Genomic DNA, 288358 nt, shown 5'->3' with positions numbered 1-288358 from the left:
GGCTCCGCACATCTCAGCTTTCACAGGATCGCCTCTGTGGTCGAGAGGGGTCAGCTTGGCTTTGGATTCGACCAGTCTCACAACAACACCATGGCTGCATGATGGCACTGGGCTTTGCGCAGAGATCAGGCGGAGTCAGGGATCTGGCGAAACGAAGTTGGCTCAGGTCAGCATATTCTTCTAATAGCTTTATGGCGTCTTCTCTGAGACCTTCAGACAAGGCAGCGTCCCACGTGTCTTCTAAGCAGTACCTTACTTTGGCTTCTTGGAAAGCTCTCCTAACCAGAATGGCAGGACAGGAGTCACAAGGCCGAGTGGGTCGTAAAGGCCAGAAACTTGGCTCAGAAGCTCTCTTCTAGTGAGTGGATCAGGAGTTTGATTTCTAACTTCTTCCCTCAGCAGGTTTTGACCAAGGCGCATCTTCCTCTTTTTCTTTGAAAAGTTCACTGCAACCATGACATGAAGCTTGTCATCACCGATGGTGTAACCAAGGCCAAGGGCTTTGTTGTCATCTTCCATCAGCTGGTTTGGCAGGATCATAGTCTTTTGCTCTATTCTGGGCATTTCACTCTTGGGATCTTTCCTCCCACTTTGAAAAGAGTAGACCCAGGGCTTCATATAGAATCCTCCAGCTCTCAGGATGTGCTCGATGTTGGCTGTGAGGCATTTCAGATGGTCAAGGTCGTTGTGTGAAGTCAGAATGTCGTCGACGTAGGCATCTTCCAGCACGCATCTTTCTTCTTTGAAGTGACTGAATGAAGGCAAGTTTGCAGTCTCTCGCATGGCGACTTGGGCTATGCAACCGGCAGGTTTGTCTCCGATGTTGACTCTTGTGATGGCATAATCCTCTATTTCAGTGTCTTCACTGTTACGCCACAGGAATCTGTGCAGGTGGACCTCTTGATCTTCCAGCCAGACGGAGTTATACATTTTGCGGATGTCACCATGGGCAGCATAGACACCAGTTCGGAACCTCAGCAGGACAGCTCTGATCGGGTTCAGGACGTCAGGACCTTTGATGAGGATGTCGTTCAGACTGAGACCTTTGTACTTTTGGCTGCTGTTCCACACTAATCTGACTGGGGTGGAGACTGAGTGTGGATTTGGCGCGATGAGATGGCTTATGTACCACACTGGCCCGGTCCAACTCTGCAGGACGTCTTTGGACAGCTTTATTGCAGCTCTGATGTTCACCATCTCATGGATTTGCGCAGTATAGGCCATCTTCCACTCAGGTTCTTTAGACAGCTGCTTTCTTGTTGTTTGGTAGAGTTACTGGATCTACTGCCCACGGATACTTAGCGTGCCAGTGTGGTTCACTGCTGTGATCATCTCCAGTTATGTATGTCAAGCCATTTCTCACAAGCTCCATCTCCCTTTCTTCTGCAAGCGTCATTTCTTTACCCCCTGGCTGGCAGTTCCCGCAGCGACACCCTCCACATCTTGGCTGGCAGGTGGCTCCAATACTTTCCCACCTCCACCACTTCAGAAAGTCTCTGCTGCTGGTGGCTGTGCTAGACTGAGCTTCGGAGTGATCTGGATAATGGCAGGGAGCTGGGTCTGTTGCAAACTCTTGGTACTTGACTGATGCAGTTCTCATAGATCTCGCGAAATGAGTCTTAGATGTGTGGGCCATCAGGATGACTTCCTCGAAGAGATCTGGATGCGTGCCCCCGACTGTCTTCCCGAGTGGACCATCCCAGAGCACCAGGTCGCCAATAGAGCGGACTTTTTGGGGCACCAGCTGGCCTTCTTTGTGGCTGATCAGAAGCTGGATCTCTCTAGGTCTAATGAGGTCTTTGAGGGGAACATCAGGGAAGATCTCCTGCAACTTATTAGGTGGAACATGTCTGTACACTTCTGCAATTCTGTCAAGTCCGTAACATATCAGTTTGTGAGACTTGAGGGTCCCTCTTAAAGTGCTGATACGGATCTTGAGGAGGTAGCGCTTGGTTGCAACAGACACCTTCATCCCTCCGACGCCATGGACGACCAGTGTGACATCTTCACTGCGGAGGTTCAGTTTGCTTGCAGCTTTATGAGTTATGTAATTCGTGTCAGATGCCAGGTCAATAAGTGTCCCGATTCTTTGCCCGTCGTTGGCGGTGACGTCAAGGAGCATCAGGATCACGGGGTACTCGTGCAGACCAATCTCCTCCAGAAGGCCTCTCTTTGCTGCAGTGGAGTTGTATGCTCGGGATGCAATGTTGCAGAAGACATAACGACCCTGCTGCGCGAGCTCAGGTGGAAGTTTAGAGAGGAACTCTTCCTGGGCCTCGGTGCATCTTCTCCCCTCAGCTCCCACTGGACCAAGCTTGGGTCTTTGGGACAGATGTCTGGGCAAGGGACAGAGAAGGTAGTGGTGTTGGTCTCTGCACTCTGCATTCCCGCACAGGTAAGTAGTTTTTCTGCAGGGTTCGTCGTGGACTTCAAGGCATCTCTTGCAAGCTCCGAGCTGTCGCACTGCGTCCTTCTTCTCCTGAAGCTTTGTGGTAGTTCTAAACCTTCTGCAGAAGTAGAGTTTTCTCTTGTGCTTTGGGTCTCCACAGATAATGCAGCCTGCTGATCCACTGCTGGAGTTGGTTGTCTTCGTTCGGGCATACTTTGTTTGAAACCTGGTCTTCTCCTTGGCAGGGTCGATGTCTCGCAACTGCTCTAACTGCTCATAGATGGACTCTTGGGATTGGAGATATGCAAGTAACTTGTCAAAGCGGTTCTGGTGGTTTACAGCGTTGTTCAGGTCAGCAGCGTGGGTAAGCCAGTCTTTCTTCAGGGACTCTGGCAATTTGCTCTCGATAGATTTTATTACTAGTGGGTTTTTTATGGCATCTGCATTGTTCAATTCATTTAAATCATAGAGGGCTTTTCCAACAGCTTGGATGAGCTCCACGATTCTTCTCGGCTGGTTACCACGGACAGGTGGGATAGCATGTAGCTCTTCGACAACCTCGATGGCGATAGTGGCTTGGTTCCCATAGCGGTTCTCCAGGATTCTGAAGATCTCGTCTGCTGAGGTGTAAGTAGACAGGCGTGGATCTTTGGCCACTCTTCCATCGAGGCTATCAAGCAGTTGGAATTTCTTCACCTCCATGGACCCAGTTGGTTCACCTTGCTTCTGCAGAGCCTCCCATTCTTTCCTCCATCTATAATACTCACGCTGACTGCCGATAAACTTTGGTAAAGCTGTGGCTTTGAGCTTTATGGCAGCGACAGGGGCTGCGCTGTGGGCTGTGACAGGTACTCTGTTGGTGTCCTCTTTAATTCTTGCTGCTTTAATCAGGGTGGCCTTTCCTGACACCATCTTGGGAAGGAGGGTTTCTAGCTTCGTTAGGCGACGATTTAAGTCTTGCTTCTCGGCTAGTGGAGCCCAACGGTTCCAGGTCTGGTGCGCTTCTTTGGCTTTATGCACCAGCCTCTCTAAATGATGGAGCATAAAATCATATGCCTCCAGGGGTGTGTCAGGCTGAACGGAAGAGACATTCTCGCACTCTGCCTCTGCAGTTTCTAGAGCGAGAGTCAGTTCCCTCTCACCAAATGAGGCCCATAGTGTCTCTTGGATTAGGTGCTTTACCTCTTTTAACTTCTGCTCACACTCTTTCTCCGTCTTCTCGAGGTCGGCTCTCTGCTGGTCGCTTAACTCAGGTGCGCCCTCTGGATCAGTCTCCTCGCACTGTGCAATGTATGCAGCCTCAATCTCCTCATTTACATCCATCACTTTGGAGCCCTCTGTTGTGAGTCTTTTGAAATTACCTTGTAGCTCCTCCACAGACATCTCCATGTGGGTCCTCATTATATGGTTGGTAAGTCGAGAAAACAATCTCTTCACTGTTGTTCGCTCCATTTTCAGCTCTTTGAGTGACTTGGACTCAGTCATGTTGCTTTTCTGGATGTTGGACGAACAGGTAGATGGACGAGTGGACGGCAGATAGTTCCTTTCCTCCAGGCCCCCAGGTGGAATCTTCCCCTCTTGTGGCAGGCTTTTTGTGGAGTCTTCACTGGTCAAGGCGGTTTTTCACTGTCAAGTGTATTTTACTGTGAGGTGCCCACACTTGAAAAGGACCAGACTTGGGATTTCACTCAGAATAATATTTATTTTGATCAGTTGATGGTAGCAATGCAGTAGGATCAGTAACAGGTGAAAAACCTTTAAATAAATAAAAGAAAAAGAAAAAACAAACATTTTAAGTAATCGGGTATTTTCCCAATACAGGAAAGGACAAATGCATTTTTACAGGCAACACAGCTTGGTACTTTTACTCTGCATTTTACAAGCAACACTATACCAATTAAAGCATTTGGTTTATCAGTTGTCAGTTTCTCTTTTTTAAACCATGCAGTATTAATTTCTTTCAAACTACACCTGTAACATTAACACATTTAACACATTAAATACCAAACAGACAAAACAGACAAAACAAACAAAGGATCCAAACGAGAGTCTGTGAAACAAGAGTCCATGTGAGCTTACCGATAGCCCGTCATAATCAAAAAGTCCCAGTTCCTCACAGTGAATGAATTTGTGCCTCTGCTGACCTCTTTGTCCTCCGTCGTACCCCAGTCAAATGACTAATGCGCATATTTGAAACACTGAACTAGGCGCGAGCTTCTAATTTCCCCAATTAAGTTCACCTGGTTGAGCCTGCAGCAGATCGCGCACAGTCACGTGAGCGCCGGCATGCAGAGCGCGCGCAGGGGAGGCGGCATGCGGGAGAAAGAAATGACAGGTACACGGAAGACAGCCACACCTCCACCGGGTCAGCGCGACAGTCACTCACCCCCAAGAGGTGCTACATCTGAATGCAAATTTCTTTTGTTAGCACATGTTTCCATGTGAAAGAGGTCTGACTATTTAATGAAATGCAGCAGGGAGATCGAGGCCCTTTCTGTACTCTTAGCCTCACGTATTTCTTAAAGTTGGGTTTGCATCTTCTCTCTATTCCAGAGCATTTGATGTTTTGTATCGATTATATTTGAACTGATTATGAAATTGGCATGATACAATGCCCTGAAGGAGCCTGAGAAGTTTTGAAACAGCGCCACCAAGTGGTGATTTTTTTTTCAAATGCTTATAACTTTGGGTGTGGTCGACTAATATTCACGAGATCTCATTAGACTCCTGAATCTTTGCCGAGTCCAATGACACCAAACATGCTAGGTTTCGCCTTTGTAGCGTTGTGATTTATCGCCTAAAAACATTTGCCGATATCTTCGAAACCGCTAGTCCGATTGAGACGAAACCACCGTCAGAAGTTTGGAAACACAGGTCGATAGCTATACATCAATGCCCAAATGCTTAAATAATGATAGTAAGGGGTAGTAAAGTCCAATCAAAGTCATGTGTCAGTCATTTTTTATGTGTTTTTTCATTTAAGTGTCTATAACTCCGAAGAGAATTGAGATATTTTCACCAAAATTGACACACATATGTATGGGCTCACTCTGAGGAGACATACAAAAAATGGTGGGACTGAGCCTCTTGGTGGCGCTATAATAGAACAAAACATGAAATTCCCATTGACTTCAATACAGTTTTGTGAAATAAATTGCTGTAATATTATGAAACTCAGAATGTGCCATCAGCACCATCCCCTGAAGGTACTCAAAATATTTCGAGACAGCGCCACCTAGTGGTCAAGTTATAACAAAATTTCCAAAAAGACTAATAACTTTTGAATAAATCTGGCTATTGAAATGCCACTGGTCTTAATAGATTCCTTGGGTGAAGCCGAGAACATGGATACTAGGGCTGGGTAAAAAATATCGATTTCTCGATTTTAATCGATTCTCATTTTTACCAAACGATATCGATGCTTAAATCCCAAGAATCGATTAGTCATCCTGTTTCAGTTGATGAATGAATGGAACATTGTTGCGCGTATCCCATCCAATAAATCGCAATAATCTTTGTGCTTTGTTATTATTGATATGAAACAAAGTCTAAGATTTCAAATTACGTCCATTTTCTTACGAAATTCAAAAACATAATTACCGTTTTGGCGCTGTGGCGTGAGATCGCTCTGGCGCAGATCAAGAGAAGCAGCAGCACGGAGCGCACATAACCTTCTCTTCCGCGTTAATAATAGCAGTTACTTACAGCGCGAAATGAACATGAATGAGCGTCTGAAAGTGTGTTAAAAGATAGAGTACAACTTATCGCAGTCCGTATCATGTCACATGGAACCGCTCAATCAGTGTTTTAACCGTGGAAAGACGTTAGTAAACAATGTCATGTAACGTCACATTTACCTCAGAAAAACCATATCCAGTGACCATAAACTCGTTAGTCAGCTAGAAAAATGAACTCTTGAGAGGAATATATGGAATATTTATATAGGATATAGGAATATATGAATATTTTGTTAAATATATGCACCATATTACATATTAAATGTTCTTCAATATTTAATGCATGTTTGAATAAATCTGGAAAGTTTATGACAGCCACCATTTACATTTTTATATAATTTCATATAACTTTATTATTATAAAAATAAATACAAGTGTATTTTAAGTGTTTGTATACAAATCAGTTAATTTTTACCTTCAATATTATAGTAGGCTAATGAAGCCTAGGCTACAACTGACTCCCATAGTTTACAATAATAGTTAAGAGATTTGTTTTCCTTAAGACAATTTTCAATGTATTGTACCTGATATCCAAAATAATCGATATTGAATCGAATCGAATCGTAATCGAAATCGAATCGAATTGCAAGCTTGTGAATCGAAATCGAATCGAATTGTGAAATTTGTGTCAATACCCAGCCCTAATAGATACCAAGTTTTCCTTATTTGGCCGAACTTCCTGTCCGCTTGATTTTCATTCTAAACCTACTTTTTTGAACTCCTCCTAGTCCGTTTGTCCGATTTTTAACAAAATCGAATCGGATCATCTCCAGACTATGCCGACTAAAGATTATGGATTTCGTGTCGATAGACGGAACCGTTTTCATATAGCGTAGCAGCAAATTTGAGGCATGATGCCAAAATGACTATTCAGGCTTTATCTCTGCAATGCCTTGACATATTGACACCAAACTTTGCATGCCATTGTCACTTCACTCTGACCACATCACGTCAGTTTTGTAACTGCGCCACCTATTGGTTGAAAGTGATAATCCATTAAATCATATTTTTTATTACATATTTTATTACCGTTTATATGATTTAAATGTCTCTTTAAATGTCTTTAACATTTGTCTTTCTCATTGTTGCAGTTTGTCTGACACTTTCAGCCATGTCTTGTCGTCTTATTCTGCTTGGCCCCAATAATAGTTGCTTGCAGCTATATTTGGACATGTTTTTATCATGTTTTGACCCTTAATAACTTATTAATATTAAAGTCATTGGAAGAAATCCTGGGAAGTGATGATTTTGTTATTTTAAACAGAACGAGAAGAGATGGAAACGATATATATATATATATATATATCATAAATTGAATTCACCAGGCTGGGTTTCCATCCAAAATGTTTTGCATTTTGTATGCTCTTTTATATATATATATATACACACACACATATAGCCCGCGCACAAATGACTATGGCTAGAGTTTAAACTTTCACATTCCCTATAAATGTCAAGGCCAAAGTTAGTCTAGTTGTATTTCCTAATAAAAAGTTATTTATCTTGTAACTTTGGTAACAGGGTTTATGAATGTAGTCAACACTACAAATGATTGAGATTATTTTCCCATCATACTCGAGAAAGAGTTCAAATGATGTCACTTCCTGGTTGTCGCCATTTGTTTGGCAAAAATGTACAATGGCTAATTACTTGTTCATAACATTTTTATTAAAATAAATGTAATATTTATCTGAGAGACTGTCAGAACTGTATTACTGTTGTATAGTTTTAAAATGTTAATATTATGTTAGATAATTGTGCAGTTGGTCTAATATATGTAATAGTCCTTGCTACAGAAACATGATGCTTTTAACTATCATTTCAGACGTGATGCTGGAGAATGAGGAGAGTGAAGAGGAGGAGAAACATCATCATGTCAAAACTGGAGCTAAAACTCACTCACAGACTGAAAGTATTTCTTTACTGAAAAGAAGAAACAAGAAATGTTTCACTTGCCGTCAGTGCAGAAAGAGTTTCACACACACACAGAGTCTCAAGGTTCACATGAGGATCCACACTGGAGAGAAACCGTTCACATGTGATCAGTGTGGGAAGAGTTTTAGACAACAAGGAAGCCTTAAGTCTCACATGAGGATCCACACTGGAGAGAAACCGTTCACATGTGATCAATGTGGGAAGAGTTTTACACAACAAGGAAGCCTTAAGTCTCACATGAACATCCACACTGGAGAGAAACTGCACGAATGTGATCAATGTGGTAAAACATTTTTGAGGGCTTCAGCCCTGAAGAACCACATGACAGTTCATTCACAGGAGAAACCACATTCATGTTCTTTGTGTGGAAAGAGTTTTTCACGTCTGCAGGATTTAAAAGAACATCAGAAAATACACACTGGTGTAAGAAATCATATGTGCTTTGAGTGTGTGAAGACTTTTATTAGAGCTGAACATTTGAAAAAGCACCAGAGGATCCACACTGGAGAGAAACCTTACAAGTGTTCACACTGCGACAAGAGATTCAGTGACTCAGGAACCCTGAAAAAACACGAGAGGATCCACACTGGAGAGAAACCTTACAAGTGTTCACACTGCGACAAGAGATTCAGTCGGTCAGGAACCCTGAAATCACACGAGATGATCCACACTGGAGAGAAACCGTACAAGTGTTCACACTGCGACAAGAGATTCAGTGAGTCAGGATCCCTGAAATCACACGAGAGGATCCACACTGGAGAGAAACCGTATCACTGCACTGCATGTGGGAAGAGCTTCACTCATTCATCTGCTCTACACAGTCATACAAAAACTCACATTAAGTAGCTTATCTTCAGTTCCAGCACTTTCAAGTGCGATGCCACCTCTCTTTCCTATTAGTTTGTCTAAACGAGCCACAACAACGGCTGTAGCCAGTAATGAAGTCACCGAGGTCCAGACTTAAAGGGGGGGGTACAATGGTGTTTCATGTATTCAGAGTTGTTTATAGTGTTAAAGAGATGGATTATCATGCTAAACATGGCCAAAGTTTAAAAAAAATATTTTGGACGAATAACGGAGCATTTTTGTGCCAAAAATCTTACTTCCGGGTTAGTACAAGTTTCGGGCTGTTTTTTTTCTATCGTGGATCTAATGACGTAGATGAGAGTGGAACTCCTTATATGAGCATTTCTCTCAGAAAAGCGCGCCCGCGCACACGTCAACCAGAGGAGAGCGAGACCGCGCACATCAACGCGCTTCAACAGGAAATCATCGGCAGCGCTGCATAGGATTTGTTCGAGAATGTCTCCAAAAGTCGGCACCGATAGCCTCATGGGCAGCGTGCTGACATATGGCGCCGTTGTGCTTCAGGTGACCCGAGTTCGAATCCCGGCTCGTGGACCTTTCCCGATCCCGTCCCCCGTCTCTCTCCCACCTCGCTTCCTGTCCACTCTATACTATCGTATCACAATAAATGCAAATAAAAGAATGTCTCCAAAAAGTGTGTTTTTGGATGTGAGGGAAAGCTTACCGTGTTCAGCTTCCCAAAGAACCCAGCGTTACAGGAACAGTGGATGCAGTTTGTTTTTCTGGGGCAGCAAGTGCGGTTGTGTGTTCTGGTCATTTCAGTGACGAACGTTTTATTAACAAGGCCCAGGTCGATGCTGGATTTGCAAATCGTTTGCTATTAAAACGTGGAGTGGTCCCAGTGATAAAAGACCTCATTCATTAAGTACAACTGGATCAGATTTCTATCTTTTGCTGGAAAAAGACATGCTCTATAGCTCCGCCTACGGCACGCCTCCAGGAGCTCGGCTTTTTTCGGGGAGAATCGGAAAGCTGTGTTTTTCTTTCATAAATATGATAAAACTAAAGACTTTTTGGAGATATGAAGGATGCACTACTACTCTATAGGTACTCAAGATTAACATGAGATTAGGTGAAACTGTGTATGTTATGTACCCTTTAAGTAGATTTCTGAGGTGTATATAACAAAGGTTGTGAAATAATTGCCTAATATAGTATTAACTCTACTTTAGTGCTTCAAGGATATTGCACAGCTCCAAGATCTTCTCGTCTGAGCTCTGCGGTCTGTCACCGCTCATCAACATCAGAATATTGAGATGACCAATCAAATTAAAGTAGACAGGCTTTATGTTAACAGAAGCTGCTGAGCGCATGATCTAGCCTTCAGTTAACGGTCATGAAGTGTGAGATCAAATATAGTTTAACTAAACATTTCATATTTGACAGCTGTTTTAGGATAGAAATGTTAAAGGTTGTATCAGAGATCCTCTAATCTTTCCTAACGATCCGCTAGCTGCTCGCCCCATAAGCATGCCGTCAAAGAAACGCGTCTCTGTAGGGAGCCTAGGCTCTGAGATCTGCACACAAAAACAATGGGTTTCACCAACCACTCAAAACCAAAATAAATAGTGTTCCAACCAATCACAGACAGGGGTGGGTGTTGTGAGGTTTTGCGCTCGTGCACGGCTGCCTATAGAGACGCGTTTTTTGACGGCATGCTTATGGGGCGGGCAGCTAGCGGATCGTTAGGAAAGATTAGAGATGTGTGATCATTTATGTGAAAATCAAAGAATCTGAAATCGCTGATAAAACCTTTAAACAACAGACAAAAATAATCAAGAAAACTTATATAAATATCAGTTGAGCCTATGTTTACTTTCTTCACTGACAAAAGAATATCAGAGAAAGCTCAGCTTTAGGAGGGGAAGAGACAGACTGATGGAAAGAGTGATGGAGATTTTAGTCTTCATATGTCTTGAAATGCACATATGTAAATCAGAGAAATCAAAATTTTCTCGGGGGAGCGATTCTAAATCTCCGTCTTCAGCTCTGGCCACAACGATCGACAGTATAAAATAAACATTGTCAAAATTTGTCATATTAAATAGTTTTTCTTTAAGAACAGCAGTTTTAACTGTGAGATTCATATCAACTCAAAGATGAAGTTCCTTCCCAAAGAGCAATATCGCATATATAATTTTGCTTAATATAATCTATACGTTTAAAAGTACAAGTGTTTTTTTTACTAACTGTTCTTGCTCAGGAAGCTGAAGAAGAGGCTGATTGAGATGCTTTGCTATCTTGTTAGTCAATAAAGAGAGAAATCTGTCTTATTTGTTTCCAGTTTTACTTTCTTTTTGTATTCTCTGCACCAAGTATTAAACTTTTATTGTCCATTTTTATTGTCTGCTGCTTCTTCTTGCATCAAGAATAAATAATTTGATAATTTTACTTTAGTTACATCTAAAAATCACGCTGAGCAGAAATACGCAATCATGTTTCTCTTGGTCCCTTCAACAACATTATGAAGCTGCAGACTCGGAGCCTGTATCTACAGTCCCGCCCTCAGCGTAAAGATTAAGGGGTTTCTCTGGTGCGAAAGCCTCTAATGTCACACCTAAAGTATGATGTGGGAAGCTGTAATCTGCTGATTGGTCAGTTTAAATGTCTCGCATTTGGTTTCAGTCACATGGTCAAGGAAGGGATGAAATAAGATTGTAAAGCTTTAAGCTGGTGTTAAGATGCATTTTGGTCAATTGGATCACAAGTATACCAAGGGCCCATTCACGTTTACTCCTGGTGTGTTAATCGGTCACCCACTTCAACCACTTCTGTCCAGATTTGTTCGAGGGGAGAAAATGAATTATTTTATGCAGCCATTGGTCGATAAATGCATTCAGCTAGAGCAGGAATGTCTAACAGTAATACACAAAGCTTGAATGTTCGTGTGTTTAATCTTGTCTGTGTGTTGCTCACTGCACTGTCCAAAATATAAAACAATTTAATGGGGAACATGGATGTAACTGGTGTTATAAGAAGGGAGAAGTTGTTGCCAAGGGGAATGGTTCCACTAAGTGACTTAATTTTAACTGTTTATTGAACTGTTGTATGAAATCAATGTCACATTTTCAATCGTGATGGTGTTCGGGAAACAGCACTCGGCGTGTGAGGTTGCTTATCTGTATCATATGTTAAAAATATAAAAACTCCACATTTTGAATTTTTATAGGCAGTGTGTTGTTCACTGAGTTTCTTTGTGTGAGCTGCGCTCATTTGTTCAGATTTCTCCTCGAGAGGCTGCGAACCTCAACAGCACAACATTGTTACCGTCATTAATATATTTATTATCCGATCACTATCGATCACAACTTACAATAAATGTAATAAAATAAGAATTCTCTCGTTTTGTGATTCCTTAGTTAGTTAGTTTTGTTGTTGTTGTTGTTATTGACGTTTTAATCGGTCTACTTGTCAGGTCGGGAAAGTAAAATTCTCTTTTACTTGTCCCTTCAAAAGATCCACTTGTCCCGGACAAGCGTTAATGTCGAGCCCTGGGTAAAGGTAGAAGTGCTGATAGTGATAAAGGTCTGGGCCCGTATTTATCAAGCCTCTGAGAATTACTCACAAGAACACTGCTAAGAATTTAAGGTGAACTAAGTATCTTTTTTACCTTAACTGAACAGCTTCGGAGTCATTGGAATGGTTATATTACTTATTTCGGGTTGAATGGTGGTCGTTTCGCACCCCCCTGGTGCCCGTGAGCGGAAAATACGCACTTGCAACTTTGAGCCGCCACGTCAGGAAGTCTTGCGTGATATCAGGTCTCGCGATGTAAACAATTGCTTTACGGCCAAAACAAATCTGCTAAAATGCTGTCATTATTGCGCTCCCTCACGCTGTTCGAACCCGAATGAAGAAGACGTTTTAAAGAATGTCCCATCTGCTTTGATGTCGTTGATCTACTAGCCTCTGATGTCCGAGAATCGCCTACGAGTTTTTACAACAATGTTGTCAAATATCTATTCCGAAGCTGTGGGGGGAGCTCTAGAGAAAAACCTGCGAGCAAAAAGCGAGAATACAGCGAAGAAATCCCAAAGTTACTGAGCCCTGCTTTAACTGAAGAGTAAAACATTGCGCGATTCGTGTGTCTGCTAACTAAAATACAATCTTCATGATTTGGTTTCTCTTCACATACAAAATGGTAAGGTCTGAGGTCAATGATGGACTTTGTGGTCGTTTCATCTGCGTCCGGCCATATGTCTTGGTAACAACCAACGTCGCGTCTGCGATGCTTCATGACATCACGATAAAAAGACTTGCATGTTTAATTTTTGTTCGGTCCTCCACGACGACGGTTGGAGTGTGTGTGTGAGTGAGCAAGAGTGAGTGAGAGTGTGAGTGAGTGTGTGTGACTGTGTGTGCGCGAGCGAGAGTGAGTGCATGAGTATGTGTGTGAGTGCGTGTATATATGTGCGAGTGAATGTGTGTGTGTGAGACGGCTCGCGATGACTGGTCGGAAAGCAACGTTTAGTCTGACATGTTTCTTGTCCACGAGTCATGACAATATTTTTATGAGTCAAAATCGTGATCGTGGTCAAAATCATCTGACACAGTCAGCCAGTGTGTATTTGTGCGAGTGAATGTGTGTGTGAGACAGCTCGCGATGACTGGTCGGAAAGCAACGTGTAGTCTGTCCAAGACATGACAAGATTTTTAGCAGTCAAAATCATGTAATCTGACACAGTGACTATCGTAACAGACAAAAAATCTTGTAATCTGAACCAGGCATAACTCTCCTGACTGCTTTGTCGGACAAGAATGGCGAGTCGGCTAATGGCGGATTATGATTGGTCAGATCGCCTGTCAATCAAACTCCCTGCGAAGGGTCAATTGTAACGGCTGCCTGATTTGTTATATACCTTTAAAGGAACACACCGACTTTTTGGGACTTTAGCTTATTCACCGTATCCCCCAGAGTTAGATAAGTCCATACATACCCTTTTCATGTCAGTGCATGCTGTAACTCTGCCTGACGCACACACCGCTAGCCTAGCTTAGCACAAAGACTGGAGGTAAACGGCTCCAGCTAGCATACTGCCTAGAACCCTGCACGGGGCAAAAAATCCAGCCCTAACCGAGACCTGGCCCGTGGTGTTCAAGCCCTAATCCGGCCCCAGCCCGAACCCGACCCAAGACCAACATCAGTATCCTTTGAGCTCTCTCTGACGCGCGCTTTCTGATGCGCGCTGTCTCTGCTAGACGCACACACATGCTACTAGGTAAAATTTCATTATAGGCCTCAAACATAACTACCACCACCGACAATCATGCCCACAAATATTAATACAGACTGTCCATTATAGAGAAGCATAAGCATGCAGTAGAGAATATTATATAGCCAAATGTGATCCAGCAGTAAATAAAGATTTACGGCCTACCTTTTTGTGATGTCAAGTAACTTTACTGAAGAACAACATTTCAAAGAACTCTTCGCCAACTGGCTAACGTTAAATAATAATAAAAATACAATAAATAAATAAAAATCCGTTGAACTGAGTAGGCTCATTCACTGGCCCTGTCCAAATAAAACCCTAAGCCCTCGCGGTCTTCCTCTGAGTCCGCACTTTCGTGACGTAATCAAGTCAAGTCAAGTCAACTTTATTTATATAGCGCTTTTCACAATACAGATTGTATCAAAGCAGCTTCACAGTATTAAAGGAGTCATGACCTGCAATTTTCACTTTTCCACGAGAATCAATGTATGTTATGATTGCCTAACGATTATACACTGGCCGGGAAGCCGATATTTAAAAGTGAAGCGTTCGTTTACCCCAGGGTTCATAAACCAGCGCGCGTGCACGCGCACTCAAATACGAGATTTTGATTTTAGCTCCAACTTGACGTCATGACGGGGCAGGATATACCATATATGGACACCGCAGACCTGCCGCAGGAAGTGCGCCCTGGCGCCCCTCCTCCCCTCATATTCAGTCGTGAAAGAAGCAAAAACGTAGGGCACACTGAGTTGCTCTGTTGTTGACTGCCAGAATCAACATGTAAATGTGTTTTCTCTCCCAAGAACGGACCAAGCTGTCAGAGACCAGTGGATTAAATTCATTTTTAATGACGCGGTTTCTACAACCCTTCCCACTGGCTTAACGTTATGTGTCTGTGCTAACTAACGTTAAACATTTTACGCCGGAATCCTTCACAAATTTGAGGCAATATCAGGCGAAGTTGGCATCGAAGCTCGGGAAAAAGGGGCCATTTTCAACAATCAGACACTTGCCTGCAATTGAAACAGTAAGAATGTGTTTTTATTGCTCTACTCTGTGTAACTCACATCAGCCAACTGCTAATGCGGCTATTGTATGCTAGCGGGAGTATTAGCTTCGAGGTAAACATGGGGAATGGCTGCTAACGTTACTTTGCAAACAACAAATGACTGAGATCATCATGAATTCGGCTATTGTATATTGATTGCCTAACGCTTATATATGAGGCGCCGTCTAGTTTGTGTGTGTGTGTGTGTGTGTGTGTGCGTGTGTGCTCACGTCTCATATGAGTAACTATGTGTATGAGTATGTGCGTGGAGAGTTCATATACATGTATGTGTGACTACTTAGTATGTATGCAAGCGTGTTTCATATATGTGTGCGTGAATGAAGTTTGATTTAAGCCCTTATACACTGGCCGGGAAGCCGGTCGCGGCCAGGTCGGGTTCATTCATAATTTGCGCCATGATGTCATTTTGGAATGATATGCTAAAGCGAACCCCCCTCCTTCCTGCCACCAATCAATGCGCCCCTCATTTGCATTATTAAAATGACTGTCCACGACAGCCAAAATATCGCATCAGATCTCGCGAGACAATAATGCCTTCAGAAATAAGGGTCTAAGGAGCTCTGTGTTTATTTTTTTTCCACTTTTCTTTTTTAGAAGGGCCTGAAAGACTATAATACAGCAGTAGGTATCCAAGGTAATACTAGGTCATGACTCCTTTAAATAAAATAGTACATCAGTGTTTGTTTCTAGTGTAAAACGTCCACGTTTGGTAATGCTGATCATTAGTATTGTTGATTGATTAATTAAATGAAGTATCCCCAACTGAGCAAGCCAAAGGCAACAGTGGCAAGGAACCGAAAAACTCCATCAGGTGACCTAAATGGAGAAAAAAAAACCTTGGGAGAACCCAGGCTCAGTCGGAGGCCAGTTCTCCTCTGGCGTTTATGAACTAGAGACCGGATTTAACTGTAAGATTAAAAGTATTATATGAATGCCTGTCTGAAGAGATGCGTCTTTAATCTAGTTTTAAACTGGGAGAGCGAGTCTGAGCAACGAACAGTATCAGGAAGACTATTCCAGAGTTTTGGAGCTAAATGTGAAAATGCTCTCCCTCCTTTGGTGGATCTGGATATCCTAGGTATGACCAAAAGCCTCGAATTTAGTGATCTTAAAGAGCGCGATGGATTATAGGGCGATAGAAGATCGGTTAAATAGACTGGAGCTAAGCCGTTTAGGGCTTTATAAGTCAGTAGCAATACCTTGTAATTAATACGGAACTTTATAGGTAACCAATGCAGTGATGATAAAATTGGTGTTATATGGTCAAATTTTCTTGATCTAGTAAGAACTCTAGCGGCGGCATTTTGGACTAACTGTAGCTTGTTTATTGAGGATGCAGGACAACCAGCTAATAAAGCATTACAGTAATCTAGTCTCGAGGTCATGAACGCATGAACTAACTTTTCTGCATCAGAAACTGATAGCATGTTACGTAGCTTAGCAATGTTTCTGAGGTGGAAAAAGGCTGTTCTTATAACATATGAAATATAATTTTCAAAAGACAGGTTGCAATCAAGTATAACACCCAGGTCTTTTACTGTAGATGATAAAGTAACAGGACATCCTACTATGTTAAAGTTGTATTGTGAGAGGTTGTATTGTGAGACGTAATGCCACTTTGACTGTCAGGGAGAAGTCTGCTGCGGAGCCGCATCAGCACGGACTCGGCAAAAGTGTGCATCAAGGGCGCAAATCGACCACATGGGGGCGCTCGCGAGCACCCTTCTGAGATCTAAAAATGGGACACACTGCGGTCTCACGGACTTAACGGACATGCGCACGCGGCAGCCATTGTAAGTCCACAAGACCGAAATTGCACATGAAGTGTGCCATTTAGGACAGGGCCACTGTTTAGGCACTTGTTGAGGTAATCAAATCAAAACTCTTTCAAAATGCAGCTTTTCCTTAAGTATTGGGAACTTTTAGTAACTCCCCACGCTCCAACTTCTCCCTGATGCTCTGCATGGTCAACTGTCATCTAATGCATTGCGTTACTCGCTTGATCGCATATTGCGTTGCATATTTATAATATTATCAATATAACAGTATTTCATATAGTATTTAAGCGAATATCGTTTATATCTTTATGAGCGCTGTCTCTGTGCTGTGGTGCGGTCGGAAACCAGATTGAAAATTGTCAAAGGATCCATTCAAGCTTAAGAATTTGTTCAGCTGATTGAAGACAACTTTTTCAATGATCTTGCCTATGAAAGGAAGATTTGAGATCGGTCTGTAGTTGCTTAATTTGGTCTTATCCAGATTGCTCTTTTTCAGGAGGGGCTTGACATCTGCAGTTTTCAGGGAATTTGGAAAACTCCCAGAGAGAAGTGAAGCATTTACCACTTCTAGGAGATCTGCTTCTAAACTGTTTAACACACTTTTGAAAAAAGATGTGGGAAGTGTGTCAAGAGCGCAGGTTGATGTTTTAAGGTGCTGTACGGTTTCTTCCAAAATTTTGCCATCAATTTCTTTGAAATCAGACATAGTAACTACTTTCTCAGGTGGTCTGATCTGTCTGACCTCAGTGCAACTCAAGGATGTGCTGATCACCTTTCTGATATTATTGATTTTCTCAGAGAAGACAGAAGCAAACTCACTGCACTTGTTGTCTGAGAGCATTTCACTGGGAATCTGACTTGGGGGGTTTGTCAGTCTCTCTACAGTAGCAAAAAGAGTGCGTGTGTTGTTTAAATTACTGTTTATAATATTTGAGAAGAAAGTCTGTCTAGCTTTGCCTAGTTCCATACTGAAAGCATGAAGGCTGTCTTTGTAGATGTTATAATGGACTACAAGTTTTGTCTTCCGCCACATGCGCTCTGCTTTTCTGCATTGTCTTTTCATATTTTGCACTGCTGTTGAGTTTCTCCAAGGTGCTTTTTGTCTGCCACTCTTCTTCCTGACTTTAACAGGAGCAATATCATCAATTAGGCCTACACCTTTAACTTTTTAGTTAAAAGAATCAAGGAGAAAATCAACAGAGTCTGCAGATATGCTTGGTGTTAAGGATATAGCCTTCATAAATAGGACACTAGTGTTCTCATTTAAGCAACTCTTCTTGACAGACACAGATCTAGCTTCAGTGGCAGGAGAGATCAATATATCAAAGAAAATACAGAAATGATCAGACAGAAAATATTACTTTATTTTAAATGCACATGTGTGATTTGCGGTCTACAAGTAATTTTAACTTGACTTTCTCTCATCATGGAATGTGAGAGAGTTTTGGAAAACCATGGAATTGCTGTGCAGCAACTTCATGGCCGCCTTGTTTACAATCGGATACAGCTGATCGCGCTGAAGTCAACCGCGGCGCCTATGCCTACAGATATCCCCAGAGAGATCTGGAAGAAGACACACAGAGGTTGCAGAGGAGGAATGAAATTGCGAGGGAAGAGAGAGGGATTCAGACAACAGAGACTGAGGAGAATGAGATTTAAACCGTGTCTCCCCTCTCTCATCATGGGCAATGTGAGATCACTGGCGAATAAGATGAATGAGCTAACAGCGTTAGCCCGGAGTCAGAGGGAGTTTCGGGAGTGTAGTTTAATGTGCTTCACAGAGACTTGGCTGCACTCGGATATTCCTGATCACAACGTCTCCATCGACGGTTTTCAGATTGTTCGAGCGGACAGGGACCGCATCGTGAGCGGTAAGTGCAAGGGTGGGGGTCTGGCTGTTCTTGTTAACAACAGATGGTGTAACCCCGGTCACATTACGGTAAAACAACGTATATGTAGCCCGGACACTGAACTACTTTCTGTGGGACTTCGGCCATACTATTTGCCACGAGAAATTTCACATGCTATCGCCGTTGTTGTTTACATTCCGCCATCTGCAAACCCGACATCGGCGTGTAACGTTATCTACTCCGCCATAGCTGAACTACAGACTCAACACCCGAGTGCCCTTATAGTGATCTCGGGTGATTTCAATCATGTCAATATGAACACCACACTAACAAATTTTACCCAGTATGTAAGATGCCATACTAGAGAGGAGAGAACTTTGGACTTGCTGTATGCTAATGTTAAGGAGGCTTACTGCTCTTCCCCCCTCCCCCCTCTGGGTAGGTCTGACCACAACCTGGTTTATATTAATCCTTGTTATGTGCCTCTGGTGAAAAGGCAGCCGGTGACCACAAGGATGGTGAGTAGATGGTCAGAGGAGGATTATGAGACACTTCGGGGATGTTTTGAGGTGACAGACTGGAGTGCACTCTGTGAGCCTCATGGAGAGGATATAGATGGGCTTACTGAGTGTATCACGGGCTACATAAATTTTTGCGTAGACTGTGTTGTGCCAGCGAAAACTGTACATTGTTACCCAAACAACAAACCATGGGTAACAAGGGACATCAAGGAAATCCTGAATGCCAAGAGGAGGGCGTTTAGAGATGGGAAAAAGGAGGAGATGAAGGTCATTCAGGGGGATCTGAGGGTGAAGATCAGGGAGGCTAAGGAGAAGTATAGGAGGAAGCTGGAGTATAAACTCCAGCAGAACAACATGAAGGAGGTCTGGAACGGCATGAGGAACATCACTGGCTTCAGACCGACTAGCAGCAGAGGTGTTGAGGGCAGTGTGGACAGGGCCAACGAATTTAATCTGTTTTTCAACAGATTTGATAATGTGTCTCCACTCCATCCACCTATTAACTCAGCAGCAGGCTCACCTTCAATCCAACTACTCTCCCATCCTCCTCCCCTACCTCAGTGTCCTCCTCTTTTCCCCGGGGAGATTCTTACTCCCCCATCCTCCGGCCCTCAGATAAATAGCCCTCTTCAACATAACGACTCTAGTTCTCCCTCTTCTCCACCTTTGACTTCTGGGGGTCTAACATTGGACCAGGTGAGAAGACAACTGAGGAGATTACACTCTAATAAGGCTGCTGGCCCTGATGGTGTGCGTCCTGGAGTGCTCAAAGCCTGTGCCTCCCAATTATGTGGAGTGCTTTGTCGTGTCTTCAACCTGAGCCTGAGTCTCCAAAGGGTCCCTGTGCTATGGAAAACATCTTGCCTTATTCCTGTGCCAAAGACGCCTCGTCCAAGTAACTCCAAGGACTACAGACCCGTGGCACTGACTTCCCACATGATGAAGACCCTGGAGAGACTGGTCATGGACCAGCTGCGGCCCATAGTTAAATCTGTACTGGACCCACTCCAGTTTGCCTACCAGCCTCGACTGGGAGTAGAGGATGCCATCATCTTCATGCTCAATCGCATCTACGCCCACCTGGACAAGCCGGATAGCACTGTGAGGGTCATGTTTTTTGACTTCTCCAGTGCTTTCAACACCATTCGGCCGGCCTTGTTGGGTGAGAAGCTGACAGCAATGCAGGTGGATGCCCCCCTCGTGTCCTGGATTGTCAACTACCTGACTGGTAGACCACAGTATGTACGCCTTCGACACTGTGTATCAGACATCATGATCAGCAATACCGGGGCCCCGCAAGGGACGGTACTCTCTCCCTTCCTCTTCACAATTTACACTACCGACTTTAACTATCGCACAGAATCTTGCCATCTTCAGAAGTTTTCTGATGATTCTGTGGTGGTTGGCTGTATCAGTAAGGGTGATGAGACTGAGTATAGAGCTATGGTGAGGGACTTTGTTACATGGTGTGATCAGAACCACCTGCAGCTCAACGTGACAAAGACCAAAGAACTTGTTGTGGATCTAAGGAGAACAAATATACCAGTGACCCCTGTATCAATCCGGGGGGTCCCTGTCGACATTGTGGAGGATTATAAATACCTGGGAGTGCACATAGACAATAAACTGAACTGGGCCAAGAACACTCAAGCACTTTACAAGAAGGGCCAAAGCCGTCTCTATTTTTTGAGGAGGCTAAGGTCCTTTAACATCGACAGGACGATGCTGCGGATGTTTTACGAATCGGTGGTAGCTAGTGCTATCCTATATGCGGTCGCATGCTGGGGTAGCAGACTGAGGGTGGCAGATGCAAATAAACTGAATAAATTGATCCGTAAAGCTGGTAATGTGGTGGGGGTTGAGCTTGACTCCTTAACAGTGGTGTCAGAGAGGAGGATGCTGTCCAAACTGAATGTCATCTTGGATAATGTCTCCCATCCACTCTATGATCTGCTACTTAAACACAGGAGCACTTTTAGTGCAAGACTTATTCTTCCAAAATGTACCACTGAGCGCCACAGGAAGTCATTTCTGCCAGTGGCCATTAGGCTTTATAATTCTTCCCTCTGAGTGTCTGGCACAGGAACCATTAGTTAGTTTTAAATTTTAAATATTTTGGTTGCTGTGCAACATTATTTGTTTAATCTGACCGGTTTTAAAATTAAGGTGTAATACTTTCGTTGTTATGTGTTCCCTTGTTCATTGGAACATTAGATTGAATGAATATGTTCATTATTACATATCCAAATAATGTAAATGCTTTTACAATATTTATTGTTGTTTATGATACATGTGGGCAACTGTGCAACTGTGCAATTGTGACAAAGAATTTCCCCTTGGGGATTAATAAAGTATTACTGAACTGAACTGAACTGAACTGAACAGCGCTACATCCTTAATAACAATCGATGAAATGTTTAGACCCTTACTGATAAGTAAATCTAGAGTGTGTCCACGACTGTGTGTGGATCCATGTACATGCTGAGTCAGATCAAAAGTTTTAAAAACAGTTTTGATTTCTGTAGCCATATTGTTTTCTGCATTATCTATGTGAATGTTAAAATCTCCAGCAATGGCAAAACAGTCAAACTCTGAGGTAATTGTTGATAACAGTTCTGTAAAGTCCTCAGCAAAGGCTGTAGAGTATTTTGGAGGCCTGTAAATAATGAAAAGTAAAATGTGTGGAGCACCTTTCAACACAATACCCAGATATTCGAAAGAAGGGTAATTCCCAAATGATATTTGCTTACATTGATAGATATCTTTAAAAAGAGCATCTAGACCCCCACCTCTCTTAGCAGCTCTGCAGACACTCATAAAAGTAAAGTTAGGAGGGGCTGCTTCATTGAGGACTGTTGCACTGCAGCTGTCTTCTAGCCAGGTTTCATTTAGAAGCATAAAATCCAGGTTGTTTGTGGTTATTAAGTCGTTGACTAGAAGTGATTTATTTTTAAGTCAACGAATGTTTAAGAGTGCTAACTTAACAGTCTTACTTTTTGTCCCCACATCAATCTTACTTTGACGTGTAATAGGCACCAGATTAGTTGGGTTTGCTGTACGGCTATTGAAGGCCTTAGACTTTCTATCTTGTAATAGAACAGCAATAGAGAAAGATACAGACACACTGGGTTCCCGCTTGTTCTGTAAACATTTGAGAAAGTTACTGTTATCAGAGCGGGGACCCAAAACAAATCACTGAGAGCTGGTATCAGTTGTTTTTGGTTCACCTCGAGCAGATGGAGGAGGGTGTGGGCCCTGGTGTTGTGGCAGAGGCCGAAGAGCTCTCACAGGAGGGGGAGGGCGAGCTGGGCCCGCAGGCTTTGGTGGCAGCGGTGCCTGTCGTTTTTTGGTTGGTATCTGGGGGCTTGCAGCAATAGAGTAGGATAGTTTGGTTCCAGCATACACCAGTTCTTCCATTTTCTGTGAGAAGCACAGTAGTGACGATGCTGGAGAGAGGGGAAAAGTGTCTGGTGAAAGGGGCTGTTGCTCTGGTGTTATAGGAGGCTGTGATATGCTGTCCTGGCTTCCCTGGCTGTTTTCCAGGAAGTCGTCCTTGGGTGGTGAATCTTCAAGCAGTTCTGATATGTCTGTCTGTGGTGAGCTCTGTGGGCAGGGCTCAGCTGAGATTGTGTCCGTGAGCAGAGGTTGTTGTGGCGGAGTGGTGTTATCATTGTCCTTGTGTGATATGTCAACCGCATGTCCATTTTGCTGCTGAAGTGAAGTCCTGTGATCATTCATACTGTGTCCAGGTGTGTGTGTGCCATTCAGATTGAGTGGATTGGCACACACTGCAGAAGGATGATTGAGGGAGAAGTAGAAATTGTTCTTTAACACTCTTGAACCAAGTTTGTTTGGGTGATGGCCATCCCGATGAAAAAGTTGTCTCTGACTCCAGAAAAGATTGAAATTGTCAATGAAGTTTACTCCTTTTATATTGCAGGTTTTTTGCAGCCATGTATTTAGCCCAAGTAACCGTGAAAACCTGTTTGTTCCTCTTGCTGGGAGAGGTCCACTGATGAATGTTTGAACTTTCAGTCTTTTAAGTGTTTCAAAAAGTTCATTGAAATCCTTCTTAAGGAGTTCTGACTGCTCTTTATGAATATAATTTTTCCCCACATGAATAATGAGTCGATTTGCAGTCTTATGTTTCATCAGAATGTTCTGAAGTTCCCTGTTTATATCAGAAGTTGTTGCTTGTGGAAGGCAGCATGTAGTTGTATCCCTGCCGCTAATGTTTCTGATTATGGAGTCCCCCACTATCAGAGTCCTGGGCTCGGCTGTGCTCTGAGCTGAGTGCCGCTGTCTGCTCGACCTTGAGCGCCAGTTAGCATCAGTGTTAGCTACTGGCCCATTCAGTCTGTGTTCGATCACATTCATCACGTTTGGGGATTCCTCATTTACATTCATTAGTACTTCAAATCTGTTCTCAAGATGTATAGGCGGTGGTAGAAGACCATTGTTTGCAATCCTTGTCAGAGCTGTATCTGGGGTAGAGGATGCTACTGCGGCAATATGTGATGCTCGTGACAATCTGATGTCTCGAGTGCCTTTGGGTCTAGCTCCCTGTTTGTGCCATCGATTAGTAAGTCGATCGGCTTGTTTCTCTACCTGTCGAGGAGCACTAGTTTCATGGGACTCACCGGTATGCTGAGGGTGTCCATGACGAAGCTCTGTTGTGTGCTTCGTCTGGTTTGGTGGTCCCGTAAGTAACTTTGTTTCGAGAACTGCAATCCTTTGTAAAAGTCTGTGGCAGTTAGTGCAGCAAGTAGATTCCTGAAGAGGCATTTTCTCTCTTATCCGTATGAATGTAGGCAGTTGTGTTTTCCTTTCCCGGAATGTAAGCTGGTCGGGTAAAAGAATTCTGCGTTTTTGTAGTAATCCAAACTTTGTTGTCTGAGCACTGTGCTGTTTGCTGAAGTTAAAATTAGGTGATAAAAGGAAATAAAATATAAAAATATAGGAGATAAAATGTAAAAGCGATAGAGCAAAGCGCGGAGCAGTAAGCAAGAGCGTCCGAACAGTAGCTGAGCAGGAAGTGTAAGGGGGGGGATTTCTGTTGAGACTACAGACATTCGTTCCTCATCTTTCCCAGGGGGCGGGACCCGCTCACGCTACAGACCTATTACAGATCAGTGGGTGGGACTTTATTCTCTGAAACTGAAAGCAATATCCTCCATCTTGTTTGAAGCTAAGCTAACAGGCGCTGTGGAGACAGATGTACAGTTATGACAATAGCGGAGGAGAGTGCTCAATATGATATAGACGAAGAGGATTTCGGAAGTCTGATGCTTGAATCAGGTGTTTGTGGCTACCTTTACAAGGCGCATTATAGCGAAGAGCAGCCGAGGCAGAAGACCTGCCTGCCGCGGACGAGGAGCCCGGACTGGCTCGAGTTAGGGCGGACTGGTGGCGCTGGTTTCTCCTGGACGAAATCTCTGAATCAGACGAGGACACGGACGTTTGTGTTGAGAACTAACCTAGTTTCGCACCGCATATGTTCTGACTGAACATCCAGGTACCATGCAATAATTCACCTTTTCGAAAGAAATGCAAACGAGGAGTAATGCACTAATGAGTTCACCAACTAACTAGACATTTTGTGTGAAATGAATTTCAAGCTCTGGTGGTAGCTAGCCTTGTAGACGGAAGAGAGATTTCTCTTATAGGCAGATATGCGCTTTCTGGATTAGTGGGAGTGGCTTGCGGAGCTGTGCAATGTGGTGCATTGTGGGAGTTGTTGTCTTTCATACAAATGCGTCCTGAAGTTATTTTTTGTCTTTCCTCAGTCACGAAGGCACCAAATTCAAAATTTATTTTACATTTCGACTACATATATGACCCACTTTAAATAAAAAAACAATGTTCAAATGGGTGGAATGCCCCTTTAACGTTTAGTACATCTATTTACTCATATTTCCTTGTTTATTTTCCCATCCCAATTTAAAGCTGCAGTCTGTAGTTTTTCCTCTTTGTTGCCATCTCTGTTCAAAATCTGCAATTGCAGTTATTTGTGGATTATCAACTTTACGTGGGTTGTACGTCGGGTCGGCACAGTGCGGATGAATCCGGTGTTTTGAGGAGAGTGTGTGGCTGTCAGTCGCCGCCGGTGTGGAAACTGGCATTCGCAATCACAGATTCTCATATCACGTCAAACCGTGCAAATTATACTTTGTTCTCAAATTATTTGAGAACACACCGGAGAGCGGCCGCACGCGTGCCCGGAGTGCGGGAAGAGCTTCATACGGAACGAGCTCAGGAGTCACATGACCATCCACACCGGAGAGCGGCCGTACGCGTGCGACCAGTGCGGGAAGAGCTTCCGACACATCAACGGCCTCAAAGATCACCTGCTCTCGCACGCCGACGTGAAGCCGTGAAGTCGTTCAACTGCGAGCAGTGCGGGAAAGAGTTCATCACCGCGTCCGCGTTCAAGAGACACGCCAAAGTGCACTCGGGCGAGAAGCCGTACCTGTGCGCGCTGTGCGGGAAGAGCTTCGCGCGGGTGGATTGCTTTAAAAGGCATCTGGAAGTGCACAGCGGCGTGAAGGATCACGTGTGCTTCGAGTGCGGGAAGGCCTTCGTGACGGCCGACCAGCTCAAGCAACACGAAAGGACTCACGCCGAGGAGAAGCCGCACAAGTGCGCGCTCTGCGGGAAGGGTTTCGCGCGCGTGCCGCAGCTGATCGCGCACGAGCACACACACCGGGAGAAGCCGCACCACTGCGCGCTGTGCGGGAAGAGCTTCAAGCAGGCGCGGCGTCTACTCGCTCACGTGAAGAAGCACCATCCCATCGAAACGCTGATCGTGGAGTGAGACTTTTCCATGTCGTTTCGTGCCTATGAAATCAGGTCACTTTTGTCACACTAGTGTAATCATGTTTGCAAATAATGTGTGTGGGTGTGTATATTGTAAGGAAGCTTGTTTTCGCCACGGGATCAAACGATTTAAAAGATAATTGCGAGTTTTTAATCTCACAATTCAGTTTTTTGCGAAAAATAAACTTGCATTGCAAAAATCGTAATTTTTCTCAAGTTCATATCTCGCAATATATGACGTAATATTGTTTATTATAGTTACTATATATAGTATATATCTCACAACTCTGGACTTTTCTCAGAATTGCTAGATGTTAAAGGGTCAGTTCACCCAAAAATGAAAACTGTCAGTGATTACTCTCGCTCATGTTGTTTCAACCCCGTAAGACTTTCGTTCGTCTTCGAAACACAAATGAAGATATTTTTGATGAAATCTGAGAGCTGTCTCACTGCTCCATAGGCTTCTAGGTAATTGAAACTTGCCGGCCCAGAAAAGTGAGTAAAGAGATCATTAAAATAGTCAAAGTGACTACAGTGGCTCAACCTTAAGTTTATCAAGCGACGAGAATACTTTTTGTGCGCTAAAAACTGTGTTGTACATCTCAGAACGGAGGCTCACTATTGGCCAACATTACGCACATGACCAGCGTCGGCTGACGTACAACCCAGAAGCGCTGCGCTGTTACACTAAGTGAACTCACTCAGAAACACACAGAAGAACATGAAGAGTTGAATAAAGTCATTATTTTAGTTTTTTCTGCGCACAAAAAGTATTCTTGTTGCTTGATAAACTTAAGGTTGAGCCACTGTAGTCACTTGGACTATATTAACAATGTCTTTACTGACTTTCTGGGCCGGTGTGGTGAACAAATGAGTCCGAGCTTAGGACCCAAGCAATCCGATTGGTTCAAAGCACGTTTTATGGGTAATCGCTTTAGTGGCTGGTTACAAATCATACAAAATTACTTTATTATAGAAGACGTTTGTACTACGTTATAACGAGTCATTAATGTATTTTAACTTATACATTTCATATACTAGTATTTAACCGAAGCTATAGATTGTGAAATGAAACATTTCTCATTGTTAGTGTGTTTTTTAGTTAGCTAAGATAGTAGCATAGCATACAGCTAACGTTATCTGATGATCGTGCTAGCTGAGCTTATACTGCCTTACCGTATTCACAGCAGTTCTTAATACAATTATAATTATGTCATTATTTTTTATCGTAATAATCAGCGCAATATGTTACAAGTACACTTTTTTTTTTTTTTTTTTTTTTATTAAAAGAAACATAAAATAATGTTTATTTGTGTATATTATTATTTTTCTTATTAACAGTTTAGACAGCTCACGTTAGCTACAAGTTATCGCAAGAGATCAGGCATACTACTGGCATACTAATGGGGTCCTGAGCACGGACTCATCTCTTCAATAGGACTCATTTGTTCACCAAATCACAGAGAAGCCTATGGAGGAGTGATCCAGCTCTCAGATTTAATCAGAAATATCTTAATTTGTGTTCTGAAGATGAACAACAGTCTTACGGGGTTGAACAACATGAGGGAGAGTCATGAGAGTTTTCATTTTTGGGTGAACGAACCCTTTAACTCGCAATTGCAAGAAAAAAAAAGCCAGAATTGTGAGATAAAAAGTCGCAGCTACCTTTTCTATTGTTTATGGAGTGGCCGAAAGAAGCTTCCGTAATATTGTGCTGCTGATTATGAATGAAAATGTATTTTTATTTAAATTAAATCGAACGGTTTCAACATTGCATCTCAGTCCTGTAGTGAATAAACTATTCTACCACCAGATTGTGCTCGTCTTCATTCAGATATCTCACAGGAATGTTAATCAGATTTTGAATTACAAAAACAAAACAAATGCAGATATTTTTGCTCTTTATAAGTGCTCTTGTTTTGTTTATGTCCTGACACCTAGTGGCGAATTATCAATTCGTTTCATTCCGCAAGCAAACAAATATATGAGGTGTTTTTTTTTAAAGGGGTCATATAATGGTACATGCACTTTTACAAGTTGATTGTACTGAAATGTGTGTTGGCAGTGCCTGTACGCAACCATCATAAAATGATAAAAATCCATCCAGTGTTTTTTTTTTTTTAATCTTCTTATATGTTTCCCCTCGTCTCAAATCAAGCCGTTGTGTTCAAATCAAGTTTTGTGACGTCACAAAATCGACGCCCCTCCCACAATTGTTGATTGACAGCAGCGTTTCAACACAGACCCGCCCCCGCTCGTGAGCGAGCTGTCAATCATAGTCCGCGCGTCATTGTTGTTACACTGGAGCGCTGTCTATGAGCAGAATGGCGTCTAAGCGAGTGTGGTGTTCTGTTAATAAGGAACACAGCAGTCATGTTGATGTTCCTAAATCCGTACAGCTGAAGACGCAGTGGCTGAGTTTGTTTTTGAAGGGAATATTCCCCACGATCAACGTCAACGCTTTCATGTTTGCGCGAATCATTTCACCAGACTGCTTTACAAACGAGGGTCAGTATAAAGCTGGTTTTGCTAAGAAGCTGGTCCAGAAAAAAAGGATCGGTACCAACTATTCGTGTTCCTGCTGCACCTCCAGAAGAACTGAGTGTAACATTTTATTAATCTTTATATTAATCTTTGCAAATCGCTTGCTGCACTCTTCACGATGAATGCGGCTGTTTACACTCAGGTACATTACGACATGTTTTCTATGTACGACGTTCTCAATATAACTCATAATCCCACGTTTATAATGAACAACGCGTTATGGTTATTGTGTTATTATTTCAAACGGTGTCCGCACAGAACAGAGGGGCGGGGAGAGCAAAGCTCATTATCATTTAAAGACACATGCACTCAAACGGCATGCTGAAAACAGAGCTGTTTTTGACCAGGTAAAATTAGTGTTTTCTTACAATACTAATGAGAATTTTGAATTAAAGTATATTACAAACTTTTAATTTAGACCACAAAGAATCATATTAGCTTGTACAAAAATGGCATTATATGACCCCTTTAAGATTCCTGTATCAAGTTTTGGGCACTTTTGCTGATTTGTTTGTTCATTGTAGTCCTGATGGAAGCGAAAGAAGATGATGAAGTTGAGATGATGAGACCGCACACTTGCACCGAGTGTGAGAGAGTTTCACACACGTCATCAGTCTGATGAGCATCTTCACACACTCTGTAGAGCTGCGAACACTGTGAGGAAGCGTTTCTGTCGTCGCCGATGCTGAAGAGACACCGGCAGCCGAAGCCGTTCTTCTGTTCTCTGTGCGGGAAGAGTTTTGTGAGACTGGATGGTTTTAAAGAGCATCAAATAATAAACTCATGTGTGCTTTGAGTGCGGAAACGGCTTTATATCGACCTCACATTTGAACACACACGAGAGGATCCACACTGGAGAGAAACCGTATCACTGCACTGCATGTGGGAGGAGCTTCAGCCAATCAGAGCAGCCGCTGAGTCACAGGATGAAGCGTCACCCGGTGTTGTGGCAGTGATGATGAGTCACAGAGTTCGTTCAGTGAAACTTGAGGTTTTGGAAGCTTCTACAGTGTGTATGAAAACAGGTCTATGAAAGTCAGGTGTGTGTGTGTGTGTGTTCATGTTTTCTATCCCGGTGGGGACTTAAACCTGAATGCACACACACTCATGGGGACTCGTGTCACTGTGACCTAAACTGAGGAAACAAGCTTATAAATCATACAGAATTGGTTTTTTTTTTTTTTTTTATACAGAAAGTTTTGTGTGATGGGAAGGTTTAGGGGTCGGTTGTGTGTGTGTGTGTGTGTGTGTGTGTGTGAGGGACCAAGAAGTCAGGAACAAGGAACACAAGTTTTTTACGGAAAATGGGTCTTTATTTTTGAACCCAAGAAAAAAATAATCAGCTTTATAAACTCATACATTTCTTACAAACAAAAAAAAAAAAAAAAAAAAAAACAGTTAGCCAAAAACCAAATATACTAAAACTGACCTCCTCAAATGAACAAAGCAACAGCTTATAAAGAATGCACCCATTACAAATTAAGAGGGAAAACAATTCAGCCTTACATTCAGCATATAATAATAATAGTTTATTTTTTACTTTCAAGAACCCAAGGTCGCTTCACAAAATAATACAAACAGTTGACAGACAAAGAGACAAGCAATCTGATTTTATTATAACAATCAAACAAGCAGAAAAAAATCAATATAACCTTAATTGAATCAAAATCGAATCAACCCCATATATATATATATATATATATATATATATATATATATATATATATATATATATATATATATAATAAAGATAAGGGAAATCAAAATGTGATTAAAAATACCATAAATGTACAACTAAAGGAATCATTTAATAAAGACATCAACTTTTCTTCTTCCCCCGGGCCACTCGCAGCGAATGGCGTGTCCGGGCGGAACCAATAAGGCTTAAGTGTTCCTGCCCGGACTCTAATCCTCGTCACGCCAGGATGCGGCTGCAGCGGACAATCACCGGTAAACTTAAACTTAAAATAGAAACAAATATAAGTAACTAACAGATACAAACTAACAAATTTTTCAGTAACAATGTATATAAAATGTGTTGTAAATGTAAACATATGCAAATCTAACAATAAAGAATTAATGAATATGGTTTGTTTCGTGTGGTTATGATCACTACTGAAACAAATGAATGTGAATGACAAAAAAGAAAAGCTTAAATAAGGATTATTCTTAAATGAATGCATGTCCTTCGTATATGTGTGCGTGTGTGGAAGCATGTGAGATGATGCATAGCCTACACATTTCCACTCGGGCCGTGTGTGTGTGTGCGCGCGCGCGCGCGTGCGTGTGTGGGTCTGTAAGTGTGTATGAAATTGTTCAAAAGTTTAAAGTCAGTATTTTTTCTTGAAGGGAAGTGATATTAAAATGGTTTCTTAATGATTTCTGAAGGATCATGAAGACTGGAGTAATGATGCTGAATTCAACTTTGATCACAGGAACAAATTACACTTTGCAATGTCAAACAGAAAACTGTAGTAACTTTTTTCAGTATTATTATTTTTGATTGAATCATTGAACAAAATAATATTCTTTCACTACAATAACAACTCTTACTGATCCCAATAGTGCTGATTCATTTTTTTTATAACCATTTATCTAGAATCATGCAGCTCTAATATACACACAACAGTAATGCTTGAATTAGTAGTGAAATATATAAATTCATTAACTAATCTTTTAAATGTGTTTTTATCAGATCTGCTGCTCCTCCTCCTTCAGTGAAGCTCCTCCTCCTGCAGTGAAGCTCCTCCTCCTTCAGTGAAGCTCCTCCTCCTTCAGTGAAGCTCCTCCTCCTTCAGTGAAGCCCCTCCCACTGCGATTCCCCAATAAATGCTGGAATATTCCCATCAGCTACAAGTGAAGACGAGCATCAAACCATCAGGAAGAGCTGAAATCTGCAAAGACAGAGTTTATTGAAGGACAGTGAGAACATGAGAGATCCAGAACACTGCAGAATGAAACACACTGAAGAACAAAGAGGTTGGTGTTTATTCCTGATTCTTCATTAGTGAGGCTGAAGAACATTAAGGTTATAAAGCAGTTCATCAGATTTAGTGTTTGTAGTAGAAAAAAAGTAATTAGTATTAATTAGTAATAAATATTAAACATACCAAAATCACACAATTTTCATAATGGTGTAAATTAAACAAAACCTGTTTAATAATTTCTGATAAAGTTGTATGTAGGCATGTGACGGTACAAAATTTTCATGTTGCGACAATTGCTGAAACTTTTATCACGATATACAGCAATCTCTCGATACTGAAATGTTAAAATCTTTTACAACAGGTTTAATAACTTTTTTTCTTATTGCAAAAAGAACTCTGCACATATAAATATAATAAAGCAGTACACAAAAAATATAAAGTAAACAAATGTTTCAAACGAACATTAAAATTAGAAAGAACAATAGGTATCACTTTACAATAAGATCTTATTAATGTTAGTGCCTTAACATGAACAATGATCAATAGCTACATTTGTTACAGAAGTTATTATTCTTTATTAATGTTAGTTATAAAAATACAACTGATCATAGTTAAATAGTAAGTTCATGTTAGTATTAATAAATGTTGACATTAACATTAACTAAGGTTATTAAATGCAGCGGCGGTTCTACATTGAATTACACCCTGGGCGAGACCCCCTTCGAGCGCCCCCCCTCCCCCTCTCCCCCCCCCCCCCCCCCCCCTTTGGACATAATTTTTCTTACCCCATTGACGGATCATGTTTTGCTTGTTTTAAGCAAAAACTCAATTTTAAGTCTTTCACTCAATTTTAAGATATTAAGTCTTGTTTTCTGGGGAGATAAAAAAAAAAATCCCCTGAAAACAAGACTTAATAGCTTATGTCATTTCTAAATTGGGCACCTGATGGCTGTCGACCTTTCTTGTCCATCTCTTATTTGGCGCTTGACATCGACAATCAACAGATTTCCCCTGATCCCCCTCATACCAACTGACACTCACGAGTCACGACCAGAAGTCAAGACTAAACCAATTCACCTTGGTGGTGGTGACCAAGCAATCGTTTTGTATGACCTATTTTTATCAGCCATTCAGACCATTCAGAAAAACAAAAATGTGCAGGAAATATAGAGGCCTGTATTTATAATATTATGAATGAAATGTGCGTTATTTGGAAGAAAGTCGAGGTGTGACTGACTTAGATAACTATATGGATCCCCCTCCTTGTCCGTTCCATTTGGGAGAGACCCAGAGGTGAACTGTCATCCGCGCCCGCGCCTCCGCCGCGCCCCCTCCCTTTTCCCCTTCTCAAACAAACAGCTTCTGTGCACGGCATCTTCTTAGTAAGCAAAGGGCGCCTACAGCTTCAGGGGGCGCAAATTTGCTAATTCCCCACACAGTGAAATGATAGATAATAGAAAACTGTTTCGCGGCGCAGATTTTTATTTTATTTTTTTGCTCGTGCGCCGCCCCCCCAAAAATGCCGCCCTGGGCGATTGCCCGGTTCGCCCGTGCCTAAAACCACTACTGATTAAATGCTTTAGAAGTATTTAATTGTCAGTTATGTTAACTAATGAATTATTGTAAAGTGTTACTGAACAATAATAAAAAATCATAACATTTTCAATCAATATTTATGACATGTTGTAGTCCAGATTAAAATATAAAAATATTTCAGTTTGATTAAGTCTTTAAGTATTAAAAGGGTTAGTTCACCCAAAAATTGTAATCCTATAACACGAGAATGAACCTCATTGGTTCTTGCTGAAGCTCAAACTCAAACCCGATCCGGCACCTCATTTGGGGGATCCACCGGTCACCTGGGCGGAAGAAATAGTGAAGCGAGGATTCAAGTGCAGGAATGGAGGGTCTTTAATAATAAAAATGAACTAAGATAGAAAATAAAAATAAAAACTAAAATAAACTAGATAGAAGTGACAGAACCCTGACACCACCGTCTCAAACACTGAAAGATGTTTTTGTTATGACCTATGTTCAGGACAATTAAGTATAATGATAATTATAATGTTATCAATAACTTACTATATTCATATTAAATGTGTTAAAAAAGTATTAAGAAGTGAAAGAAATGTCTCTTCAAAGTGCATTACATGTGATGTTTTGGAGATGATCTATTGGATTAGACTGCTATTCGTGTTTCCAACACAACAATATAATAGGCTATATAAACTTAGATGCACTTCTGTTATTTGTGAAGCGGTTTTCTGAATCTTATCCGTGGCATAATTGGTTTATTTTGACTGTTGGGGTTATGTAAGTTGCAAGATAATGAGGTCGCATAATACACATCTTTAATAGTTCTCTGAAAAACCTAAATGAAACTTGTACACCCGCTTGAGATTTGATCATTTAGCCTATTATACAACATAAATTCTAATGTCAACTTATTTACAGAAGAAAATCCTAGTGATTTTTTAGGAGTGTAAGATGTGCATTTAGTAAGTGTGACTGAATAATTAATTCATAATTGGAATAATCGGACAAAGCAACACATCTGAAACGTTGAAAAAATCATAAAATGTAAAATCATTCTGAAATTTGGTGTTCTAAAATTCTAAAGCCAGATTGTAGAGTCGAATACAAACTTAAACTGTTGAAGAGTAATCTTTTTGACACTTTATAAATCTTAGATTTGCCCTGCAAATTCATAATGATGGATGAACGCATATAGTGCTCCAGGTGACACGGCGCTGTGCTGTCATTCCCAGAAATTGTAGAAATTGTATTGTTAGCAAATTTGGAGTCTCCAAACCAATTCCTCTAGCGCCACCAACTGTCCAAAGATGCACACGTTTATGCTAATAACTTTTGAAGCGTAAGGCTTATCAACAAATTAATTTTTTTCCTCTGATTCCTGAGCTCATGATGATTCGATTGGATTCAATCTTCCGTTATGTAAATTTGTCCGGCATTTTGAATTATCTGAAAAAACTACTTTTTCTAACTCCTCCTAGGCCGATGCTCCGATTTTCACCAAAATTGAACCAGATCATCTTCAGATCATCTTTTGGCTGTCAGCCAAACTTTTGTACTTTTGAATTTTGTACCAAAATGCTGTATTTTAAGAACACATGAACGAATTGTTACGAAACTTGGTATGGGTCATCAGCACGATGCCCTGAAGGAGCCTGAGAAGTTTCAAATCCAATCAAAGTCATGTGTTATTCATTTTTTATGTTTTTTTTTTTCATATAAATGACTATAACTCTGAAGGGAATTGAGATATTTTCACCAAAATTGACACATATGTATGAGCTCACTCTGAGGACACATAAAATAGTGGGACTGAGCCTCTTGGTGGCGCTATAATAGAACAAAACATGAAATTCCCATTGACTTCAATACAGTTTTGTAAAATAAAATGCTATACTAAACAAATGCAATGGTGTAATATTATGAAACTCAGAATGTGCCATCAGCACCATCCCCTGAAGGTACTCAAAATATTTTGAGACAGCGCCATCTAGTGGTCAAAAGTTATAACAAAATTTACATAAAGGCTAATAACTTTTGAATAAATCTGGCTATTGAAATGCCACTGGTCTTAATAGATTCCTTGGGTCAAGCCGAGAACACAGATACCAAGTTTTCCTTACTTGGCCGAACTTCCTGTCCGCCATCTTGATTTTCATTCAAAACCTACTTTTTCGAACTCCTCCTAGACCGTTTGTCCGATTTTCACCAAAATCGAATCGTATCATCTCCAGACTGTGCCGACTAAAGATTATGGATTTCGTGTCGATAGACGAAACCGTTTTCGTATAGCGTAGCAGCAAATTTGACATATTAACACCAAACTTTGTATGTGTCATTGTCACTTCACTCTGACCACATCACATCAGTTTTGTAACTGCGCCACCTATTGGTCGAAAGTGATAATCAATTAAATAATTTATCATAAAACATCATTCATTAATCATTAAACAGTAATCATACTGTTTCTATGATTTTTCATCAATTTCGCCTAAAAATCCTTTAATTGCTCATTGTTGCAGTTGGTCTGAAACTTTCAGCCATGTCTTGTCATATGATTCTGCTTGGCCCCGGTAATTGCTGCTTGCAGCTATATTTGGACTATATTATTATGTTTTTAGCATGTTTTGACTGTTAAAGGTGCTATACGCGATCTCACCCGTTTTTTAGGCCAAAACATTTTTTTCACATACCGCAAACATCTCCTCACTATCCACTGAACACACTGTAAAAAAACACAGTCTCTGCAGACAGCCCAGGCTCCACAAACTGCAGCAACAAACAGAGCGACCCACAGCACGAAACACAACAAACTGTTCCAGCCAATAACCGACAAGAATGATGTGGGGGTGGGGTTCAGGGGGTTAGTGCGCGGATGAGGAGGAGGGAGGGTCTAGCTAGCCTCGGTTTTGTTTGATAATAATTCAAACGTCAACAAGCGGTTACGCCAACCGAGATCACTTATAGCACCTTTAATATCTTATTAATATTAAAGTCATTGATAGAAATCCCGGGAAGTGATGATTTTGTTATTTTAAACAGAACGAGAAGAGATGGAAACGATATATATATCGTATATATAAATACATATAGCCCGCGCACAAATGGCTGGGTTTCCATCCAAAATGTTTTGCATTTTGTATACTCTTTTATATATATATACACACACACATATAGCCCACACACAAATGACTATGGCTAGAGTTTAAACTTTCACATTCCCTATGAATGTCAAGGCCAAAGTTAGTCTAGTTGTATTTCATAATAAAAAGTTATTTATCTTGTAACTTTGGTAACAGGGTTGATGAATGAAGTCAACACTTCAAATGATTGAGATTATTTTCCCATCATACTCTAGAAAGAGTTCAAATGATGTCACTTCCTGTTTGTCTGCATTTGTTTGGCAAAAATGTACAATGGCTAATTACTTGTTCATAACATTTTTATTAAAATAAATGTAATATTTCTCTGAGAGACTGTCAGAACTGTATTACTGTTGTATAGTTTTAAAATGTTAATATTATGTTAGATAATTGTGCAGTTGATCTAATATATGTAATAGTCCTTGCTACAGAAACATGATGCTTTTAACTATCATTTCAGACGTGATGCTGGAGAATGAGGAGAGTGAAGAGGAGGAGAAACATCATCATGTCAAAACTGGAGCTAAAACTCGCTCACAGACTGAAAGTATTTCTTTACTGAAAAGAAGAGACAAGAAATGTTTCACTTGCCGTCAGTGTGGAAAGAGTTTCACACACAAACAGAATCTCAAGGTTCACATGAGGATCCACACTGGAGAGAAACCATTCACATGTGATCAGTGTGGGAAGAGTTTTACACAACAAGGACACCTTAAGTCTCACATGAAGATCCACACTGGAGAGAAACTTCATGAATGTGATCAATGTGGTAAAACATTTTCGAGGGCTTCAGCCCTGAGGAGACACATGACAGTTCATTCACAGGAGAAACCACATTCATGTTCTTTGTGTGGAAAGAGTTTTTCACATCTGCGGAGTTTAAAAGAACATCAGAAAATACACACTGGTGTAAGAAATCATATGTGCTTTGAGTGTGTGAAGACTTTTATTAGAGCTGAGGATTTGAAAAAGCACCAGAGAATTCACACCGGAGAGAAACCTTACAAGTGTTCACACTGCGACAAGAGATTCAATCGGTCAGGACATCTGAAAAGACACGAGAGGATCCACACTGGAGAGAAACCGTATCACTGCACTGCATGTGGGAAGAGCTTCACTCATTCCTCTGCTCTACACAGTCACACAAAAACTCACATTAAGTAGCTTATCTTCAGTTCCAGCACTTTCAAGTGCGATGCCACCTCTCTTTCCTATTAGTTTGTCTAACCAGCCACACCCACGGCTGTAGCCAGTTATGAAGTCACCGAGGTCCAGACTTAAAGGGGGGGTACAATGGTGTTTCATGCAGAGTCCTGCACGGGTCTGATTTTGTAAATCCACACCCGCCCGTACCCGCAGTGTTTCAAACCGCATCCGACCCGTTATCCGTGAACAGCACTAATTAAAATCTGCACCCGATCCGACCCGCTTAAAATAGAAACCGACATCCGACCCGAACCCGAAATAAAATCAGTTTAGCCAATCAGATTATAGACACAATTACCAAAATGTTTATTGCCAGGTCATACAGAAGTTATAACGACAAGAATTAACACAAGGACAACTTCAGCCGAAGCTGTCAAAAGGCCGGTAACTTACATGAAGAAAACTGAGTAAGTTAGCCTATAACAGACGCGGCTACAACACTATAGCTATCTGGCACGCAATATCGTCTAGCCTACATCTGACAATTTTGCGTTCAAACACGCCCTGCACACCACACATACTGAACAGTGTTAAACATGAAAAATACTGTTCGATAGAACTGCTTGCTTTGTTACCACAGTTATCTGCGTGCTTCCTCGGCGATTAAGTTCCACGGCTATCCAACACGAAACTGCATGCAGCAAAGCCTTTCACAATATTTTTTTTTTCAGATAACTCCAAATTTCTCCCACACACTGGACTTGACTTTTGATGACGTATTGTCGACAACAGTACAATCTCCACTAGCTATTATTTTCTTCAACTCCTCAGCATCCATCTCGACGACTGCAAGCAGATCGCGCGTGCGCGGGTTATGAGGAATTTTTAAAACTGAAAGTAGGCTATAGGTAACGTTATCCTGGGCAGGCGTGGGCACAAATAAACTGATGTGTATTTCAAATTATTTTATCAACTTGAAATACAGGAATATTTTTGTAGATGTGTTCCTAAAAATATGCATATATTTTTACGTTTGCATGTGAGTGTTTTAAACCCGTGTTTAGACCCGTGTTTCCCCCGTCTCCGACCCGACCCGCACCCGTATCCGACACAGTTGGATATTTTTCACCCGTTTGAGCAAAAGTTCGGGTACCCGAACCCGTGCAGGACTCTAGTTTCATGTATTCATGCTAAACATGGCCAATTTCATTTCAGTGACAAATGTTTTATTAACAAGGCCCAGGTCGACGCTGGATTTGCAAATCGTTTGCTATTAAAACGTGGAGTGGTCCCAGTGATAAAAGACCTCATTCATTAAGTACAACTGGATCAGATTTCTATCTTTTGCTGGAAAAAGACATGCTCTATAGCTCCGCCTACGGCACGCCTCCAGGAGCTCGGCTTTTTTCGGAGAGAATCGGAAAGCTGTGTTTTTCTTTCATAAATATGATAAAACTAAGACTTTTTGGAGATATGATGCATGCACTACTACTCTATATAGGTACTCAAGATTAACATGAGATTAGGTGAAACTGTGTATGTTATGTACCCTTTAAGTATATTTCTGAGGTGTATATAACAAAGGTTGTGAAATAATTGCCTAATATAGTATTAACTCTACTTTAGTGCTGCAAGGATATTGCACAGCTCCAAGATCTTCTCGTCTGAGCTCTGCGGTCTGTCGCCGCTCATCAACATCAGAATATTGAGATGACCAATCAAATTAAAGTAGACAGGCTTTATGTTAACAGAAGCTGCTGAGCGCATATTCTAGCGCTTCAGTTAACGGTCATGAAGTGTGAGATCAAATATAGCTAAACTAAACATTTCAAATTTGACAGCTGTTTTAGGATAGAAATGTTAAAGGTTGTATCAGAGATCCTCTAATCTTTCCTAACGATCCGCTAGCTGCTCACCCCATAAGCATGCCGTCAAAAAAACACGTCTCTGTAGGGAGCCTAGGCTCTGAGATCTGCACACAAAAACAATGGGTTTCACCAACCACTCAAACCCAAAATAAATAGTGTTCCGACCAATCACCGACAGGGGTGGGTGTTGTGAGGTTTTGCGCTCGTGCACGGCTGCCTATGATGGCTGCACGTGAAAACCTCACAACAGAGATGCTTTTTTTGACGACATGCTTATGGGGCGGGCAGCTAGCGGATCGCTAGGAAAGATTAGATGAATGTGATCATTTATGTTTGGGCCTGAAATCACTGATACAACCTTTAAACAACAGACAAAAATAATCAGGAAAACTGATGTATATAAATATCAGTTGAGCCTATGTTTACTTTCTTCACTGACACAGACAAAAATCTAAAGAATATCAGAGAAAGCTCAGCTTTAGGAGGGGAAGAGACAGACCATAGTAGAGAGACTGAGAGAAAAAGAAAGAGTGATGGAGATTTTAGCCTTCATATGTCTTGAAATGCACATATGTAAATCAGAGAAATCAAAATTTTCTCGGGGGAGCGATTCAGCCCTGGCCACAACGATCGACAGTATAAAATAAACATTGTCAAAATTTGTCACATTAAATAGTTTATCTTTAAGAACAGCAGTTTCTACTGTGAGATTCAAAGATGTGAGAACTCAAAGATGAAGTTCCTTCCCAAAGAGCAATATCGCATATTAATGTTGCTTAATATAATCTATATGTTTAAAAGTACAAGTGGTTTTTTTTTTAATTTTTACTTTTTTCTTGCTCAGGAAGCTGAAGAAGAGGCTGATTGATAGTCAATAAAGAGAGAAATCTGTCCAGTTTTACTTTCTTTTTGTATTCTCTGCACCAAGTATTAAACTTTTATTGTCCATTTTTATTGTCTGCTTCTTCTTCTTGCATCAAGAATAAATAATTTTATAATTTTACTTTAGTTACATCTAAAAGTCATGCTGAGTAGAAATACATACAGTAATTATGTTTCTCTTGGTCCCTTCAAAGTTGCATTGGGTTTTCTCCTCAGCGTAAAGATTAAGGGGTTCCTCTGGTGCGAAATAATGTCACACCTAAAGTATGATGTGGGAAGCTGTAATCTGCTGATTGGACAGTTTAAATGTCTCACATTTGGCTTCAGTCACATGGCCAAGGAAGGGATGAAATAAGATTGTAAAGCTTTGTTAAGCTGGTGTTAAGATGCATTTTGGTCAATTGGATCACAAGTATACCAAGGGCCCATTCACGTTTACTCCTGGTGTTTTAATCGGTCACCCACTTCACACCCACCCAATTCAACCACTTCTGTCCAGATTTGTTTGAGGGGAGAAAATGAATTATTTTATGCAGCCATTTGTCGATAAATGCATTCAGCTAGAGCAGGAATGTCTAACAGTAATACACAAAGCTTGAATGTTCGTGTGTTTAATCTTGTCTGTGTGTTGCTCACTGCACTGTCCAAAATATAAAACAATTTAATGGGGAGCATGGATGTCACTGGTGTTATAAGAAGGGAGAAGTTGTTGCCAAGGGGAATGGTTCCAATAAGTGACTAAATTTTAACTGTTTATTGAACTGTTGTATGAAATCAATGTCACATTTTCAGTCGTGATGGTATTCGGGAAACAGCACTCGGCGTGTGAGGATGCTTAACAGGATCATATGTTAAAAATATAAAAGATTTTTTAGGCAGTGTGTTGTTCACTGAGTTTCTTTGTGCGAGCTGCGCTCGTTTGTTCAGATTTCTCCTCGAGAGGCGAACCTCAACAGCACAACATTGTTACCGTCAGTAATACATTTATTATCCGACCACTATCGATCACAACTTAAATATAATAAAATCAGAATTCTCTCGTTTAGTGATTCCCTAGTTATTTTTATTTTTTGTCATTGACGTTTTAATCAGGCTACTTGTCAGGTCGAGCAAGTAAAATTCTCTTTTACTTTTACTAGTCCCTTCAAAAGGCCCGTATTTATCAAGCCTCTGAGAATTACTCACAAGAACACTGCTTAGAATTAACTGAAGAGTAAAACATTTATTAGCTCAAAGCTGCGCTTAAAAGTTAGTAATCAAACATCCATCCATCTTCTTCCACTTATCCGGGTCGTGGGGGCAGCAGTCTAAGCAGAGATGCCCAGACTTCCCTCTCCCTAGACACTTCCTCTAGCTCTTCCGGGGGGACACCGAGTCCCTCCAGCGTGTCCTAGGTCTTCCTTGGAGTCTCCTCCCAGTGGGACGCGCCTGGAACACCTTCCCGGGAAGGCTTCTTGGAGGCATCCGGAAAAGATCCCCGAGCCACCTCAGCTGACCCCTCTCAATGTGGAGGAGCAGCGGCTCTACTCTGACCTCCTCCCGAGTGACCGAGCTTCTCACCCTATCTCTAAGGGATCGCCCGGCCATCCTGCAGAGAAAGCTTATTTTGGCCGCCTGTATCCGGGATCTTGTCCTTTCAGTCATGACCTAAAGCTCATGACCATAGGTGAGAGTAGGAACGTAGATTGACCGGTAAATCTTCACCACGACAAACCGGTACATCGATCGCATTACTGCAGAAGCTGCACCGATCCGTCTGTCAATCTCACTCGTGAACAAAACCCCAAGATACTTAAACTCCTCCACTTGAGGCAGGAACTCTCCACCAACCTGAAGTGGGCAAGCCACCCTTTTCCGACTGAGGACCATGGCCTTGAATTTGGAGGTGCTGATTCTCATCCCAGCCACTTCACACTCGGCTGCAAACCGTCCCAGTGCATGCTGAAGGTCCTGTCTGATGGGGCCAACACGGGGCAGCAGTGGCTCAGTGGTTCATGTAGGTTGTCTACAAATGTCTACAACCGAAAGGTTGGTAGTTGAATCCCCGGTTCCACCTGACCAAGTGTCGAGGTGTCCATGAGCAAGACACCTAACCCCAGCTGCTCCCGACGAGCTGGATGGTGCCTTGCATGGCTGATACTGCCGTCGGTGTGTGAATGAGTGAATGGGTGAATGTGAGGCTATGTAAAGCGCTTTGGTGGCCATAGGTCTGTGAAAGCGCTATATAAATGCAGTCCATTTACCAACACGACAACATCATCCACAAAGAGCAGAGACGAAATCGTGTTGTCCCCAAACCTGACCCCCTCCGGCCCCTCGCTGCGCCTAGAAATGCTCCGGTCATACAGGGACCGGATAGCCCTTAGCAAAGGACCCCGGACCCCATACTCCCGGAGCACCCTCCACAGGCCGCCACGAGGGACACAGTCGAATGCCTTCTCCAAATCCACAAAGCACATGTGGATTGGTTGGGCAAACTCCCATGAACCCTCCAGCACCCTGTAGAGGGTATAGAGCTGGTCCAGTGTTCCATAGCCTGGACGAAAACCACACTGTTCCTCCTGAATCCGAGGTTCTACTATCGGCCGAATTCTCCTCTCCAGTACCCTGGTATAGACTTTCCCAGGGAGGCTGAGAAGTGTGATCCCCCTGTAGTTGGAACACACCCTCCGGTCCCCCTTCTTAAAAAGAGGGACCACCACCCCGGTCTGCCAGTCCAAAGGCACTGTCCCCGACTGCCACGCGCTGCTGCAGAGGCGTGTCTGCCCACAACAGACTTGAGGTACTCGGGGCGGATCTCATCCACCCCCGGTGCCCTGCCACCGGTGCCCTGCCTCTGCTTTCTCAATGTAAGACGTGACGGCGGGATTGAGGAGATCCTCGAAGTATTCCTTCCACCGTCCAACGACATCCCCAGTTGAGGTCAACAGCTGACCACCTCCACTGAAAACAGCATTGGTAAGGCACTGCTTCCCTCTCCTGAGGCACCAGACGGTTTGCCAGAATCTCTTCGAGGCCAGCCGATAGTTCTTCTCCATGGCCTCACTGAACTCCTCCCAGGCCCGAGTTTTTGCCTCCACAACCACCCAGGCTGCAGTCCGCTTGGCCTGTCAGTACCCGTCAGCTGCCTCAGGAGTCCCACAAGCCAGCCAGGCCCAATAGGACTCCTTCTTCAGCTTGACGGCATCCTTTACTTCCGGTGTCCACCACCAGGTTCAGGGATTGCCGCCTCGACAGGCACCGGAGACCTTACGGCCACAGCTCCGAGTGGTCGCGTCGACAATGGAGGTGGAGAACATGGTCCACTTGGACTCAATATCTCCAGCCTCCCTCGGGATCCGGTCGAAGCTCCGCCGGAGGTGGGAGTTGAAGATCTCTCTGACAGGAGACTCGGCCAAACGTTCCCAGCAGACCCTTACAGTACACTTGGGTCTGCCGAGTCTGTCCAGCTTCCTCCCCCGCCATCGGATCCAACTCACCACCAGGCGGTGATCAGTTGACAGCTCCGCCCCTCTCTTCACCCAAGTGTCCAAGACATACGGCCGCAGGTCAGATGAAATGACCACAAAGTCGATCATCGACCTACGGCCTAGGGTGTCCTGGTGCCACGTGCACTGATGGACACCCTTATGCTTGAACATGGTGTTCGTTATGGACAAACTGTAACTAGCACAGAAGTCCAATAACTGAACACCGCTCGGGTTCAGATCAGGGGGGCCGTTCCTCCCAATCACGCCCCTCCTGGTGTCACTGTCGTTCCCCACGTGGGCATTGAAGTACCCCAGTAGAACGACAGAGTCCCCAGTCGGGGCACTTTCCAGCACCCCTCCCAGAGTCCCCATGAAGGCCGGGTACTCTGCACTGCCGTATGGCCTGTAGGCGCACACGACAGTGAAAGACTTATCCCCGACCCGTAGGCGCAGGGAATTGACCCTCTCGTTCACCGGGGTAAACTCCAACACATGGTGGCTGAGCTGGGGGGCTATAAGCAAACCCACACCAGCCCGCCGCCTCTCACCATGGGCAACTCCAGAGTGGTTGAGTCCATCCTCTCTCAAGGAGTGTGGTTCCAGAGCCCAAGCCGTGTGTGGAGGTGATCCTGGCTATCTCTAGTCGGTACCTCTCAACCTCACGCACAATCTCAGGCTCCTTCCCCGCCAGCGAGGTGACGTTCCACGTCCCTAGAGCTAGTTTCCTTGTCCAGGGATCGGGTTGTCGAGGCCCCCATCTTCGACTGCCGCCCGGTCCTCTCAGCACCGGCCCCTTATGGTCACTCCTGTAGGTGGTGAGCCCACGGGAAGGCGGCCTCATGTAGCTCCTTCGGGCTGAGCCTGGCCGGACCCCATGGGGGGAGGCCCGGCCACCAGGCACTCGCATACGAGCCCCAACCCCGGGCCTGGCTCCTGGGTGGGGCCTCAGCTGCGCCATGCTGGGCGACGTCACGGTCCTCGATTTAATGTTACTCATAAAGGTTTTTTTTTAACCACTCTTAGTCTGACCTGTCTGACCCATCGCCTAGGACCTGTTTGCCTTGGGAGACCCTACCAGGGGCATATAGCCCCGGACAACACAGCTCCTAGGGTCATTCGGGTACTCAAACCCCTCCACCACGTTAAGGTGGCAGTTCAAGGAGGAGTAATCAAACATCTCACTCGTTATTTGAGTAAAGTGTAGGACTAAATCTTCAGTGTCAGTCTTAGAGATGATTCACGACACTTTGCTGTGCCACAAACGGGATTTTGGATGACGACATTAGCATGGACCAATCACTGAATAGATTTCCTTATTTAAGAATATTCTCAGATAAATTCACATTGAATGGTGAAATTCCTAAGAGGAGTTTACACACATTTGACAATAGATAATTTTCAAGAGAATACATTATGATATAGCAACCCAATCTCATGAAATGCTTCTCTATAGCACGCATTGTTTATCATGCAATTTATACGCATTATATTCATATGATACGTACTGTAAACCCCTTGGGTAGGATTAGTGGTGTGGGGTATGTGCGTATTACACGCCATAAAGTACGTATCACATTTTTGCGTATAAATTGCATGATATTTAAACGATGCCGTTTGATTAACTGCTCGTCGTCAAACATTTAAAACATTCTTCCTCGCCTGAAAGATTGGCGCACGTCTCTGTCTCTGTCACATCACAAGGCCGACTGGCAACTCTTAACCACTTGAGAGACTTCTCAAACTGTCTTAACTGGGAGAGTAAGAGTTATTCTTAGCTTTAAGAAATTTGATAACTTCCTTTTATACTTAAATTTGAAAGTAGGAGTAAATTTCATGAATTCTCAGCACTTAAGACTAAAATGTCACTTTGAGAAGCTTGATAAATACGGGCCCTGTTGGCCAAGATGTGTGTGTGTACATCTGAGGTTTGCTAAATGTCACACCTTTAGTATGATTCGGGAAGCTGTAATCTGCTGATTGGTCAGTTTAAATGTCTCACATTTGGATTCAGTCACATGGTCGAGGAAGGGATTAAAGAAGATTGTAAGGCTCTGTTTACACCTGGTATTAAGGTGTGTTCTGGTCGATTGGATATACAAGTATACAAGGTTCCCATTCCCGTTTACACTTGGTGTTTAAATCCATCTCTTTTGTCCACTTTCAACGACTTTTGTTCTGATTTTTTTAAAGGGATGGTCTATGGGCAGGTAAATATACGGGCTTTCAAACTAATGGACAAAATAAGCTCATGCAATTTGCATGTGAACATGACCAGAAAAATATACGGAGAGCAGCAGCTTTCCTTTCTGCTCTGATAGCTGCAAGTTTACGTCAAACACAGTTTATTCATCTTCAAACCAAACTTGGGACCATCTTTCATATGAAACGAAGGTCCCCACATTTGTAGGACCCATTTGGAAATGACGCTACCGACTATACCGTCCACTTTAACAAAGTCTCGGGTCCTGTCCCAAATGGCTTCTGGGGTGAACAGGTCACGAAATTTCATTTGTTTAAGCAACATTTTTAGTTTCTGAATAGTTTCCATCATGTTTGGCGCGATTCATGTGTCTGCAAACTAAAATACAGTCTTCATGATTTGGTTTCTCTTCACCATACAAAACGGTAAGATGTTAGTGAACTACTATGTTGTTATTAGGAAATCAATCTATATTTAGATTCATATAGACAAATTACAATGGTTGATATAGATGGGTGTCATAGTGTCTGTCTTTATATCATTACTGTTTTCTGTGTCATTTGAGAAATAATAGTAATTTTAAAGCATTTTAATAGTCTTTCAACAGATATTCTGACTCAAACAATCTGTTTCAATACTTCTAATAAAGTGAGATGATCTGCTGATCCTGAATGGCTTGTTGAATGATTATTGATAGTCTATGGCTCATCACTATTATCAGAGCAGCTGAAAAGCCTCTTTATTTCATGTCAATAGATCCTGTTTTCTCCTCATTCATTATGCTGATGTCTTCAGATCTGTAAATTGACACATTAAGCTCATTTTATTGTCAACAGATTTGAGCAAACGACACGATCAGCTATTGTGACATCTGCAAGATATAGGTAAGTTTCATAATGGCTTTAATTTCAATAATCTGGATTTAAACACGTTTCATATAAAATATGATAAACAAAAAATCAACAAAAAAACTCACTTGGTGCTTTATTTGTTTCTTGCAAATCTGTAAATGTATTTTTCTAAGTTTGATTCTTTCAACTTTATTCTTACATATATTTGGTGTCTGTTGTACTTCTTTTTTTAATTTTTTATAAAATTCTTTGCCAATATGTTAATGAGAGGTAAGATAAATGTAGGAATAAAGTATGTGGTTGACACTTTTCCATTAATTTACTTAAAAGTTACTTCTCTAGATAGATAGATATCGTCCTCCCTGCCAATCCGTCTCTACAGCACGACTTCACCATCCAGCTAGATTCAGCATCAATCACCCCATCAAGGTCGGTCAGAAATCTTTGAGTAACATTTGATGACCAGCTGACCTTCACAGACCACATTACAAAGACAGCTCGATCATGCAGGTTTGCACTGCACAACATCAGGAAGATCAGGCCTTTCCTAACTGAGCATGCAACACAACTTCTCGTCCAGGCCCTGGTCATCTCTAGGCTTGATTACTGCAATGCTCTTCCGGCTGGACTTCCATCATGTGCAACTAAACCTCTACAGATGATCCAGAACGCTGCAGCTCGTCTTGTCTTCAACGAGCCCAAGAGGGCCCACGTCACTCCTCTGTTCAAGGGTTAGTTCACCTAAAAATGAAAATTATGTCATTAATGACTCACCCTCATGTCGTTCCAAGCCCGTAAGACCTCCGTTCATCTTCGGAACACAGTTTAAGATTTTAGATTTAGTCCGAGAGCTTTCTGTTCCTCCATTGAAAGTCAATGGACAGCATACTGTCCATGTCCAGAAAGGCAATACAGACATCATCAAAGTAGTCCATGTGACATCAGTGGCTCAATCTTAAAGGGTTACTTCAGGATTTAGCATTAAGCTTTGTATTAGTAGAAAACCTGTAGTATTTTCGAATTACCATGCTTTCCCCCCTCATATCCCCCTGAGAGGAGAGATTTATGTATTTTTTGTCTGGAAAAAATCCTCCGATGACGCAAAAATCGTCATTTTGCGTCATCGGAGGATTTTCTGTCCAGAGGCTAAAGACTACAGCCAGTAGATGGCGTTGTTCCGCATGTTTTCATACCGCCCATACAGGGTGGGATCTCACTCACAGAATGTACACAGTATCAGCCGTCTTTCTTTGGAAGCTAAGCTAGCAGGCTCTTGTTCTGTGGAGAAAGCTGAATAATAGGAGAAAGCTGAGTAAGTAGGGGTTACCATCTTCCTTTTCCCGGACTTGTCCGGCGGGCGAGACTGTTAAAAATGTCCGGGATTCAGCTTTTGCTTTCTGCGGTCGCTATTCCTTGTTTACATGCACACCTCTCGTTTCAATCTAACTGAATTAATTCCGATCGGTGAATCTGACTGTAGTGTTTACATGAACGCTAAACAAGTGATCGGTTGATGTGCGTTTTACCCTTGCTAAGAAAATTCCCGCTCCTCCGTGAGAGATGCGAGACCCGGCGCGTCTGAGTAATGACGCCACCGGCCTCGCGCCGTTCTCCCGCGGCCGTCAGCCTCGTCCTGCTCGCCACAGTAAACATGATGAATGAATGGCGACTGTAGAACGCAAAAGCCGAATCCCGGACATTTTGGGTCTCTAAATCCCTGGCAAACTCATCACTTACTTAGGCCCCGTTTACACGTACATGGTTATTTTGAAAAACTGAGACATTTCCCTTCGTTTGCGCCCTTCGTTTACACGCAAACGGAGGATTCGCCAATGAAACCGATTCTTTCTAAAAACTCCGGCCAGAGTGGAGATTTTGAAAATCTTCGTTTGCACGTTTGCATGTAAACAGAGAAAACCGGAGTTTTAGGTAGCGACGTCACAGAATGTGACTATTTTCGGGATTCTGATTGGCTAAGGTGGGCTTGAGCTTCTCGTTACACTGCCACCTACAGGTTTGGCATGCTCTTGACAGCATATACACAGGTTCGTGTGCACGATGTTATTTTTGAAAACGAAGAGGGGTGAAATGTCCGTTTATGAAAATAGCCACCTACGTGTAAACGTAGCCTTAGGCTAGCCTTGTTGTTTTCAACTGCGCTCTCTAACCGGTAGGCGTGGCCTCCTAAGGCAGCGAAGCAAGTGCATTCTGGGAGTTGTTGTCTTTCATCCACATAAGCCAAAAATACATTTTCTGGCTTTTCTCAGTCTAGAAAGCTCCAAATTCAAAAATTTCTCCACATTTCTTCTACTTAAATGACCTATTTTAAATACACATTCATCTTCCCAGAGGTGAAGTATCCCTTTAAGTTTATCAAGCGACGGGAATACTTTGTGTGCGCAAAAAGTAAACAAAAATAACGACTTTATTCCACTATTCATTTCCTTCTCTCTGGGCCTCGAGTGAGTTCACGTAGTGTAATAGCGCAGCGCGTCTGTGTTGCACGTCACCACGTAGGCTCACTATTGGCCGACGCTGGTCATGTGTGATGCGTGACGTACAACACAGACGCGCTACGCAAAAACACTACTATCCTTACAATTACAATAGGGTTTCAGCATTTCATGCTTGAACCCCTAAAAAACAGCTTTACAAACTCATACATTTCTTACAAACAAACAAAAAATGAGATCAAAAAACAGTTAGCCAAAAACCAAACAAACTAAAACTGACCTCCTCAAATGAGCAAAGCAACAGCTTATAAAGGAAAGGATGGACCCATTACAAATTAAGAGGGAAAACAATTCAGCCTTCTTCTTCTTTTCGTTTTATGGCAGATTGCAACCATGACTATAAAGGTGCATACCGCCACCTACTGTATAGGAGTATGTAACATGAGAAAATATTATCATGACTATATCATCAAATTAAAAAAAATAAAAAATAAATAAAAAAAGAATTATATACTACCTAAATCCTATTATATATTCCTATATTTTTCAAATATTGTACAACTGCTTTCTGTGCATCCTTTACCACATCTCCTGTTGTGCCTAACAAACCTTCAATATTCCACTTTCTTCCTACCTGACTTATCTTTTGATTTAGTCTCATCCTCTCATCCCTATATTTCTTACAATGCAATAATACGTGTTCAACATCTTCCTTGGACCTACATTCTATACATTCATCAGATTGACTTTTGCCCATTAAAAACAATGTTTTATTTAATCCTGTGTGATCAAACCTTAGCCTGGTTTAAACACTCTCCTCTCTTCTGTTACTTCTATTCACCCCCTGTGCATTAATAGATTTTTGCAATCTGTAATATTTCCTTCCACTTTTATCCACATCCCACCTGTCCTGCCATTTTTTCATCATTTCTTTTTTGATTATTGCCTTAGCCTCTCCTTTTCCAAGGGGTATATTTATTGTATCATTTGACAATTCAGCCTTACATTCAAAATCGTATCAACCTGATATATATATTAAATAAAGATAAGAGAAATCAAAATGTAATTAAATACCATAAATGCACAACTAAAGGAATCAATTAATAAAGACATCAACTTTTTTTCCTCCCCCGGGCAACTCGCAGCGAACGGTATGCATACTGTCTATGATGGTCCAGCCAGGCGGAACCAATAATGCTTCAGTTCTCTGTTTCTGCCCGGACGCTAATCCTCGTCACGCCAGGTTGCGGCTGCAGCGGACCATCACCGAACATCACCGGTAAACTTTAAACTCAAAATAGAAACAACTATAAGTAACAGATACAAACTAACTAATTTGTGTGCACTTCAAATCAGTAAAAATGTATATAAAAATGCGTTGTAAATGTAAACATATGCAAATCTAACAATAAAGAATTAATGAATATTGTTTGTTTCGTGTGGCTATTATGATCTATCATTATACTGAAACAAATGAATGTGAATGACAAAAGAGAAAAGTTTAAATAAAGATTATTCTTAAATGAATGCATGTCATTCGTATATTTGTATAGTGTGCGTGTGGAAGCATGTGTGAGATGATGCATACACATTACCACTCGGGCCACTGTGTGTGTGCGTGTGTGTGCGTGCGTGCGTGCGTGCGTGTGTGTGTGTGTGTGTGTGTGTGCGTGTGTGCGTGTCTGTAAGTGTGTATGAATTGTTCAAAAGTTTGCGGTCAGTATTTTTTCTTGAAGGGAAGTGATATTAAAATGGTTTCTTAATGATTTCTGAAGGATCATGTGACACTGAAGACTGGAGTAATGATGCTGAAAATTCAGCTTTGATCACAGGAAGAAATTACACTTTGCAATGTAAAACAGAAGACTGTAATCACTTTTTTCAGTATTACTGTTTTTGATTGAATCCTTGAACAAAATAATATTCTTTCACTACAATAAAAACTCTTACTGATCCCAATAGTGCAGATTCATTTTTTTTATAACCATTTATCTAGAATCATGCAGCTCTAATATACACACAACAGTAATGCTTGAATTAGTATTGAAATATATAAATTCATTAACTAATCTTTTACATTTGTTTTTTGTCAGATCTGCTCCTCCTCCTTCAGTGAAGCTCCTCCTCCTCAAGTGAAGCTCCTCCTCCTTCAGTGAAGCTCCTCCTCCATCAGTGAAGCTCCTCCCACTGCGATTCCCCAATAAATGCTGGAATATTCCCATCAGCTACAAGTGAAGACGAGCATCAAACCATCAGGAAGAGCTGAAATCTGCAAAGACAGAGTTTATTGAAGGACAGTGAGAACATGAGAGATCCAGAACACTGCAGAATGAAACACACTGAAGAACAAAGAGGTTGGTGTTTATTCCTGATTCTTCATTAGTGAGGCTGAAGAACATTAAGGTTATAAAGCAGTTCATCAGATTTAGTGTTTGTAGTAGAGAAAAAGTAATTAGGATTAATTAGTAATAAATATTAAACATACCAAAATCAAACAATTTTCATAATGGTGTAAATGAAACAAAACCTGTTTATAATTTCTGATAAAGTTGTATGTAGGCATGTGACGGTATAACATTTTCATGTTGCGACAATTGCTGAAACTTTTATCACGATATACAGTATTCTCTCATTACTGAAATAAGTAAAAATATATAATATTTTCTGTTATTTGTGAAGCGGTTTTCTGAATCTTATCCATGGCATAATTGGCTTATTTTGACTGTTGGGGTAATGTAAGTTGCAAGATAATGAGGTCGCATGATACTCATCTTTAATGGTTGTAAGAATTGATAAATTAGTGACCAGACCCTGAGAGGACAAAAGGACCTCTCTGGAGATTACCATTTGAACTGGCCCTCGTGCACCATCGAGACGAAAGTCTCACCTCCGAATCAACTTCATCTACATCTCTTTCCCTCTCCCCTCACCCCCTCTCTCTCATGCTCAGATGATCACCTGAAGATCACCCAAGAAAATGTATAGTTTAATGTGAATGATTATCACAGAGTATTTTCATGTTTGGTATCGTTTAAAATGTCACAGTGCGACTGGAACAAATGTCTCATTTCAGAATAAGTAAAACAAAAGGTAATAAGGGTTTAAGAGTTTATGGATAACTGACTTACAAAGGAAGGTGGTCTCTCAAGACAAATGGTCACTCACCCCCAAGAGGTGTTACCTCTGAATGCAAATTTCTTTTGTTAGCACATGTTTCCATGTGAAAGAGGTCTGGCTATTTAATGAAATGCAGCAGGACGATCGAGGCCCTTTCTGTACTTCACATTGTCCCGTGAGGCTGAGAGAGATCTCTCCCATTGACTATTTTTTGCTAATAACTTCTGAACAGTTTGTCCAGAAATCATAAAATTGGTCTCGTTAGATTCAGGGCAACATGCCGAGTCGACATATCCAATTTTACCATATCGGCCATTTTGGCTGTCGGCCATTTTGAATTTTGTGCTAAAATGCTGTATTTTAAGAATGCATGAACGGATTGTTACGAAACTTGGCATGGGTCATCAGCACGATGCCCTGAAGGAGCCTGAGAAGTTTTGAAACAGCGCCACCAAGTGGAGATTTTTTTTCCCCCAAATGCTTATAACTTTGTGTGTGGGTGACTTATTTTCACAAGACTCATCTCTTTAGACTCCTGAATCCTTGCCGAGTCCAACGACACCAAACATGCTAAGTTTCGCCTTACGGTTTGTGTAGCGTTGTGATTTAGCGCTTAAAAAACATTTGCCGATATCTTCGAAACCGCTAGTACGATCGAGACGAAACCACCGTCAGAAGTTTGGAAACATAGGTCGCTAGCTATATGCCAATGCCCAAATGCTTAAATATTGATAGTAAGGGGTAGTAAAATCCAATCAAAGTCATGTGTCAGTCATTTTTTATGTGTTTTTTTTCATATAAGTGTCTATAACTCTGAAGCGAATTGAGATATTTTCACCAAAATTGACACACATATGTACGGGCTCACTCTGAGGACACATAAAAAAAATGGTGGGACTGAGTCTCTTGGTGGCGCTATAATAGAACAAAACATGAAATTCCCATTGACTTCAATGCAGTTTTGTGAAATAAAATGCTAAACTAAACAAATGCATTGGTGTAATATTACGAAACTCAGAATGTGCCATCAGCACCATCCCCTGAAGGTGCCCTAAATATTTCGAGATAGCGCCACCTAGTGGTCAAAAGTTATAACCAAATTTCCAAAAAGGCTAATAACTTTTGAATAAATCTTGCTATTGAAATGCCACTGGTCTTAATAGATTCATTGGCTCACGCCGAGAACATAGATACCAAGTTTTCTTTATTTGGCTGAACTTCCTGTCCGCCATCTTGATTTTCAGTCAAAACAGTCAAAATCAATTATAAATTGAATTCGCCAGGCTGGGTTTCCATCCAAAATGTTTTGCATTTTGTATAATCTTTTCTGAATATTTGACAAAAAAGTCTGCTGTGAGCATTGAGGGAACCTTGATGACGAATAAGAATTGAACTTGGTTTAAACATCTGCTATGGCCATTCTCCAGCTCGGCAACCTCCATACACACACACACATATATATATATATATATATATATATACAGTGCTATGCATAAGTTTAGACACCCATACTAAAGTTGACTAAAAAGAGGAATAAAAAATCATCTTTTGGAAATTGAACTTAATGCCTTAATTTAAACAATTAGGAAAAATCCAACCTTTAAGGACACCAATTTTCTTTGTGAATGAATAATGTATCGTAAATAAATAAATGTTCATCCTTAAAATACAGGGTGCATACGTTTGGACACCCCTATGTTAAAATCCCATAGAGGCTGGCAGATTTTTATTTGTAAGTATTTTTTTTTTTTTTTTTTTAGGATACTATGCATCCTGATAAAGTTCCCTTGGCCTCTGGAATTAAAATAGCCCCACATCATCACATAGCCTTCACCATACCTAGAGATTGGCATGGTTTTATTTCAGTTAGCCTAATAGCTAGTTTGATTTGCATTGAGAGATGATCTTATGGAAAGTACTCCATGCCAATCTCTAGGTATGGTGAAGGCTATGTGATGATGTGGGGCTATTTTAATTCCAAAGGCCAAGGGAACTTTATCAGGATGCATAGTATCCTAAAAAGTTTTTTTTTTTTTTAAATAATTAAAAATAAAAATCTGCCTGCCTCTATGGGAATTTAACATAGGGGTGTCCAAACGTATGCACCCTGTATTTTAAGGAAGAACATTTATTTATTTACGATACATTATTCATTCACAAAGAAAATTGGTGTCCTTAAAGGTTGGATTTTTCCTAATTTTTTTAAATTAAGGCATTAAGTTCAGTTTCCAAAAGATGATTTTTTATTCCTCTTTTTAGTCAACTTTAGCATGGGTGTCTAAACTTATGCATAGCACTGTATATATATATATATATATATATATATTAGAGGTGGGCATAGATTCATTTTTTTAATCTAGATTAATCTAGAATCAGAATATGTGTGCTACCCAAATAATGACTATAAAAGTAAGTCTTTGAGAACGGGTTTCTCAAGCCAGGTGGCGCATTAGACCAGGGGCTCATCTCCTGTTTCCAAAATGCATCACAAACTGCTTGAGAAAGCTGTTCTACTCATAGACTGTAAAGGTTACTACTGTACTGTTACCGTCCGTAGGCAACAACATTAGGTAGGCCTATGTTATTATCAACTACTATAGGCTATCAATTAGGGATGGGCGATATGGCCTAAAATCTATATTGTGATATACATTGCAGCCTCTTGCGATAACGATTATAATAAAACCATTTCAGAACAGGTTACACAGACCCTGTTAAACAACTGCTAAATGTATTTTTATTTTTTTTAAAGGGTGTATGTAGTTTTGAGGTTGAGAACATATATTGTGCAAAACTGTAAGTATACAACATAATTTTGCAGATAAATAAAATGTAAGCCTACACTAGCTGCAGAGACTTAAGTAGGTCTAATGTTTATTATGGCTTGGAGCTTATGAAACCCCAAATTTAAAATTAGAATATTGTCTAACTGATGTATTTTCAGTTAAAAAGAAACACAACAACGATTCTTAAAATCGGGCGCAGACAGGGATTATGTGCTACACCACTACATTCAGTGATATGTTTCGTTTTGAATTTGAGTTGGTAGAACGGATTAGTCACGTTTTAACTTACCGAACTGTTACCTCACACACTCTGTCTATATAGTTTGCTGCTGCTCGTTGCACCGATCTTTTTCACCAGCTTTCACTTTCAGCCGTGTTTACTTAAGATGACGACGAATATGCGTTGCAGCCGGGTGTTCCTCGCGGCCGCGGGTAGATTGCGTCATCATAGCTTGTGTAGTAGCCAGCTCCCAACCCAACTTGGAGAATAGATTAACGGCGATATTTTTTTTATCGCGCGATAAGAGTCTCACTGCGTTAACGCCGATAACGGCCCACCACTAATATATATATATATATATATATATATATATATATTGATATTGTTTTATGGTGTGTACTTTACTGGTGTGCACACACATAATCGCACTTTTCTGCTCCTCTTAACATGAGTTGGCACAGTCACATATACATGCATAACCAATTACTGTACATCTATGTCAAAACAATATAAGCCATCTTTTACAACCAAAATAAATAACAACATTGAATGCAATGCATTATTCAATACATTGGCTAAACACGTGTATCAAAAAGGAATCTACAATAAACAAGGAGGCAGGTAATTGCATTTTCTTGATATTATACAACTATATATATATATATATATATATATGCATGCATATAGCCCGCGCACAAATGACTATGGCTAGAGTTTAAACTTTCAAATTCCCTATGAATGTCAAGGCCAAAGTTAGTCTAGTTGTATTTCATAATAAAAAGTTATTTATCTTGTAACTTTGGTAACAGGGTTGATGAATGTAGTCAACACTACAAATGATTGAGATTATTTTCCCATCATACTCGAGAAAGAGTTCAAATGATGTCACTTCCTGGTTGTCGCCATTTGTTTGCCAAAAATGTACAATGGCTAATTACTTATTAGTTCATAACATTTTAATTAAAATAAATGTAATATTTCTCTGAGAGACTGTCAGAACTGTATTACTGTTGTATAGTTTTAAAATGTTAATATTATGTTAGATAATTGTGCAGTTGATCTAATATATGTAATAGTCCTTGCTACAGAAACATGATACTTTTAACTATCATTTCAGACGTGATGCTGGAGAATGAGGAGAGTGAAGAGGAGGAGAAACATCATCATGTCAAAACTGGAGCTAAAACTCGCTCACAGACTGAAAGTATTTCTTTACTGAAAAGAAGAGACAAGAAATGTTTCACTTGCCGTCAGTGTGGAAAGAGTTTCACACGTAAAGGACACCTTAAGTCTCACATGAACATCCACACTGGAGAGAAACCGTTCTCATGTGATCAGTGTGGGAAAGATTTTAACCAAAATGGTCACCTTAAGAAACACATGAGGATCCACACTGGAGAGAAACCGTTCACATGTGATCAGTGCGAGAAGAGTTTTAGACGTCAAGGAACCCTTGAGACTCACATGAGAATCCACACTGGAGAGAAACCGTTCACATGTGATCAGTGTGGAAAGAGTTTTAGACAACATGGAAACCTTCAGGAACACATGAAGATCCACACTGGAGAGAAACCGTTCACATGTGATCAGTGTGGGAACAGTTTTAGACAACATGGAAACCTTCAGAAACACATGAAGATCCACACTGGAGAGAAACCGTTCACATGTGATCAGTGTGAGAAGAGTTTTGCACGACAAGGAACCCTTAAGTCTCACATGATCATCCACACTGGAGAGAAACTGCATGAATGTGATCAATGTGGTAAAACATTTTTGAGGGCTTCAGCCCTGAAGATCCACATGACAGTTCATTCACAGGAGAAACCACATTCATGTTCTTTGTGTGGAAAGAGATTTTCACATATGCAGAGTTTAAAATTTCATGAGAAAATACACACTGGTGTAAGAAATTATATGTGCTTTAAATGTGAGAAGACTTTTATCACAGCTGAAGAGTTGAAAAAGCACCAGAGAATTCACACTGGAGAGAAACCTTACAAGTGTTCACACTGCGACAAGAGATTCAGTCGATCTGGATCCCTGAAATCACACGAGAGGATCCACACTGGAGAGAAACCTTACAAGTGTTTACACTGTGACAAGAGATTCAGTCAGTCAGGACATCTGAAAAAACACGAGAGGATCCACACTGGAGAGAAACCGTATCACTGCACTGCATGTGGGAAGAGCTTCACTCGTTCATCTGCTCTACACAGTCACACAAAAACTCACATTAAGTAGCTTATCTTCAGCTCCAGCACTTTCAAGTGCGATGCCACCTCTCTTTCCTATTAGTTTGTCTAAACCAGTCTAAACCAGCCTCAACCACGGCTGTAGCCAGTTATGAAGTCACTGAGGTCCAGACTTAAAGGGGGGGTACAATGGTGTTTCATGTATTCAGAGTTGTTTATAGTGTTAAAGAGATGGATTATCATGCTAAACATGGCCAAAGTTTAAAAAAAATATTTTGGACGAATAACGGAGTATTTCTGTGCAGAAAATCTTACATAAAACTGATGTATATAAATATCAGTTGAGCCTATGTTTACTTTCTTCACTGACACAGACAAAAATCAAAATAATATCAGAGAAAGCTCAGCTTTAGGAGGGGAAGAGACAGACCATAGTAGAGAGAATGAGAGAAAAAGAAAGAGTGGTGGAGATTTTAGCCTTCATATGTCTTGAAATGCACATATGTAAATCAGAGAAATCAATTTTCTCGGGAAAGCGATTCTAGAACTCTACAGCTCTGGCCACAACGATCGAAAGTATAAAATAAACATTGTCAAAATTTGTCACATTAAATAGTTTATCTTTAAGAACAGCAGTTTCTACTGTTAGATTCACATCAACTCAAAGATAAAGTTCCTTCCCAAAGAGCAATATTGCATATTAATGTTGCTTAATATAATCTATATGTTTAAAAGTACAAGTGTTTTTTTTTTTACATTTTTTACTAGCTGTTCTTGCTCAGGAAGCTGAAGAAGAGGCTGATTGATATTAAAAAAAAGAGAGATCTGTCTTATTTGTTTACAGTTTTACTTTCTTTTTGTATTCTCTGCACCAAGTATTAAACTTTTATTGTCCATTTTTATTGTCTGCTTCTTCTTGCATCAAGAATATAAAATTTGATCATTTTACTTTAGTTACATCTAAAAGTCATGCTGAGTAGAAATACATACTCATGTTTCTCTTGGTCCCTTCAAAGTTGCGTTGGATTTTCTCCCTTGAATTCTCTTCTTTTAAATTAAGTAATTTTTATAAAAAAACAAATATTCTCCGTTTATGTAATCTGTATGAAAAGAGAGAGATGTCAGTCGTTCTCATCTCAGCTCATTATTTTTAATGTGACCCCGCCCACGGAGAGCGCGCACTATTCAAACGCAAATGACTGAGGCAATCCATGCAGACTGTGAACGCCCCCATATCAGCTCGAGAAAACACATCAAGTTTATTCAGATCATTGTACTTGTTTACACCGTCTCACAGCGCTGTGAGGAATAATACTATCGTAATAATAATAATGGGAAATGTACCTCAGAACTGCTGGTATTTCGAGAAGCAACGGATGGAATACTGTAGTACGTTTTTTTCATTCTCAAGTGAATCGTTTCTGTGTGTGAATAAATGAACGCCAGAGATGCGCTGTTTACCACAGCCCGCAAAAAGACAGTTTAAATTCGAATCGCGTTTCTGTGCGTGAATGAATGATCTGCTTTTAGCAAACTGTATTGCTATACTGAGATGAGTAAAAATCAACTGAAATATGTCGAAATAAAATGTATTTGTATAAGCAACGTATTAAACTGCAAATTAACATTTATATTCCTTATAATAAAAATGAAAGCCCTATGTTACAGACATATGAAAGACAACATTTTGTTGACTAGTTTTGGATAGATTATACATTTTTACTGTAAAATATCTGCCACCTCAAATAAGCTTTTGTTTGCCAATTTTTGCTCATATGTTAAATATAGTATGTTTTATCAAAAATAAAGTATAAAGATATTGAGTCCGAATGGACCATGTTCTCCACCTCCATTGTCGTACACCTCCATTGTCGTACATCACTATTATCAGAGCAGCTGAAAAGCCTCTTTATTTCATGTCAATAGATCCTGTTCCCTTTCAGTCGCTCACGTTCGACGTAACGTCGACGTGACGACGTATTTGGGATCACTTCAGGGAGCCCTATCAACTTCGAGTGTCTACAGAACAAGCCAATGAACGTTGGCGTGCGTGAATCGCGTCACGCGCCCCCGCCCCGCAGCGCGGGTATAAACAGGAAGCGGGCGCACGCACACATTGTCTTTCACTTCGGAGCCGAGCTTCTATGAGACTTTTTGTCTATCAGAATCAGCTGTTTGAAGACTTCAAAAGAGGATCATCTCTCTGTTGCTGTGTTGGTGTGACGGCACGATCAGTGGTGGCTGCGAGCATTGCAGCTCTCAACTGCTGTTTTCACAGCACTGTGTTTGTGTCTGTGTGTGTGTGTGTGTCGGTTCGGTGGGCGTTTCCCCTGTGTGTGCATTCACACTGCGGCTACCCCTGGGTGCCTCAACACAAAGAGAGTTTTTCAAATCCTTTTTTATTTTCAACTAAAAGAGCAACACAAGCGTGACCCTGCGTTTTTTTCAAGATGTCATTCCGCTTGTGCGTTTCTGGGTGTGGTCGTTCCCTGGCGCCAGCAGATGGCCACAAGAGTTGCCTCTCGTGTTTGGGCATTCAGCACGCTGAGGCAGCTTTTGTGGATAGTTCATGTTCCCATTGCGGGAATATGACTATCACAGCGTTAAGATCGAGACTCGCTTACCTCAAGGGAGGTGCAGTCCCCTCGCCTATGCCCCGATCTAGAGTCTATTCTGCCCCGCAGAATAGACCTACTTTGGCGCATGACCAGGGTGATCTGAGGATTACCGTGAGGGCTTCCCCGTCGAGTCATTCTCCGCGGGCCCCTCATGCCTCACATACGCTGCTGCCATTGGAGCCCCTTAGTGAACGTCTTGGTCCTTCCCCGGAACGACCAACCGTTTCCTTTGGGGCCCCAGCTGACGATCAGATGTCGATCGCAGCATCGGAGGGGGAGCTGTCCTCTGGAAATGACGACTCGGCTGCGTTGCCCCCCTCGGGGTGTGTAGCGTTGTCCGAGCCAGATCCAGAATGGACTGCTATGCTTTCCCGGGCCGCCGAGAAGGTCGGGCTTGCGTGGAATCCTCCACCACGTCCCGAACCTTCTCGGTTGGACGATTGGTTTCTCGGGGCGGGCCGTGCTGGTTCTCAGTGCGCCGCCCCGGTACCTTTCTTTCCGGAAGTGCATGAGGAGCTTTCTAGGACGTGGAAGGCACCGTATAGTGCCCGAAGCCGTTCTAGTGGCTCCTCACCCCTCGCCACCCTCGACGGCGGGGCAGATAAGGGGTATGTGGATATCCCCCCAGTGGAGCGGGCCGTCGCGATGCAACTGTGTCCGGCGTCCGCTTCCTCTTGGCGGGGTAATCCACGCCTCCCGTCCAAGGCCTGTAAGTTTTCGTCCGGTCTAACGGCGAAGGCTTACAAGGCCTGTGGACAGGCTGCTTCCGCCCTCCATGCCATGGCGCTCTTGCAGGTCCACCAGGCCCAGGCGCTCATGGACATGAACGAGGGTGGTTCTGACCCAGAGCTCCTCCGGGAGCTCCGTGTGGCAACCGACCTTGCCCTCCGGGCGACGAAGGAAACCGCACGTTCAGTCGGTCAGGCGATGTCCACCTTGGTGGTCCAGGAGCACCACCTCTGGCTCAACCTGGCGGATATGAGGGACACCGATAAATATCGGTTCCTGGATGCCCCTCTTTCCCAGGTTGGGTTGTTCGGCGACGCGGTCGAGAGCTTTGCCCAACAGTTCTCGGCCGCACAGAAGCAGACGGAGGCCATCCGACACATCCTGCCCCGGCGGACCGCTGCCGCTCCCACCCATCCGCCGGCCGCAGACCCTCCGTCTACTCGTCGCCGAGGTCGGCCTTCTGCGGCGTCCTCCGCTCCCGCCAAGCCCCAGCAGCAGCAGCCATCATCCAGGCCTCAGCGCGGAGCAAGCCGCAGGAAGTCGACCCCGCCCGTCCAGGCCGCTGCCAAACCAGGAGGCAAGCGACGGTGCAAACGACCCTGAGACGGGCGGCCCAGAGGTGGATCAAGTTGCTCTTCAGGAGATGGCGAAGGCGCCACTCCTTCCCCCGGTGGAGGGCCGGGCGGAGAATCTTTTGTTTCCTTTTCTTTTTGTTCCGCCACTGACCCACGGGTCAGTGGTACCCACATTTTCAAAAAAAGAGCAATTTCTGAAACCTCTGGGCCCCAAGAGGGCGTGCTTGGCAGTCGACGACGCCGCCATGCCTTGTCACTCCCGAGCCCCTCTTTCATCGCCAGTGAGCAGCAGTGGCTGTGTTCCGGACGTGCTGTCGCCTCCACACACTCACTCTGCCCTTCGACGGAAGCAGGTATGTGCTGCACCACACACTCAGACCCCACTTCGGGCCGCTATGCCGTCCGAGTCGGGTCCCTGCATTCCGCCGCGCTGCCCCACCCCGGGTACGTCTGTGGTGCCGTTAGTCCCGCTTGCTCGGTCTCTGGGAGCCTGGTTAACGCTTCCCAGCCCGTCTCGCTGGCTCATCCGTACCATCAGACTCGGCTATGCGATTCAGTTCGCCCGGCGTCCCCCTGCTTTCAAGGGCATTTTGTTCACCCGTGTTCTGGCGGACAGTGCCCCTGTGCTCAGGGCCGAGATCGCAGTCCTACTGGCGAAGGACGCGATCGAGCCGGTCCCTCCAGCCGATATGAAGACCGGCTTCTACAGCCCGTACTTCATTGTACCCAAGAAAGGTGGTGGGTTACGACCAATCTTGGACCTGCGCGTCCTGAACCGGTCCCTTCACAGGCTACCGTTCAAGATGCTTACGCAGAAACGCATTTTCAAATGCATCCGTCCCCAAGATTGGTTCGCAGCGATCGACCTGAAGGACGCGTACTTTCATGTCTCGATTCTCCCTCGACACAGACCGTTTCTCCGCTTTGCATTCGAGGGACGGGCATATCAGTACAAGGTCTTACCCTTTGGGCTGGCCCTGTCGCCCCGCGTCTTCACGAAAGTCGCGGAGGCGGCCATTGCTCCCATGTGCGAGCGTGGTGTTCGCATTCTCAACTACCTCGACGATTGGCTTATTCTGGCCCAGTCGAGAGAGCAGTTGTGCGAACACAGGGACATGGTGCTCAGTCACCTCAGCCACCTAGGGCTTCGGGTCAACTGGGAAAAGAGCAAACTCACCCCCGGGCAGAGGATCTCTTTTCTCGGTATGGAGTTGGACTCGGTATGGAGTTTAGAATTCGGCCCGGATAACTCTCACGTCATCCTGAGACCCCGGCCCGGATACGTGCCCAAGGTTCCTACCACTCCCTTCCGGGACCAGGTAGTGAACCTGCAAGCGCTGCCTTCGGAGGAGGCAGACCCAGCCCTGGCTTTTCTCTGTCCCGTTCGCGCTCTGCGTCTGTACGTGGACAGAACGCAAAGCCTCAGGACCTCAGATCAGCTCTTCGTCTGTTACGGAGGCCAGCAGAAAGGGAAGGCTGTCTCCAAGCAGAGGATGGCCCACTGGATAGTGGATGCCATCGCCTTGGCTTACGAAGCCCAAGGCGTGCCCTGCCCGCCTGGGTTGAAAGCCCACTTCACTAGGAGTGTCGCTTCTTCCTGGGCGCTGGCTCACGGTGCCTCGCTGACAGACATCTGTAGAGCTGCGGGCTGGGCGACACCTAACACGTTCGCTAGGTTTTATAGCTTACGTGTTGAGCCGGTTTCTTCCTGTGTGCTCGCTTCTACTAGCCGGTAACATCGAAGTTGCCGCTCTAGTGTCGGCTTGCTGCGCCACTCCCTTCCTAGGAACGGATACGTGCGCTTTTTACTCCAGTCGAGTTCCCCATTGGCGAACCCTGTGAGTTCCTGCGCACCCCTTCGGCAGTTGGACGTTGCGGAGCGTCCGACGCCAGGCCTAGTGCTCGTATGCTTGTGTAACTTGTGCTAGGCTGGGTTCCATATGTGGTGATCCCTGCGGCGATCCCATATGTGTATTCTTCCACGACCAGCTCCCTGCGGTGAGCCCGTGTCTTCCCTTGGCAGAGTCTGCTCTGCCGTCACTGTCCGGTGTGTCTCCCCCTTCGGGTGGAGCCACCCCAGTGACATTCCATATGTCGCACTGCCCCTTCGGCCAGTCCATATGTGTATTCTCCACATGTTACCTCCCTTCGGGCAGGATGTGGCTCCGCAGCGTTCTTTCCCCTGGAGAGGTACGCTTTCCCAGTGTTATCCAAGAGTTCCGCTGTGTGGGGTATAATGGAACAGCAGTTGAACTCCCTCTACGCAGGTCTTCCGCCCCAGCAGTAGGGGGTCTGAGAGTCTTGCGTAGGGCGCTGGATGTGGCAGCAACCGTGGCGTTTTCCATGGGATCCCAATTACGTCGTCACGTCGACGTTACGTCGAACGTGAGCGACTGAAAGGGAACGTCTCGGTTACTGTTGTAACCCTCGTTCCCTGAAGGAGGGAACGGGAGACGTAACGTAACGTCGCCACCGTTGCTGACCATCGCTGCATGGCCATCACAAATCTCGGCTCCTCAGCGAAAAACAATGTGTGCGTGCGCCCGCTTCCTGTTTATACCCGCGCTGCGGGGCGGGGGCGCGTGACGCGATTCACGCACGCAAACGTTCATTGGCTCGTTCTGTAGACACTCGAAGTTGATAGGGCTCCCTGAAGTGATCCCAATTACGTTGTCACGTCGACGTTACGTCTCCCGTTCCCTCCTTCAGGGAACGAGGGTTACAACAGTAACCGAGACGTTTTCTCCTCATTCATTATGCTGATGTCTTCAGATCTGTAAATTGACACATTAAGCTCATTTTATTGTCAACAGATTTGAGCAAACGACACAATCAGCTATTGTGACATCTGCAAGATATAGGCAAGTTTCATAACACTGTTTATTTCAATAATCTAGATTTAAACACGTTTCATATAAAATATGATAAACAATAAATCAAGAAAAAACTCACTAGATAGATATCGTCCTGCCTGCCAATCCGACTTCCCTCTCCCTAGACACTTCCTCTAGCTCTTCTGGGGGGACACCGAGTCCCTCCAGCGTGTCCCAGGTCTTCCTTGGGGTCTCCTCCCAGAGGGACGCGCCTGAAACACCTTCCTAAATGCTAAATGTCACACCTTTAGTATGATTCGGGAAGCTGTAATCTGCTGATTGGTCAGTTTAAATGTCTCACATTTGGATTCAGTCACATGGTCAAGGAAGGGATTAAAGAAGATTGTAAGGCTCTGTTTACACCTGGTATTAAGGTGTGTTCTGGTCGATTGGATATACAAGTATACAAGGTACCCATTCCTGTTTACACCTGGTGTTTAAATCCATCTCTTTTGTCCACTTTCAACGACTTTTGTTCTGATTTTTTTAAAGGGATGGTCTATGGGCAGGTAAATATACGGGCTTTCAAACTAATTAACAAAATAAGCTCATGCAATTTGCATGTGAACATGACCAGAAAAATATACGGAGAGCAGCAGCTTTCCTTTCTGCTCTGATAGCTGCAAGTTTACATCAAACACAGTTTATTCATCTTCAAACCAAACTTGGGACCATCTTTCATATGAAACGAAGGTCCCCACATTTGTAGGACCCATTTGGAAGTGACGCTACCGACTATGCCGTCCACTTTAACAAAGTCTCGGGCCCTGTCCCAAATGGCTTCTGGGGTGAACAAGTCACGATATTTCATTTGTTTAAGCAACATTTTTAGTTTCTGAATAGTTTCCATCATGTTTGGCGCGATTCATGTGTCTGCAAACTAAAATACAGTCTTCATGATTTGGTTTCTCTTCACATACAAAACGATAAGATGTTAGCGAACTACTTTGTTGTTATTATGAAATCAAACTATATTTAGATTCATATAGACAAATTACAATGGTGGATAAAGATGGGTGTCATAGTGTCTGTCTTTATATCATTACTGTTTTCTGTGTCATTTGAGAAATAATAGTCATTTTAAAGCATTTTAATAGTCTTTCAACAGATATTCTGACTCAAACAATCCGTTTCTAGCAGCAAATACTTATAATAAAGTGAGATGATCTGCTGATCCTGAATGGCTTGTTGAATGAGTATTGATAGTCTATGACTCACTATTATCAGAGCAGCTGAAAAGCCTCTTTATTTCATGTCAATAGATCCTGTTTTCTCCTCATTCATTATGCTGATGTCTTCAGATCTGTAAATTGACACATTAAGCTCATTTTATTGTCAACAGATTTGAGCAAACGACACGATCAGCTATTGTGACATCTGCAGGATATAGGTAAGTTTCATAACAGCTTTTATTTCAATAATCTAGATTTAAACACGTTTCATATAAAATATGATAAACAAAAAATCAACAAAAAACTCACTTGGTGCTTTATTTGTTTCTTGCAAATCTGTAAATGTATTTTTCTAAGTTTGATTCTTTCATCTTTATTCTTACAGGTATTTGACCTGCGTGAAGTTGGCCCCCCACCCAACGCAAAACGTCGTCAAACTATGCTCAATCGTTTGTGCTCCGTTTGTGCTGGTTTGTGCTGTAAAAATTTTCGTTTGTGCTGTTTCGGTTTTTTAGATATTAAAATAATATTTTTAGGTCATTCTGAGGTCACTTAGCCCCCCCACATGTTCCAAATTCACCCAAAATAGTCTCGTTCGTTTGTGCTTCGTTTGTGCTCGTTTGTGCCGGTAAAATTTTCGTTTGTGCTGCTTCGGGTTTTAAAATATCAGAAATTGAATTATAGACGATGACGTCACCAGCCCCCCCACATGCTCCAAATTCACCCAAAATAGACGCAATCGTTTGTGCTCCGTTTGTGCTGGTTTGTGCTGTAAAAAGTTTCGTTTGTGCTGCTTCGGTTTTTTAGATATTAAAATAATATTAGGTGGTCATTCTGAGGTCACTTAGCCCCCCAAATGCTCCAAATTCACCCAAAATAGTCTCGTTCGTTTGTGCTTCGTTTGTGCTGGTTTGTGCCGGTAAAATTTTCGTTTGTGCAGCATCGGCCTTTAAAATATTATACATTCAATTATTTTTGATGACGTCACCAGCCCCCCCACATGCTTCAAATTCACCCAAAATAGTCTCGTTTGTTTGTGCTTCGTTTGTGCTGGTTTGTGCTGTAAAAAGTTTCGTTTGTGCTGCTTCGGTTTTTTAGATATTAAAATGATATTTTTAGGTCGTTCTGAAGTCACTCAGCCCCCCATATGTTCCAAATTCACCCAAAATAGTCTCATTCGTTTGTGCTTCGTTTGTGCTGGTTTGTGCCGGTAAAATTTTCGTTTGTGCTGCGTTGGGTTTTAAAATATCAGAAATTGAATTATAGACGATGACGTCACCAGCCCCCCCACATGCTCCAAATTCACCCAAAATAGTCTCGTTCGTTTGTGCTTCGTTTGTGCTGGTTTGTGCCGGTACAATTTTCGTTTGTGCTGCATCGGCCTTTAAAAATATATATATAATATAATATAATATACATATACATATATATTTTTTTACAGTAGCTAGTTGAAGTAACAAGGTAAGACCGAAACGGATTAAATTAATCAAAAGGGGAAAAAATATCAAAAATTAAATTTTCCACAAAAAATATTAAACATAAAAAACAAAAACAAAAACAAAAAAACATACGCAATATGTAAAAAATATAATACAAAATACAATACAAAATAAGAGCCTTTCTTAAATGAGCAGTGAGCACCAATAATAATTGAGCACAACATCAACATCTTATGATTTCTAAAGAATAATGTGACGTTGAAAACTGGAGTAATGATACAGAAAATTCAGCTTTGACATTACAGGAATAAATTACATTTGAATTATATTAACATTAAAATATTAATTATATGAAAATATATAATCTATTTATAGGCTAATCATTTTTCACAATATCAGCAGCACTTCCAAACTGTAATACATTATAGATTACTTTGTTACTTTTATTTAAAGGAAATTATTTAGAGTACCTTACAATAAAGGCCGTCTCAGAATTGTAGTTACTTTCACCAAAATAACTACAGAAGTAGAACTTAACATTTCTAAAACAAACGACTAGGGCTGTGTAACAATATGCAATATGAAACCAAAATCCCGACGCTCCATCCACGGACCTGTGTTGCGGTGTGAGAAGGCAGAATCGCGACACACCCCTTCCAACTCCTGAGTCCAGATCCAATGCTACCACATCTTCATATAACTATTATTTGAAGTTAACATTATAAAATACATAGACTTACACCACAAAAATAGTTGAGGATAAATTCTTTAAAATTGGTCAATTCCAGCGTTATGGACGTGACATTTGCAAGTCAAAACTTGAAGTATAAATTATCAGAAAATGCACTTAATACTAGGGATGCACCGAATCCAGATTTTTTGTGTTCGGCCGAATACCGAATCCACTGTTTAAGATTCGGCCGAAACCGAATACCGAATCCTCGCATCCTTATTCCATTAACACAGTAAAACACATTAATGAAGTAAACAACGTCCACAGCAGTGTATTTTTATTTCATTTTATTTTATTTATTTTATTAACTGTAAAAAAAAAAAAAAGAATAAAAAAAGAAGCAGCAGCAACATTATGCCAGGAGTAATATAACCTGTGTCTGTTGTACTTCTTTTTTTAATTCTTTATAAAATTCTTTGCCAATATGTTAATGAGAGGTGAGATAAATGTAGGAATAAAGTATGTGGTTGACACTTTTCCATTAATTTACTTAAAAGTTACTTCTCTAGATAGATAGATATCGTCCTCCCTGCCAATCCGTCTCTAAAGCACGACTTCACCATCCAGCTAGATTCATCAATCACCCCATCAAGTTCGGTCAGAAATCTTGGAGTAAAATTTGATGACCAGCTGACCTTCACAGACCACATTACAAAGACAGCTCGATCATGCCGTTTGCACTGCACAACATCAGGAAGATCAGGCCTTTCCTTACTGAGCATGCAACACAACTTCTCGTCCAGGCCCTGGTCATCTCTAGGCTTGATTACTGCAATGCTCTTCCGGCTGGACTTCCATCATGTGCAACTAAACCTCTACAGATGATCCAGAACGCTGCAGCTCGTCTTGTCTTCAACGAGCCCAAGAGGGCCCACGTCACTCCTCTGTTCAAGGGTTAGTTCACCTAAAAATGAAAATTATGTCATTAATGACTCACCCTCATGTCGTTCCAAGCCCGTAACCTCCGTTCATCTTCGGAACACAGTTTAAGATTTTAGATTTAGTCCGAGAGCTTTCTGTTCCTCCATTGAAAGTCAATGGACGGCATACTGTCCATGTCCAGAAAGGCAATACAGACATCATCAAAGTAGTCCATGTGACATCAGTGGCTCAATCTTAAAGGGTTACTTCAGGATTTAGCATTAAGCTTTGTATTAGTAGAAAACCTGTAGTATTTTCGAATTACCATGCTTTCCCCCCTCATATCCCCCTGAGAGGAGAGATTTATGTATTTTTTGTCTGGAAAAAATCCTCCGATGACGCAAAAATCGTCATTTTGCGTCATCGGAGGATTTTCTGTCCAGAGGCTAAAGACTACAGCCAGTAGATGGCGTTGTTCCGCATGTTTTCATACCGCCCATACAGGGTGGGATCTCACTCACAGAATGTACACAGTATCAGCCGTCTTTCTTTGGAAGCTAAGCTAGCAGGCTCTTGTTCTGTGGAGAAAGCTGAATAATAGGAGAAAGCTGAGTAAGTAGGGGTTACCATCTTCCTTTTCCCGGACTTGTCCGGCGGGCGAGACTGTTAAAAATGTCCGGGATTCAGCTTTTGCTTTCTGCGGTCGCTATTCCTTGTTTACATGCACACCTCTCGTTTCAATCTAACTGAATTAATTCCGATCGGTGAATCTGACTGTAGTGTTTACATGAACGCTAAACAAGTGATCGGTTGATGTGCGTTTTACCCTTGCTAAGAAAATTCCCGCTCCTCCGTGAGAGATGCGAGACCCGGCGCGTCTGAGTAATGACGCCACCGGCCTCGCGCCGTTCTCCCGCGGCCGTCAGCCTCGTCCTGCTCGCCACAGTAAACATGATGAATGAATGGCGACTGTAGAACGCAAAAGCCGAATCCCGGACATTTTGGGTCTCTAAATCCCTGGCAAACTCATCACTTACTTAGGCCCCGTTTACACGTACATGGTTATTTTGAAAAACTGAGACATTTCCCTTCGTTTGCGCCCTTCGTTTACACGCAAACGGAGGATTCGCCAATGAAACCGATTCTTTCTAAAAACTCCGGCCAGAGTGGAGATTTTGAAAATCTTCGTTTGCACGTTTGCATGTAAACAGAGAAAACCGGAGTTTTAGGTAGCGACGTCACAGAATGTGACTATTTTCGGGATTCTGATTGGCTAAGGTGGGCTTGAGCTTCTCGTTACACTGCCACCTACAGGTTTGGCATGCTCTTGACAGCATATACACAGGTTCGTGTGCACGATGTTATTTTTGAAAACGAAGAGGGGTGAAATGTCCGTTTATGAAAATAGCCACCTACGTGTAAACGTAGCCTTAGGCTAGCCTTGTTGTTTTCAACTGCGCTCTCTAACCGGTAGGCGTGGCCTCCTAAGGCAGCGAAGCAAGTGCATTCTGGGAGTTGTTGTCTTTCATCCACATAAGCCAAAAATACATTTTCTGGCTTTTCTCAGTCTAGAAAGCTCCAAATTCAAAAATTTCTCCACATTTCTTCTACTTAAATGACCTATTTTAAATACACATTCATCTTCCCAGAGGTGAAGTATCCCTTTAAGTTTATCAAGCGACGGGAATACTTTGTGTGCGCAAAAAGTAAACAAAAATAACGACTTTATTCCACTATTCATTTCCTTCTCTCTGGGCCTCGAGTGAGTTCACGTAGTGTAATAGCGTAGCGCGTCTGTGTTGCACGTCACCACGTAGGCTCACTATTGGCCGACGCTGGTCATGTGTGATGCGTGACGTACAACACATACGCGCTACGCAAAAACACTACTATCCTTACAATTACAATAGGGTTTCAGCATTTCATGCTTGAACCCCTAAAAAACAGCTTTACAAACTCATACATTTCTTACAAACAAACAAAAAATGAGATCAAAAAACAGTTAGCCAAAAACCAAACAAACTAAAACTGACCTCCTCAAATGAGCAAAGCAACAGCTTATAAAGGAAAGGATGGACCCATTACAAATTAAGAGGGAAAACAATTCAGCCTCCTTCTTCTTTTCGTTTTATGGCAGATTGCAACCATGACTATAAAGGTGCATACCGCCACCTACTGTATAGGAGTATGTAACATGAGAAAATATTATCATGACTATATCATCAAATTAAAAAAAATAAAAAATAAATAAAAAAAGAATTATATACTACCTAAATCCTATTATATATTCCTATATTTTTCAAATATTGTACAACTGCTTTCTGTGCATCCTTTACCACATCTCCTGTTGTGCCTAACAAACCTTCAATATTCCACTTTCTTCCTACCTGACTTATCTTTTGATTTAGTCTCATCCTCTCATCCCTATATTTCTTACAATGCAATAATACGTGTTCAACATCTTCCTTGGACCTACATTCTATACATTCATCAGATTGACTTTTGCCCATTAAAAACAATGTTTTATTTAATCCTGTGTGATCAAACCTTAGCCTGGTTTAAACACTCTCCTCTCTTCTGTTACTTCTATTCACCCCCTGTGCATTAATAGATTTTTGCAATCTGTAATATTTCCTTCCACTTTTATCCACATCCCACCTGTCCTGCCATTTTTTCATCATTTCTTTTTTGATTATTGCCTTAGCCTCTCCTTTTCCAAGGGGTATATTTATTGTATCATTTGACAATTCAGCCTTACATTCAAAATCGTATCAACCCGATATATATATTAAATAAAGATAAGAGAAATCAAAATGTAATTAAATACCATAAATGCACAACTAAAGGAATCAATTAATAAAGACATCAACTTTTTTTCCTCCCCCGGGCAACTCGCAGCGAACGGTATGCATACTGTCTATGATGGTCCAGCCAGGCGGAACCAATAATGCTTCAGTTCTCTGTTTCTGCCCGGACGCTAATCCTCGTCACGCCAGGTTGCGGCTGCAGCGGACCATCACCGAACATCACCGGTAAACTTTAAACTCAAAATAGAAACAACTATAAGTAACAGATACAAACTAACTAATTTGTGTGCACTTCAAATCAGTAAAAATGTATATAAAAATGCGTTGTAAATGTAAACATATGCAAATCTAACAATAAAGAATTAATGAATATTGTTTGTTTCGTGTGGCTATTATGATCTATCATTATACTGAAACAAATGAATGTGAATGACAAAAGAGAAAAGTTTAAATAAAGATTATTCTTAAATGAATGCATGTCATTCGTATATTTGTATAGTGTGCGTGTGGAAGCATGTGTGAGATGATGCATACACACTCGGGCCACTGTGTGTGTGCGTGCGTGCGTGCGTGCGTGCGTGTGTGTGCGTGCGTGCGTGCGTGCGTGCGTGTGTGTGTGTGTGTGTGTGTGTGTGTGCGTGTGTGCGTGTCTGTAAGTGTGTATGAATTGTTCAAAAGTTTGCGGTCAGTATTTTTTCTTGAAGGGAAGTGATATTAAAATGGTTTCTTAATGATTTCTGAAGGATCATGTGACACTGAAGACTGGAGTAATGATGCTGAAAATTCAGCTTTGATCACAGGAAGAAATTACACTTTGCAATGTAAAACAGAAGACTGTAATCACTTTTTTCAGTATTACTGTTTTTGATTGAATCCTTGAACAAAATAATATTCTTTCACTACAATAAAAACTCTTACTGATCCCAATAGTGCAGATTCATTTTTTTATAACCATTTATCTAGAATCATGCAGCTCTAATATACACACAACAGTAATGCTTGAATTAGTATTGAAATATATAAATTCATTAACTAATCTTTTGAATTTGTTTTTTGTCAGATCTGCTCCTCCTCCTTCAGTGAAGCTCCTCCTCCTTCAGTGAAGCTCCTCCTCCTTCAGTGAAGCTCCTCCTCCTTCAGTGAAGCTGCTCCCACTGCAATTCTCCAATAAATGCTGGAATATTCCCATCAGCTACAAGTGAAGACGAGCATCAAACCATCAGGAAGAGCTGAAATCTGCAAAGACAGAGTTTATTGAAGGACAGTGAGAACATGAGAGATCCAGAACACTGCAGAATGAAACACACTGAAGAACAAAGAGGTTGGTGTTTATTCCTGATTCTTCATTAGTGAGGCTGAAGAACATTAAGTTTATAAAGCAGTTCATCAGATTTAGTGTTTGTAGTAGAGAAAAAGTAATTAGTATTAATTATTAGTAATAAATATTAAACATACAAAAATCAAACAATTTTCATAATGGTGTAAATTAAACAAAACCTGTTTTATAATTTCTGATAAAGTTGTATGTAGGCATGTGACGGTATAACATTTTCATGTTGCGACAATTGCTGAAACTTTTATCACGATATACAGTATTTTCTCGATACTGAAATAAGTAAAAATATATAATATTTTCTGTTATTTGTGAAGCGGTTTTCTGAATCTTATCCATGGCATAATTGGCTTATTTTGACTGTTGGGGTAATGTAAGTTGCAAGATAATGAGGTCGCATGATACTCATCTTTAATGGTTGTAAGAATTGATAAATTAGTGACCAGACCCTGAGAGGACAAAAGGACCTCTCTGGAGATTACCATTTGAACTGGCTCTCGTGCACCATCGAGACGAAAGTCTCACCTCCGAATCAACTTCATCTACATCTCCTTCCCTCTCCCCTCACCCCCTCTCTCTCATGCTCAGATGATCACCTGAAGATCACCCAAGAAAATGTATAGTTTAATGTGAATGATTATCACAGAGTATTTTCATGTTTGGTATCGTTTAAAATGTCACAGTGCGACTGGAACAAATGTCTCATTTCAGAATAAGTAAAACACAAGGTAATAAGGGTTTAAGACTTTATGGATAACTGACTTACAAAGGAAGGTGGTCTCTCAAGACAAATGGTCACTCACCCCCAAGGGGTGCTACCTCTGAATGCAAATTTCTTTTGTTAGCACATGTTTCCATGTGAAAGAGGTCTGGCTATTTAATGAAATGCAGCAGGGAGATCGAGGCCCCATTCTGTACTTCACATTGTCCCGTGAGGCTGAGAGAGATCTCTCCCATTGACTATTTTTGCTAATAACTTCTGAACAGTTTGTCCAAAAATCATAAAATTGGCCTCGTTAGATTCAGGGCAACATGCCGAGTCGACTGATATCCAATTTTACCATATCAGCCATTTTGGCTGTCGGCCATTTTGAATTTTGTGCTAAAATGCTGTATTTTAAGAATGCATGAACGGATTGTTACGAAACTTGGCATGGGTCATCAGCACAATGCCCTGAAGGAGCCTGAGAAGTTTTGAAACAGCGCCTCCAAGTGGAGATTTTTTTTTCCCAAATGCTTATAACTTTGTGTGTGGGTGACTTATTTTCACAAGACTCATCTCTTTAGACTCCTGAATCCTTGCCGAGTCCTACGATACCAAACATGCTAAGTTTCGCCTTACGGTTTGTGTAGCGTTGTGATTTAGCGCTTAAAAAACATTTGCCGATATCTTCGAAACCGCTAGTACAATCGAGACGAAACCACCGTCAGAAGTTTGGAAACATAGGTCGCTAGCTATATGCCAATGCCCAAATGCGAAAATATTGATAGTAAAGGGTAGTAAAATCCAATCAAAGTCATGTGTCAGTCATTTTTTATGTGTTTTTTTTCATATAAGTGTCTATAACTCCGAAGCGAATTGAGATATTTTCACCAAAATTGACACACATATGTATGGGCTCACTCTGAGGACACATAAAAAAAATGGTGGGACTGAGTCTCTTGGTGGCGCTATAATAGAACAAAACATGAAATTCCCATTGACTTCAATGCAGTTTTGTGAAATAAAATGCTATACTAAACAAATGCATTGGTGTAATATTACGAAACTCAGAATGTGCCATCAGCACCATCCCCTGAAGGTGCCCTAAATATTTCGAGATAGCGCCACCTAGTGGTCAAAAGTTATAACCAAATTTCCAAAAAGGCTAATAACTTTTGAATAAATCTTGCTATTGAAATGCCACTGGTCTTAATAGATTCATTGGCTCACGCCGAGAACATGGATACCAAGTTTTCTTTATTTGGCTGAACTTCCTGTCCGCCATCTTGATTTTCAGTCAAAACAGTCAAAATCAATTATAAATTGAATTCGCCAGGCTGGGTTTCCATCCAAAATGTTTTGCATTTTGTATACTCTTTTCTGAATATTTGACAAAAAAAGGTCTGCTGTGAGCATTGAGGGAACCTTGATGACGAAGAAGAATTGAACTTGGTTTAAACATCTGCTATGGCCATTCTCTAGCTCGGCAACCTCCATACATACATATACATATATATATATATATCAGTGATGCGCAGGTTGATCCGAAATGAGCGGGTGCCTGCGGTCACCCGCGGTTACCCGCGGTTATGAGTCATCCAAAAATATTTTTAATGATATTCGGGTCGCGGTCGGTCGGGTCGTTTGAAATAAAGATGCCAATTAAACCTTTGTAATTTATATAGTACAAGAGAGCATATGAGCGGAGTGGAGCGGTGAGAATCTCCGCTCATCATCGCTCACGGAAATGTTCGCTCCCCCGCTCAAAGCTACATCAGGCCGCTCCGCTCATCATCGCTCAGCGCTCAACGCAGTTTGCTCCGCGCTCCACTCAAATCGCCCCCCGCTCGCTCCAAAAAAGGTAAAAAGAAAAATCTACATGTATATCACTTTTAGCTTAGACCACAGCCTTACCTCCTAAAGAACTGATGAGCAACAACATTTTTCAAATAGAAATGTTTTATTTCAAATTACAAATTAGGCCTATGTAAGAAGGAATATAGCCTACGTACAAAGTCCTGTAAAATTAAACGAATAAATGGGCCTAATAATATAAATAACAATTATATAAACAAAAATATAGCCTAGCCTACATAAAAATTTTAAAAGTAAATTTACTATTAGGCCAGAATTTTGATAGCCTAAGTGAACTTTTGCGCAACGCGCACGATTAAAATTTAAATGGGCGTATATCCATTGTACACAAACTGCTGTAAAATAAAACGAATAAATGGGCCTAATAATATAAATAAAATTTATATAAACAAAAATATAAAAAAATATTCATAAACGTTTTAAAAGTAGGCCAAATTAGCCTAACTATTAGGCCAACATTCTTATAACTGAACTTTTGCGCAGCGCGCAGGATTAAAATTTAAATGGGCTTGTATCAATTGTTTGAATATTATGCTATATTTAATTTACACTTGGTTACAGGTTACCGTATTCAATTTGCTAACCTTTTGCTTTCTTCCCAGCGTGTTCACATCACACTGCATGTTTACGAGAATGTGTCTTTTTAGATTCCAAAATGAATCTTTACTGACTGGAACGATGTCTCCACATTCGTTTTCTTCTACCACATTATAGTTAGTTTTATATTATAGTAGCCTACACCTGTAGCCTATGACTTCTTATTTTCCTTTTTGAAGTAGCCTACTTTTTGAACTCCATTGTTGAGCCGAGTTTTGACTGAAAATAGAATCCATCTTGCAGTCATCAACAGTAGACTAAGTCAGGCTTGACTGAGCATGCTTCAGAATTGTGGTGTGCGCGGAGCGAAATTGGAGCGGGAAATAGGGCGACGCTCCGTCCTTTTAAAAATGCCGCTCTGCGCTCTGTCCAAAAATGCGGGTCAGGAAGCGGGTCGGGTACAATATTTTCTACTTTTTTTTTTTGCGGTCCGAGTTGCGGGCGGGTTAGTTGAAAACGTCGGTCGGGTGCGGGTTGTTTATACATTGACCCGCGCATCACTGATATTTATATATATATATACAGTGCTATGCATAAGTTTAGACACCCATACTAAAGTTGACTAAAAAGAGGAATAAAAAATCATCTTTTTGAAACTGAACTTAATGCCTTAATTTAAACAATTAGGAAAAATCCAACCTTTAAGGACACCAATTTTCTTTGTGAATGAATAATGTATCGTAAATAAATAAATGTTCATCCTTAAAATACAGGGTGCATAAGTTTGGACACCCCTATGTTAAAATCCCATAGAGGCAGGCAGATTTTTATTTTTAAGTATTTAAAAAAAAAAAAAAAATTTTAGGATACTATGCATCCTGCCCCACATCATCACATAGCCTTCACCATACCTAGAGATTGGCATGGTTTTATTTCAGTTAGCCTAATAGCTCAGAAATTTTGAATTTAATTTGAATAATTTTGAAATTAATCTAGATTAATCTAGATTAAAATGGCTCATTCAGAATATGTGTGCTACCCAAATAATGACTATAAAAGTAAGTCTTTGAGAACGGGTTTCTCAAGCCAGGTGGCGCATTAGACCAGGGGCTCATCTCCTGTTTCCAAAATGCATCACAAACTGCTTGAGAAAGCTGTTCCACTCATAGCCTTTAAAAGGTTACTACTGTACTGTTACCGTCCGTAGGCAACATTAGGTAGGCCTATGTTATTATCAACTACTATAGGCTATCAATTAGGGATGGGCGATATGGCCTAAAATCTATATTGTGATATACATTGCAGCCTCTTGCGATAACGATTATAATAAAACCATTTCAGAACAGGTTACACAGACCCTGTTAAACAACTGCTAAATGTATTTTTATTTTTTTTAAAGGGTGTATGTAGTTTTGAGATTGAGAACATATATTGTGCAAAACTGTAAGTATACAACATAATTTTGCAGATAAATAAAATTTAAGTACACTAGCTGCAGAGACTTAAGTAGGTCTAATGTTTATTATGGCTTGGAGCTTATGAAACCCCAAATTTAAAATTAGAATATTGTCTAACTGATGTATTTTCAGTTAAAAAGAAACACAACAACGATTCTTAAAATCGGGCGCAGACAGGGATTATGTGCTACACCACTACATTCAGTGATATGTTTCGTTTTGAATTTGAGGTGGTAGAACGGATTAGTCACGTTTTAACTTACCGAACTGTTACCTCACACACTCTGTCTATATAGTTTGCTGCTGCTCGTTGCACCGATCTTTTTCACCAGCTTTCACTTTCAGCCGTGTTTACTTAAGATGACGACGAATATGCGTTGCAGCCGGGTGTTCCTCGCGGCCGCGGGTAGATTGCGTCATCATAGCTTGTGTAGTAGCCAGCTCCCAACCCAACTTGGAGAATAGATTAACGGCGATATTTTTTTTATCGCGCGATAAGAGTCTCACTGCGTTAACGCCGATAACGGCCCACCACTAATATATATATATATATATATATATATATATATTGATATTGTTTTATGGTGTGTACTTTACTGGTGTGCACACACATAATCGCACTTTTCTGCTCCTCTTAACATGAGTTGGCACAGTCACATATACATGCATAACCAATTACTGTACATCTATGTCAAAACAATATAAGCCATCTTTTACAACCAAAATAAATAACAACATTGAATGCAATGCATTATTCAATACATTGGCTAAACACGTGTATCAAAAAGGAATCTACAATAAACAAGGAGGCAGGTAATTGCATTTTCTTGATATTATACAACTATATATATATATATATATATATATGCATGCATATAGCCCGCGCACAAATGACTATGGCTAGAGTTTAAACTTTCAAATTCCCTATGAATGTCAAGGCCAAAGTTAGTCTAGTTGTATTTCATAATAAAAAGTTATTTATCTTGTAACTTTGGTAACAGGGTTGATGAATGTAGTCAACACTACAAATGATTGAGATTATTTTCCCATCATACTCGAGAAAGAGTTCAAATGATGTCATTTCCTGGTTGTCGCCATTTGTTTGCCAAAAATGTACAATGGCTAATTACTTATTAGTTCATAACATTTTAATTAAAATAAATGTAATATTTCTCTGAGAGACTGTCAGAACTGTATTACTGTTGTATAGTTTTAAAATGTTAATATTATGTTAGATAATTGTGCAGTTGATCTAATATATGTAATAGTCCTTGCTACAGAAACATGATACTTTTAACTATCATTTCAGACGTGATGCTGGAGAATGAGGAGAGTGAAGAGGAGGAGAAACATCATCATGTCAAAACTGGAGCTAAAACTCGCTCACAGACTGAAAGTATTTCTTTACTGAAAAGAAGAGACAAGAAATGTTTCACTTGCCGTCAGTGTGGAAAGAGTTTCACACGTAAAGGACACCTTAAGTCTCACATGAACATCCACACTGGAGAGAAACCGTTCTCATGTGATCAGTGTGGGAAAGATTTTAACCAAAATGGTCACCTTAAGAAACACATGAGGATCCACACTGGAGAGAAACCGTTCACATGTGATCAGTGCGAGAAGAGTTTTAGACGTCAAGGAACCCTTGAGACTCACATGAGAATCCACACTGGAGAGAAACCGTTCACATGTGATCAGTGTGGAAAGAGTTTTAGACAACATGGAAACCTTCAGGAACACATGAGGATCCACACTGGAGAGAAACCGTTCACATGTGATCAGTGTGGGAACAGTTTTAGACAACATGGAAACCTTCAGAAACACATGAAGATCCACACTGGAGAGAAACCGTTCACATGTGATCAGTGTGAGAAGAGTTTTGCACGACAAGGAACCCTTAAGTCTCACATGATCATCCACACTGGAGAGAAACTGCATGAATGTGATCAATGTGGTAAAACATTTTTGAGGGCTTCAGCCCTGAAGATCCACATGACAGTTCATTCACAGGAGAAACCACATTCATGTTCTGTGTGTGGAAAGAGATTTTCACATATGCAGAGTTTAAAATTTCATGAGAAAATACACACTGGTGTAAGAAATTATATGTGCTTTAAATGTGAGAAGACTTTTATCACAGCTGAAGAGTTGAAAAAGCACCAGAGAATTCACACTGGAGAGAAACCTTACAAGTGTTTACACTGTGACAAGAGATTCAGTCAGTCAGGACATCTGAAAAAACACGAGAGGATCCACACTGGAGAGAAACCGTATCACTGCACTGCATGTGGGAAGAGCTTCACTCGTTCATCTGCTCTACACAGTCACACAAAAACTCACATTAAGTAGCTTATCTTCAGCTCCAGCACTTTCAAGTGCGATGCCACCTCTCTTTCCTATTAGTTTGTCTAAACCAGTCTAAATCAGCCTCAACCACGGCTGTAGCCAGTTATGAAGTCACTGAGGTCCAGACTTAAAGGGGGGGTACAATGGTGTTTCATGTATTCAGAGTTGTTTATAGTGTTAAAGAGATGGATTATCATGCTAAACATGGCCAAAGTTTAAAAAAAATATTTTGGACGAATAACGGAGTATTTCTGTGCAGAAAATCTTACATAAAACTGATGTATATAAATATCAGTTGAGCCTATGTTTACTTTCTTCACTGACACAGACAAAAATCAAAATAATATCAGAGAAAGCTCAGCTTTAGGAGGGGAAGAGACAGACCATAGTAGAGAGAATGAGAGAAAAAGAAAGAGTGGTGGAGATTTTAGCCTTCATATGTCTTGAAATGCACATATGTAAATCAGAGAAATCAATTTTCTCGGGAAAGCGATTCTAGAACTCTACAGCTCTGGCCACAACGATCGAAAGTATAAAATAAACATTGTCAAAATTTGTCACATTAAATAGTTTATCTTTAAGAACAGCAGTTTCTACTGTTAGATTCACATCAACTCAAAGATAAAGTTCCTTCCCAAAGAGCAATATTGCATATTAATGTTGCTTAATATAATCTATATGTTTAAAAGTACAAGTGTTTTTTTTTTTACATTTTTTACTAGCTGTTCTTGCTCAGGAAGCTGAAGAAGAGGCTGATTGATATTAAAAAAAAGAGAGATCTGTCTTATTTGTTTACAGTTTTACTTTCTTTTTGTATTCTCTGCACCAAGTATTAAACTTTTATTGTCCATTTTTATTGTCTGCTTCTTCTTGCATCAAGAATATAAAATTTGATCATTTTACTTTAGTTACATCTAAAAGTCATGCTGAGTAGAAATACATACTCATGTTTCTCTTGGTCCCTTCAAAGTTGCGTTGGATTTTCTCCCTTGAATTCTCTTCTTTTAAATTAAGTAATTTTTATAAAAAAACTAATATTCTCCGTTTATGTAATCTGTATGAAAAGAGAGAGATGTCAGTCGTTCTCATCTCAGCTCATTATTTTTAATGTGACCCCGCCCACGGAGAGCGCGCACTATTCAAACGCAAATGACTGAGGCAATCCATGCAGACTGTGAACGCCCCCATATCAGCTCGAGAAAACACATCAAGTTTATTCAGATCATTGTACTTGTTTACACCGTCTCACAGCGCTGTGAGGAATAATACTATCGTAATAATAATAATGGGAAATGTACCTCAGAACTGCTGGTATTTCGAGAAGCAACGGATGGAATACTGTAGTACGTTTTTTTCATTCTCAAGTGAATCGTTTCTGTGTGTGAATAAATGAACGCCAGAGATGCGCTGTTTACCACAGCCCGCAAAAAGACAGTTTAAATTCGAATCGCGTTTCTGTGCGTGAATGAATGATCTGCTTTTAGCAAACTGTATTGCTATACTGAGATGAGTAAAAATCAACTGAAATATGTCGAAATAAAATGTATTTGTATAAGCAACGTATTAAACTGCAAATTAACATTTATATTCCTTATAATAAAAATGAAAGCCCTATGTTACAGACATATGAAAGACAACCTTTTGTTGACTAGTTTTGGATAGATTATACATTTTTACTGTAAAATATCTGCCACCTCAAATAAGCTTTTGTTTGCCAATTTTTGCTCATATGTTAAATATAGTATGTTTTATCAAAAATAAAGTATAAAGATATTGAGTCCGAATGGACCATGTTCTCCACCTCCATTGTCGTACACCTCCATTGTCGTACATCACTATTATCAGAGCAGCTGAAAAGCCTCTTTATTTCATGTCAATAGATCCTGTTCCCTTTCAGTCGCTCACGTTCGACGTAACGTCGACGTGACGACGTATTTGGGATCACTTCAGGGAGCCCTATCAACTTCGAGTGTCTACAGAACAAGCCAATGAACGTTGGCGTGCGTGAATCGCGTCACGCGTCACGCGCCCCCGCCCCGCAGCGCGGGTATAAACAGGAAGCGGGCGCACGCACACATTGTCTTTCACTTCGGAGCCGAGCTTCTATGAGACTTTTTGTCTATCAGAATCAGCTGTTTGAAGACTTCAAAAGAGGATCATCTCTCTGTTGCTGTGTTGGTGTGACGGCACGATCAGTGGTGGCTGCGAGCATTGCAGCTCTCAACTGCTGTTTTCACAGCACTGTGTTTGTGTCTGTGTGTGTGTGTGTGTCGGTTCGGTGGGCGTTTCCCCTGTGTGTGCATTCACACTGCGGCTACCCCTGGGTGCCTCAACACAAAGAGAGTTTTTCAAATCCTTTTTTATTTTCAACTAAAAGAGCAACACAAGCGTGACCCTGCGTTTTTTTCAAGATGTCATTCCGCTTGTGCGTTTCTGGGTGTGGTCGTTCCCTGGCGCCAGCAGATGGCCACAAGAGTTGCCTCTCGTGTTTGGGCATTCAGCACGCTGAGGCAGCTTTTGTGGATAGTTCATGTTCCCATTGCGGGAATATGACTATCACAGCGTTAAGATCGAGACTCGCTTACCTCAAGGGAGGTGCAGTCCCCTCGCCTATGCCCCGATCTAGAGTCTATTCTGCCCCGCAGAATAGACCTACTTTGGCGCATGACCAGGGTGATCTGAGGATTACCGTGAGGGCTTCCCCGTCGAGTCATTCTCCGCGGGCCCCTCATGCCTCACATACGCTGCTGCCATTGGAGCCCCTTAGTGAACGTCTTGGTCCTTCCCCGGAACGACCAACCGTTTCCTTTGGGGCCCCAGCTGACGATCAGATGTCGATCGCAGCATCGGAGGGGGAGCTGTCCTCTGGAAATGACGACTCGGCTGCGTTGCCCCCCTCGGGGTGTGTAGCGTTGTCCGAGCCAGATCCAGAATGGACTGCTATGCTTTCCCGGGCCGCCGAGAAGGTCGGGCTTGCGTGGAATCCTCCACCACGTCCCGAACCTTCTCGGTTGGACGATTGGTTTCTCGGGGCGGGCCGTGCTGGTTCTCAGTGCGCCGCCCCGGTACCTTTCTTTCCGGAAGTGCATGAGGAGCTTTCTAGGACGTGGAAGGCACCGTATAGTGCCCGAAGCCGTTCTAGTGGCTCCTCACCCCTCGCCACCCTCGACGGCGGGGCAGATAAGGGGTATGTGGATATCCCCCCAGTGGAGCGGGCCGTCGCGATGCAACTGTGTCCGGCGTCCGCTTCCTCTTGGCGGGGTAATCCACGCCTCCCGTCCAAGGCCTGTAAGTTTTCGTCCGGTCTAACGGCGAAGGCTTACAAGGCCTGTGGACAGGCTGCTTCCGCCCTCCATGCCATGGCGCTCTTGCAGGTCCACCAGGCCCAGGCGCTCATGGACATGAACGAGGGTGGTTCTGACCCAGAGCTCCTCCGGGAGCTCCGTGTGGCAACCGACCTTGCCCTCCGGGCGACGAAGGAAACCGCACGTTCAGTCGGTCAGGCGATGTCCACCTTGGTGGTCCAGGAGCACCACCTCTGGCTCAACCTGGCGGATATGAGGGACACCGATAAATATCGGTTCCTGGATGCCCCTCTTTCCCAGGTTGGGTTGTTCGGCGACGCGGTCGAGAGCTTTGCCCAACAGTTCTCGGCCGCACAGAAGCAGACGGAGGCCATCCGACACATCCTGCCCCGGCGGACCGCTGCCGCTCCCACCCATCCGCCAGCCGCAGACCCTCCGTCTACTCGTCGCCGAGGTCGGCCTTCTGCGGCGTCCTCCGCTCCCGCCAGGCCCCAGCAGCAGCAGCCATCATCCAGGCCTCAGCGCGGAGCAAGCCGCAGGAAGTCGACCCCGCCCGTCCAGGCCGCTGCCAAACCAGGAGGCAAGCGACGGTGCAAACGACCCTGAGACGGGCGGCCCAGAGGTGGATCAAGTTGCTCTTCAGGAGATGGCGAAGGCGCCACTCCTTCCCCCGGTGGAGGGCCGGGCGGAGAATCTTTTGTTTCCTTTTCTTTTTGTTCCGCCACTGACCCACGGGTCAGTGGTACCCACATTTTCAAAAAAAGAGCAATTTCTGAAACCTCTGGGCCCCAAGAGGGCGTGCTTGGCAGTCGACGACGCCGCCATGCCTTGTCACTCCCGAGCCCCTCTTTCATTGCCAGTGAGCAGCAGTGGCTGTGTTCCGGACGTGCTGTCGCCTCCACACACTCACTCTGCCCTTCGACGGAAGCAGGTATGTGCTGCACCACACACTCAGACCCCACTTCGGGCCGCTATGCCGTCCGAGTCGGGTCCCTGCATTCCGCCGCGCTGCCCCACCCCGGGTACGTCTGTGGTGCCGTTAGTCCCACTTGCTCGGTCTCTGGGAGCCTGGTTAACGCTTCCCAGCCCGTCTCGCTGGCTCATCCGTACCATCAGACTCGGCTATGCGATTCAGTTCGCCCGGCGTCCCCCTGCTTTCAAGGGCATTTTGTTCACCCGTGTTCTGGCGGACAGTGCCCCTGTGCTCAGGGCCGAGATCGCAGTCCTACTGGCGAAGGACGCGATCGAGCCGGTCCCTCCAGCCGATATGAAGACCGGCTTCTACAGCCCGTACTTCATTGTACCCAAGAAAGGTGGTGGGTTACGACCAATCTTGGACCTGCGCGTCCTGAACCGGTCCCTTCACAGGCTACCGTTCAAGATGCTTACGCAGAAACGCATTTTCAAATGCATCCGTCCCCAAGATTGGTTCGCAGCGATCGACCTGAAGGACGCGTACTTTCATGTCTCGATTCTCCCTCGACACAGACCGTTTCTCCGCTTTGCATTCGAGGGACGGGCATATCAGTACAAGGTCTTACCCTTTGGGCTGGCCCTGTCGCCCCGCGTCTTCACGAAAGTCGCGGAGGCGGCCATTGCTCCCATGTGCGAGCGTGGTGTTCGCATTCTCAACTACCTCGACGATTGGCTTATTCTGGCCCAGTCGAGAGAGCAGTTGTGCGAACACAGGGACATGGTGCTCAGTCACCTCAGCCACCTAGGGCTTCGGGTCAACTGGGAAAAGAGCAAACTCACCCCCGGGCAGAGGATCTCTTTTCTCGGTATGGAGTTGGACTCGGTATGGAGTTTAGAATTCGGCCCGGATAACTCTCACGTCATCCTGAGACCCCGGCCCGGATACGTGCCCAAGGTTCCTACCACTCCCTTCCGGGACCAGGTAGTGAACCTGCAAGCGCTGCCTTCGGAGGAGGCAGACCCAGCCCTGGCTTTTCTCTGTCCCGTTCGCGCTCTGCGTCTGTACGTGGACAGAACGCAAAGCCTCAGGACCTCAGATCAGCTCTTCGTCTGTTACGGAGGCCAGCAGAAAGGGAAGGCTGTCTCCAAGCAGAGGATGGCCCACTGGATAGTGGATGCCATCGCCTTGGCTTACGAAGCCCAAGGCGTGCCCTGCCCGCCTGGGTTGAAAGCCCACTCCACTAGGAGTGTCGCTTCTTCCTGGGCGCTGGCTCACGGTGCCTCGCTGACAGACATCTGTAGAGCTGCGGGCTGGGCGACACCTAACACGTTCGCTAGGTTTTATAGCTTACGTGTTGAGCCGGTTTCTTCCTGTGTGCTCGCTTCTACTAGCCGGTAACATCGAAGTTGCCGCTCTAGTGTCGGCTTGCTGCGCCACTCCCTTCCTAGGAACGGATACGTGCGCTTTTTACTCCAGTCGAGTTCCCCATTGGCGAACCCTGTGAGTTCCTGCGCACCCCTTCGGCAGTTGGACGTTGCGGAGCGTCCGACGCCAGGCCTAGTGCTCGTATGCTTGTGTAACTTGTGCTAGGCTGGGTTCCATATGTGGTGATCCCTGCGGCGATCCCATATGTGTATTCTTCCACGACCAGCTCCCTGCGGTGAGCCCGTGTCTTCCCTTGGCAGAGTCTGCTCTGCCGTCACTGTCCGGTGTGTCTCCCCCTTCGGGTGGAGCCACCCCAGTGACATTCCATATGTCGCACTGCCCCTTCGGCCAGTCCATATGTGTATTCTCCACATGTTACCTCCCTTCGGGCAGGATGTGGCTCCGCAGCGTTCTTTCCCCTGGAGAGGTACGCTTTCCCAGTGTTATCCAAGAGTTCCGCTGTGTGGGGTATAATGGAACAGCAGTTGAACTCCCTCTACGCAGGTCTTCCGCCCCAGCAGTTGGGGGTCTGAGAGTCTTGCGTAGGGCGCTGGATGTGGCAGCAACCGTGGCGTTTTCCATGGGATCCCAATTACGTCGTCACGTCGACGTTACGTCGAACGTGAGCGACTGAAAGGGAACGTCTCGGTTACTGTTGTAACCCTCGTTCCCTGAAGGAGGGAACGGGAGACGTAACGTAACGTCGCCACCGTTGCTGACCATCGCTGCATGGCCGTCACAAATCTCGGCTCCTCAGCGAAAAACAATGTGTGCGTGCGCCCGCTTCCTGTTTATACCCGCGCTGCGGGGCGGGGGCGCGTGACGCGATTCACGCACGCCAACGTTCATTGGCTCGTTCTGTAGACACTCGAAGTTGATAGGGCTCCCTGAAGTGATCCCAATTACGTCGTCACGTCGACGTTACGTCTCCCGTTCCCTCCTTCAGGGAACGAGGGTTACAACAGTAACCGAGACGTTTTCTCCTCATTCATTATGCTGATGTCTTCAGATCTGTAAATTGACACATTAAGCTCATTTTATTGTCAACAGATTTGAGCAAACGACACAATCAGCTATTGTGACATCTGCAAGATATAGGCAAGTTTCATAACACTGTTTATTTCAATAATCTAGATTTAAACACGTTTCATATAAAATATGATAAACAATAAATCAAGAAAAAACTCACTAGATAGATATCGTCCTGCCTGCCAATCCGACTTCCCTCTCCCTAGACACTTCCTCTAGCTCTTCTGGGGGGACACCGAGTCCCTCCAGCGTGTCCCAGGTCTTCCTTGGGGTCTCCTCCCAGAGGGACGCGCCTGAAACACCTTCCTAAATGCTAAATGTCACACCTTTAGTATGATTCGGGAAGCTGTAATCTGCTGATTGGTCAGTTTAAATGTCTCACATTTGGATTCAGTCACATGGTCAAGGAAGGGATTAAAGAAGATTGTAAGGCTCTGTTTACACCTGGTATTAAGGTGTGTTCTGGTCGATTGGATATACAAGTATACAAGGTACCCATTCCTGTTTACACCTGGTGTTTAAATCCATCTCTTTTGTCCACTTTCAACGACTTTTGTTCTGATTTTTTTAAAGGGATGGTCTATGGGCAGGTAAATATACGGGCTTTCAAACTAATTAACAAAATAAGCTCATGCAATTTGCATGTGAACATGACCAGAAAAATATACGGAGAGCAGCAGCTTTCCTTTCTGCTCTGATAGCTGCAAGTTTACATCAAACACAGTTTATTCATCTTCAAACCAAACTTGGGACCATCTTTCATATGAAACGAAGGTCCCCACATTTGTAGGACCCATTTGGAAGTGACGCTACCGACTATGCCGTCCACTTTAACAAAGTCTCGGGCCCTGTCCCAAATGGCTTCTGGGGTGAACAAGTCACGATATTTCATTTGTTTAAGCAACATTTTTAGTTTCTGAATAGTTTCCATCATGTTTGGCGCGATTCATGTGTCTGCAAACTAAAATACAGTCTTCATGATTTGGTTTCTCTTCACATACAAAACGATAAGATGTTAGCGAACTACTGTGTTGTTATTAGGAAATCAAACTATATTTAGATTCATATAGACAAATTACAATGGTTGATATAGATGGGTGTCATAGTGTCTGTCTTTATATCATTACTGTTTTCTGTGTCATTTGAGAAATAATAGTCATTTTAAAGCATTTTAATAGTCTTTCAACAGATATTCTGACTCAAACAATCCGTTTCTAGCAGCAAATACTTCTAATAAAGTGAGATGATCTGCTGATCCTGCATGGCTTGTTGAATGAGTATTGATAGTCTATGGCTCATCACTATTATCAGAGCAGCTGAAAAGCCTCTTTATTTCATGTCAATAGATCCTGTTTTCTCCTCATTCATTATGCTGATGTCTTCAGATCTGTAAATTGACACATTAAGCTCATTTTATTGTCAACAGATTTGAGCAAACGACACGATCAGCTATTGTGACATCTGCAGGATATAGGTAAGTTTCATAACAGCTTTTATTTCAATAATCTAGATTTAAACACGTTTCATATAAAATATGATAAACAAAAAATCAACAAAAAACTCACTTGGTGCTTTATTTGTTTCTTGCAAATCTGTAAATGTATTTTTCTAAGTTTGATTCTTTCATCTTTATTCTTAATTCTTTATAAAATTCTTTGCCAATATGTTAATGAGAGGTGAGATAAATGTAGGAATAAAGTATGTGGTTGACACTTTTCCATTAATTTACTTAAAAGTTACTTCTCTAGATAGATAGATATCGTCCTCCCTGCCAATCCGTCTCTAAAGCACGACTTCACCATCCAGCTAGATTCATCAATCACCCCATCAAGTTCGGTCAGAAATCTTGGAGTAACATTTGATGACCAGCTGACCTTCACAGACCACATTACAAAGACAGCTCGATCATGCCGTTTGCACTGCACAACATCAGGAAGATCAGGCCTTTCCTTACTGAGCATGCAACACAACTTCTCGTCCAGGCCCTGGTCATCTCTAGGCTTGATTACTGCAATGCTCTTCCGGCTGGACTTCCATCATGTGCAACTAAACCTCTACAGATGATCCAGAACGCTGCAGCTCGTCTTGTCTTCAACGAGCCCAAGAGGGCCCACGTCACTCCTCTGTTCAAGGGTTAGTTCACCTAAAAATGAAAATTATGTCATTAATGACTCACCCTCATGTCGTTCCAAGCCCGTAACCTCCGTTCATCTTCGGAACACAGTTTAAGATTTTAGATTTAGTCCGAGAGCTTTCTGTTCCTCCATTGAAAGTCAATGGACGGCATACTGTCCATGTCCAGAAAGGCAATACAGACATCATCAAAGTAGTCCATGTGACATCAGTGGCTCAATCTTAAGTTTATCAAGCGACGAGAATACTTTGTGTGCGCAAAAAGTAAACAAAAATAACGACTTTATTCCACTATTCATTTACTTCTCTCTGGGCCTCGAGTGAGTTCACGTAGTGTTTCAGCGTAGCGTGTCTGTGTTGCACGTCACCACGTAGGCTCACTATTGGCCGACGCTGGTCATGTGTGATGCGTGACGTACAACACAGACGCGCTACGCAAAAACACTACTATCCTTACAATTACAATCAGCATTTCATGCTTGAACCCCTAAAAAACAGCTTTACAAACTCATACATTTCTTACAAACAAACAAAAAATTAGATAAAAAAACAGTTAGTCAAAAACCAAACAAACTAAAACTGACCTCCTCAAATGAACAAAGCAACAGCTTATAAAGGAAAGGATGGACCCATTACAAATTAAGAGGGAAAACAATTCAGCCTTACATTCAAAAATCGAATCAACCCGATATATATATTAAATAAAGATAAGGGAAATCAAAATGTAATTAAATACCATAAATATACAACTTAAGGAATCAATTAATAAAGACATCAACTTTTTTTCCTCCCCCGGGCAACTCGCAGCGAACGGTATGATACTGTCTATGATGGTATGTCCAGCCAGGCGGAACCAATAATGCTTCAGTTCTCTGTTTCTGCCCGGACGCTAATCCTCGTCACGCCAGGATGCGGCTGCAGCGGACCATCACCGAACGTCACCGGTAAACTTTAAACTCAAAATAGAAACAACTATAAATAGAAACAACTATAAGTAACAGATACAAACTAACTAATTTTTGTGCACTTCAAATCAGTAAAAATGTATATAAAAATGCGTTGTAAATGTAAACATATGCAAATCTAACAATAAAGAATTAATGAATATTGTTTGTTTCGTGTGGCTATTATGATTTCTCATTAGGCTATACTGAAACAAATGAATGTGAATGACAAAAGAGAAAAGTTTAAATAAAGATTATTCTTAAATTGATGCATGTCCTTCGTATATTTGTATAGTGTGCGTGTGGAAGCATGTGTGAGATGATGCATACACACTCGGGCCACTGCGTCTGTAAGTGTGTGTGAATTGTTCAAAAGTTTGCGGTCAGTATTTTCTCTTGAAGGGAAGTGAATAGTGATATTAAAATGGTTTCTTAATGATTTCTGAAGGATCATGTGACACTGAAGACTGGAGTAATGATGCTGAAAATTCAGCTTTGATCACAGGAAGAAATTACATTTTGCAAATCCTCATCCTTCAGTGAAGCCCCTCCTCCTCCTCCAGTGAAGCTCCTCCTCCTTCAGTGAAGCTCCTCCTCCTCCAGTGAAGCTCCTCCTCCTTCAGTGAAGCCCCTCCTCCTTCAGTGAAGCTCCTCCCACTGCAATTCTCCAATAAATGCTGGAATATTCCCATCAGCTACAAGTGAAGACGAGCATCAAACCATCAGCAAGAGCTGAAATCTGCAAAGACAGAGTTTATTGAAGGACAGTGAGAACATGAGAGATCCAGAACACTGCAGAATGAAACACACTGAAGAACAAAGAGGTTGGTGTTTATTCCTGATTCTTCATTAGTGAGGCTGAAGAACATTAAGTTTATAAAGCAGTTCATCAGATTTAGTGTTTGTAGTAGAGAAAAAGTAATTAGTATTAATTAGTAATAAATATTAAACATACAAAAATCAAACAATTTTCATAATGGTGTAAATTAAACAAAACCTGTTTTATAATTTCTGATAAAGTTGTATGTAGGCATGTGACGGTATAACATTTTCATGTTGCGACAATTGCTGAAACTTTTATCACGATATACAGTATTTTCTCGATACTGAAATAAGTAAAAATATATAATATTTTCTGTTATTTGTGAAGCGGTTTTCTGAATCTTATCCATGGCATAATTGGCTTATTTTGACTGTTGGGGTAATGTAAGTTGCAAGATAATGAGGTCGCATGATACTCATCTTTAATGGTTGTAAGAATTGATCAATTAGTGACCAGACCCTGAGAGGACAAAAGGACCTCTCTGGAGATTACTATTTGAACTGGCTCTCGTGCACCATCGAGACGAAAGTCTCACCTCCGAATCAACTTCATCTACATCTCCTTCCCTCTCCCCTCACCCCCTCTCTCTCATGCTCAGGTGATCACCTGAAGATCACCCAAGAAAATGTATAGTTTAATGTGAATGATTATCACAGAGTATTTTCATGTTTGGTATCGTTTAAAATGTCACAGTGCGACTGGAACAAATGTCTCATTTCAGAATAAGTAAAACACAAGGTAATAAGGGTTTAAGACTTTATGGATAACTGACTTACAAAGGAAGGTGGTCTCTCAAGACAAATGGTCACTCACCCCCAAGGGGTGCTACCTCTGAATGCAAATTTCTTTTGTTAGCACATGTTTCCATGTGAAAGAGGTCTGGCTATTTAATGAAATGCAGCAGGGAGATCGAGGCCCCATTCTGTACTTCACATTGTCCCGTGAGGCTGAGAGAGATCTCTCCCATTGACTATTTTTGCTAATAACTTCTGAACAGTTTGTCCAAAAATCATAAAATTGGTCTCGTTAGATTCAGGGCAACATGCTGAGTCGACTGATATCCAATTTTACCATATCGGCCATTTTGGCTGTCGGCCATTTTGAATTTTGTGCTAAAATGCTGTATTTTAAGAATGCATGAACGGATTGTTACGGAACTTGGTATGGGTCATCAGCACGATGTCCTGAAGGAGCGTGAGAAGTTTAGAAACAGCGCCACCAAGTGGTGATTTTTTTTTCCCCAAATGCTTATAACTTTGTGTGTGGTCGACTTATATTCACGAGAGTCATCTCATTGGACTCCTGAATCCTTGCCGAATCCAACGACACCAAACATGCTAAGTTTCGCCTTACGGTTTGTGTAGCGTTGTGATTTAGCGCTTAAAAAACATTTGCCGATATCTTCGAAACCGCTAGTACAATCGAGACGAAACCACCGTCAGAAGTTTGGAAACATAGGTCGCTAGCTATATGCCAATGCCCAAATGCGAAAATATTGATAGTAAGGGGTAGTAAAATCCAATCAAAGTAATGTATCAGTCATTTTTTACGTGTTTTTTCATATAAATGTCTATAACGAATTGAGATATTTTCACCAAAATTGACACACATCTGTATGGGCTCACTCTGAGGGCACATAAAAAAAATGGTGGGACTGAGTCTCTTGGTGGCGCTATAATAGAACAAAACATGAAATTCCCATTGACTTCAATGCAGTTTTGTGAAATAAAATGCTATACTAAACAAATGCATTGGTGTAATATTACGAAACTCAGAATGTGCCATCAGCACCATCCCCTGAAGGTGCCCTAAATATTTCGAGATAGCGCCACCTAGTGGTCAAAAGTTATAACCAAATTTCCAAAAAGGCTAATAACTTTTGAATAAATCTTGCTATTGAAATGTCACTGGTCTTAATAGATTCATTGGCTCACGCCGAGAACATGGATACCAAGTTTTCCTTATTTGGCCGAACTTCCTGTCCGCCATCTTGATTTTCAGTCAAAACAGTCAAAATCAATTATAAATTGAATTCGCCAGGCTGGGTTTCCATCCAAAATGTTTTGCATTTTGTATACTCTTTTCTGAATATTTGACAAAAAAAGGTCTGCTGTGAGCATTGAGGGATGACGAAGAAGAATTGAACTTTGCTTAAACATCTGCTATGGCCATTTTCCAGCTCGGCAACCTCCATATATATATATATATATATATATATATATATATATATATATATACAGTGCTATGCATAAGTTTAGACACCCATACTAAAGTTGACTAAAAAGAGGAATAAAAAATCATCTTTTGGAAACTGAACGTAATGCCTTAATTTAAACAATTAGGAAAAATCCAACCTTTAAGGACACCAATTTTCTTTGTGAATGAATAATGTATCGTAAATAAATGTTCATCCTTAAAATACAGGGTGCATACGTTTGGACACCCCTATGTTAAAATCCCATAGAGGCAGGCAGATTTTTATTTTTAAGTATTTAAAAAAAAAAAAAAATTTTAGGATACTATGCATCCTGCCCCACATCATCACATAGCCTTCACCATACCTAGAGATTGGCATGATTTTATTTCAGTTAGCCTAATAGCTCAGAAATTTTGAATTTAATTTGAATAATTTTGAAATTAATCTAGATTAATCTAGATTAAAATGGCTCATTCAGAATATGTGTGCTACCCAAATAATGACTATAAAAGTAAGTCTTTGAGAACGGGTTTCTCAAGCCAGGTGGCGCATTAGACCAGGGGCTCATCTCCTGTTTCCAAAATGCATCACAAACTGCTTGAGAAAGCTGTTCTACTCATAGACTGTAAAAGGTTACTACTGTACTGTTACCGTCCGTAGGCAACATTAGGTAGGCCTATGTTATTATCAACTACTATAGGCTATCAATTAGGGATGGGCGATATGGCCTAAAATCTATATTGTGATATACATTGCAGCCTCTTGCGATAACGATTATAATAAAACCATTTCAGAACAGGTTACACAGACCCTGTTAAACAACTGCTAAATGTATTTTTATTTTTTTTAAAGGGTGTATGTAGTTTTGAGATTGAGAACATATATTGTGCAAAACTGTAAGTATACAACATAATTTTGCAGATAAATAAAATTTAAGTACACTAGCTGCAGAGACTTAAGTAGGTCTAATGTTTATTATGGCTTGGAGCTTATGAAACCCCAAATTTAAAATTAGAATATTGTCTAACTGATGTATTTTCAGTTAAAAAGAAACACAACAACGATTCTTAAAATCGGGCGCAGACAGAGATTATGTGCTACACCACTACATTCAGTGATATGTTTCGTTTTGAATTTGAGGTGGTAGAATGGATTAGTCACGTTTTAACTTACCGAACTGTTACCTCACACACTCTGTCTATATAGTTTGCTGCTGCTCGTTGCACCGATCTTTTTCACCAGCTTTCACTTTCAGCCGTGTTTACTTAAGATGACGACGAATATGCACGAATTGTTTTATGGTGTGTACTTTACTCTTAACACCTTTTACCTATCTATTTATTTATTTATTTATTATTCTCAGGTAAGGTAAAGAAAGTCAAATCTGACCTAAACCATAAGCATTCAAAAGGTACTTACAATTTGGTCAGAAGACTCCCTTGTGGTATGTTCTCATAAGTATTCCAGCATCATGAATCTAAGTCTCAGTAGGCAGATTTTGTAATCTTGTAAATTTCTTTTAATTGGTTACTTTTCTTTTTATAATAAACAAAAATATAAAGGCAAATACAACATCATCGTTTAAGTATACAATACAATAATCACGTTTTGAATCAAAGGTGTAGTAAGCTCTGGGCTTCTTATCTTCTGCTTGGGGTTTCTTGTCCTCAGCTCTGGGCTTCTAGGCGTCGGGGGCGCTGGCGTATCAGTATCCCAAGAGGCAGTCAGTTCTTCAGTCTTTTATACTCCTGGTTAGGTTAGGTCCAGGCGTTAGGTTGATACTCCTCCAAAGTTTCCCAAATCCTTCTCCAGGCAGATGCAAGCGGTCCACCTCTTCATGTCCTTGAACTACAGTAAACTCAACTAAGATGGCTGAGTTCATTTAAAGTTCTAGGAGTCCTCTAGCGCACACACATAATCACACTTTTCTGCTCCTCTCAACATGAGTTGGCACAGTCACATATACATGCATAACCAATTACTGTACATCTATGTCAAAACAATATAAGCCATCTTTTACAACCAAAATAAATAACAACATTGAATGCAATGCATTATATCCAATACATTGGCTAAACACGTGTATCAAAAAGGAATCTACAATAAACAAGGAGGCAGGTAATTGCATTTTCTTGATATTATACAACTATATATATATATATATATATATATATATATATATATATATATATATATATGCATTCATATAGCCCGCGCACAAATGACTATGGCTAGAGTTTAAACTTTCAAATTCCATATGAATGTCAAGGCCAAAGTTAGTCTAGTTGTATTTCATAATAAAAAGTTATTTATCTTGTAACTTTGGTAACAGGGTTGATGAATGTAGTCAACACTACAAATGATTGAGATTATTTTCCCATCATACTCGAGAAAGAGTTCAAATGATGTCACTTCCTGGTTGTCGCCATTTGTTTGCCAAAAATGTACAATGGCTAATTACTTGTTCATAACATTTTTATTAAAATAAATGTAATATTTCTCTGAGAGACTGTAAGAAGTGTATTACTGTTGTATAGTTTTAAAATGTTAATATTATGTTAGATAATTGTGCAGTTGGTCTAATATATGTAATAGTCCTTGCTACAGAAACATGATACTTTTAACTATCATTTCAGACGTGATGCTGGAGAATGAGGAGAGTGAAGAGGAGGAGGAACATCATCATGTCAAAACTGGAGCTAAAACTCACTCACAGACTGAAAGTATTTCTTTACTGAAAAGAAGAGACAAGAAATGTTTCACTTGCCGTCAGTGTGGAAAGAGTTTCACACACAAACAGAGTCTCGAGATTCACATGAGGATCCACACTGGAGAGAAACCGTTCACATGTGATCAGTGTGGGAAGAGTTTTACACAACATGGAACCCTTCAGGAACACATGAGGATCCACAATGGAGAGAAACCGTTCACATGTGAGCAGTGTGGAAAAGATTTTAACCAAAATGGTCACCTTAAGATTCACATGAGGATCCACACTGGAGAGAAACCGTTCTCATGTGATCAGTGTGGGAAGAGTTTTAGACGTCAAGGAACCCTTGAGACTCACATGAGAATCCACACTGGAGAGAAACCGTTCACATGTGACCAGTGTGGGAAGAGTTTTACACAACAAGGAACCCTTAAGTCTCACATGATCATCCACACTGGAGAGAAACTGCATGAATGTGATCAATGTGGTAAAACATTCTTGAGGGCTTCAAACCTGAAGAAACACCTGACAGTTCATTCACAGGAGAAACCACATTCATGTTCTTTGTGTGGAAAGAGATTTTCACTTCTGCAGAGTTTAAAATTTCATGAGAAAATACACACTGGTGTAAGAAATTATATGTGCTTTGAATGTGAGAAGACTTTTATCACAGCTGCAGAGTTGAAAAAGCACCAGAGAATTCACACTGGAGAGAAACCTTACAAGTGTTCACACTGCGACAAGAGATTCAGTCATTCAGGATCCCTGAAAACACACGAGAGGATCCACACTGGAGAGAAACCTTACAAGTGTTCACACTGTGACAAGAGATTCAGTCGGTCAGGATCCCTGAAAACACACGAGAGGATCCACACTGGAGAGAAACCGTATCACTGCACTGCATGTGGGAAGAGCTTCACTGATTCATCTACTCTACACAGTCATACAAAATCTCACATTAAGTAGCTTATCTTCGGTTCCAGCACTTTCAAGTGCGATGCCACCTCTCTTTCCTATTAGTTTGTCTAAACCAGTCTAAACCAGCCTCAACCACGGCTGTAGCCAGTTATGAAGTCACTGAGGTCCAGACTTAAAGGGGGGGTACAATGGTGTTTCATGTATTCAGAGTTGTTTATAGTGTTAAAGGAATACTCCACCGTCTTTTCATATTAAACTATGTTATTCCCTTAACTAAGACGAGTTGATACATACCTCTCTCGTCTCAGTGCGTGCACTCAATCGCTCTGGCGCGCGGCGAAACTTTGTTCACTCAGTTCATTCAATATGGGCCAAGCAGAGAAGCTACCAAACACCTCCACGTTTTCCCTATTTAAATACAGTTACTCGCGTAGTGTAACTCGACCTAGGACGGTGACACAAAACAAAACGTTGCGCTTTTCTAAGCGTGTAAAATGGATAACTATATTGTATGGCGGAATACCATAGCAAGTGCTTGTAAGCACTTCGTCTTGGCGGAGTAATATCTTCACTAGAGGGAGCGGGGGCCGGTGAGAGGATTTTTCACGAGTGAAGATATTACTCCGCCAAGACGAAGTGCTTACAAGCACTTGCTATGGTATTCCGCCATACAATATAGTTATCCATTTTACACGCTTAGAAAAGCGCAACGTTTTGTTTTGTGTCACCGTCCTAGGTCGAGTTACACTACGCGAGTAACTGTATTTAAATAGGGAAAACGTGGAGGTGTTTGGTAGCTTCTCTGCTTGGCCCATATTGAATGAACTGAGTGAACAAAGTTTCGCCGCGCGCCAGAGCGATTGAGTGCACGCACTGAGACGAGAGAGGTATGTATCAACTCGTCTTAGTTAAGGGAATAACATAGTTTAATATGAAAAGACGGTGGAGTATTCCTTTAAAGAGATGGATTATCATGCTAAACATGGCCAAAGTTTAAAAAAAATATTTTGGACGAATAACGGAGCATTTCTGTGCAGAAAATCTTACATAAAACTGATGTATATAAATATCAGTTGAGCCTATGTTTACTTTCTTCACTGACACAGACAAAAATCAAAAGAATATCAGAGAAAGCTCAGCTTCAGGAGGGGAAGAGACAGACCATAGTAGAGAGACTGAGAGAAAAAGAAAGAGTGATGGAGATTTTAGCCTTCAAATGTCTTGAAATGCACATATGTAAATCAGAGAAATCTAAATTTTCTTGGGAAAGCGATTCTAGAACTCTACAGCCCTGGCCACAACGATCGAAAGTATAAAATAAACATTGTCAAAATTTGTCACATTAAATAGTTTATCTTTAAGAACAGCAGTTTCTACTGTTAGATTCACATCAACTCAAAGATAAAGTTCCTTCCCAAAGAGCAATATTGCATATTAATGTTGCTTAATATAATCTATATGTTTAAAAGTACAAGTGTTTTTTTTTTACATTTTTTACTAACTGTTCTTGCTCAGGAAGCTGAAGAAGAGGCTGATTGATATTCAAAAAAAGAGAGATCTGTCTTATTTGTTTACAGTTTTACTTTCTTTTTGTATTCTCTGCACCAAGTATTAAACTTTTATTGTCCATTTTTATTGTCTGCTTCTTCTTGCATCAAGAATATAAAATTTGATAATTTTACTTTAGTTACATCTAAAAGTCATGCTGAGTAGAAATACATACTCATGTTTCTCTTGGTCCCTTCAAAGTTGCGTTGGATTTTCTCCCTTGAATTCTCTTCTTTTAAATTAAGTAATTTTTTATAAAAAACAAATATTCTCCGTTTATGTAATCTGTATGAAAAGAGAGAGATGTCAGTCGTTCTCATCTCAGCTCATTATTTTTAATGTGACCCCGCCCACGGAGAGCGCGCACTATTCAAACGCAAATGACTGTGGCAATCCATGCAAACTGTGAACGCCCCCATATCAGCTCGAGAAAACACATCAAGTTTATTCAGATCATTGTACTTGTTTACACCGTCTCACAGCGCTGTGAGGAATAATACTATCGTAATAATAATAATGGGAAATGTACCTCAGAACTGCTGGTATTTCGAGAAGCAACGGATGGAATACTGTAGTACGTTTTTTTCATTCTCAAGTGAATCGTTTCTGTGTGTGAATGAATGAACGGCAGAGATGCGCTGTTTACCACAGCTCGCAAAAAGACGGTTTAAATTCGAATCGCGTTTCTGTGCGTGAATGAATGATCTGCTTTTAGCAAACTGTATTGCTGTACTGAGATGAGTAAAAATCAACTGAAATATGTCGAAATAAAATGTATTTGTATAAGCAACGTATTAAACTGCAAATTAACATTTATATTCCTTATAATAAAAACGAAAGACCTATGTTACAGACATATGAAAGACAACATTTCGATGACTAGTTTTGGATCGATTATACATTTTTACTGTAAAATATCTGCCATCTCAAATAAGCTTTTGTTTGCCAATTTTTGCTCATATGTTAAATATAGTATGTTTTATCAAAAATAAAGTATAAAGATATTGAGTCCGAATGGACCATGTTCTCCACCTCCATTGTCGTACACCTCCATTGTCGTACATCACTATTATCAGAGCAGCTGAAAAGCCTCTTATTTCATGTCAATAGATCCTGTTTTCTCCTCATTCATTATGCTGATGTCTTCAGATCTGTAAATTGACACATTAAGCTCATTTTATTGTCAACAGATTTGAGCAAACGACACAATCAAAACAAACAAATAGGCAAGTTTCATAACATTGTTTATTTCAATAATCTAGATTTAAACACGTTTCATATAAAATATGATAAACAAAAAATCAAGAAAAAACTCACTTGTTGCTTTTTCTTGCAAATCTGTAAATGTATTTTTCTAAGTTTTTGATTCTTTCATCTTTATTCTTACATATATTTGGTGTCTGTTAATTGTTGTACTTCTTTTTTAAAAAAATTCTATACAATTCTTTGCCAATATGTTAATGAGATGTGAGATAAATGTAGGAATAAAGTATGTGGTTGACACTTTTCCATTTTTTTACTTAAGTTAATTAGATAGATAGATATCGTCCTGCCTGCCAATCCGTCTCTACAGCACGACTTCACTATCCAGCTAGATTCAACATCAATCACCCCATCAAGGGCGGTCAGAAATCTTGGAGGTAGGGATGGGACGGTGTGAAAATTTAAAGGAGCTGTATGTAAGAAATCTATTTCAATTAATCATAAAATGGCCCTGATGTGTCATTAGACATTAAGAAATCATGTTCATTTCAAATACTTATATCACAATTGTACATCTCAGAACGGAGGCTCACTATTGGCCAGCATCACACGCATCATCACACACATGACCAGCGTCAGCCAATAGTGAGCCTCCGTTCTGACGTACGACCCAGAAGCGCTGCGCTGTTCCTCTACAAGAACTCACTCAGAAACACACAGAAGAACATAAAGAGTTGAATAAAGTTGTTATTTTTGTTTTTTTCTGCGCACAAAAAGTATTCTCGTCGCTTCATAAACTTAAAGGAGAAGTTCACTTTTAAAATGAAAATTCTGTCATCATATAATCACCCTCATGTTGTTTCAAACCTGTAGGCCTATGGATTTCTTTCTTCTGCTGAACAAAAAGGAAGATATTTAGAAGATTATCAGTAACCAGACAGTTTCTGGGTTCCAATGACTTCCATAGTATTTTTTTTCCTACTATGGAAGTCATTGGGACCCAAAAACTGTCTGGTTACTGATAATCTTCTAAATATCTTCCTTTGTGTTCAGCAGAAGAAAGAAATTCATACAGGTTTGAAACAACATGAGGGTGAGTATATGATGACAGAATTTTCATTTTAAAAGTGAACTTCTCCTTTAAGGTTGAGCCACTGTAGACACTTGGACTATTTTAACGATGTCTTTACTGACTTTCTGGGCCGGTGTGGTGAACAAATGAGTCCCACTGAAGAGATGAGTCCGAGCTTAGGACCCAAGCAATCCGATTGGTTCAAAGCACGTTTTATGGGTAATCGCTTTAGTGCCTGGTTACAAATCATACAAAATCACTTTATTATAGAAGACGTTTGTACTACGTTATAACGAGTCATTAATGTATTTTAACTTACACGTTTCATAAACTAGTATTTAACCAAAGCTATAGATTGTGACATTAAACATTTCTCGTTGTTAGTGTGTTTTTTAGTTAGCTAAGATAGTAGCATAGCATACAGCTAACGTTATCTGATGATCGTGCTAGCTGAGCTTATACTGCCTTACCGTATTCACAGCAATTCGTAATGCAATTATAATTATGCCATGTGAGTGATTCCTTCAGAGTTAACACGGGTGAATCTGACTGCAGTAGATGTGAAAGATATGAATAAAAATTATGTTTATTCAGCCAGCGCTCATACCTGTATTTACATCCTGTTTTCGGTTGAAGTCCATAGTAATCAGGCGGGAAGGAAGTCGACCGGAAGTTGAAGCCGACCGCGTGCCACCATCTTGTAGCAGAACTTCACCTGCAGTTAGCATCCCATTGACTCTCATTCATTTTGGCGTCACTTTGACAGCGAATAACTTTACATCTGAGGCGTTTGAAGACTCCATTTGTCCATTATTTATTTCTAAAGAAACACGACAATGTATAAAATGCTCCATTACCTTGTAGCTTATGTTATGGCCCCGTAGAAGCAGTTTTTGTAAAAATAGGCTAACGATTGCATCATAACCACGCGACTCTCTGTCGCACAGTAGAGAGATTACCGTATGGACGGGAGGAGAAGCTCGCGCGCAATCGAGGGGACGTGGAGGCAAAATGACAATATAATTAATCAGAATACCTAGCAAAAGTTGCTCCTGCTCCAAGCTCATGGACAGCTCCTACTCACACTCTCCGTCTCTGCAAGATTCGGAAGGGAATGATTCAGATTTCTCTTGGCACAGCTACTAGAAGACAGACGGGTTGCTCACGTGGTCAGTGTAATGCTTTGCTCGGTTTGAGTCTGCGCGTCAGGAAAGGAAGTGCTAAGAAATCGCTAAAAATGGGCTTCACTTGTCTCAATTGAGTTCCAATGGGGTCGCTGTGTCCATTTCTTTTACTGTCTATGATAGTAATCGAGTTCATGCGCATGATCAAAGGTAACTAAACCTATGCGCGTGAACTCAACAATCGACTACTGTGGACTTCGACCGAAAACAGGAAGTAAATACAGGTATGAGCGCTGGCTGAAATAACATCATTTTTATTCATATCTTTCACATCTACTGCAGTCAGATTCACTCGTGTTCACTCTGAAGGAATCACTCACATTGGCTGTGCACTTGTAATGACACATCAAGGATGTTAAGAGGCTAAAAGCAGCTTTAAAACTTGCCCCATTGAAGTCAACGGTGTAAATTTGAAAAAGAGGATAACACGGTGTATGCAACATAGAGCTTAGATTCTCTGCCCGAGCCCGAGCCCGGACTCGACCCGACCCGCGGGCCGGGCCGGGCCGATATTTCCCGCCACTGTCCTCGGGCCGGGTCGGGTCGGGTCGGGCCCTTGATAAAGCACGTCACGTGTCATGCGCAGCGTCTCGTCCACTCGCACTCGCAGTCTTGCATGCGTGACGCATCACACCTGCTGTGCGTGCTGTAGCCTACTATTCTGTAGCTTAAAGGTCCCGTTATATGCCCCTTTTCACAAGATGTAAAATAAGTCTCTGATGTCCCCAGAGTGTGTATGTGAAGTTTGAGCTCAAAATACCCAACAGATCATTTTTTACAGCATGTTTAAATTGACATTTTTTGGTGCTCAGAAAAACGAGCTGTTTCAGTGTGTGCCCTTTAAATGCAAATGAGCTGCTGCTGGACGACCCAGGGGGCGGAGCTTCATGAGTTCGCGCTCAGTCTGTCAGGAAAAATTCATCTCACGGAATGATGATAATATCAGAAACTCTCAGTAACGGTGTTCATTTCGAGTCGGACAATAATGTCTACAGAGTCAGAGTGCTGTATAGAGATGAAACAGGTATGGTTTAGTAGTTTAATTACGGTTATTATAACGTATTTGTCATCTGCTTGTAGGCTATGTATCCATTATTTATTAATAGCCTACAAGTCTGCTGTCTGAATGATGATCAAACATGTAATGTTACTGATGAGTTTAATAAAGTTTATTGTACATCACACAAAAGATGAAGCGTCAGTTTTACTTCAGAAAATCACCGTAAGAGCTGAGTAAACACAGTAAGTTATAAGAAGTGCGCAAGTAGCCAGTAGAGTTGAGGGAGCATTCCTGTGGGCGGAGCTTAGTCAAGAAACGGTTCTAGTGACATCACTAAAGCAGGATGTAGAGGGATGTAGTCCAATCGAGCCGTTTTTTTGTAGCGAACTTCTGTTAAATAAAATATCTCGCTTGGCATTGAACTTTGAGCTTGATAATTTCACAGATATTATTTATGCTCTAACAGCAACATTACACACTAACTAAAGTTTGAAACATGGAATCGCATGCAACGGGACCTTTAAGTGCTTGAAGAAGCAAAGAAAAAAAATTAAAACAGGAGAATTAACTTTGAGCAAGTTTGGAGGAAAATCGGAGGTATGGAAACATTTTAAACTAGTCGTGAGGAGTGACAACATATGTGTTGGCTTTGTCTCGTGCATTAAATGCGGCACGCTGCTCGCCCATGACAGAAAAAAAAAAAAAAAACGGGGACTTCGACGATGAACAGACACATGAAGTGTGTCTTGCCTTGACAGAAATGATGATAGTCAGCCTCAGCCCTCGATGTCCTCTTTTGTTACTTTTCCGATCCATTCAATTATTTCTGAATAAACAAACAACGCAATTTACATGCTTCTTCCTTGTCGCATTATTCATTAAGATAATAATTAATAAATGCACGCACAGTTATGAATGTGATAAATGTTACAGATATGTTTTACTATGCACAAACAAATGCCTTTCAATATGTGCAAAATTCAGAATTAAAGGGTACATAACATGCACAGTTTCACCTAATCTCATGTTAATCTTGAGTACCTATAGAGTAGTAGTGCATCCTTATATTAATATCTCCAAAAAGTGTTTAGTTTTATTATATTTATAATAGAAAAATACAGCTTTCCGATTTTCTCCGGAAAAAGCCGAGCTCCTGGAGGCGGAGCTATAGAGTCAAGCGGTAGTGCTTGATTACCAGCAAAAGACAGAAATCTGATCCAGTTGTACTTGCATGAATGGGGTCTTTTATCACTGGGACCGCTCCACGTTTTAATAGCAAACGATTTGCAAATCCAGCGTCGACCTGGGCCTTGTTAATAAAACATTCGTCACTGAAATGACCAGAACACAACCGCACTTGCTACACTCCGTTGCTGCCCCGGAAAAACAATCTGCATCCACTGTTCCTGTAACACTGGGTTCTTTGGAAAACTGAACACGGTAAGCTTTCCCTCACATCCAAAAACACACTTTTTTGGAGACATTCTTGAACAAATCCTATGCAGTGCTGCCGATGATTTCCTGTTGAAGCGCGTTGATGTGCGCGGTCTCGCTCTCCTCTGGTCGACGTGTGCGCGGGCGAGCTTTTCCGAGAGAAATGCTCATATAAGGAGTTCCACTCTCGTCTCCGTCATTAGATCCACGATCAAAAAAAAAACAGCCGAAACTTGTACCAACCCGGAAGTAAGATTTTCGGCACAGAAATTCTCCGTTATTCGTCCAAAATATATATTTTTAACTTTGCCCATGTTTAGCATGAGAATCCATCTCTTTAACAGTGTAAAGAACTCTGAATACATGAAACACCATTGTACCCCCCCTTTAAATTAATGTGCTGCAATTTGTTCAAAAAGAGAGTCTGTAGTAGCCTACGTGTTTTAGCCATTGAATAAGCACATTTAGTTTTAAGTTTAAGTTTTGTTTTGAGGAAAGCTAATATATATATATATATATATATATATATATATATATATATATATATATATATATATATATATATATATATATATATATATATATATATATATGGGCCATTCTACAGAATTGGTGCAAACTGCTGTCCCTCATCCAAAAAACACATTTGAAAAGCATTTAATTATTAAAATCTTAGATGTTTACTAAGATCCTTCAATTATCTATTGAAACCCACAATAATATTTAAGATATCAGTAAGCTTTATATATATAAAATCATAATTTATGGGCTACTTTCAATTAGGAGGTGGCTGTCCCAAACCCTAACCCCTAAATTTCAACTTGTGAAAATGATATTGAATAATTTTTTGCAAATTTTTCCATTCTTGTTTAAAAAAAAATATTTTTGTTTTTTTAAAAAAAATGAAGTTAAAAAAAAATATTTATTTTATATTTTATTTTTAAATCATGAAACTTTATCTAAAAAAACATGTCCCGCATTTTCATGTCACTACCAAAACAGTGAATGTTGTAGTCCATTGGCTGAGACTGATTTTAACCACACTCCTACATTTTTGATCAGGAAATATTCCTGTGTCCCTCTCTCTCATGTGCTATATGGTGAGTAGATTGATCCCATCATTTTGAGGTAAATGTGTTCTAAAGTCTAAAAATCTGTGTGTAACTTTAAGGAATGTCACTACCAAACTCATTTTTTCTGCTATTGAGTATTTTTTTTGGGATGTTATTCCATAAAATTTAGTTGTTATATGTGTTCAACTGTTCTGACCAGTGATGGCTAACCATGTGCTGATTAGCATCTTCGAGCTAGGCTCAAAAGTTATCTAAAATTGTCACTACCAAAACAGTCACAACCGAAACATTTTCTTGAAGTTTCGGTTGTGACATTGTTTTGGTAGTGACAAAAGGGAACACATAATCCTTTATTTGGAGGAATAAACTACATTTTAGTACAGTTATGCAAATAATTACTACTGTAGTATGTTTTAGTAGTGTTTTAGTATGCAATATTCTGTTAAAATTCTGTAATGTGATGAGGTTACAATTACTTAAGGTTGCAGTCCATGATACTAGCTTAGGTGTAAGGTTGTTGTCAGTAATGTTAATTTCTATGATTAACTTGGCAAGGAGAATGACATAAAACACCAACATGCCTAAAAAATATAGAAAAACTACAACAGAGAGACAGAGAGAATACAAACAAAGGTTGAGGGAAGACCCAGTGAAGTACGAGGAATACTTAAGGAAAGAAAATGAAAGAAATAAGAAACGAAGGGAAGAAGGAAAGTTGAAGAGTATCAGTGAATTATCTGACAGGGAGCAAAGACATGTCAGAAAAGCATGGAGGAAAAGACAGAAAAGACACAGGATGATGGTGAAAAGACAAAAAGAGATGGAGACATTTTGCAGGGCTTCCACACCACCTAGCACTTCCAGTGAGGGTGATCAGACACCAGTACACACACACACACACACACACACACACACACACACACACACAGTTCAGTGGTTCTGGAGATTTATCTGAATGAGGAAAATTATTCTGAAATTAATGTATTATGTAAACACACACACACACACACACACACACACACACACACAGAGTTCAGTGGTTCTGGAGATTTATCTGAATGACTCATAAACAAAATGTTGAAAATGTGAAAATAAAACAAAGTGGTTCTGAGTCTACATTGTAAGTTGTTGTTTTTTTAGGAAGAAAAATCTATGAGCATACCTCTTCTCACTTGCACCTCAAGACCAAAGTATAGAATAGCTCGAGGTGTTCTTATAAGATATTTACTGTCAGATGTGTGTCTGCTATATGTACTGACTGCATATGTGCATCATAGTTATTTATTTATATTAACATAAAATGTGGACAGTCTGATTCAGCCATGGCAAACTAATTATTGTGGTCACTACCAAAACATTACTGTCACTACCAAAAATGTGCAGTCACTACCGTAACATGGGATGTTTTGTCAAAAATAAAGTATATTGAATTATCAACTAAGATGTTATGATAGTGTTTGGTTCAATGCATATTAATACTAATGAATCCTTAACTTTGAAATCAGTACGATAAACTTTATGCCTTCTACAAAGAAAGATTGGGTTCAAAATACAACAAATCTCATAAATCACACTTAAAATATTATTAAAATTATAATCTTTATTGATTTAACCAGTAAAAATATTTTTTAAAAATAGAAAAAATATATATTTATAAGGTAGATGTAAACAAAATCTTAATAGGTCATTATAAGCCTTCTTAATAAATTATTTAATATTGTGTTTCGGTAGTGACAAATTTGGGGAGAAGGAAAATATTCCAGCATTTTCTGAAAATACAATATGAGAATTAACTGCACAATTACTAGAAAAGCATACCTTGGATATTATACAATTTGCATACATGCAAAATTTGTGGGAAAAAACAAAAAAATTTCAAGATGTTTCCAACTCTGACTTTGCACCAATTCTGTAGAATGGCCCATATATATTAAATAAAGATAAGGGAAATCAAAATGTAATTAAAAACCATAAATGTACAACTAAAGGAATCAATTAATAAAGACATAAACTTTTCTTCCTCCCCCGGGCAACTCCCAGCGAATGGTATGTCCGGGCGGAACCAATAATGCTTCAGTTCTCTGTTCCTGCCCGGACTCTAATCCTCGTCACGCCAGGATGCGGCTGCAGCGGACCATCGCCGAAAATCACCGGTAAACTTTTTAAACTCAAAATAGAAACAAATATAAGTAACAGATACAAACTAACTAATTTGTGTGCACTTCAAATCAGTAAAGATGTATATAAAAATATGTTGTAAATGTAAACATATGCGAATGTAACAATAATGATTTAATGAATATTGTTTCGTGTGGCTATTATGATCTATCATTATACTGAAACAAATGAATGTGAATGACAAAAGAGAAAAGTTGAAATAAACGTTATTCTTAAATGAATGCATGTCCTTCGTATAAATGTATAGTGTTCGTGTGGAAGCATGTGTGAGATGATGCATACACATTACCACTCGGGCCACTGTGTGTGTGTGTGTGTGTGTGTGTGTGTGTAAGTGTGTGTGCATTGTTCAAAAGTTTGAGGTCAGTATTTTTTTCTTGAAGGGAAGTGATATTAAAATGGTTTCTTAATGATTTCTGAAGGATCATGTGACACTGAAGACTGGAGTAATGATGCTGAAAATTCAGCTTTGATCACAGGAATAAATTACACTTTACAATGTAAAACAGAAGACTGTAATCACTTTTTTCAGTATTACTGTTTTTGATTGAATCCTTGAACTAAAGTAAAGTCACTACAATAAAAACTCTTACTCCTCCCAATAGTGCAGATTCATTTACATGTTTTTTTTTTAAAATAACCATTTATCTAGAATCATGCAGCTCTAATATACACACAACAGTAATGCTTGAATTAGTATTGAAATAAAGTCATTAACTAATCTTTTAAATGTATTTTTGTCAGATCTGTTCCTCCTCCTTCAATGAAGCTCCTCCTCCTTCAGTAAAGCCCCTCCTCCTTCAGTGAAGCTCCTCCCACTGCAATTCACCACTAAATGCTGGAATATTCCCATCAGCTACAAGTGAAGACGAGCATCAAACCATCAAACCATCAGGAAGAGCTGAAATCTGCAAAGACAGAGTTTATTGAAGGACAGTGAGAACATGAGAGATCCAGAACACTGCAGAATGAAACACACTGAAGAACAAAGAGGTTGGTGTTTATTCCTGATTCTTCATTAGTGAGGCTGAAGAACATTAAGGTTATAAAGCAGTTCATCAGATTTAGTGTTTGTAGTAGAGAAAAAGAATTAGTATTAATTAGTAATAAATATTAAACATACAAAAATCAAACAATTTTCATAATGGTGTAAATTAAACAAAACCTGTTTATAATTTCTGATAAAGTTGTATGTAGGCATGTGACGGTATAAAATTTTCATGTTGCGACAATTGCTGAAACTTTTATCACGGTATACAGTATTTTCTCGATACTGAAATGTTACAATTTTTTTTATACTATAACAGGTTTAATAACTTTTTTTCTTATAACAAAAAGAACCCTGAACATATAAATATAATAAAGCAGTACACCAAAAATATAAAGTAAACAAATGTTTCAAACAGATTAAAGTGCAAAAGAATTAGAAAGAACAATAGGTATTCACTTTACAATAAGATCTTATTAGTTAATGTTAGTTAGTGCCTTAACATGAACAATGATCAATAGCTACATTTGTTACAGAAGTTATTATTCTTTATTAATGTTAGTTATAAAAATACAACTGATCGTAGTTAAATAGTAAGTTCATGTTAGTATTATTAAATGTTGAAATTAACATTAACTAAGGTTATTAAATGCTTTAGAAGTATTTAATTGCCAGTTTGTTAACTAATGAATTATTGTAAAGTGTTACTGAACAATAATAAAAAAATCATTTTTTTTCACAACATTTTCAATCAATATCTAGGACATGTTGTAGTCCAGATTAAAATATAAAAATATTTAAGTTTGATTAAGTCTTTAAGTATTAAAAGGGTTAGTTCACCCAAAAATTGTAATCCTGTAACGCGAGAATGAACCTCATTGGTTCTTACAGAAGCTCAAATGTGCTGCGTAACACAAGAATGAACCTCATTGGTTCTTGCAGAAGCTCAAATGTGCTGCGTAACACGAGAATGAACCTCAATGGTTCTTGCAGAAGCTCAAACGTGCTGCGTAACACGAGAATGAATCTCATTGGTTCTTGCTGAAGCTCAAACGTGCTGCATAACACGAGAATGAACCTCATTGGTTCTTGCAGAAGCTCAAACGTGCTGCGTAACACGAGAATGAACCTCAATGGTTCTTGCAGAAGCTCAAACGTGCTGCGTAACACGAGAATGAATCTCATTGGTTCTTGCTGAAGCTCAAACGTGCTGCATAACACGAGAATGAACCTCAATGGTTCTTGCAGAAGCTCAAACGTGCTGCGTAACACGAGAATGAACCTCAATGGTTCTTGCAGAAGCTCAAACGTGCTGCGTAACACGAGAATGAATCTCATTGGTTCTTGCTGAAGCTCAAACGTGCTGCGTAACACGAGAATGAATCTCATTGGTTCTTGCTGAAGCTCAAACGTGCTGCATAACACGAGAATGAACCTCAATGGTTCTTGCAGAAGCTCAAACGTGCTGCGTAACACGAGAATGAATCTCATTGGTTCTTGCTGAAGCTCAAACGTGCTGCATAACACGAGAATGAACCTCAATGGTTCTTGCAGAAGCTCAAACGTGCTGCGTAACACGAGAATGAATCTCATTGGTTCTTGCTGAAGCTCAAACGTGCTGCGTAACACGAGAATGAACCTCATTGGTTCTTGCAGAAGCTCAAATGTGCTGCGTAACACGAGAATGAACCTCATTGGTTCTTGCTGAAGCTCAAATGTGCTGCGTAACACGAGAATGAACCTCATTGGTTCTTACAGAAGCTCAAACGTGCTGCGTAACACGAGAATAAACCTCATTGGTTCTTGCTGAAGCTCAAACGTGCTGCGTAACACGAGAATGAACCTCATTGGTTCTTGCTGAAGCTCAAACGTGCTGCGTAACACGAGAATTAACCTCATTGGTTCTTGCAGAAGGTCAAACGTGCTGCGTAACACGAGAATGAACCTCATTGGTTCTTGCTGAAGCTCAAACGTGCTGCGTAACACGAGAATGAATCTCATTGGTTCTTGCTGAAGCTCAAACGTGCTGCGTAACACGAGAATTAACCTCATTGGTTCTTGCAGAAGCTCAAATGTGCTGCGTAACACGAGAATGAACCTCATTGGTTCTTGCTGAAGCTCAAATGTGCTGCGTAACACGAGAATGAACCTCATTGGTTCTTACAGAAGCTCAAACGTGCTGCGTAACACGAGAATAAACCTCATTGGTTCTTGCTGAAGCTCAAACGTGCTGCGTAACACGAGAATGAACCTCATTGGTTCTTGCTGAAGCTCAAACGTGCTGCGTAACACGAGAATTAACCTCATTGGTTCTTGCAGAAGGTCAAACGTGCTGCGTAACACGAGAATGAACCTCATTGGTTCTTGCTGAAGCTCAAACGTGCTGCGTAACACGAGAATGAACCTCATTGGTTCTTGCTGAAGCTCAAACGTGCTGCGTAACATGAGAATGAACCTCATTGGTTCTTGCAGAAGCTCAAATGTGCTGCGTAACACGAGAATGAATCTCATTGGTTCTTGCAGAAGCTCAAACGTGCTGCGTAACACGAGAATGAATCTCATTGGTTCTTGCTGAAGCTCAAACGTGCTGCGTAACACGAGAATGAATCTCATTGGTTCTTGCTGAAGCTCAAACGTGCTGCGTAACACGAGAATTAACCTCATTGGTTCTTGCTGAAGCTCAAACGTGCTGCGTAACACGAGAATGAACCTCATTGGTTCTTGCTGAAGCTCAAACGTGCTGCGTAACACGAGAATGAACCTCATTGGTTCTTGCTGAAGCTCAAACGTGCTGCGTAACATGAGAATGAACCTCATTGGTTCTTGCTGAAGCTCAAACGTGCTGCGTAACACGAGAATGAACCTCATTGGTTCTTGCTGAAGCTCAAACGTGCTGCGTAACACGAGAATGAACCTCATTGGTTCTTGCTGAAGCTCAAACGTGCTGCGTAACATGAGAATGAACCTCATTGGTTCTTGCAGAAGCTCAAATGTGCTGCGTAACATGAGAATGAACCTCATTGGTTCTTGCAGAAGCTCAAATGTGCTGCGTAACATGAGAATGAACCTCATTGGTTCTTGCAGAAGCTCAAACGTGCTGCGTAACACGAGAATGAATCTCATTGGTTCTTGCTGAAGCTCAAACGTGCTGCGTAACACGAGAATGAATCTCATTGGTTCTTGCTGAAGCTCAAACGTGCTGCGTAACACGAGAATTAACCTCATTGGTTCTTGCTGAAGCTCAAACGTGCTGCGTAACACGAGAATGAACCTCATTGGTTCTTGCTGAAGCTCAAACGTGCTGCGTAACACGAGAATGAACCTCATTGGTTCTTGCTGAAGCTCAAACGTGCTGCGTAACACGAGAATGAACCTCATTGGTTCTTGCTGAAGCTCAAACGTGCTGCGTAACATGAGAATGAACCTCATTGGTTCTTGCTGAAGCTCAAACGTGCTGCGTAACACGAGAATGAACCTCATTGGTTCTTGCTGAAGCTCAAACGTGCTGCGTAACACGAGAATGAACCTCATTGGTTCTTGCTGAAGCTCAAACGTGCTGCGTAACACGAGAATGAACCTCATTGGTTCTTGCAGAAGCTCAAACGTGCTGCGTAACACGAGAATGAACCTCATTGGTTCTTGCTGAAGCTCAAACGTGCTGCGTAACACGAGAATGAACCTCATTGGTTCTTGCTGAAGCTCAAACGTGCTGCGTAACACGAGAATGAACCTCATTGGTTCTTGCTGAAGCTCAAACGTGCTGCGTAACACGAGAATGAACCTCATTGGTTCTTGCTGAAGCTCAAACGTGCTGCGTAACACGAGAATGAACCTCATTGGTTCTTGCTGAAGCTCAAACGTGCTGCGTAACACGAGAATGAACCTCATTGGTTCTTGCTGAAGCTCAAACGTGCTGCGTAACACGAGAATGAACCTCATTGGTTCTTGCTGAAGCTCAAACGTGCTGCGTAACACGAGAATGAACCTCATTGGTTCTTGCTGAAGCTCAAACGTGCTGCGTAACACGAGAATGAACCTCATTGGTTCTTGCAGAAGCTCAAACGTGCTGCGTAACACGAGAATGAACCTCATTGGTTCTTGCAGCTGCGTAACACGAGAATGAACCTCATTGGTTCTTGCAGAAGCTCAAACGTGCTGCGTAACACGAGAATGAACCTCATTGGTTCTTGCAAGAGCTCAAACGTGCTGCGTAACACGAGAATGAACCTCATTGGTTCTTGCTGAAGCTCAAACGTGCTGCGTAACACGAGAATGAACCTCATTGGTTCTTGCAGAAGCTCAAACGTGCTGCGTAACACGAGAATGAACCTCATTGGTTCTTGCTGAAGCTCAAACGTGCTGCGTAACACGAGAATGAACCTCATTGGTTCTTGCTGAAGCTCAAACGTGCTGCGTAACATGAGAATGAACCTCATTGGTTCTTGCAGAAGCTCAAATGTGCTGCGTAACACGAGAATGAATCTCATTGGTTCTTGCAGAAGCTCAAACGTGCTGCGTAACACGAGAATGAATCTCATTGGTTCTTGCTGAAGCTCATTGGTTCTTGCTGAAGCTCAAACGTGCTGCGTAACACGAGAATGAATCTCATTGGTTCTTGCTGAAGCTCAAACGTGCTGCGTAACACGAGAATTAACCTCATTGGTTCTTGCTGAAGCTCAAACGTGCTGCGTAACACGAGAATGAACCTCATTGGTTCTTGCTGAAGCTCAAACGTGCTGCGTAACACGAGAATGAACCTCATTGGTTCTTGCTGAAGCTCAAACGTGCTGCGTAACACGAGAATGAACCTCATTGGTTCTTGCTGAAGCTCAAACGTGCTGCGTAACACGAGAATGAACCTCATTGGTTCTTGCTGAAGCTCAAACGTGCTGCGTAACACGAGAATGAACCTCATTGGTTCTTGCTGAAGCTCAAACGTGCTGCGTAACACGAGAATGAACCTCATTGGTTCTTGCTGAAGCTCAAACGTGCTGCATAACACGAGAATGAACCTCATTGGTTCTTGCTGAAGCTCAAACGTGCTGCGTAACACGAGAATGAACCTCATTGGTTCTTGCTGAAGCTCAAACGTGCTGCGTAACACGAGAATGAACCTCATTGGTTCTTGCAGCTGCGTAACACGAGAATGAACCTCATTGGTTCTTGCAGAAGCTCAAACGTGCTGCGTAACACGAGAATGAACCTCATTGGTTCTTGCAAGAGCTCAAACGTGCTGCGTAACACGAGAATGAACCTCATTGGTTCTTGCTGAAGCTCAAACGTGCTGCGTAACACGAGAATGAACCTCATTGGTTCTTGCAGAAGCTCAAACGTGCTGCGTAACACGAGAATGAACCTCATTGGTTCTTGCTGAAGCTCAAACGTGCTGCGTAACACGAGAATGAACCTCATTGGTTCTTGCTGAAGCTCAAACGTGCTGCGTAACATGAGAATGAACCTCATTGGTTCTTGCAGAAGCTCAAATGTGCTGCGTAACACGAGAATGAATCTCATTGGTTCTTGCAGAAGCTCAAACGTGCTGCGTAACACGAGAATGAATCTCATTGGTTCTTGCTGAAGCTCAAACGTGCTGCGTAACACGAGAATTAACCTCATTGGTTCTTGCTGAAGCTCAAACGTGCTGCGTAACACGAGAATGAACCTCATTGGTTCTTGCTGAAGCTCAAACGTGCTGCGTAACACGAGAATGAACCTCATTGGTTCTTGCTGAAGCTCAAACGTGCTGCGTAACACGAGAATGAACCTCATTGGTTCTTGCTGAAGCTCAAACGTGCTGCGTAACACGAGAATGAACCTCATTGGTTCTTGCTGAAGCTCAAACGTGCTGCGTAACACGAGAATGAACCTCATTGGTTCTTGCTGAAGCTCAAACGTGCTGCGTAACACGAGAATGAACCTCATTGGTTCTTGCTGAAGCTCAAACGTGCTGCGTAACACGAGAATGAACCTCATTGGTTCTTGCTGAAGCTCAAACGTGCTGCGTAACACGAGAATGAACCTCATTGGTTCTTGCTGAAGCTCAAACGTGCTGCGTAACACGAGAATGAACCTCATTGGTTCTTGCTGAAGCTCAAACGTGCTGCGTAACACGAGAATGAACCTCATTGGTTCTTGCAGAAGCTCAAACGTGCTGCGTAACACGAGAATGAACCTCATTGGTTCTTGCTGAAGCTCAAACGTGCTGCGTAACACGAGAATGAACCTCATTGGTTCTTGCTGAAGCTCAAACGTGCTGCGTAACACGAGAATGAACCTCATTGGTTATTGCTGAAGCTCAAACGTGCTGCGTAACACGAGAATGAACCTCATTGGTTCTTGCTGAAGCTCAAACGTGCTGCGTAACACGAGAATGAACCTCATTGGTTCTTGCTGAAGCTCAAACGTGCTGCGTAACACGAGAATGAACCTCATTGGTTCTTGCTGAAGCTCAAACGTGCTGCGTAACACGAGAATGAACCTCATTGGTTCTTGCTGAAGCTCAAACGTGCTGCGTAACACGAGAATGAACCTCATTGGTTCTTGCTGAAGCTCAAACGTGCTGCGTAACACGAGAATGAACCTCATTGGTTCTTGCTGAAGCTCAAACGTGCTGCGTAACACGAGAATGAACCTCATTGGTTCTTGCTGAAGCTCAAACGTGCTGCGTAACACGAGAATGAACCTCATTGGTTCTTGCTGAAGCTCAAACGTGCTGCGTAACACGAGAATGAACCTCATTGGTTCTTGCTGAAGCTCAAACGTGCTGCGTAACACGAGAATGAACCTCATTGGTTCTTGCTGAAGCTCAAACGTGCTGCGTAACACGAGAATGAACCTCATTGGTTCTTGCAGCTGCGTAACACGAGAATGAACCTCATTGGTTCTTGCAGAAGCTCAAACGTGCTGCGTAACACAAGAATGAACCTCATTGGTTCTTGCAGAAGCTCAAACGTGCTGCGTAACACGAGAATGAACCTCATTGGTTCTTGCTGAAGCTCAAACGTGCTGCGTAACACGAGAATGAACCTCATTGGTTCTTGCAGAAGCTCAAACGTGCTGCGTAACACGAGAATGAACCTCATTGGTTCTTGCAGCTGCGTAACACGAGAATGAACCTCATTGGTTCTTGCAGAAGCTCAAATGTGCTGCGTAACACGAGAATGAACCTCATTGGTTCTTGCTGAAGCTCAAATGTGCTGCGTAACACGAGAATGAACCTCAATGGTTCTTGCAGAAGCTCAAACGTGCTGCGTAACACGAGAATGAACCTCATTGGTTCTTGCAGAAGCTCAAACGTGATGCATAACACGAGAATGAACCTCATTGGTTCTTGCAGAAGCTCAAACGTGATGCGTAACACGAGAATGAACCTCATTGGTTCTTGCTGAAGCTCAAACGTGCTGCGTAACACGAGAATGAACCTCATTGGTTCTTGCTGAAGCTCAAACGTGCTGCGTAACACGAGAATGAACCTCATTGGTTCTTGCTGAAGCTCAAACGTGCTGCGTAACACAAGAATGAACCTCATTGGTTCTTGCTGAAGCTCAAATGTGCTGCGTAACACGAGAATGAACCTCATTGGTTCTTGCAGAAGCTCAAACGTGCTGCGTAACACGAGAATGAACCTCATTGGTTCTTGCAGCTGCGTAACACGAGAATGAACCTCATTGGTTCTTGCAGAAGCTCAAACGTGCTGCATAACACGAGAATGAACCTCATTGGTTCTTGCAGAAGCTCAAACGTGCTGCGTAACACGAGAATGAACCTCAATGGTTCTTGCTGAAGCTCAAATGTGCTGCGTAACACGAGAATGAACCTCATTGGTTCTTGCTGAAGCTCAAACGTGCTGCGTAACACGAGAATGAACCTCATTGGTTCTTGCAGAAGCTCAAACGTGATGCATAACACGAGAATGAACCTCATTGGTTCTTGCAGAAGCTCAAACGTGATGCGTAACACGAGAATGAACCTCATTGGTTCTTGCTGAAGCTCAAATGTGCTGCGTAACACGAGAATGAACCTCATTGGTTCTTGCAGAAGCACAAACGTGATGCATAACACGAGAATGAACCTCATTGGTTCTTGCAGAAGCTCAAACGTGATGCGTAACACGAGAATGAACCTCATTGGTTCTTGCTGAAGCTCAAACGTGCTGCGTAACACGAGAATGAACCTCATTGGTTCTTGCTGAAGCTCAAACGTGATGCATAACACGAGAATGAACCTCATTGGTTCTTGCTGAAGCTCAAATGTGCTGCGTAACACGAGAATGAACCTCATTGGTTCTTGCTGAAGCTCAAACGTGATGCATAACACGAGAATGAACCTCATTGGTTCTTGCTGAAGCTCAAACGTGCTGCGTAACACGAGAATGAACCTCATTGGTTCTTGCTGAAGCTCAAATGTGCTGCGTAACACGAGAATGAACCTCATTGGTTCTTGCAGAAGCACAAACGTGATGCATAACACGAGAATGAACCTCATTGGTTCTTGCAGAAGCTCAAACGTGATGCGTAACACGAGAATGAACCTCATTGGTTCTTGCTGAAGCTCAAACGTGCAGCGTAACACGAGAATGAACCTCATTGGTTCTTGCTGAAGCTCAAATGTGCTGCGTAACACGAGAATGAACCTCATTGGTTCTTGCAGAAGCTCAAACGTGATGCATAACACGAGAATGAACCTCATTGGTTCTTGCAGAAGCTCAAACGTGATGCGTAACACGAGAATGAACCTCATTGGTTCTTGCAGAAGCTCAAACGTGATGCGTAACACGAGAATGCACCTCATTGGTTCTTGCTGAAGCTCAAACGTGCTGCGTAACACGAGAATGCACCTCATTGGTTCTTGCTGAAGCTCAAATGTGCTGCGTAACACGAGAATGAACCTCATTGGTTCTTGCTGAAGCTCAAACGTGATGCATAACACGAGAATGAACCTCATTGGTTCTTGCTGAAGCTCAAACGTGCTGCGTAACACGAGAATGAACCGCATTGGTTCTTGCAGAAGCTCAAACGTGCTGCGTAACACGAGAATGAACCTCATTGGTTCTTGCTGAAGCTCAAATGTGCTGCGTAACACGAGAATGCACCTCATTGGTTCTTGCTGAAGCTCAAATGTGCTGCGTAACACGAGAATGAACCTCATTGGTTCTTGCTGAAGCTCAAACGTGATGCATAACACGAGAATGAACCTCATTGGTTCTTGCTGAAGCTCAAACGTGCTGCGTAACACGAGAATGAACCTCATTGGTTCTTGCTGAAGCTCAAATGTGCTGCGTAACACGAGAATGAACCGCATTGGTTCTTGCTGAAGCTCAAATGTGCTGCGTAACACGAGAATGAACCGCATTGGTTCTTGCTGAAGCTCAAACGTGCTGCGTAACACGAGAATGAACCTCATTGGTTCTTGCTGAAGCTCAAATGTGCTGCGTAACACGAGAATGAACCGCATTGGTTCTTGCTGAAGCTCAAACGTGCTGCGTAACACGAGAATGAACCTCATTGGTTCTTGCAGAAGCTGAAACTCAAATCCGATCCGGCACCTCATTTGGGGGATCCACCTGTCACCTGGGTGGAAGTAATAGTGAAGCGAGGATTTAAGTGCAGGAATGGAGGGTCTTTAATAATAAAAATGAAACAAAAACTCCTCGTTGGGGAAAACAGGACAGGCATCAAGATACAACCGAACTATGTCAGGAAACAGGAACACAAGGATACATAGATGACGAACCAGCACAGGACTGCAAACAGGGAGAATAAATAGGGAAGCAAATAAAAGAGGGCAACGAGGGAAGGCAGGTGGGGTAAATTAATCAGTAATCAGTAACAAGATGGGAGGGGCTAGACAATCGACAGGAGAGCACATGGCACAAAGAAACACATGACAAGCCATGTGCTCACAACATACAGGACTATACCACAAGCACATGACAAACCGGAGGGTTGTTCCATAAAACAAGATTAGAATACAAGCCAGGCTTATTTTGGTTATTCAGACTTATTGTCGGTGGATTCTGTTTCATAAAGAAAACTTAAAATAGTTCAAACTCAGTTACCCTGGCAACTTATGCTGGGAAACTAGCCTGGTCCGGGGCAGGCTAACTGTCAGGCTAAGCCTCAGCTGTTACACAGATCCTCTAACACGGACCAATAGGAACACGATGACTGACACTCTCTCATACCATTATTGGACTTTATTAACCACTATTAGTAGGGGTGCAACGGATCAAAAAACTCACGGTTCGGATCGTTTCTCGGATCAGAGTCACGGATCGGATCATTTTTCGGATCAGCAAAAAAAAAAATTTTTTTTTTATTAACACTTTTAAATTATTAAATTAAAATATATAAAATCAACTTAAAGTGCACAAGGCATAATATCTTATTTTTAACATAAATAATGAAAAACAGCTTAAAGTGCAACATAAAAAGGCATATGGACTTCCTTCAAACATGGACCAATGCTTGATGTGTTTCCACTGTCATATAGGGCTGTCAAAATTGCTCAAAAATGACGTTCGAATATTCCCTCTAAAAAAACACACATATTCGAACATCTGGTTGCGCATTTTGTCAATGACGCGCATTACGTCAATAACAGGACAAATTAATACAAAGAGACATAACTACTTGTATAGATAGTTTATTTAAGTTTAAACATATTTGACAACGTATTACCTACACAAAAACAAGTAAATCAACTAATGGCCAAAAAAGACAGCAGACCTCACTCTCGCTCGCTCACTCACTCACTCACTCGCACTCGTAGGCACTCTTTCTCTCTCTCGCCCTCGTTCACACCAAACGCGAATAGAGCTTATGGCGCGAGTGATTTCAATGTTAAGTCAATGTAAAGATGCGTTTACGTGCGTCTGGAGATCTTGAGGCGCGAATAAGGCGTCACGCTCTCTGCGGTTCATAACGGTTTAAATGAACAACAAATATAAGCAAATGGAGTGCTTTTTTTTCCATAAATCAATCCACGGATCACGTGTGTGCCGAACCGAAGATATTGATCCGAACGGATCACAGATCAATGATGATCCGTTGCACCACTAACTATTAGTCCAAAAATAAATACACAGTATACAGAAAATCAACTTAAACAAGGCTACAATGAGATTAGACAGACAGACAGACAGACTACAGGTTTTCTTTTTTTACTGGCTGAATGTTTTGTGCCCGAGATTGAATTAGATTGTTTTAAAGATTTATGAATACATTTCTCTCTGGTTTTGTTTGGCAGCTGTAGTACATGTTTATGATTATTAGAAGAACATTAGAACACATCTAAAAAAAAGCTTTTTAAAGCAGAAGTTAAAATCACAAAATTAAAAATAAATGATTACAAAAGCACAGAGATGAATCTGAGCTTAGTAATTGGCAGTATATTAGCCTACATTTGATTTACCCCATTACAATAGTCCCTTTACAGTTATTGCTATCATAAAAATACACTTGTAGGTTTAAAATTCTAAATAAGGCACATCTAATGTCCAAATAACAAATATTTTAGCATATATATATATATATATATATATATATATATATATATATATATATATATATTTATAGTACTTTATTAAGTCTTTCAATTCAAACACATTTAACACAATTATACAAATGGACAGTTCCTTTAAAGACATCATATTTTCCCCCAATAAATATTCCTTATTTTTCCTTCTACTTTTTTTCTTTTGTGATAATACCCACCAACACATAGCCTAAAAAACACATAATTAGAACAATAACCAAAAAGTACATAGTTAGACACTTTTACTTATGATTTAAGGGGAAAAAGACAAAAAACAATAAATAAATATTAATAAAAATGTAACATTCACACATTTATATCAAACTCTTATAATGACACATAATTCCTAATAGTTATTCAAGTAATATTATTTAAATATTCAATATTAAATAAGTAAATAAATAAAATAAATAACTATAAATAAAAGGGAGGGTTATATAAAAATGTAGTTAATGTAGGCTAATATAGATTTATTTATTTTATGGAATATTCTTTGATTTTAGAGTTGCACATATCTTTTCAAAATGTATACATTTGCTCTTAATTTCATGTTATCCTCCCCATAGTGTACTTTAGAAACTAAATCTACTCATTTAAAACTGGGGATTCTTGCTTTCTCCAAAAAAGTATTGCATTAAAAGCTGTAATTCTCAGCATTCTAAATAAGTATACGTCATCTTTATTAAGTAGCATAGGTCCTATACCCAAAACTATATTTTGTATCTTTATATATTTAATTTCTTTAAAAAAAATCTTCCCTGAATTAGGCTACTTCTGTTCAATTTTTTTGATTAGAAGTATAAAATATATGAGTGTAATGAGCTAGAAGTTCACTGAAACTTATCCAACATCCTAAAGATAAATTATTATAATTAGAAGATATTTCTGGTGTTATAAAATATCGCATATAAATTTTCCAAGCAAAATGTATATTTTAGTCAGAATTATTGCGCTCCTATTTGGCGCGCATGCGTGCAGCAGCGCTTGTTCAATATGAAGATTAGCAGCAAAATGGATATATTTGCATGACTTTCTAACATTTACAGATGGAGAATATAACTGTAAAATGTAAGTTTTGCACTGAGGGGGAAAAAAAACACATCACAAATGCATAAAACAGCACAAAATATACGCTGTTTGATGGTGGATCGATTTGATCCATGATCGACCTCTAGGGCTGCTTTAGAAACGCGTGCACACGCAATTATCTAGACTTGATAAACCTGGATCAAATTAGTGAGATTGCGTGAACTTCAATTACCTTTCATGGAACCACTTTAGCCCCAACTCATTTGTTAGGCTCATTCAAGTCCGGTTTTGGAGTTTAATTCCCGCTTTTCTAAGCGTCTTTTATGGAACCTCGGGAGTGTCAGAGCTCTGTCACCAAACCAAGATATAAACTAGATAGAAGTGACAGAACCCTGACACCACCATCTCAAACACCACTGAAAGATGTTTTTGTTATGACTTATGTTCAGGAAAATTAAGTATAATGATAATTATATAAATAACTTGCTATTTTCATGTTAAATGTATAAAAAAAATCTATTAAGTGGAAGAAATGTCTCTACAAAGTGCACTACATGTCATGTTTTGGAGTTCATCCATTGGATTAGACTGCTATTCGTGTTTCGTGTTTTTTATATAATAGGCTATATAAACTTAGATGCACTTCTGTTATTTGTGAAGCGGTTTTCTGCACCTTATCCGTGGCATAATTGGCTTATTTTGACTGTTGGGGTAATGTAAGTTGCAAGATAATGAGGTCGCATAATACGCATCTTTAATGGTTCTCTGAAAAACTTTACGATATGTTTTGGTTATTGCCAGAAGACGTGAACAAAATCATTTGATCATTTAGCCTATTATACAACATAAACTGTGATGTAAACATATTTACAGAAGAAACTCCTAGTGATATTTTTAGGAATGTAAGATGTGCATTTAGAAAGTGTGTCTGAATAATTAATTCATAATTGGAATAATCGGACAAATTCTGAAACATTGATAAAATCATAAAATGTAAAATCATTCTGAAATTTGGTGTTCTAAAATTCCAAAGCCAGATAGTTGAGTCGAATCTGTCGAATACAAACTTAAACTGTTGAAGAGTAATCTTTTTGACACTTTATAAATCTTAGATTTGCCCTGCAAATTCATAATGATGGATGAACGCATATAGTGCTCCAGGTGACATGCTGTGCTGTCATTCCCAGAAATTAGGGGTCAAGCACCGAATGTGCGTAGGCACCTATTGTATCTGTTGGCGTACCAAAAACAATTCTTCTTTTTCTTCTGACTGGGCTTCTATGGCAGCCCACAGAACCGCTTGCGGGAAAGTTGTGCAATTTGGCACAGTGATAGAGGACAGTCTGAACAGTCACCATAGCAAATTTGGAGTCTCCAAACCAATTCCTCTAGTGCCACCAACTGTCCAAAGTTGCACACGTTTATGCTAATAACTTTTGGACCATAACTTTTGTCATATTGTCATAAAGTTGGTCTTGTTAGATTCAGGGTAACATGCCGAGTCGACTGATATCCAAAAATCCAGCCATTTTGGCTGTTGGCCATTTTGAATTTTGTGCTAAAATGCTGTATTTTAAGAACGCATGAATGGATTGTTACAAAACTTGGTATGGGTCATCAGCACGATGTCCTGAAGGAGCCTGAGAAGTTTCGAAACAGCGCCACCTAGTGGTGATTTTTCCCCCCTAATGCTTATAACTTTGGGTGTGGTCGACTTGTATTCACGAGAGTCATCTCATTAGACTCCTAAATCCTTGCCGAGTCCAACGATACCAAACATGCTAGGTTTCGTCTTACGATTTATGTAGCATTGTGATTTATCGCTTAAAAAACATTTGCCGATATCTTCGAAACCGCTAGTCCGATTGAGACGAATCCACCGTCAGAAGTTTGGAAACATAGGTCGATAGTTAAATGCCAATGCCCAAATGCTTAAAGCTACACTGTGTAGGATTTACTCCCATCTAGCGGTGAAATTGTATATGACTACCAACTAAATATGTGGTCTCAAACTCAATTCCTGGAGGGCCACAGCTCTGCACAGTTTAGCTCCAACCAGCTCCAACTCACACCTTCAAGGAAGTTTCTAGTAATCCTGAAGACCTTGATTAGCTGGATCAGGTGTGTTTGATTAGGGTTGGAGCAAAACTGTGCAGAGCTGTGGCCCTCCAGGAATTTAGTTTGAGATCACTAGCCCCTCCCAGTCCGAAGGTGTCATGTGTCAGTCATTTTTTACATGTTTTTTCATATAAATGTCTATAACTCCGAAGCGAATTGAGATATTTTCACCAAAATTGACACACATATGAATGAGCTCACGCTGAGGACACATAAAAAAAATGGTGGGACTGAGCCTCTTAGTGGCGCTATAATAGAACAAAACATGAAATTCCCATTGACTTCAATACAGTTTTGTGAAATAAAATGCTATACTAAACAAATGCATTGGTGTAATATTACAAAACTCAGAATGTGCCATCAACACCATCCCCTGAAGGTACTCAAAATATTAGAGACAGCACCACCTAGTGGTCAAAAGTTATAACAAAATTTCCAAAAGGGCTAATAACTTTTGAATAAATCTGGCTATTGTCTACTTTATTTGGCCGATATTCCTGTCCGCCATCTTGATTTTCCTTCAAAACCTACTTTTTCTAACTCCTCCTAGACCGTTTGTCCGATTTTCTCGATCGAATCGTATCATCTACAGACTATGCCGACTAAAAGTTATGGATTTCGTGTCGATAAACTAAACCGTTTTCGTATAGCGCAGCAGCAAAGTTGAGGCATGATGCCGAAAGGACTATTCAGGCTTTATCCCAAACTTTGTATGTGTCATTTTCACTTCACTCTGACCACATCACATCAGTTTTGTAACTGTGCCACCTTTTGGTCGAAAGTGATAATCAATTAAATCATATTTTTAATTACTGTTTATATGATTTTTCAGCCATTTCGCCTCAAATCCTCTATAAATGTCTTTAATTGCTCATTGTTGTTGGTCTGAAACTTTCAGCCATGTCTTGTCATATTATTCTGCTTGGCCCTGATAATTGCTGCTTGCAACTATATTTGGACATGTTTTTATCATGTTTTGACTGTTAATATCTTATTAATATTAAAGTCATTGGTAGAAATCCCGGGAAATGATGATTTTGTTATTTTACATAGAACGAGAAGAGATGGAAATTATATATATATCGTATATATAAATACGATATAAACGATATATATATCGTATATATAAATACATATAGCCCGCGCACAAATGACTATGGCTAGAGTTTAAACTTTCAAATTCCCTATGAATGTCAAGGCCAAAGTTAGTCTAGTTGTATTTCATAATAAAAAGTTATTTATCTTGTAACTTTGGTAACAGGGTTGATGAATGTAGTCAACACTACAAATGATTGAGATTATTTTCCCATCATACTCTAGAAAGAGTTCAAATGATGTCACTTCCTGTTTGTCACCATTTGTTCGCCAAAAATGTACAATGGCTAATTACTTGTTCATATTACAACGTTTTTATTAACGTTGTAATATGAACAAGTAATTAGCCATTGTACATTTTTAATTAGCATTTTAATTTTTAATTAGTAATTAGCCATTGTACAAAATAAATGTAATATTTCTCTGAGAGACTGTCAGAACTGTATTACTGTTGTATAGTTTTAAAATGTTAATATTATGTTAGATAATTGTGCAGTTGATCTAATATATGTAATAGTCCTTGCTACAGAAACATGATACTTTTAACTATTATTTCAGACGTGATGCTGGAGAATGAGGAGAGTGAAGAGGAGGAGAAACATCATCATGTCAAAACTGGAGCTAAAACTCGCTCACAGACTGAAAGTATTTCTTTACTGAAAAGAAGAGACAAGAAATGTTTCACTTGCCGTCAGTGCGGAAAGAGTTTCACAAACAAACAGAATCTAAAGGTTCACATGAGGATCCACACTGGAGAGAAACCGTTCACATGTGATCAGTGTGGGAAGAGTTTTGCACAACAAGGAAACCTTCAGGAACACATGAACATCCACACTAGAGAGAAACTGCATGAATGTGATCAATGTGGCAAAACATTTTTGTGGGCTTCAAACCTGAAGATCCACATGACAGTTCATTCACAGGAGAAACCACATTCATGTTCTTTGTGTGGAAAGAGTTTTTCACGTCTGCAGAATTTAAAAGTTCATCAGAAAATACACACTGGTGTAAGAAATCACATGTGCTTTGAGTGTGAGAAGACTTTTATCACAGCTGAACATTTAAAACAGCACCAGAGAATTCACACTGGAGAGAAACCTTACAAATGTTCACACTGCGACAAGACATTCATTGCGTCAGGATCCCTGAAAAAACACGAGAGGATCCACACTGGAGAGAAACCTTACAAGTGTTCACACTGCGACAAGAGATTCAGTCGGTCAGGAAACCTGAAATCACACGAGACGATCCACACTGGAGAGAAACCGTTCACATGTGATCAGTGTGGGAAGAGTTTTACACGACATGGAAACCTTCAGGAACACATGAAGATCCACACTGGAGAGAAACCATTCACATGTGATCAGTGCGGGAAGAGTTTTAAACAACAAGGAACCCTTAAGTCTCACATGATCATCCACACTGGAGAGAAACTGCATGAATGTGATCAATGTGGCCAAACGTTTTTGTGGGCTTCAGACCTGAAGAGACACATGACAGTTCATTCACAGGAGAAACCACATTCATGTTCTTTGTGTGGAAAGAGTTTTTCACGTCTGCAGAATTTACAAGTTCATCAGAAAATACACACTGGTGTAAGAAATCATATGTGCTTTGAGTGTGAGAAGACTTTTAGTAGAGCTGAACATTTAAAACGGCACCAGAGGATCCACACTGGAGAGAAACCTTACAAGTGTTCACACTGCGACAAGAGATTCAGTAACTCAGGATCCCGGAAAAAGCACCAGAGGATCCACACTGGAGAGAAACCTTACAAGTGTTCACACTGCGACAAGGGATTCAGTGAGTCAGGATCCCTGAAGACACACGAGAGGATCCACACTGGAGAGAAACCGTATCACTGCACTGCATGTGGGAAGAGCTTCACTCATTCATCTGCTCTACACAGACATACAAAAACTCACATTAAGTAGCTTATCTTCAGTTCCAGCACTTTCAAGTGCGATGCCACCTCTCTTTCCTATTAGTTTGTCTGAAAGAGCATCATGCAGGTTAGAAGACCCAACAAGTCAATGTATAGAAAAATAATGTAGGAACTAGATTTTCTTTAAAAAAAACTTACAAGTGCGCTACAGTGGCTTCTGGAGTCGTTTTTGTGAGAAAATTTTACTTCCGCATCTGAAAATGGGCGTGACGTAGCACGAGGGAGAGCGGTCGATTTAAACAACAGGGAAAAATGGATCGCAATGACATTTCGGACGCTGAGGAAATTGTTGACGGACCACAGCCATACAATTATGAGCCTGCTAGGCTGCCAAGAGAGCAGGGACAGGCCAGGATCAATGTTAGACCGAACATATTGGAACTTACAATAACTGAAACTAAGCTTTGATCAGGCGTTTGTCATGCTCATTAATATCCGCCCAGACTAACGTTACGTGATATAACTTGGTGGTTTCTCATCGAGAGACAGAGATATTTATTCATGATACATGTTTTGTTCCATAGGTGCTTGTGTGGGAAATGCGAGGCAATGTTTACAGCTGAGGAAAGTCAGTGTTGCAGGGAGGTGGATGCATACTGGGCCTTAGTGGAAAATGCCAAACTTCCATGGTTGCAGTTAGTGTTACTACAGTAAAGCCATGGTGAATGTTGCTGATCTGTGGACACTGGATAGTTCGTTCATTCATTGCACAATGTTTATTCCAGGTTTCCACGTCAGCGCTGTTTGATCCGTTAATAACGGAGAAATGTGGATATTTCTCACTAGATCTCGCAGCGATGTTATTACTTTAGTGGCGAATTCAAATGCTTTATTTACTGGATCTCGCAGTTACAGTGTTGCTTGATCAGGCTCGTGCTGCACTGGTCCAAACTGATAAACGGTCCACACAAACACAATAACGAGTAGCTCAGTTTCGTTCCGCTTACATTGCGTTTGCCAGTTGATGTTGGTGCACGAAAGATAGCACCGGCCTTTTTCTTGTTAGGAAACCGGTGGACTCGATGTCCTGACAGGCTGGAGTTTTTGCAAGCTCCACAAACACAAAAATGTACCATGACGATGATAAATTGAAATACAAAAACTACTGAAAACACACTGACTCACGACCGCTCTTACTGAATACCAGCCTACTCTGCACTGAGCTGGGCAGAGCACAGCATATCTACCTCGTGTGACGTAAAATGACGCGATGTTGAAAAAAAGCGGTTTGTACGAGCAGTCAAAGAAACACTCACTTTATCTACTAAATTGGTGTCATTATGTCATTTTAAAACATTTTAAATCCTGCATTATCTTTTCATATGGTATTTTCATACACGGTTATATATTCATTCAGATTTTTTTTTTACCTGCAAGATGCTCTTTAACCAGCCACAACCACGGCTGTATCCAGTTATGAATTCACCGAGGTCCAGACTTCAGTATATTTCTGAGGTGTATATAATAAAGGTTGTGAAATAATTCTGTAATATAGTATTAACTCTACTTTAGTGCTGCAAGGATATTGCATATTCATATCAACTCGAAGATGCAGTTCCTTCCCAAAGAGCAATATCGCATATATCAGTTTGCTTAATATAATCTATATGTTTAAAGTGTTTTTTCTTTATATTTTTTACTAACTGTTCTTGCTCAGGAAGCTGAAGAAGAGGCTGATTGAGATGCTTTATTATCTAGATTAAGAGGTTCCTCTGGTGCGAAAGCCTCTAATGTCACACCTAAAGTATGATGTGGGAAGCTGTAATCTGCTGATTGGTCAGTTTAAATGTCTCGCATTTGGTTTCAATCACATGTTCAAAAGGATTAAAGAAGATTGTGAGGCTTTGTCTACAGCTGGTGTTAAGATGCGTTTTGGTCAATTGGATCACAAGTATACAAGGGCCCATTCCTGTTTACTCCTGGTTTTTCTCTTTTGTCCACTTTCAACCACTTCTGTCCAGATTTGTTTGAGGGGAGAAAATGAATTATTTTATGCAGCCATTTGTCGATAAATGCATTCAGCTGGAGCAGGAATGTCTAACAGTAATGCACAAAGCTTGAATGTTCGTGTGTTTAATCTTGTCTGTGTGTTGCTCACTGCAGTGTCCAAAATATAAAACAATTTAATGGGGAACCTGGATGTCACTGGTGTTATAAGAAGGGAGAACTTGTTGCCAAGGGGAATGGTTCCTCTAAGTGACTTAATTTTAGCTGTTTATTGAACTGTTGTATGAAATCAATGTCACATTTTCAATCTTGATGGTATTCGGTAAACAGCACTCGGCGTGTGAGGTTGCTTAACTGTATCATATGTTAAATATATAAAAACTCCACATTTTGAATTTTTATAGGCAGTGTGTTGTTCACTGAGTTTCTTTGTGCGAGCTGCGCTCATTTGTTCAGATTTCTCCTCGAGAGGCTGTGAACCTCAACAGCACAACATTGTTACCGTCAGTAATACATTTATTATCCGACCACTATCGATCACAACTTACAATAAATGTAACAAAATCAGAACTCTCTCATTTAGTGATTCCTTAGTTAGTTAGTTTTGTTGTTGTCATTGACGTTTTAATCAGGCTACTTGTCAGGTCGGGCAAGTAAAATTCTCTTTTACTTGTTCCTTCAAAAGATCCACTTGTCCCAGACAAGCGTTAATGTCGAGCCCTGGGTAAAGGTATAAGTGCTGATAGTGATAAAGGTCTGGGCCCATATTTATCAAGCCTCTGAGAATTACTCACAAGAACACTGCTAAGAATTAACTGAAGAGTAAAACATTGTGCAATTCGTGTGTCTGCTAACTAAAATACAGTCTTCATGAATTGGTTTCTCTTCACATACAAAACGGTAAGATGTTAGCGAACTACTTTGTTGTTATTAGGAAATCAAACTATATTTAGATTCATATAGACAAAATACCCCTCCTTGAACTGCTACCTTACCGTGGTGGAGGGGTTTAAGGACCCTAGGAGCTATGTTGTCTGGGGGTATATGGGTCATGTCATTTGCTCAAATCTCCCAAGGCAAACAGGTCCTAGGTGACGGTTCAGAAACCCCTTATGAAGAAGTTAGATCAAAGGACCGTGACGTCGCCCGGCATGGCACAGCCTGGAGCCAGGCCCGGGGTTGGGGCTTGTATGCGAACACCTGGTTGCCGGGCCTCCCCCACGGGGTCCGGCCGGGCTCAGCCCGAAAGAGCGACGTGGGGCCGCCCTTCCGCAGGCTCACCACCTACAGGAGGGACCGTAAGGGGTCGGTGCGTAGTGGATCGGGCGGTGGTCGAAGGCAGGGGCCTCGACAACCTGATCCCTGGACGCGGAATCTAGATCTAGGGACGTGGAACGTTACCTCTCTGGCAGGGAAGGAGCCTGAGATTGTGTGGGAGGATGAGAGGTACCGACTAGAGATAGTCGGGATCACCTCCACACACGGCTTGGGCTCTGAAACTACACTCCTCGAAAGAGGATGGACTCTTCACCACTCTGGAGTTGCCCATGGTGAGAGGCAGCGGGCTGGTGTGGGTTTGCTTATAGCCCCCAGCTCAGCCGCCATGTGTTGGAGTTCACCCCGGTAAACGAGAGAGTCGTTTCCCTGCGTCTTTGGGTCGGGGATAGGTCTCTCACTGTCGTGTGTGCCTATGGGCCAAACAGCAGTGTAGAGTACCCGGCCTTCTTGGGGTCTCTGGGAGGGGTGCTGGAAAGTGCTCCGACTGGGGACTCCGTCGTTATACTGGGGGACTTCAACGCCCACATGGGCAGCGACAGTGACACCTGGAGGGGCGTGATTGGGAGGAACGGCCTCCCTGATCTGAACCCGAGTGGTGTTCTGTTTAGGGCTGTGTTGAAAAAATCGATTCACCGATTCTGAATCGATTTTCATATTAATTTCTAAAGATCGATCCGTAACTCAGAGGATCGATTTTCCCCGTGAACTTTAACTTTCCACGTCATTGAATTCAAGCATTCGCGCGAGGTGGAAGGACATTAAAACAACGTCAGTAACGTTAAGCAAGCGGTTGCTTTGAAAACTCCAGAAACGCTCAAAGCTGCGATCTGGCACGATTTCGGGTTCAGAAGCAATGCAGAGAACGAGCTAAAGGTTTTGTAAGTTCAAATTTTATTTACATTCTGATAGAGATGCGCGGTTGGCGGTTACAGCCGCGGACTCCGCGGATAAACCGTGGATCGGGCGGATGACGTGACGAAAAATTATATTTTCGGATGGGTGGCGGGCGGTTAACCAATCAAATAAAAAATATATGCATACATTAAGCGGATGGCGGGCGGGTGCTGTTTTGAAAATTGGTCAAAAACGTTGGTGCGGACTGATGAGTTTTGTGATGCGGTTGAAATAATAGCCCATCCGCGCATCTCGTTGTCTGTTTACTGTGAAGCCAGTAACCAACAATCTGTTTACATTTGCACTGGCTTAGAACAAATATGTGTTCTAAATGTTGATCATTAAAATAAAAAATAAAGGTGCATTTGCATCTGAACTGTAGCAGCTTTTTGGAAAATTCTTAATGTCATTTTTAATAATAGGCCTACATCAGGTTCGCGTCTAAATAATCGGTCTACTGCTGCTGATATACCTCTGCGTCCTCTGTCGTCTACACCAGTGCAAGTTTGTGAAAGCAGTTGTATCAACACTCTGGAAGGGGGATTGTTCTTTACAACCACCAATACTCCATTAATTTGCAGTTGAATGTCTATAATAATAGTATCAATATGTTGCATAACTACAGTCCTGTAATTCAGGTAACAGCTGGAAAAAAATGCTTTTTTCAAAAACCATTATCTAAATCTCGAAGATCTGGGGTGCGTTTCCCGAAAGCATCGTTAGCCAACTATGGTCGCAAGTTCATCGCAATGTCCATTGAACTCTATTGGTAACGACGGAACTTGCGACCATAGTTGGCCAACGATGCTTTCGGGAAACGCACCCCAGATCGGATCGGATCGAATCGAATCGAATAATGATAATCGATTCAAGATCTTGAGAATCGGAATCGAATCGATTCTTGAAATTTGAATCGAAACCCAGCCCCAGTTCTGTTATTGGACTTCTGTGCTAGTTACAGCTTGTCCATAACGAACACCATGTTCAGGCATAAGGGTGTCTATCAGTGCACGAGGCACCAGGACACCCTAGGCCGTAGGTCGATGATCAACTTTGTGGTCGTTTCATCTGACCTCCGGCCGTATGTCTTGGACACTCGGGTGAAGACAGGGGCGGAGCTGATCACCACCTGGTGGTGAGTTGGATTCGATGGCGGGGGATGAAGCTGGACAGACTCGGCAGACCCATACGTACTGTGAGGGTCTGTTGGGAACGTTTGGCCGAGTCTCCTGTCAGAGAGATCTTTAACTACCTCCGGCAGAGCTTCGACCGGATCCCGAGGGAGACTGGAGATATGGAGTCTGAGTGGACCATGTTCTCCACCTCCATTGTCGAAGCGGCCGCTCGGAGCTGTGGCCGTAAGGTCTCCGTTGCCTGTCGAGGCGGCAATCCCCTAACCCGGTGGTGGACACCGGAAGTAAGGGATGCCGTAAAGCTAAAGGAGGAGTCCTATCGGGCCTGGCCGGCTTGTGGGACTCCTGAGGCAGCTGACAGGTACCGACAGGCCAAGCGGACTGCAGCCTGGGTGGTTGTGGAGGCAAAAAATCGGGCCTGGGAGGAGTTCGGTGAGGCCATGGAGAAGGACTACTGGTCGGCCTTGAAGAGATTCTGGCAAACCGTCCGGCGCCTCAGGAGGGGGAAGCAGTGCCCTACCAATGCTGTTTACAGTGGAGGTGGGCAGCTGTTGACCTCGACTAGGGATGTCGTTGGACAGTGGAAGGAATACTTCGAGGATCTCCTCAATCCCGCCGTCACGTCTTCCATTGAGGAAGCAGAGTCCGAGGGCTCAGAGGTGGACTCGTCCATCACCCAAGCTGAAGTCACAGAGGTAGTCAAGAAACTCCTCTGTGGCAAGGCACCGGGGGTGGATGAGATCCGCCCTGAGTACCTCAAGTCTCTGGATGTTGTGGGGTTGTCCTGACCAGAGTATGTGAGCGGAGCTGAGCGGGAAGAATTTGTGCTCCACGCTCAAAGCATTTCATAATTACTCTGCTCAAGCTCCGCTCTGGGTGTACAATTTTCCCGCTCCTCGCTCCCTCCCCCACTCCGCCCTTATACGTCTCGCTCCGTTTCCGCTCCACGGTAATTTTTTTTTTCTTTTTTATAACACCAATCTCTGATCAGAAGATGCATGTAGTGTAAATCGAATACGCAGTACTAAGAGAAGAACATCCATACTTTATTGGAATTTTGAACACTGAACAGCCCCAAACCAATAGCTCACTTTTAAACAAAGCAAAATAAAAAAAAAACTGTTGAATGAGGCTAAATTAAATAAATTATCAATTGAAAAACATTATATTAAATTATCAAACGAAAAACATTTAAATAAAATAAATAAATCACGAACAAGAATATGAAGTTAAACAAATTGCCAAACGAAAAAATATAGATCTCTTTTAGCCAACTTTTAGCCTATATTAATATTGAGAAATAGGCCTACTATGAACAGAAAAAATGCTGGCTGGTTAAACATAGGCTATTTTTTAAAATAAATTATCAAATGAAAAACATTATATTAAATTATCAAACGAAAAACATTACATTAAATAAAATAAATAAATCACAAACTAAAATATGAAGTTAAACAAATTGCCAAACAAAAAAAGTAAAGATCTCTTTTAGACAACTTTTAGCCTATATTAATATTGAGAAATAGGCCTACTATGAACAGAAAAAAATGCTGGCGCGAAGCTATATCTCCAGTGCTGCGTTAACTTTTAGGAAAACAAGCTTTTGCAGAGTGGCAGGTGCCAAGCACATGCGACTATTTCTGGACATCAGACCAGCAATAGAAAACACCCTTTCCACGCTGGCCAAGCTGCTGGGAATGCTAAATATGCGTCTTGCAATTTGTGAAAGTTGTGGCAGTACATTAGAATTTTCTTTCCAGAAGCGAAGGACGTCGTCAACTTCGGTGTTCAATCTTGGCATTCCAAGGTATTGCTCGACTTCTCCTTTTACGTCTAGTGTTGTAGAAGACGAACAGGTCACAGTTGCGTATGACTGGAACATTGACTTGACTTTTTTTGCGCTCGATGGCTCAGGGACAGGGTCAGGGACAGTCACAGGGTCAGCGACAAGGGAAAGGGATGTTACTTTTTTATTTACACTGCAGAGAAGTTCTGTTTGATGAACTAACAACTCCCGGATCTCAATCTGTTTGCCTTGAACCTACAAGAACAATACAATTAGCTATGATAATTTAGAATAATAATAATGAGTTTTCATACATGTAGGCCTACTGTATTATTTTTAGCATTATTGTTAGTTAGCATACATTTTATTTTATTTTTTATTTTATTTTAATAAACCATGGTTAATTTCTGAATGCCATGCCTTTGTGTAATTAATTACTTGCCTTTTCATCTCTTGCAATCCACTCGTTCTTGAAGCGTGGATCTAATAATGCAGCCAGAATAACGTGAGTGTCGTCATAAAATCTTTGATAACGAGTCTCAAAGTTCTCAGCTAGAGTTTCTGCGAATGCGGCTATTTCCAGTGGAGTGTCACTGGAAACATCAGACATCATTCTGTGTATTTCTGCAACTGCCGGTAGGATCATCCCCAGGTTTCCCAGCTCCTTTTGTGAACTGTCTGTCAGTTCAGCAAATGGTGTGAGTACTCTCACTAAGCCTTTAAGAAGGAGGACATCATTGCATGTGATTTTCCCATCATCTGTGATCGACGTCAGCCTGTTTTGCCACAGCGTGTCCTTCTCAAACATTTTCAGCACCGACTCGATCATCCGCAACTGACTGTTCCATCTGGTTGTGCATGCAGTTGTGGGACAAACATTGCTCAGAGTAGAGCCGCTGCTCCTCCACATTGAGAGGGGCCAGCTGAGGTGGCTCGGGCATCTTTTCTGGATGCCTCTTGGTCGCCTTCCCGGGAAGGTGTTCCGGGCATGTCCCACCGGGAGGAGGCCCCGGGGAAGACCTAGGACACGCTGGAGGAACTATGTATCCCGGCTGGCCTGGAAATGCCTCTGTGTCCCCCCGGAAGAGCTGGAGGAAGTGTCCAGGGAGATGGTCTGGGCATCCCTGCTTAGACGGCTGCCCCCGCGACCCGGCCCCGGATAAGCAGAAGAAGATGGATGGATGGATGGATGGATGGATGGACAAATTACAATGGTTGATAAAGATGGGTGTCATAGTGTCTGTCTTTATATTATTACTATTTTTTCTGTCATTTCTGACTCAAACAATCCGTTTTTATTCACTTATAATAAAGTGAGTTAAACTGCTGATCCTGAATGTCTTGTTGAATGAGTATTGATAGTCTATGGCTCATCACTATTATCAGAGCAGCTGAAAAGCCTCTTTATTTCATGTCAATAGATCCTGTTTTCTCCTCATTCATTATGCTGATGTCTTCAGATCTGTAAATTGACACATTAAGCTCATTTTATTGCCAACAGATTTGAGCAAACGACACGATCAGCTATTGTGACATCTGCAGGATATAGGCAAGTTTCAGAACATTGTTTATTTCAATAATCTAGATTTAAACACGTTTCATTTAAAATGTAAACAAAAAATCAAGAAAAAACTCACTTGTTGCTTTGTTTCTTGCAAATCTGTAAATGTATTTTTCTAAGTTTGATTCTTTCATCTTTATTCTTACATTTATTTGGTGTCTGTTAATTGTTGTACTTCTTTATTATTTTTTTATTAAATTCTTTGCCAATATGTTAATGAGAGGTAAGATAAATGTAGGAATAAAGTATGTGGTTGGCACTTTTCCATTAATTTACTTAAAAGTTACTTCTCTAGATAGATAGATATCGTCCTCCCTGCCACTCCGTCTCTACAGCACGACTTCACTATCCAGCTAGATTCAACATCAGTCACCCCATCAAGGTCGGTCAGAAATCTTTGAGTAACATTTGATGACCAGCTGACCTTCACAGACCACATTACAAAGACAGCTCGATCATGCCGTTTACACTGCACAACATCAGGAAGATCAGGCCTTTCTTAAAAGTAGCTCTATTTTGATGTACACATTTTGCAATAACATTTTGTAAATAAATAAGCTTTTATTCACTTAATTACACTACATGCTTTCTAATTTATAAATACGTATTTGTCCTATTTAAAATACCTAAAAATATATTTTTTTACATTCATAAAGACCTAAGTTTATTTACCTCTCTTACGGAACTCAGCACTATTTGATTTTAAAACTCCAGTATTGAACTACAATTTTCTCCACACTCCAGTCCAGTCGGGGGCGAAAATACACCGCGAGTTGATTTGTCACGCACCACAAAAGTAAAAGGAGGCTATGAACGCAAACTTGTGTCTGGGCTGTGATCGACTGAATTGGTGAGTAAAAATCATTATTTCCCGACACGATCTTCATCTGAACGATCTCGATCCCTAAATCGCAAGATCTATCAATGTTTATCCGTGAATAGGACTTAACTGATCATTATTTGTGGAGTAATGCACAGATAAACCGATGCATTATTTTGCATTAAATGTTTGCATGTAGCCTACGTTAGTTTTGTGTTATTGTAATAATTTTAATATTTGTCGTTTTCGCGCTCTTTAATTCTGTGTTACGAAATAAACATTAAGCAACATCCACGGTTTGAATGATTATATTGCCACAACTAGTCAGAAGAAACAACTATATAATTAGAAACCAAGTTTTATAACATGGGTTAGTGAAGAACTGTTTATTCATGATTTTTCATTAATGAGGCTGAAGAAAATTAATAAAGCTTCGTTCATGTAGGCTAGCTGTTTTAGTTAGAAAATAACTAAATAATGACACTTTCTATGAACTGTACACACACAGCAACTGAGAAACCAATTTATCTGCCACTTTCTGGAAGCTTATGATTTTATAGAAATATTTACAATTATTCAGTTACAATTTGTGAATTATTTGAGCTTGTTTAAATCGTGCTTTAAAACGCTAGTTTTATATTCCATATGGCAGTTAGTTTTCATGGTGACAGGGTTAAAACTGGCATTTACACAACAAGGGTGAAGTTTTGTTTTGCGATAAAATTGCGTTAACGCTAGGGGTGTAACAATATATCGTGTCACAATATATCGCAACAATATCGTGAATAGTTGACCCAAAATAAAAATTTCTATGTGAGAAAAAATTAAAGTTTTCGGAGTTTTAGTGTCAGTACTACATTAAAATATTATATATAATGTTGAATGTATAATAATGCAATAGGGGAATATCTGTGTAAAAAAGTGGCCTACATTATTTTAAATATATCTAGTCAGTGACAGAGAAATATATTAATCTAAAATAACTGTATTTTCAGCTTCAGAATCATGAATATTGTTATTCTGGTGTCTCTATTGTCCTGTGCTTTGGGTTTCCAGCACCAAGTCCAAGAATATTCATACACACAATGTAATATCAAATTTATTAGTTTAATAAACAGTAAATTTTTTGCTAACCTTTTATCATATGTCTTGGAGTATCGCAATAATATCGTATCGTGAGTTCAGTATTGTGATATGTGTCGAATCGTGACATGAGGGTATCGTTACACCCCTAGTTAACGCAAATTGTGCTGATTAGTTCATCGAGTCTTTCGGGTCTTTTGTCACGTGACCACTGATATCTCGCTACAAATATAACATTAGATTTGTATTATTTACTGTATTTTTATATATATATATATATATGGGTCATTCTATGAAAATGTCCATTTTTCTGCCCCTAGCCTTTACAGAAATATTACACTTAAAAAACACTTTAGGGTTACAATTTCTTTACATTTTAAAATAAAACAATATGTTATTTGAACAATTACATCATTCATTGTCATGTCGTGGACAAGAAACATGTCAGACTACACGTTATTTTCCGACCAGTCATCGCGAGCCGTCTCACACACTCACTCACGCTCACTCACATAGCCTACACACACACACTCACTCACTCACTCACGCTCACTCACTCGCACATACTCACTCACATACACGTACGTACGCACGCTCTCTCTCTCTCTCTCTCTCTCACACACACTCACTCACTCACTCACTCTCACGCGCACATACACACACACACTCTCACTCACTCGCGAACACACACTCTCAGTCTCACTCACTCTCGCGCCGTCGGTCGTCGTGGAGTACCGTTAAAAAAACATGCTAGTCTTTTTGTCGTGAAGCATCGAGGGCTGCGCCGCAGGGAGCGTGCTACCGAAACCCTGAAGGAAGATTTGGCGAATGCAAAATGTATGTATTGTACGCTATACTGAAGAGGGGGAGAAAAAAAATTATAAAAAATTGATTTTTTGAAAATATGAATCGATTTGACCTACCAACACCACACCAACCCATCATTTCACCAACAGATGGAAGTTTTATCAGAAAACTAATCAGAAAGAAATCACTGGAAACAGCATGATCGCAAAACTAACATGATAAAAGCGACAGTTTGCTGGCATATATTTGAATGTTTAAAACCCAAGAATCGATGTTTTACCACATATTTACAATAAAAAGTGATAGCCTGTTGACCATAACTATTAATTTGTGTCAATTGCACATTAGTCACAGAAATAAAGTGGTTTACCATTAGGTCTATTTCACAAAAGAAAGAGGACACACTTACTTATTCAGTCGTGTCTGTTTCTGTTTATTTGGAAGTTACAGGACATATTTACATGACATTTAGAAAGAATGATAATTTCTACAAATATGCCTCCAAAAACACGACCTGAGAAGCTTTAGCACTCTCTCCCAGTACAGTTATATTTTCATTCAGAGAAACAGAGGAAGCTCCCGCAAAACCAGAGTTGTTTTATTTTATGACAGTCCTAGAATGAACATCTTGCAGGTGAAAGCCAGATTTATGCCTTAGTTCAATTAGGACATTTAAGTAGCTTTTATAAACATGCCATAGAAAAGAAACATTAGCAATGACACTGACTTATTTTAATATATGCTTTCAGTTAAAACAGCTCAAACATGCATTTTAGTCTAAGACTAGCTTAAGCCTTGTTATGAAACCGCGTGCGTGTGTGTGTAAGCCCAAAACAAATGTAACATTTATTTTTTCCTCAGTTTTTGCTGTTGCACTGTATGTAGGGACCAAAAAAACTATCACTATAAATTTCCATCAGTCGGTATTGATAAGGATCACGATAAATGTCAAATCTTTCGTTTAAAGGCAGATTTTGTGAGGAAATTGTGGTTTTAAACTTCTCTTTATTGTCAGAACATGAGAAACACTTTCCAGCTGAACATTTTACAAATTTGAGGTACAACATTTAAACCATTTTTGAATTCTTTACACTTTTCTGGTTATTTTTTCTTAACAAAATAAATTTAATTTCTTAGTTTCTGCATGTGCTAACAGGTGATATTGTTTCAGGTCAGGACACAGGTTTGTGTCGCCTGACTTTGACGAGTATCTTACTCGCACTGCAGGCTGCAATATTAAAGGAGACATATCATGCTTTTAAATCGTTCCTTTTTTCATATAAATCATACATTTGTAGTCTATATAAAGTGGAACTGCAATGCTTGGGTCTGAATTCCTCATTATTATAGCTCCACAGGCCCCTTTTCTACCCCTTTTCTGACGTGCGTCTGAGAGCAACTCGTTTTGGATACAATCGTCTCTTTAAATACAAATGAGACACTTCATATCCCGCCCCCTCTCCAGGATGCAGAGGTTCAACTCCACCCCGTTCGGCCATTTTTGTAGTTTGATAGCAGAGATACGATTATCTAGCGGCACAGAAACTTTTTATTCACACGTTATTAACAAAATGTCAACAACGGAAGACTTGTCCAGCCAGCCTTACATGTTCGAGCCAGAGTCGGAGCCGGAGCGAGATGAAAATGAAGACGACGAACCTGCAGAACAACGTCTTCATATGGATGTATCGCAATGGTGTGTTACTGTATTTACACATGAAACTTTGGTCTTCCGACCTTTTACCACCGTGTCGATTTATTTTGATTAATATGTGCGAGGGAGAGAGAGCAAGACAGCGTCTAGTTTGGAGATGGTGTCTTGTTTACACTTTCGCCTGGCTCCGAAGAGAGAGAGAGTGTGCGCGCGACCGGGTCTCTCTCTCTCTGCTCGTTCTTTCAGTTAAACATGCGCCCTGTCACAAGCGCAGCAGTTCATCTACATTAGACGGTGTAATGAAGCGTGTGGGTTACTACATCCAACAACCGAACATTTTAACTTACCCTCTCGTAACTTCTGCATCCTTTAGCTTGGACTACAAAATTGCAGCGAGAAATAAAAATGGCGGATTGCTGGAAGTGTTGGGCTGGAAGTCGATGTCCTTATTTGGCAGTTCCGCTGCAAATACTGTGACGTAATAGTTCACAAAACGTCATAGATAACAGAAAAATCTGAACAGGTTGACAAATAAGGCCAAAACAGAATATAAAGATATCAACGAAGCACCTGAAGAGAATAATTTCAACTTTTCTGTACTTCTAAACACTCCAAATATTCAACAAAATGCATTTAAGGGCTAAAAAGGTGGATTTAGCATGATATGTCCCCTTTAATGATATTACTACATGTTTTGTCTCTTAGAAATGCATATTTGACAGTAGCTTGAGTTGACAAAAGCAGTAGCTTGATTTGGGATGAAGATGTAAATTCATGTTCATTAACAAAAAACGGTAACATCTGTAAAAATAAATTTTTATATGGTAAAATGTAAATATTCTGACTGTTTGAGTCTATTAAAATTAACCATTGGTCATCCAGATCCCGATAACCACAGTTAAAACACGTGTATAGCACCTCAATACCATGGTAAAATGTAACTATATGGTTCCTATGGTATTAGTATGAAAAACAGTAGCCTAAATACAATTAGTATAAATGCACAAATGCTATAATCACAAAAAATATTGTAATTATATTCCATTACTCTTTTAATAAATGTATTACGTGTCTACGTTAATATATAATAAAATTCGATATGAATATCGCACATTTCCATTCACAATACCATGGTGTGGTTAGTGTTACTACAGTAAATATAATGCATTAAAATCATCATGATCTTGTATAGCAGGTGAACACATCTCTGGAACCGTTTTTATGATTTACTGAGAGCTTTTGTGCTGCTTTAATTTCAGACCTGATGGACGAGAACCACGAGAATGATCAACTGAAGAACCATCATCATGTCAAACCTGGAGAAAGAGCAGTTTTCAAGAAATCTTTCAGCTGCACTCAGTGTGGAAAGAGTTTAACCACCAAATATATCCTGGAGGTTCACATGAGGATCCACACTGGAGAGAAGCCGTTCTCATGCAGTCAGTGTGGAAAAAGATTCACATTCAAGCAAAATCTTCGAGTTCACATGAGAGTTCATACCGGGGAGAAGCTCTTCACATGCGATTACTGTGGAAAGACTTTCAAATATGAGGGAAATCTTAAGGACCACACGAGGATCCACACCGGAGAGAGACCTTATGCATGCGTTCACTGCGGAAAGAGTTTCGCTGATAGGAAAACCTTTAAGATCCACATGAGGATCCACACCGGAGAGCGGCCTTTCGCATGCAGTCAGTGTGAAAAGAGTTTCACGCAGGCGAAATATCTCAAATCACATCTGCGTTCTCACTCTGGAGAGAGACTGTTCAGCTGCGATCAGTGCGGCAAGTCTTTCTTTACATCGTTATCCCTGAAGAAACACCTGAAGGTGCATTTACAGGAAAAGCCACACTTGTGTTCTTTGTGTGGAAAGAGTTTCACAGAGCTCGGTTCTTTAATGGTACACCAGAAAAGACACGGCGGCGTGAAGAATCACATATGCAGCGAGTGCGGCAAGTCCTTTATCACAAATAGTGAACTAAAAGTGCACCAGAATATCCACACTGGAGAGAAACCGTTCAAGTGTTCACACTGCGACAAGAGATTCAACCAATCAGGAAACCTGAAAACCCACGAGAGGATCCACACTGGAGAGAAACCGTTCACATGTGATCAGTGTGGGAAGAGTTTCAGTCAGTTCGCTTCTCTGCTCAGGCATGGAAACACTATTATCTGTAATAAGTTGTAGGGTAGAACAGGGCTAAAAGGCTTTTTTTTAAAAGTCTGCAGCACTTTCATTAACATCCGCTTTTCAAGATGCACGTGGAAATTTGTCTGATCCTTGACGCGATCGCCGACAGCAGCACAAAGTTGATTCTGTGCTTATTTGATCTAATATTTGATGCTTTTTAAAATGTTGTAGATTTATGTAGCAACTGAAAATCAGGTAGTTAAAGCAAAGTTTTTTCAATAATGGAAGAACATAAAGCATAGCGTCAGTTCTGGCAGGTCACGTTAGTCAAGCTCGCATCAGAGACTCTCATCTTACCCTCCTCCATCCCCAGCTCCACCTCTCGTCAGTCAGGATTTGGTATTCTGATTCCACTTAAATCAGAAAAAAATCTCAAATTATATTGTACTTTAAAATCTTGAATTAATGATATCTGCAATACATTCATGTTGGTTCTGTTCGGTTAATCCTAAGCGGGGTTATTGCTGCTCTTATCCATGCTAGACTGCCCAGAACAGAACCATACCGCCAATCCAAACTGTATGCTAATTGCCAATCGTATTTGACGATAGTGGTCCTGACAGAAATGTAAAAGTATGGTATTTGGGGTAAAAGACGCCGCTGCTGTTGGGGCGAAAGACAATTAATATGATAATAAACAGCTGGTAGACTTTTCCATCCGTTGACATGACATTGTTAGATTCAGATGGTAAATATCATAAGTTGGGTGCCCACCTTAGAGATAATAACCATATTTATAATGAAACTATGATATTTATTGTTACTACTGTAAATATACATTAAATTATTTTGGGACGCACACGCACATTTTGGGATCTGCTTTCAGTATCTTTACTTTTATCTTTACTTTTTACAATAATTTTGTTTGCATATTTATATGAATATATATTCTATATTAACATTTTAATGACTGTATATTGAACAAAAATTATTTTATCAAAATAATCCAAAAATAGTACAAACTTTGCAAAAGTGATTGTTTTGAAATTATTAAAAAATAAACCATTATTATCAATACTGTGTCTTTTACCCTTTGCTGGTTTTGCTGAGTGTCTGTGGAGTAAAATGTCAAACTTGCCACCTCATAGTTTTATACATTTATAAGATTTTTATACAAAATAAACCACTTTTATGCTTAATTTTCACACAAAATCTGTTTCTCTATATCTAAATTGTTTTGCACTCATACATGGGAGTAGTGAAGATGAGAAAGATCCCATTTTTCTTAAGGTGTGCCTTTAGTCCTGTTGTACCGAAAGTATAGTTCATCTTGAATTGCAGAGGTTAATAACTTCTCACTGCAGTTGTGAGATTCAGATAAAATGAAATGTGGATTTTTCCAACAGAGCAAATTTTTTATTAATTTTAATTTGTCATGTTGAGAAAATATGCGTTGCTGTGGCTTTGACAAAACCTTGATGATCCTATTTTTATGAATGCTGTGTTCCTGGAAGCTGTTTGTGTGAATATTTTCTGTCAGTGATTAAAGTGACATGAAGTAAAAACGGACTGAATTTGAGTTGCATATTAAGGCTTCTATTGTGAACACTTCATCCATACATGTTTTTATAACAATCTCTAATCAAATCCTGTGAGGAAAAGCTGTTGTTTTTTGTTGGTATGATTTCCAGTGATGCTATTATATGCTTGTTTCTCTTATTTTTATTATAATAGTTCTGATAACAACTATTTTCCACGTTTGATTGTGTGTAAAAGTACTATTGAACTGAAATTTGGCTTATTAAAAAAAAAAAAAAGTACTCTCGAGGACTAACCTGCAGTATTTTCATGCTCCAGTCCAGCAAGTGGCGACAGTGCACCATGAGTTGCCACAAAGGTAAAAATGGTAAGTGAAATTTTGATTGTCAACACCAGGTGGGTAATCGAGCTCTTGAATAGCGTACCACCCCCCGGGGGCCTCCATTGGCTAACAAGCCTTCACCTGCTGTTAGCAATCCAATGACTCCCATTCATTTTGGCGTCACATTAACAGCTAATAACTTTACATCTGAGGCGTTTAAAGACTCCATTTGTCCAAACACGAAAATGTATAAAAGGCTCCGTTACCTTGTATCTTACGTTATGGCCCCATAAAAGCAGTTTTTGTAAAAATAGGCTAACGATTGCGAATTACCACGCGACTCTCTATCGCACAGTAGAGAGGTTACCGTATAGACAGGAGGAGAAGCTCGAGGGCAATCGGGGGGACGTGGAGGCAAAATGACAAAATAATTTATCAGAATCATGGGCGTCGGAACCATTGTATATGGGTGGGACAGGACCCACCCACTTTTTAAGATCAATTATTATACCCACTCACTTTTACCGTCTCTAATTCAGCGCATTTGTCTGTCTGCTTTCAGAGCGCCGTCAGTTAAATCCATTCCACTTGAGGAGTTAAAATAAATATTTTTTTAAATTAAAATTAATAAATTAAACTCCATTTCCGCTGAATCGCTACATTATATTTCTCAACGAGCCGCAACTGATGAAAGTAACCGCCCATTGTACCTTTCCAGTCAAATATTGCGTTGCAAACATCAATAACAGCTTTAAGTTGTCATTGCTGGCAAATTACCGTATTAGGGGGATAATCCACGGATCGCTGTGCATTTAATGCACGACGTGGAGGCAAAGAACCGCCCGACGTTAAGTGGAGTTTAGTTTACTTGTTTAATTAAAAGGCACCAGAATGAAATGGTATTTACTCTAGTAACATTTTTCTGGGGGAGGACCCACCCACTTTTTTTTTCTTCCGACGCCAATGATCAGAATACTTAGCAAAAGTGTCTCCTGCTCCAGCTCACGGACAGCTCCTACTCACACTCTCCGTCTCTGCAAGTTTCGGAAGGGAATGATTCAGATTTCTCTCGGCACAGCTACTAGAAGACAGACGGGTTGCTCACGTCACATCTACGTCGTCAAGCTCAGTTTGAGTCTGCGCAGTCGCTCAGCCATCAGGAAGTGAGTGCTTCTAATTGACTTCACTTTTCTCCGTTGAATCCAATGGGGTCGCTGTGTCCATTTATTTTACTGTCTATGAGTACAAGCCGTTTATGTTTTTACAATTTCTTCAATTCCATTATAATATAGTAAAATGTTATTTTTCTACTACTTTTAAATAATGTTCAATTTCTTATTTGTGCTTTATGTTAAAAAGAGTGTTATGTGCATTTATTAAATTAATTATTTTCGCTTGGTATACCAGCGTGATGACGTCATCGCACACTTCAGTGTTTGGCGCGCGCCCGTGATGCGCTTCATTCTGAGTAAATACACCATCAAAGAAGTCATCTCTGCAGCGCTCTCTTTTACTTCATTTTACTTTAATTCTCATACTCCTTTTCAGGTAACTAAAACACTTTGGTTTTGAGAATAAAATTGTTAATGCAATACTGATGAGTTGTGTGCGTTTAAAATAGTTGTTTTTACTATATTAATAGTGTGTCATGAGTTTAGCCTGAGCACATGGTTAGCATGAGTGTTTCGCGATTAGCGCGATAGCTCGCTATTCATAATAATGTCATCCAATCATTCACACAAATTGTCGCCCTACTGTGAATTTGCGTGATCATTTAACGTTACAATAGAGATTGATCACCAGCTGCTAGAAACATATATGTTGTATTCACCAAAGTTAACTCTGACTGCATAGTTTTAGCTAATTATCGTTAAATGCTTGTATTGGTTTGGCGAACATGAACGTCAATTTAGAAAGAAAAATGGATTTACTCACCTGTTCTGCAAAAACAGAGGAACTGAATGTCGGATTGGAAGCCCTTCTGCCGGCGGTGTTCTCCCACCTTTCGCAGGTTTTTCCGATGTAAATTCGGTTCTTCGCGCGTTCCTTATCCTCGTCCCTCTTCTTTGCAATTTGTTCATCGGAACTTCGTCTCTTTGGCCGTGTGTCGGCCATAATTCAAACTTCCCTCTTCATGCTTCTCTCTCCTCCACACCCCCTTCATGTGTACGCGCACTAACCTAAAAAAATGCGTGACATCGCTTATAGCGGTAGATCCTTTTCTTATTTAGCACCAAAACTCTGGAACAGTCTTCCTAACATTGTCCGGGAAGCAGACACACTCTGTCAGTTCAAAGCCAGATTAAAGACACATCTCTTTGGCCTAGCATACACATAATACATTATAGACTTCTATAATTCAATGTTAGGCTGCATAGATTAGGTCAGCCGGAACCGGGAACACATCCCATAAATCCTGATGTACTCGTTACATCATTAGAAGAATGGCATCTATGCTAATTTTAGTGTCTTTGTTTATCCCGAGGTTTTCCTGCAGCCTGCCGGATCCAGGCCGTATCCAGATCTGACGAAGGACCTTCGCCTGGACCGATGACAACGCAGTGCTGAAGTGCAAACTAGTCTCTCCCTATGGAGGATCCCTTTCCCACTCTACAGATAAAGCGTTGTCGGGAAACTCAATTCACGACCTACCCCGAAGTGACAAAATAAAATAAAATTCTGAATCAAAATTTATAAGGAAAGACCAGTACTTTGTTTAGGCTTGGTTTGTAGGAAATTGCAAACCTGCGCACATATATTCAAACGCACATAACTATAGAACCAGTTCTTAATGCGCATGTGAACGCCATCAGCGTTTCTCACAGGTTCGCGTTTAAAGTCTGTGTAGAGGGAATGGTGTCGTCTTAGCGGCAATCTCTGTTACCTTAAATTATACGCTTATCTACATTGTTAAAAGCGCCATATAAATGAAGGTGACTTGACTTGAAATCAAACTATATTTAGATTCATATAGACAAATTACAATGGTTGATAAAGATGGGTGTATAGTGTCTGTCTTTATATTATTACAATGTTTTCTGTGTCATTTGAGAAATAATAGTAATTTTAAAGCATTTTAATAGTCTTTCAGCAGATATTCTGACTCAAACAATCTGTTTCTAGCAGCAAATACTTATAATAAAGTGAGATGATCTGCTGATCCTGAATGGCTTGTTGAATGAGTAGTTGATAGTCTATGGCTCATCACTATTATCAGAGCAGCTGAAAAGCCTCTTTATTTCATGTCAATAGATCCTGTTTTCTCCTCATTCATTATGCTGATGTCTTCAGATCTGTAAATTGACACATTAAGCTAATTTTATTGTCAACAGATTTGAGCAAACGACACGATCAGCTATTGTGACATCTGCAAGATATAGGTAAGTTTCATAACACTGTTTATTTCAATAATCTGGATTTAAACACGTTTCATATAAAATATGATAAACAAAAACAAAATAAGTGAAACACAATTGATGCTTTATTTGTTTCTTGCAAATCTGTAAATATATTTTCTAAGTTTGATTCTTTCATCTTTATTCTTACATATATTTGGTGTCTGTTAATTGTTGTACTCCTTAATTTTTGTATATATTTTTTGCCAATATGTTAATGAGAGGTAAGATAAATGTAGGAATAAAGTATGAGGTTGACACTTTTCCATTAATTTACTTAAAAGTTACTTCTCTAGATAGATAGATATGTGACCATAAATAATTAAAATGTGTGAATTATAATAAAAACAAACTCAGTAAGTGATTTCTTCTTGATTTTGTCAGATCTGCTCCTCCTCCTTCAGTGAAGCTCCTCCTCCTTCAGTGAAGCCCCTCCTCCTTCAGGTAAGCCCCTCCTCCTTCAGTGAAGCTCCTCCTCCTCCAGTGAAGCCCCTCCTCCTTCATGTAAGCTCCTCCTCCTTCAGGTAAGCTCCTCCCACTGCAATTCACTAATAAATGCTGGGATATTCCCATCAGCTACAAGTGAAGACGAGCATCAAACCATCAGGAAGAGCTGAAATCTGCAAAGACAGAGTTTATTGAAGGACAGTGAGAACATGAGAGATCCAGAACACTGCAGAATGAAACACACTGAAGAACAAAGAGGTTGGTGTTTATTCCTGATTCTTCATTAGTGAGGCTGAAGAACATTAAGGTTATAAAGCAGTTCATCAGATTTAGCTCTGTTATAGTAGGACAGATCTAGTTGTGAATTAGAATTAAAGCAGCAAATAATATGAACCGGGTACAAACATTTTTTTAACAAGGATGTTTGTTATCTATAAGTCAATATTAGTATAATCTGAGTATTTTTTTCTTTTTATTTTACATCTGGTTCACAATTACTGCAACCATGTCACCAAAATTATGGATATGTTTAAATACAGTTTTTGCGCATTCCATTATTATCTTGCTAAAACACCAACATTTAAAAACAATGATCAAATAAATAGACTTTGCTACATGTGGTTTAGTTTGTGTAAAAACAGGGAGTGTTAAAATTATAGCATTATTGCGTATTTTTAAAAAAATCTTAATATTTTAGGTAGTTGCATAGTTTATCAAATATTTAATAGTTCTCACTACAAAAATATGATTTACTCAGAGCCCCTAAAGGGACATGGTGATGGAAAAACTATATTTCATTGTTTTTGCGTTCTTTAGGGTTGCAAATGAACAAAGACGTTTGCTTTCCTGCTCCAACCCCCTCTTTCTTACCACAAGGGCCATTAGTGACCCGTAAAGAAGTGCTGATAGTGATAAAGGTCTGTCGGCCAAGATGTGTGTGTACATCTGAGGTTTGCTAAATGTCACACCTTCAGTACGATGTGGGAAAGCTGTAATCTGCTGATTGGTCAGTTTAAATGTCTCACATTTGGTTTCAATCACATGTTCAAAAGGATTAAAGAAGATTGTGAGGCTTTGTCTACAGCTGGTGTTAAGATGCGTTTTGGTCAGTTGGATCACAAGTATACAAGGACCCAATCCCGTTTACACCTGGTGCTTCAAATCCATCTCTTTTATCCACTTTTGTTCTGTTTCTTTGAGGGGACGGTCTATGGGCAGGTAAATGTACGAGCTTTCAATATAATGGGTGAAATAAGCTCATGCAATTTGCATGTGAGCATGACCAGAGACGGACAGAAAAATAGACGAAGAGTTTTGTTTCTGCTCTTAAAGCTGCAAGTCCACGTCAAACACAGAGTTTTCCTTCTTCAAACCAAACTTGGGTCTTCAGCCAACAAAGTTTAAATGCCGTCTGGCTACAGCGCTTCCCATAATGTTTACGCATTTGTGTGTGTTTGAACACACTCGACCACATGAGCGTCTACACTACCAAAGCAATCCGGATGAATGTGTTTTCGACTACCTCTGGAAGTGGTCAAAAGTGGACAAGCTCAAATTGTTTTAGACCCTGTTTACACCAGTGTTTAGCACGTCCACTTGTGATCTAGTTTTTTTTCACTACATAATTTATCTTTTATTGATTTACTGAGCACTTATTTAACTTTAATTTCAGGCCTGATGGATGAGAATGAAGAAGTGAATGAAGAGGAGAAACATCAAAGAAGATCTCAGAAATCTATCACTTGCACTCAGTGTGGAAAGAGTTTCACATGCAAACAGAAGCTCAATGTTCACATGAGGATCCACACTGGAGAGAAACCGTTCACATGTGATCAGTGTGGGAAGAGTTTTGCACGACAAGGACACCTTCAGGAACACATGAACATCCACACTAGAGAGAAACTGCATGAATGTGATCAATGTGGCAAAACATTTTTGAGGGCTTCACACCTGAAGAGACACATGACAGTTCATTCACAGGAGAAACCACATTCATGCTCTGTGTGTGGAAAGAGTTTTTCACATCTGCAGAGTTTAAAAGTTCATCAGAAAATACACACTGGTGTAAGAAATCACATGTGCTTTGAGTGTGAGAAGACTTTTATCACGGTTTCAGATTTAAAAAAGCACCAGAGGATCCACACTGGAGAGAAACCTTACAAGTGTTCACACTGCGACAAGAGATTCAGTGAGTCAGGATCCCTGAAAACACACGAGAGGATCCACACTGGAGAGAAACCGTATCACTGCACTGCATGTGGGAAGAGCTTCACTCATTCATCTTCTCTACACAGTCACACAAAAACTCACATTAAGTAGCTTATCTTCAGTTCCAGCACTTTCAAGTGCGATGCCACCTCTCTTTCCTATTAGTTTGTCTAAACCAGCCACAACCACGGCTGTAGCCAGTTATGAAGTCACCGAGGTCCAGACTTCAGTATATTTCTGAGGTGTATATAACAAAGGTTGTGAAATAATTGCCTAATATAGTATTAACTCTACTTTAGTGCTGCAAGTATATTGCACAGCTCCAAGATCTTCTCGTCTGAGCTCTGCGGTCTGTCGCCGCTCATCAACATCAGAATATTGAGATGACCAATCAAATTAAAGTAGACAGGCTTTATGTTCACAGAAGCTGCTGAGCGCATGTTCTAGCCTTCAGTTAACGGTCATGAAGTGTGAGATGAAATAAAGCTCAACTAAACATTTCATATTTTACAGCTATTTTAGGATAGAAATGTTAAACAGCCGACAAAAATAATCAGGAAAACTGATGTATATAAATATCAGTTGAGCCTATGTTTACTTTCTTTATTGACAGACAAAAATCAAAAGAATATCAGAGAAAGCTCAGCTTTAGGAGAATTTGTTTATGACCCCGAACCCCCTGAACTGCCTCATATCTGGGACACCGGCGATTCTAGAACTCTACAGCCCTGGCCACAATCATCGACAGTATAAAAGAAACATTGTCATCATTTGTCACATTAAATAGTTTATATTTAACTGTGAGATTCACATCAACTCAAAGATAAAGTTCCTTCTCAAAGAGCAATATCGCATACATCATTTTGCTTAATATAATCTATGTTTAAAAGTGCAAGTGTTTTTTTAAAACATTTTTTACTAACTGTTCTTGCTCAGGAAGCTGAAGAAGAGGCTGATTGAGATGCTTTATTATCTTGTTAGTCAATAAAGAGAGAAATCTGTCTTATTTGCTTCCAATTTTACTTTCTTTTTGTATATTGTGCACCAAGTATTAAACTTTTATTGTCCATTTTTATTGTCTGCTCCTCCTTGCATCAAGAATAAATAATTTGATAATTTTACTTTATTACATCTAAAAGTCAAGCTGAGTAGAAATACATAATTATGTTTCTCTTGGTCCCTTCAAAATTGCATTGGATTTTCTCCTCAGCGTAAAGATTAAGAGACCCATCAATCACTGTTTTCCATGTTTGAGGAGTTAGTTTCTAGAGTAAATAAATAGGCTTTAATCTGTGTGTTTACACAGCCATTTTTTTTTTTTTTATGTTTCGTGTGTGTTCGGCCAATCAGCCGAAATTAAAGGGACAATATGTATCTTTTTAGGTATTTTATTATCTAAAATCAGTATTTTTATTCATAAATATGTCCTCAATGGTGTACAAATACCTTGGCCAATTATCTGACTTATCCTTATAAATGAAGAATTTATTATCTTTATATACATGGGACGGGTAGGTCCACGGAGGCTTCCATGTAGTTCCGCCATCTTGCAAAACTATAATAGCAGAGAGGGACAAAAAGTACTAGGCCAACACGTTTCCACAACGCGTTTACGTTCAGAGCCAGCCAGTCACATGACGTGACTGAAACCAGCAGAAATGCAGGTGCAGAGCAGTGAGAGGCACTTGAAACTGCACCGGCAAGTTTAAAAGTCTGGATTGCATTGTTATTATGGATACATATGCGGCGCCACAGGAGAAGAAAACATCGGCGCCAAAAAAGTCAAAAATAGAACGTAAAAGGAAACATGACCGTAGATTACAGAAAACAAGAGTTTTCAAAAGAGACGCTGAAGTGGCCTGAAGTCAGTGTTACAATCTTAATTACAATCTTTTTTCTTTGCTTGGTTGTTATTATATAGATAGACGAACATTTATAGTTAAAAGTTAAACAGGCTATTTGATGAATAACAGCTATTGAGTAAAGTAGCGAAGGTGGATTGGATCACAAGTATGCCAAGGGCCCATTCACGTTTCCTCCTGGTGTTTTAATCTGTCTCTTTTGTCTACTTTCAACCACATATGTCCAGATTTCTGCCAGTTAATATATGGGATTTCTCAATTCTTTTATCTATTGGATGAAATAAGCTCACACAATTTGTATGTGAACGCAACTGGAGAAAAACATACAGATCTGCTCTTAAATCTGCAAGTCCATGTCAAACACAGAGTTCCCTTTCGTTCAGTCACAGCGAGTTACGTCAGTGAATGACATGATGGGGGTTTCACTTAGAAGCCTATCACCTTCGAGTTCTAGAAAACCGAGGGAACTGGCAAGGGAAATGCCATGGGTCTGCGAAATTTGCGTAGCGCAACTCTGCCACTAGGAAACAGTCGGCTCTCAAGTGTGTTGGTGCAACGACGCGTTCCAGCGAGATCACATTGCCTGCTGCTGATCTGTGCATTGATCTGCCAACAGTGTGTGTTCTTCTCCTTGGGCGCTTCAGCACTCAGCACTTTTTAAAGATGTCTCGCCCATGCACTTCTGGGTGTGGTCGGTTCGTTTTGCCATCTGATGGGCACAATCGCTGCCTAGCGTGGCAAATTCATTTTGCGTACCTACCCCGAAGTGACAAAATAAAATAAAATTCTGTATCAAAATTTATAAGGAAACACCAGTACTTTGATTAGGCTTGGTTTGTAGGGAATTACAAACCTGCGCACATATATTCAAACGCACATAACTATTGAACCCGTTCTTAATGCGCATGTGAACGCCATCAGCGTTTCTCACAGGTTCGCGTTTAAAGTCTGTGTAGAGGGAATGGTGTCGTCTTGGCGGCCCCTAATTTAATAACAAATGATCGTTGCGACGGAAGCGAATCAATTAAAACTAACTTTAGCTGGAAAATAACTTTATTAAAGAACGGCTATAAAGCCAAAACAATCTCTATTACCTTAAATTATACGCTTATCTCTGTAAAGCTGCTTTGAAACAATCTACATTGTTAAAAGCGCTATATAAATGAAAATGACTTGACTTGACTTGACTTATTAGGAAATCAAACTATATTTAGATTCATATAGACAAATTACAATGGTTGATAAAGATGGGTGTCATAATTGTGGGGAAATCTAGAATATACACTGATAGAATAGTATAATTGTTATAAGATAATTGTGAGTTAAAAGCTAGACCCCCCCCCCCCCCCCCCCATGTAATAGTTTTTGTCATTTCAGTTATTTTATTAATAATGGTTATTTAATTATTCAGTACATGCATGTCAATTTGTAGTATACAGCTATATGATGGGTGTCCAGTTGGTGGCAGTAAGCCAGAGGAAAACCCCCGGAAAAAACCTAGAAGAGAAAAGAAAAGTTAGTTCACGCGAGGTTTAACGAGACGATGAGTATTGAGTTATGTTGTACTGTGTGGTACGGAGCTGTTGCGAATGACGCTGGCTGAATAAAAGAACCCAACCAAATCACAGGCTTGTTCATTCCTTCAAGTGTGTTACATAATGTCTGTCTTTATATTATTACAATGTTTTCTGTGTCATTTGAGAAATAATAGTAATTTTAAAGCATTTTAATAGTCTTTCAGCAGATATTCTGACTCAAACAATCTGTTTCTAGCAGCAAATACTTATAATAAAGTGAGATGATCTGCTGATCCTGAATGGCTTGTTGAATGAGTATTGATAGTTTATGGCTCATCACTATTATCAGAGCAGCTGAAAAGCCTCTTTATTTCATGTCAATAGATCCTGTTTTCTCCTCATTCATTATGCTGATGTCTTCAGATCTGTAAATTGACACATTAAGCTCATTTTATTGTCAACAGATTTGAGCAAACGACACGATCAGCTATTGTGACATCTACAAGATATAGGTAAGTTTCATTACACTGTTTATTTCAATAATCGGGATTTAAACACGTTTCATATAAAATATGATAAACAAAAACAAAATAAGTGAAACACAATTGATGCTTTATTTGTTTCTTGCAAATCTGTAAATGTATTTTCTAAGTTTGATTCTTTCATCTTTATTCTTTCATATATTTGGTGTCTGTTAATTGTTGTACTCCTTAATTTTTTATATATATTTTTTGCCAATATGTTAATGAGAGGTAAGATAAATGTAGGAATAAAGTATGAGGTTGACACTTTTCCATTAATTTACTTAAAAGTTACTTCTCTAGATAGATAGATATGTGACCATAAATAATTTAAATGTGTGAATTAGAATAAAAACATAAACTCAGTAAGTGATTTCTTCTTGATTTTGTCAGATCTGCTCCTCCTCCTTCAGTGAAGCCCCTCCTCCTTCAGTGAAACTCCTCCTCCTTCAGGTAAGCTCCTCCTCCTACAGTGAAGCTCCTCCCACTGCAATTCACCAATAAATGCTGGAATATTCCCATCAGCTACAAGTGAAACGAGCATCAAACCATCAGGAAGAGCTGAAATCTGCAAAGACAGAGTTTATTGAAGGACAGTGAGAACATGAGAGATCCAGAACACTGCAGAATGAAACACACTGAAGAACAAAGAGGTTGGTGTTTATTCCTGATTCTTCATTAGTGAGGCTGAAGAACATTAAGGTTATAAAGCAGTTCATCAGATTTAGCTCTGTTATAGTAGGACAAATCTAGTTGCGAATTAGAATTAAAGCAGCAAATAATAAGAACCAGGTGCAATTTTATTTTTTAACAAGGATGTTTGTTATCTGTAAGTCAATATTAGTATTATCTGAGCTTTTTTTTCTGTTTATTTTACATCTGGTTCATAACCATGTTACCAAAATTATGGATATGTTTAAATACAGTTTTTGCACATTCTAAAATATTGTTATTATCTTGCTAAAACACCAACATTTAAAAACAATGATCAAATAAATAGACTTTGCTACACGTGGTTTAGTTTGTGTAAAAACAGGGAGTGTTAAAATTATAGCATTATTGCGTATTTTTAAAATGTTAATATTTTAAGTAGTTGCATAGTTTATCAAATATTTAATAGTTCTCACTACAAAAATGTGATTTACTCAGAGCCCCTAAAGGGACATGGTGATGGAAAAACTATATTTCATTGTTTTTGCGTTATTTAGGGTTGCAAATGAACAAAGACGTTTGCTTTCCTGCTCCAACCCCCTCTTTCTTACCACAAGGGCCATTAGTGATCCGTAAAGAAGTGCTGATAGTGATAAAGGTCTGTCGGCCAAGATGTGTGTGTACATCTGAGGTTTGCTAAATGTCACACCTTCAGTACGATGTGGGAAAGCTGTAATCTGCTGATTGGTCAGTTTAAATGTCTCACATTTGGTTTCAATCACATGTTCAAAAGGATTAAAGAAGATTGTGAGGCTTTGTCTACAGCTGGTGTTAAGATGCGTTTTGGTCAGTTGGATCACAAGTATACAAGGGCCCATTCCTGTTTACACCTGGTGTTTCAAATCCATCTCTTTTATCCACTTTTGTTCTGTTTCTTTGAGGGGACGGTCTATGGGCTGGTAAATGTACGAGCTTTCAATATAATGGGTGAAATAAGCTCATGCAATTTGCATGTGAGCATGACCAGAGACGAACAGAAAAATAGACAAAGAGTTTTGTTTCTGCTCTTAAAGCTGCAAGTCCACGTCAAACACAGAGTTTTCCTTCTTCAAACCAAACTTGGGTCTTCAGCCAACAAAGTTTAAATGCCGTCTGGCTACAGCGCTTCCCATAATGTTTACGCATTTGTGTCTGTTTGAACACACTCGACCACATGAGCGTCTACACTACCAAGGTTGAATGTGTTTTCGACTACCTCTGGAAGTGGTCAAAAGTGGACACGCTCAAATTGTTTTAGACCCTGTTTACACCAGTGTTAAAGGGATACTTCAGCATTTAGCATTAAGCTTTGTATCAGTAGGAAACCTGTTGTATTTTCGAATTACCGTGCTTTCCACCCTCATATCCCCCTGAGAGGAGAGATTTATGTATTTTTTGTCTGGAAAAAATCCTCTGATGATGCAAAAATCGGCGTTCTCGAAATCCCGGGCAGACTCGTCACGGAGATTTACGATAAAACAGCGTCTTTTCAGTTTCGAGTCAACTAGTAGCTGAGCTGTCCTCTGTAACCGGTGGGCGTGGCTTGGGAGTGGCCTCGTAGGGCAGCGAAGTAAGTGCATTCTGGGAGTTGTTGTCTTTCATCCAAATGAGCCAAAACATTTTTTCTGGCTTTTCTCAGTCTAGAAAGCTCCAAATTCAAAAATAATTTCACATTTCTACTACATAAATGACCCAATTTAAATGCACATTCATCTTTCCAGAGGTGAAGCACGTCCACTTGTGATCGGATTGTCGAAAACACTTCTTAATACCAGGTGTAGACAGGGTCTAACTGTTGCTCTGGCTCTTCTTTTTCTGCTCTCTGTTCTTCTTAAAGCCCTTTGGCCAGACTCAAGTGATCAATGGCATCTCTCTTTCTCTCGATTCCTTTATAAACTTACACTATCTCTCAGGTTACATTTTACATACAGTATGTGTTAGGTAAAATTAACTGTAAATGTTTTATCTTTAACATGTAAATTTTACCCATGTCAAGTGTAACTATAGCTAAATTAGACTCATTCATACTCATTTGGTACAGCAGGGGGAATAAAACTAAACTTACTTTTTTTTTTAATTAAACTGTAAAAATGTTTGTATGTGTTTAAATAAATTCTATTATAATAAAAAAAAAATTCGAAAGGATAAAAAATCTATCCCAACTAATGCTGTAAACTATATGGGGAGCCCTTAATTACACATTGCTGTATTATTAAATATTACAATAACAACAGAGCTCAAACCATGTGCTATTTATTTTTAGATATAATAATCAACACTCAAATAAAAAAAATTATTATAAATTGCACATGTGGCAGGTTTTGATTGCTAAATCTAATTATAAAGTACATTTTCTAGTCAAGTCATTTTTTAAATGGAATCATTTACTCAGTGGCTGTTTTTTTCATGACACATTTATTTAAACATACAATAAATAATCAAAACATTATTAACAGGTTAAGTAAATATAATGAATAGACTAATATAGTGCATATATGAAATGCCTCTCTAAATGCAACACTAAAAGCTGGAGGTAAATGTGAGATATTATTCTCAAGCTGTTTTATTGATATCTTTCCGCAGTTGAAACACTGGTTGAGAGATGTAAACATTTAGATCAATCGTTTCTTCTTCTGCACTTTTTACTGTTAGCAAACAGCATTACAGCATGCCTAGTGTCATGCCTAGGCTTGGGTATCGAGTATCGAGTATCGATTGGAACCGGGACTAGTTTTGCGATTTTCCCGGAATCGTTCAAAAGTTTAAATTTCGATTCCTAGTTTCGATTCACAGTCCGCCGACCGGAAGAAGAAACCGCTGTCTAAGTTACTAATTTGATCATTTCTAGCCCTATTCTGAACTGAAGTAACAACCTAATCGATTTCAAACTGCCAAATGTTAACTCGCTGAACACTGACAGCTGTAGCCTACTTCCCCACATTAGTTAAACATTTGTAAACTGTAACGTAAACACGGCATGGTAAATGCGTGTATTACTAGCACAGGTGTAAGCGTATATGGATTGTTATGCTAAACTGCGAACTGATACATTTTATGAGACGCTGTGTGAGTTCCCTTATTAACTCACAGCGTCTCATAAAATGTATTCAGAGCAAACAACCCTGACGTTAAACCTTAAAAACGTACTTATATGATGTTTTCTTATTCTTCGGTATCTTGCAAGTTACAACCATATTCTCTCGTCCTCTGCTCGTCCGTTTGAAAACTGCGCGCGATGCCGGCGAACGTAAAAAAAAAAAAAAATCATGAAAACACATTTACACATGAGTGTAAACAACCTTATTCAGCCTATTTTACCTGATAGCCCATTTTAGCTGTGAAAATAAAAATTGATGGAGAAGGTCAGACTATTTCCTTCAGAAAGACCGTTGGTTAGCTAGCTCATTTAAAATATCATAAAAAAAAAGTTTAAAATATATTTGATATTTATATTGTAGTTGAAAACAGCCCTGTGAGAAATTCATAGTAAAGTTCATAAAAAGTAAAAAGTTCATAGAATTAAAATTTATCTAAACTTTTTTGACCCTGCCTCTTAAAAGAATCGGAATCGAGAATCGGTAGGAACCGGAATCGAAACAAGGAATTGGAATCGGAATCGTTCAGATTCAAACGATACCCAACCCTAGTCATGCCCCCTTCTGGATTTGAGCCTGGATCGCCTGTGACTTAATGTATTCGTCGTGTGACTGCATGCGCCGAACCATACGTTTCGGGTGAAATACATGTACCGTTGCACCCCTAAAACTTCCAATGCGCTCCCACATATTTTTTACTATACTAACTGTCCGTGCTTGGTAGCGATGGGTGGTAATGGATAAGAAATATACAGTTTTACACCAGCATGCTGATAATGTTTCTTTATTCGACAAAACCACTAAAGCCTGAACCACTGCCTGAGGACGCCCTTACATCTCCCTCGCAAAAGCGTTTGCCTTCCCATGAGAAATTTAGCTTTTGCTCACAAATATCTCTGAGGTTTTGCGAGTATCAAAAAGTGTCTTGCGGGAACACAAAAGCATTGAAATTTATTTTTCCCTCCCATCATAATATCCCATTATTATGGGCTCTATAGATTTGTGACTCTAATGAATAAATAAAAAATAATGTCTAGTACATTAATGTACCCCTTTCATGGAAAATTCCAGGGACATAATGGATCAAAATCAACAAAACCTGTATAACAATTGTTTGAACAAAACTCATACTTTTTGCTATAACATCTGGGTTTTATATATATATTTTTCACTACATCATTTTTCTTTTATTGATTTACTGAGCATTTTTTAAACTTTAATTTCAGGCTCGATGGATGAGAATGAAGAAGTGAATGAAGTGGAGAAACATCAAAGGAGATCTCAGAAATCTTTCACTTGCACTCAGTGTGGAAAGAGTTTCGCACACAAAAAGAGTCTCAAGGTTCACATGAGGATCCACACTGGAGAGAAACCGTTCACATGTGATCAGTGTGGGAAGAGTTTTACACAACAAGGACACCTTAATAAACACATGCTCATCCACACTGGAGAGAGACTGCATGAATGTGATCAATGTGGCAGAATATTTTTGAGGGCTTCACACCTGAAGAGCCACATGGCAGTTCATTCACAGGAGAAACCACATTCATGTTCTTTGTGTGGAAAGAGTTTTTCACGTCTGCAGGATTTAAAAGAACATCAGAAAATACACACTGGTGTAAGAAATCATATGTGCTTTGAGTGTGAGAAGACTTTTATTACAGCTGGAGATTTGAAACGGCACCAGAGAATTCACACTGGAGAGAAACCTTACATGTGTTCACACTGTGACAAGAGATTCAGTGTGTCAGGATCCCTGAAAACACACGAGAGGATCCACACTGGAGAGAAACCTTACAAGTGTTCACACTGCGACAAGAGATTCAGTGTGTCAGGATCCCTGAAAACACACGAGAGGATCCACACTGGAGAGAAACCTTACAAGTGTTCACACTGCGACAAGAGATTCAGTGTGTCAGGATCCCTAAAAGCACACGAGAGGATCCACACTGGAGAGAAACCGTATCACTGCACTGCATGTGGGAAGAGCTTCACTCATTTATCTACTCTACACAGTCACACAAAAACTCACATTAAGTAGCTTATCTTCAGTTCCAGCACTTTCAAGTGCGATGCCACCTCTCTTTCCTATTAGTTTGTCTTAACCAGCCTCAACCACGGCTGTAGCCAGTTATGAAGTCACCGAGGTCCAGACTTCAGTATATTTCCGAGGTGTGTATAATAAAGGTTGTGAAATAATTACCTAATATAGTATTAACTTTAGTGCTGTAAGGATATTGCACAGCTCCAAGATCTTCTCGTCTGAGCTCTGCGGTCTGTCGCCGCTCATCAACATCAGAATATTGAGATGACTAATCAAATTAAAGTAGACAGGCTTTATGTTCACAGAAGCTGCTGAGCGCATGTTCTAGCGCTTCAGTTAACCGTCATGAAGTGTGAGATCAAATATAGCTAAACTAAACATTTCATATTTTACAGCTATTTTAGGATAGAAATGCTAAACAACCAACAAAAATAATCTGGAAAACTGATGTATATAAATATCAGTTGAGCCTATGTTTACTTTCTTCACTGACACAGGAAAAAATCAAAAGAATATCAGAGAAAGCTCAGCTTTAGGAGGGGAAGAGACAGACCATAGTAGAGAGACTGAGAGAAAAAGAAAGAGTGATGGAGATTTTAGCCTTCATATGTCTTGAAATGCACAAATGCACATACAGCCCTGGCCACAACCATCGAGAGTATAAAAGAAACATTGTCACATTAAATACTAAAAGATAAAGTTCCTCCCCAAAGCAATATCGCATGTATAATTTTCCTTAATATAATCTATGTATATGTTTAAAAGTACAATTGTTTTTTAAATTTTTTTTACTAACTGTTCTTGCTCAGGAAGCTGAAGAAGAGGCTGATTGAGATGCTTTATTAGTCAATAAAGAGAGAGATATCTGTCTTATTTGCGCTCCAATTTTACTTTCTTTTTGTATTTTGTGCACCAAGTATTAAACTTTTATTGTCTGCTCCTCCTTGCATCAAGAATAAATAATTTGATAATTTTACTTTATTACATCTAAAAGTCATGCTGAGTAGAAATACATAATTATGTTTCTCTTGGTCCCTTCAAAGTTGCATTGGATTTTCTCCTCAGCGTAAAGGTTAAGAGGCCCATCTATCACTGTTTTACATGTTTGTAGAGTTAGTTTCTAGAGTAAATATATAGGCTTTAATCTGTATGTTTACACAGCCATTTTTTTTTAAATTAAGGTTTTTTTGGTGTTCGGCCAATCAGCCGAAATTAAGTAAAAAAGTAAATTAGTTCCTCCAAAAGAAGTTCCTAGAACGAAAATCATTCCTAGTTTCCATGTGCGAACACGCCAAAATCGGGGTACTTCCACCAATAGTTCTATGAACTATAAAAAGTTTCCTTCGGTGCGAAAGCCTCTAATGTCACACCTAAAGTATGATGTGGGAAGCTGTAATCTGCTGATTGGTCAGTTTAAATGTTTGGTTTCAGTCACATGGTCAAGGAAGGGATGAAATAAGATTGTAAAGCTTTGTTTAGAGCTGGTATTAAGAAGCATTTTGGTCAATTGGATCACAAGTATACCAAGGGCCCATTCACGTTTACCGTATTTTCCGTACTATAAGGCGCACCGGATTATAAGGCGCACCTTCAATGAATGGCCTATTTTAGAACTATTTTCATATATAGGGCGCACCGGATTATAAGGCGCATAGAATAGAAGATACTGCAGTCAAACATTTGACTGGGTTTGCGTTATGCAGTGGTCACCAACCTTTTCAAGCCTAAGATAACATCCAAAGTCCAAATGTAAACCAAGATCTACCACTTGCAAAAAAATATGAAAAAACAAGTGGCTGAGCTGTATAACCTTATTTATACTTGACGCGTCCGCATGAGCGCGAAGGTAATAAAAAAACTAATATCCGTCTGCTCGGGCAGATTCGGCTCAAAGTCATGCATCTTCGGATACGGAGGCGTGCGCTCGGCAAAAATGACGTCATTGTAACAGCGCGCGCGCCTCCGCATCCGAAGATGGCAAGATGCATGACTTTGAGCCGAATCTGCCACACCGGCACCCAGTTTGCGCGTCTAAATCAGTGGTATGGTCTGGTGTTCAGTCTAAAACAAAACAGTTGCGTCAAGTATAAATGCCTCGTCTGTATGGGGAGTTGCGCGCGCAGTCAGCGGAGGCTCGCGCTCCGGTGCCAGGCGAAAGTATAAACAAGGTTTAAGTCAGCGGTTGTTTTACAGACATTAACATAAGGCGCCAGATCCATATATAAGGCGCTCCGGATTATAAGGCGCTTTATATTATAATTTTTTCGTTTTTTGAAAAAATTAAAGGCTTTTAACTCTTCCGAGTCGCCCATCACGCCGGCGTGATCAAATCACATGACCAGTTTAAGACGTCGAAGCATAAAAACAAAGTCACGTTGAGCGCTGCTGTCCACTTCTGTCGAAAGTGCTGGCTTGAAACTCTATTTTACTTTTTGTTTTGTGTTGATAGACCAAGTAAAAACGGAGATATGATAATTTAAACTTTATATAAAAAAAATATTGAAAATATTGACGCGTTCATAAAGGAACGCAAGATGGGATGCGACAGGCGTTGCATTTATTCTCATAACTTCGTCGGTTTTTGTCATAAAACAAAACGGAGAAAAATGTGTGAATCTGCTGACTCTGCTCTTCAGGCTGCACATTTTAGGGAGTGGAGGAGGAGCCAACTGAGCAAAGAAGTGAAATTGAAAGGCGCCCGCGGAAGTCGGGAGATTGACGGAGTAGACAGAGAGACATATATATAGAAAGAGAGAGAGAGAGAGATTATTGCTAGTTTTTGGAAAAGTTTGAATAGATTTTGAGAGTAGTTTAGGAGTAGTGTAGATAGTTTAGGTAGTTTAGGTAGTTTTTTGTGGACGGAAAATGAAGCGAATGTCTTTAGTCTCATTGTTGACAGAAACTGTTTTGAGGAGTGGCACAGATAAAAAAAAAAAAAACTCACCTGATATTCGTTGTAAATAGTTGTATATATAGTTTGATTTTGTGTTCATTTTACCTTTTGTATAGTATATTTGCACTTTTTAGGAACCCCTCTTACTCAAGGAAGGAAAGCCCTGTAATGTAGCTGTCTGTGTAATTGTATATGAAGTGTTTTGTAGAGTTTCTAAGCAAAAAAGAAAAGAAAAAAACGCCTATTGCCACACCTGCTTTTTGCTGTATATAGTTAGATTTTATCTCAATTTTACCTTTTTTATGTTGTATTTGCACTAAATGGGAACCCTCATACTCTGGGAATGCAAGGCCTTAAATATAGCTCTCTGTATAATTGTGTGCATAAACTTTTAAAAAGTGGCAAAGCTAAAAAGAGGAAAAAAAGCCTATGGCTACACTCGCTTTTTTTTTTGTAAATCATATTTTTTTTGTATATAGCTTGATTATATCTGAATTTTACCTGTATATGTTGACATTTACAACTTGTGTTTACATTTTAAACCTTTTAAAATGCTTCATTGAGCATGTTTGTGTTTTTTGTAGTAAAAAAAATATAATTTTTCTATTCGGATTTTGTGTTTTTTGTGTGATTTTGGGTCCAGTATGTTGATACAGTACATAAAAGTGAAAAAATAATTGTCTGTTCATATAGGTGATGTTGTGCTGAAAAAAACAATACCAAACATTGGTATGGTAAACATTTGTTTATGTCGCAAAATAAAAAAAATAAAAAGTACTCAAAAACGGCCAAAATAGCCCAAGACTCCGAAGAGTTAAGTGCGCCTTATAGTGCGGAAAATACGGTACTCTTTTGTCTACTTTCAACCACTTCTGTCCAGATGCAATGTGAGTGAATGACGTGATGGGGGTATCGCTTAGAAGCCTATCACCTTCGAGTTCTAGAAAAACGAGCAACTGGCAAGGGAAATGCCATGGGTCTGCGAAATTTGCATAGCGCAACTCTGCCACTATGAGACAGTCGGCTCTCCAGTGTGTTGATGCAACAACACATTCCAGTAAGATCACATTGCCTGCTGCTGATCTGTGCAGTGATCTGCCAACAGTGTGTGTGCTTCTCCTTGGGCGCTTCAGTACTCAGCACTTTTTAAAGATGTCACTCTGCTGAGCTTTATCCTCTCACTCACAAAAGATCTTGCGCGTGGCACGTCTTTTTAAAGATGTCTCTCCCATGCACTTCTGGGTGCGGTCGGTTCGTTTTGGCATCTGATGGCCACAATCGCTGCCTAGCGTGTTTGGGTTTAGATACGCTCAGGCAGCGTTTGTGGACGAGTCATGTTCTCATTGTGTGAACATGACCATCGCGGTGCTGCGGTCAAGACTCAATGACCTCCATAGAGGTAGAGTCCCCTCTACCAAACCCCAACCTATCGCCTCTGTGAGAGGTGATACTTTGTCTGGTGGCCAGGGTAACCTGAAGGTGACGGTGTGGAATAAAGCCCCGACGATTCTTCCTCGGGCCACACCCCCTTCTTGTGCACCGCAACCCGCGAGTGTTTAAGCCGAGATCACGGGACAATCTTCTGACACTCCCTGTGTCTCGTTTGGCACTGCAGATGATGAGATGATTTCCATCGCCACATCAAAAGGTGGTCCTGGACGGGACGCATTAATTCCGCTAGGGCCCTGTCCACGAGACACAACTATGACTGCATGTCTACGTTGACTGCGTAAACTGCGTTGAAGTGGAACCTCTTCGTCTCCTGGTGTTCTTCTCGCAGTGAAGACCCCAGAAAATGCACGGCCGGGTCCATGCTCTCCTTCCTCCAAGAAGGGTTGGAACGAAGGCTGTCTCCTTCCACCCTGAAGGTTTACGTGGCTGCAATCTCTGTGCACCACGACCTTGTGGAGTTGAAAATGGTGGGACAGCATGACCCAGTCATCAGGTTCCTGAGGGGGGCAAGAAGACTAAATCCTCCTTACTCTCTTCTTATATCCTCCTGGGACCTCGCAGTGGTCTTATCAGCCCTGCAGAGAGCTCCCTTTGAGCCATCGTGATCAGTGGAGCTTAAAGGGACACTCCACCCATTTGCATTAAGCTTTGCATTGTTAGAAACCCAGTCATACTATTGAATGGTCGTGCAACACTCTCTCATTTTCCGTTATTTACCTTTTACACTTCCTCCTACAATGACGCAAAAATCGTCATTTTGCGTCATTGTAGGAGGAAGTGTAAGAGGGGGGGATTTCTGTTGAGACTACAAGCACTAGTTCCTCATCTTTCCCAGGGGGCGGGACCCGCTCACGCTACAGACCTATTACAGATCAGTGGGTGGGACTTTACTCTCTGAAACTGAAAGCAATATCCTCCATCTTGTTTGAAGCTAAGCTAACAGGCGCTGTGGAGACAGATGTAAAGTAATGACAAAAGCGGAGGAGAGTGCTCAATTTGATATAGAAGAAGAGGATTTCGGAAGTCTGATGCTTGAATCAGGTGTTTGTGGCTACCTTTACAAGCCGCATTATAGCGAAGAGCAGCCGAGGCAGAAGACCTGCCTGCCGCGGACGAGGAGCCCGGACTGGCTCGAGTTAGGGCGGACTGGTGGCGCCGGTGATCTCACTATGCAACTCATAGACTGTAAGATGCAACTACGAACACAGAGATGGAGTCCGTCTGCGGCAAAGAATTTCAACGATGACAATTTCTCCTGGACGAAATCTCTGAATCAGACGAGGACACGGACGTTTGTGTTGAGAACTATCCTAGTTTCGCACCGCATATGTTCTGACTGAACATCCAGGTACCATGCAATAATTCACCTTTTCGAAAGAAATACAAACGAGGAGTAATGCACTAATGAGTTCGCCAACTAACTAGACATTTTGTGTGAATGTGAAATGAATTTCAAGCTCTGGTGGTAGCTAGCCTTGTAGACGGAAGAGTGATTTCTCTTATAGGCAGATATGCGCTGTTCTGGATTAGTGGGAGTGGCTTGCGGAGCTGTGCAATGTGGTGCATTGTGGGAGTTGTTGTCTTTCATACAAATGCGTCCTGAAGTTATTTTTTGTCTTTCCTCGGTCACGAAGGCACCAAATTCTAAATTTATTTTACATTTCGACTACATATATGACCCACTTTAAATAAAAAACAATGACTACGTTTACATGCAGCCAATAACCGGGTTATGGTCACTATTCGAGTTTCTGAAACATTCGGAATAACCCGTTTACATGCGTGAGCAGAGAGAGTTACTCCTGTATACATGGAATTTGTAATCAATTGGTAATATCCCGATGTAAACGGCGACGCACGGTTAGCGTCTGGACGTACGGACAACCTTAAGACGCAATATGCGTCATTTCCGATTCTTCTTCATGTATCCAAAGACAACAACAACAGCTGCAGCACGCGGATAATGAATAGTTCGGGGCAGATAGCGATCGCCTTTGTTTGCGCTTTCCTCCTCGCTCCAAAAGTGTGTTGCTGTGCTGCGTCTCGCCATGTTTACCTCTACTTCTTGTTTACTTCCGGTATACTGCACGCGGGTTTTTGTATGCGCCGTCTCTACTCAAAATACCAAGATTCCTTGCGAATAGAACATGCGCAGAACACAAATCAATGTTCCTTTTGATGGGGATATGCCGATACGCGTTTACATGACCAAATATTCGGGTTAGAAAAGGGGTACCCCAGGTATAATATCCGGGTTTTTAAAAAACGGGATATGAGCATATCCGGGTTTTTGCCGGTGTTTACATGGCCGTGCGCGACCGGGTTATTGCTAATATCCCGGTTTTGAACGGGTTATTGGCTGCATGTAAACGTAGTCACTGTTCAAATGGGTGGAATGCCCCTTTAAGTTCCTGTCTATGAAGACAGCGCTCCTGGTCGCTTTGGCCTCCATAAAGAGGGCAGGGGACCTGCAGGCATTTTCAGTTGACAAAGCGTGCCTAGAATTCAGGCCCAAGGTTCCTACCACTCCTTTCAGGGATCAGGTTGTGAACCTGCAAGTGCTGCCCTCGGAGGAGGCAGACCCAGCCTTGGCACTGCTCTGTCCAGTACGTGCTTCGTGTTAACGTACACAGAACGCAGTGTTTCAGGACCTCAGTCCAGCAATTTGTCTGTTATGGGGGGAAGCTGAAGGGAAAGGCTCTCTCCAAGCAAAGGTTGTCTCACTGGATAGTGGACGCCATTTTATTGGCTTACCAGATGCAGGATCGTCCATGCCCCCTAGGAGTAAAGGCACACTCCACTCCACCAGGAGTGTGGCTTCCTTCTGGGCTCTAGTGCATGGCTAACAGACATCTGCAGAGCTGCAGGCTGGGCGAAACCCAACACTTTCGCGAGATTCTATAATCTCCGGGTAGAGCCAGTGTCCTCTCATGTACTCGCCAGTAAGTAGGGCCTGCTCGGTGTCATCACTTGCTGCGCCATTCCACTCCACAGACTGGATGTGTGCGCCATTTCACTCAGATGAGTTCTTCTTAGACCATGAGTTCTTCTTAGACCCTGAGTTCCTCCTGCACTGGGGGGGTCAGATTTCATCTTCATATCCAAATTTGAATCCTTATCCAACCATGGTTTACATTAGCATTGAGGGGACAGTATTTCCCCATTGTTGTTTTGACACTTTGTTGCTGTCCATTCAGTCCACACTAGTAGCAGCTGCAGCTTTCACACTTGCAGTATATTCTCAAAAACATGAGGAGAAACGTGCCGCTTGAATGGTCTTTTTTTTAATGAGGAATTATTCAAAGAAAAACAAGACATTTGTCACGCTGTAGGTGGTCGTTGAAGGTTGAAGTGAAGTGTTTATTTAAACTTACTCAGGCAGGACAGACACAACCACGTTCAACACAAACGAGAACCGACAAAGGACTGAACAGAACAGGGAGTATAAACACACAGGAGGAAACTAACTAGACAGGTGTAGAAGGTAAACTAATCAGGGACTAACGCGCACAGGTGCCGACAATACATAACATCATGGTGATATAACGCCCCCCTCGGATAGGCGCGTCCTCCTGCTGTAATGACGACAAAAGAAAAAAAAATATAGAAAAAAGGGTGAAGGCTTTGGTGGAGGGCGTGGAGCTGGTGACGGATGGTGATGAGGAGTCGTCGTAGACCATGGTGGAGCTGACGGCGGGAGGAACCAGGGAGTAGTCTTGACAGAGGGGGCGGATGGAACCCTGGGACCGATCGGCTGAGGTGGAACCATGGTGAGTGGCAGAGGAACTGGAGGAATAGAGAGGCTGATGGACCAGGGCGACATCGCAGGCTTGGAAGGCTGGCGATGAGCCGCTGACTCATGGGACTGAGGCGATGACAAAGACTTGGATGACCGGGGAGACGATGTGGTGAGAGAGGATGACAGGGAGGTCAGAGGAAGGGAGGAGTCCGGTGAAGCTGAAGGGGTGCAGGCTGTAGGCGTAGCCGGATTCCTGGAAGTCCGATGCGGAAGCTGGGCGTCGACCTCCGGAGGCTGACCTGGAGAGACGAGGGAGCCCAGTAGAGCTTCCGGGCAGACTAGCCGCGGAGGCGATGAGGGAACGGTGAGCAGAGGCAATGGTGTCGTGGCTGACAGGCCGAGGTAGAGATATGGACCCGGAGGCCCGAGGTGCAGCCGGGGGCTCGGCCTCACGCCAAGCTGGTGGAGGGGAAGGCCAGGGCGCAGAGGATGAGCTGCACTCCACTCCTGGCTCTGAGGTGGACTGACCTGCCTGCGTCGACTCCGGGGCCTTGATGTTCTTCGGTTCTGGTTCCTCTATGATCTCCGTGGGCGCCTCGGGCTCGCTGGCTGTGAAGGGTGATGCTTCCGTTCCAGAGCTCCCAGGCCAGGTACCCCAGCCACTTACGGTTTTCACAGAGGAGAAGGAGTCGCAGTGCTGGTGAGTCCATTTTCTTTTTCTCGTTTTTTCAGAGGTCGGTTCTTCTGTCACACTGTAGGTGGTCGTTGAAGGCACAAGACGACGATGAGGGTAACAACAGTGTTTATTTAAATTAACACGGGCAGGACAGACACAACCACGTTCAACACAAACAAGAACCGACAAAGGACTGAACAGAACCGAGAATATAAATACACAGGAGGAAACTAACTAGACACAGGTGTAGAAGATAAACTAATCAGGGACTAACACAGGTGCCGACAATACATGACATCATGGCGACAACAGTAGTCCTTAGGGTGCAAATGTTTTTCAATTTTAATAATTTTCCATTTCAAATTCCATTTCAGAACATACTAAAAAGGAATACTGGAATCCTGGAAAAATATACCAGGCAGTGGTTCAATAAGTGTAGATTTTCTATTTGAAAGCCGGCGGGCAAAGTTTGCACAGAAATGTAAGATTTTTCCCATCCTCACCGGCCTCGTCATAAAACTGGTTTAAATGATCATACGACGCCTCCTTGCTGCTTTGCCGCGATGTTGCGTACATGCTGCTTTTTGTTTTGATTACGCATGCGGTGGTGCGACACTGGTGGCTGGTGTTGCCAGATTGGGTGTTTTTTCCGCTACATATTAAGGCCTGTTTATGGTGTGTTTTAGCCAGGTTTGCGCCTGGAAGACTCTATAGAAATCTGGCATCCTATTGAACGAAGTCAAACTGAGAGATCGTGGCGTTCACAGACACCAGAGTGAACGAGTTCACAGTAACCTTCATCAGGCAGTAATACAGTACGTTCAGTTCATGTTCACCCAAAATATGAAAGAGTTCATGAACTATCGTTCAATGAACGCGTTCAGGCACAACAGTGGGGTGAGTTGCACTATACAAATTCCGCAGACCCATGGCATTTCCCTGGCCATTGGCTCGTTTTGTAGAACTCAAAGGTGATAGGCTTCTAAGCGAAACCTCCATTTCTTCATTCACTGATGTAATGTTGCCATTTCCCTCCTCAAGGAACGAGGGTTACATACGTATCAGGGACGTTTTTTGTCTTCAAATCAAACTTGGGTCTTCAGAAATGTTGTAGAGAGAGAATTAAGCTGATCAAGGATGATGTAATATGCAAATAAGGCAAATGAGTACGAAATATAATTCCTAATCTACAGAAATCATAAAAAATTACATTTGTTTCCAATTTTACCTTTTGTATTTGCTGCACCAAGTATTAACCCAGCTAACAAAAAAAGGTCCCCAGAACGTCCCCTAAATGGCCTCTGCGAACATCCCCCGAATGTCCATGTTTAGCTTCCTAGCGTGAAGATGTTCACAGGACGTTCAGCGGCCATTCGGGACTTTTAGGGGACTTAATGTACACTTTTTATTTTACTTCTAGGCTAACCAAGAAATCAGACACGTTTGTATGATTGTAAGATTAAAATATATGTGTTTACAAAATCATATTATTTTATTTTCCACAATTCTTGTAGATGAATTCTGCAGCAGGTGGTGATGCACAAGATTGCAGTGGAGAGAAGATCTACCCCAGTGCTAAGATTAGACATGAAAAATCCCTATTATCAATTTTATGTTATGGTCTTAGGCACACCACAACAACAAAATCTGCCATTCGTGTTTTATTAGACCTAATTAATCTACATTGTCCAGAAGGATCCAATGAAGTACCCAGTAGTCAAGTCAATTTTTTTTTAATATAGAGTTTTTTTTATAATACAGATTGTATCAAAGCAGCTTCACAGTTTTAACATGAAAATAATACAACAAAGATTGTTTCTAGAAGAAAAAATACGCCATCGTCCACCGTAAGTAAGGCAGATCAATAATATTGTTGAATATAAGCAAGCCAAAAGCCAACCATTACGAAAAAGAAGTATACTTAAAGTTCATTTTATGAAGTATATGTAAGTAATGTTCAAGTATATTTTTAAGTATACATTATGTAGTAAGTATATTAAAGGGGGGGTGAAATGCTATTTCATGCATACTGAGTTTTTTACACTGTTAAAGAGTTGGATTCCCATGCTAAACATGGACAAAGTTTCAAAAATTAAATTGTACGTTTGAAGGAGTATTTCTGTGCCAAAAATTGTCCTTCCGGTTTGTCACAAGTTTCGGAAAGTTTTTTTCGAGTATGGGCATGTGTGACGTCAGATGTAACGGAATTTCCTTATACGGGTCCTAAGGGCACTTCTCCGGTAAGATCGCGGGCGCGCGCGCACTCGTACACCAGAGCAAGAGAGCGAAAGCAGTACCTCATCTAAGCGCTCTGCTCGGCTTTAGGGAAGTCAGTGTCACCAAAGAAGTGGGTTTTTGGTTGCCAGGGCAAGACAAACCTGCACAGATTCCCAAAGAACCCAGCGTTAAGGGAATAGTGGATGCAGTTTGTTTTTCCGGGGCAAAAACGAGTTGAGCAAGACTGTTTCCCTGCATTTCGACGATGATTGTTTTATAAACAAAGCCCAGATCACGGATTTGCAGATCGTCTAATGCTTAAGGATCGAGCAGTCACAATGATAAAGGTCCGCAGTCGTGCGTTGGAACCGCAGGCGGTGAGTAAAACTGTTGAACAAATGTCTCTGTGTGTTGTTAACGTTACTAGCTCGGCGCGTTAGCACAGCTTTAGCACATCGCCCACACGGCCCGCCCCCAGCCGCTCGGTTTTTTCCGGAAACACTCGGTACAGTCTATCTTTCACTTATAAATATAATAAAACTAAAGACTTTTTGGAGATATGAACGATGCAATACTACTCTATAGGTACTCAAGATTAACAGGAGATTGAGTGAAAATGAGCATTTCACCCCCCCTTTAATGTCAACATGTACTAGTAGTAAACTTGTAAGTGTACTGTTTTAATACCGCTTGGGACTAAATTGGCCCACTTTTAGTATATAAATGTATATGTTTAAGTGTACTATAAGTGTAACAGTAGTAAACTTTAAGTGCACAACTAGTTCATGTTTACATAAAACAATGTAAAAACAAATATTGCATCACAATAAGTGTAATTGTGATTGTCAAAACATTTGGTAACTAAATAGAATTTTATGAAGTTTAGTGACAACATGTTACAATGTTTACATTGTACAATGACTGGTAGGATACAGTTTTTATTATTGCTTGATAAAAATTTCAAGATTTCAATTCCATTCTTGTGATTTGATTCCGATTTTGATTCAATATTGACTAATTTGGATACATGTTTATTTTCAATTTTATTTAAAAAAATAATCTCACCTAATGCTGTAAACATAACAAATTAAATTAAATATAATGCAGTTTTTGTTATAATAACAATTATTTAATGACATAAGTAAAAATATAATAAATATGTAATATAGTGCTCAGCAAAATCTCCTCTCTAGCTATTTTTTCTATTCAATTAACATGCTATGGTCATTAAATGTCTTTCCTGAGCTAAATGTAACGTTATGTGTTCTCCTGCTGTCAGGGCCGGAGTGGGGCCACTTTTCAGCCCGGGAGTTTCAGGCCCAAGACCGGCCCACTTTTTCCATGGTGGAATTCCAAATTAGCACTTTTTCTAAATTGGATAAATGAAGCAACAGTTCAGCTCGTACTATTGTGTAGTTTGTATTAATACCATGGGTTAACAAATAATGTAAAGGTTAAATAATAATTCACTTAGACTTTATAAGAAGCAATTGCGACTTTATTTCACACAATTCTGACTTTATATTTCGCAATTCTGACTTTATAACGCGACTTTATATCACAATTCTGACTCTATATCTTGCAGTACTGACTTTATAAGCAACTGCAACTTTATTTCACGCAGTTCTGACTTTATATCTTGCAATTCTGACTTTATAAGAAGCAATTGCGACTTTATTTCACACAATTCTGACTTTATATCTTGCAATTCTGACTTTATAACACACAATTGCGACTTTATATCACACAATTCTGACTATATATCTTGCAGTTCTGATTTTATAAGCAATTGCTACTTTATTTCACGCAGTTCTGACTTTATAAGAAGCAATTGCGACTTTATTTCATACAATTCTGAATTTATATCTCGCAATTCTGACTTTATAACACGCAATTGCAACTTTATTTCACGCAATTTTGACTTTATATATCGCAATTCTGAGAAATAAAGTCAGAATTGCGAGATGTAAACTCGCAATTGTGAGATAAAAAGTCGCAATTATCTTTTAAAATGTTTTATTCTGTGGCGGAAACAAAGCTTCCATACCTCCTGGCCTCTTCCTCCCATCCATCCTCCCTGACGTGTACCGTTACGGTAGGGCCGGCCCAGCTTTCGGTAGGCGCCGGTGGTGCCGCGGTAGCCTACCTGAGAAAACGTTTTGGAAAAGACGGACTAACCCAACCAACTCTATCGGAGGGGAGGGGAGAACTCCCTCACATGGTACAACCCATGCAGAGGCTGCGCGCTGCGGTGTCAGAATGCGAAACGTGTGTAGCCCATGTAACTAACGTGACATTGAAATGTGACAAAAAAAAACAAACAAAAAAAATTCCTCGACCGGCCCAAAAGTGAAGCGGCCCACCGGGAATTCGCCCGATTCTCCCGATTACCCACTCCGGGCCTGCCTGCTGTTACATTGACCTCTTTCCGTGGTTGAAAAACACTAATTGGTCGATATTATGGATACTTTCGGTAAGTTGTACGGCATCTTTCAATAAAAACAGATGATCGGTTCACGTGCACTTGAACTGAGGCGCTCAGCGATCTGTCACGTCACATTTACAAGCGCCAAACGTATTTTTGTCTGAATTTCATAATAAAATTGATGGAATCTAAGAGCTGAGAATTAGTTTAATATTAAAAGTACCTCTTTGCTCCGCAATTTTTCTGTGCGTGAGAAAATGGATGTGTGGCGTGAGAGCGTGTGAAAAGTGTCAATTGCGTGAGTCTCACGCTCAATGCGTGAGAGTTGGCAGCCCTGCTATACTACTATGTTCAAATGTTATTTTTTATACTTGAAAAATACCTTTAACTGCACTTTAATTTTAAAAACATTTTATTAGCTTCATGCATCCTTTTTTATCAACACTTGAATGTTGTTAAGTTTCATAAATAAAGGCAACATTTTAAACAAAAAAGATGAGAAAATCTCATTTTTGTCAAAGACTATGCTTTGATCAGATTCAGAAATGTTATCAAACACAGATGGAGTAGATCGAATCAAACACCCCCGACGCTTCACAGTCGTTTTCTCTTCATGTGTTACACTTCATTTCATTTGAGAACATTAAGCAGTTTTGATTTACAAGCTATTTAATGATCACATTATTTTACATTAGAGTGGGCAATCTTCTATCACCTGTTTCAGTTTCTTCTCCTGTGTTTTGAGCCGGAGATTCTGTACTAGAAGATGTGTCATAGCGCCCCCTACCGTATAACAGAGAAAACATGGATAGCTGGAAAATTCAGTCAATGGAGTGAAGAGTAAAGTAGTATTAAAGTAAATTCCTATGTGCACTACTAGTGGACTAGCCTACCCAAAAATTCAGATACGCAGAGTTAGAAACATATCTGTTTTATATCAATATTTTAATAAAAAAAAGTATTTAAAAAAAAGTATATTTTATATAGACTACTTGAATAAAAAAAGTATCTGGCTACTCGATCAAAAGAGTTAACACAACTACAAGCCAAGTATACTTTGAATAATTAAACTTTTAAAGAGCATCTTGCAGGTAAAAAAAAAATCTAAATGAATATATAACCGTGTATGAAAATACCATATGAAAAGATAATGCAGGATTTAAAATGTTTTAAAACGACATAAGGACACCAATTTAGTAGATAAAGTGAGCGTTTCTTTGACTGCTCGTACAAACCGCTTTTTTTTCAACATCGCGTCATTTTACGTCACATGAGAGGTAGATGTGCTGTGCTCTGCCCAGCTCAGTGCAGAGTAGGTTGGTATTCAGTAAGAGCGGTCGTGAGTCAGTGTGTTTTCAGTAGTTTTTGTATTTCAATTTATCATCGTCATGGTAAATGTATGTGTTTGTGGAGCTTGCAAAAACTCCAGCCATCAGGACATCGAGTCCACCGGTTTCCTAACTGAAAAAGGACGGTGCTATCTTTCGTGCCTGGGTGCGAGTTGTGCAGGTGAAGAGACGGGATTTCTCTTCCGCGTCGGCTTCGGAAAACGCGGTCGTGTGTAGCGTTCACTTCAGATCGGAGGATTATCGTCCCGGCGATATGATGGAGTTCAACATGGGATACCAAAGTAAGAACCGGGTGAGACTCAGAGCTGGTGCGGTTCCTTCAGTGCACGCATCTTCGGGTTCTCCCGCCGGATGTAGGCGCGAGCACAACATCAACTGGCAAACGCAATGTAAGCGGAACGAAACTGAGCTACTCGTTATTGTGTTTGTGTGGACCGTTTATCAGTTTGGACCAGTGCAGCACGAGCCTGATCAAGCAACACTGTAACTGCGAGATCCAGTAAAGAAAGCATTTGAATTCGCCACTGAAGTAATAACATCGCTGCGAGATCTAGTGAGAAATATCCACATTTCTCCGTTATTAACGGATCGAACAGCGCTGACGTGGAAACCTGGAATAAACATTGTGCAATGAATGAACGAACTATCCAGTGTCCACAGATCAGCAACATTCACCATGGCTTTACTGTAGTAACACTAACTGCAACCATGGAAGTTTGGCATTTTCCACTAAGGCCCAGTATGCATCCACCTCCCTGCAACACTGACTTTCCTCAGCTGTAAACATTGCCTCGCATTTCCCACACAAGCACCTATGGAACAAAAAATGTATCAGGAATAAATATCTCTGTCTCTCGATGAGAAACCGCTAAGTTATATCACGTAACGTTAGTCAGGGCGGATATTAATGAGCATGACAAACGCCTGATCAAAACTTAGTTTCTGTTATTGTAAGTTCCAATTTGTTCTGTGTAACATTAATCCTGGCCTGTCCCTGCTCTCTTGGCAGCCTAGCAGGCTCATAATTGTATGGCTGTGGTCTGTCAACAATTTCCTCAGCGTCCGAAATGTCATTGCGATCCATTTTTTCCCTGTTGTTTGAATCGACCGCTCTCCCTCGTGCTACGTCATGCCCGTCACGCCCATTTTCAGATGCGGAAGTAAAATTTTCTCACAAAAATGACTCCAGAAGCCACTGTAGTGTATTTATACGTTTTTTTAAAAGAAAATCTAGTTCCTACATTATTTTTCTATACATTGACTTGTTGGGTCTTCTAACCTGCAAGATGCTCTTTAAGTATATCTCGATCAAAAGATTGAGTACAAGTACAGGCCAAATATACTTGGACTTTTTTCTCAGTATAAGTCAAGTACACTTAACACTAGAACTGCCATGGCGGTCATTTTGACCGTTTTGAATTTTATATCTGCAATAACTTTGTTGAAAAAATAAATAAAATCCTGCTGGTACCTGACTTTTCCTAAAAGTGTCTGTATTTTCATTTGAAATGTTTTTCATATAAATTACACATAAGGCAAAAAAAAACAAAACAAATTAACATATTTACCTATTTCGGCCATAGACGGTCAGATTGACCGCACTGAATTTCGCGGTATTATTATACATATACCAATATACACAACAATAAAATGTGGTAAAAAAAATACAAAACATATTCCACAACAAATCATTTAAATGTAATGATATTCAGAACAGAACAAGAATGAAAAAATAACTATAAACTAGCCAAAATGAAATAGGCTACTTTCAAGCGAAAGTGAAAGTAAGCGGCGTTGGGCTCACGTAACTCTCTAATTAGAATCAGAATGTTTCAACATTTGCGATGTATTTGGATGGTAAACTATTCTTTATTATAGGCTTTGTACTTCACTCACGTTCCAATATCGACGGAAAAAATAATCCTCTTCACATGCGCAAAATGGCACGAATTGTAGGCTATACTGACTATAACAGAGCAGTGGAATTTTTATATGTTAGGTTGACTATTTTATTGTTATATTTTATTATGGCTATAATGAACAGGCTGTGATGTCAAGATTGCAATGCTGGAATATGGTGTGTGTGTGTGTAAGGCGCGGGCGCGATCGAACAGTGGAAACATGAAAACATATCAAGGCTACTCCGTCATTTTGTTCAGGACATCTACGGATATTATTATTTATAAATGTATAATTAAACTTGTTTAAATGTACAGTTTGGTGTTGTTTTGTTTTTAAAAGATATCCTAATACAATAAATGCATTAATCTCTCAATTGGGGATTTATCATTAAAGATATAGAGTTTGGAATCTAGCGGTCAAAATGACCGCTTGCGGCAGTTCTAGTAGTTATGGAATTCTGGCACTTCTAGTGTTAAGTGTAATTAAGTATATTTCTGAGAAGTACATAAAGTATATTTTTGAGAAGTATATAAAATGTAGACTGAAAGTATGCTTTCTTCTTTTTAGCTGAAAAGAAGTATAGTAATAGAACACTTGAATATTTTTCGTAAGGGAATTATTATCGCTGTGTACAAGATCAGGTTCAGTTCCATGCTTATTTTATTTACTCTACAAACTATTCCACCCGAAAGCTCGTTGCTATATAGATTTGAACTAGGGCTGCACGATATTAGGAAAAAATGACATTGCGATATTTTATTTTTCTACGATATATATTGCGATATGAAATTAAATCTAATCTATTTTTTTCTTACAAACAAATATGGGGTAAACACACTTACATTCTCATTTTAAATGATTTAAAAAGAGTATTATTTAAATTAAATGATTTGTTTGTAACTTTAGGATATGGTTTGAATTGTTAACATTAGTTAATGTAGGCTATCTAATAACTAACATGAACTTACCATGAGCAATACTTTTGTTACTGTATTTATTCATCTTTGTTTATCTTAGTTTATAAAAATACAGCTGTTATTGTTTGGTAATTTTACTTCACAGTGCATTACTGTTAACACATACTGTACAACTTTTGATTTCAATAAGGCTATATAGCCTAAATGTTGAAATTTACAATGTTGTAGAAGTGCAGTTTACTAATAGTAAATGTTAACTAAAGTAGTTAAATAGTTTAATAAATAGAACATTATTGTAAGGTGCTACCGATTCTTTTTTTTTTTTATACACCAATTTAGACGTCTCGTGAGTTCAGTGTTGGACAGGTCAGTTGTTTAAAAACCATTCATTAAATTGAATCGGTTTGGGTTCAAAGGAATCATTAGTTCGCGAATCTGACATGTAGGCGAGTCTACGGCACGCGTTGTGTAATTACCTCGGCAGTTTAGGATATCGCACAATATTTGTCAACACAGAAAACATTTCATCACTGGATAGTTTTTTTGTTCGACTCCATCGTGTCAATTGATTTTGATTAATATGCGCGACTCGCGAGGGAGAGAGAGAGAGAGCAAGACAGCGCTCGTGTTGTTTGAAGACGGTGAAGGTGAGCGCGCACGCGGCCGGGGCTCTCTCGCTCTGCTCGTTCTTAAATGCGCCCTGTTAAACTAACAGGACTTAAAAACACATGCAAATGTTAAACTTTCACTCTATGATGGTTAAGATGTGCAATTAATCCGCGAATCATATGTGTTAAAAAGGCCGGGGAGCAGCTGGCCCGTAAGGTTAATGAATCACGGATTAACTACGACAGCCTACATCGCACATCCTGCGATGTGACTATCGTGGATTCGCACATCGCGATATCGATGTTTAAACGACACATCGTGCAGCCCTAATTTGAACATGTTAGTTTATAAGACAGTGAGTAATATTATGTTTTTTTTTTAAAAAGTATTTAATAAGCTACTCAATCAAAATAGTAAACACAAGTACAAGCCAAGAATACTTAGAATACTTAATTATACTTTTAAGTAAATCTCGATCAACAAGTACAGGCCACATATACTTACACTTTTCTGTCAGTATAAGTCAAGTATACTTAAGTGGAATTTGAAGTATATTTCTGAGAAGTACATAAAAAGTAGACTAAAAGTATACTTTCTTATTTTTAGTTTAAAAGAAGTAAACTAATAGCACTCTTGAATAAAATTATTTTTGTAAGGGAAGGCAGTAGCCTATGTACGTTTCTTCAAATCTGATTGCAACTCTTTTGAGATTATGTAAATCTGCCCTGAATGTCATCATTACTTCAGAAATGAAATCCCGGCTGTGTCTCATGTGGGTCTGAACCCGGGGATATGAACTCACTTGTTAAATCAGGTGACATTTTTATGAAAGTATCAATTAGAAAACAATTGGAAGAAAAGATGTTAGATTCAGCATTTAGATCAGCGTTGGATTACAAATGGACCAGGGCCAAAAGCTGTTCAAGATATATTTGATGGTGCCTTGTATAAAGCTGTAGATCCCCTAAATGATCCAGACCAGTTGAACCTTTCACTTACTTGGAATGTTGTTGGTATCCCCATTTTTAAAGCGTCTCCCTTCCACATTTGGCCAATCCAAATGTGGAACGTTTTAATCAGGCTACTTGTCAGGTCGGGCAAGTAAAATTCTCTTTTACTTGTCCCTTCAAAAGATCCACTTGTCCCGGACACGCGTTAATGTCGAGCCCTGGGTAAAGGTAGAAGTGCTGATAGTGATAAAGGTCTGGGCCGTTATTTATCAAGCCTCTGAGAATTACTCACAAGAACACTGCTGAGAATTAACTGAAGAGTAAAACATTGTGCGATTCGTGTGTCTGCTAACTAAAATACAGTCTTCATGATTTGGTTTCTCTTCACCATACAAAACGGTAAGATGTTAGCAAACTACTTTGTTGTTATTAGGAAATATTTACTATATTTAGATTCATATAGACAAATTACAATGATTGATAAAGATGGGTGTCATTGTGTCTGTCTTTATATTATTACTATGTTTTCTGTGTCATTTGAGAAATAATAGTCATTTTAAAGCATTTTAATAGTCTTTCAGCAGATATTCTGACTCAAACAATCTGTTTCTAGCAGCAAATACTTATAATAAAGTGAGATGATCTGCTGATCCTGAATGGCTTGTTGAATGAGTATTGATAGTCTATGGCTCATCACTATTATCAGAGCAGCTGAAAAGCCTCTTTATTTCATGTCAGTAGATCCTGTTTTCTCCTCATTCATTATGCTGATGTCTTCAGATCTGTAAATTGACACATTAAGCTCATTTTATTGTCAACAGATTTGAGCAAACGACACGATCAGCTATTGTGACATCTGCAAGATATAGGTAAGTTTCATTACACTGTTTATTTCAATAATCTGGATTTAAACACGTTTCATATAAAATATGATAAACAAAAACAAAATAAGTGAAACTCAATTGTTGCTTTATTTGTTTCTTGCAAATCTGTAAATGTATTTTTCTAAGCTTTATTCTTTCATCTTTATTCTTTCATATATTTGTCTGTTAATTGTTGTACTCCTTAATATTTTATACAATTCTTTGCCAATATGTTAATGAGAGGTGAGATAAATGAATAAAGTATGTGGTTGACACTTTTCCATTAATTTACTTAAAAGTTACTTCTCTTCTAGATAGACAGATAGATATGTGACCATACAAATTAAAATGTGTAAATTAGAATAAAAACAAACTCAGTAAGTGATTTCTTCTTGATTTTGCCAGATCTGCTCCTCCTCCTTCAGTGAAGCTCCTCCTCCTTCAGTGAAGCTCCTCCCTCTGCAATTCACCAATAAATGCTGGAATATTCCCATCAGCTACAAGTGAAGACGAGCATCAAACCATCAGGAAGAGCTGAAATCTGCAAAGACAGTTTATTGAAGGACAGTGAGAACATGAGAGATCCAGAACACTGCAGAATGAAACACACTGAAGAACAAAGAGGTTGGTGTTTATTCCTGATTCTTCATTAGTGAGGCTGAAGAACATTAAAGTTATTAAGCAGTTCATCAGATTTAGCTCTGTTATAGTAGGACAAATCTAGTTGTGAATTAGAATTAAAGCAGCAAATAATATGAACCGGGTGCAAACATTTTTTTTTTAACAAGGATGTTTGTTATCTGTAAGTCAATATAAGTAGTATTTTGAGTATTTTTTTCTGTTTATTTTACATCTGGTTCACAATTACTGCAACCATGTTACCAAAATTATGGATATGTCTTAATACAGTTTTTGCGCATTCCGAAATATTGTTATTATCTTGCTAAAACACCAACATTTAAAAACAATGATCAAATAAATAGACTTTGCTACACGTGGTTTAGTTTGTGTAAAAACAGGGAGTGTTAAAGTTATAGCATTATTGCGTATTTTTAAAATGTTAATATTTTAGGTAGTTGCATAGTTTATCAAATATTTAATAGTTCTCACTACAAAAATGTGATTTATTCAGAGCCCCTAAAGGGACATGGTGATGGAAAAACTATATTTCATTGTTTTTGCGTTCTTTAGGGTTGCAAATGAACAAAGACGTTTGCTTTCCTGCTCCAACCCCCTCTTTCTTACCACAAGGGCCATTAGTGATCCGTAAAGAAGTGCTGATAGTGATAAAGGTCTGTCGGCCAAGATGTGTGTGTACATCTGAGGTTTGCTAAATGTCACACCTTCAGTACGATGTGGGAAAGCTGTAATCTGCTGATTGGTCAGTTTAAATGTCTCACATTTGGTTTCAATCACTTGTTCAAAAGGATTAGAGAAGATTGTGAGGCTTTGTCTACAGCTGGTGTTAAGATGCGTTTTGGTCAGTTGATCACAAGTATACAAGGGCCCATTCCCGTTTACACCTGGTGTTTCAAATCCATCTATACTATCCACTTTCGACCACTTTTGTTCTGTTTCTTTGTGGGGACGGTCTATGGGCAGGTTAATGTACGGGCTTTCAATATAATGGGTGAAATAAGCTCATGCAATTTGCATGTGAGCATGACCAGAGACGGACAGAAGAATAGACGAAGAGTTTTGTTTCTGCTCTTAAAGCTGCAAGTCCACGTCAAACACGAGGCTGCGTTCGAAACCGCATACTCAATGAGTAGGTACTTAATTTCAATAAGTACTTACTTAATGAGCGCTAAAAGAGTAGGTACTTTATAGCCAAATCTCGTTGAGTATGAATGCGAAGCGGACATCTGCCATGTTGACGTTATCATGTGACCTACAACACGTTATCACACGCGAAACAACTTAAAAGATTTGAACGACACGTTTAATTCATCTGTCTGTAAATATCTTGATATTGATTAAACTTGCTCATTTTGTGGTCTTGTTGAAGAAACTGCTGCTCATTTATTTTGTGAACATTTAGGGTTGATTTAAGTTCTTATATTTAACCCTACTAATGTGACCCACCGTTTTATCCTTAACGGTATTTATTTTTATTACGAAATCCCAAAATTGTCATCTCTTGAATATATTGTTAATTTCTTTATTTTATATGCAAACATTTTCATCCACAAGCAAAAGTGGCTTACTGCTTTGTTTTCCCTTTTCTTTTCTTTTCTTTTCTTTTCTTTTCTTTTCTTTTCTTTTCTTTTCTTTTCTTTTTAACTCTCGTTTCATCCCTCAGGCCTATAAATAACAAAAATGCTTTTTTAAAATGTATTATAATGAATTATTTAAGAAAATATATATTAAGATATTCATCAATAATATTCTCATATTATGTATGCAAACCCATTATTTATATTTATATATATGTATATTATTTATATACATCATAACATCAGTAACTCGACAGCCCTACCTAGAATAGTTTTCCTCAGCGTTTGTAATGTCTGCATAAAGGGCAGCTGTGCGAAGATTTACCTTTGGAGAAAACTGATGATTTCGTACTCGAAAACCTGTTAACTGTCACGGGCCTATCGGTGGGCTCAAAGCCATTACATATTTAAAACAGTAATATCCTATACTAAACCTAAACTAATTTTGACAAACTATATCATTTGAAAGCTTACAATCTCTAGTTTTCATATTTGGTGACTGATTTTCAAAATAAATTACAGAGGAGCCGTAATTTATCAATTTGCAACAAGAACATTTTCATATTCCTAAGGCGTGTTCACACTTTTATTTTGAAATAGCAATGAACATTTTTGTTTCTTAGAGGTTGAATTCATATCAAAATCTGCCAAACTTCCCATATTACTTCTGAATAGAATGTCTACTTCATAAACTGTATGAAAATTGTGGTTCAGATCACTCAAACCACATATGGAAATGGAGGCGCCCTTATATGGGCAGTAATCGAGTCTGGTTGTCTCCTAGTGAAAATGTTTGGTACTGCGCCCAAACAAAATCTTACTGAAAGCTCAATTTTCGAGTTATCAACCTAAATTTTGAAACACAACTTGTTCAGATTGCCCAGATGCCCAGGTTTTAAAAATATATATTTTATATAAAATATGAATAATTATTTTTTTTACATTGTACATTTCCATAAACTCAAACTTCTATAACTTTTTTTATGTTTCACTTTCTTAATTTATTTCACATCTACAAAAATCTGCCAAATGTCTTCTTTAAAACAAGACCAATTGTACATCTATACCCCAAAGCATTCTTTAAAGGTGCCTTATGCAACTTGGAGCCACCTATAGGCAATTAGTTGAATTACACTGGTAACGGTTACTAACCGAGTTTGATTGACAGCTTTGCTTCCCAGTAGGCGGAGACACTTTTTGCTTGCAGGCTGCAGTCAGACGGACCATCTGAGAGAGTGTGTGTGATAATTTGTGGATACATGTCAGCGCGGCATCGCTCGTCAAGTTCGTAGCTTATTCAGTCCATTTTAAATTCTGATTTTGGCCGCCTCTCAAATGGGTTAAACCATAGATATATTGCCTATGAAGTTCAAGTAAATGCGCTAGAAAATCCGCGCTCATTCAAGGATGTGCATTTATAGCATGGACGGAGAAAGCGCCGACGCCTGCAGCATTTCATTTGACGGTATAAACATATTATAATCGATCTGTTCCGTGTGAGAGCAGAACGAACGAGCCTTTATTGACGTTTTTAAATCTGAAAACTCCAAAAAGCAACGAAATTGTCTCTTTTGCAGAGATCACAATGAATGTTTGTGAACTAACTAACGTTAGCTAACCTGATCTAGCTACCTTGCATCGCTCTTCAATCCAAATGCAAACCTCATCTGCCGCCATCTGACAAACGCCAAACCCAGATTTACTCTGGTTTTACTCCGGGCTTTATCCGATGCTCTCTTTGCATTGCTATATTTTCTTTTCTTATTTTTTTGGCAAGCTCCGTCGCTAGTAGGGCTTGCGTCCGCCATTACTTTAACAAAATATTGGGCGTGTTTGTAACTCTTTGTACCTGCCCTCAAAGCCTGTCATTGACTATCACCTCACACACCATTACAAATGTACACGCCCCAAAACGTCCCGACTCCAATATATGCTGGCTACCAAGGCAGTGGAGGGAATGTCAGTTCTGACACTCTGCCAGATACTATGTTTTAACGTTAGCTGATGACATATAAGGGTTATTATTGGATATTTTATTATGGAACAAGTTGCATAAGGCACCTTTAATTACAACCATTTATGTTCGAAATGTGGATTTTCATGTCTACTCAAAAAAAAAGGGGGGTGACAGTTAACAGGTTAAATAGTTGTTGCTATTCATTTCTGTAGTATATTCACTCAAAGCCTTTGATGGCAGCATTCAGCTTCATGAGCCTCTCCACTGGATAAACACAGCAGACCAGATTCACGTTACCTCTGTGATTTATGAGCTCAACACTACATTTACATGCTGAGGTTGTTTTAACTTTTTATCCAAAATAAATGTTCCTCAATTTATCAACAGTAATGGACAAATAAAATAGATAACTTATGTTTAGTTACTTTATAGATTTGTTCTACATAATAGCACACATTCATCACTCAGATGTCTATTTCATGTTGTGATATTTCAAGATTTTCCTGTCTGATGTAAATAGACATTTAAAATAAGCGTCTTTAAGATGTATATGGTTTATGTAAATCCACTTAGAGACCTAACTAATGTGTCCTTACTGGAGCTCCCCTGTTAGCTAACGTTATACATAATAAAACGTGTTTTTACAGCAAAATCACAACTATACTACACTGTGTAACGTCTTTACACCTCCAACAATTCAACAGTTTACTCTACAGTAGTTCAACACATGCGATTTTAACACAAGGAACCGTGTTTACTCACATTTGAAAGCACCCGTGTCGCTGATCTCTACGATGTTTGATAATGACGTATCCTCTCGCGTGGCCTCCTGGGATAGAAGAGTATCCATCGGTTGAGCACTCCGTAAGCCATCCGGGAACTTCTCGCCTACTCTTTTACGAATACTGATGTTTCGAACATACTTTTTCTTTCACGTACTGTTTTCGCCTACTATTACGGTAGTAGGAAAGTAGGCATATTCGAACGCACTTAAGTCCGAATCTCGCGATAATTAGTACGTCACCCAGGGAATTCTCGCCTACTCTTTTGGATTCGTACATACTTTTTCGCTCGCCTACTCTTTTTCCCATACTAAATAGTAGGGAAGTATGCGGTTTCAAACGCAGCCAGAGTTTTCCTTCTTCAAATCAAACTTGGGTCTACAGCCAACAAAGTTTAAATGCCGTCTGGCTACAGCGCTTCCCATAATGTTTACGCATTTGTGTCTGTTTGAACACACTCGACCACATGAGCGTCTACACTACCAAAGCAATCCGGTTGAATGTGTTTTCACTACCTCTGGAAGTGGTCACAGGGATTAAAGTTCTCCGTCGCTACGACGGATTTCCGTTAATTGCAGCAAGTCTATGACGGATTTCCATCAATTGCAGGGTTCCAGTCTGTCCTTAATGTCTTAAATTCACTTTTCATAATTTTAAGGCCGTAAATAGGCTTTCATTTCTCAAATAGTGTAATAAATGTCTTAATTTTAGTTTGAATAGGTCTTAAATTAAGGAAAGACGAAGTGTATTCACCCTGCTGAGGGGGATGTGATCAAAGCCTGGAGTGGAGCAAAAGCACGTTCCTCTCTCCACTCTAAGCACTCTGTAATCACTCCGCTTATGGTCCACTCCGGGTTTTCAATTACAGCTCACGGAAAGTGCATGTCAGGCTACAGCTGAGCGCTGAGGTAGATATTTCAGTTACCATGGACACACTTATAATGCAGGTAGGGCGATATATCGATATATTTTTGAAATGCGATATGGAATTAGACCATATCATCATCATTCTTCATCATTGAAGCTGCTTCTTCTTCAAGCTTATGTGGCGCCTCTCATTATGCAGGGCAGCTGCGGCGTTTCAGTGCTGTGTGTTTGTTTGTATGTTTTGCTGTTGTTCGCTGTTGTTTTTCTAAATATGCGGTTTAGCTACAATCGTGACATGCTTATGAACATCAGGGGAACAAAGTCTGCCAGCTTGATCCCCGAATTCCTGACTTTTGAGGAGGATATCATTAAGTCAGCGACAAGAATCAAGCGACGCAGCCGAGCGAGAGGGAGGAGAGCGGGGGCTCTCCACAGGTGGAGGAAGCGGGGACACCGAGTTTCTCTCCCTGCTGTCTGCCTGTCTAACGTGCGCTCCCTCAGTAACAAAATTGACGAGCTTAATCTACTGCTACGGACCAGCCGAGATTTCCGTATGAATTCGGCTTTTGTCTTCACCGAAACCTGGCTGAATGTGGACATTCCGGATTCAGCGGTGGAATTACCTGGATTTAACTTAATCAGAGCCGATCGCGACAAAAGACGAAGTGGGAAGTCATCAGGCGGAGGTCTGTGTTGTTATATTAATTTAAATTGGTGCACTGACGTTTTAGTATTACACAAACATTGTTGCCCCTTGTTGGAGTTCATGGCCATAGACTGCAGGCCCTTTTATGCCCCTAGAGAGTTTGCCTCTGTTATACTTGCATGCGTGTATATTCCGCCTGAAGTTAACACACGGGAAGCACAGTACGCTCTAATGGAGCTGATCATAAACATTGAGAATAAGCATCCTGACTCTGTACTTCTTGTTATGGGCGACTTCAATGCCTGTCATTTGAAACATGATCTGCCCAAATACAAACAATTAGTTAGTTGTCCGACTCGGGGAGTAAATATACTGGATCATTTTTATTCTGTTCACAAAGCAGCATATCGTTCACTTCCCCGTGCCCCTCTTGGGAACTCTGATCACGGTTTAATTCAGATGGTTCCCATCTACAAACAAAAACTAAAACTAGCAAGAGCAGTTCAGTATACATCTAAAAGATGGACGACAGAGGCAATTGGGATGTTACAAGACTGTTTAGACACCACTGACTGGGAATCCATGCATGCCTCTTGTGACTCTATGGACTCATATACAGACACTGTGTGTTCATATATTTCATTTTGTGAGCAAGCTTGTATTCCCACCAAAACTGTGGTGAAATATAACAACAACAAACCCTGGTTCACAAAATCCCTCAGGCTGCTCAGGGAAACCAAAGAACAGGCCTACAGAGAAGGAAATGGAGATGAGTACAGGCTGGCCAGACAAAAGTTAAATAAAGCCATTAGGAAAGCAAAAAGTGCCTACAAGGTGAAGATGGAGGAACAATTTGGCATTAATGACTCCTCTTCAGCTTGGAGGTCGCTGAAGAACTTGACAGGCTATAAAAATAAAAAACAACAAGTCACTCCATCTGCTAAACTGGCCAATGAATTCAATGTGTTTTATACAAGATTTGAGAAATCTCCATGTCCTCATCCTTTTTCTTCCGGGGGCGTCACACTTAGGGAGGGGGAGAACATTGCCCCTCAGGATCAAGTTACCTTTGATATTGACATTGACATTGAGGAGAAGGATGTGTACTGGCTATTTAGCCGACAAAATGTAAGGAAAGCGGGAGGCCCTGATGGGATTTCACCTGCCACCCTGCAGTACTGCGCTAGTCAGCTAGCTCCAGTTTTTACAGACATTTTTAATCAGTCAATTGTTTTATGTAAGGTTCCGGCTTGTTTTAAGTCATCAATTATTATTCCAGTGCCGAAGAAAAACAAAGCTGTGGACCTTAATGACTACAGACCGGTGGCCCTTACATCGGTGGTCATGAAATGTCTGGAGCGGTTGGTTCTGTCACATCTCAAACCTATCACAGCTCCTTATCTTGATTCACTACAGTTCGCTTACAGGGCAAACCGCTCAGTAGATGATGCGGTCAATTTAGGACTGCATTATGCTCTGGACCATCTTGACTCTCCTGGCTCCTATGTAAGGATGTTGTTTGTGGATTTCAGTGCAGCCTTTAACACCATTCTACCCGAGCGACTGCGGGAGAAGCTGTCACTGATGGGGGTGGGACCCTCTATCTGCCGCTGGATTATGGATTTTTTTAGCGACAGACAACAGCATGTGCGGCTTGGCCAGCACATGTCTGATCCTCAGACTACTAACATTGGAGCACCTCAGGGGTGTGTGCTGTCACCATTTCTCTACTCACTGTATACCAACGATTGCACTTCCAATAATGGTTCCATCAAGCTGATTAAATTTGCGGACGACACTACATTAGTCGGCCTTATTAAGGGCAACGACGAGTCTACTTACAGGCAGGAAGTGTCTAAATTGGTTGCGTGGTGTGATGAGAACAACTTGGAGCTTAATCAGGAAAAGACTGTGGAATTGGTGATAGATTTTCGCAGAACACCCGCCTCTCTTCCACCTCTAACTATCAAGAGCTCTGTTGTGAAGAAGGTGGAGTCAATTAAATTTTTAGGCACTGTTATCACAAACGACTTGAAATGGGAGGAAAACAGTTCCTCCATTCTTAAGAGAGCTCATAGTGGAATGTTTTTCCTGAGACAGCTAACTAAACTGAACGTTTCTAGCTCTGTTCGGTCTAGATTTTACAGAGCCACTGTGGAAAGCCTTCTTTCAGCATCTATCACTGTTTGGTTTGCATCGGCATCAGCCCAGGCGAAGGTCAGACTACAGCGTATTGTGCGCACAGCAGAGAGGCTGACTGGACAGAGGCAGCTGTCACTTAACGACCTGTATGAGGCCAGAGTCAGGAAGAGGGCAGCTAAAATTGCTGCTGATCAGTCCCATCCAGCAAGTGACATTTTCAGGCTGCTTCCCTCAGGAAGAAGGTACAGGGCGGTGAGGACAAGGACCTCACGCCATCTAAATAGTTTTTTTCCAAGAGCTATTTCCCTTATGAATAGCTGATCCAGCAGTATTTTTGGACTATTTTATTATTTGATTGATTGTTTTAGGCATGTTTTTTGCAGCTATATGCATATATGTTTGTGTGTTGAGTTTGTGTGTTACTGATGGCCATATCAAATTCCTGTGTATCTGCTGATGCATTTGGCGAATAAAGTGATTCTTATCTTATTCTTATCTTATATCGATATAGTTCAAATTTGCGCTGTGATCCTTGCTCCCCGCGCCCCCGCTCATCCTATTCCACTCTGCGCGCGTGTTTAGAGCATGTTATGAGAGGCGAATCATGACTAACGTTACTTCAGAAAACCCAGCACAATAGGAACTACCAGGCAGTGACATAAGTGTACGCTGAAATAAAGTCTTTCACCTCAGAAAAACGGACTGTCTTGTCCTGTCAGCCGTTATCCTGTTCTCGTAGCGCACACTCAATTGCACGCGCTGTATCGCCTCACTGATCAAGTGCAAAAGAAACTACGAGCATGCAACGCCGTTACGTTGTAAATTACACGAAATAAAAGAAATGCAGGTATGATTTTCATTCTATTCACCAGGAGCAGTTTCCATGTTTCATTAACAGTTATTGTTAATATTGTGTATTCACCATGGTAACTGTCGTTTCCATATTAACCCCAAAATGCCACTATTTTTCTTTGTGTTATTTTTAATATTTTTAAATGACTGTAGTGGCTCATACCAACATTGTATTAACAAAAGCTAGTTTGGGACTGCTATTTAATAGCTTTAGCATAGGCCTAATGTTTATTTATTAGTACTAGTCTTTACTATTAGTCATATTCTTACAATTTATGATAAGTAAAGGGGAAAAGTACTTGTGTGTGTTAACAAATTTTGTGTAAACGTGTTATAATTTGCCTATATATAATAAATAAATATATATATCTATATATAGGCAAATTATAACATGTTTACACAAAATTTGTTAACACACACAAGTACTTTTCCCCTTTACTTAAAGGAGAACTCCGGTCAATTTTAACATTGAGCTCATTTTTTTGTCAATTTGGAGTGCTGTCAGTACAGAGAACAACGACAAAAATCGGTGTTGCCTACACCGAGTTATTCTATTTTTGTGCACCCTGTTGACTTCAATGGGGCAAGTTTTAAACCTGCTTTTAGCCTCTTAACATCCTTGATGTGTCATTGCAAGTGCACAGGTCATGTGAGTGATTCCTTCAGAGTGATCACGGGTGAATCTGACTGCAGTAGATGTGAAAGATATGAATAAAAGTGATGTTATTTCAGCCAGCGCTCATACCTGTATTTACATCCTGTTTTCGGCTGAAGTCCACAGTAGTCGATTGTCGAGTTCAGGCGCATGATCGTACGTACTAAACCAATGCACGTGAACTCGACAATCGACTACTGTGGACTTCAGCCGAAAACAGGATGTAAATACAGGTATGAGCGCTGGCTGAAATAACATCACTTTTATTCATATCTTTCACATCTACTGCAGTCAGATTCACCCGTGTTCACTCTGAAGGAATCACTCACATGACCTGTGCACTTAACACGGTGTAGGCAACACCGATTTTTGTCGTTGTTCTCTGTACTGACAGCACTCCAAATTTACAAAAAAATGAGCTCAATGTTAAAATTGACCGGAGTTCTCTTTTAACGAAAGTTTAAAAGTGTTATAATTTGCCTATATATATATATATATGCGCCTACTGGCAACATTAAAGCGGTTTAAAACGTCTCCCCTTAAAACGCTATTGGTCTCGACTATTTAAAAAGTTAAAGGAATATGACTTGGCCTAAAAAAAATTTCAGTCAGAAGAATTTTTTTCACTTTAATCCCTGTGGTCAAAAGTGGACAAGCTCAAATTGTTTTAGACCCTGTTTACACCAGTGTTTAGCACGTCCACTTGTGATCGTTTTTTTTCACTACATAATTGTACTTTTATTGATTTACTGAGCACTTTTTTAACTTTAATTTCAGGCCCGATGGATGAGAATGAAGAAGTGAATGAAGTGGAGAAACATCAAAGAAGATCTCAGAAATCTTTCACTTGCACTCAGTGTGGAAAGAGTTTCACATACAAACAGAAGCTCAATGTTCACATGAGGATCCACACTGGAGAGAAACCGTTCACATGTGATCAGTGTGGGAAGAGTTTTGCACATAAAGGACACTTTCAGGTTCACATGATCATCCACACTGGAGAGAAACTGCATGAATGTGATCAATGTGGCAAAACATTTTCAAGGGCTTCAGACCTGAGGAGACACATGACAGTTCATTCACAGGAGAAACCACATTCATGTTCTTTGTGTGGAAAGAGTTTTTCACGTCTGCAGGATTTAAAAGGACATCAGAAAATACACACTGGTGTAAGAAATCATATGTGCTTTGAGTGTGAGAAGACTTTTATCACAGTTTCAGATTTGAAACAGCACCAGAGAATTCACACTGGAGAGAAACCTTACATGTGTTCACACTGTGACAAGAGATTCAATCATTCAGGAACCCTGAAAACACACGAGAGGATCCACACTGGAGAGAAACCTTACATGTGTTCACACTGTGACAAGAGATTCAATCATTCAGGAACCCTGAAAAGACACGAGAGGATCCACACTGGAGAGAAACCGTATCACTGCACTGCATGTGGGAAGAGCTTCACTCAATCATCTAATCTACACAGTCACACAAAAACTCACATTAAGTAGCTTATCTTCAGTTCCAGCACTTTCAAGTGCGATGCCACCTCTCTTTCCTATTAGTTTGTCTTAACCAGCCTTAACCACGGCTGTAGCCAGTTATGAAGTCACCGAGGTCCAGACTTCAGTATATTTCCGAGGTGTATATAACAAAGGTTGTGAAATAATTCTCTAATATAGTATTAACTCTACTTTAGTGCTGCAAGGATATTGCACAGCTCCAAGATCTCCTCGTCTGAGCTCTGCGGTCTGTCGCCGCTCATCAACATCAGAATATTGAGATGACCAATCAAATTAAAGTAGACAGGCTTTATGTTCACAGAAGCTGCTGAGCGCATGTTCTAGCCTTCAGTTAACGGTCATGAAGTGTGAGATCAAATATAGCTAAGCTAAACATTTCATATTTGACAGCTATTTTAGGATAGAAATGTTAAACAACCGACAAAAATAATCAGGAAAACTGATGTATATAAATATCAGTTGAGCCTATGTTCATGACCCCGAACCCCCTGAACTACCTCATATCTGGGACACCGGCGATTCTAGAACTCTACAGCCCTGGCCACAACCATCGACAGTATAAATGAAACATTGTCAACATTTGTCACATTAACCCTCTGGGGTCCTTCGGGTCCAAATGGACCCGAAGCCTTTAAATAAAAAAATGTAAAAAATCATAGCTTCATCGGAATGATCCGAAATTTGGTGACTTTGTTGGTACTTGGTATATGAACACCCAAAAAAATTGGGGACAGGATTTGAATAGTCTAAGTGGTTGTAAAAAAAATAGTCACACTCAGGACCTTCGGGTCCAAATGGACCCGCCATAGGAAATGAATGGGAAATTGGCAAAAATGTGACAATACTGAGTTTTTTTGTGCGTACAATCTACAAATCAGCCACGATCCAGAAAAAAAGCACACAACAGTGAAGGGGTGAATCTATAAAACATCAAGAGTGCAAAACAGACACATCCACACACACACACACACACACACAAACACACTTTTATACACATACACACTAATAAATTCAGATTACAAAAATCTGTTTTGAATTTTTAAAAATCACAGCTTCATCGGAATGTTACGAAACTAGGTGACTTTTATGGTATTAGGTATGTGAACACACAAAAAATATTGAGGTCATGATCCAAGCATGCTAAGTGGTCATCACACTTCTGCTCTTTGGTCAAAAATGACCCCCATAGGAAATGAATGGGAAATTGTCAAAAATATGAAAACACAGAGGTTTTTTTGCGCATACAATCTACAAATCAGCCAGGATGCAGAAAAAAAGGACTCAACAGTGAAGGGGTGAATCTCTAAAACATCAAGAGTGCAAAACAGACACATCCACACACACACACACACACACACAAACACACTTTTATACACATACACACTAATAAATTCAGATTACAAAAATCTGTTTTGAATTTTTAAAAATCACAGCTTCATCGGAATGTTACGAAACTAGGTGACTTTTATGGTATTAGGTATGTGAACACACAAAAAATATTGAGGTCATGATCCAAGCATGCTAAGTGGTCATCACACTTCTGCTCTTTGGTCAAAAATGACTCCCATAGGAAATGAATGGGAAATTGTCAAAAATATGAAAACAGAGTTTTTTTGTGCATACAATCTACAAATCAGCCAAGGACTCAAAAAAGGACTCAACAGTGAAGGGGTGAATCTCTAAAACATCAAGAGTGCAAAACAGACTAAATCTGTTCAGGCAAAAATCACTAGAATTCGCAAGCCTTTCTACAGAGAGCTGTAAATCCACTAGTGGTAAAAATGTGCTATTGCGTGATAAAAATGCTCAGTGTGTCCACCAGTTGGCGCCCATCTCATTTCAAAAATTGCTTTCATGAGGCCTAGGCTTGACTCTAAAATGAAATACAGCTTTAATAAAAATAAAATAAAAATTATATATATATAAAAAATTTCTATTATATTCAATGGGAAAAAATGGGTCATAATTATTGCATAAATATTAATTATAAATCATAAAATTATCTCAAAACACCAAAAAAGAAAAGAAAAAATATTATAAAAAACAAGTAAAAAAAAAAATATTAAGATTTTTTTATATATATATTAATCCCGCCCTCCGGGTCCATTTGGACCCGAAGGTCCCAAGTGTGACTGTTAAACGAAGGACCCCAGAGGGTTAAATAGTTTATATTTAACTGTGAGATTCACATCAACTCAAAGATTAAGTTCCTTCCCAAAGAGCAATATCGCATATATAATTTTGCTTTATATAATCTATATGTTTAAAAGTACAAGTGTTTTTTTTAACATTTTTTACTAACTGTTCTTGCTCAGGAAGCTGAAGAAGAGGCTGATTGAGATGCTTTGCTATCTTGTTAGTCAATAAAGAGAGAGATCTGTCTTATTTGCTTCCAATTTTACTTTCTTTTTGTATATTGTGCACCAAGTATTAAACTTTTATTGTCCATTTTTATTGTCTGCTCCTCCTTCCTGCATCAAGAATAAATAATTTGATCATTTTACTTTAGTTACATCTAAAAGTCAAGCTGAGTAGAAATACATAATCATGTTTCTCTTGGTCCCTTCAAAGTTGCATTGGATTTTCTCCTCAGCGTAAAGGTTAAGAGGCCCATCTATCACTGTTTTACATGTTTGTAGAGTTAGTTTCTAGAGTTTCTAGCTTTAATCTGTGTGTTTACACAGCCATTTTTTTTTTTTTTTTAATGGCAGGTTCTGGTGTTTCAAAAAGCTGAAAATAGGCAAGGCAAGTTTATTTATATAGCACATTTCATACACAGTGGCAATTCAAAGTGCTTTACATAGAAGAAATTAAAACAATAAAAATAAATAAGAATAATTAAAACAGTTTAGAAAAATAAAAAATAAAATACAGTACAGTACAAACAGTCGGACGAACAGCGGCACAGTGCTCATTCAGTAAATGCACAGCTAAACAGAAGTGTTTTGAGTCTGGTTTTGAATGTGACTACTGTAGGAGCACGTCTGATCTCCTCTGGAAGCTGTTCCAGCATAATAGCTAAAGCGGACTCGCCATGCTTAGAGTGAACCCTTGGTATTTCTAGCTGATATGATCCTAGTGATCTGAGTGATCTGCTGGGTTTATATTCAGTGAGCTTATCTGCAATGTATTGAGGTCCTAGGCCATTGAATGATTTATATACCAGTAATAATACTTTAAAATCAATCCTAAATTTAACTGGGAGCCAGTGTAAAGACCTGAAGACTGGTGTGATATGTTCATATTGTCTGGTTCTGCTCAGAATCCTGGCGGCAGCGTTCTGTATGAGCTGCAACTGTCTTATGGTCTTTTTGGGAAGGCCAGTGAGGAGTCCGTTACAGTAATCCACCCTGCTGGTGATGAAAGCATGCACAAGTTTCTCTAAGTCTTGTCTGGAAACAAAGCATTTAATTATTGCAGTATTTTTTAAATGATAGTATGCTGATTTAGTTATTGCTTTGACATGACTACTGAAACTAAGGTCTGACTCTAGTGTCACACCGAGATTCCTGACTTGATTTTTAGTTGTTTGACCCCTAGAGTGAAGGTATGCATTCACCTTGAGAACTTCATCTTTGTTTCCAAACGCAATGACTTCAGTTTTGTCTTTGTTTAACTGAAGAAAGTTTTGACACATCCAACTGTTGACTTCATCGATGCATTGGCACAGGGAGTCAATGGGGCTGTAATCGTTAGGCGATAGGGCTAAGTAGATCTGTGTGTCGTCTGCATAGCTGTGGTAAGCAATTTGGTTCTTTCTCATTATTTGGCTCATTGGGAGCATATACAGGTTGAACAGGAGTGGCGCAAGAATTGAGCCTTGAGGGACTCCGCATGTCATGGATGTCCACTCAGACTTATGGTCTCCTATACTCACATAATAACCTCTCCCATCTAAGTATGACCTGAACCATTTTAGGACTATCCCAGAAAGCCCCACCCAGTTTTCCAGCCTGTCCAGAAGTATGTTATGATCGACAGTGTCAAATGCAGCACTGAGGTCGAGTAGTACCAGCACTGATAATTTGCCTGAATCAGTATTTAAGTGAATATCGTTTATTATCTTTATGAGCGCTGTCTCTGTGCTGTGGTGCGGTCGGAAACCAGATTGAAAATTGTCAAAGTATCCATTCGAGCATAAGAATTTGTTCAGCTGATTGAAGACAACTTTTTCAATGATCTTGCCTATGAAAAGAAGATTTGAGATCGGCCTATAGTCGCTTAATATGGTCTTATCCAGATTGCTCTTTTTCAGGAGGGGCTTGACAACTGCAGTTTTCAGGGAGTTTGGAAAACTCCCAGAGAGAAGTGAGGCATTTACCACTTCTAGAAGATCTGCTTCTAAACTGTTTAACACACTTTTGAAAAATGATGTGGGAAGTGTGTCAAGAGCACAGGTTGATGTTTTAAGGTGCTGTATGGTTTCTTCCAAAATTTTGCCATCAATTTCTTTGAAGTCAGACATAGTAACTACTTTCTCAGGTGGTCTGATCTGTCTGACCCCAGTGCAACTCAAGGACGTGCTGATCACCTTTCTGATATTATTGATTTTCTCAGAGAAGAAAGAAGCAAACTCACTGCACTTGCTGTCTGAGAGCATTTCACTGGGAATCTGGCTTGGGGGGTTTGTCAGTCTCTCTACAGTAGCAAAAAGAGTGCGTGTGTTGTTTAAATTACTGTTTATAATATTTGAGAAGAAAGACTGTCTAGCTTTGCCTAGTTCCATATTAAAAGCATGGATGCAGTCTTTGTAGATGTTATAATGGACTACAAGTTTTGTAAAGTAATAAGTAAAGTAAATTAGTTCCTCCAAAAGGAGTTCCTAGAGTGAAAATCATTCCTAGTTTCCGGGTGAGAACACGCCAAAATCGGGGTACTTCAACCAATAGTATTATGAACTATGAAAAGGTTCCTTCAGTGCGAAAGCCTCTAATGTCACACCTAAAGTATGATGTGGGAAGCTGTAATCTGCTGATTGGTCAGTTTAAATGTCTCACATTTGGTTTCAGTCACATGGTCAAGGAATGGATGAAATAAGATTGTAAAGCTTTGTTTAGAGCTGGTGTTAAGATGCAATTTGGTCAATTGGATCACAAGTATACCAAGGGCCCATTCACGTTTACTCCTGGTGTTTTAATCTGTCTCTTTTGTCTACTTTCAACCACTTCTATCCAGATTTCTTCGAGGTAGGGTCTGTGGGCTAGGGGTGTAACGATACATCGATATGGATCGATGCATCGATATAATGTCTAACGATACGATGCATCGATTCCACACTTAAAATATCGATATACACCTTTATTTTGACACTCTCCATATTCTCATGTAACATCCTTCCGCCAAAGCGCACATTTTCGTTTACTCACCAACCGCCTGCCGGTGTGTAACGTTAATCTCCTCATCTGAAAAAGACTGACTAAACCCTAAACAAGTTTTTTTTCACACAAGCCGGTATTGTCCGCTGTCAAGGCATCGCGAGTTCATGTTTTACAGCAGAAACAGACTAGCACTCGCACCCTTGTTGGTGAACACAACACGATAAGTCCGTTTTAGCGACTCAGCGCGCAGTATTCAGGTCAGATGTCACTTTGAAAAGAAGCGCTGGCTAAGAGGAGTTTCGTCAAAGCTGACTAAAAGTGATCGAAGATGGATAATTTCAATGAACTCGTGATATCTTCTTCAGGGCGTAAAAGGAAAATAAAACCTGAAACATTTTCACGGAACCCACTAAAGCAGCTCGTTTAGTGGTGAGGGAAAAGCTCACTGTACTGCGTGTACGTTATCACAACAACAAAGTTTGTCAGGCGTCTATGTCAGCTGAGGAGATTAACGTTATGAAGATTAACCGAGTGTTGTATTATTTATCATAGCAATTACTTGGTTTTGTTTGACTCAGAAAGATTAAATGTGAATGTATCTGCTCTGCTAAAAAAAAAAAAAAAACTTTTAACATATTAAAGCATACTTTCAATTAACTTTAATTTTGTAATTTACCTGTATTTTTTAAGTTATTATTATTATTATTATTATTATTAATAATAATCAAAACAACCCAGCTGCAGTTTGATTGATATTACTTGGAATGCACAATAATAATAAAAAACATGATTTATGAAAATGAACAAGAATGGAGTACTTGCAAATTACCACTTCTGTTATAAATGTCCAAATTGGGAGAGGGTGTGCAATTTTCAAAGAGTTTAATTAAACGTTCATGTTATATATTTTGATTGCATTTGTGAGTTAATAAAAACGTAACTGGTTGTGTGAACATAATATCTAAATATCGATTAATCGATCGATATAGCCCTGAATCGAATCGAATCGAATCGTATCGTGGAATTTTTTGAAGTATCGGAAAATATCGTATCGTATCGTGATGAACTGTCCGATTTACACCCCTACTGTGGGCCAGTTAATATATGGGATTTCTCAATTATTTTATCTAATGGATGAAATAAGCTCACACAATTTGTATGTGATTGCAACTGGAGACGGACAGAAAAACATACAGATCTGCTCTTAAAACTGCAAGTCCACGTCAAACACAGAGTTCCCTTTCGTTCAGTCACAGCGAGTTACGTCAGTGAATGACGTGATGGGGGTATCACTTAGAAGCCTATCACCTTCGAGTTCTAGAAAAATGAGCAACTGGCAAGGGAAATGCCATGGGTCTGCGAAATTTGCGTAGCGCAAATCTGCCACTACGAGACAGTCGGCTCTCCAGTGTGTTGGTGCAACGACGCGTTCCAGTAAGATCACATTGCCTGCTGCTGATCTGCGCAGTGATCTGCCAACAGTGTGTGTTCTTCTCCTTGGGCGCTTTAGCACTCTGCTGAGCTTTTTTCTCTCACTCACAAAAGATCTTGCGCATGGCATGTCTTTTTAATGTCTTTTTATGTCTTGCCCATGCACTTCTGGTTGCGGTCGGTTCGTTTTGGCATCTGATGGCCACAATCGCTTCCTAGCATGTTTGAGTTTAGATCACGCTCAGGCAGTGTTTGTGGACGAGTCATGTTCTCATTGCGTGAACATGACCATCGCGGTGCTGCGGTCAAGACTCAATGACCTCCATAGAGGTAGAGTCCCCTCTACCAAACCCCAACCTATCGCCTTCGTGAGAGGTGATACTTTGGCTGGTAGCCAGGGTAACCTGAGGGTGACGGTGTGGAATAAAGCTCAGACAATTCTTCCTCGGGCCACACCCCCCTCTTGTGCACCGCAACCTGCGAGTGTTTAAAGGGGGGGTACAATGGTGTTTCATGTATTCAGAGTTGTTTACAGTGTTAAAGAGATAGATTCTCATGCTAAACATGGGCAAAGTTTTAAAAAAATATTTTGGACGAATAACGGAAAATTTCTATGCTGAAAATCTTACTTCCGGGTTGGTACAAGTTTCGGCTGTTTTTTTTTAGATCGTGGATCTAATGACGTAGATCAGAGTGGAACTCCTTATATGAGCATTTCTCTCGGAAAAGCTCGCCCGCGCACACGTCGACCAGAGGAGAGCGAGACCGCGCACATCAACGCGCTTCAACAGGAAATCATCGGCAGCGCTGCATAGGATTTGTTCAAGAATGTCTCCAAAAAAGTGTGTATTTGGATGTGAGGGAAAGCTTACCGTGTTCAGTTTTCCAAAGAACCCAGTGTTACAGGAACAGTGGATGCAGCAACGGAGTGTAGGAAGTGCGGTTGTGTGTTCTGGTCGTTTCAGTGACGAATGTTTTATTAACAAGGCTCAGGTCGACGCTGGATTTGCAAATCGTTTGCTATTAAAATGTGGAGCGGTCCCAGTGATAAAAGACCCCATTCATGTAAGTACAACTGGATCAGATTTCTGTCTTTTGCTGGAAATCAAGGACTACCGCTTGACTCTATAGCTCCGCCTCCAGGACCTCGGCTTTTTCCGGAGAGAATCGGAAAGCTGTATTTTTCTTTTATAAATTTAATAAAACTAAACACTTTTTTGAGATATTAAGGATGCACTACTACTCTATAGGTACTCAAGATTAACATGAGATTAGGTGAAACTGTGCATGTTATGTACCCTTTAAGCTGAGATCACGGGACCATCTTCTGACATTCCCTGTGTCTCGTTTGGCACTCCAGATGATGAGATGATTTCCATCGCCACATCAAAAGGTGGGCTGGAGTTTTCTGGAGATGAAGACTTTGTTTAGAGCCTGTCCCCTGTCTTCTGGGCAGTACCCTAATGTGATTAAAGAAAAAACTGACATCCCCATCTCTAAGCCCACAGAGGCAGCGGATGTCAGTGTGCAATGCTCTGCCTCAACACGCTCGTCCCCCTCTGTTGCCAGACCCGTCAGGGCAGGCCCCACGGAATGCTCTTCCTTCCCTGGCCTCCTCTTTCGGGACGTGGCATGTGACCTTGTACCCACACCGGGACGCTCTGGTGGTTCAGTTTTAGGAGCCTGGTTAGACCTTCCCAATCTGGTTTACGAGATCAGGCTTGGCTCTGCGATGCAGTTCGCACGGTCTCCTCCCCGCTTCCAGGGAGTCTGATATACCGCGGTGGGTGGCAACGCCCCGTCATGTGTCGGTCATGAGGTCGCCACCCTAATAGCGAAGGGTGCGATCAAGACCGTCCCTCCAGCTGAAATAAACTCCGGCTTCTACAGCCCCTACTTTATTGTACCCAAGAAAACCGGTGGGTTACGACCAATCCTGGACCTGCGCGTCTTGAACCAAACCCTTCACAGGCTTCAAGATGTTGACAGCCAAACACATTTTCGAATGCGCTCATCCACTAGATTGGTTTGTATTTTCATGTCTCCATTCATCCTCGACACAGACCGTTTCTACGGTTTGCTTTCGAGGTGCAGGCATACCAGTACACTGTCCCCTTGTGTCTTCACGAAAGTCATTGAGGCAGCCCTTGTGCCACTCCGGCAACACGGGGTTCGCATCCTGAGCTATCTTGATGACTGGCTGATCCTAGCTCATTCTCGAGACCAGGTTTGCGAACACAGGGTGTTCTGCTCTGGCACCTTGCCCATTTGGCCCTTCGGGTTAACTGGGAAAGGAGCAAAATCTCCACTATGCAGAGGATCTCTTATCTCGGTATGGATATCGACTCGGTCGCCATGTGTGTGCATCTTCCGAACGAGTGTGCACAGTCACTGCTGAATTGCCTGAGTCAATTTGAGGGTCAAAGTGTGGTTCCACTGAAGTTATTTCAGAGGCTCCTGGGGCATATGGCGCCCACAGTGGAAGCCACACCGCTCGGACCGCTTCATCTGAGACTGCTTCAGCACTGGCTTTGCAATCGAGTCCCTGACAGTATGCTTGGCTCTGCACCGTTTCTAGGCGTTGCTCAAGAAAATGCACAGTCGGGTCCGTGCTCTCCTTCCTCCAAGAATGGTTGGAACTCCGAAGGAATCACTCACATGACCTGTGCACTTGTAATGACACATCAAGGATGTTAAGAGGCTAAAAGCAGGTTTAAAACTTGCCCCACTGAAGTCAACTGGGTGCAAATTTTAAAAAGAGGATAACTCGGTGTAGGCAACACCGATTTTTGTCGTTGTTCTCTGTACTGACAGCACTCCAAATGTACAAAAAAATGAGCTCAATGTTAAAATTGACCGGAGTTCCCCTTTAAAGACGCACCTCTTCAGTCAGGCATTCATATAATATTTTTAATCTTAGTTAAATTCGGTCTCTAGTTCATAAACGCCAGAGGAGAACTGGCCCCCGACTGAGCCTGGGTTCTCCCAAGGTTTTTTTTTTCTCCATTAGGTCACCTGATGGAGTTTTAGGTCACCGTCAGGTCACTTGATGGAGTTTTTCGGTTCCTTGCCACTGTTGCCTTTGGCTTGCTCAGTTGGGGATATTTTGGGAATATTAATTTATTTTTATCAATCAATAAATTCCACTAGAAACAAACCGTGTTGTATTATTTTAATTTAATACTGTGAAGCTGCTTTGATACAATTTGTATTGTGAAAAGCACTATACAAATATACTTGACTTGACTTGACTTGACTTGACTTAAGCAGAACTAGCCTACTTTCAAAACACTTAGGCTATGTCATGAGTGTAGGAACCCATAACCCAGTTACAGATTATTACAGACGACGATGAGGGTAACAACAGTGTTTATTTAAACTAACTCAGGTTCAACAGAAACGAGAACCGACAAAGGAATGAACAGAACAGGGAGTATAAACACAAAGTAGGAAACTGACTAGACACAGGTGTAGAATGGGCACGGGTGCCGACAATACATGACATTGTGGTGATATAACACCCCCCTTGGATAGGCGCATCCTTGCGCCGTAATGACAAAAAGAGAAAAAAAATATATAAAAAAGGCTGGAGGCTTCGGTGGAGGGCATGGAGCTGGTGACGGATGGTGATGAGGAGGAGTCGGTGGAATTGTAGACCATGGTGGAGCTGACAGTGGCAGGAACCAGGGAGGAGTCTTGACAGAGGGGGTGAACGGAACCCTGGGACCAATCTGCGGAGGCGGAACCATGGTGAGTGGCAGAGGAAATGGAGGAATAGAGAGGCTGATGGACCAGGGCGACATCGCAGGCTTGGAAGGCTGGCGATGAGCCGCTGACTCATGGGACTGAGGCGATGAGCCGCTGACTCATGGGACTGAGGCGATGACAAGGACTTGGCTGACCGGGGCAACGATGTGGTGAGCAAGGATGACAGGGAGGTCGGAGGAAGGGAGGAGTCCGATGAAGCTGTAGGGGTGCAGGGTGTAGGCATAGCCCTAATCCTGGAAGTCCAATGCGGAAGCTGGGCGTCGACCTCCGGAGGCTGACCTGAAGAGATGAGGAAGCCCAGCGGAGCTACCGGGCAAACTAGTCTCCAGGCAGACTTCCGGGCAGAGGCTATGGTGACAGGCTGACAGGCCAAGGTGGAGCCAGGGGCTCGGCCTCAAGCCAAGCTGGTGGAAGGGAAGCCCGAGGCGCAGAGGATGAGCTACACGGAGTGAGCGGCGGAGGCAGAGCCGAGGAGCTGGACCACACCAGTGATGCCGAAGGATCCAGGGGACTGGCCGCGACCAGCGATGGAGACAGGACTAGGATGTCAGGCAGGGATACAGGCTGCAGGTTTCCGGACGAGACCGGCGAGGAGGATGAAGACTCGAGGGTGGGGACTTCGGAGGAAATTGAATCCTTAGACCACAGGTCTATTAGGTCCAGGTCCACGCCTGGCCCTGAGGTGGACTGACCTGCCTGCGTCGACTCCGGGGCCTTGATGTTCTTCGGCTCTGGTTCCTCTATGATCTCCGTGAGCGCCTCGGGCTCGCTGGCTGTGAAGGGTGATGCTTCTGTTCCAGAGCCCACAGGCCAGGTACCCCAGCCACTTACGGTTTTCAGGGAGGAGAAGGAGTCGCAGTGCTGGTGAGTCCATTTTCTTTTTTTCATTTTTGAGAGATCGGTTCTTTTGTCACGCTATAGGTGGTCGTTGAAGGCACAAGATGACGATAAGGGTAACAACAGTGTTTATTTAAACTAACTCAGACAGGACAGACACAACCACGTTCAAACACAAACGAGAACCGACAGCGAGGTACACAAACAAGGCAGCGGTTCAACAAGTGCAGATTTTCTTTTTGAAAGCCGACGGGCAAAGTTTGCACAGATATGTAATATTTTTCCCATCCTCATCGACCTTTTTGTTTTGATACACATGTGGCGGTGTGAAACTGGTGGCTGGTGTTGCCAGATTGGGTGTTTTTTCGGCTACATATTAAGGCCTGTTTACGTTGTGTTTTAGTCGAGTTTTCGCCTGGAAGGCTCTATAGAAATCTGGCATCCTATTGAACGAAGTTAAACTGAGAGAGCGTGGCGTTCACAGACACCAGAGTGAACGAGTTCACAGTAATGTTCATCAGGCAGTAATACAGTACGTTCAGTTCACATTCGCCCAAAATATGAACGAGTTCATGAACTATTGTTCAATGAACGAGTTCAGGCACAAAAGTGGGGTTGGAGTTGCGCTATGCAAATTCCGTAGACCCATGGCATTTCCCTTGCCATTGGCTCGTTTTGAAGAACTTGAAGGTGATAGGTTTCTAAGCCTCCATTTCTTCATTCACTGACGTAACGTTGCCGTTTCCCTCCTCAAGGAACGAGGTTTATATACATAACAGAGATTTTTTTTGTCTTCAAATCAAACTTGGGTCTTCAGAAATCTTGTAGAGAGAGAATTAAAGGATTTGCAGAAAGTTATAAATAATTAATAATGCCTTTTTTCTTCCTGATCAAGGATGATGTAATATACAAATAAAGCAAATGAGTATGGATCTAATTCCTAATCTGCAGACAAAAAAAAAAAAAAAAAAAAAAGACATTTGTTCCCAATTTTACCTTTTGTATTTGCTGCACCAATTATTACCCCAACTAACTAAAAAGGTCCCCAGAACGTCCCCTAAATGGCCTCTGCGAACGTCCCCCGAATGTTCATGTTTAGTGTCCTCTTGATGTCCAGCGGATGTTCGTGAAGATGTTCACAGGGATGTTCGGGACCTTTTAGGGGACTTACTGTACACTTTTTATTTTACTTCTAGGCTGACCAAAGAAATCAGACATATTTGTATGATTGTAAGATTAAAGTATACGTATATGTTTACAAAATCATATTATTTTATTTTCCACAATTCTTGTAGATGAATTCTGCAGCAGGTGGTGATGCACAAGATTGCAGTGGAGAGAAGATCTACCCCAGTGCTAAGATTAGTCATGGAGAATCCCTATTATCAATTTTATGTTATGGTCTTAGGCACACACCACAACAACAAAATCTGCCCTTTCAGCAATAATAATAATAATAGTAATTTTAAAGCATTTTAATAGTCTTTCAGCAGATATTCAGACTCAAACAATCTGTTTCTAGCAGCAAATACTTCTAATAAAGTGAGATGATCTGCTGACCCTGAATGGCTTGTTGAATGAGTATTGATAGTCTATGGCTCATCACTATTATCAGAGCAGCTGAAAAGCCTCTTTATTTCATGTCAATAGATCCTGTTTTCTCCTCATTCATTATGCTGATGTCTTCAGATCTGTAAATTGACACATTAAGCTCATTTTATTGTCAACAGATTTGCGCAAACGACATGATCAGCTATTGTGACATCTACAAGATATAGGTAAGTTTCATAACACTGTTTATTTCAATAATCTGGATTTAAACACGTTTCATATAAAATATGATAAACAAAAACAAAATAAGTGAAACTCAATTATTGCTTTATTTGTTTCTTGCAAATCAGTAAGTGTATTTTTCTAAGATTTATTGTTTCATCTTTATTCTTATATATATTTGGTGTCTGTTAATTTTTATACTCCTTAATTTTTTTATATATATTTTGTCAATATGTTAATGAGAGGTAAGATAAATGTAGGAATAAAGTCTGAGGTTGAAACTTTTCCATTAATTTACTTAAAAGTTACTTCTCTAGATAGATAGATATGTGACCATAAATAATTAAAATGTGTGACTTAGAATAAAAACATAAACTCAGTAAGTGATTTCTTCTTGGTTTTGTCAGATCTGCTCCTCCTCCTTCAGTGAAGCTCCTCCTCCTTCAGTGAAGCTCCTCCTCCTCCAGTGAAGCTCCTCCCACTGCAATTCACCAATAAATGCTGGAATATTCCCATCAGGTACAAGTGAAGACGAGCATCAAACCATCAGGAAGAGCTGAAATCTGCAAAGACAGAGTTTATTGAAGGACAGTGAGAACATGAGAGATCCAGAACACTGCAGAATGAAACACACTGAAGAACAAAGAGGTTGGTGTTTATTCCTGATTCTTCATTAGTGAGGCTGAAGAACATTACGGTTATAAAGCAGGTCATCAGATTTAGATCTGTTATAGTAGGAAAAATAGTTGTGAATTATAATTAAAGCAGCAAATAATAAGAACCAGGTGCAAACATTTTTTTTAAACAAGGATGTTTGTTATCTGTAAGTCAATATAAGTATTATCTGAGTATTTATTTCTGTTTATTTTACATCTGGTTCACAATTACTGCAACCAAATTATGGATATGTCTTAATACAGTTTTTGCCCATTCCAAAATATTGTTATTATCTTGCTAAAACACCAACATTTAAAAACAATGATCAAATAAATAGACTTTGCTACACATGGTGTAGTTTGTGTAAAAACAGGGAGTGTTAAAATTATAGCATTATTGCGTATTTTTAAAATGTTAATATTTTAGGTAGTTGCATAGTTTATCAAATATTTAATAGTTCTCTCTACAAAAATGTGATTTATTCAGAGCCCCTAAAGGGACATGGTGATGGAAAAACTATATTTCATTGTTTTTGTGTTCTTTAGGGTTGCAAATGAACAAAGACGTTTGCTTTCCTGCTCCAACCCCCTCTTTCTTACCACAAGGGCCATTAGTGATCCGTAAAGAAGTGCTGATAGTGATAAAGGTGTGTCGGCCAAGATGTGTGTGTACATCTGAGGTTTGCTAAATGTCACACCTTCAGTACGATGTGGGAAAGCTGTAATCTGCTGATTGGTCAGTTTAAATGTCTCACATTTGGTTTCAATCACATGTTCAAAAGGATTAAAGAGGCTTTGTCTACAGCTGGTGTTAAGATGCGTTTTGGTCAGTTGATCACAAGTATCGCAAGGGCCCAATCCCGTTTACACCTGGTGTTTCAAATCCATCTCTTTTATCCACTTTTGTTCTGTTTCTTTGAGGGGACGGTCTATGGGCTGGTAAATGTACAGGCTTTCAATATAATGAGTGAAGTAAGCTCATGCAATTTTCATATGAGCATGACCAGAGACGGACAGAAAAATATACAAAGAGTTTTGTTTCTGCTCTTAAAGCTGCAAGTCCACGTCAAACACAGAGTTTTCCTTCTTCAAACCAAACTTGGGTCCTCAGCCAACAAAGTTTAAATGCCGTCTGGCTACAGCGCTTCCCATAATGTTTACGCATTTGTGTCTGTTTGAACACACTCGACCACATGAGCGTCTACACTACCAAAGCAACCCGGATGAATGTGTTTTCACTACCTCTGGAAGTGGTCAAAAGTGGACAAGCTCAAATTGTTTTAGACCCTGTTTACACCAGGGAGTCAATCCAGCGCTCGATTTCCGTACCACCCCCGGCGGCCGCCATTGGCTATCAAGCCATCACCTGCTGTTAGCATTCCATTGACTTCCATTCATTTTGGCGTCACTTTGACGGCGAATAACTTTACATCTGAGGCGTTTAAAGACTCCATTTGTCCATTGTTTATTTCTAAAGAAACATGACAATGTATAAAAGGCTCCATTACCTTGTATCTTACGTTACGGCCCCGTAGAAACAGTTTTTGTAAAAGTAGGCTAACGATTGCGTCATAACCGGCGACTCTCTGGAAATTACCGTATAAACAGGAGGAGAAGCTTGCAGTCAATCGGTGGGACATGGAGGCATAAAGTCCGATAAAGTAAAGGGAGAAGCCCATAGAGAGTCATAAAGTTGCTCCTGCTCCAAGCTCATGGACATCTCCTACTCACGCTCTCTGTTTCTGCAAGATTCGGAAGGGAATGATTCAGATTTCTCTTGGCACAGCTACTAGAAGACTTACAATGGTCAGGCAGGTTGCTCACGTCACATCCACGTCGTCAAGCTCAGTTTGAGTTTGCGCAGTTCGCTCAGCCATCAGGAAGTGAGTACTTCTAATTTGCTTCACTTCTCTCCTTTGAAACCTATGGTGTCGCTGTGTCCAGTTTATATACTGTCTATGGTTTACACCAGTGTTTATCAAGTCCACTTGTGATCTAGTTTTTTTCACTACATAATTTTTATTTTATTGATTTACTGAGCACTTTTTTAACTTTAATTTCAGGCCCGATGGATGAGAATGAAGAAGTGAATGAAGTGGAGAAACATCAAAGAAGATCTCAGAAATCTTTCACTTGCTGTCAGTGTGGAAAGAGTTTCACACACAAAAAGAATCTAAAGGTTCACATGAGGATCCACACTGGAGAGAAACCGTTCACATGTGATCAGTGTGGACAAGATTTTAAACAACAAGGACACCTTAAGTCTCACATGAAGATCCACACTGGAGAGAAACCGTTCTCATGTGATCAGTGTGGAAAGAGATTTACACAACAAGGAAACCTTCAGAAACACATGATCATCCACACTGGAGAGAAACTGCATGAATGTGATCAATGTGGCAAAACGTTTTTGAGGGCTTCAGCCCTGAAGAGCCACATGACAGTTCATTCACAGGAGAAACCACATTCATGTTCTTTGTGTGGAAAGAGTTTTTCACGTCTGCAGAATTTAAAAGAACATCAGAAAATACACACTGGTGTAAGAAATCATATGTGCTTTGAGTGTGGGAAGACTTTTATCACAGCTGAACATTTAAAACTGCACCAGAGAATTCACACTGGAGAGAAACCTTACAAGTGTTCACACTGCGACAAGAGATTCAGTGAGTCAGGATCTCTGAAAAAACATGAGAGGATCCACACTGGAGAGAAACCTTACAAGTGTTCACACTGCGACAAGAGATTCAGTGTGTCAGGATCCCTGAAAAAACACGAGAGGATCCACACTGGAGAGAAACCTTACAAGTGTTCACACTGCGACAAGAGATTCAGTCGGTCAGGATCCCTGAAAAAACACGAGAGGATCCACACTGGAGAGAAACCGTATCACTGCACTGCATGTGGGAAGAGCTTCACTCATTCATCTAATCTACACAGACATACAAAAACTCACATTAAGTAGCTTATCTTCAGCTCCAGCACTTTCAAGTGCGATGCCACCTCTCTTTCATATTAGCTTGTCTTAACCAGAAAATAAAGAAAAAAAAATTACCCAAAGAGCAAGATAGGGCTGGACCCGAATATTCGAATATTCGTTCGGTGGATTGGTATTCGATTTGAAAATTTGACTTTTTTTTTTTTTTTTTTTTTTTTTTGCACACCTGGGATCCCTCGCGAAATGGTTCTCATTCACGCTTGAATAACACACTGGCTGCGTGGCCGTTTTTATTTTGGCTTCCATGTTAACAGGTTAGAGTTTGCACACTGCCTGCGTAAGACACGCGTCTCAGGTGCGGCTCGAGCCACGCGGAAAACGCGTGAATGCTAGAAATAGAACATTCGAATATTCAACGTTCATTTCTACCGAAGCTTTGAAGCTCAGAAAATGGTATTCAGACCAGCCCTATAGCAATATCACATATATAATTGATATAATCTATGTTTAAAAGTACAAGTTTTTTTTTAAACATTTTTTACTAATTGTTCTTGCTCAGGAAGCTGAAGAGGAGGCTGATTGAGATGCTTTGTTATCTTGTTAGTCAATAAAGAGAGAGAACAGTCTTATTTGTTTCCAGTTTTACTTTCTTTTTGTATTTGCTGCATCAAATATTAAACTTTTATTGTCCATTTTTACTGCTCTTTCTTGCATCAAGAATAAATAATTTCTTAATTTTAATGATATCTAAAGCCTGGAACACACCAAGCCGACGGTCGGCTGTCGGGCAGTTTTTGTGCATCGGCCGACTATGTTTCCTCAGTGTGTTCTGCACCTTCGGCTGAAATTGGTCGTTGTCTGCTTTTTTCTGTTGTTACGTCATCTTACCTGAGTGTTCCTTGGCGAATATTTCAATATTAACACGAGAGGAGTGGAATAAAGAAAGTGTTTAGCAGGATTGATATTCAAAACAGTAAGTAATACTTGATATTGGGACAGAAGCTTTTAACTCTCTCTTTTCCAGCACTTTAGACACAGTTGCTCTGTTGCGCTTAAAGAAGATTCAAGAAAATAGTCTGACGCCGTGGTACAACGAGCACACTCAGGCCCTTAAGAGAACAGCCAGAAAAATGGAGCATCAGGAAAAATTTCCAGTCAGGATTTAGACCGTACCATAGTACTGAGACAGCTCTCATTAGAGTCACAAATGATTTGCTCCTATCATCCGATCATGGTTGTAACATTCTTTTAAATAGACTTGAAAATTATGTTGGCATTAGTGGAATTGCACTAGCATGGTTTAAATCATACTTATCTGACCGTTATCAGTTTGTAGCAGTAAATGAAGAGATGTCTCATCGATCACAAGTTCAGTATGGTGTACCACAAGGCTCAGTACTAGGACCGCTGCTGTTCACTCTGTACATGCTACCATTAGGAGATATCATTAGGAAGCATGGCATTAGTTTTCACTGTTATGCTGACGATACTCAGCTCTATATTTCTTCACGCCCAGAAGAAACTTACCAATTCACAAAATTAATGGAATGCATAGCCGATATAAAAAACTGGATGACTAGCAACTTCCTACTACTTGATTTTGAAAAAACAGAGATTGTCCTGTAGCTTAGTAATGTAAATAAATAAAAATGTACTGTATACATGTGATGTGATGATGTCCAACTCGTTTTATGAAGAAGAAAGTCTTAAGTTTTCAAAAAGCATTAGACATATGACCCACTATTCTGCTTCATAAGTACCATGTTAACAATGACATGACGTGGTTTAATGTACCTAAACAATGATTACCAAATTTCTCTCTCATGTTGCTCTTCATAACCACTGAAAACGGTCAAAAAATCAAACCAAAAGTCAAATTATTATGGACGTTAGCGTTTCTGCTTCACATTTTCAGCAGGACAGCGGAGCGGCTGTGGGTTGACTCCCCACGGTTCTCATGGGCTTTATATAAGTCCTTATCGTGAAAAAGCTTTACGTGGTTTAATGTATCTAAACAACGATCACCAAATTTTCTCTCATATTGCTCCTCATAACCACTAAAAACTGTCAAAAATCTAACACAAAGTCCAATTATTATGGATGCTATCTGACATTAAGCGTTTCTGCTTCATTGACGCTTGTAGGAAAAAGCTTAACGGTTGAATGTAGGCTACCTAAACAACGATCAGTGATCACCAAATTTCCAAAAAGAGTGAAGGTGAAGCTGGCTGCCCTTGTGAGGACGAACAGGATGTTCAGGGAGTGCAGTTTACTTTGCCTCTCTGAAACCTGGCTAACCCAGAACACCCCCGACGTTAATGTGAATCTACCTGGATTTACTACAGTGAGAGCGGACCGGGACTGTGGACGCAGCGGCAAAAGCAAAGGAGGAGCAACAACAGATGGTGCAACCAGGGGCATGTTACGGTGAAGGAGATTGTGTGCAACAGAGACATTGAGATGCTGGTGGTAGGTCTCAGACTGTAGGTACTACATGCCTAGAGAGTTCTCCCACGCCATTGCTGTTGTTGTGTACGTCTCTCCGCGTGCGTACGCAGAAACTGCCTGTGATGTAATCCACTCCACCATTGCGAGACTGCAAACACAACATCCTGATGCATTCATCGCCATCTCCAGGGATTTTAACCACGTGACACTGGATTCCATACTGTCAGACTTTCACCAGTTTGTAAGCTGCCCCACCAGGAAGAACAGGACATTAGATCTTGTGTATGCCAATGTGAGGGAAGCTTACATTGACACTCCTTTGCCCCCACTGGGAAAGTCTGATCATAACCTGGTCCTGCTCACGCCACAGTACAAACCACAGATCCAGAGACAGTCCACAACCAAACGCTCCTTCAGGAAATGGTCTCCTGAGGTAGCGGAGGCTCTGAGAGACTGTTTTGAATGTACTGACTGGAGCGTCCTGCAGGAAGCACATGGCGAGGACATCGAGGGGGTCACTCACTGCACTGCTGACTACCTGAACTTCTGCATGGACGTGGTGGTCCCCACTAGAACTGTACGCTGCTTCCCTAACAACAAGCCGTGGATCACCAGTAATGTCAAGGACATCCTGAACAGGAAGAAGAGAGCATTCAAGGATGGTGACAGAGATGATCTGAAGTGTGTACAGGGGGAACTCAAGGTTCACCTGAGAGAGGCGATGGAGGACTACAGAAGGAAGGTAGAACAGAAGCTGCAGCATAACAACATGTGGGAGGTCTGGGATGGCATGAAAACCATCACAGGCTGTAAGAAGAAGGGCAATATCACAGGAGATAGGGATGCTGGGAGAGCAAACCAGCTAAACCTGTTTTTTAACAGGTTTGATACACCAGCTCCCACAACCAGTGACAGCACCCTTCATACCCCCATGTCAATCACCTCCCCCAATGTCACCACCATGCCCTTTACCACCTCAGACTGCAGACCACCCACACCCTCCACACACATGGACAGTTCAACACCCCTCCCCATCACCATCCCCAAGGATCAGGTGAGCAGAGAGCTGAGGAGGCTCCGACCAAGGAAAGCAGTGGGCTTAAAGCCTGTTCTGCTGAACTGGGGGAGCCACATCAGCATGTATTCAACCTGAGCCTGTAGCTGGGGAGGGTCCCAGTGCTCTGGAAGACTTCATCTCTCATCCTGGTTCCCAAGTAAAAACACCCCAGGGAGCCGGGTGACTTCAGACCAGTAGCACTGACATCACACATCATGACGACCTTCGAACGGCTACTGCTCCATGTCCTCAGACATCAGGTTCACTATGCACAAGATCCACTACAGTTTGGATACCAGGAGAAGATGGGCGTGGAGCATGTCATCCTCTATCAGGGCCTACTCCAACTGGACAAGGAGAGGGGCGCTGTGAGAATATAGTTTTTTTGATTTCTTCAGCGCCTTCCACACCATCCGGCCCCTCCTGTTGAGAGACAAACTGACAGAGATGAGGGTGGACCCACTCCTGGTGACATGGAATACGGACTACCTCACAGAGAGACCACAGTACGGTAGACTGAAGCAGACTCTCCTCAAAAACCACCAATGTGCATCATCCACCTGGATGATGCGACAGAAGCCATATTGCGCCAGAACGCCCACCACACACCGGTTTATTGGTGGCGAGGAGACAGTGATGAAGCCAGTCAGTATATGAGGATGATTAGGTGGCCATGATGGACAGAGGCCAATGGGCAAATTCTTGGGCTACTCTTTCGAAAGACATCCTGGGATTTTTAATGACCACAGAGAGTCAGGACCTCGGTTTTACGTCTCATCCGAAGGACGGAAGTGTCTTAGGCCCCCTTTTATTCCTCCTATACATAAATGATATGCAAGCAGTTTGTGACAGTAATTTGTTCTCTGCTTTACTGGTTTCAGACAAGGATGTCAGTCAAATACAAGTGATATGAGGAGTTATATAAAGTAAGAGACTGGCTCTCTGAAAATAAACTCTTATTGCATTTAGGTAAGAAACGGGATCCATGTTATGTGAGTCTAAAAGTAAACTGAACAAGGTTCCTAACCTGTGTGTCAAGGCAGGGGATTGTGTAATATCAAACAGAAATAGTGTTAATTATCTTGGCTGTGTCCTTGACAATGATTTAAGTGGTGCAAGTATGGCTATGAAAACTTTAGGTAAGGCTAATGCTAGGGCTGGGCGATATGGCCTAAAAAAAAAAAATCCCCGATTTTTTCACAAATTCGATTTACGATTTTTTTTTCTTCCCCTACTTAAAATCAATCTGCAGATGACAAAGAAATTGTTCAAAACAATTTTTTACTTTATTTTGTTTTGATTTTCCCTTCTGGGATTTGATTTGGATTTTCCCCTTGGGGTTAAAGTGCAATCAGAAACAACAAGCCAAAAAGACAAGATGGCAGGCCCTACCTTTGTAAACAGTGAAAATGTAACATAACATAACAGAACAGAACATGAAATGGGTGGATTGGGATTGGTGGGGAACGTGAAAAAAATGTACATCACAATAAAGTGTATTGTGATTGTCAAAACATTTGGTAACTAAACAGAATTTTATTAAGTTTAGTGACAACACAATGTTTACATGGTACAATGACTGGTATGCTACTGTTTTATTATTGCTTTCACAATTTCAATTCAATTCTTGTGATTTGATCCTGATCTTGATTCAATATCGATTCCTTTGGATAAATACTAGGTACAGTAGATACATGTTAATTTAAAGCCCTGTCAGCTGGTATTATTATTAAAGGTTAAAAATAACATCTCAAATTAAATATAATGCGTTTTTTTTTTTATAATAACAAGTTCAACATTATAATATTTTAATGATATAGGTAAAAATATAATAAATATGTAATATAGTTATCATATTTAGCAAAATACTACTCTCTACAGCAATTATTTTAAAGTCCAACTAACGTGCTATGGTCATTAATGGGCTTTCCAGAGGTAAAAGTAACTTTACGTGACATATTGTCCTCTAGCTGTTAGACCTCTTTCCGCAGTTGAAAAACACAGATCGATCGATTTTATTTCATTTCGGTAAGTTGAACTGTATCTTTCAAATTACCTATTGATCATTTGTGTTTATTTAGCCTACTATTAACTAGTAGTAAAGAGTAACAGATGATCGGTTCACGTGCCGCTTGAACTCTGTCAGCGATCTGTCAAGCGCCAAAACGGTGTTTGTTTGATTTTCGTAATTAAATCGACAGAATCTGAGAGCTGAGAATTTGTTTCATAGCAATAGTAACCTTCTCTGTCTTGTCTGTCGGTGTCAGTGTCCTCTTTGCTTCGCGATTTTTCTCTGCGTGAGAAAATGGATGTGTAGCGTGAGAGCGTGTGAAAAGTGACGATTGCGTGAGTCTCACGGTGAATTCGTCAGAGTTGGCAGCACTGCGGATTCAGTTTGTAAGACTGTAGATTGTTTTTTGGCGGGTGTGTTTGTGCTGCCGCGGTCTTGCCGTGTTGTTTGTGTATCTCAATGCCAAACGCGCGGGGGAAGAGCTGAGCTCGTTCGGAGCTACGGGAGCCCAGAGGGGAGCGTCGGCGAATGTTAAAGAGAAAACCGATTTTCATTCAAAAAAATCGACGTAAACTGCACATTCGAATTAATCGATAAAATCGATTTATCGCCCAGCCCTAGCTAATGCTAACAAAACTTCATGCTAGATATGTTAGTTTTCTGGGTAAACAAAATGTAAAACTACTTGCATCATGTTTAGTGCAATGTCATTTTGAGTAAGCATGCATTTCTTGGATGTCTGATCTGTTTTGTGTATGGTTGGATAAGTTATAGAAATCTCTAAATATATTGATACGATTTGGGGTTTAAGTAGTTTTTCACATGCCGATGATCCCATTTTAGGGGTTCATTGATTTCCCATTGATTTATTTTATTTCTTTCCCCAGCCAAAAAATAAATACAATTTCTTACTGATCCCAAACTTTTGAACGGTGGTGATTAATATTACAAAAGATTTATATTTCTGTTCTTTGTAACTTTCTATTAATCAAAGAATCCTGAAAAAACTTTATTCTTTTGAATTTTTTTTTGAGCATCAAATCATCATATTAGAATGATTTCTGAAGGATCATGTGACACTGAAGACTGGAGTAATGATGCTGAACATTCAGCTTTGGTCAGGAACAAATTATACTTTACTATATATTGACATATATATATATATATATATATATATATATATATATATATATATATATAATTTTTTTTTTTTTTTTTATTTATTGTAATAACATTTCACAACATTACTGTTTTTTTTTGTTTTTTTTTGTTGTTTTTTATTTAATGCAGCCTTTGTAAGCAGAAGAGACTTTTAAAAACATGCCTGATAAAAGTTGAATAAGGCCACTGGGAATAGTTACAGGGATCTTAATGATTAAGGAATTCACAGAGATGTTCATTATTCTTAAATAACTGTCTGACCAAAATTATACCGTTATTGTACCAGTTTCTGTAAAATAAAGATTTGTTTTTAAACGTAATATATTTGTTGTTCCAAATTACAGAATTGTGTGGAGAAAAGTTATGCTTAAAAATTAGTTTTTGATCGTCTCGCGGTGATGACGTCACCACTTTCACCGTCGCGCGTCTCCTGAGTCTATTGAGGTAAACGGTTCACACGTTAATCTACTGTACAGTTTACACGGTTTACTCAACATTTTACGGGGTCTTTTCAGAAAGTTTTTCATCCTGTGTCTTTTTCTTTTCCCATACAAAACGGTAAGATGTTAGCGAACTACTTTGTTGTTAAGAAGTTATTAGGGAATCAGATTCATATGGACAAATTACAAGGGTTGATAATGTCATCAGCGGCTGTCTTTATATTTACATTTATATTACTGTTGTTATATATTTTCTGTATCATTCGTGTATTCTCTACATTCTTGTTGAATGAGTATTGATAGTCTATGGCTCATCACTATTATCAGAGCAGCTGAAAAGCCTCTTTATTTCATGTCAATAGATCCTGTTTTCTCCTCATTCATTATGCTGATGTCTTCAGATCTGTAAATTGACACATTAAGCTCATTTTATTGTCAACAGATTTGAGCAAACGACACGATCAGCTATTGTGACATCTGCAAGAAATAGGTAAGTTTTATAATGGTTTTTATTTCAATAATCTATTATGAACTATGTTTCATATGCAACACAATAAACAAAAACAAGTTGAGTTAACTGTATTGGTGCGCCATTTGTTTCTTGCAAATCTGTAAATATATTTTTATATTTTAATCTTTTTTTTTTATTCTTAATACTTAAAGGGACAATGTGTAACTTTTTAGGTATTTTATTATCTAAAATGAATAGTTTTATTCATAAATATGTCCTCAATGGTGTACCAATACCTCTGCTAATTATCTGACTTATCCTTGTAAACAAAGAATTTATTATCTTTATATACATGGGATGGGTAGGTCCACGGAGGCTTCCATGTAGTTCCGCCATCTTGAAAAACTATAATAGCAGAGAGGGACAAAAAGTACTAGGCCAACGCGTTTCCACAACGCGTTTTCGTTCAGAGCCAGCATCACGTGACTGAAACCAGCATTATCGGAGGAGCAGCCCCGGCAAGTTTAAAAGGCTGCACTGCACGGTTATTTACACACTCATACATATGCCGAGTCACAGGATAAGGAGTCCTCGTCGTCGAAAAAGTCCAAAATAGACCTTAAAAGGAAACGTGACCGGAGATTACAAAAACAAGGGTTAATGTCGGGTAGGGCTGAGCGATATGGACCAAAAGTCATATCCCGATATATTTAGGCTGAATATCGATATACGATATATATCCCGATATTTTTATATATATATATGCAAATTATAACACATTTACACAAAATTTGTTAACACACACACACAAGTACTGTCCCCCTTTACCTAACAAATTGTCAAATTGTAAGAATATGACTTATAGTAATGACTATGTACTAATAAATAAACATTAGGCCTATGCTAAAGCTATTAAATAGCAGTCCCAAACTAGTTTTTGTTAATACAATGTTGGTATGAGCCACTGCAGTCATTTAAAAATATAAAAAATAACACAAAGAAAAATAAAGTGGCATTTTGGGGTTAATACGGAAACGACAGTTACCATGGTGAATACACAATACTAACAAGAAAGTTTGAAACATGGAAACTGCTCCTGGTGAGTTGAATGAAAACCATACCTGCATTACTTTTATTTCGTGTAATTTACATCGTAACGGCGTTGCATGCTCGTAGTTTCTTTTTCACTTTAACAATATTTTGTGAGGCGATACACAGCGCGCACCGCCGCATTTGCACGTGCAATTGAGTGTGCGCTATGAGTATAACGGCTGACAGGACAAGAAAGTCCGTTTTTCTGAGGTGAACAACTTTATTTCAGCCTACACTTATGTCACTGCCTGGTAGTACCTATTGTGTTGGGTTTTCTGAAGTAGTCATGATTCGCCTCTCATAACATAACCTGCTCTAAACACGCACGCAGAGTGGAAGAGGAGGGGCGGTGGCGGGGGCGCGGCCAGCAGTGCAGAGAGCTCCGGGTCAGCACGCAGCTTGCTTGGAGCAAGGATCACAGCGCAAATTTAAACTACATTGATATATGCGATATGGTCTAATTCCATATCGCATTTAAAAATATATCGATATATTTTTTATATTGATATATCGCCCAGCCCTAATGTCGGGATAGGTTTTTCCAGGTGGAAAGACCTAATGCAGCAGAAAGCTTTCAAAAGAGACGCTGAAGTTGCCTGCTTTCTTCTCGACAGTCAAGTCAATGTTACGTTCTTAATTACAAGCTTTTTTCATTGCTTGGTTGTGTACTTTATTATATAATATACAAAAATATAACAAATATAGAAGACATCACTACTAATTACCATAGTTCATGTTTTTCACTGTCAGTAATTCATACTGTAACATTCGTGTAGAGGCCAAGCCCAAGCTTTAAGCCCCTGAGCTGTTATCCCGGGGGTTGAGTATTTGACGCACTTTTACCTTATTTGATGAATGAAAGTCGTATTTGCAGTTAAAACCATGGGTTCAGTTTATTTTCATCCATCGCCATTGTTTTCCAGACAAACTTCATTACACGTGTGTGACTTTGTACTGGTATAGTATGGTGTGTGCGTAGGTGGATGTGGATGTGGTCAAAAACTGTTTGTGCTTCCGGGTAACATCTAAGGAACCAAAGATTGATTCCTATTTATACTAAGAGCGCTAAATGGCTCTTACACACCAGCCCCTTAATTGTAAATGACAGAGACATTACAATTCAAACAAATAAACAATAAAAAGTCATGTACACAAACATCAATATTAGGGATGGGACGGTTACCGGTTTCACGATAAACCACGATAAAATGTACTGACGGTTAGTAATATCGTTTAAAATGTAATTATAAACGATATTAGTAATATCGTTTAAAATGTAATTATCATTAAAACCGTTATTGATTATCGCGATTTTAGATCCTGTTCAGCCAGCAACAGTCTGACGCAGGCGCAGCGCACAATGCTATTTTTTTTATTCAAGAAGGAATTGCGGAAGGCAGTGACCGTGCTCGGGAGATTTTTCAGCCTTTTAAAAGAACCAATTCTGGGGTGTGGTCATATTTTGGCTTTAACAAAAGTCCCGAGGGAAACTCTATCGAGGTTCGAGGATGGTCACCCTGTCTGCCGAACATGCACAAGAAAAAGTCGCTGCAATAGGGGGAAACTGCTGAGTTGTCTTGTGTGACCATCACCCACTGTTTATAGCGAACGCAAGGCAAGTTAACTTTGACCTCAATACCAAAACTACGTCTGGGAAATAATTGGGCACAAAATGTTGTTTTAAGTTAAACTATTTTATATCAATCACTTGAAATAAACGTGAAGCTTCCGCGAAGAAAAGTTCGCAGCAAGTGGCTTAGCCAAAGACGAACGAACAAGTTCAAACAAGACTATTAAGAGTGACATTTAAGGGATAATAATTTATATTCATTATACACTTATTACACCGATTTTTTTTTTACCACATAATTACGGGGGCATTGAATTGAGATTGTTTTAAATCTTACCTGTTTATAAATCCATTATGTACAGCGTACAAAACAATCGTTCAGACAAGATGATCACAACAATATTATCAAACTCTGTAAACAATAAATCAACTCTGATTTAATTTTCAATACAACGGCCGTTACAATGGATGTGCGCGGTGTTATAATGCGTTGCTATTGACGACCGTCATTTTAAGGAAGGAAATGCTTTAAAAAAGTGCATAGAACTGCTTGTTTTATTTGTTGTTTGTTGATTTTCAAATATAAAACTTGCTGAAATGTTTTCAGTGTGAGCATCAACTCGTTTTGAACACTTTCATCTCGTTTTAACAAAACCGTGATAATATTGATAATCGCGATAATTTTGGTCACTGTAATCGTGATATTAAATTTTCATACCGTCCCATCCCTAATCAATATCCATGCATATGAACATCACCATAAATCAGACTACCCCTCTTTTATTAAGCACAGTTTAGTTATAGGTCTCAATAATATTGGTTTTGGTTTTTAGCTGGACAGAACGTACTAGGCCCCTTTTGTCAGGATACAATTCCAGCACTTTGCCAAGCGGCCAAGATCAACGTGAAGCTGTTGAATCCATGATAACTACCACATGTCAAGTCAAGTCAAGTCATCTTCATTTATATAGCGCTTTTAACAACGTAAATTGTTTCAAAGCAGCTTCACAGAGATAAGCGTATAATTTAAGGTAACAGAGATTGTTTTGGCTTTATAGCAGAGTTAAGTTATTTTCCATCTAAAGTTAGTTTTGATTGATTTGCTTCTTTACTTGCTTGATTTACATCTCCAGCAACTAGACTCCTCTTCCTTTGGCTCCACTTCTGTCTTTCTTGCAACAACGGCAAATACTCTCGGATCCATCTTCTCCAAAACAAATCTGCAAGATATTGAACCTGTTTCCATCTCCGTTTCAAATACATGTCTGAGGGTTCAAAATGTCCAGGTGGCAAAGCTGGTTTTCCCTTTAATAGCAGGAGATGGTTTGGTGTTTAGAGGTTCCAGATCGTTTGGATCGTCAGATAGCTGTGTAATAAGACAATCGTTGAGAATGGCTTCCACTTCACACATAATAGTGTGGAGTCCATCATCATCCAAGGTCTGCTGGTGCAAAACTGATCTGAGAATGCGGCGTACCATTCTTATCATGCGCTCCCAAACTCCACCATGATGAGATCCCGCCGGTGGATTGAAACTCCATTCAACCCCAGCTTGAATGAGAGCTCCTTGGATTTGCTCATGATTTAATGCAGCCAGAGCCTCTCTCAACTCTCTCTCGGCTCCAACGAAGTTGGTCCCATTGTCTGATGTAATATGCGTGACTTGACCCCTTCTGCTGATAAACCGTCGTAATGCATTTATGCAGGCATCAGTCTCAAGTGAAACGGCCACCTCCTAAAGAATTGCTCTGCAAGCCATGCAGGTAAATATTACTCTATATCGTTTGTAAGTTGTTTTTCCTTTCTTTATTTCCACAGGTCCAAAATAGTCTACTCCAACGTTGGTAAATGGAGGTAAATCTGGGACGATTCTCATTTTTGGAAGATCAGCCATTTTTTGCTTCATAAGTCTCCCATTGTAACGTCTGCAAAAACTACATTCAGCAATAACCTTCCTCACGGCAGAGTTGGCTTTGGTTATCCAGTACTTCCCCTTCTTAGTGCAGATAATAAATGATTTCGACCACTATGACCCAATAGTTGGGTCATTCGCAAAAATGAGGGGATGTTTTGTTTCCAATGGCATTGCTCCTTTGCTCAATCTCCCTCCAACTCTTAGGAGTCCATCTTCCAATATCGGATCCAGCTTATAGATGGCACTTTGTCTGCTTACTATCCCTTTCTCCGATAACAAGGAAGTGATTTCATCCTGAAACATTTGCTGTTGACAATAGCGAACAATAGCCAACTCCGCTTTCTCCAGATCCTTTGGTGTCAAGATATCATGCTTCGATGTAATTGTAACCTTTACTCTTTCCCTTTGATCAGCCTGTACATTTCCAGTGGCCTCCAAACCCTTTCTTCCACGGCTGAGCTCCAACAGCATTGTCTTCTGCCTGAGAAACCAAGCCACTGCAACTTTAAGCCTCTTCCAGTCTGAAAAATAACTCACAAGACGATCTGTAGCTTTAAGTGTATTGTCAACCACACTGTTCACCAAGGTTTCTCTTTTGACCTCTGGATCATCCGTGTCCACTCTGATATCACCATCATACCTTGCTGGCCAATTTTTCTCCAACTTCAAAAGAAACCTTGGACCCTCCAGCCAACCGCTATTCTTTAGGAAGTCTGGAACTTTCATTTCTCTGGATGCAATATCAGCAGGGTTGTCTTTGGAGCTGATGTGCCTCCATTGGAAAGGGTTAGAAACCTCTCTTATGGCGGTAATCCTGTTTGCCACAAAGGTTTGAAATCATGTGTCTTCGTTATTAATATACTTAAGTACTGAAGTACTGTCCATCCAAAACACAGATTCCTCCAACTCAAATTGAAGCTCTAACTTCAGCATCACATCCACTCTGGCAGCTACAACTGCAGCTGTTAGTTCCAATCGTGGAATAGTTATAGACTTCAGTGGTACGACTCTGGCTTTACCCAACAGGAAAGCTACATGAACTTCGTTTCTGCAATTCTGCAGCCTGATGTAGGAAACAGTTCCGTAGCCATCCTTACTGGCATCAGCGAAGTGATGTAACTGCCTGTGTATGGGTGCTCCAAAAGCCTTATACATCTGTCCAATCTAAATGAAATCAGCAACTTAATATCTTCCAACCACCGCTTCCATTGAGTCAAGATATCTGATGGCATGACATCATCCCATCCACACTTTCTCCTGCAGAGCTCCTGTTGCATCATCTTTGCAGACAAAGTGACTGGTGCCAAAATACCCAAAGGATCATACATCGAGCTTGTGATGGACAACATGCCACGTCTGGATAGTGGTTGCTGTTTCACTTCGACTTTGATCTTAAAGGAGTCTGACTCGACACACCAAAGTAGACCTAAAGCTCTTTCCATTGGAAGATTATCTCTATCAAGATTCAACTCCTTTAACTCCTTAGCCCGCTGTTCTTCTGCAATTGTGTGCAAAACTGCCCGGCTATTGCTGATCCATTTCTCCAGTACAAATCCACCTCTTTCACAAAGAGCATTGAGTTTTTTAACTATCTGAATGGCCTCCGTTTCCAAGCTCATGCTCATCAAACAGTCATCTACATAGAAGTTTTGGTGAACAGCTTGAACGGTCTTAGCAGAAAAGTCCGATTGATTGTCAGTAGCAGTTCTCCTTAGTGCATAACTAGCACAACTAGGTGATGAAACTGCCCCAAACAAATGTACAGTCATCCTATAGTCCTGAAGTTCCTTGCTCAAGTCCCATTTTGGCCACCAGAGGAAACGAAGAAGATTTCTATCTTGTTCTACCACCTTCACTTGATGAAACATAGCCTGTATGTCCCCCATTACTGCTACAGGTTCCTGCCTGAATCGAATGAGAACTCCTAAGAGTGAGCTGGTGAGGTTTGGTCCTTGCAATAACTAGCTGTTTAACCCCCTGAGGTCGGCAATCACGCCGGCGTGATCTGCTCGTTTTTTTTTATATCAGTGCAAATTACTCTGTTGATTTTGATTTTACATACTTGTATTGTACATCATTCAAAACTGTTAAATGTCTTCTTTTATTTGTGTACACTCATAATAAAAACAAAATGTTGTGTTTTTCGTAAAACAAAGAAAATAAACATGATGCGCGTTCTGCCGTCTCTCTCAATGTGAAACTCATTCTGAAACGCGACAGAAAATGACCTGTAACTCAGCGAATGTTTGTCACACAGACTTGAAACGCATGTCTATACAACGCTTGGAATCTGTATTTTTAAAGTATGTAAATTATATAAAAAACAAATATTCTATTTTTAAGTAATCCATACGAAAGCAGCGGCATGTACAGTTTCTCAAACGCGTCCTCATTAACTATAATGTGACCACACCCACGCGCGCACGAGCGATTGACATGCAAATGATCCATGCGGAGTAACGCAGACCTGTAAACGCCCTCATCACCTCAAAACAAAGAAGCAGAGACTTCGTAACTTACTCTTCTTTTCTTTCATCGGGTTTGGACAACTGTAAGCTGTGCTGTGCTGTGCTGTTTACCTTGAATTTACCTCGGATTTACCTCAGAAGAACGCGATTTGAAGATGAGAAGATTTTTAAGGTAAGACATGTTAAACTGGTCGTGCCAGATTAAAATGTATGTTATGAAATGAGTTTGGAGTAAAAACATGAACTAAGCCTAATGTCATATATGTACATGTAGACAGAAACATGAAATGTGAAATGTGAACTAGAATGATAGGCAACATTTCAGTGCTTGTATAGCCTACGTGTTCAACACGAGGATGTTTTTATATTCTAATAAAACACAGCATGGTAAAAGTAGGCTAATATATATATATGTGTGTGTGTATTCTGTACATTTTAAAAAGCTATTTTAACCTGAAAAATCTAAAAATGTATTCCCCAAATTGTGCAGCATAGTTTCTCTTGATATCAGCATGTTTACAGCTGTTTTGTTGTTGTTGTTGTTTTTAGAGGAACAAGATGCCACTGATAAGTCCTGCTGACTTCAACATTCACATAAGTCTCCATACATGAACATGCTAAAGTGAAAAATCAAACACCATGGAAATGAAAGGTATGTAGCCTACTGTGTTTCAGGAATGGCACAAAGGTGTGTGACAGTTCAAGTCTCTGTCTTTAGTTCAGTGTGTTAAATAATGTGTTTTTTTTGTCATTATGTTGTGTTGTAAATACATTAAAAACAATCAAAAAGCCATTCTTTTTTAAATCTCCTCATTCTTTGTGCAAGGTTGCTCAGAATGGCAGGGCCTGATAGCTCCTAATAGGGCCATTAGGGAGTGTCTTTTGTCTTTCTCAGGTGAGAAAAGCTTACATAATAATGAGATGTCCACGCCTCTTGCATAGAGCTTTCTCACACAAAACACGTCGTAAAATTTTTAAATCAATATATTGTCTTCTCTGAATGAGCAGTCAGGATGATTTTCACATAGTTTTGAAGCAAATATTCTGGGCTACGTGATACAATTTTCAAAAGTCTTATGAAGAAATAATCAGTATGGGTTTCATGAGCTTATTTCAGTGACAATTTTTTTTTGTTTTTTCACAAACCACGCATAAATGTTATTATCTCAAAACTACAAACTTTTATATACATGCTGCTGATATATTATTGAAGCAGAGTTTGTGCTGAATACAGTGTAATCAGACTTTAGCCATGAAAATGTCACAAGTAACAGAAATAAGCACAAATGTCAGAGCATGTCAGAACACCTCCAGGCCCAGAAAACAGCTCAGACCTCAGAGGGTTAATGATGTTCCCTTATAGGTAGCTCCACAATCAAACACCACCCGTAAAGAGCCTTTTCTGGGATGGTAGACACTGTGGTGTGGAATGTACCACACCTTACCACCTCCACACCGCAACTGCTCCAGAGGTACCTGCTCGGCATAGCCTTTGTCAATAACCTTGTTAAGATAGCTGGAATATTCTTTGTGCAAAGTCGGATTATTCACAAACTTCCGTTTTAACCCAAGTATTCTTTGTTTAGCCACTGCAAAGTTATTTGGTAAAAAGATGGTTTCCTAAGAGGCAGCTTCAGCCAGTACCCCTCATCATATAATGTTGCAGAAGATTCCATGATTCCCATAAATCTGCAGTCTTCTCTAGACATCTCTTTGTCCTCTGTGTTCTTCTCATTGAAGTTATGACTATACTGATTCAGCATAAGCTCCAAGTTTGATACAGAAATCCTATTCACCACAACAGAAGGACGCTCCACTTCAACAGCGTTGCCACTTCCATTTAAAGGACCGTTGATGACCCACCCCAACACTGTTCTTATAGCATAGGGCCCACCTCCACAGCTGTTGACAACTTCCCATGGTTCCAATAACTTGGGAGCGTTGGTTCCTATCAACATGTCAACATTGGCCCTTAAGCTGGGAATGTGAACTTTTGACAAATGTGGCCACCCTTTAACATCTGTAGTTGTAGCAATGTTGTCTGTAGTGACTGGCATCTTTTTCTGTGTGTGGACTTCAGGGAGAAGATAAAATTTGTTTTCCTCCAAACCAGACACCTCCAAACCACATAAGGAGTATGCTAGAACAACCTTTTCATATCCCATCGTTTTCAACAGAAAATTAGTCCTTTTTCCTTTAACGTTTAACCTTTCCATCAGCTCCTCTGAACAGAATGTAGCTGAACTTCCAGGATCCAAAAATGCATACGTCTGTATGATGTTACTTCCTTTCTTGGACTTGACCTGTACTGGAACAATAGAAAGAACACAACTGTCCTTTCCGGCCCCTGTATGTCCACATGTCTGTGATACTGTTGATGGTCTAACTCCAGGTAACTCAGAAGTTTGTTCTGACTCCACATTAGTTTTCCTTATATGGAGTACAGTGGGATGCTGTTTATCACAAACTTCACAAGTCATATGATTACCACACTCCCTACTTATATGTCCCATACACAAGCATCCAAAACAAATTCCTTTCTCCTTTAGAAAAATGATCTTGTCTCTGTGCTTCTTACCTTTAAATTGTTGACATTTCTCTAAAGGATGAGCACGTGCACAGCAATGACAAGACAAGCTCTGTTTCTTAGGGCAATTGGCTGTGGGTTTGTTTGCATCAGGATCCACTTCAGTCACCATAGTGGCAAAACTGCTTCCTTTCATTCTGCTCTTTGACTGTAGCTTAAACTTGTTTGAAGTGTTTAAGCCAACAGCCCTTTGTGGTAGGCTTGCACCTTCAATGTCTCCAAAAATTGGGTCTGACAGAATTCTCACATGTCTCTCAAGAAATGCAACCATGTCTGGGAAATGAGTTCTGTCATTAGAGGCTTCCCAAATGTCATGAGCTTTGGCTCTCCACCGTTCTCTTAGCTTGAAAGGCAACCTGGAAATAACAACTTTCATATTAGTTGGTATATCTAACTCTTGCATAAAGTGAAGTTCTTCCATCACATTACAACATCCGTGCAGGAATAATGCATAAGCTTGGAGGGCTCTGACATCCTCAGACTTGATGGTTGACCAAGATAAAGCCTTTTCTATATATGCAGTAGCAATCTTATACTCATTCCCAAAATTCTCTTTCAGAAGACCCTTTGCAACAATATAGCCACGTTCAGGAGACATGTGTTGGCAGCTACGAACCAGTTCCTTTGGCTGCCCTCTAGTGAACTGTTCCAAGTAGTATAAACAGTCCGCTCCACTAGCTTTATTCTCCACTCCTTGTTCAAATGCCTTAATGAAAGCCTTATATTGAAATGGATCTCCTTCAAATATGGGAATATCTCTTGTAGGTAAAGACAGCAAGCGCTGCTGATGAGTAAGTGCTGCTGTAATTTCATTCTGCTTCTGCATAAGAGCCACAACATCTCCTGATGATATTTGCCCATGCATAGTTGCTTGATTTTCCAAAGTAATGGTTGAGCCAAGTTGCAACACTTGTGCTCTTTCCTTATCGGATTGTTTCTTGGCCTCCAATGTTGATGAAATATGCATTTCCCTTTGCTTTGGTTTACCATCCTGGTTTGGTTTGCCATGGGGTTAAGAGTGTTGAACTGTTCCAGTTTCCTTTGTTCCCTTTCAAAATAAGAGTTCATTCCATTTGACAATGCATGAGAGGAATGTTGTCCATCAGTTGCTTGCAAAACTGCCAACTTAGCAGTAGATGCAGCTAACTCTATTTCCAGCTTCATTTGCTCTTTTTTCCTCTTTATTTTAAGCTCCTCTTCCTCTAATGCATGTAGCTCCTTCAAAGCTGCCATGCGTGCCATTACTGCACCTATTTCAGCTGCTGCTTTAATTTGCGCAGAGGACGTGGTACTTGATTTATTACTGATGTTGCTTTTGGTTTTACCTGGTTTGGAAACACTGTCATCTGGATTTATACCATCATGTTCACCTTCATTAGAATTACCATTTTCATTACCATCATTTTCAGAAACAAGTTTTCCAACCCATCTTTGCATGTTGACAATAAACTCATCATTAAACATCATTTTTGCTTTAAACCAAATTTCATGTTTTTCTTTTTCCTCCTGTGGTAACAAACTCAGTATAGACCCATGCATGCATCTTATTTCATCACACAATGCAATGTAACCTTCAAAAGCATTTTGCACATCTGAATGTTTACCAGTTTCCATTAAACCTTGCAACATTTTTCTTAAATCATAAGCCTTATTTAGCTTTGATTTTCTTCCAGCTTGTAGTTTATCCAACTTATCAGCAAGTGGTTCTCTGCAGGTAAGTTCTCTTACGAGAGGTTCTCTCGTATTGCGTAAGTTACTTACGCTATGGGAAAGTTCTCTTTTCTCGAGATCTGAAGCCAAAAAATTATCCTTAATTTTGTATTCATTGTCAACGCAGTGCGGCAGCCGGCAGACCATGGCAGGCTACATAAGCGTGCTCATTGGCTGCCTCAGCGGCAACTGCTGCAGCCTATCAGTGAGCTCCGTGTGACATCGCGCCCTCCACACCCCTCTAACCATCAGGATGGGTGTGGCCAGCGTGTATATAAGGAAGGCTCACGGGCTGAGAATCTGATTTCCTTGTCTTCAGCAAAGCTCTTCGCATCGCTGGATCTTGAGAGCCGCCGCCATTGAATCAAGTGACCAGCCAGCTTAGGAAAGCGCCTGAGGAAGCCGCCCACCTTCGCCGCCTTCAGCCATCCGTGCCAGCTACGCTATCCGGCGACATATCCTTTCACTGCTGTGTGTGTTCGTCGCTGCGACACACACTTTCTCTTCTCTTCTAAAAGAGTAAATTTCTACGAGGCGTTGTTTCAAATGCCTCGCATGAGCTTCCCAGCTCTCTCTCCCTCTGTTCGGGCCACGCACTGCGCCGCTCACAAGGGATGCAGAAGCGGACGGGCTCGGAGCGAGCTTCCTCGCTCTCTCTCCCTCTGTTCGAGCCGCGCAACTGCCCCGCTCACAAGGGATGCAGAAGCGGACGGGCTCGGAGTGAGCTTCCTCGCTCTCTCTCCCTCTGTTCGAGCCGCGCAACTGCGCCGCTCACAAGGGATGCAGAAGCGGACGGGCTCGGAGCGAGATTCCTCGCTCTCTCTCCCTCTCTTCGAGCCGTGCACTGCGCCGCTCACAAGGGATGGCAGAAGCGGACGGTCTTGGAGCTCTCTTTACGTTACAAGAAAGCTACCTTGTCCTCGCACCCCGTTCGCGCGTGTCACTCACCGGCGAAGGAGAACAGAGAGTGTTTTAGTCCCGCCGTGGCTGGAACAACCGCCATTTCTCACACATTCTCAGTCCCCTTCCTAAATTCAGGCGACTGGAAATATCTATATTGCAGTAAACGAGCCTGTTATTTTACATGCACGCCTGCAAACAAACGCTGTCACAAGCGTTTGTTTTTCGCCTATTACTCTTCCCGCTCTCTCCCTTTGTTGAGCCGCGCAGATCGCGCCATTCACAAGGGATGACAGAGCGACGGTCACGAGCAATGTTCAGCGCGCACGCCCCACTCACTGGCGAAAAGAGGAGAGAGTTTTTAGTCCCGCCAAGGCCGGACCAACCTCCAATTCTCTCACATTTCTCAGTCCCCTCTTAAGTTCAGGCGGCTGGAAATATTACTATTGCAGTAAACGAGCCTGTTATAATACACGCACGCCTGCAAACAGATGCTGATACAAAACAAGATGACGCTCTCTTATGCTCGCGCTGACCGAAAGCCAATGTGTTTCCCCCTGTGGCTCAGTGGCATAATCTTAGGCTTACGCTAGAGACCCGTGTTCGATCCCGGCTCTCGCGACATAAAAATAAATAAAAAATGTATGCTGTTCGCTTCTCCGAGCTCGCGGACAGTTTTTCGTATACAGAAAGCGAACCCGCCTCTCGCACCCTCCCACTCACATGACGGTGCTCGAGTATTTGCTGAGTGTCTAACTATATGAGCCCCTTAAAAAGGCGACTGCAGATGTGTATTCCGCAGCCACGAGCACGTTGTACAACCCGCTCGCCTGCACCAAAACACTGTTTTTACGGCGCCGATGGTGTGTGCCCGCCTCCCAGCGTTCACCCCTACACACAAGCACGGTTCCCACTGTGTCATTCACTTATGCAGTGCCCACTCTAGAGCTGGCATATGCCGCTCGAGTGTTAAATGTAGGAACGTGCCCACAAACAGTGCCCACACCTACTCCTAGTGCTCGAGTATTTATGAGCGTCTAAACATATGAGTCTTCAAAGCATCTCGCTCTGTCAGTCCCCTTAAAAAGGCGACTGTAGATGGTATGTGGCAGCCAATGAGCGCGTTGTACAACCCGCTCACCTGCACCTAAACACCGTTTTATGGCACCCCAGAGAAATCTCAAAAGAGTATAATGTCTGGTTGCACGGCTCGCGCCGCATGTGCAGTAAATGTGCCCACGTTTCTGTGTTCACCCCTGCACACAAGCACTATAAATCCCGTGTCTCGCACAGAGCCCACTCTCATAAAGCAGGCAAAAGCCGCTCGAGTGTTAGAAGTAGGTCACGTGTCCACTTCTCCGTGCCCACACCTACCCACTGCCCGCTCTGTTACACGGCCTCTCACTACCGGTCATGTTTCAAATGTAAGTCCTGTGCCCGCCCTCAAGCGTTCACACACACTAACAGACATTTCGCCTCCGACACCGCCTTCGCGCGTCACACTCCACACTCTAAGTTCCCCATCCAAAGCCACCGGGACATTGTGTGTAAAGCGGCCAGTCATCGCTGCATGCGAGGCGCCGCATCTAAGCACCAAGAGCGCCTGCACCGTGAATGGGGAAGTAGCACATCTACTTCGGGCAGAAATAGCGACACTCCTGTGCAAAGGGGCTATAGAGCCGGTACCGCCTTCCCTGAGCGAGTCAGGCTTTTACAGCCGTTATTTTCTCGTTCCCAAAAGGGATGGAGCTCTCAGACCGATTTTGGATCTGAGATATTTGAACAAAGCTCTTATGAAAAGACCGTTCAAAATGCTCACAACCAGGCAGATCCTCGCGCAGATTCGCCCGAGAGACTGGTTTATCTCCCTCGATCTGAAAGACGCTTATTTTCAGATCCAGATAATACCCCGTCACAGGCCATTCTTGAGATTCGCCTTCGACGGTCAGGTATATCAGTACACCGTCCTGCCGTTTGGCCTGTCTTTAGCACCCCGTACATTCACGAAGTGCATGGACACGGCTCTCGCTCCCCTGAGAGGTCGGAGGATGCCAATTTTTAACTATTTGGACGATTGGCTGATTCTGGTACAGTCAGAGGAAGAGCTCATCGCTCACAGAACAGTGCTTCTCAGCCACCTGGAAAGCCTGGGTCTCACGGTCAACTGGACCAAGAGCTCATTACTGCCCAGTCAGTCAACCTATTTTCTGGGTTTGGAACTGGACTCTGTGGCAATGACGGCCCGCTTGTCGACACAGCGCGCACGCTGTATCCGGGCATGTGCCGGGCCACCTGAACGTCGGCCCAGACAGACTGTCCAGAGACACCATTCCCCCGGGAGAATGGTCTCTGCACCCCCAGACAGTCCAGTCACTCTGGCGCCTGTTTGGCAAGACAATGCTCACTGCCCGACATTCTTCTCAAAGAGCGAGGACGCGCTGGCCCAAACCTGGCCCAGCCTCCCGCTGTATGCTTTCCCCCCGGTCTCCCTGTTACCACAGGTCATCAGGAGGATCAGGGAAACGCACCTTCCAGTGCTCCTCATAGCCCCGCGATGGGAGAACCAAATTTGGTACCCAGAGCTAGTGAGGCTGTCGCACTCAGCCCCATGGCCGATCCCGGTGAGAAAGGATCTCTCAGGCCGGTGGATCGATCTGGCATCCCCATCCAGAGCGCTGGTCTCTGCATGCGTGGATAATCAACGGATACCCGCTGTCCTGCCAGAAGGGGTCGTAAACACGATCACGCAGTCTAGAGCTCCTTCCACGAGAAGGCTAAATGGTCTGTGTTCTCTAAATGGTGCGCTACTAAGAGCTCGGATCCACGCACATGCGGGGTCCCACGGGTGCTCTCCTTCCTACAAGAGCTGTTGGAAAAGGGCAGGTCCCCTTCCACGCTCAAAGTGTATGTGGCGGCTATTGCAGCGTTCGCGCATTAGGAAGGAATGAGCTCGTCATCCGTTTCCTCAGAGGAGCTAGACGGATGAATCCCCCGCAGCCCCCCTCAGTTCCTATGTGGGATCTGTCCTTGGTCCTGGAGGCCCTGAAGGCTTTTCCCTTTGAACCGCTTTGCTCTGTGGATTTGAAATACCTTCGCTCAAAACCATTTTTCTGATAGCTCTGTCTTCAGTAAAACGCGTGGGTGATCTACATCTGTTAGCCCCGCATGTCTTGAGTTTGGTCCGAATTACTCCAAAGTCATCCTTAAACCGAGACATGGTTACATACCCAAAGCGATTGGTACCCCCTTTAGAGCGCAAGTCATCTCCCTGTCGGCTCTGCCAACGTCCGATAGCGAGGACAGTGGCAACCTCTTATGCCCCGTCAGGGCACTGAGAGTCTACATCAGGCGCTCCGCCGCCTTTAGGCGTTCCGAGCAGCTCTTTGTTTCATTCGGAGGGCGCACCAAAGGTCTCGCCGCCTCGAAACAGAGCCTGTCCAGGTGGATAGTGGACACGATCGCAGCAGCATACGCCTCCAAACACCTACAGTGCCCCATGGGTATCAGGGCCCACTCCTGCCTTGCAGGCCAAACTTCAGTATATCAGTATAAGTGATACGTATGCTCTGCCCAGTCGCTCATGTGCAGACTACGTTCGAGTACTGTTAATATTTCTTGTATATAGCACCAAGGGAAGAATTCTTCTATACACAGACCGGCTGTGCCGCTCTGTCTCTTTATCCCCATAACGCGCTTGTGTACCTGTGCTGGCTTGCGCCGCTGGCCGCCTGTCCCTCACAGTTGCACTGGGATTCTTTTATTATCTCTACACATGGACCGGCGAGGCCGTTCCATTTTCCCCTATGATGTGCTTGTGTACTGTGCTGGCCCGCGCTGCTGGCTGCACTGCCTACATTGATACATAGACCGGCGGTGCCGCTTTATGTTATATGAAGTGCTTGTTACATGTGCTGGCCCGTTTCTCCGACTGGCCACCAGCTCCAGCATGTGGTTTTTGTTGTCACACGGAGCTCACTGATAGGCTGCAGCAGTTGCCGCTGAGGCAGCCAATGAGCACGCTAATGTTGTCTGCCATGGTCTGCCGGCTGCCGCACTGCGTTGACAATGAATACAAAATTAAGGATAATTTTTTGGCTTCAGATCTTGAGAAAAGAGAACTTTCTCATAGCGTAAGCAATTTACGCAATACTCATTCCCTCTTCTAGAGAGAACCGAGGTTACATTAGGTAACCGAGTAAGATTTAAAACATTAATATCAATTCAATGTCCCCATAATTATGTGGTAAAAAAATCGTTGTAATAAGTGTATAATGAATATAAATTATTATCCCTTAAATGTCACTCTTAATAGTCTTGTTTGAACTTGTTCGTTCGTCTTTGGCTAAGCCACTTGCTGCGAACTTTTCTTCGCGGAAGCTTCACGTTTATTTCAAGTGATTGATATAAAATAGTTCAACTTAAAACAACATTTTATGTCCAATTATTTCCCAGATGTGGTTTTGGTATTGAGGTCAAAGTTAACTTGCCTTGCGTTCGCTATAAACAGTCGGTGATGGTCACACAAGACAACTCGGCAAATCTGAAGTTTCCCCCTATTGCAGCGACTTTTTCTTGTGCATGTTCTGCTGACAGGATGACCATCCTCGATTAAGTTTCCCTCAGGACTTTTGTTAAAGCCAAAATATGACCACACCTCAGAATTGGTTCTTTTAAAAGGCTGAAAAATCTCCCGAGCACGGTCACTGCCTTACGCAATTCCTTCTTGAATAAAAAAAATAGCATTGTGCGCTGCGCCTGCGTCAGACTGTTGCTGGCTGAACAGGATCTAAAATCGCGATAATCAAAAACGATTTTAATGATAATTAAATTTTAAACAATATTACTAACCGTCAGTACATTTTTAAGTCAACATAAGTCAACATAAGTATTATCTGAGCATTTGTTTTCTGTTTATTTTATATCTGGTTCACAATTACTGCAACTAAATTATGGATATGTCTTAATACAGTTTAGCACATTCCAAAATATTGTTATTATCTTGCTAAAACACCAACATTTAAAAAGATTTTTGGTGTAGTTTGTGAAAAAACAGGGATTGTTAAAATTATAGCATTATTGCATATTTTTTAAATGTTATTATGGAGGTAAATGTAGTGCTACGTGAGATATTATTCTCAAGCTGTTTTATTGATATCTTTCCGCAGTTGAAACACTGATTGAGAGATGTAAACCTATCGATCAATCGTTTCTTCTTCTTCTGCACTTTTTACTGTTAGCAAACAGCATTGCATTAAAGCATGCGCCCCCTTCTGGATTTGAGCCTGGATCGCCTTTGACTTAATGTATTCGTCGAGCGACTGCATGCGCCGAACCATGACATCCGTACCGTACGGTTCGGTGTGAATACATGTATTGTTGCGCCCCTAAAATAAAGGCACAAACTTGCAATGCGCTCCCACATATTTTTTACTATATTAACTGTCCATGGTTGGTAGCGATGGGTGGTAATGGATAAGAAATATACAGTTCTACACCAGCATGCTGATAATGTTTCCTAAAGCCTGAACCACTGCCTGAGACCACCTTTACATCTCCTTCGCAAAAGCGTTTGCTTTCCCACGAGAAATTTTGTGTTTGCTCGCAAATATTGATAACGTTTTGCGAGTAGTCAAGTCATCTTCATTTATATAGTGCTTTTAACAATGTAGATTGTTTCAAAGCAGCTTTACAGAGATAAACGTATAATTTAAGGTAACAGAGATTGTTTTGGCTTTATAGCGGTTCTTTAATAAAGTTATTTTCCAGCTAAAGTTAGTTTTGATTGATTCGCTTCCGTCGCAATGATCATTTTTTATTAAATTAGGGGCCGCCAAGACGACACCATTCTCTCTACACAGACTTTAAACGCGATCCTGTGAGAAACGCTGATGGCGTTCATATGCGCATTAAGAATTGGTTCTATAGTTATGTGCGTTTGAATATATGTGTGCAGGTTTGTAATTACTACAAACCAAGCCTAAAGAAATTACTGGTGTTTCCTTATAGTTTTGATTAAGAATTTTATTTTATTTTATCAATTCGGGGTAGATACGCAAATTGAGTTTCCCGACGACGCTTTATCTGTAGAGTGGGAAAGGGATCTTCCATAGGGAGAGACTAGTTGGCACTTCAGGACTGCGTTGTCATCGGGTCCAGGCGAAGGTCCTTCGTCAGATCTGGATACGGCCTGGATCCGGCAGGCTGCGGGAAAACCTCGGGATAAACAAAGACACTAAAATTAGCGTAGATGCCATTCTTCTCATGATGTAACAAGTACATCAGGATTTATGGGAAGTGTTCCTGGTTCCAGCTGACCTAATCTATGCAGCCTAACATTGAATTATAGAAGTCTATAATGTATTATGTGAATGTTATGTCAAAGAGATGTGTCTTTAATCTAGCTTTGAACTGACAGAGTGTGTCTGCTTCCCGGACAATGTTAGGAAGATTGTTCCAAAGTTTTGGTGCTAAATAGGACAAGGATCTACCGCCAGCAGTCGATTTTGATATTCTAGGTATTATCAACTGGCCGGAATTTTGAGATCGCAATAGACGTGAAGGACTATAATGCATTAAGAGCTCGCTCAAGTACTGCGGAGCTAAACCATTTAGTGCTTTGTAAGTAATCAGCAATATTTTAAAATTGATGCTATGTTTAATAGGGAGCCAGTGCAGTTTTGACAGAACCGGGCTAATATGGTCTGCGTTTTGAACTAGCTGTAGTTTGTTTATTAAGCGTGCAGGGCAAACACCCAGTAGAGCATTACAATAATCTAGCCTTGATGCCATGAAAGCATGAACTAATTGTTCCGCATTTGTCAATGAGAGCATATGACGTAATTTAGATATATTTTTAAGATGGAAAAATGCAGTTTTACAGATGCTAAACACGTGACTTTCAAATGAAAGATTGGTATCAAAGAGCACAAAAGTATCAACAAGTTTCTTGTGGGAACACAAAAGCATTTAAATATTTTCTCCCTCCCATCATAATATCCCATTATTAGGGGCTCTATAGATTTGTGACTCTAATGAATAAATAAAAAATAATGTCTAGTACATTAATGTACCCCTTTCATGGAAAATTCCAGGTACATAATGGATCAAAATCATCATAATCTTGTATAACAGTTCTTTGAACACAACTCAATACTTTCTGCTATTACATCTGGGTTTTTTTTTTTTTTTTTTCACTACATCATTTTTTTATTGATTTACTGAAAACTTTTTTAACTTTAATTTCAGGCCCGATGGATGAGAATGAAGAAGTCAATGAAGTGGAGAAACATCAAAGAAGATCTCAGAAATCTTTCACTTGCACTCAGTGTGGAAAGAGTTTCACATACAAACAGAAGCTCAATGTTCACATGAGGATCCACACTGGAGAGAAACCGTTCACATGTGATCAGTGTGGGAAGGGTTTTACACAACAAGGACACTTTCAGGTTCACATGAGGATTCACACTGGAGAGAAACCATTCACATGTGATCAGTGTGGGAAGGGTTTTACACAACAAGGACACTTTCAGGTTCATATGAGGATCCACACTGGAGAGAAACCATTCTCATGTGATCAATGTGGGAAGAGTTTTAGACATCAAGGACACCTTCAGGAACACATGATCATCCACACTGGAGAGAAACTGCATGAATGTGATCAATGTGGTAAAACATTTTTGAGGGCTTCAAACCTGAAGAAACACATGACAGTTCATTCACAGGAGAAACCACATTCATGTTCTTTGTGTGGAAAGAGTTATTCACATCTGCAGAGTTTAAAAGAACATCAGAAAATACACACTGGTGTAAGAAATCATGTGTGCTTTGAGTGTGGGAAGACTTTTATCACAGCTGTAATTTTGAAACGGCACCAGAAAATTCACACTGGAGAGAAACCTTACAAGTGTTCACACTGTGACAAGAGATTCAGTCAGTCAGGACATCTGAAAACACACGAGAGGATCCACACTGGAGAGAAACCGTATCACTGCACTGCATGTGGGAAGAGCTTCACTCAATTATCTAATCTACACAGTCACACAAAAACTCACATTAAGTAGCCTATCTTCAGTTCCAGCACTTTCAAGTGCGATGCCACCTCTCTTTCCTATTAGCTTGTCTAACCAGCCACAACCACGGCTGTAGCCAGTTATGAAGTCACCGAGCTCCAGACTTCAGTATATTTCTGAGGTGTATTTAACAAAGGTTGTGAAATAATTACCTAATATAGTATTAACTCTACTTTAGTGCTGCAAGGAAATTGCACAGCACCAAGATCTTCTCATCTGAGCTCTGCGGTATGTCGCCGCTCATCAACATCAGAATATTGAGATGACCAATCAAATTAAAGTAGACAGGCTTTATGTTCACAGAAGCTGCTGAGCGCATGTTCTAGCGCTTCAGTTAACCGTCATGAAGTGTGAGATCAAATAAAGCTAAACTAAACATTTCATATTTGACAGCTGTTTTAGGATAGAAATGTTAAACAACAGACAAAAATAATCAGGAAAACGTACTTGGTTACTTACGTAACCTCGGTTCCCTTAGAGATAAGGGAACGAGTACTGCGTTGCAAACGCTGTGGGAAAACTCCTTTTCTCGAGAATATTGAAGCCTTTATTTTAAAACGCATTGGAGCTGCACAGGTGAGAGCATTACAGCTCGTGCAAGCGTGCTGATAGGCTGTGCTGCGGCAACTGCACGAACCTATGGCGAATGAGCAGGAGCGCGCTATCCAATGGGAACGCTTGGCGCCCTGCCAGACTCGAGCATGCCAAATTGGACGCGGCAGGAGAGTATAAATTCTGAGAAAACTCGTCTATATCGACTGAAGCAAAAACACCTGATATGAGCGAAATAGCACGGCAAGGCAACGCAGTACTCGTTCCCTTATCACTAAGGGAACCGAGGTTACGTAAGTAACCAAGTACGTTCCCTTATGAGAACGTTCTCTCGTACTGCGTTGCAAACGCTGTGGTAACCCAGTTTAAAACGCTGTGCTATTCGCCTGTGACTACTCTGAGAATCCAGGGAGCCCAGAGACTATGACAGAGTAGTCTGAATATCACAGACCGGAACGTCGGGTCTAAAATGATATACAAATGTGAAGCACAAAATCCACTCAGAAATATTATATATATAGGGCTGGGTCGAAGGAGCCAGGGACATAAAATAGTATTCCCACATAAAAATTGAGGGGTCCCACAGTGTGCCTGAGTTATACACTGGCCTGGGCTCATCCCGCTCCGTCCACATTTGCAAGGTTCTATAACCTAGAGGTCCCTGCTCTGCAAGCACGAGTTCTCTCCATCTAGGCCCTGCTCTTTGAAAAGAAGATTGGGCAGTGACAGTTGTCTTATGAGGCGAAGAGGTCTACTTCTGCCTTCTCAAAGACCTCCCATAACAGGAGAACCGTCTGGGGGTGGAGTGACCATTCTTCTGGGGGAACATTGCCCCTGAGAAAGCATGTCTGTTCCTATGTTCATCGTGCCCGGCACGTGAGCTGCCCTGAGTGAGCGCAGGTTGGTTTGAGCCCATAACAGTATCTGTGTGGCTATGGCGAACAGGTTGCGGGACCTGAGGCCACCCTGGCGATTTATGTAGGAGACCACTGACATGTTGTCCCTGCGGACCAAGACATGGGAGGAAGGTTTTTAGGGCTAGAAAAAACGCTCTCATCTCGAGGCAGTTGATGTGCAGGCGTTTCTCCGAGCTCGACCAGAGGCCAGAGGCAGGCCTGCCCTCGTACAGGGCTCCCCAACCGAAGTTGGAGGCGTCTGTTGAAATGACCCTCCTCTCTGAGACCAAACCCATGCTCACACTCTGCTGGTACCAGCTGGTGTTTTTCCAGGGGTCCAGAGCTTTAATACAGCGCTGGTCCACCCTGATATTCACGAGGCCCGAGCGCCATGCATGGGGTGGTACTTGAGGTGTTATCCACAGCTGAAGAGGTCGCATACGCAGTAGGCCTAGTTGGAGTACTGATGATGCCGAAGCCATAAGGCCCAAGATCCTCTGAAACGTTCGGAGGGGTACGCTGGAGCCCTCTTTGAATGACTGAATTGATAGAGCTCGGTCCGGTGTGGGCCATGCTCTCATATGTACGGAGTCAAGAACTGTTCCCAGGAACGTGATTCGTTGGCTGGGGGACAGTATACTCTTGGAAAAGTTTACCCTGAGCCCGAGGCATTCTAGATGGCCGAAGAGCCAGGCTTTGTGAGCATGGGACTCCGCCTCTGACTGAGTCAATATGAGCCAGTCGTCGAGGTAGTTCAGAATGTGCATTCCCCGGGACTCATGCTCAGCTGGCATCCTTCCAGGGGGCCAGGGCTTTGATACAACGCTGGTTTACCCTGATGTGTAGGTGGCCCAAATGCCACGCATGAGCCGGAACCTGTGGCTTTAGCCACAGCTGGAGGGGGCGCATACGCAGTAGGCCTAGTTGGAGTACTGACGATGTAGAGGCCATAAGGCCCAGAGCCCTTTGAAACGTTCTGAGGGACGCGAGAGAGCCCACTTTGAATGAGGCAGCGAGATGCTGGATTGAGAGAGCCCAGTCTGGTGAGGGGCATGCTCTATGTACCGAGTCGAGAACTGTTCCCAGGAACGTGAACCGTTGGCTGGGGGACAGCGTACTCTTGGCAAGGTTCACTCTGAGCCCAAGGCGTTCTAGATGGCCGAGGAGCCAGTCTTTTGTAAGAAAGAGACTCCGCCTCTGACTGAGTCAGTATGAGCCAGTTGTTGAGGCAATTCAGAATGCGCATTCCCCACTGTCTCAGGGGGGAGAGAGCCACATCCATGTTTTAGGGACCCGGACGTCCGGCCAGCTTGTGAGACTGTTGAAACAGTGTGTGAGTGTAGGGGTGCATACATCACAGTAGGCACACGTGCTACGTTTATTAAACTTCCAGCGTGAGCTAGGGGAAAGTTTAAGACTGTGTAAACAGTGGTTGTGTGTAGGGGTGCATACATCACAGTAGGCACACGCGCTACATTATTTAACTTCCCGAGCTGGGGAAAAAATTGAGACTGAGGAAACGGTGTTTGTGTGTAGGGGTGCATACTGTACATCACAGTTGGCACACACGCTACATTTATTAAACTTCCAGCCTGAGTCGGGGGAATATTGAAACTGTGGAAACAGTGCCTGTGTGTAGGGGTGCGCACTTTTTAGTGGGCATGTAACCTACAGAATAGAGCTCCCTTTTGTTCTTTATTTGCATCACCGTAAAACCAGCGCCTGTTTGCAGGCGTGCGTGTTATGAATAATAGGCCCATTGACGGCAACATCAACATTTCCAGCCACCTGAGAAGAGGGGACTGGGGAATGTAGTATATATTGCTGGGATTACATGGGGGGCGGGGTCAATTTGAGCCCGACCAACCCCGTTTTCGGATGTTGCCAAAGAGAGTGAGTCACACGGGGCGGGGCCGGCGCGAGCTCGTTCGCTTTGGTGAAAAGATTCAGCGCAGCTGAGATTTGAACTCGGGTCTTCAGCGCGAGAATCTCAAATTCCACCACTGAGCCACAGAAGGGGTGTAAATGAATTTGTTTCTGTAAAATGTGATAAAATGGGCTCATAAGTACTCGAGCCCCGCCGAGTGAACGGGAGGGCGCGAGGGGCGGATTCGCTTTCTGTACGTAAGAAAGCTGACCGCGATCAGCATAAGTTTCATCTGCCGCCAGAGCCGGGATTCGAACACGGGTCTCTGGCGCGAAAAAGCTTTAGATTTCACTACTGAGCCACAGGGGGAAATTACATAAGCTTACCGTTAGAGTGAGCATAGAAGAGAGCGCCATGTTTTGTATCTGCGTTTATTTGCAGGTGTGCATGCTTTATAACAGGCTCATTTGCTGCAATATTGGCATTTCCAGCCGCCCGCGCTAAGGGGGGGACTGGGAAATGTGTGAGAAATGGAGGTTGGTCTGGCCTCGGCAGGACTAAAACACTCTATTTCCACCTTTCGCCGATGAGTGACGCAGATTTGAAAACTCACTCAGTGTCCGTTCTAGGTCATGCAGAAAGACCCAGTCGTCGACAGCGCGAGTAATGACGTGTCGGCATAAAGAAGCTCGGCGTCAATGTTCGCTCAGGTGTCGATTCGTTCAGATCCTGGTGTGGGGGCGAGGCACGCGCTCAGATCACTGCGCTCGTGGATCCTCTGCTCGCGACGCTTCTTCATTCGGTGCTCGAGGGGCGCCGAAGACGGAAGGTGAGCAGGCTCGCTCTCTGACGTAGCGAGGGCGAGTCTGGATAGGAGCACTGCGACAGGATACTGTCGCAGGAAAGGCAGCCGCCTTTAGTGAGCGCTGCCTCGGCGTATCCGGCCTCTGCGGGACTCCGAGACAGACAGCGCACCGTGTGTGCCTGTAAGACATTGGGGAGCGCATTTGCAACAACGCGCTCTGCTCTTTTAGAAATGGAAGCGTTTATAAAGGATATTCGCCGGATGCCACAGGGAAACGTTCAGCTGGGCGAGGTCTGCCAAGGCGCTGAAGCTGTTCCGCTGAAGGGCTGTTCAACGGCGATAGAGGCTTCTGAATCCGGAGAAGTAAGTCTCAGAGCTGAAGGAGATTAAATCTGTTAAATGGCGAGTTTTCTCCGAATTTATACTCTCCTGCCGCGTCCAATTTGGCATGCTCGAGTCTGGCAGGGTGCAAAGCGCTCCCATTGGATCGCGCGCTCCTGCTCACTCGCCATAGTTGCCGCAGCACAGCCTATCAGCGCGCTCGCACGAGCTGTGATGCTCCCACCTGTGCAGCTGCAATGCGTTTTAAAATAAAGGCTTCACTATTCTCGAGAAAAGGAGTTTTCCCACAGCGTTTGCAACGCAGTACGAGAGAACGTTCTCGTAAGGGAACTGATGTATATAAATATCAGTTGAGCCTATGTTAACTTTCTTCATTGACACAGACAAAAATCAAAAGAATATCAGAGAAAGCTCAGCTTTAGGAGGGGAAGAGACAGACTATAGTAGGGAGACTGAGAGAAAAAGAAAGAGTGATGGAGACCTCATATCTGGGACGCCGGCGATTCTAGAACTCTACGGCCCTGGCCACAACCATCGACAGTATAAAAGAAACATTGTCAACATTTGTCACATTAAATAGTTTATATTTAACTGTGAGATTCACGTCAACTCAAAGATAAAGTTCCTCCCCAAAGAGCAATATCGCATATATAATTTTGCTTAATATAATCTATATGTTTAACAGTACAAGTGTTTTTTTTTTTTTACTTTTTTTTACTAACTGTTCTTGCTCAGGAAGCTGAAGAAGAGGCTGATTGAGATGCTTTATTATCTTGTTAGTCAATAAAGAGAGAGATCTGTCTTATTTGTTTCCAGTTTTACTTTCTTTTTGTATTTGCTGCACCAAGTATTAAACTTTTATTGTCCATTTTTATTGTCTGCTCCTTCTTCTTGCATCAAGAAAAAATAATTAGTTAATTCTAATGTTTTCCTGTTGTTAGTTTGATTGCTTCTATTGCTCTCCTCATTTGTAATTCGCTTTAGATAAAAGCGTCTGCTAAATGATCAAATGTAAATGTATTTATTGTATTTAACAGATTTTATAAGGAAGCAGATTGATGGAGGTAAAATGAGTGCAATGGTACTCTTGGATCTCCAAAAAGCTTTTGACAGTGAATCATTCAGTACTGTAAGATAAATTAAGTGTCATGTGTTTTCAAGTATGCTGATAGCCTGGTTGAACTTTTATTAAACTGGGAGAATTCAAAGTGTAGAAATGGATGGGTTTCTCTCTGAATAAACGATTATTAATAATGGAGTTCCCCAGGGAAGTGTTTTAGGCCCCCTTTTATTCCTCCTATACATAAATGATATGCAAGCAGTTTGTGACTGTAACTTGTTCTCTGCTTTACTGGTTTCAGACAAGGATGTCAGTAAAATACAAGTGATATATAAAGTAAGAGTTATATAAAGTAAGAGACTGGCTCTCTGAAAATAAACTCTTATTGCATTTAGGTAAGAAACGGGATCATGTTATGTGAGTCTAAAAGTAAACTGAACAAGGTTCCTAACCTGTGTGTCAAGGTAGGGGATTGTGTAATATCAAACAGAAATAGTGTTAATTATCTTGGCTGTGTCCTTGACAATGATTTAAGTGGTGCAAGTATGGCTATGAAAACTTTAGGTAAGGCTAATGCTAGAACAAAACTTCATGCTAGATATGTTAGTTTTCTGGCTAAACAAAATGTAAAACTACTTGCATCATGTTTAGTGCAATGTCATTTTGAGTAAGCATGAATTTGTTGGATGTCTGATCTGTTTTGTGTATGGTTGGATAAGCTACAGAAATCTCTAAATAAATTGATACGATTTTGGGTTTGAGTAGTTTTTCACATGTTGATGAGCCCATTTTAGGGATTCATTGATTTCCCATTGATTTATTGTATTTATTTCCCCAGCCAAAAAAATAAAATAAAAATACAATTTCTTACTGCTCCCAAACTTTTGAACAGTAGTGATTAATATTACAAAAGATTTATATTTATGTTATTTGTAACTTTCTATTAATCAAAGAAGCCTGAAAAAAAAAAAAAAAAACAATTGAGCATCAAATCATCATATTTGAATGATTTCTGAAGGATCATGTGACACTGAAGACTGGAGTAATGATGCTAAAATTCAGATTTGGTCTCAGGAACAAATTATACTTTACTATATATTCACATGTAATTTTTTTTTTGTAATAACATTTCACAACATTACTGTTTTTTTAAATGAAGCCTTTGTGAGCAGAAGAGACTTTTAAAAACATGCCTGATAAAAGTTGAATGGCATCAAATACTACAGCAAACTCTTTACTAGTTACAGGGATCTTATAATGATTAAGGAATTCACAGTAAAGAGATGTTCATTATTCTTAAATAACTGACCAAAAAATTATAACTGTCTGACCAAAATTATACCGTTATTGTACCAGTTTCTGTAAAATAAAGATTTATTTTTAAACGTAATATATTGATTGGTTCCAAATCACAGAGTTGAGTGGAGAAAAGGTAAGCTTAAAAATTAGTATTTGATAATCTATCATTTATTTCGTCTCGCGGTGATGACGTCACCACTTTCGCGGTCGCGCGTCTCCCGAGTCTTTTGAGGTTTCAGTTCACACGTTAAATCTCGTAACTACTATACAGTTTACTCAGCATTTTACGGGGTCTTTGCAGAAAAGGTTTCATCGTGTGTCTGTTTCTTTTCCAATACAAAACGGTAAGATGTTAGCTACTTTGTTGTTATGAAGTTATTAGGGAATCGGATTCATATAATTACAAGGGTTGATAATGTCATCAGTGGCTGTCTTTGTATTTACATTTATATTTCTCATTGTTATATATTTTCTGTATCATTCTTGTATTCTCTATATTCTTGTTGAGTGAGTATTGATAGTCTATGGCTCATCACTATTATCAGAGCAGCTGAAAAGCCTCTTTATTTCATGTCAATAGATCCTGTTTTCTCCTCATTCATTATGCTGATGTCTTCAGATCTGTAAATTGACACATTAAGCTCATTTTATTGTCAACAGATTTGAGCAAACGACACGATCAGCTATTGTGACATCTGCAAGATATAGGTAAGTTTTATAATGGCTTTTATTTCAATAATCTGTGATGAACTATGTTTCATATGCAACACAATAAACCAAAAAAGGTTGAGTTAGCCTAACTCAATTGGTGCGCCATTTGTTTCTTGCAAATCTGTAAATATATATATTTTTTAATCTTTTATTTTTTTTAATTCTTAATTTTTTTATAATGTGACTTATAATAAATACTTAAAGTGGGTGGACTATTTTTTTTTTTTTTTCACTCAGTAGCCTAAGTGATTTCTTGATTTTGTCGGATCTGCTCCTCCTCCTTCAGTGAAGCCCCTCCTCCTTCAGTGAAGCTCCTCCTCCCTCAGTTAAGCTCCTCCTCCATCAGTGAAGCTCCTCCCACTGCAATTCTCCAATAAATGCTGGAATATTCCCATCAGCTACAAGTGAAGACGAGCATCAAACCATCAGGAAGAGCTGAAATCTGCAAAGACAGAGTTTATTGAAGGACAGTGAGAACATGAGAGATCCAGAACACTGCAGAATGAAACACACTGAAGAACAAAGAGGTTGGTGTTTATTCCTGATTCTTCATTAGTGAGGCTGAAGAACATTAAGGTTATAAAGCAGTTCATCAGATTTAGCTCTGTTATAGTAGGAAAAATATAGTTGTGAATTATAATTAAAGCAACAAATAATATGAACCGGGTACAAACATTTTTTTTAAAGTCGGCATGAAACGGAAGTTGAGATTGTCATTTTTTCTTTGTTGTGACGTATATCCGAGTGAAACGGCTTCTGAAATTAGAAAAAAAATGTAGGGCGGGGCTTGATTTCGTCCTTCGGGAATTGATTGGATTGTTGGAGGTTGGGCGTTGCAAACAAAATGGAGGCAGATTTGAATGCCAGTTTACATTCAGTTGTGGAGGATTTCTCTCCACCGGACTCCCCCACCGTTACCCTCCCATGAAGGATTTTTTATTGAGGAGCCCAGCGACGAGAACGAGGACGAGCAGCTAAATTTTCTGGCAGGATTCAGCCCATATTTATATGAGCCTCCCGCGAAACGAGACAAACACCGATAGCCGCACCCTCATCGGCTCTGGCCGCACCCTTTCGCCATTGCACGTGACCGAAAGAGAAGAGAGGTCGTTTCGAGGGGGGAGGGAAGGGTAATGTATTTGATTAAAGATTATAAGGGTACATGAATTTTAAAAAAATAATGAAGTGCACAGATAAATCATTTATAATAAACACTACAATATTACATATAAAAAGAAGATTTGTCAAATTTGATTTCATGCCGACTTTAACAAGGATGTTTGTTATCTGTAAGTCAATATAAGTATTATCTGAGCATTTTTTTTTCTGTTTATTTTACATCTGGTTCACAATTACTGCAACCATATTATGGATATGTCTTAATACAGTTTTTACGCATTCCAAAATATGGTTATTATCTTGATAAAACACCAACATTTAAAAACAATGATCAAATAAATAGACTTTGCTACACGTGGTTTAGTTTGTGTAAAAACAGTGAGTGTTAAAATTATAGCATTATTGCGTGTTTTTAAAATGTTAATATTTTAGGTAGTTGCATAGTTTATCAAATATTTAATAGTTCTCACTTCAAAAATGTGATTTACTCAGAGCCCCTAAAGGGACATGGTGATGGAAAAACTATATTTCATTGTTTTTGTGTTCTTTAGGGTTGCAAATGAACAAAGACGTTTGCTTTCCTGCTCCAACCCCCTCTTTCTTACCACAAGGGCCATTAGTGATCCGTAAAGAAGTGCTGATAGTGATAAAGTTCTGTCGGCCAAGATGTGTGTGTACATCTGAGGTTTGCTAAATGTCACACCTTCAGTACGATGTGGGAAAGCTGTAAAGCTGTCCACTTTCAACCACTTTTGTTCTGTTTCTTTGAGGGGACGGTCTATGGCAGGGGTCGGCAATTAACTTTGGCCGCGGGCCAATTTTTCTTTTAGCCAGTAGATGGCGGGCCAGCTACACGGAGTAGCCCTATATGGGTACAAATTAAATACTCTTAACTATTAATTATTAATTATTATACTCTTAACGTCTACATTGCATATCAATGAAATCATTTTAAACAGATCAAGTACTATTGTGTTAACATATTACAGCTATTTTAATAAAGGTGTGAATAGCAATGCCATTTGCTTACAGTCCGACTTTTGAACTTTATTCCTTTTTTATTATTATTATTTATTCGGGACACACACATACACACCTATGGTTTAAGGAGGTCTGCGCGGGGCTGTTTTTTTTTTTCTCTTCTTTTCGTCCCGCTCCCACAAGGTTCAATTCAGCAATTAAAATACACTCTGTGTTCACCCGCATTATTTCCCGACCTGACGAGTCCGCAAAATTTAGATCTAGTTTCCAGAATCTCACATTCAAATGTCTCTAACAGAAATTTGAGAGATTAAGTAGCAGCCTATAACAATTATAAATGCTTTGTTCGTGTCAACATAAAATATTATTTTAACATTGTAGGCTACTGTCAGCAGAGTAAAAAATGTCACAGAAAAAAATAATGAAATATAAATAACAAATTAAATAGGACAAAGCCTATCACTCAAATTGTTAAGCAACATAAACGAAAACCATATTGCCCTACTGACAAATGAAGCATGCTATTTTCTGCCAACTATTTCAAACATCCTTGCAAAAAAATAATGTTGTTTATTATTTATTGACAATGGTTTCAGTACCAAACAGCCTGGTGGTCAGAATGAAGTGCGGATACGCTGTCAAAAGATGTCGGGAGTGGGCTATTGTCAGTCAGACCGCCCGCTCCGTCCAAGTATAGGCTACAGAGTTCCGACCGCTACCGTCTTTATATTTTAAAATTGAATCCCGCGCCGCATGATTCATAGCCTGACTACGTCAGACTTCGTACTTCCGCTCAATTTCATTTCGCTTCTGTACTTAGTCAGAGCTTTCTGTTTGCCACCGGTCTGGAAACAGCCGGGCCAATCAACGAACAGAGGGCGGGCTGAGAGCCGAGACGTAGACGCTGATTGTACCGTGGATGCGTAGATTTACTTCACTTAACCTGCAAAAGTCGTTCACAGCCATGTTCACTCCGGTATTTCGCTCGATGGTTTTGTTTTTGCATCATACATGTGTTTACAGTGGAAGTTAAATGCGGCTGAGCATGCGCATAACACACGCCATAACCAAACGTTATGTGATTGCTTACGGGTAACCAATGATTTTAAACTTCAGACAAGCGCCCCCCCGCGAGAGAGAAAACACTTCTCTGTTATGCCATTCCAGACTCTGTCTACGAAGCAAAGAGAAGTAGCAGAGTCTGGTATTACCAGGCTACATGATTCATGCGCGTTTTACACAGTATGCGGCGGTGAAATCGCCGCGCGGCTACGGCTTTTCTCAAGTAGCCTAGTGGAAGAGTTTTGTGCAGCATTTAGTGCAAATATTTTTTATCAGGTAGGCTAATACATATTATTTATCAGTGTGTTATAGGCTACCCGAGTAAATAATAAGTAACGAATGATACACGGGGCCTATTTGTAAACCGTTATTGTAAAATAAAAATAAGCTTAAAAAAAAAAAAAAAAAAAAAAACGGACTTCCAAAATAATCCGGCGGGCCAGAAAATATTGCTGGCGGGCCAGTTTTGGCCCGCGGGCCGCCTATTGCCGACCCCTGGTCTATGGGCTGGTAAATGTACGAGCTTTACAATATAATGGGTGAAATAAGCTCATGCAATTTGCATGTGAGCATGACCAGAGACGGACAGAAAAATAGACGAAGAGTTTTGTTTCTGCTCTTAAAGCTGCAAGTCCACGTCAAACACAGAGTTTTCCTTCTTCAAACCAAACTTGGGTCTTCAGCCAACAAAGTTTAAATGTCGTCTGGCTACAGCGCTTCCCATAATGTTTACGTATTTGTGTCTGTTTGAACACACTCGACCACATGAGCGTCTACACTACCAAAGCAATCCGGTTGAATGTGTTTTCGACTACCTCTGGAAGTGGTCAATTTATTTATTTATTTATTTGATAGGGACAATGCACATTAATGAGAACATCTGCATTGAAACAACAAAAACAGACGTAAACATGCCGGATTATAGCCACAGGGCTAATTTACATCCGTAGTCCCTTGACAAATTACAGAAATACAGAGATTATAACATACAAAATGACAAAAATGAATAAGTACAAGCAAAATAAAAGAAGAGTCACTTAATGGTCACAAGACTGGTTTGCTTTAAGCCACACTTTGAGTTTGGTTTTAAATATAGGAAATGTGGGACATTCCCTGACAGTGATGGGGAAACTGTTCCATAACTTACAAGCCTTCACAGACAGAGCATTTTGTCCAAAGGCTGTTCTTCTGAAAGGCACCTCGCAGTCACCTCTAGCGGAGGCCCGTGTCCTGGCACCACTGTGAGTCTTTGATTTAAAGAAGTCCGACATGGGGCTAATCCATTCAACACTTTGTGAACAAAACAGGCATATTTAAAATGTTTAAAATTCTCTAGGCTTAATAGATTATGTTTTTGTAAAATATTACAAATATGGAAGGACATTGGCTTTTTATCAAAGACTTTTAAGGCATTTTTATAGAGAAATTCTATTGATTTGAGTGTGTTCATACCAGTCAATGTTCAACTTGTACAACAATATTCAATATGTGATAAAATCATAGAATGTAAAAACACTTTGGCAGCCCCAAATGGTATAAATTGACGAATTTGTTTAAAATTTCGTAAATTAAATTTTACTGTACTCGATATTCTTTTTACATGATGTGGAATCAAGGGTCACACCAAGGTACTTAAATTCCGAGACGATTTCTAATTCTTCTCCTCTTAAAAATACACCAGATTGTTTTATGTCGCGGGACTGTTTAATGAACATCATACAAACTGTTTTTTTAGTATTGAGTAGCAGACAGGATTTAAAAAGCCATTAATTTACAGGGACCAGAGCGGAGGTCAGGATGGCAGAAGCCTCTTGAACACTTTTTGCACTTGTGTAGATGACTGCGTCATCAGCATACATTTGAAATTGAATATCAACACAAGTGTTTGGAAGGTCATTTATATATAAAGAAAATAATAAGGGACCGAGTATTGACCCTTGAGGCACACCAACGGGGACATCTAGGAAAGACGATTTGGCACTGTTAATGTTAACACACTGTTTTCTTGAGTCCAAGTAAGATTTAATCCATTGAATGGCATTTGAAGAGAAGTAAAAATATGTCAGTTTAGATAATAAAATGTCATGATTAACAGTGTCAAATGCTTTTTTTTAGATCTAAAAGCACTGACACAAGCATTATTGTCCAGTTTACTTTTTACTTTTTCTACAAACAAACTGTTGGCAAATTCAGTCGAGTGATTGGTACGGAACCCAAATTGCATAGGATGCAAGGGGGAGTGGCCTTTATTTAGATGTTAATTTATAATTTTAGCAACCCACCTCTCATCGACCTTGGAGACCACTGGAAGGATACTGATTGGTCGGTAGTTGGCTACATTTAATTTATCACCAGATTTAAAGATTGGGGTGACTAAGGCCATTTTCCAGAAGGATGGAACAATTCTCTGCTTGAATGATAAATTGATCATATATGTTATTTTCATATATGTTATATGTTATTGGAGCAATTAAGGAGTCTTTACATCATTTTAGAGAATATGAATCTAGCCCATAAGCATCCTTTGCTTTGGAGCTCTTAAGTGATCCAATGATGTTGTCTACCTCCAGCTCTGTTATTTCACACAAATTGAACACAGACTTGGAAGGATCAATGGATCAATGGGTCTAGTTATTTTCTCAGGTGGCTCAAACAGTTCAGTTATCTCCCTAACAGATTTTTAAAAAGTATTGGTTAAATTCATTTGATGGAGAATTTGGGTTATTTACTACAGTGTTGTTAATTTTGAGTTCAAAGTCTTCAATTGATTCTTCAATTGAGTAATTTATTGAGATTTTGCCAGATCTTTTTGCCATTTCCTTTGGCATCAGTGATAATATCCATAAAGAATTTTGCTTTTGCCTTTCGCATATAGTTAGTGACTTTATTTCTTAAAGGGATACTCCACTTTAAAATGAAAATTCTGTCATCATATACTCACCCTCATGTTGTTTCAAACCTGTATGAATTTCTTTCTTCTCCTGAACAGAAAGGAAGATATTTAGAAGAATATCAGTAACCAGACAGTTTCTGGTCCCATTGACTTCCATAGTATATATTTTTTCCTAGTCAATGAGACCAGAAACTGTCTGGTTACTGACATTCTTCTAAATATCTTCCTTTCTGTTCAGCAGAAGAAAGAAATTCATACAGGTTTGATCCAACATGAGGGTGAGTATATGATGACAGAATTTTCATTTTAAAGTGGAGCATCCCTTTAAGGATGTGAATTTTTGCCTATCTATTGTAAGACCTGATTTTAATGATTTTTTAAGTTGCACATCCCTCTCCTTCATTAATTTCCTACACTCAGCATTTAACCAAGGTAACAACTTTCCTTTTCTCTTATTATGGCTCTCTCTTTTGGTAAAGTTTAACATTACTTGATTGATTTTAAACTGAAACAGATTACTACAATTCTCTACGTCCTCACTTTGATTTAATTCACTCCAATCGGTTTCTTGCAAAGCCGCCGCAAAATTTGGCATTTGGTTTTTTGGAATAGCATTATACACAGTATGGCTGTGTGAAACTTTGAAACGTCTTTTTGTGAGCTTTCTTGAAAAAAAGAAAGCATTGTGGTCTGATAAGTCATAAAGTTAAATGTTTTAGTAATTCTTTCAGGTCGATTGACAAAGAGTAAGTCTATTAATGTTTTGGAACGTGAAGTTATCCGAGTGGGCTGTTGAATTAATAGCGATCTGTAGTTTCTTTAAGATATTTTCTAACCTTCTTTTCATTCCAATTTACGTTAAAATCACCAATAATGATTGTTTCTTTATTTAAATCACAATATTTGAGAAGAAGTTAAATTTTTTCATAAAAATCCAACTTTGCTGATGGTTTACGATATACACATATTATGGTAAATGAAATTGAAGATGAAAGGGATACGTCTACTCTGACCCCTTCAAGTTGGATAACCTCTGGCCATACAATCTGTTTACTATTAAAAACATCTCTCACATACAACAAAACTCCTCCGCCCCTACCGTGATCCCTGTCATTCCTGTACACATTATACCCGGGCATATTTACAACAGATTCTACCACGTTTCAGAGAGGCCTATGAAATCAATGTTGGAATTGCAGAGCAGATGTTCTAGCTCTTCTCGTTTAGGTGCCATACTCATTATACACTCACCTAAAAGATTATTAGGAACACCTGTTCAATTTCTCATTAATGCAATTATCTAATCAACCAATCACATGGCAGTTGCTTCAATGCATTTAGGGGTGTGGTCCTGGTCAAGACAATCTTCTGAACTCCAAACTGAATGTCAGAATGGGAAAGAAAGGTGATTTAAGCAATTTTGAGCGTGGCATGGTTTTTGGTGCCAGACGGGCCGGTCTGAGTATTTCACAATCTGCTCAGTTACTGGGATTTTCACGCACAACCATTTCTAGGGTTTACAAAGAATGGTGTGAAAAGGGAAAAACATCCAGTATGCGGCAGTCCTGTGGGCGAAAATGCCTTGTTGATGCTAGAGGTCAGAGGAGAATGGGCCGACTGATTCAAGCTGATAGAAGAGCAACTTTGACTGAAATAACCACTTGTTACAACCGAGGTATGCAGCAAAGCATTTGTGAAGCCACAACACGCACAACCTTGAGGCGGATGGGCTACAACAGCAGAAGACCCCACCGGGTACCACTCATCTCCACTACAAATAGGAAAAAGAGGCTACAATTTGCACGAGCTCACCAAAATTGGACAGTTGAAGACTGGAAAAATGTTGCCTGGTCTGATGAGTCTCGATTTCTGTTGAGACATTCAGATGGTAGAGTCAGAATTTGGCGTAAACAGAATGAGAACATGGATCCATCATGCCTTGTTACCACTGTGCAGGCTGGTGGTGGTGGTGTAATGGTGTGGGGGATGTTTTCTTGGCACACTTTAGGCCCCTTAGTGCCAATTGGGCATCGTTTAAATGCCACGGCCTACCTGAGCATTGTTTCTGACCATGTCCATCCCTTTATGACCACCATGTACCCATCCTCTGATGGCTACTTCCAGCAGGATAATGCACCATGTCACAAAGCTCGAATAATTTCAAATTGGTTTCTTGAACATGACAATGAGTTCACTGTACTAAAATGGCCCCCACAGTCACCAGATCTCAACCCAATAGAGCATCTTTGGGATGTGGTGGAACGGGAGCTTCGTGCCCTGGATGTGCATCCCACAAATCTCCATCAACTGCAAGATGCTATCCCATCAATATGGGCCACATTTCTAAAGAATGCTTTCAGCACCTTGTTGAATCAATGCCACGTAGAATTAAGGCAGTTCTGAAGGCGAAAGGGGGTCAAACACAGTATTAGTATGGTGTTCCTAATAATCCTTTAGGTGAGTGTATTTAAATGTCCGCCTAATAAGCCTTTAGGTTTGTGCTCGCGGATCCCATAATATTTTTGCCTGATTCAGAGTATGGAAACTATTAGATGATCTGTGTCTTTTCAACACGGGATTCCTGGTTTTAGTCTGTATTGTTACTTACTTTGACAATTTAAGCTTATCAAAAGTGGACAAGCTTGAATTGTTTTAGACCCTGTTTACACCAGTGTTTAGCACGTCCTCTAGTGATCTAGTTTTTTTTTGCTACATAATTTTTCTTTTATTGATTTACTGAGCACTTTTTTAACTTTAATTTCAGGCCCGATGGATGAGAATGAAGAAGTGAATGAAGAGGAGAAACATCAAAGAAGATCTCAGAAATCTTTCACTTGCACTCAGTGTGGAAAGAGTTTCACATGCAAACAGAAGCTCAATGTTCACATGAAGATCCACACTGGAGAGAAACCGTTCACATGTGATCAGTGCGGGAAGAGTTTTGCACTACAAGGAAACCTTCAAGAACACATGAAGATCCACACTGGAGAGAAACTGCACGAATGTGATCAATGTGGTAAAACATTTTTGAGGGCTTCAGGCCTGAAGAGCCACATGGCAGTTCATTCACAGGAGAAACCACATTCATGTTCTTTGTGTGGAAAGAGTTTTTCACATCTGCAGAATTTAAAAGCTCATCAGAAAATACACACTGGTGTAAGAAATCATATGTGCTTTGAGTGTGAGAAGACTTTTATTAGCGCTGAACATTTGAAACAGCACCAGAGAATTCACACTGGAGAGAAACCTTACAAGTGTTCACACTGCGACAAGAGATTCAGTCGGTCAGGATCCCTGAAATCACACGAGAGGATCCACACTGGAGAGAAACCTTACAAGTGTTCACACTGCGACAAGAGATTCAGTGAGTCAGGATCCCTGAAAGCACATGAGAGGATCCACACTGGAGAGAAACCGTATCACTGCACTGCATGTGGGAAGAGCTTCACTCAATCATCTGCTCTACACAGTCATACAAAAACTCACATTAAGTAGCTTATCTTCAGTTCCAGCACCGATGCCACCTCTCTTTCCTATAGGCCTTTTCAGAATGTTTGTAAACAATAGGCACCAAGATACTTCCGGGTGGCAGAACGCGAGCGGCTTCCACTGACTAACTGAAGAGATCCAGCCGGCGACTGTAACAGTTACATAAAAGCATTGTTGTTGATCAAAGTCGAAACGATGATGAAAACGTGTTGTGTTTGGGGTTGCGCTGCCAGATATACAGCAAAAGGTGTAGGGTTTTATCGATTTCCTGTGGGTGAGGAGGTTATAGCGAGTGGACGTCATGTTGTGTCGTCAAAAGTAGTGCTAAAAGTAGGAAATCTTAATGATCCCCTAAATTATATGATTCATCCAACGTTTACCTTTCTGCTGCCAACCCTGCTTGCTCTTTAACTCTGCTTCGTGTATTCTCAAAACGGTCCATCAAACGGTTACAAAATCATAACAGAGCATTTATCTTCCGCCGGGGAAATTCGAGACTAATATTAGTAAACTTGTCTCTTTTGAAGATCAGACTCATTGCCAGTCACTGCCTGAAGTAAAAGAGGGCTGCCCACTCTCACGCATTCACCGTGAGACTCACGCAATTGTCACTTTTCACACACTCTCACGCCACACATCCATTTTCTCACGCAACTTACCTAAATGTATATTCTTCATACATAATATCGACCAATCAGTGTTTTTCAACCGCGCAAAGAGGTCAATATACCAGCTGGAGAACAATTATGTCACATAACATTTACCTCAGGAAAGCCATTTAAAGCTCCAATATGTAGGAATTTTGTAATAAAATTTCCGAAATAACTTGCACAGTGTGATATATTTCCTCCAGTTGTGTACTTACAATATCTCAAAAGTCTCCACAGATTTTTTATTTCAGAGAAATTCCGATTTTAAATAACTGGCCGTCCCGGAAAAGAAATGTCGCGCCTCAGTGACGCAATGTCCGCTCTATCCTTTTTTCGATTTTTTTTTTTTTTTTTTACAACAACTTTATTGAGTTTTTTTTTCTTATCACAATAATAAAGACATCTGACAAAGAATAAAAAAAGAATAAAATAAAAAATATGACCCACCACACCGGAATATCACATGGTCAAATGCGGAAGTGGTGGTTATAGCGTTATAGCCATAGACTGTATGGTTATAGCTGTTATGGATCACGATTACTCTTTGGCGAGTATTGAAGTGCCAACAAAACGAAAGCGTCCATATTCGGATACACGCGGAGTCACGGACTGTGTGACAAACGGAGGAATAAAACCCGGATAAATATCGGCCAGGCGTTTTCGAGATGGAGAGAGCTGCGCGAATCTTGGACTTGACAGAGACTCTCTCGCGAGTGTATTGAGACAGGTAAGACATGCAACTGTCAATAATAGCACTTACAAACAAAGTTATATTGCTCTTTGTACTTCGGTAAGGCTTTTTATCACGTGTGGTGACCGAGATTATGGCAGTACAATTAAATACAATCGGATATGTTGTTAAAAAATATATATTTAGTCATTACTTGCAAATGTTCGTTCAAATTTACTTTTAGATATTGGTTTGAACACGTTAAACAACACGGCATTAACCATAAAAACGTAAAACTGCACAACATAAACCAAACAAATCATTTGACAAATAGCTGTAAGTTGTAACGGGATAATATAGCATAACATTTCACGTTCCTTGCAGTTCATTAATTATGATGACATAAAATAATACGATCAGACATACAGGTAATACAAAAACGAATAAATTACCTCATCCGTGATCATGATTCATTAATTCCATTTAGATACATCGCTAGATGGTGAAAACGCATTAAAAACGACATCTCCCATCGTCACCTCCTTCATAGCGTCATCAAGCTTCGCCTTTGTTATTGTTGGAAACTGCGCCCTCTTGTGGTCACATACAAAAGTTACATACTGGAGCTTTAATGACCATATATAGCACGTTATTTTGGCTAGAAAATAGAGCTATAGAGAGTATTTTGCTAATTATGTGTAGGCCTACTATATTACATATTTATTATATTTTTTACTTGTATCATTAAATACAGTTGTTATTATGATAAAAAACGCATTATATTTAATACATTTTTTTTTTATTATTACATTTTTACTGCCGACGGTGGGTCTCCCTTCCAAGCAATTTACTAGCGTTGCCATAGGAACGCTTCGGCTTTTGCCACCCGGAAGAGCGTCTATTACTGTTGTGACGTCATGGTGAATTGTCGTATTAGCTTGTCTAACCATCCACAACCACGGCTGTAGCCAGTTAAGAAGTCACTATTAAGTCACAATTAAAGTAGACAGGCTTTATGTTCACAGAAGCTGCTGAGCGCATGTTCTAGCGCTTCAGTTAACGGTCATGAAGTGTGAAATCAAATATAGCTAAACTAAACATTTCATATTTGACAGCTGTTTAAGGATAGACATGATAAACGACCGACAAAAATAATCAGGAAAACTGATGTATATAAATATCAGTTGAGCCTATGTTCATGACCCCGAACCCCCTGAACTACCTCATATCTGGGACACCGGTGATTCTAGAACTCTACAGCCCTGGCCACAACCATCGACAGTATAAAAGAAACATTATCAGCATTTGTCACATTAAATAGTTTATATTTAACTGTTAGATTCACATCAACTAAAATATGTAGTTCCTCCCCAAAGAGCAATATCGCATATTGCTTAATATAATCTACATGTTTAAAAGTACAAGTGGTTTTTTACATTTTTTACTAACTGTTCTTGCTCAGGAAGCTGAAGAAGAGGCTGATTGAGATGCTTTATTATCTTGTTAGTTAATAAAGAGAGAAATCTGTCTTATTTGTTTCCAGTTTTACTTTCTTTATTTTTGTATTTGCTGTACCAAGTATTAAACTTTTATTGTCCATTTTTATTGTCTGCTCCTCCTTCTTGCATCAAGAATAAATAATTAGTTACTTCTAATGTTTTCCTGCTGTTAGTTTGATTGCTTCTATTGCTCTCCTCATTTAGATAAAAGCGTCTGCTAAATGATCAAATGTAAATGTATTGTATTTAACAGATTTTATAAGGAAGCAGATTGATGGAGGTAAAATGAGTGCAATGGTACTCTTGGATCTCCAAAAAGCTTTCGACAGTGAATCATTCAGTACTGTAAGATAAATTAAGTGTCTGTGTTTTTCAAGTATGCTGATAGCCTGGTTGAACTTTTATTAAACTGGGAGAATTCAAAGTGTAGAAATTGATGGGTTTCTCTCTGAATAAACGATTATTAATAATGGAGTTCCCCAGGGAAGTGTCTTAGGCCCCCTTTTATTCCTCCTATACATAAATGATTTGCAAGCAGTTTGTGACTGTAATTTGTTCTCTGCTTTACTGGTTTCAGACAAGGATGTCAGTAAAATACAAGTGATATGAGGAGTTATATAAAGTAAGAGACTGGCTCTCTGAAAATAAACTCTTATTGCATTTAGGTAAAAAACGGGATCATGTTATGTGAGTCTAAAAGTAAACTGAACAAGGTTCCTAACCTGTGTGTCAAGGTAGGGGATTGTGTAATATCAAACAGAAATAGTGTTAATTATCTTGGCTGTGTCCTTGACAATGATTTAAGTGGTGCAAGTATGGCTATGAAAACTTTAGGTAAGGCTAATGCTAAAACAAAACTTCATGCTAGATATGTTAGTTTTCTGGGTAAACAAAATGTAAAACTACTTGCATCATGTTTAGTGCAATGTCATTTTGAGTAAGCATGCATTTCTTGGATGTCTGATCTGTTCTGTGTATGGTTGGATAAGTTACAGAAATCTCTAAATAAATTGATACGATTTTGGGTTTGAGTAGTTTTTCACATGTTGATGAGCCCATTTTAGGGGTTCATTGATTTCCCAAAAATAAATACAATTTCTTACTGATCCCAAACTTTTGAACGGTAGTGATTAATATTACAAAAGATTTATATTTCTGTTATTTGTAACTTTCTATTAATCAAAGAAGCCTGAAAAAAAATGTGAGCATCAAATCATCATATTTGAATGATTTCTGAAGGATCATGTGACACTGAAGACTGGAGTAATGATGCTAAAATTCAGCTTTGGTCACAGGAACAAATTATACTTTACTATATATTCACATATAATTTTTTTTTTTTTAAATTGTAATAACATTTCACAAAATTACTGTTTTTTTAAATGCAGCCTTTGTGAGCAGAAGAGACTTTTAAAAACATGCCTGATAAAAGTTGAATAAGGCTACTGGGAATGGCATCAAATACTACAGCAAACTCTTTAGTAGTTACAGGGATCTTATAATGATTAAGGAATTCACAGTAAAGAGATGTTCATTATTCTTAAATAACTGTCTGACCAAAATTATACCGTTATGTACCAGTTTCTTTAAAATAAAGATTTATTTTTAAACGTAATATATTGTTTGCTTCCAAATCACAGAGTTGAGTGGAGAAAAGGTATGCTTAAAAATTAGTATTTGATAATCTATCATTTATTTCGTCTCGCGGTGATGACGTCACCACTTTCGCGGTCGTGCGTCTCCCGAGGCTTTTGAGGTAAACAGTTCACACGTTAAATCTCGTAACTGCTCTATAAAGTTTACTCAACATATTACGGGGTCTTTTCAGAAAAGGTTTCATCGTGTGTCTGTTTCTTTTCCAATACAAAACAATAACATGTTAGCGAACTACTTTGTTATGAAGTTATTAGGGAATCGGATTCATAAGGGTTTATTATGGAAGCCCGTTTCCGCCACGTTGAGTAAAAAAAAAAGATTCTTTAAGTCATAATAATGAGAAACTTTCTCATAATAATGACTTAACATCTCATAATAATGAGAAACTTTCTCATAATAATGACTTAACATCTCATAATAATGAGAAACTTTCTCATAATAATGAGAAACTTTCTCGTAATAATGACTTAACATCTCATAATAATGAGAAACTTTCTCGTAATTATGACTTAAACATCTCGTAATAATGAGAAACTTTCTCATAATAATGACTTAACATCTCGTAATAATGAGAAACTTTCTCATAATAATGACTTAACATCTCATAATAATGAGAAACTTTATCATAATAATGACTTAACATCTCGTAATAATGAGAAACTTTATCATAATAATGAGAAACTTTCTCGTAATAATGAGAAACTTTCTCATAATAATGACTTAACATCTCGTAATAATGAGAAACTTTCTCGAAATAATGACTTAACATCTCGTAATAATGAGAAACTTTCTCATAATAATGACTTAACATCTCGTAATAATGAGAAACTTTCTCGAAATAATGACTTAACATCTCATAATAATGAGAAACTTTCTCGTAATAATGACTTATTTTCTCGCACTTCTACGCATGCGCAAAGCAGCGGAGCAGAAGGGCGTGCCACACTAGCGACATCCGCTGGTCAAAGCCGTGTAAATGCATCACAGCAAACTTGGCACGCTCTGCAAAACAGTTGTTTTCATTAAAGTCTGTTTGATCTACTAAGTGCAATCTGTAGTATCATTAAATAACATCATCAGTAGGCCTATCTTCCATACTTTTCCATGCGCACGATAAGGTGTGAAAGTGGAATGCAGAAGCAGGACGGTTACCATGGTAACGAAGGACGCCTGCTTGTGCACACCGATGGAAATTGTAAACATGAATTTACAAAACTATCAGATTAAAGTTGGAATATTACATTTATTCGTCAAGTTTAAGTGTAACACATATGTGTGTTAATATAACACGTATTTTGCAGATGCTTCTAGGATATTTGATGTGCAGGTTCATCTGGAAGATATCAATACAGAAATCACCTTTAAGATGTTTATGACTTTGGGGACATTTAAACATAAGTGGGCAGTGGAATGGGGGAAAACGCAAGGTCGAGACGTGTTTTTAAAAGCTGAACTTCTTTTCAATTTAGAACGCCGTGTCATGCGCAAGATTGCTGCAGAAGAGCGAGCGCAACGTCCGTCTAGTGCGCGTTTGCCTAGAAAAGCAATGAAAAAGCGCGTTCTGTATGAACGGACCCTTACACAGATTTCCAGATGAAGTGTTCTTAAACAGATTTGGAAAGGTGTGCTGTCATCCCTCCGTCTATTTGAAATCCATGGATCACCCTTGTATTGCTGCTTGTTCATACACAAAAATACAAATGAATATTACAAATGAATAAAAGACTATCTAGTATGGAAGCCTGTCTCATATACTGATCATTTATCTTTAATGTTATTCACTGCAGAGCGTGCCAAGTTTGCTGTGATGCATTTACACGGCTTTGACCAGCGGATGTCGCTAGTGTGGCACGCCCTTCTGCTCCGCTGCTTTGCGCATGCGTAGAAGTGCGAGAAAATAAGTCATTATTATGAGAAAGTTTCTCATTATTACGAGAAAGTTTCTCATTATTACAAGATGTTAAGTCATTATTATGAGAAAGTTTCTCATTATTACGAGATGTTAAGTCATTATTACAAGAAAGTTTCTCATTATTACGAGATGTTAAGTCATAATTATGAGAAATTTTCTCATTATTACGAGATGTTAAGTCATTATTACGAGAAAGTTTCTCATTATTACGAGAAAGTTTCTCATTATTACGAGATGTTAAGTCATTATTACGAGAAAGTTTCTCATTATTACGAGAAAGTTTCTCATTATTACGAGATGTTAAGTCATAATTATGAGAAAGTTTCTCATTATTATGACTTAAAGAATCTTTATTTTTTTACTCAATGTGGCGGAAACGGGCTTCCATAGTTTATAATGTCATCAGTGGCTGTTTTTATATTTACATTTTATTACTGTTGTTATATTTTACAGTATCATTCTTGTATTCTCTATATTCTTGTTGAATGAGTATTGATAGTCTATGGCTCATCACTATTATCAGAGCAGCTGAAAAGCCTCTTTATTTCATGTCAGTAGATCCTGTTTTCTCCTCATTCATTATGCTGATGTCTTCAGATCTGTAAATTGACACATTAAGCTCATTTTATTGTCAACAGATTTGAGCAAACGACACGATCAGCTATTGTGACATCTGCATGATATAGGTAAGTTTTATAATGGCTTTTATTTCAATAATCTGTGATGAACCATGTTTCATATGCAACACAATAAACAAAAAAAGTTGAGTTAAGTTGACTCAATTGGTGCGCCATTTGTTTCTTGCAAATCTGTAAATATATTTTTTTGTTTTAATCTTTTTTTTAATAATGTGACCATAAATACTTAAAGGAGAACTCTGGTCAATTTTAACATTGAGCTAATTTTTTGGTAAATTTGGAGTGCTGTCAGTACAGAGAACAATGCACCCTTTATTTTGCACCCTGTTGACTTAGCCTAAATGGGGCAAGTTTTAAACCTGCTTTTAGCCTCTTAACATCCTTGATGTGTCATTACAAGTGCACCAGCCATGTGAGTGATTCCTTCAGAGTGAACACGGGTGAATCTGACTGCAGTAGATGTGAAATATATTAATAAAAGTTATGTTAATTCAGGCAGCGCTGATTGTCGAGTTATTCTCGATTGTCGAGTTCACGCGCGTGATCATAGGTAACTAAACCTATGCGCGTGAACTCGACAATCGACTACTGTGGACTCCGACCGAAAACAGGATGTAAACACAGGTATGTGCGCTGGCTGAATTAACGTAACTTTCCCCACTGAAGTCAACAGGGTGCAAATTTTAAAAAGAGGATAACACGGTGTAGACAACACCGATTTTTGTCGTTGTTCTCTGTACTGACAGCACTCCAAATTTACAAAAAAATGAGCTCAATGTTAAAATTGACCGGAGTTCTCCTTTAAAGTGGGTGGACTATTTTTTTATTTTTTTTACTCAGTAAGTGATTTCTTCTTGATTTTGTCAGATCTGCTCCTCCTCCTTCTGTGAAGCTCCTCCTCCTGCAGTGAAGCTCCTCCTCCTTCAGTGAAGCTCCTCCCACTGCAATTCACCAATAAATGCTGGAATATTCCCATCAGCTACAAGTGAAGACGAGCATCAAGCCATCAGGAAGAGCTGAAATCTGCAAAGACAGAGTTTATTGAAGGACAGTGAGAACATGAGAGATCCAGAACACTGCAGAATGAAACACACTGAAGAACAAAGAGGTTGGTGTTTATTCCTGATTCTTCATTAGTGAGGCTGAAGAACATTAAAGGGATACTCCACTTTTTTTTGGAAATAGGCTCATTTTACAACTCCCCCAGTGTTAAACAGTTGAGTTTTATCATTTTGGAATCCATTCAGCCGATCTCCGGGTCTGGGGGTCCCACTTTTAGCATAGCTTAGCATAATGAATTGAACCGGACAGGAGCATTAGCATCTCTCTCAAAAAAATGAACAAAGAGTTTAGATATTTTTCCTATTTAAAACTTGACTCTTCTGTAGTTACATCGTGTACTAAGACCGACGGAAAATGAAAAGTTGCGATTTTCTAGGCTGATATGGCAAGGAACTATACTCTCATTCCTGCGTAATAGGCCTAATCGTAAAAAGCTTTGCTGCCGTACCATGAGTCCAGCAGGCGTAATGATATGACGCAGGTCATTTTTTTGAGAGAGATGCTAATGGTCCTGTCCGGTTCAATTAATTATGCTAAGCTATGCTAAAAGTGGGACCCCCAGACCTGGAGATCGGGTGAATGGATTCCAAAATGATAAAACCCAACTGTTTAACTCTGGGGGAGCTGAAAAAAAGTGGAGTATCCCTTTAAGGTTATAAAGCAGTTCATCAGATTTAGCTCTGTTATAGTAGGAAAAATCTAGTTGTGAATTAGAATTAAAGCAGCAAATAATATGAACCGGGTGCATTTTTTTTTTAACAAGGATGTTTGTTATCTGTAAGTCAATATAAGTATTATCTGAGCATTTTTTTTCTGTTTATTTTACATCTGATTCACAATTACTGCAACCATGTTACCAAAATTATGGATATGTCTTAATACAGTTTTAGCGCATTCCAAAATATTGTTATTATCTTGCTAAAACACCAACATTTAAAAAAAAAATTAACAAATAAATAGACTTTGCTACACGTGGTTTAGTTTGTGTAAAAACAGGAAATGTTAAATAGCATTATTGCATATTTTAAAAATGTTATTATTTTAGGTAGTTGCCTAGTTTATCAAATATTTAATAGTTCTCACTACAAAAATGTGATTTATTCAGAGCCCCTAAAGGGACATGGTGATGCAGAAACTACAGTGTTGGGGAAGTTACTTTTAAAAAGTAGTGTTTGCTCGTTACTTTACTTAGTTACCCCCTTTGGAAAGTAACTTTTTACGTTACTCGTTACTTTTACGTTACTTTTATGTTGCTTGAGTTTGGGCAGAACCCAGTATCTGTTCCTAAATGTGTAGGCCTACATAAAGTTCTACTATGAACTCTACCTATTGAAAAACTAGAAGAAGAAAAAAATAGAAAAAAAAGAGAGATTTTGAGATAGAAAAAGATATATTTTTATTTAAATAACATTTGAAAAACCTGTATAAAGTGAACATCAAAGAACAATAGGCTATTAACTATTGAGCGGTGGTGACGCATTCATGAAAAATGTCACAAAAACCGGCAAAAGTAATGATTATGAATATGTCAAATATAGCAAGGAGACATTTTAATTGTTTATTAATAAACAAGCGTTTTCTGTCAGTGTCGGCTACAAAGATGAAGTTGACTCTGACTCGCGATCTTCGCAGTAGTGAATGCGCCAGAGAGAAATGCACATTTCATACGATTACATAAGCAGAGTAGTCTGTTTTCTTTCGTTTTGAAGTTTTGTTTAAAAGTATACATTTCAAGCTTTCTATATATTTCTCAGGTATTTGAGGCAAAGCTTATACGCTGAGTTTGGGTTAATTTATGAGACAAGCTCCAGTTCACGCACCGGTGCGGAGCTCCTGAGAAGTCATGATTATATTGCCTGCTTCTTATTTATTAAATCCAGGCAATTGGTTGATGAAACATTGATTAAAATTAAGATACAATTAATACAAAACGAAATTCACTTTAAAGAAAGGCTTTCTGCAAAAACAAATAGTTTTTGGTCAAAATCATGTCTGCCCACTCCATTTGTCTCCCGATTGCGCATCTTATGATCTTACTCATGCTTTACACTTTGCATATAATCAACATAGATGTAATTAAAAAAATATTTTATTTAAACATAAATATGAAACTTAATCGTTTTCTTTAATGACTAGGCTAACACGTATAGGCCTATTAGCCTACAGTACAGAGAAATGTAATGTCGGAGCGGGATTTGAGCGAACGGCGTCTTACTGGTGAGCATGCAGGTATGATTTTCAAACAATCATCGAAAAATATTTTGCTTGATATGCCAATCCTTAATATTTGGTGTTTTAAATGCCAACCCTTCTTCATCCGGTGGGTAGTATTACTTTTGATTTGCACAGTGTAATTCACGAAATTGATTGCTCTGCTACCAGCCTCTGTCACGTACCATGTGGAGCTTGTGACTATTGCAAGCCCGCACCTGAGAAGACCGTGTCGCTGTCAAATCTGTTGCTGGGAAAAGTAACGTTGTGGCGAATTGAAAAAGTAACTACGTTTCGTTAACAAATTTTCCGTAGTAGCGCGTTACACTACTTTTTACCCGAAAAACTTTTAACGCGTTACTGTAACACACAACACTGAGAAACTATATGTAAATGTTTTGCGTTCTTTAGGGTTGCAAATGAACAAAGACGTTTGCTTTCCTGCTCCAACCCCCTCTTTCTTACCACAAGGGCCATTAGTGACCCGTAAAGAAGTGCTGATAGTGATAAAGGTCTGTCGGCCAAGATGTGTGTGTACATCTGAGGTTTGCTAAATGTCACACCTTCAGTACGATGTGGGAAAGCTGTAATCTGCTGATTGGTCAGTTTAAATGTCTCACATTTGGTTTCTATCACATGTTCAAAAGGATTAAAGAGGCTTTGTCTACAGCTGGTGTTAAGATGCGTTTTGGTTAATTGGATCAGAAGTAGACGAGGGAGACACATTCCCGTTTACACCTGGTGTTTTAATCTGTCTCTTTTGTCTACTTTCAACCACTTCTGTCCTGAGTTCTTCAAGGGGAGGGTCTGTGGGCCGGCAAATGTATGGGCTTTCTCAATTCTTTGAATCTAATGGACGAAATAAGCTCACACAATTTGCATGTGAACGCGACTGGAGATTAACAGAATACAGATTTTGTTTCTGCTCTGATAGCTGCAAATCCACGTCAAACACAAAGTTTTTCATCTTCAAACCAAACTTGGGTATATGGGTATATATATATATATATATGGACTTCAGTGAAAGTTACAGTGTTACACCGTTAGATGGCTGTCTTTAAGAGTTAGTCAGAACAAGGAACTTGTTTTTGCGCTGTTGTGGGAAATCTTTTAAAAAGACAGAGATTGCTCAACTCAATACTTTCTGTTATTAGATGAGGGTTTTATATATTTTTTCACTACATATTTTTTCTCTTTGATTGATTTACTGAGCACTTTTTTAACTTTAATTTCAGGCCCGATGGATGAGAATGAAGAAGTGAATGAAGTGGAGAAACATCAAAGAAGATCTCAGAAATCTTTCACTTGCACTCAGTGTGGAAAGAGTTTCACATACAAACGGAGTCTTGAGATTCACATGAGGATCCACACTGGAGAGAAACCGTTCACTTGTGATCAGTGTGGGAAGAGTTGTACACAACAAGGAACCCTTAAGTCTCACATGATCATCCACACTGGAGAGAAACTGCATGAATGTGATCAATGTGGTAAAACATTTTCGAGGGCTTCAGCCCTGAAGAGCCACATGAAAGTTCATTCACAGGAGAAACCACATTCATGTTCTTTGTGTGGAAAGAGTTTTTCACGTCTGCAGAATTTAAAAGAACACCAGAAAATACACACTGGTGTAAGAAATCATATGTGCTTTGAGTGTGGGAAGACTTTTATTAGAGATGAATTTTTGAAACAGCACCAGAGGATCCACACTGGAGAGAAACCTTACAAGTGCTCACACTGCGACAAGAGATTCAGTCAGTCAGGACATCTGAAACAACACGAGAGGATCCACACTGGAGAGAAACCGTATCACTGCACTGCATGTGGGAAGAGCTTCACTCGTTCATCTTCTCTACACAGTCACACAGAATACAATCACAGTAAGTAGATCATCTTCAGTTCCGATGCCGCATCTCTTCCCTATTAGCCGGTCCTAACCAGCCACGAGTAACAGGACAAAGAAACATCATCTAAATTTGTCACAGTGAATAAAGTTAATCTTTAAGACCAGCAGTTTCAACTCTGATTCCTAAAGAACAATATCCCTTATATTAGGGGTGCACCGAAATTTCAGCCGAAATGGCATTATCGGTTTCGGGCCGAAATAAAAAAAACAGCCGAAAACGTAAACCGAAAATGAATGTCACCTGCCCCTCCCATCCGTGCGCAAGCGCTTAGGTTTCACTCACGGTTGAGCTGTTATCACGCGTCTGCCTATCAAAGATTAAGCATGTCAAATGGCTGTCACTTATTGCACAATCGATCAGACCCACCAACACAAGTTTCGAAAACGAAAATAGGGAATCGATTTTAACGGCCTTCTCTCGGAGCGCGTCCAGCTCGTCACTATACGCTCGCAGCGAACGCGCGTCACACAGCAACTGCAGGTTCTGACACACACACACACACACAGCCTATTTCTGCATAATATAGTGCATAATATGTAGCCTTCAGTAATGTTTTTCATTGATGTTGTTATGGCAGTCCACATTCCTGACTTGTGCGCGTCTCAAGCGCCCTCTTTACGTTCGTCCTAATGCCTGTTTAGTTGTCCGTGGATTTGCCTATATTTGGCGTTGAAAACGGATCAACGCCAAATATAGGCAATTTACTAACGATTCAATGAACAATTAGCCTATGTCTCAAAAATCGAACAAGATTTTTTTTTCACAAAAGTGACAGCCCTATACGAGAGGACACCAAAGTTGCAATATATAACATTTGTTCTGCAAAAATCTCCAAAATTGTGGATTTTTTTTGCACAACTTTTAAAAAACTATTTTATTTGATGGAACATAAAACTTGAAGAATAATATTATTTGGTATTCTTATTTATGTTTATTGTTAAAAATATTTTGTGTTTTGTTATGTAACTGTTAATAAAAGTTTGATTATTATATTGTGATTTTTCATTTCAGATCCAGATTAAATTCAAGCAATATATATATAAAAGTTTTTAAAAGAAGCCATTTTCGGCTTCAGTTTCGGTTTTCGGCCAAGTGCATCCTAAATTTTCGGTTTCGGCCCAGAATTTTCATTTCGGTGCATCACTACCTTATATATAAGTTTGCTATATAATATAATCTATATCAATTTGCTTTATTATGAGTTTAATTTTATGTTAATTTTTGTGTTTTTTACACTTTTATGAAGGAAAGTTCAAGTTTTCTACAGTTTTTCACAAACTGAAGCTGAAGAAGAGGCTGAAAAAATGTTTTCCTCCCATCATAATGTCCAATTGTTAGGGGCTCTATAGATTTGTGACTAATGAATAAAAAAAAAATAATGTCTAGTACATAAATGGACCTCTTTCATGAAAAAGTATCACATAATGGATCAAAATCATCATAATCTTGTATAACAATTGTTTGAACACAACTTAATACTTTCTTCTATTACATCTGGGGTTTATATATTTTTTCACTACATAATTTTTATTTTATTGATAGCACTTTTTTAACTTTAATTTCAGGCCCGATGGATGAGAATGAAGAAGTGAATGAAGTGGAGAAACATCAAAGAAGATCTCAGAAATCTTTCACTTGCACTCAGTGTGGAAAGAGTTTCACATACAAACAGAGTCTGAAGGTTCACATGAGGATCCACACTGGAGAGAAACCGTTCACATGTGATCAGTGTGGGAAGAGTTTTACACATGAAGGAAACCTTCAGAAACACATGAACATCCACACTAGAGAGAAACTGCACGAATGTGATCAATGTGACAGAATATTTTTGAGGGCTTCAAGCCTGAAGATCCACATGACAGTTCATTCACAGGAGAAACCACATTCATGTTCTTTGTGTGGAAAGAGTTTTTCACTTCTGCAGAATTTAAAAGCTCATCAGAAAATACACACTGGTGTAAGAAATCACATGTGCTTTGAATGTGGAAAGACTTTTATCACAGCTGCAGATTTGAAAAAGCACCAGAGAATTCACACTGGAGAGAAACCTTACAAGTGTTCACACTGCGACAAGAGATTTAGTGTGTCAGAATCCCTGAAAAGACACGAGAGGATCCACACTGGAGAGAAACCGTATCACTGCACTGCATGTGGGAAGAGCTTCACTCAATCATCTAATCTACACAGACATACAAAAACTCACATTAAGTAGCTTATCTTCAGTTCCAGCACTTTCAAGTGCGATGCCAACTCTCTTTCCTATTAGCTTGTCTTAACCAGCCACAACCACGGCTGTAGCCAGTTATGAAGTCACCGAGCTCCAGACTTCAGTATATTTCCGAGGTGTATATAATAAAGGTTGTGAAATAATTCCCTAATATAGTATTAGCTCTACTTTAGTGCTGCAAGGATATTGCACAGCTCCAAGATCTTCTCGTCTGAGCTCTGCGGTCTGTCGCCGCTCATCAACATCAGAATATTGAGATGACCAATCAAATTAAAGTAGACAGGCTTTATGTTCACAGAAGCTGCTGAGCGCATGTTCTAGCCTTCAGTTAACGGTCATGAAGTGTGAGATCAAATATAGCTAAACTAAACATTTCATATTTGACAACTATTTTAGGATAGAAATGTTAAACAACCGACAAAAATAATCAGGAAAACTGATGTATATGAATATCAGTTGAGCCTATGTTTACTTTCTTCACTGACACAGAAAAAAATAAAAAGAATATCAGAGAAAGCTCAGCTTTAGGAGGGGAAGAGACAGACCATAGTAGAGAGACTGAGAGAAAAAAAGAAAGAGTGATGGAGATGAAGAGAGAGCAGATATTGACAAACAATCTACTGCCCACTGACATGATTTTAAAGCTATTACTATAATTGTTTTAGCCTTCATATGCCTTGAAATGCACATTTGTAAATTAGAGAAATCAAAATTTTCTCAGGGGAGCGATTCTAGAACTCTACAGCCCTGGCCACAACAATCGAAAGTATAAACAAAACATTGTCAACATTTGTCACATTAAATAGTTTATCTTGAAGAACAGCAGTTTTAACTGTGAGATTCACATCAACAAAGATGAAGTTCCTTCCCAAAGAGCAATATTGCATATATAATGATAGAAATAAAGAGAGAGCATCAAATATTAAACTTTTATTGTTCATTTTATTGTCTGCTCTTTCTTGCATCAAGAATAAATAATTTCTTAATTTTAATGATATCTAAGAGTCAAATCACTTGCCAGAAGGCTGTGTGGGCTGATCACAGACGAAACTGGGAAAGGTCACAGCATTTGTATATTGTTGTCCTATTGTTGGTTTAATACTCGATATTGCAACAGAAACTTTTAACTCTCTCTTTTCCAGCACTTTAGACACAGTTGCTCCGTTGCGCTTAAAGAAGATTCAAGAAAATAGTCCGACACCGTGGTACAACGAGCACACTCGGCCCTTAAGAGAGCAGCCAGAAAAATGGAGCGCAACTGGAAGAAAACAAAACTAGAGGTATTTCACATTTCATGGAAAGAGAGCTCGATTGCATACAGAGGGGCCTTAAAAGCTGCTAGATCTGCTTATTTTTCAACCCTATTAGAAGAAAAAAAAAAAAAACCCTAGGTATTTATTTGAAACAGTGGCTAAATTAATGAAAAAGAAATCTTCAACCCCAGACGTTTCCAAGCAACACAGCAGTAATGACTTTATGAACTTCTTCACTTATAAGATTGATAATATCAGGGAGAAAATTATAACTATGCAGCCGTCTACTACAGTATCGCATCAGGCAGTGCATTGTAGTCTCCCTGAGCAGGGTTGCCAGGTGCCAGCAAGGTTTTCCAGCCCAAAACCTCTCAAAAACCGCCAAAAAAAACGCCCAATTTTTTGTGTAGCTTGTTTCTCGTTTAAACACATTAAAATCATTAACAAGCTTTAAAATGACCCATTTTTCGACTTAGCCTATCCAATTTTAGAAACAATATTCAATCAAATGAACGCAAAAGTAGGCTACTGACCTCAATCAGACTATTCTACTAAACTATAAGCTTATGTTACGGAAAATAATGCGATCAACTTATCGATGAGTCTCTTTATTGTCAATAAAAGTCACTTGGAAAAAAAGCATTCAGTAACATAAAAACAGTGGATATATGGACATAAAAAATAACCCACTTTAACATTTCAGTTATTTCAAATGGCAACATACAACATGCATATTAGGGCTTGGAGAAAAAAAATTCATTTTTTTTTAGTGATTTTAAAATCGATTTTTTTTATTACAGATATTAATTCAAATTAAATTGCTTTTTTTTTTTTTGCCCTTGCTTATAGATGAGGTTGACCGAAGTTATAGCCACTTTCGTTTCAACAGAGGATGAAATGTGTCGTTACAGAGCTGCTGCACCATTCTTTAAAAGTCTGTGATCTCGATTCAAACAATCTTCTTCCATTTCGTCTGTCTATTAAACCTTTGACAAAATCATATCGCAACATTCAAATCTGTGTTGGCGTGCGTGCGTCACTTTAAGGTAGTGGGAGGGAGTCTTGTGAGGTTAGGGGGCACATCAGCCAGAGTTGTAGTGTGTGTGTGTGAGTGAGTGAGACTGCTGCCTGCTGAACATTGGGTCGCAGGAATAAGGATCTGAAGTGCCGGTGTTTCGGGAACAAAAACCCGCCGAACTGATCCGAAACCAGCCCAACTTTTATCCACCCGCCCAAACCCATTTTTGCCCGCAAAATAGATTGCAAAACTGCCCAATCTGGCAACCCTGTCCCTGAGGAAAAATTCTATTCATTCATTACTATTGGAGAGGAAGTATTTTCTAAACTCGTTAAATCATCTAAATCGACAACATGTATGTTAGACCCTATACCGACTAAGCTACTGAAAGAGATGCTTCTAGAGGTCATAGATCCTCTTCTTAATTTCATTAATTCATCTTTGTCATTAGGATACGTACCAAAAACTTTAAAGGGGTCATATAATAGTACATGCACTTTTACAAGTTGATTGTACTGAAATGATAAACATCATGTACAACCATCATAAAATGATAAAAATCCATCCAGTGTTTTTTTTTAAATCTCCTTATATGTTTTCCCCTCTCTGAAATCAAGCCGTTCGATTTTGTGACGTCACAAAATTGACGCCCCTCCCACGATTGTTGATTGACAGCAGCGTTTCAACACAGACCTGCCCTCGCTCGTGAGCGAGCTGTCATCATAGTCCGCGCGTCATTGTTGATAGCTGGAGCACTGTCTATGAGCAGAATGGCGTCTAAGCGATTGTGGTGTTCTGTTCTTGGGTGTAATAAGGAACACAGTCATTCTGATGTTCCTAAATCCGAACCGCTGAAGACGCAGTGGCTGAGTTTGGTTTCAAAGGGAATATTCCCAAAGCATTGACGCGGGGATTCCCTCGCGGGGATTCCCCATGATCAAGGTCAATGCTTTCATGTTTGCGAATCATTTCACACACCAGACTGCTTTACAAACGAGGGTCAGTAAAGCTGGTTTTGCTAAGAAGCTGCTCCTGAAAAAAGGATCGGTACCAACTATTCGTGTTCCTGCTGCATTGCAGAAGAAGAAGTGAGTGTAACGTTTTATTAACCTTTATATTAATCTTTGTAAATCGCTTGCTGCACGCTTCACGATGAATGCGGCTGTTTACACTCAGTGTACATTACGACATGTTTTCTATGTACGACGTTCTCAATATAATTCATAATCCCACGTTTATAATGAACAATGCGTTATGGTTATTGTGTTATTATTACAAACGGTGTACGCACAGAACAGAGGGGCGGGGTCAGCAAAGCTCATTATCATTTAAAGACACATGCACTCAAACGGCGTGCTGAAAACAGAGCTGTTTTTGACCAGGTAAAATGAGTGTTTTCTTACAATACTAATGAGAATTTTTAATTAAAGTATATTACAAACTTTTAATTTAGACCCTAAATAATCATATTAGCTTGTACAAAAATGGCATTATATGACCCCTTTAAAGCTGGCTATGATTAAACCGCTCGTTAAACCACAACTTGATCCTATAGAATTAGTAAATTATCTCGAATCTACCTTTTCTGTCAAAGATACTAGAAAAGGCAGTATCTTCACAACTATGTTCCTTTTTTGAAAGAAATGATATCTGCGAGGATTTCCAGTCAGGATTTAGACCGTACCATAGTACTGAGACAGCTCTCATTAGAGTCACAAATGATTTGCTCTTATCATCCGATCGTGGTTGTATCTCTCTGTTAGTGTTACTTGATCTTAGTGCTGCATTTGACACTATCGACCAGAACATTCTTTTAAATAGACTTGAAAATTATGTATTGCATTAGCATGGTTTAAATCATACTTATCTGACCGTTATCAGTTTGTAGCAGTAAATGAAGAGATGTCTCATCGATCACAAGTTCAGTATGGCGTACCACAAGGCTCAGTACTAGGACCGCTGCTGTTCACTCTGTACATGCTACCATTAGGAGATATCATTAGGAAGCATGGCATTAGCTTTCACTGTTATGCTGATGATACTCGGCTCTATATTTCTTCACGCCCTGACGAAACTTACCAATTCATAAAATTTACGGAATGCATAGCTAATATAAAAAACTGGATGACTAGCAACTTCCTACAACTTAGAGTGGCTGCGAACCTCAACAGCACAACATTGTTACCATCAGTAATACATTTATTACCACTATCGATCACAACTTACAATAAATGTAATAAAATCCGAATTGTCTCGTTTTAGTGATTCCCTAGTTCATTTTATTTTTTTTGTCATTGACGTTTTAATCAGGCTACTTGTCAGGTCGGGCAAGTAAAATTCTCTTTTACTTGCCCTTCAAAAGATCCACTTGTCCCGGACAAGCGTTGATGTCGAGCCCTGGGTAAAGGTAGAAGTGCTGATAGTGATAAAGGTCTGGGCCCGTATTTATCAAGCCTCTGAGAATTACTCACAAGAACACTGCTGAGAATTAACTGAAGAGTAAAACATTTATTAGCTCAGTCTTAGAGATGATTTACAACACTTTGCTGTGTGTAATGGGTAGAGAATTGAGGAGACAATAGCAAGTAAAACTGGCTCTTTAACGAACAACAAGAGGACCAGACTCAGAACATGTAGGAAGATCACAGGAACAGTCTCAGTGTTTGCAGGCAGATCACAGGATCGTGCTCAGCATATGTAGGAAGAACACAGGAACGGATACGTTGGCAGCGCAGGCTGGCGTAGGCAACTCTATCATGCAAGGTCAGACGAGTGAAGTGAAGATCCCGGGGGAAGACGAGGCGTGAAGACATGAACTGCGATGACGAATCTCCCAGATGAAGACACGGGCTGGAAACACGGGGAACTGAGGAAGAACAGGAACAGAACGGGGAACATCCACAAACAACGATCTGTCAAACACAAGACGCATGAGGTGAGTATAAATAGGCACAGGAAATGCGAATCACCTGGCGCTGATTCTCCCGGAGGATAATCAGCGACCACGCCCACACACACATACACATAAACACAGCGCAAGGAAGAGTCAATGAATTCATCAACCGTGACACTGTGCCACAAACAGGATTTTGAATGACGACATTGGCATGGACCAATCACTGAATAGATTTCCTTGTTAAAGAATATTTTAAGATAAATTCACATTGAATGGAGAAATTCCTAAGAGGAGTTTACACACATTTGACAATAGATAATTTTCAAGAGAATACATTATGATATATCAACCCGATCTCATGAAATGCTCCTCTATAGCACGCATTGTTTATCATGCAATTTATAAATGAGTTTTTACGTTCATATGATACATACTGATGGCATTGTTTGCTCTGACCTCCTGTTGAGGTGTGAAAAGAGGTCCTCTGCCACCATAGCTGCAAGTTCACGCCAAACACCGTTTTTTCATCTTCAAACCAAACTTGGGACTCAAGATATTTAATTTGTTTAAGATGGGTGTCATAGTGTCTGTCTTTTATTATTACTATTTTACTAAATTTTCTGTCATTTGAGAAATAATAGTAATTTTAAAGCATTTTAATAGTCTTTCAGCAGATATTCTGACTCAAACAATCTGTTTCTAGCAGCAAATACTTATAATAAAGTGAGATGATCTGCTGATCCTGAATGGCTTGTTGAATGAGTACACTGTAAAAAATTTCTAACCCTCCCAAATCAAAAATTTCAAGTGACCGATAACATCTAAATTTTTCAATTGGCCCAAGTGAAATTCTGTAAATTATAAAATTAAATTTACAGATTTTCACTTGGGCCAATTGAAAAATTTAGATGTTATCGGTCACTTGAAATTTTTGATTTGGGAGGGTTAGAAATTTTTTACAGTGTATTGATAGTCTATGGCTCATCACTATTATCAGAGCAGCTGTAAAGCCTCTTTATTTCATGTCAATAGATCCTGTTTTCTCCTCATTCATTATGCTGATGTCTTCAGATCTGTAAATTGACACATTAAGCTCATTTTATTGTCAACAGATTTGAGCAAACGACACGATCAGCTATTGTGACATCTGCAAGATATAGGTAAGTTTCATAATGGCTTTAATTTCAATAATCTGGATTTAAACACGTTTCATATAAAATATGATAAACAAAAACAAAATAAGTGAAACTCAATTGTAGCTTTATTTGTTTCTTGCAAATCTGTAAATGCATTTTTCTAAGCTTTATTCTTTCATCTTTATTCTTTCATATATTTAGTATCTGTTAATTGTTGTACTCCTTAATATTTTATAAAATTCTTGGCCAATATGTTAATGAGAGGTAAGATAAATGAATAACGTATGTGGTTGACACTTTTCCATTAATTTACTTAAAAGTTACTTAAATAAATAATTAAAAGTTACTTACATAAATAATTAAAATGTGTGAATTAGAATAAAAACATAAACTCAGTAAGTGATTTCTTCTTGATTTTGTCAGATCTGCTCCTCCTCCTTCAGTGAAGCTCCTCCTCCTCCAATGAAGCCCCTCCTCCTAAAGTGAAGCTCCTTCTCCTCCTCCAGTGAAGCCCCTCCTCCTTCAGTGAAGTTCCTCCTCCTTCAGTGAAGCTCCTCCTCCTTCAGTGAAGCCCCTCCTCCTTAAGTGAAGCTCCTCCCACTGCAATTCACCAATAAATGCTGGAATATTCCCATCAGCTACAAGTGAAGACGAGCATCAAACCATCAGGAAGAGCTGAAATCTGCAAAGACAGAGTTTATTGAAGGACAGTGAGAACATGAGAGATCCAGAACACTGCAGAATGAAACACACTGAAGAACAAAGAGGTTGGTGTTTATTCCTGATTCTTCATTAGTGAGGCTGAAGAACATTAAGGTTATAAAGCAGTTCATCAGATTTAGCTGTTATAGTAGGAAAATTCTAGTTGTGAATTACAATTAAAGCAGCAAATATAATATGAATATTATTTTTTAACAAGGATGTTTGTTATCTGTAAGTCAATATTAGTATTATCTGAGCATTTATTTCTGTTTATTTTACATCTGGTTCACAATTACTGCAACCAAGTTACCAAAATTATGGATATGTTTAAATACAGTTTTTGCGCATTCCAAAATATTGTTATTATCTTGCTAAAACACCAACATTTAAAAACAATGATCAAATAAATAGACTTTGCTACACATGGTGTAGTTTGTGTAACAACAGGGAGTGTTAAAATTATAGCATTACTGCGTATTTTTTAAAATGTTAATATTTTAGGTAGTTGCATAGTTTATCAAATATTTAATAGTTCTCACTTCAAAAATGTGATTTATTCAGAGCCCCTGAAGGGACATGGTGATGGAAAAACTATATTTCATTGTTTTTGTGTTCTTTAGGGTTGCAAATGAACAAAGACGTTTGCTTTCCTGCTCCAACCCCCTCTTTCTTACCACAAGGGCCATTAGTGACCCGTAAAGAAGTGCTGATAGTGATAAAGGTCTGTCGGCCAAGATGTGTGTGTACATCTGAGGTTTGCTAAATGTCACACCTTCAGTACGATGTGGGAAAGCTGTAATCTGCTGATTGGTCAGTTTAAATGTCTCACATTTGGTTTCAATCACATGTTCAAAAGGATTAAAGAAGATTGTGAGGATTTGTCTACAGCTGGTGTTAAGATGTTAAGTTTTGGTCAAGTCAAGTCAAGTTTATTTATATAGCACTTTTCACAATACAGATTGTATCAAAGCAGCTTCACAGTATTAAATTAAAATAATACATCAATGTTTGTTTCTAGTGAAAAACGTCCACGTTTGGTAATGCTGATCAATAGTATTGTTGATTGATTAATTAAATTAAATATCCCCAAATATCCCCAACTGAACAAGCCAAAGGCAACAGTGGCAAGGAACTGAAAAACTCCATCAGGTGACCTAATGGAGAAAAAAGAAAGAAAAAAAAACCTTGGGAGAACCCGGGCTCAGTCGGGGGCCAGTTCTCCTCTGGCGTTTATGAACTAGAGGTCGGATTTAACTGTAATATTAAAAGTATTATATGAATGCCTGGCTGAAGAGGTGCGTCTTTAATCTAGTTTTAAACTGGGAGAGCGAGTCTGAGCAACGAACAGTATCAGGAAGGCTATTCCAGAGTTTTGGAGCCAAATGTGAAAATGATCTCCCTCCTTTAGTGGATCTGGATATCCTAGGTATGACCAAAAGCCTCGAATTTATTGATCTTAAAGAGCGCGATGGATTATAGGGCGATAGAAGATCGGTTAAATAGACTGGAGCTAAGCCGTTTAGGGCTTTATAAGTCAGTAGCAATACCTTGTAATTAATACGGAACTTTATAGGTAACCAATGTAGTGATGATAAAATCTGTGTTATATGATCATATTTTCTTGATCTAGTAAGAACTCTAGCGGCGGCATTTTGGACTAACTGTAGCTTGTTTATTGAGGATGCAGGACAACCGGCTAATAAAGCATTACAGTAATCTAGTCTCGAGGTCATGAATGCATGAACTAACTTTTCTGCGTCAGAAACTGATAGCATGTTACGTAGCTTAGCAATGTTTCTAAGGTGGAAAAAGGCTGTTCTTGTAACATATGAAATATGATTTTCAAAAGACAGGTTGCAGTCTAATATAACACCCAGGTCTTTTACTGTAGAGGATAAAGTAACAGGACATCCTACTATGTTAAAGTTGTATTGTGAGAGGTTTTGTGGGCGGTTTTTTGACCCGATAAGTAATACCTCTGTCTTGTCTGGATTTAATAAAAGAAAATTGCGCGTCATCCAATCTTTTATATCTTTAACACACTCTGTCAATTTGGATAATTTAGCGTTTTCATCTGGCCGTGATGAAATATATATTTGAGTGTCATCAGCATAACAATGGAAACTAATTCCATGTTTCCTTATAATATTTCCAAGTGGCAGCATATATATTGAGAATAACAGAGGGCCCAACACAGATTTACATTTACATTTAGTCATTTAGCAGACGCTTTTATCCAAAGCGACTTACAAAGTAGGACTAGATTAAGCGAGTCATCATGAAGAGGCAAAAAACAAAAAAGCAGCGCAAGAAGTGCTCAAGATACAAAGTTCAGGCATTATTCAGAGTAGCATAAGCCCGATAAGTGAGGTTTAGAGGGAAAGGGGAGGTTTTTTTTTTTTTTTTTTTTTTTTTTGTATGAGGTTAAGTGCTCCCGGAAGAGATGGGTTTTCAGATGTTTTTTGAAGGTTGTCAGGGATTCTGCATTCCGGATGAGGGTGGGGAGAGCGTTCCACCAGCATGGAACTGTGAATGAGAATGTTCTGGAAAGTGATTTTGTGGCTCTCTGTGATGGAATCACGAGACGTCGCTCGTTGGCCGATCGTAGGCTTCTGGCAGGGATGTAGACTCGTAGGAGTGAGTGAAAGTAGGAGGGAGCTGAGCCTGTGATAGATCTGTAAGCAAGCGTCAATGCTTTGAACTTGATGCGAGCAGCGAGAGGTAGCCAGTGCAGTGAGCTGAACAGAGGAGTGACGTGGGCCCTCTTTGGCTCGTTGAAGACAAGACGGGCTGCAGCATTTTGGATCATCTGTAGAGGTTTAGTTGCACATGCTGGAAGTCCGGCCAGAAGAGCATTACAGTAGTCAAGCCTAGAAATGACCAGGGCCTGGACGAGAAGTTGTGTTGCATGCTCAGTTAGGAAAGGCCTGATCTTCCTGATGTTGTGCAGTGCAAACCTGCATGATCGAGCTGTCTTTGAAATGTGATCTGTGAAGGTCAGCTGGTCATCAAACGTTACTCCAAGATTTCTCACCGACTTTGATGGGGTGATTGATGATGACTCTAGCTGGATAGTGCTGTAGAGACGGATTGGCAGGGAGGACGAGAAGCTCAGTCTTTGCCAAGTTGAGCTGCAGGTGATGTTCCTTCATCCACGTCGAGATGTCTGCCAGGCAGCTTGAGATCCGTACAGCTACTGTGGGATCATCTGGTTGAAACGAGAGGAAGAGCTGTGTGTCATCAGCATAGCAGTGGTAGGAGAAGCCGTGTGCTTGTATGATGTGTCCCAGTGATGTGGTGTAGATGGAGAAGAGGAGGGGTCCAAGAACTGAACCCTGGGGAACCCCTGTGGTCAGTTGATGTGCTCTGGATACCTCACCTCTCCATGCGACCTTGAAGGACCTACCTGTGAGATAGGACTCAAACCAGTGGAGTGAAGTTCCTGTGATGCCCAGTGCTGAGAGGCTGGACAGAAGGATTTGATGATTCACAGTGTCGAAGGCAGCAGACAGATCCAGGAGGATGAGGACTGAGGATTTGGAAGCAGCTTTTGCGATCCGTAGGGCTTCTGTGACAGACAGTAATGCAGTCTCAGTAGAATGCCCTTTCTTGAAGCCGGATTGGTTGACATCCAGCTGGTTGTTGAGAGACAGAAAGGATGTTACTTGGTTGAAAACAGCTCTTTCAAGTGTCTTCGCAATGAATGGTAGGAGAGAGATAGGTCTGTAATGTTCTACAAATGATGTGTTTAGCGTTGGTTTTTTAAGCAGTGGAGTAACCCGAGCCTGCTTGAATGCTGTAGGGAAAATGCCAGTATGGAGGGATGAGTTGATGATGTGTGTGAGTGATGGTAGAAGTGTGGGAGAGATGGCTTGTAGAAGGTGTGAGGGGATGGGGTCTAGAGGGCAGGTGGTAGGGTGACTGGAGAGGAGAAGTGTAGATACTTCTTCCTCGGTTAGTGGAGAAAAGGAGGGCAGAGGGATGTTGGCTGTGGAAGGGGTCGGTCTGGGTTCCTGTGTGTGTGGAGCTGAGAACTGACTGCTGATAGATGTTGTTTTGTTGGTGAAGAAGATCGCAAAATCGTCAGCAGTTAAGGAGGCGGCGGGTGGTGGTGGAGGTGGACAGAGGAGAGAGTTGAATGTCTTGAAGAGTAATCGTGTGTTGGAGGAGTTGTTGATCTTGTTGTGGAAGTATGAAGATTTTGCAGCATGAACATCAACAGAAAAGGAAGAGAGGAGAGATTGATACGTACTCAGGTCAGATGCGTCTTTTTATTTGTGCCATTTCCTCTCCGCTGCCCTGAGTTCGGTCCGGTGTTCCCTAAGAACCTCAGATAACCAGGGGTTAGAGGGAGTGGCGCGTGCTGGCCTGGAGGAGAGAGGGCAGATAATGTCTAGAGAAGAGGTTAGAGTGGAGCATAGGGTATCCGTTGCGGTATTCACATCCAGAGATGAGAATTGTGAGGGTGGGGGAAGAGAAGATGAGACGGCAGAGGAAAGATGGGAGGGGGAAAGTAAGCGCAGGTTTTGCCTGAAAGTGACTGGTGGTGGGGTTGGTGGTGCAGGGGTAGAGAGTTGTAGGCTGAAAGTAATGAGGAAATGATCTGAGACATGGAGAGGTCTCACCAAGATGTTGTCTGTGGTGCAGTTGCGTGTGTAAACCAGGTCCAGTTGGTTGCCTGATTTGTGAGTACCTGTGGTGATGAGTTGTGTGAGATCGAAAGAGGCTAGGAGAGAGATGAAGTCTGCTGCATATGGCTTGTCGAGATGGATGTTGAAGTCACCAAAGACTAGAAGTGGGGTGCCGTCCTCAGGGAAAGTGGACAGCAGCACATCCAGTTCATCTACAAAATTACCCAGCTGACCTGGGGGACGATAAATGACTACAATATGGATCTTAATGGGAGTTGTGAGTGTAATAGCATGATATTCAAATGAGTTGTTGTTGCATATAGAAGAGAGCGCAGAGTATTTGTAATTGTTAGAAACGAGGAGCCCTGTACCCCCACCTCTCCCAGACTGGCGAGGGGAGTGAGAGAAGGAGAAATTGCTAGAGAGAGCAGCGGGGGTTGCTGAGTCTTCTGGACGAATCCAGGTCTCAGTCAGGCCCAATATATTTAGAGTAGAATGAGATGCAAAGGCTGGAATGAAGTCAGCTTTATTGACTGCTGACTGGCAATTCCATAGACCCACGGAAAGAGAGAGAGGAGTGTGTGCGGATGAGAGAATGGGATGCAGATTGGCAGTATTGCGCTGCCTTTTGAGCGTGATGAAAGGGCGTTGCCGAGTGATAACAGTAATGTGTTGAAAGCACATGTTGTTTAAGGTGAACAATAAGATAAAAAGAGTGAAGGAAAAGGGAAAAGGAGATACTTAAGTGCCTTTCTGGTGTCCTTGCTCGGTGGAGTCGCGCAGGTAGAGTCGATGGTCTTTACCCGAGTCGGTCTTCACACGATGAGGCTGAACACGAGAGCTGAACGCTTCCGCTGACGCTTCCGCGACAGCGCGCAAATTACACAGATATACAGATAATGCTTTCACCGCTTGAGTGAGTACAGCTGTTTCGGTCGGGCAATTAAGTCTGAATAACGCGAAAATGTGCCAAGATGAAACTGCAATAAGAGCAACGGCTTAAGTGCAAATTAGACTGCAATAATAATTAATATCACTCGCGGCTTTATGTTAAATAAAGCAGCGCGTCTAACTAAAATACAGAATTATGTGAAGTTAAAAATACAAAGTAAGCAGAGAATCGAAGATGGCCTTACCTCGATTAAAATACAGCACTGAAATAACAGGAGAACAGAGTATTCTAGAAAAAACCACTTGCGCGCTCTTGTTGTGTCTCTTGCGTGCTGCTCGCTGGTCCTTGCGGCACTCCATAGTTTACTGAAGTTACGATCGATTTTTCTCCATTTAAACAGACAAAATGGTGACCAATTGACCTAATGTTTTGGTCAGTTGGATCACAAGTATACAAGGGCCCATTCCCGTTTACACCTGGTGCTTCAAACCCATCTCTATTATCCACTTTTGTTCTGTTTCTTTGAGGGGACGGTCTATGGGCTGGTAAATGTATGAGCTTTCAATATAATGGGGGAAATAAGCTCATCCAATTTGCATGTGAGCATGACCAGAGACAGACAGAAACATATACGAAGAGTTTTGTTTCTGCTCTTAAAGCTGCAAGTCCACGTCAAACACAGAGTTTTCCTTCTTCAAACCAAACTTGGGTCTTCAGCCAACAAAGTTTAAATGCCGTCTGTTTGAACACACTCGACCACATGAGCGTCTACACTACCAAAGCAATCTGGTTGAATGTGTTTTCACTACCTCTGGAAGTGGTCAAAAGTGGACAAGCTCAAATTGTTTTAGACCCTGTTTACACCAGTGTTTAGCACGTCCACTTGTGATCGTTTTTTTCACTACATAATTGTTATTTTATTGATTTACTGAGCACTTTTTTAACTTTAATTTCAGGCCCGATGGATGAGAATGAAGAAGTGAATGAAGTGGAGAAACATCAAAGAAGATCTCAGAAATCTTTCACTTGCACTCAGTGTGGAAAGAGTTTCACACACAAACAGAGTCTGAAGATTCACATGAGGATCCACACTGGAGAGAAACTGCATGAATGTGATCAATGTGGCAAAACATTTTTGTCGGCTTCAGCCCTGAAGAACCACATGTCAGTTCATTCACAGGAGAAACCACATTCATGTTCTTTGTGTGGAAAGAGTTTTTCACGTCTGCAGAGTTTAAAAGAACATCAGAAAATACACACTGGTGTAAGAAATCATTTGTGCTTTGAGTGTGGAAAGACTTTTATCACAGCTGTAGATTTGAAAAAGCACCAGAGAATTCACACTGGAGAGAAACCTTACAAGTGTTCACACTGCGACAAGAGATTCAGTCAATCAGGACATCTGAAAAAACACGAGAGGATCCACACTGGAGAGAAACCTTACAAGTGTTTACACTGCGACAAGAGATTCAGTAACTCAGGACATCTGAAAAAACACGAGAGAATTCACACTGGAGAGAAACCTTACAAGTGTTTACACTGTGACAAGAGATTCAGTGACTCAGGAACCCTGAAGACACACGAGAGGATCCACACTGGAGAGAAACCGTATCACTGCACTCCATGTGGGAAGAGCTTCACCCATTCATCTAATCTACACAGACATACAAAAACTCACATTAAGTAGCTTATCTTCAGTTCCAGCACTTTCAAGTGCGATAACACCTCTTTTTCCTATTAGTTTGTCTTAACCAGAAAATAAAGAAAATAAAAAATTACCCAAAGAGCAATATCGCATATAGAATTTTGATTACGTTAGTCGATCTGGACTTTTCCTCATCCTACAAAGACTTGGCTGCCCTCCAAAGTTATTGAAGGTGATCACTGAGTTTCATGAGGGCATGAAGGCAACCGTACAGTTTGAAGGCACTCGCTCTGAAGAGTTCCAGATAAGGCGTGGAGTAAAGCAGGGATGTGTCCTTGCTCCTACCCTTTTTGGAATTTTCTTCTCTGCCCTACTACGCCGTGCCTTCCCTGATGACTCGGGTATCCTTCTACACACCCGCAGCTCAGGAAAACTGTTCAATCTGGCCAGACTGCGGGCGAAGACTACAGTACGCCATGTTGTGGTACGTGAGCTGCTTTATGCTGATGATGCTGCCTTTGTTGCCCACTCAGAGGCAGATCTACAACTACTCTGCTCATCTTTTGCCGCTGCATGTCTAGAGTTTGGTTTGCAGATCAGTCTTGAAAAGACAGTTATCCTTGCCCAACCTGCAACCCTGAACCCTACAGTATACATTAACAACACACTTCTATCTGTGGTAGACAAATTCACCTACCTGGGTTCCACAGTATCAAACAACAATAACCTTGACGCAGAGCATGACATGCGCATTGGGAGGGCATCATCTGTGTTTGGAAAATTGAGCAAGCGTGTCTGGCACAACAAGAACCTCTCATTGCTCCTCAAAGTCCGTGTATACCATGCATGTGTACTTAGCACCTTACTATATGCAAGTGAGACATGGACAACTTACAGGAGGCATGAACATCGCCTCAACGCCTTCCATTTTCGCTGCCTCCGCTCCATACTGGGTGTATGCTGGAAGGACCATGTGCCAAACTCTGTCATACTTGAGAGAACTGGTTCCAGTGACCTGTACACTATCCTTCATGAACGCCACCTCCGTTGGACTGGACATATTTATCGAATGAATGACACCCGCCTCCCAAAAATCTTGCTGTATGGCGAGCTGGCAAATGCCCCCCGCAAACAGGGTCGCCCCCATCTACGTTTCAAAGACGTCATTAAGAGGGATCTTCAGGCTTTCTCCATCAACCTGGACAATTGGGAGGCACTTGCAAATGACAGACCCAACTGGCGTGCAGCAATTAACAACGGCCGTAGGGACTCTCAGGAGTCCTACAAGTCATTTCTGGAAGAGAGACGCTCAAAACGGGAAGCAGTTCGTCGCACTGGACATGAACGGCCATAGTAGTAGTAATCAATATGTTTAAAAGTACAAGGTTTTTTTTTTTTTTTTTTTTTTTTTTTTTTTACATTTTTTACTAACTGTTCTTGCTCAGGAAGCTGAAGAAGAGGTTGGTTGAGATGCTTTATTATCTTGTTAGTCAATAAAGAGAGAAATCTGTCTTATTTGTTTCCAGTTTTACTTTCTTTTTGTATTTGCTGCACCAAATATTAAAATTTTGTTTATAATTTAAACAAATTAGTTAATATTAAACAAATATTGTCAGTTTTTATTGTCTGCTGTGTATTGCATCAAGAATAAATAATTTCTTAATTTTAATGAGATCTAAAGCCTGGAACACACCAAGCCGAAATTGGTCTTCGTCTGCTTTTTTTCGGGCCGATTCGACATGTTTGAATTGGCGTCGGGCCGTCAGTGAAAGAGGGAACTCTGATTGGCTGTTCACTTCAGCTTAGTGAACGAGTCAGTGCACGAGAATAATAGCAAAACAGCGAGCAAAGTCAAAATGGTACAGATAGAAGACCGTTCTAATGTTACGTCATCTTACCTGAGTGTTCCTTGGCGAATATTTAATATTAAAAAGAGAGGAGTGGAATAAAGAAAGTGTTTAGCAGGATTGATATTCAAAACGGTAAGCACGCACTGATTTGTTTACGGTTTGTGTATCTGCAGCCGGCAGCGTCGGTTTCCCTTTTTGAATGACGAATATAGACGAATGTATCTGCAGAAATAGACAGTTGTCTCATTTACACGCAGGCGCAGAATGCGCATTCTAGCTGACAGTCGGCTGTAGTTCTCTCGGTGTGTTCAAGTGCAGCTTTTTACCCCGACACGAGGCTACAACACAGTCGCTTCATCAGCGCTAGTTCGTCGGTGTCGGCTTGGTGTGTCTTGGCTTAAGAGTCAAATCACTTGCCAGAAGGCTGTGTGGGCCGGTCACATAGACGTAACAGGGAAAGGTCACAGCACTTGTATATTGTTGTACTATTGTTGGTTTAATACTCGATATTGCGACAGAAACTTTTAACTCTCTCTTTTCCAGCACTTTACACACAGTTGCTCCGTTGCACTTAAAGAAGATTCAAGAAAACAGTCGAACACCGTACAGCGAGCACACTCGGCCCTTAAGAGAACAGCCAGAGAGATGGAGCGCAACTGGAAGAAAACAAAACTAGAGGTATTTCACATTTCATGGAAAGAGAGTTCGATTGCATACAGAGAGGCTTTAAAAGCTGCTAGATCTGCTTATTTTTCAACCTTATTAGAAGAAAACAAACATAATCCTAGGTATTTATTTGAAACAGTGACTAAACTAAGGAAAAATAAAGCTTCAACCCCAGACGTTTCCAAGCAACACAGCAGTAATGACTTTATGAACTTCTTTACTTATAAGACTGATAATATTAGGGAGAAAATTATAACTATGCAACCGTCTACTACAGTATCGCATCAGGCAGTGCATTGTAGTCTCCTTGAAGAAAAATTTGATTCATTCATTCCTATAGGAGAGGAAGAATTTTCTAAACTCGTTAAATCATCTAAATTGACAAAATGCATGTTAGACCCTATACCGACTAAGCTACTGAAAGAGATGCTTCCAGAGGTCATAGATCCTCTTTTTAATATCATTAATTCATCTTTGTCATTAGGATACGTACCAAAAACTTTAAAGCTGGCTATGATTAAACCGCTTGTTAAACCACAACTTGATCCTACAGAATTAGTCAATTACAGGCCGATCTCGAATCTACCTTTTCTGTCAAAGATATTAGAAAAGGCAGTATCTTCACAACTATGTTCCTTTTTTAGAAAGAAATGATATCTCCGAGGATTTTCAGTCAGGATTTAGACCGTACCATAGTACTGAGACTGCTCTCGTTAGAGTAACAAATTATTTGCTCTTATCATCCGATCATACAACATCTCTCTATTAGTGTTACTCGATCTTAGTGCTGCATTTGACACTATCGACCACAACATTCTTTTAAATAGACTAGAAAATTATGTTGGCATTAGTGGAATTGCATTAGCATGGTTTAAATCATAATTATCTGACCGTTATCAGTTTGTAGCAGTAAATGAAGAGATGTCTCATCGATCACAAGTTCAGTATGGTGTACCACAAGGCTCAGTACTAGGACCGTTGCTGTTTCACTCTGTACATGCTACCATTAGGAGATATCATTAGGAAGCATGGCATTAGTTTTCACTGTTATGCTGATGATACTCAGCTCTATATTTCTTCACACCCCTACGAAACTTACCAATTCATAAAATTTATGGAATGCATAGCTGATATAAAAAACTGGATGACTAGCAACTTCCTACTACTTAATTCTGAAAAAAACAAAGATTCTAGTTATTGGACAAAAAACTTCTTCATGTAATAACCTAGAATACTGTCTAACACTTGATGGCTGCTCTGTCAAGTCTTCGTCGTCGGTTAGGAACCTGGGTGTGCTCTTTGATACCAATCTTTCATTTGAAAGTCACGTATTTAGCATCTGTAAAAAAAAATGTTTTTTCATCTTAAAAATATATCTAAATTACGTCATATGCTCTCATTGACAAATGCAGAACAATTAGTTCATGTGTTCATGACTTCAAGGCTAGATTATTGTAATGCTATTGTGGGTGGTTGCCCTTCTAAGCAATTATGTTATGCAGCCATTTGTGGATAAATGCATTCAGCTAGAGCAGGAATGTCTAACAGTAATGCACAAAGCTTGAATGTTCGTGTGTTTAATCTTGTCTGTGTGTTGCTCACTGCACTATTTTGTTTGTTTTTTTGTCATTGATGTTTTAATCAGGCTACTTGTCAGGTCAGGCAAGTAAAATTCTCCTTTACTTGTCCTTTCAAAAGATCGACTTGTCCCGGACACGTGTTAATGTCGAGCCCTGGGTAAAGGTAGAAGTGCGGATAGTGATAAAGGTCTGGGCCCGTATTTGTCAAGCCTCTGAGAATTCTCACAAAAACACTGCTAAGAATTAACTGAAGAGTAAAACATTGCGTGATTCGTGTGTCTGCTAACTAAAATACAGTCTTCATGATTTGGTTTCTCTTCACATACAAAACGGTAAGATGTTAGCGAACTACTTTGTTGTTATTAGAAAATCAAACTTTATTTAGATTCATATAGACAAATTAAAATGGTTGATAAAGATGGGTGTCACAGTGTCTGTCTTTATATTATTACTATGTTTTCTGTGTCATTTGAGAAATAATAGACATTTTAAAGCATTTTAATAGTCTTTCAGCAGATATTCTGACTCAAACAATCTGTTTCAATCTGTTTATTACTTACAATAAAGTGAGATGATCTGCTGATCCTGAATGGCTTGTTGAATGAGTATTGATAGTCTATGGCTCATCACTATTATTAGAGCAGCTGAAAAGCCTCTTTGTTTCATGTCAATTTTCTCCTCATTCATTATGCTGATGTCTTCAGATCTGTAAATTGACACATTAAGCTCATTTTATTGTCAACAGATTTGAGCAAAAGACATGATCAGCTATTGTGACATCTGAAAGATATAGGTAAGTTTCATAACACTGTTTATTTCAATAATCTGGATTTAAAAACATTTCATATAAAATTTGATAAACAAAAACAAAATAAGTGAAACTCAATTGTTGCTTTATTTGTTTCTTGCAAATATGTAAATTTATTTTTTGTAAGTTTTATTCTTTCATCTTTATTCTTATATGAATTTGGTGTTTGTTAATTGTTGTACTCCTTAATATTTCATAAAATTCTTTGCCAATATGTTAATGAGAGGTAAGATAAATGTAGAAATAAAGTATGGTAAAGCATTTTACCATGACTGTTCCCTGCTGGAGGAATGATCTGCCTAACTCAACCAGAGCGGCTGAGTCCATAGCCACTTTCAAGAAACGGCTGAAGACGCTTCTTTTTCCGACAGCACTTGATCCAGTAATACTAACACTCTCTCTACTACTCTATTCTTTTCTGTTCTATAAAAAAAAAAAAAAATCTGCATTAGATTAAACTGAGAAGGGTCATAGCACTTGCATATTGTTGCCCTACTGTTAGTTTAACTGCTTCTATTGTTCTCATTTGTAATTCGCTTAAAAGCATCTGATAAATGAGTAAATATAAATGTATTGTATTTAACAGATTTTATAAGGAAGCAGATTGATGGAGGTGAAGGTAACCACACAAATATATGTGGTTGACACTTTTTATATTAACTTACTTTAAGTTACTTCTCTAGACAGATAGATATGTGACCATAAACATTTAAAATGTGTGAATTAGAATAAAAACATAAACTCAGTAAGTGATTTCTTCTTGATTTTTTCAGATCTGCTCCTCCTCCTTCAGTGAAGCTCCTCCTCCTTCAGGTAAGCTCCTCCTCCTTCAGTGAAGCTCCTCCCACTGCAATTCACCAATAAATGCTGGAATATTCCCATCAGCTACAAGTGAAGACGAGCATCAAACCATCAGGAAGAGCTGAAATCTGCAAAGACAGAGTTTATTGAAGGACAGTGAGAACATGAGAGATCCAGAACACTGCAGAATGAAACACACTGAAGAACAAAGAGGTTGGTGTTTATTCCTGATTCTTTATTAGTGAGGCTGAAGAACATTAAGGTTATAAAGCAGTTCATCAGATTTAGCTCTGTTATAGTAGGACAAATCTAGTTGTGAATTATAATTAAAGCAGCAAATAATATGAACGAGGTATATCAAAGAAGATCTCAGAAATCTTTCACTTGCACTCAGTGTGGAAAGAGTTTCGCATGCAAACAGAATCTCAATGTTCACATGATCATCCACACTGGAGAGAAACCGTTCACATGTGATCAGTGCGGACAAGACTTTAAACAACATGTTCACCTTAAGATGCACATGAGGATCCACACTGGAGAGAAACCGTTCACATGTGATCAGTGTGGGAAGAGTTTTACACATAAAGGAACCCTTAAGTCTCACATGATCATCCACACTGGAGAGAAACTGCATGAATGTGATCAATGTGGACAAACATTTTTGAGGGCTTCAGACCTGAAGAAACACATTACAGTTCATTCACAGGAGAAACCACATTCATGTTCTTTGTGTGGAAAGAGTTTTTCACTTCTGCAGAATTTAAAAGAACATCAGAAAATACACACTGGTGTAAGAAATCACATGTGCTTTGAGTGTGGGAAGACTTTTATCACAGCTGTAGTTTTGAAACGGCACCAGAGAATTCACACTGGAGAGAAACCTTACAAGTGTTCACACTGCGACAAGAAATTCAGTGAGTCAGGATCCCTGAAAAAACACGAGAGGATCCACACCGGAGAGAAACCGTATCACTGCACTGCATGTGGGAAGAGCTTCACTCAATCATCTCATCTACACAGTCATACAAAAACTCACATTAAGTAGTGTTGGAAAGTTTTCTTTCATCGAAGCAGAGACCAGGAGACGTTGGGATCACGTTCAAACAAAGTTCTTCTTTATTGAGCGCGGCTGCGGTTCGTCCAACATTATCTGACTCAAACATTATACATTGTAAGTTATATACCTTCTAATGGGGAGGGACTTTTGGAGGTGGAGACAAATCAAGACAAAGCATAGGGATGATTTGCTTCTATCAAGTGAAAACCAGTTTGGCAGGTTATCTGGCTTGCTCAAGAGAGACAGACCCAATCAGCATAACACTATCATTCAAAATGATCCAATCAGCCTTACAGTATCACATGATCACATATACACCTTCACATGATCACAGAGACAAAAACACAGCTGTACATTGAGCTTACTGGTCAGGAAATGCATAAGGACAAAGGGTGAGGGTACTTGTTACATCATAAGAAGAATGGCATCTACGCTAATATTAGTGTCTCTGTTTATCCAAGGTTTACCGCAGTCCACCGGATCCAAGCCATATCCAGATCTGATGAAGGACCTGCGCCTGGACATGATTACAATGCAGTCCTTAAGTGTCAACCAGTCCCTCCCGTTTCCTGAAGTCAGCCGGATCCCGGCCGGATCCAGATCAGATGGTGGACTTGCACCTGGACCCATCCATGACGCATCCCTGAAGTGCCAGCCTCATCAGCCCTGTGAAGGCCTCATCGACACCACAGCCATCGGCACTGATCCTCAACAAACTCGTCTCCAGACCGGCGTGATGACTCCGACTTCCAACCAGATGGAACTGGATAAATATTCTGAATATTCTGATCCAATCTGACTTTTGACCTGTAATGCTGCCTGGATCATAATCATACACTGTTCGCTCGTTGGCCAGAGGAGAACTGAGCGACTGAGCCTGGGTTCTCCCAAGGTTTTTTTTTCTCCATTCTGTCACTGATGGAGTTTTGGTTCCTTGTCACTGTTGCCTTGGCTTTTGGCTTGCTTAGTTGGGGACATTTAATATTCAACAATATTATTGATCTGCCTTACTTAAGGTGGTCGATGACACGATTTTCTTCTAGAAACAAACTTTGTTGTATTATTTTCCTGTTATCACTGTGTAGCTGCTTTGATGCAATCTGTATTGTAAAAGCACTATATAAATAAAGGTGACTTGACTTGACTTAATTGCTTCTTTTGCTCTCTGCATTTGTAAGTCGCTTTAGATAAAAGCATCTTCTAAATGATAAATATGAATGTATTGTATTTAAGTGTCTTAGGCCCCCTTTTATTCCTCCTATACACAAATGATATGCAAGCAGTTTGTGACTGTAATTTGTTCTCTGCTTTACTGGTTTCAGACAAGGATGTCAGTAAAATACAATTGATATGAGGAGTTACGTATATAAAGTAAGAGACTGGCTCTCTTAAAATAAACTCTTATTGCATTTAGGTAAAAAACAGGATCCATGTTTGTGAGTCTAAAAGTAAACTGAACAAGGTTCCTAACCTGTCTGTCAAGGTAGGGGATTGTGTAATATCAAACAGAAATAGTGTTAATTATCTTGGCTGTGTCCTTGACAATGATTTAAGTGGTGCAAGTATGGGTATGAAAACTTTAGGTAAG

General features: G+C 40.5%; 4 protein-coding genes across 8 annotated transcripts in view; all 4 read left to right on the top strand.

The window, feature by feature from the left end:
* Window positions 1–11267, top strand: part of LOC307170064 (uncharacterized protein) — a 274875-nt gene extending 263608 nt beyond the window's left edge. The window contains exons 3-4 of one of the 3 annotated variants that reach the window (XR_013823277.1): window positions 7952–10316; window positions 10607–11267. Coding sequence is in view for 2 of the 3 variants with exons in the window: in XM_079891067.1 (XP_079747193.1) it covers window positions 7952–8907 (956 nt within the window). In the remaining variant the exon portion in view is untranslated. Of the gene's footprint in view, window positions 1–7951 lie in introns of all 3 variants that reach the window. The other 2 variants (XM_079891067.1, XM_079891068.1) reach the window with 2 other exon arrangements.
* A 60183-nt stretch (window positions 11268–71450) lies between these two features.
* On the top strand, window positions 71451–80423 carry LOC307170063 (uncharacterized protein). The gene is made up of 3 exons (XM_079891066.1): window positions 71451–71542; window positions 72378–72638; window positions 78532–80423. Exons 2-3 carry the CDS (start codon window positions 72590–72592, stop codon window positions 79569–79571), a joined length of 1089 nt encoding a protein of 362 aa, XP_079747192.1. The 5' UTR covers window positions 71451–71542; window positions 72378–72589; the 3' UTR covers window positions 79572–80423.
* Window positions 80424–87235: 6812 nt separating this feature from the next.
* LOC307170059 (uncharacterized protein) lies at window positions 87236–267203 on the top strand. 3 transcript variants are annotated; one of them, XM_079891061.1, is made up of 5 exons: window positions 255544–256153; window positions 258184–258479; window positions 259299–259539; window positions 262940–263581; window positions 265174–267203. In XM_079891061.1, exons 3-5 carry the CDS (start codon window positions 259491–259493, stop codon window positions 265818–265820), a joined length of 1338 nt encoding a protein of 445 aa, XP_079747187.1. In that variant the 5' UTR covers window positions 255544–256153; window positions 258184–258479; window positions 259299–259490; the 3' UTR covers window positions 265821–267203. The 3 variants fall into 3 exon arrangements, 1 of the variants encoding a protein (XP_079747187.1); XR_013823274.1 differs by lacking the exons at window positions 255544–256153; window positions 258184–258479; window positions 259299–259539; window positions 262940–263581; window positions 265174–267203 and adding exons at window positions 87236–87257; window positions 152226–152266; window positions 152669–152768; XR_013823273.1 differs by lacking the exons at window positions 255544–256153; window positions 258184–258479; window positions 259299–259539; window positions 262940–263581; window positions 265174–267203 and adding exons at window positions 213525–213686; window positions 214011–214058; window positions 233507–234755.
* LOC307170057 (uncharacterized protein) lies at window positions 106511–127079 on the top strand. The gene is made up of 3 exons (XM_079891058.1): window positions 106511–106635; window positions 107405–107653; window positions 123984–127079. Exons 2-3 carry the CDS (start codon window positions 107605–107607, stop codon window positions 125357–125359), a joined length of 1425 nt encoding a protein of 474 aa, XP_079747184.1. The 5' UTR covers window positions 106511–106635; window positions 107405–107604; the 3' UTR covers window positions 125360–127079.
* Window positions 267204–288358: the final 21155 nt, after the last annotated feature.

This window comes from Squalius cephalus, assembly GCF_949319135.1.
Source record: "Squalius cephalus genome assembly, chromosome: 13".
Classification (NCBI taxonomy): Eukaryota; Metazoa; Chordata; class Actinopteri; order Cypriniformes; family Leuciscidae; genus Squalius; species Squalius cephalus.
Note: the sequence above shows the minus strand (reverse complement) of the source record. Positions and strands in the feature narration are given on the sequence as shown.

What these genes read in the sequence shown, in the direction of transcription:
- LOC307170057 (XM_079891058.1), top strand. Translation starts at nt 107,605, where the DNA reads ATGAGAGATCCAGAACACTGCAGAATGAAACACACTGAAGAACAAAGA. An exon ending in ACACACTGAAGAACAAAGAG is followed by an intron (nt 107,654 to 123,983) that starts GTTGGTGTTTAT and finishes CTATTATTTCAG; the next exon opens with ACGTGATGCTGGAGAATGAG.
- LOC307170063 (XM_079891066.1), top strand. Translation starts at nt 72,590, where the DNA reads ATGAGAGATCCAGAACACTGCAGAATGAAACACACTGAAGAACAAAGA. An exon ending in ACACACTGAAGAACAAAGAG is followed by an intron (nt 72,639 to 78,531) that starts GTTGGTGTTTAT and finishes CTATCATTTCAG; the next exon opens with ACGTGATGCTGGAGAATGAG.
- LOC307170059 (XM_079891061.1), top strand. Translation starts at nt 259,491, where the DNA reads ATGAGAGATCCAGAACACTGCAGAATGAAACACACTGAAGAACAAAGA. An exon ending in ACACACTGAAGAACAAAGAG is followed by an intron (nt 259,540 to 262,939) that starts GTTGGTGTTTAT and finishes CTTTAATTTCAG; the next exon opens with GCCCGATGGATGAGAATGAA. An exon ending in TCACACAGAATACAATCACA is followed by an intron (nt 263,582 to 265,173) that starts GTAAGTAGATCA and finishes CTTTAATTTCAG; the next exon opens with GCCCGATGGATGAGAATGAA.